General features: G+C 41.4%; 4 protein-coding genes across 9 annotated transcripts; all 4 read right to left on the bottom strand.

Moving 5' to 3' along the window:
- Window positions 1-17,502: 17,502 nt before the first annotated feature.
- Window positions 17,503-75,486, bottom strand: HKDC1 (hexokinase domain containing 1). Of its 5 annotated transcripts, XR_011074476.1 has the most exons (21): window positions 74,909-75,486; window positions 62,543-62,719; window positions 61,748-61,928; window positions 56,945-57,107; window positions 51,122-51,270; window positions 50,900-51,019; window positions 47,145-47,240; window positions 45,937-46,039; window positions 43,543-43,726; window positions 40,680-40,835; window positions 39,340-39,573; window positions 38,201-38,505; window positions 36,445-36,590; window positions 36,232-36,351; window positions 26,740-26,835; window positions 26,463-26,562; window positions 24,881-25,064; window positions 22,780-22,935; window positions 22,043-22,276; window positions 18,487-19,240; window positions 17,503-17,555 (listed from the first exon to the last, which is right to left on the bottom strand). XR_011074476.1 is itself a non-coding variant. In XM_068547715.1 (20 exons), the coding sequence occupies exons 3-20, from the start codon at window positions 61,808-61,810 to the stop codon at window positions 19,093-19,095; spliced, it is 2,757 nt and encodes a 918-aa protein (XP_068403816.1). In that variant the 5' UTR covers window positions 61,811-61,928; window positions 62,543-62,719; window positions 74,909-75,486; the 3' UTR covers window positions 18,302-19,092. The 5 variants fall into 5 exon arrangements, 4 of the variants coding, with proteins under 4 accessions (XP_068403816.1, XP_068403820.1, XP_068403817.1 ...); XM_068547715.1 differs by lacking the exon at window positions 17,503-17,555 and having other exon boundaries at window positions 18,302-19,240; XM_068547719.1 differs by lacking the exon at window positions 17,503-17,555 and having other exon boundaries at window positions 18,302-19,240; window positions 45,937-46,036.
- Window positions 75,487-77,262: 1,776 nt separating this feature from the next.
- SUPV3L1 (Suv3 like RNA helicase) lies at window positions 77,263-101,429 on the bottom strand. Of its 2 annotated transcripts, none has more exons than XM_068548865.1 (15): window positions 101,108-101,429; window positions 95,523-95,600; window positions 95,030-95,137; window positions 93,793-93,907; window positions 92,468-92,636; window positions 90,560-90,671; window positions 88,425-88,502; window positions 87,037-87,128; window positions 85,544-85,724; window positions 84,914-85,007; window positions 83,954-84,173; window positions 81,872-81,952; window positions 81,339-81,515; window positions 78,398-78,546; window positions 77,263-77,739 (listed from the first exon to the last, which is right to left on the bottom strand). In XM_068548865.1, exons 1-15 carry the CDS (start codon window positions 101,379-101,381, stop codon window positions 77,304-77,306), a joined length of 2,364 nt encoding a protein of 787 aa, XP_068404966.1. In that variant the 5' UTR covers window positions 101,382-101,429; the 3' UTR covers window positions 77,263-77,303. The 2 variants fall into 2 exon arrangements, with proteins under 2 accessions (XP_068404966.1, XP_068404967.1); XM_068548866.1 differs by lacking the exon at window positions 101,108-101,429 and adding an exon at window positions 100,537-101,056.
- A 3,942-nt stretch (window positions 101,430-105,371) lies between these two features.
- Window positions 105,372-131,036, bottom strand: VPS26A (VPS26 retromer complex component A). Its single transcript, XM_068547714.1, has 9 exons — window positions 130,932-131,036; window positions 126,198-126,347; window positions 119,003-119,078; window positions 117,736-117,892; window positions 116,938-117,102; window positions 115,182-115,288; window positions 111,894-111,962; window positions 109,810-109,952; window positions 105,372-107,154 (listed from the first exon to the last, which is right to left on the bottom strand). The coding sequence occupies exons 1-9, from the start codon at window positions 130,938-130,940 to the stop codon at window positions 107,041-107,043; spliced, it is 990 nt and encodes a 329-aa protein (XP_068403815.1). The 5' UTR covers window positions 130,941-131,036; the 3' UTR covers window positions 105,372-107,040.
- A 14,761-nt stretch (window positions 131,037-145,797) lies between these two features.
- On the bottom strand, window positions 145,798-163,707 carry SRGN (serglycin). The gene is made up of 3 exons (XM_068547713.1): window positions 163,552-163,707; window positions 152,948-153,095; window positions 145,798-146,695 (listed from the first exon to the last, which is right to left on the bottom strand). Exons 1-3 carry the CDS (start codon window positions 163,625-163,627, stop codon window positions 146,464-146,466), a joined length of 456 nt encoding a protein of 151 aa, XP_068403814.1. The 5' UTR covers window positions 163,628-163,707; the 3' UTR covers window positions 145,798-146,463.
- Between the last annotated feature and the right edge of the window lie 67,343 nt (window positions 163,708-231,050).

Raw genomic sequence — 231,050 nt, 5'->3', positions numbered from 1 at the left:
CTTTAAAAAAAAAATCACACTGTAGATAACATTAGCCCAGTTATTTCAAACAGAAAGACCTAACTGAAGTGAGTTTGGGTCCAGCTAAAAATCACTGCGTAACCTGGCAAAGTGTTTGTCCCTCTCTGGGCCTCTTCAGTCAAGTAAGTGGGTTTAAACTCCAGGATCTACCCTTTGAGATCATGAGACTTGAGTATCTCTTTATTCATCCTGTTTTACAGAGAAAGACAGGAAGCTGCCTAAGGCAAAGGTCAGGGAGGGTGTGGCTTGGGGAGGAGTGAGACCATCAGGGTTTGGCCGCCCACTCACTTGCCTTGGGATGACTTGAGACACCTCTACTGGCTCTTCACTTGGTCTCACTTTCATTTTTCCAAAAGGACAACATATGCTGCCTTGCAACCCGAGTGTAGATTCTTGGCACAAAGCAGGTGTGTGTGGGTGTTTGGCTCTTTTCTTCCTTGGGAACAATGCTCTTGGGTAACAGTTCTTTGGTTGGTTAGTTGGAGTCCTGAGAACAGAAAGGGACAAAAGATGCATTTGTCACAGTATCAAGGGTCACCAAAGGACTGGAAGGGGTGAAGCCTGCTCCAGCATCCTGTGGAAGCAAGGGTTCGGGCCTTGTTTCCAATGAAGGGGATGTTACTGCAGCCTCGTGGTCAGGGGCTGGGGCCCTTGGTGTCCTTGTCATTCAGAGGCTGCTTTATGGTTATAAAGTTCTTTGTCCCACTGGGCCCGCACAGAAGCTTTGGGTGGGGGGGACAAGAATGGTGACAATGGTGAAGAGGAGGTGAAGATGGTGATGACAACGGCAACCTGTGTGCACTGAGCCCTCACGTGTGCCAGGCACTGTGCTAAAGACTTCCTGTGTATTGACTCCAGAAGCTTCCCAACAACGTCAGGAAGTAGAAGACTATTTCCTCATGCCCAGGGAAGCTGAAGCTTAGAGGGGTTGAGTCAGGTACTCATGGAAACACAGCAGAAGCAGAGCCGGGTTTTGAACTCGGATCTCTCCCACCTTGGGGCTTTACTTTTTCATTTTATGGGTGCAGTAGCTGAGGCTTAGAGCCGGCAAGTAGCTCAGAATTAGTAAAACCAACTCAGATTTTTATTTTTATTTATTTATTTATTTAAGTAAAGCATTTATAGTCTAAAGTATGTAGAAGGAAAACACCCTGTAAATAACAGAATTAAGCATGAGAAACACATATGTGAATATGTTTAACCCAAATTCAATACAGTATTCGTTAAACAAGTTCACAAAAATTGAACTGTAAGTTTTGAAACTTGTATAAGGTTCATTCCATTTCTTTCATTTTTTTAAATTTTTTTTTCGTGGTAAAAGTTACATAATATAAGACATACTATTTTAATCCTATTTAACTGTACAGTTCAGTGGCACTAAGTACATTCACACTGTTGTGCAACTCTCACCATCATCCATCTCCCGAATTTTTCACCTTCCTAAACTGAAACTCTGTCCCCTTTAAACACTAACTCCCCATCCCCCCTCCCCACCCCACACCCCCTGGCCCCTAGCATCTACCAATGTACTTTCTGACTCTATGAATTTGACTATTCTAGGTACCTCATATAAGTGGAATCAAACACCAACTCAGGTTTTTAAATCTGGGGAGATATGAAGTGCCCAGATTGGTGGAAAAAAATAGAGAAGGTAAACCTTGTGTGTTGGTGCCAGACTGAGCTGGGGTAGACCTGAGCCAAAAGTCCTAGTGACTGTCCCAGGTCACCTCCTTCCTTCCTCCTCGCATCACTAGGAGCTTCTTTCAGGACAAATACCCCTGTTCTTCCACCCTCTTCCACAGTCCTGGGGGTGATCTACCACTGTCCCTCCACCTCTTTCCTACTGTTCTTAAATCCTGCCCTCATGGAGCTTACAGTCTCTGGAGGAGAGGTAGCTTAATTAAGAAGTCACAAGAGGGGGACTTCCCTGGTGGCACAGCGGTTAAGAATGCGCCTGCCAATGCAGGGGACATGGGTTCAAGCCCTGGTCAGGGAACTAAGATCTCGCAAGCTGCACTGTGTGGCCAAAAAAAAAAAAAAAAAAAAAAAAGATTTAAAATGGCTTCCTCTGAGTGGGGTATAGCCTTTAAAAATTGTGAATCACTACTGTGTACACTTTGTACACCTGTAACTTATATAATACTGTACATCAACTATACTTTAATAGTATAGTTGTAAATAATAAATAATAAAAAAAATAAAAAAAAGAAGTCGGGACTTCCCTGGCAGTCCAGCGGTTAGGACTCGGTGCTTTCACTGCTGAGGGCCCAGGTTCAATCCCCTGGTCGGGGAACTAAGATCCCACAAGCTGTGAAGTGCAGCCAAAACATAAATAAATAAAATAAAATTAACAGAAGTCACATGAATTATAGTTACAAACTGTGAACCGGGCGTGGTCACATCTGGAGGAAGTAAGGGGAGGCACAACACCTGATCCCGGAAGTGCATGGACAGCTTCCCAAGGGAAGTGACTTCGGGTCTGCGATGCATCAGCCTCTGTCAGAGTTTCCTTTGAGGCCCCTGAGCCAGGGAGAAGTGAGCCTTGATAAAAGGACAGGAGAGAAAAACGAAGGAGGAGGATGTGCCCTAACACTTACTAATCCATCCCTCCAGATTTGGGCCTTACTGAGAGTGGGCTGGCTTGGGTCTCTACGGCAGTGGTTCTCAAAGTCTGCTCCCTGGACCAGTGGTACGGGCATTACCTGGGAACTTGTTAAAAATGCACATTCTCAGGCCCCGCTGCATAACTATTGAATTGAAAACCTTGGGGATGGAGCCAACCATCGGTGTTTAACAAGCCCTCCTGGCCATTCTGCAACCTGCTGAAGTGGAGAGCCATGTTCCAGATGCCTACAGTCAAGTGGATTCACCCACTAAAAGTATGATAGGTCCTCATACAGGAATTCATAGATGCTGTTCTGAGAGTAGGCCTGATAGGGGTCTGCAGCTGTAGAGAGAAATGGGACAAGTGGCTTGATGGGGCTGAGGATGGGGGATAAAATACCAACATTTTAGCAATTCAGAGATTCACTGCCCCAGGTATGAGACTCCAAGAGGTAAAAGCATAATCTTGGAGAACTGGAAAGAACCTGGCACCTCATATCCTATTCCTATCTCCATGCAAGACAAGATCTGGGTAGGTGATACCTCACCCTTTTAAGTAGCCTTTTCTGTTGTTGGCTGGTCACGTCTGAGATGAAATCTGCCTCCTTCTGACTTTCTTTCATCAGCCTTAGTTCTGTGGATTCTTGCAAAAAAATCTTCTTTCCCATGACCTCCCAAGGATGATAATCATGCTTATCCAAGGTTCTTAGTGAAGACACAATCACTGACTGACCGAAATATAAGAGAAGACCCCAGACTTATGAATGCTTTTATTAAAGCAAGAGTGAACATGATAGAAACAACTTCAAGTACACGTGCCCTTCAGCTGGGCTGGTTGACAGGAGGGTGGCTTTGCGGACTGGCCCACATTCTGGAGAATGTTCAACAAAGGTTTACAGGGTCTGATTCCTAACTCTGGCCCAAGGCTCCCATGCTCCCTAACTCATTGACACCTCTAGCATGTGGTTTATTTCAAGTCGTGCATTCATGACTTGGCTGGTTAGGAAGAAGTTTTTGGACTATACATTTAAACTATCAATGCTTATGTAACTACTTTACAGCCAGGATCTACTCCGTTTCTGGAAGAAACAGGCCTCAGAGTATGTTTGTGTCATTCTGAGGTTCCTCATCACCTCCAACCAATTGTATGTTCATTCACCCATTCATTTAACCACTCTGCACGTCCAATCCCAGCCCACCCTCCTCAGTCTACTTGCAGTTGGGCACTACACAATTTCTTCTCAAAATTGAGAAACCTAAGAAAACCCTAGGCAAGTTCTACTCCAAAGACTATGCTAACAAAAGACCCAGAGAAAACAAATTGTGGCAGAGTGTGAAAGAGCAGCTTAAATTCTCTTTTGAACTTGCACTCTCATGCTCTCCCAACATCCTTTGCAACACAAGGAAGAGGGCAGAGAGATGATTAGCCCAGGGAGAGCCAGACTGAAGCCCAGGAAGAAATACAACACCTGACCTGCCGCTCAGCCTGGTCATCCCACCACCACTCAGCACCTCCCAGGCCTGGGAAGGCTCTCTGGACACCACCATCTGGAGATGATGTCAGTCCTTGAGTGATGATAAGAAATTTATCTTCAACCAAAATAAAACATCAAAAGAAACTTACTATGAAATGGGGCTCTGACACTTCTTGCATAAAGATGGTCTTTGGAGAATCACATCAGAGAGAAAAGCTCCCTCTTCTGAGGCTGGAATCACAGATTCTCTATGCTCTTGATGATGTCGGACAAAAATGTGACCACATGCTCTTAAACTGGCTTTCCACTGAACGCCAGAGAGACAGCTCATTTGCCCACCACCTTGTAAAAACTGGAGGCAAATCTCTGTCTCATTTTTTCCGGAAAAAAAGACTCCATCCTACCACAACAGTCCATTGAATTCAAGCCTCTACACAGAGGAAGCAAAAGACTTCCTAATCTCAAGCAAAAAAATGCCAGCTATGTGCTCCCACAGGGTTCCAGTGCCCTGGAGGCGCAGGGCACCAGGGCTATCACAAGAACCTCCCAGCTGATCCACATTCAATTCTCTTTTGTGCAAAACTCCAGACACTGTCTGACCATTCAGATCCAAGCTTCAATCCCAGGACAGTCCAGCCTGTGTTCCCCCCAGAAGCATTCGCTGGCCTCACCAGCTGACTCAGAAATCTAGATAGACTAGAATCTGGGGCTCAGAGACTGACCAAGTAGCTCTAGCCCTCTTTGAGAGGAGAGACGGATTTCCAATTTCCCAGCAAGTGCTGCCTTCTACGTACCAGGCACAAGAGGCAAAGGGCATGGGTGAGTGGTGGGGAGTGGGAGGGCAGAGTAGAACTATGAAACCCTCAAAGAACTGATAGAACACAGATTAAGCATACACATACCTAAGAAAAATGAGCCAAGCAGCCAGCATGTGAGCAGCAACTGCTTTATGCCAAGTGCTTTAGGTGTCAGAGGGAATGCCGGTTGGTTCCAAGAAGATGGATTTGACCTGGGACATTGGCTAACCTGTCAGTTTCTCTGGGAAATGTCAATCTCCTTTCCTCTGCCCCCTCAGATTTATTTTTGTGCCCAGCCCTGTCCCCTGTCCCTCCACAGTTCACTGTAAAACATACTGCGTTTTTATCAGCACTGGGGTACCTGGTGATTATTATTTTATTTAGGCTTATAAAGAGCTATAAAAAAAAGACATAAATTGTAATTGTTATCCACGATGTATTGTTAAGCCAAAAAAGCTAGATACAGAGTAATGTGTAGAGTAGAATCTCATTTTTATTACCACTGCTACAAACAAAACAACCATATCCATGTGTATCAACTGTACCATGTGAAATGTCTATTTTTATAGGTGAAAAATAGTGAAGATTAGAGAAGAGTTATTTAAAATTTGCTCCTGCCTCTCCCTGCATATAACCTAAGACAATTGCTTCCTGCTCCTTCACTACGGGCAGGAATATCTCAGACTCCAGTACAGGGGTCCATGGAGTAAAACCAGCATATAAACCCTGCTTGGGTAAAGAGCTGGGAAAGCAGGTGAGGCTTAACTAGCCTCAGGCATTTCCACTTCTAATACATTGCCCTTTCGAGAGTTAAAACAAAAATTGTTAGACCGGGCTTCCCTGGTGGCGCAGTGGTTGAGAATCTGCCTGCTAATGCAGGAGACACGGGTTCGAGCCCTGGTCTGGGAAGATCCCACATGCCGCGGAGCAACTGGGCCCGTGAGCCACAATTACTGAGCCTGCGCGTCTGGAGCCTGTGCTCCGCAACAAGAGAGGCCGCGACAGTGAGAGGCCCGCGCACCGCGATGAAGAGTGGCCCCCGCTCGCCACAACTAGAGAAAGCCCTCGCACAGAAAAAACGAAGACCCAACACAGCCAAAAATAAAATAAATAAATAAATTAATTAATTAAAGTTAATGGGTTAATAAAAAAAATAAAATAAAGTCTTAAAAAAAAAAAATTGTTAGACCTGCCGGAAGAATCTGACAAATCTACATTTTAAGAGGAAATTTAAATATATTTCTCTTTGTTGTTAGGTCAAGCAAACAAAAAAAATCAGCAAATATATAGAAGATTTGAACAACATAATTAACAAGTTTAATAAATATATATAACTCTTGGGCTTCCCTGGTGGTGCAGTGGTTGAGAATCCGCCTGCCAGTGCAGGCAACATGAGTTCGAGCCCTGGGCGGGGAGGATCCCACGTGCCACGGAGCAACTGAGCCCGTGCGTCACAAGTACTGAGCCCGCGATCTAGAGCCCGCGCTCTGCAGCGGGAGGGGCCACCGCAATGAGAAGCCTGCATGCAGCAACGAAGACCCAACGCAACCAAAAATAAAAAATAAAAAAATCAAATAAATTTATTAAAAATATATATATATACATAAATCTTTATCAGAGAATATATATTCTTTTTAAGCACACATAAAATATATACAAAGCAATCCTTAATAGATTTCTGAATATAACATAAACCAGGGGTTAGCAAACTATGGCCTGCAGGCCAAATCCAGCCTGCCACCTGGTTTTGTAAATAAAGTTTTATTAGAACACAGCCACACCCATTCATTCACATATTGTCCATGGCTACTTTTGTGCTACAATGGCACAGACTATATGGCTCACAAAGCCTAAAATATTTATTATCTGGCCCTTTACAGAAAAAGTTTGCCAACCCCTGATACGGGCCATATTCTATGATCAACACACAATTAAGTTAGAAGTTAATAACAAAATGATAAATTTTAAAACTTCATAGTTTTGGAAATTATGAAAGTACAAACTTAAAATCTCTTTTAAATAACTAATAAGTGAAATAAGAAATCATAACGGGAATTTAAAATATTTAGAATCAGTGGTTAGGATGTAGAAGGTAACAGAAGACCATTGTATTCACTGTAACAATTATAAAAAAAATGGATAAACTAACAAAATCATATCTCTTTTTAGAGACACTGAAAAGCTATGGATAGAAAGAAGTCTAATGGAACTAAATTCCAGAGCAGAAAGAACTCTTCCAGGTGAGTAGAGATGAGTGACTGCTTTTGTCTCTGAGGGCATTTGCTGAGTCTGGGCACGGGCCGATAGAGATGCGACTTGTCAGAGCAGAGGCCAACCTGCTCTGACAGGTGTACAGACATGTGCACCTGTCACAAAACATGCACAGCTGGTTTTCTCCACCTGCCAGTGTTCCTTCACAGAATATTTACTATGTGCTGGGCAGTAGAGGAGACTGTGGGCTACAGTGGAAATTCAGAGAAAGATTTTTCTGAAATGTTGTAAGTTTGGAAAAGAGAAGTCTGCCTGGAGGAGACTTGCAGGTGCCATCTTTGCACTCTCCTTCTGCCTAGTCCCAGATTTCTTTATTTCTTTCCTTCCTTCCTTCCTTTTATCTTTTGTCCGCGCCGTGCTGCGTGTGGGATCTTAGTTCCCCAACCAGGGATCAAACCCACACCCCTTCTTTGGAAGCGCAGAGTCTTAACCACTGGACCGCCAGGAAAGTCCCTAGCCCCAGGTTTCTGGTGTCTCCTTGAAAGGAGCTTGTGTGCACGTCTGGTATCCTGGCTTTTGTGGCTGTGGCCCAGAGGAGACATCCCTTGACAGCTTGGCTCTGGTGGCCAGCAGCGCTTGTGTTCACAGGTCAACGGAACAACAGCAAACAAAGGAGCAGTTTTTAACTAGCTATCCCCCCTACCCCAGGGCTCAGCACAGAGAGAGCACAAAGAAATGCCCATCTCCCCGTCTTCCCCTGAAAGAGGTAGAGTTGCATTCTTTAAAAACTGCTGCCTGGGGGTCTGGCTTCCAATCAACCTACATCTAGATGCTGACTGAGATCCTCCCCTTTGAGTCACTGACAGGTCATAGCACAACCTCAACTGCTGGGGGCCACTAAGAACAAAGAAGGCTGCCTGGACAATCACAAAGGCTTGAGAGACAACCAAGAACTAAGGCAGGGTTGAAGGATAAAGTTCATCTCCTACAGGAAGCCACTCTTTCAAGATTGGGTGAGGTGGCTGTTTTATCTAATGCATAGAAACCAACACAGAAAGTCAAAGAAAATGAAGAAACAGAGGAATATGTTCCGAATGAAAGAACAAGATAAAAACCCCAGAAAAAGATCTTAATGAAATGGAGATAAGTTATTTACCTGATAAAGATTTCTAATAATGGTCATAATGATGCTCATCAAGGTCAGGAGAACAATGCATGAACAAAGTGAGAATTTCAACAAGGAGATAGAAAATATAAGAAAGTACCAAACAGAAATCACAGAGCTGAATACAATAACTGAACTGAAAAATCCAATAGCACGGTTCTACATCAGACTAGATGAAGCAAAGAAAGGATTAGCAAACTCAAAGACAGGGGAGTGGAATTCACCCAATCAGAGGAAGAAAAAGAAAAAAGAAAGAAAAAGAATGATTTAATAGACATATACAGAATATTCCATCCAAAAGCAGCAGTATACATTACAACAAAGGAGCCAAGAGTATACAGTGGGGAAAGGACAGTCTCTTGAACAAATGCTGCTGGGAAAACTAGACAGCCACGTGCCAAAGAATGAAACTGGACCACTATCTTACACTATACACAAAAAATTCAAAATGGATTAAAGACTTGAATGTAAGTTCTGAAAGTATAAAACTCCTAGAAGAAACCAGGGTATAATTTACTTGACATTGGTCTTGGCAATGATTTTTTGGATTTGACATCAAAAGCAAAGGCAACAAAAAGCCAAAGATAAACAAGTGGGACTACATCAAACTAAAAAGCTCTGTATAGTAAAGGAAAAACCATCAACAAAATGAAAAAGCAACCTATAGGATGGAGAAAGTATTTGTAAATCATATATCTGATAAGGGGTTAATATCCAAATATATAAAGAACACATACTATTCAATAGAAAAACAAATTTTTTTAAATGGGCAGAGGATCTGAATAGACCTTTTTCCGAAGAAGACATACAAATCAACAACAGATACATGAAAAGGTGTTCAACATCACTAATCAGGGAAATGCAAATTGAAACTACAAAACCATCTCACACCCATTAGAACGGTTATTATTAAAAAACAAAACAAAACAAAAAACCAAGAAATAACAAGTGTTGGAAGGGATATGGAGAAAAGGGAACCTTTGTGCATTGTTGATGGGAATGTAAATCGGTTCAGCTGCTAGGGAAAACAGTATGGAGATCCCTCAAAAAATTAAAAATAGAAATGCCACATGACCCAGCAATTCCACTCCTGGGTAGTTATCTGAAGGGTAACTACCATTTCACTATCTTGAAAAGATAATCTGCACTTTCATGTTCATTGCAGCCTTATTTACACAGTCAAGACATAGAAATAATCTAAGTACCCATCAGTGGATAAATGGATAAAGAAAATGTGGTATCTATGTGTAATGAAATATTATTCAGCCATAAAAAGAAGGAAACCCTGCCATTTGTGACAACATGAATGGACCTTGAGGGCATTATGCTAAGCTAAATAAATCAGACAGAGAAAGACAAATACCATATGATCTCAATTATATGTAGAATCTTAAAAATTCATAGATACAGAGAAAAGATTGGTGGTTACCAAAGGTGGGGCATAAAGGGATGGGCAAAATGGGTGAAGGTGGTCAAAAGGTACAAACTTCCAGTTATAAGATAAATAACTCCTGGGGATGTAATGTACACCATGAAGACTATAGTTAACAATACCATATTGTATATTTGAAAGTTACTAAGAGTAAATTTTTAAAGTTCTCATCACAAGAAAAAGAATTGTTACCTAAACTTATTGTGGTAATCATTTTGTAATATATACATCTATCAAGTCATGTTGTACACCTGAAACTAATACAGTACAATACTATATGTCAATTATATCTCAATAACAATTTTTAAAATACCAATTTGTTTTATGTTGTCATACAATATAAGACATTCTCTTTTATCACTACCCAGTAAAACTAGAAATCAATATAAAAAATAGCAAAAAACATTTTCTCTTAATCTATGCTAGTGATAATTTATTGTGCTCTCCCACTAGTCATGTCTTGTGATATGCCTTTTTCATATAGTGTTTTGTGAGAGACAAAGAGAGAAAGAAAGGAAAGAAAGAAAGAAAGAAACGGGAGGAAAGAAAGAAAAACGAATTCACTGGGTAGGCTTAAGGCAAATTAGGTAAACTCATAGAAGAAAACATAAGAGTAAATCTTCTTGGCCTTGAGTTAGGCAGTGGTTTTCTAGATATAACACCAAAAGCACAAACAGAAGAAATAATAAATCAGACTTTGTGAAAATTATAACTTATATGCTTCAAAGGACACTATCAAGGAAATGAAAAGACAACCCACCAAAATGGGAGAAATTATTTGTAAACCATACATCTGAAAGTGGCCTAGAATTCAGAATATATAAAGAACACTTAAAACTCAAAAATAAAAAGAGGAATAACCAATTTTTTTAAATGTGCTAAGGATTTTAGTAGACATGTCTCCAAAGAAGATACACAAATAGCCAGCGAGCACATAATAAGATGCTCAATATCATTAGTCACTAGAGAAATGAAAATTTAAACCATAGTGAGATATTACTTCATACCAACTAGGATGGCTATAATCAAAAAGACTGATACTAACAAGCGTTGGTGAGGATGTGGTGGTGTGATGCCACACCACACACACACACACACACACACACACACACAGCTATGGTGGGAATGTAAAATGATACAGCCATTTTGGGAAACAATTTGAAAGTTCCTCAAAAAGTTAAAACTTAGAATTACCATTTGGCCTAGTAATTGCATCCCTAGATATACATCCAAGAGAATCAAAATCATATGTTCGCACAAGAACTTATTAAAAAAATTCATAGTAGCATTATTCATAATAGCCAAATGTAGAAGCAAGCATTATGTCCATCGACTTATGAATGGATAAACAAAATGTTGTATATACATACAATGGAATTATTTGGCATTTAACAGGAATGAGTTCTGATACATGCTACGACATGAATGAATACCTTGAAAACATTATGCTAAGTGAGAGAAGTCAGACCCAAGAGGGCACATGTTGTGTGATTCCATGACATGAAAATTTCAAAATAGGCAAATCCATAGAGTCAGAAAGTTGATTAGTTGTTGCCAGGGGCTGGGGGTTAGAAGAAATGGGAGTCACCTGCTAATGGGTATGGAGTTTTTAGGATGATGAAGATGTTCTGGGATTATATACTGGTGATGGTTGCATAACTTGTTAACGCTCTAAAAACCACTGAATTTTATACTTTAAAATGGTGCATGTTATGTTCCATGAATTATATATAAATCTAAAAAATTTATGCAAATATATTTTAAAAAGAAGACAAAATGGATAAATTCTGGGAAAAATACAATCTACCAACTTGATTAAGAAAAAATGGAGGGCTTCCCTGGTGGCGCAGTGGTTGAGAGTCTGCCTGCCAATGCGGGGGACACGGGTTCGAGCCCTGGTCTGGGCAGATCCCACGTGCCGCGGAGCAGCTGGGCCCGTGAGCCACAATTACTGAGCCTGCGCGTCTGGAGCCTGTGCTCCGCAACAAGAGAGGCCGCGATAGTGAGAGGCCCGCGCACCGCGATGAAGAGTGGTCCCCACTTGCCACAACTAGAGAAAGCCCTCGCACAGAAACGAAGACCCAACACAGCCATAAAAAAAAAAACAAAAAACAAAAAACAAATACTTAAAAAAAAAAAGTAAAAGTCTATTAATAAAAAAAAAAGAAAAAAAGAAAAAATGGAAAGCCTGGATAATCTGATTATTCAAAAAAACTGAATCAGTAATTAAAAATCTTACCCCAAAGAAAATAAAAGGCCCAAATGGTTTTATAGGTGAGTTCCACAAAACTTTCAATGAATTCTTCCAGAGAATAAAAACTCATTCTATGAGGCTAGTATAACCCTACAAAAACAAGACAATGACAGTACAAAAAAGAAAGTTTATAAGCTTATTCCACTTATAAAGATGCAGAAGTTCTAAATAAAATATTAGCAAATCAAATCTAACAGTTATAAAAACAGTAATGAACCACGACCAAGATGGGTCTATCTCAGGGCTGCAGGGATGGTTTAATATTATTAAACTAATAGATAGTACTCATTATTGTAAGCAATTGAGAAAAAATTAAGATATATCAACAGACATAGTAAAATAATTTGATAAATTTCAATACCTGATCATGGGAAAAGAAAGTCTTCATAAACTATGATCGAAAGAGAACTTATTTATTTACTCTGATAAAAGTTACTCCTAAGAAAATACACAAAAATTATTCTACATGAGGAAATGTTTGGGTATACCCTATAAAAATCAGGCATAAGACAAAGATGCTCACTACCATCACTTCACTTCGACATTGCACTGTATGATTTAGATGGCGTAAATAAGACAAGAAGAAAATTAAAAGTGAAAAGAGTAGAAAGGAAGAAATAAAACTGATATTATTTGTGGATTATGTGATTGTCAATACATAAAATTCAAAATAATCTAAATAATTAGAAATAATAAGATATTCCTAAATTTGATAACTGCACTGTGGTTTTGTAAGAGATTGTCATTGTTCCCAATAAATACATGATGACTTTTTTAGGGGTAAAGGGTCATGATCTCTGCAATTTACTCTTAAAGTTAATTGCATTTCTTTGCATCAGCAACCAAACAATTAGGAACTAAAAAGTTTTTTAAAGGACTTAATTTATAATCACAACAAAACTACAAACTACCTAAAAATAAACCTAAGATAAAAAAAAGAGTGCAAGACCTATATAGGAAATTACAAAGCCTTTTGGAAAACATTAGGGAAGCTATAATCAAAAAAGAGACATCCCATGTTAATGACTAGGAAGAATTAACAGTTTAAAGAGATCATTCTCCCCAAATTGATCTACAGATGCAATACAACATCAATACAATCACCAGAACAGCTCTTTCTTAACATCAGTCCTAAGAGACTGACAACCTACTAAGGTACTTTTAAGAAATCAACATTCTAAGCCAGACAATGACAAATACTGTATGATTTCATTTATGAGTGGAGCTTAAAAAAACAAAATGGTTCAACTACTTTGGAAAATAATCTGGCTTTTGCCTAAAAATTTAACCAAATGACCTAGCTTTTCCATTCTGAGGTATTTACCCAAGAGAAATGAAAGTATATATCCATATAAAGACTTGTATGTATACAATGTTCATAGCTGTTTTATTTTTAATAGCCAAAAACTGGAAACAACCCAAATACCCATGAAAAGGTGAATGGATAAACAAACTGTGGTATATTAACACAATGGAATACTCAGCAATAAAAGGAATGGACACTTCGTACTTGCAACAGCATGAGTGATTTTCAAAATAAGTACGCTGAGTGAAAGAAGCTAGATCAAAAAAGTGTACCAATGTATGCTTCCATTTATATAAAATTCTAAAAAATGCAAAAGAAATTATATTAAAAACAAAGCAAATCAGTAGTTACCCAAGTATGAAGGAGGAAGAGAGGGGCAGGAAGGAGGGATTACAAAGGGTCACAAGGAAACTTTTGGTGGTTAATATTCATTATCTTGATTGTGGTAATGATGTCATCAAATTGTATCAAATTATATACTTTAAATATATGCAATTTACTATATGTCAAGGAAAAATGCTTGTTGTAGCTTGACTCTAAGAGAACAGAATAATTCCTTTTAGAGAGAAAATCCTTCTTTTTCTCTCAAAGGTGTTCATCCAAACACCTCAACAGGCCTTTTTGTTTGGGAGAGGTGTGGTCCCTTGGGCTGCCCTAGGAGTGGATTGAGACCATAGGAGAATCACTTACTCTGTAAAATAAAACTATAGGAAGTTTTCATTTTATGGAGGAGTCCAGAATTCACAGAAGAGGAGAAAGAAGTCTCCAGAGAAAGTGGGAAGAATCCATAAAACATGTAGCCAGCAGAGCCTATGGAGAAAGATAGCCAGTGAGAAGTTCTCTGGGGCAGGGATGGTCATAGAACTTTTTTTTTTTTTTGGTCATAAAACTTTGATATCTAGTATTTCATATTTAAGTTTTTTCCTGGGAATTCCCTGGTGGTCCAATGGTTAGGACTTGGCGCTCTCACTGCCGGGGCCCGGGTTCAATCCCCGATCGGGGAACTAAGATCCCCGTAAGCCGCGAGACATGGCCAAAAAAAAAATTAAAAAGTAAAAAAGTAAAATGGTTTCCTATTGTGTGACGTAGTCCCCCCTCCACAATCCCCAAACCTTTAGCTAAGTCTGTTCCTGCCACTGGCCTTGAGTTAACGGTGTTTTGGGGAATCAAAAAGAGACAGTTCCACGTAGCCGGCAAAACAGAGAGAGAGGAAGTAGCTGCAGGAATTGTGGGATCCACTGAGATGGGGGGAAGCAAACTGTAGACAGGAATTAGAGGAGTAACAGGAAGATATAAGCATTCCCTCCAGGAATTGCTGAAATACTAGGGTGGGAGACAGACCTCTCTGTAGTATGTGGGATGGAGAAATAAGCCATCTTATTTAAGTATTAAAGGAAAGGGTGACTGACTCCAGGAACTGGTGAACTTGGGAACATCCAGTTGAACTTTGAACATACTTTGTGAAAGGCCACTTTAGACCATGCTAGCTACCACAGAGGTGACTTGTTAGGAACTGGGCCACAAACAGACCATGATGTGAACGGCAGGCGCTGGAATTGTCCTTTGTGCTGTTAGTCCAACCCTGTTCTTTAGGTCAATCCCTCAAGCCATTCTGATTCCAAGTTGTCAATAACCTACCTTTGTCCCTATCTCTTTCCTTCTCATTAGGAAAAACAAAAACAGAACAAAACAAAAACCTGGAAGATTTTTTAGTATTTTCACTTTCTCCCCAGCTTCATTCTTTCCCTGGCTGGACCGGAAAAGAATCCAACTCTTCTACTCTAATCGCCTCTCCTATTTCACCCCAGATATGAGCTACCAGATTCCCCTGTTATTACCCAACCTCTCCCAAGTCCCCTCCTTTCTCTAATAAAATATGGTTCACCAGGAATTTTTACTGTGAAATGGCAAGAGAGGGAATATCAAGATGTCAGAGGTGGAAGGAAGGGGTTGTGAGAAATGCATTTCCCCCAGTTGCCAGTCATTAGCCAGCCATATGTTCGGACAATAGGCTTGGAGGGACCTGAATGTTGATCATACCCATGATAAGACGGGCCCCCAACAACGGTTACCGACCTTAACACACCACCTCACACGTGTACAAACGGCTCATAGCTTATCCACATGTCCACAGTTTAGCTTGTGTTGTTCGCATAACCATGTTAGGCTGTTATAAAGTCTCCTTTTGCACATGAGGAAATTGAAGCTCAGGAAGGTTAAATAGCACACCTAGTTCTTCTGAATCCAAGCATACTGCCTCTCTGCCATCTAAGATGCTATCCCTAAATGTGCCAGTTCTATTAGGACATTTTGATCAGAGATGATTAACCTGGGCCCCATGGTTGGGGGGGGCACTCTCAAAGCGAGGAGTTCATAAACTTCTCTGGGAAAGAGTTTCAACTTTATTTCCATCACCTCTAATTGAAATTTAGCCTCTCCTTCCATTATGAATGTGGGCAGCAAACCACAGTAGTTTTAGCAGCACCTGTAACTTTGTCTCCAGTGGGAACCATGGAAGTTTTCATATATGTGCTGTTGTTACAAATGTCTCAAAATGCTGTTTACACTCATCAGGAAAATTATGATTGTTATTAGGTTCCTGCTGGAACTTGTCATAGAATACATTAACAAATAAGCACATCTATTACCATACTACCACTTTAATATTCTAATAACTGTAATTCACTACCACTGACTTTCTTTGTAATCCTAGGTATTTAATGCATTTATAAACATTCTGAGAAAGGATCCATAGGTTTCATATGATTGCCAAAGGGGTTTATGGTGCACATGCACACACATGTGTGTGCACACATACATGCGCACACACACACAAAGACTGAGAGTTCCCGACCTAAAGGATGCAGGACATGGTCACGAATTGTGTGTTCATCTTGTTCCTGTTTACCATATTGTACTGCATGTATTTATATGTCTTTCCTTCCCTGTTAGCCTGTGAGTTCTCACAAAGCAGGAATGGTACCTTACATTTCATTGGGTCCTCAGTGCCTAGAACAGGGCTTAGCATTTGTTGAACTATCATTTATAGAGTGTCTACTGTGTATAAGGCTCAAGTGCCACTGGGTGAGATAGAAGAATGGAGTGATTCAAAGGAGAGCAATAATTCATTCACGTGCTTGTTTTAGCATTTATTCATTCATTCATTTAGAGAATTGTCCAGTGGCTACTCAATGCCAGCCACTGTGGTAGGCTCTGGGGACAACAGGAAAAATGAGACCCAAGTCCTTATTCTCATGGAGTGCCCATTCCAGCTAAAGGAAGGAAGAGGAAACAAGATTTCTGAAGACAGACAAGTGGGAATGAGGTCATTTGTTCTGAAGAGTCAGAATCATGGGGAAAATCTAGTTCTTAAATCTATATTCATCAGCTCTTTCTAGCCAAAAGGTTACTGGCAGAGAGTCACCACAGGGGTAGAAAATGTAGATGATCACGAAGCCCTTCCTAAGAGGATGTCTGTGGGACTTGCACGAGGACAGTTTACCTGGTTGCATGGTTGCTGGTCTTGCCTAGTAAACTCTGAGGAGAAGTTAGCCCTCCATTGCCCCGGGTGTTTCAGGGGCTGGCCTGTCCAAACACAGCAAAATGGATGTCTGCCCTCTCTGCAGTTCCGTTCTGGTTCAAGGATTCTATGATGCTATCAATTAGTCAGAATGTACAAGATTGCCTAGATACCTTGGGGCTTCTCTTTCTTGTAAGAGACCAAAACTGAAAAACAAGTAGGCCAGGTGACCTTGAACCTACCAAACATGTGCTGAAAGACCAGGTTGTAGGAGAATGTGGTGGTGCAACTCCCTGAATCTCTGGGCCAGATCATCCATCCAGGTAGGATGGCAAAGGGAGAGACCCCCCAGCAGAACCAGGAGAGAGAGGGACTTGGAGCTGGGGGTGTCTTACCGAGGAATAGGAGAACTGGGGAAAGATAACAAGGACAACAAGGTTTGGGGTTGACTAAGACAAAATCTGTTAAGGTGAAACATTTCCCCAAGGAAGCATAACCTCAAAATACAAAAAGATAATTTTAACAAATCCACACAGCATCTCTGCAGAGAGGTATAACTCTAAAATACAAAATAGTTCATTTTGGTAAATCTAGAACCTGTCCACAACAGTATCTCCATACCTGTCTCATAAATGCATGAAAAAATATTTCCTAGGGAACCTCAGCCCCCTCATCTGTCCCCAGCCTCAGCTGGCCTCTCTTACCCTCCTCCAGCCTCCTCCATTCTGTCTGTCTGAACATCCTGCTTCCGCAAGTGGTGACAATTAGCACTAGGAATAAGTAAATAAATCAGAATAAATCAACCTGGATGATCTAGAATATTATTCTCTTCAGTTTGTTTCTCATGATAATGGTCTCCACTTTTTCTAAGAAAAATTTCTTGGAACACTTTATTTCAATCATGCCTCCATCCAGTAAGTATTTAATAAGAATGGCACAGCACTGAGTTCACTGGGGCAAAACAAAAACGTATCTAACAAAGAGCTTATAATCTACTAGGCCAGATAAGAAATGCATACAGATAACTCTGTGACAAGGTAGAAAGTTATGGGTGGTTCAGATAAAGGGCGGAGAGGTGTGGGGTAGGTGATGAAATGAAGAGAAAGACAGAGGGGATGTCCACTGGGAAAATGGTCAGGAACAGGCCAATTCCTCTTAGTTCTGGAGGGTAGAATGGAGACTGATGGGGCATGTGGGAGGGGCCGAGTTCCAAAGAGGCAGAGGTTAGGTTGGAGGGTGAAAGGACTTCTGGTCAACTCCAGCTGTTCAAAAGCAAGAGCTGTAGGATCATGTGGTAAATGCCCAGTCACAGGAAGTATTCATTTAAATGAAATTCGGATAATCTGTCAAAGATATTATAGAAGATATTCCATATATTTTTCCCCTGTTGGTAAGAAGTTTGAACTAGAGAGATGCTGTCAGCAACTTCTGACTCTATGGGTCCCTCATTCCACCAACAGAGCATGAAGTTACCAAGCGAGCCTCCCAGATAAAGTATGAAAACCTCATGCAAAGATTCTTGGGAAATCAAATATTTTTATTCATTTACTGGATTTCATATACCTAACAGTCTTTAAAACAACTATCATCAGCAGTGACAAAAACCACATGTAAAATGATAACAGGTGCCCCAAACAGCACCCTCCCCATCACACATGTTTACTGAGAAACAAAATCCTACAGGGTGCTGATATAACTCACTTTAAGCATGAAAAGTTTCCTACAGGGCTCCCTGGCAATCAACGCTTCTTCATCCTGGGGCTGAATACTCCAAAGTTTTTGTTCTCTCTTCACGCTTGAAGTCAACGTGACAAGTTAATGACAAGTTAGATTAGATCTCCAGTTGATTAAGCCCCTATCCCTCTCAAATGTGCATCCACAAGTAGATGGCTCAATCTACTACAAGCAATGGCTGAAGCATCCCACTGGGGAATTCAGCCAGCCAGGCCACATGGGCAGATCGTGTATTTGTTTCCGAGCCCAGCAGCCACAGGACCCAAAGCCATAGAGAACTAACAGCTCAGGTCTCAACTGAAAGACTTGCTGAAAGGGGATCTCTTGGGCCCAATGCTTTGATTTTATAAGTTGGCCCATCTTTGGTCCAAACATGCCAAATAGAGATGTCATTTAATGCCCTTGAAAACCAGTAACAAAATGCTAAGAGTACCCAAGAACCTGGGGTTCTCTTCTGGCTATCCAGAAGGTGAAGTCAGCCAGAAGCTTGCCTGTTGGTCTCTGACCAACTCATCTGCCAGAGGAAAGGCTGGTCTGTATCCAAGGCACATGCGGCCCAACCCCAAGGGGTTCCTAGTTCTCCCTCCGTGCCTGCTGTAACCTCTTGGCCACAGCAGTGATCAGAGCTGCTCCCTTTCCACTCCCATCTTCTGACAACATGAATGTCACATCACATCGAGGAGCTAGTTCTTTCACAGTTTCCTGCAATATCCGAGAAAAGCTATAAAAAAGAAAAAGAGAAACATCATCAGCACTTAGTTGTAGCATGTATCAGTACTTCCTTCCTTTTTATGAGTCATATTCCATTGCATAGATGGAAAATAGATTGCTTATCCATTCATCAGTTGATGGTGAGAATGTAAATTGGTGCAGCCATTATGGAAAACAGCATGGAGGTTTCTCAAAAAATTAAAAATAGAACTACCATATGATCCACTAATTCCACTCCTGGGTATTCATCCAAAGAAAACATATATGCATTCCTATGTTCACGGCAGCATTACTTACAATAGCCAAGATGTGGAAGCAACCCAAGTGCCCATCAATACATGAATGGATAAAGAAGATATGGTATATATATATATACAATGGGATATTACTCAGCCATAAAAAGAATGAAATCTTGCCATTTGCAAAAACATGGATGGACCTAGAGGGTATTATGCTAAGTGAAATAAGTCAGACAGAGAAAGGCAAATACTACATGATTTCATTTATATGTGAAATCTAAAAAACAAAACAAATGAACAAACAAAACAGAAACAGAGTTACAGAGAACAAACTACTGGTGATTGTCACAAGGGAGGAGACTAGAGGGTTGGGCAAAATAGATGAAGGGTATTAAGAGGCACAAACTTCCAGTTATAAAATAAGTAAGTCAGGGGATATAATGTACTGCATAGAGAACATAGTCAATAATATTGCTATAACTTTATACAGTGACAGATGGTTACTAGACTTATTGTGGTGATCAATTTGTAATGTATATAAATGTCAAATAACTATGTTGTACACCTAAAACTAATATAATATTGCATGTCAACTATACTTCAATTAGAAAAAAAAGATTTGGGAAGTTGCTCTCTTTACAATGTTAAGTTTTCCAATCCACTAGCATGGGATATTTTTCCATTTATTTAGGTAGGTTTTCTTTATTTCAACAATGTTTTGTAGTTTTCAATGTACAAGCCTTACACTTCTTTTATTAAATTTATTACTAAGTATTTTATTCTTTTTGATGCTATTTTCTTAATTTCATTTTCAGATTATTCATTGTTAATGCATAGAAATGCAAATGATTTTTGTATACTGATCTTGCATCCTGAAACCTTGCTGAATTTGTTTCTCAGTTCCTTCCAATAGTTTTTTGTGGATTCCTTAGGATTTCTATGTACAAAATCATGCCATCTGCAAAGATAGTTTTAGTTTTGCCTTTCCAATATAGATGTCTTTTATTTCTTTTTTTTGCCTAACTGCCTTGTGTAGACTCACTCTTGATTTTCTGCTTGAGGTCACATATTTTTGGTCTGGTTCCTATAAGCCTCTCCCTTGAATCAAAACTTGACTGAGAGACAAAACCACACAACCATCTGGAGGCAGTGCTAGAAGCAGTACAGTGTTGAACAGCAGTGGCAAGAGTGGACATCCCTGTCTTGTTCCTAATTTTAAGGGAAAAGCATCCAGTGTCTCGCCAGTAAGTATGATGTCAGCTGTGGGCTTTTTTTTTTTTTTTTTAATTTATTTATTTTTGGCTGTGTTGGGTCTTCGTTTCTGTGTGAAGGCTTTCTCTAGTTGCGGCGAGCGGGGGCCACTCTTCATCGCGGTGCGCGGGCCTCTCACTATCGCGGCCTCTCTTGTTGCGGAGCACAGGCTCCAGACGCGCAGGCTCAGTAGCTGTGGCTCACGGGCCCAGTTGCTCCGCGGCATGTGGGATCTTCCCAGACCAGGGCTCGAACCCGTGTCCCCTGCATTGGCAGGCAGATTCTCAACCACTGCGCCACCAGGGAAGCCCTCCCCAGCTGTGGGTTTTTCATAGATGCTTTTATCAGATTAAAGAAGCTCCCTTATTCCTAGTTTGTTGAGTGCTCTTATCATGAAAGGTGCTAGATTTTATCAACTGCTTTGTCTGCACCTATTGAAATGATCATGTGGTTTCTGTCCCTTGGTCAGGTCTTGGTTCAAAGGAAGAGGCTTGTAAGAACCACACCAAAAATATGTGACCCCCAAGGGAAAACCAAGAAAAGGTATCAGTCAGTTATTCTGGATAATTAGTCAGCATCATAGGAAGGGCTAAGGATCAAGGATTGCAGTAATAATATGTTTATGTATACATTTCAGCATGATTGGAAATTTTTATAAGCTTGCTAATACCTTTCTTCATCACCAAAACAAAATGTAAAACATTAAGTAAAAATAAAAGCTTTCAAAAAAAAATAAAAATAAAAATAAAAAATAAAAGCTTTCATTGCCATCTTTTTGATGTGCCATATAGTCTACAGACACTATTTGACTTAATTCTCCTGACAACCTACGGGGTAGGTATGATTTTTGTCACCATTTTAGAGATAAAGAAATAGGGTCAAAGGGGGTAAGAAACTGGCCCTGGGCCCCCCCAGCTTCTAAGTGGTGGAGCCAGGATTCAAACTCACTCTTAATCCTTCTGCCTCCTGACTCTGAGCTCATCCTTGTCACATACTGTATACTGTGCAAAACAGGTCAGTTCTCATTGCTCCCTGTGAGGTCAGGTGAGACTGTGTTGATAATAATCACTTGCATTTACTGAGCACTGCATAAAGCACTGTTCATGTAGGAACTCACTCAACCCTGATGCAGGCCTAGGAGGTAGAGATTATTACTGCCTGCCTGTTACAGATGAGGAGCCTGGGCTTCAGAGAGGGTGGTGAACACCCCACATCATAGCACTAGGAAGCAGAGCCCCCAGGGCCTGCACTTTGTCTGTCAGATTCACCAGGGTCCACACTCAGCCTCAGCATCCCCACCCCTGCTTCTCTGGAGCACTCACTGCGGGTGCAGCTTGTACAGGGTGCCATCCACACCCACGGTGATCTTCAGGTGCTCAAACCCCTGGTCTTCCCTCCTTTTCTCCACGACGGCGGCCAGGCCGGCACCGTAGAGCTCGGCCGCCCGCCGGGACACAGCTCCGCACACCTCCTTCACCACGATGCTGTCCTCACACGTGCTGTCCAGGCCAAGCTGCTGCAGGATCCTCCTGACCTGGAGGAGGGCCAGCCGATCGCTGCAGGCAAGCAGAGCAGGATGTCAGGACCTATTCCTGGGGTCCTAGGACCTGCTCCGCAGGGCTCACGGGCCCCCATCCCTAGATGCTCAAGCGGGAGGGAGAAGAAAATGATCCAAGCCATGGTAAGATTGGAGCAGGATGCCTTAGAAGCTGAGATTCAAGAAGGTCTGCCACCCCCAGGAAGTCCCATCATCTTTAAAGAATAAAGTGTGAGCACATCATCTTTTCAGGATCAAAAGAGGATCATTTTTTAGCCTAAGCTAGCTCCTGTGTAACCATTTAGGAACCTCGGGGCCCAGACAGGCTGCTGGACCCTCAGCTGGGTGCTGTGGTCCTGATACAGCTGGAGAGAGGGAGCAACCCCAGGAGGCAACCCTCTGCCCAGCCAGGCCCTTACTCTTTTTATTTTTAAATTTCAAATCTGCTGGAACCTGGTGTGACAGCAGCACATCCAACATAGGGTCTTTCACATCGAGCAGGTGAAATTGATCACGAGTCACCTTTCAATTTGAGACAAGAACTTGGTTTCAAAGATGCCCCTGGTCCGGAGACGCTCTGAAATCTGCCCTCGGAAGAGGAGACCCTGCTTGGTCAAGTCAATCAGGATCTGCCGCACGATCTCCCCCAGGTACATCCCACTGGTCATTTTCTCATATCTGTTTAGAGAAGAGGGATAAGGTTGGCGAGAGCAGGAAAATCAGTGCCGCTGAGTGGTTCGCGAAAGGATCACAAGTCAGAGTGTGGAAGGCATGCCACTGGCATCCACCAGCTGCCTGGGTTGCAGTGGGTCAGAGTGGGCAGCAGGCCCAGAGAAGTGCATGCAGGAGACAGTATGATGTGGGAAGGCCAGGCTTTGGAGCCATACTGAGCAAGAGCTAGGTCCCAGCTCTGCCACGCATTAGCTGCGTGACCTGAGCAAGCACTTGAAACCATCATCTATAAAACAGGGAGCAAAACCCTGACCCCACAAGACTGTTGGGAGGCAACTGTCTGGTGCACAGTAGACACTAAGCTAAAGCGAGTCCCTTTCCTGGCCCCAAAGCTGGTTCTCCTTGGCTTTGTATTTGAAGAAATCTGTTCCACTAGAGCTCCTGCTCCATGAGATAACACATTTAAACTGTATGCACACACCAAGGGTGGTCCAAAACGTTAGCTCCCTTCCCCCTTCCTATCAGGCCGTGAGCTCCAAGGTGGAAGGTGCAAGAGAAAAAGGAGCTTTGCAACCGACAGGCACTGATCAGGCACGCTGCCCAGGTAGGTGTGACAGTATTAATAACAATGATGCAGAGCTGGACTGCCCCTGCCTGCAGGGTCAAATGGAAACCTGAGTGTGCCTGAGACTTTACGTGCTGGACTTGCGTTCTCTTAACTGCTCAGGACCTCATCAGTCTAAAGAACTGACACTTCGACAAATAATGGTGACAGCAGGTGAGTTCAAGTATGTTGCCCCCTTAAACTCTCACTCCAAAAACGTGAGTTTCCAGTGGATTCAGACACAAAACTTGGATGCCCCAACTTGGGATTTAGAGATAAGGCCCTTTGTTAAGGTCCCTTGTGTTTTGGTCCCTGGTTCAGCTGGGCTGACCACAATTCACCTGCCTCCCACCTACAAAGACTAGTGCCAAAGGAAGATGAGGGACCACCAGGGCTGGTCTTGGTCTTGTCAAGCCTCTTCCTATTGAGTTTTCTCAGTTTAACAGTCAGCGAGGCATCTGTGGCCCAGGCATCCCATTACATTTCCCATCTGCTCAACTTTTCCACTTGGGTATCGTCCATCAAGATAAATCTACATTTTCATCTTACTTTATATAGTAAGACACTGGGTTTAGTTGTAACAAAGACCACATGGCCTGACAGTAAAACATTTACTATCTGGTCCTTTACAGAAAAAGTTTGCCAACCCCTGTCATAATGGATGGGCTCAGGCTAACGATCAATCCACCACAGGCTAGCTCTATCCCTGTCTACCCCTTTCTCTCCTATTCAAGAAGGTATATGAGAATGCGAGTGAAAATGTACTCTGTTTTGTGTTTTTTTTAAACCATCACTATTTTCGGTATTTTGAGTATGGTTATCAACTGGAATACACCTCACAAAGTGATTGTGACCCATGCTGGAACACAACGTCACGGCTGAGAACCAGGACTCCCAACCGTCACCTGCAGCCACTTCCCCACCCCCAGAACAACAGAGATCACCAACCTGGCAGCCTGCTCTTGAAAGACTAAGGATGTTGACCCCTAAACTGGACCTACTAGACGCCCATCTTGAGAGGGCCCACTAAGTCACCGTGTCCCAGCTCTGTGACACCCAGTCCACAGTGAATGGACTTTTTGACGACCTCTGCCTCACTTCCAAAGCCACCACTAGACCTTATGGTACATTGTGGTAATTAGAAAAAGGCTCACCTTCTTTCTCTCTGTTGGAAACTTGTCATAGCTTTATGCTTTTGTTCAAATAAGACATCTCACTAACATCTGATGGGGAGTTGTCATAAATATACAAACTATGGTGTCTGTAACATGAAAATGGTGCCCCCTTAGATCTGCTGAAGTCGTACACTGCACAACCTGCATGAATGCACACATCTGCCCTCCTCACCTCTGTTTGCCAGGATTCAAGGACCCCTCGTCCACCTCCTTGTCGTACTGGGTCCGGATGTCATCTAGGCAGCCATTATCTCCAAATCCTCCCCACTCTGTGTTTATGCACATCTTCCCTTCATCCCCTTCCACCAGTTCAATGTTCCTCATCTCCTCCATGTAGCACATGTTGCTGCCTGTTCCTAAAAGGTCAAGATGGGACTTTAGTCTTCAAAAGACACCACCACGTCTTAAAGAGCCAGCAGGGTACAGTAGATAGGAATTTAGGTTTGGAGTCAGATACCAATGGGTGTGGACTTTAGCTTTACACTCATAGCTGGGTGACCCTAGACAAGGATCTCATCTTTCAGAGATCCATTTACTTCATCTGTAAAAAGGAAATAATACCTGCTTTACAGATTTGTTATAAAGAAAAAAAAAAAAAAATGAGACGATGTTCGTAAGTTTCCTCCACATAGAATTGGTACCTGTGATATCATTATCCTTCTCCTCCTTCTCCTCATGATTATTGATAAGCCACAGGCACACAAAGTGAGCTCCAAGTAGTCACAGAATTAGCAGTCAGAGCTGGAAGGGACCATGAGGAATCATCTAGTCTTGGATAAGTAGACACTTGGCATCTGAAAGCCACCCTCTTCTCCTTTGTCCATGACCTGGTCTCAGAACTATTCTCAACACAACAGTCCAGGCAACTATTATCATCAATCAAACAAATCTTACCTCTTTGTCCTCCTAGATCTAGCCCAGCCCTTCCCACAGATGAGGAAACTCAAGTCCAGACAAAATAAGCAACCTGCCCAAGGTCACAAAGTAGGTAAGTGTTGGAGTGAGATGAAACCTCTTAGTTGGCATTGAAGACATCTCAATATATCCCCATCTCCTGTTCTATGTACTACTTAAACTCAGGAAGCCCAGACAACCAGCTGGAACAACTTTCCCAGATTCTGTGATTACTTAACCTGTGCCTGTCACTTAGAATGCCCATCACCCTTGTCTCCACCTGTTCAAATACCACCTGTCCCCTCACCTCTTAGAGTATCCCCTGGAATCCACCCTTGCCCTTAATCACTGCCAGACTTTTCCAAAAGACCCTTAAAAGGCCTATATATCATACCTCAGACTACTCCCTTCTTCTCTCCTAGGTTTCTTTCCAACTCTTCCCCATCCTGTGCATCCTGACAGCCAGAAGAGGTCAGAGAACAGAGGAGATGCATGTTGGAGCCAGCATGAAAATCTAGCTCCCTCAGCCCCGTGCCAACCTGATCCAACTGTGGTCTCCTTCCTCCCAGGATAATCTGCCCCAAGGCCCTAATTTGAAAGCCCCCTCTTTCTATGTTATTCTCCTTCCTCAACAGAAAGGAAAACCTTGACTTAGGACCCTTAGGGAAAAAGATGTTAAGTAAAGACTTGGGAATTAGGAGACCTGGAATCCCAATCTTAACTTTGTCTCTACTTTGGACAAAGCTGGCTTCAGAACCTCTATGTAATGGAACAATGGCCCCCTGCCCTTCACTATGTTAAAAGGGAACCTCAAAAAGATCAGATGGGAGTAGGCCAATGGGACATGCCTGATCACTTACCTGCAATCAGGCCAACCTCACAATTACGATCTTCATAGCCGCAGGTCATCATGGTCCCCACTGTGTCATTCACAACTGCGACTATGTCCAGGTCAAACTCCTGCAAAGGAAGCAGCTCTACTACAAGTAGGACATGCAAGCCAAACAGGCTCAGGAGGGGCACATCAGCCTGATGTGGGCAGAGGCCAGAGTCACAGGGCTGGGCATAGGATGGCAGAGCAGAGGGGTCTCGGGGAAGGGGGCAAGGTCAGGCATGAGCCTCAACACCATAACGTACATTTCTCCTCTTGATGGCTTCCCTGAGCATGTCCACCACATCTTCCCCTTCACAGTCAGTAGCCTTGAAGCCTTTGGTCCACTCAATGAGTGTTCCCTGAAAGAAAGGAGAGCAAATTCATTTGAGCAATAGTTTGCTGGGACCACTGCACAATCTCAGCATCAAATAGATGCAAGGCACTATAGCTGACTGGTAGTCAAATGCTGTTGACTGTGCTTCCATCTGTAGCCCTAACACTGGGCCCAGAGGTGCCACGGACCGTGATGCTCAGACAAGGTCCACTGCTGAGGAATAATTGCAGCAATCCATATTTATCAAGGGTCAACTCACGTTCCCTGGCCATGACTGCACAGAACAAAGGCCACTTCTAATTTATCCAATCAATCACATCTTTGTGATTAAAGATGAAGCTGCAAAATGTTCATCAAAGCATTGTTTCACAGGAAAAACTAGAGGCATCCTGTCATTCCAACAATATGGATCTATCATCTCGTACATCAATATAGGAAATGCTCTACACCCATAAAAACATAATGCTTTAAGAGACGTTAGATGTTAGAGAAAGATGTTCACCATACACTGTTAAGTGCACTCACATTAAACAAATACAGATGGTGAATTATCCTATTATTATTTTAAAACTCACACACACTCAAATCCGGAAAAAGGCCTGGAACAAGGCATACACCAGGTGGTTGACAGTGGTTCCCTCTGGGTACAAGATTATTGGTACCTTTTAGTCTCTCCTTTTTGTTTGCCTGTATTTTCTAATTTTCCTAAAATTAGCATGTACAATTTTTATAATACCGAGAAAAAGTATTTCTAAATTTTTTTTGAATTTTATTTTTTTAATACAGCAGGTTCTTATTAGTTACCTATTTTATACATATTAGTGTATATATGTCAATCCCAATGTCCCAATTCATCCCCCTTCACCACTTCGCCCCCCTCCTTGGTGTCCATACGTTTGTTCTCTACATCTGTGTCTCTATTTCTGCCTTGCAAACCAGTTCATTCTAGATTCCACATATATGCGTTAATGTACGATATTTGTTTTTCTCTTTCTACTTACTTCACTCTGTATGACAGTCTCCAGGTCTACCCACATCTCTGCAAATGACCCAATTTCATTCTTTTTTATGGCTGAGTAATATTCCATTGTATATATGTACCACACCTATGTCTCTCTTTTTGGAACTAGCGGTTACCAGAAGGGCGAGGGGTGAGGAGAGGGGCAAAATAGGTGAAAGGGATTAAGAGGTATAAACTACTAGGTATAAAATAAATTAGTTACAAGGATGTAATGAGAATACATTACAGCACAGAGAATATAGTCAATATTTTATAATAACCTTGTATGGAGTATAAGCTATAAAAATAGCTTATAGTATATGTTGTATACCTGAAACTAATATAATATTGTAAATCAACTATACTTCAATTTTTAAGTCTCTCTTTTTTCTCCCCAGTCATCAGTGGCTTTGCTCCCAGCTGTCCATTGGTCTCCCCTCCTTCTTAGCTGTGTCTTCATGAACCTGTCAGAACTGCTGGGAGAGAGGCCTGAAGGCCCAGTGTCCTGGGTCAGGAGGTGCAGCTGTGCCCTGGATCATTCAGAACCATGGACAGCTGCACACGGCTCCCCCCTTCCCATGTGTATTAATTTTTTTTTCAATATCTTTATTGGAGTATAATTGCTCTACAAGGGTGCATTAGCTTCTGCTGTATAACAAAGTGAATCAGCTATATGTATACATATATCCCCATATCCCCTCCCTCTTGCATCTCCCTCCCACCCTCCCTATCCCACCCCTCTAGGTGGTCACAAAGCACCGAGCTCCCTGTGCTATGCAGCTTCCTCCCACCAGCCATCTATTCTATATCTGGTAGTGTATATATATCCATGCCACTTTCTCACCTCGTCCCAGGCCACCCCTCCCTCTCCCCATGTCCTCAAGTTCACTCTCCACATCTGCGTCTTTATTCCTGTTCTGCCCCTAGGTTCTTCAGAACCTTTTTTTTTTTTTAAGACTCATATATATGTGTTAGCATACGGTATTTGTTTTTCTCTGTCTGACTTACTTCACTCTGTATGACAGACTCTAGGTCCATCCACCTCACTACAAATAACTCAATTCTGTTTCTTTTTATGGCTGAGTAATATTCCGTTGTATGTATGTGCCACATCTTCTTTATCCATTCATCTGTCGATGGACACTTAGGTTGCTTCCGTGTCCTGGCTACTGTAAATAGTGCTGCAGTGAACATCATGGTACATGACTCTTTCTGAATTATGGTTTCCTCAGGGTATATGCCCAGTAGTGGGATTGCTGGGTCACATGGTAGTTCTATTTTCAGTTGTTTTTTTTTTTTTTTAATTTTTATTCGGGCATAATTGCTTTACAATGGTGTGTTAGTTTCTGCTTTATAACAAAGTGAATCAGCTATACATATACATCTATCCCCATATCTCCTCCCTCTTGCGTCTCCCTCTCATTCTCCCTATTCCACTCCTCTAGGTGGTCACAAACCACCCAGCTGATCTCCCTGTGCTATGCAGTTGCTTCCCACTAGCTATCTATTTTACATTTGGTAGTGCATATATGTCCATGCCACTCTCTCACTTAGTCCCAGCTTACCCTTCCCCCTCCCCGTGTCCTCAAGTCCATTCTCTATGTCTGCGTCTTTATTCCTGTCCTGCCCCTAGGTTCTTCAGAACCATTTTTTTTTTTTTTTAGATTCCATATATATGCGCTAGCACACGGTATTTGTTTTTCTCTGTCTGACTTACTTCACTCTGTATGACAGTCTCTAGGTCCATCCACCTCACTACAAATAACTCAATTTCGTTTCTTTTTATGGTTGAGTAATATTCCATTGTATATATGTGCCACATCTTCTTTATCCATTCATCTGTTGATGGACACTTAGGTTGTTTCCATGTCCTGGCTATTGTAAATAGTGCTGCAATGAACATCGTGGTACATGACTCTTTCTGAGTTATGGTTTTCTCAGGGTATATGCCCAGTAGTGGGATTGCTGGGTCGTATGGTAGTTCTGTTTTTACTTTTTTAAGGAACCTCCATACTGTTCTCCATAGCGGCTGTATCAATTTACATTCCCACCAACAGTGCAAGAGGGTTCCCTTTTCTCCACACCCTCTCCGGCATTTATTGTTTGTAGATTTTTTGATGATGGCCATTCTGACTGGTGTGAGGTGATACCTCACTGTAGTTTTGATTTGCATTTGTCTAATGATTAGTGATGTTGAGCATCCTTTCATGTGTCTGTTGGCAATCTGTATATCTTCTTTGGAGAAATGTCTATTTAGGTCTTCTGCCCATTTTTGGATTGGGTTGTTTGTTTTTTTAATATTGAGCTGCTTATAAATTTTGGAGATTAATCCTTTGTCAGTTGCTTCATTTGCAAATATTTTCTCTCATTCTGAGGGTTGTCTTTTAGTCTTGTTTATGGTTTCCTTTGCTGTCTAAAAGCTTTTACGTTTCATTAGGTCCCATTTGTTTATTTTTATTTCCCTTTCTCTAGGAGATGGGTCAAAAAGGATCTTGCTGTGATTTATGTCATAGAGTGTTCTGCCTATGTTTTCCTCTAAGAGTTTGATAGTGTCTGGCCTTACATTTAGGTCTTTAATCCATTTTGAGTTTGTTTTTGTGTATGGTGTTAGGAAGTGTTCTAATTTCATTCTTTTACATATAGCTGTCCAGTTTTCCCAGCACCACTTATTGAAGAGGCTGTCTTTTCTCCACTGTATATTCTTGCCTCCTTTATCAAAGATAAGGTGACCATATGTGCGTGGGTTTATCTCTGGGCTTTCTTTCCTGTTCCATTGATCTATGTTTCTGTTTTTGTGCCAGTACCGTACTGTCTTGATGACTGTAGCTCTGTAGTATAGTCTGAAGTCAGGGAGCCTGATTCCTCCAGCTCCGTTTTTCTTTCTCAAGATTGCTTTGGCTATTCGGGGACTTTTGTGTTTCCATACAAATTGTGAAATTTTTTGTTCTAGTTCTGTGAAAAATGCCATTGGTAGTTTGACAGGGAATGCACTGAATCTGTAGATTGCTTTGGGTAGTATAGTCATTTTCACAATGTTGATTCTTCCAATCCAAGAGCATGGTGTATCTCTCCATCTATTTGGATCATCTTTAATTTCTTTCATCAGTGTCTTATAGTTTTCTGCATACAGGTCTTTTGTCTCCCTAGGTAGGGTTATTCCTAGGTATTTGATTCTTTTTGTTGCAGTGGTAAATGGGAGTGTTTCCTTAATTTCTCTTTCAGATTTTTTATCATTAGTGTAGAGGAATACTAGAGATTTCTGTGCATTAGTTTTGTATCCTGCTCCTTTACCAAATTCATTGATTAGCTCTAGTAGTTTTCTGGTAGCATCTTTAGGATTCTCTATGTATAGTATCATGTCATCTGCACACAGTGACAGTTTTACTTCTTCTTTTCCGATTTTGATTCTTTTTATTTCTTTTTCTTCTCTGATTGCTGCGGCTAAAACTTCCAAAACTATGTTGAATAATAGTGGTGACAGTGGGCAACCTTGTATTGTTCCTGATCTTAGTGGAAATGGTTTCAGTTTTTCACCACTGAGAACAAGGTTGGCTGTGGGTTTGTCATATATGGCCTTTATTATGTTGAGGTAAGATCCCTCTATGCCTACTTTCTGGAGGGTGTTTATCATAAATGGGTGTTGAATTTTGTCAAAAGTTTTTTCTGCATCTATTGAGATGATCATGTGGCTTTTATCCTTCAATTTGTTAATATGGTGTATCACATTGATTGATTTGCGTATATTGAAGAATCCTTGCATTCCTGGGATAAACCCCACTTGATCAGGGTGTATGATCCTTTTAATGTGGTGTTGGATTCTGTTTGCTAGTATTTTGTTGAGGATTTTTGCATCTATGTTCATCAGTGATATTGGCCTATAGTTTTCTTTTTCTGTGACATCTTTGTCTGGCTTTGGTATCAGGGTGATGGTGGCCTCGTAGAACGAGTTTGGGAGTGTTCCTCCCTCTGCTATATTTTGGAAGAGTTTGAGAAAGATAGGTGTTAGCTCTTCTCTAAATGTTTGAGAGAATTCGCCTGTGAAGCCTTCTAGTCCTGGGCTTTTGTTTGTTGGAAGATTTTTAATCACAGTTTCAATTTCAGTGCTTGTGATTGGTCTGCTTATATTTTCTATTTCTTCCTGGTTCAGTCTTGGAAGCTTGTTCTTTTCTACGAATTTGTCCATTTCTTCCAGGTTGTCCATTTTATTGGCATATAGTTGCTTGTAGTAATCTCTCATGATCCTTTGTATTTCTGCAGAGTCAGTTGTTACTTCTCCTTTTTCGTTCCTAATTCTATTGATTTGAGTCTTCTCCCTTTTTTTCTTGATGAGTCTGGCTAATGGTTTATCAATTTTGTTTATCTTCTCAAAGAACCAGCTTTTAGTTTTATTGATCTTTGCTATTGTTTCCTTCATTTCTTTTTCATTTATTTCTGATCTGATCTTTATGATTTCTTTCGTTCTGCTAACTTTGGGGTTTTTTTGTTCTTCTTTCTCTAATAATTGCCTTAGGTGTAAGCTTAGGTTGTTTATTTGAGATGTGTCTTGTTTTTTGAGGTAGGATTGTATTGCTATAAACTTCCCTCTTAGAACTGTTTTTGCTGCATCCCATAGGTTTTGGGTCATCGTGTTTTCATTGTTATTTGTTTCTAGGTATTTTTTGATTTCCTCTTTGATTTCTTCAGTGATCTCTTGGTTATTTAGTAGTGTATTGTTTAGCCTCCATGTGTTTGTATTTTCTACAGTTTTTTTCCTGTAATTGATATCTAGTCTTATAGCACTGTGGTCAGAAAAGATACTTGATTCGATTTCAATTTTTGTAAATTTACCAAGGCTTGATTTGTGACCCAAGATGTGATCTATCCTGGGGAATGTTCCATGTGCACTTGAGAAGAAAGTGTATTCTGTTGTTTTTGGATGGAATGTCTTATAAATATCAATTAAGTCCATCTTGTTTAATGTGTCATTTAAAGCTTGTGTTTCCTTATTTCTTTTCATTTTGGATGATCTGTCCATTGGTGAAAGTGGGGTGTTAAAGTCCCCTCCTATGACTGTGTTACTGTCGATTTCCCCTTTTATGGCTGTTAGCATTTGCCTCATGTATTGAAGTGCTCCTATGTTGGGTGCATAAATATTTACAATTGTTATGTCTTCTTCCTGAATTGATCCCTTGATCATTATGTAGTGTCCTTCTTTGTCTTTTGTAATAGTCTTTATTTTAAAGTCTATTTTTTCTGATATGAGTATTGCTACTCCAGCTTTCTTTTGATTTCCATTTGCATGGAATATCTTTTCCATCCCCTCACTAGCAGTCTGTATGTGTCCCTAGGTCTGAAGTGGGTCTCTTGTAGACAGCATACATATGGGTCTTGTTTTTGTATCCATTCAGCGAGCCTGTGTCTTTTGGTTGGAGCATTTAATCCATTTACATTTAAGGTAATTATCGATATGTATGTTCCTATTCCCATTTTCTTAATTGTTTTGGGTTTGTTATTGTAGGTCTTTTCCTTCTCTTGTGTTTCTTGCCTAGAGAAGTTCCTTTAGCATTTGTTGTAAAGCTGGTTTCATAGTGCTGAATTCTCTTAGCTTTTGCTTGTCTGTAAAGGTTTTAATTTCTCTGTCGAATCTGAATGAGATCCTTGCTGGGTAGAGTAATCTTGGTTGTAGGTTTTTCCCTTTCATCACTTTAAATATGTCCTGCCATACCCTTCTTGGCTTGCAGACCTTCTGCTGAAAGATCAGCTATTAACCTTATAGGGATTCCTGTATTAATTTTTAATAGCAGCAGTAATACAGGAATGCATTACCTTTGTAAAACATTAAAGTGTTATTGATAAGGACAAAGTCCACGTTAATTCCCCATCCCCCCAAACTTGAGAGGTAACCTCTATTATCAGTTTGATATGAATCCTTTCAGGCCTTTTTCTCTTTGCTTACATGTATTTTCAAATAAATTCATACTGTGTGTGGACTACTGCAGTTTGTTTCTCTCACTCAGTAATATATCTTTTAGACCATTCCAGGTCAGTTAATATGGAAAATATTCCTCAAATATAATTGCACAGAAAATTTTAAATTAAAAAAAAAACAACTGTAAAACAAGTACTATTTTAATCGCCATTTTTCAAATGAGGAAGCCAAAGGTGCAGAGGTTAAATAATTTGCCCAAAGTCACAAAGCCAGTAAGTGGAGAAGCCAAGATTCGACCTGAGGCAATGTGGTTCCAGACCCATGCTCTTAACTACTGCATGCTCTTGTCTCCCGACTAGGTAGGTAATATCTGTGAAGCATTTAGAACAGTGTCTGGCACTGAGCAAACACCATGTATGTGTTTGTTAAATAAAAATCTAGTAATTCTGTATGATTGATATACCATAGTTTATTTAGTCATTCTCCATTGCCAGACATTTGGGTTATTTCTAATTTTTCATTATTAAAAAGTGATGCTGTAGTGAACATCCTTGTTCATTCCTTCTTAGGTACATTTTAAGAAATGGAATCTTGAGAAATGGATCTTATGGCTCTTAGCATTCTGGCATTTTTAATTTTGAGAGATCTAGCCATATTACCAGATAATTTTGCCTTTTGAAGCCCTCTCTCCCTGTTCTCTGAATGACTGGGGGGCAGTGGGGGTAGACCTGGTGAAGAGTGTTTTCATAGCATTCTCTGAGCCCTGCAGAGCTCTGTTTCAGTTCTGATTTTGCAGCTACTGATTGGATAAGACTGCATGCCTCAATTTCCTCATATGAAAAGTGAAATAGGGAATTCCCTGGTGGTGGTCCAGTGGTTAGGACTCAGCGCTCTCACTGCTGGGGCCCCCGACTTCGATCCCTGGTCAGAGCACTAAGATCCCACAAGCCGTGTGGCACAGCCAAAAATAAATAAATACATAAACAGGATAGAAAATAGAGTATAATGCACAAAATGAGTGTAGGTACTATTTCTTGATTTTTTTGTTTTGATTATATATATGTAAGTGTACTGTGCGTTATAGCCAAAATGGTCCAAAAACACTGGGCTCCAGGTCCTGATCCTGAGGGTAGAGTGCAAGAACCTGGGCTCTCAGGCCAGTGTCCTGGAATAACCCCTCTACCACTGTTTATAGATGTGGTAACCTGGACAACTTAATCTCTTTGTGCCTCCGTTTTTCTTAACTACAAAATGGTGATTAAAAATAGTGTGTATATATACAACAAAATATCACTCAGCTTTAAAAAGGAAGGAAATTCTACATGGATGACCCTTGAGAACATTATGCTAAGTGAAATAAGCCAGTCACAAAATAACAAATACTGTTATGATTCTACTTACACGAGGTACCTAGAATAGTCAAATTTATAGAGACAGAGAGTAAAGTAAACGTTACCAGGGGCTGGGAGAGGGGCAAATGAGGAGTTATTGTTTAATGGGCATAGAGTTTCAGTTTGGGAAGATGAAAGAGTTCGGAAGATGGATAGTGGTGATAGTTTCATAACAATGTGAGTGTACTTAATGCCACAGTACACTTGTACTTTTTAAGTGTACCAGTGTACACTTAAAAACAGTCAAAGTGGTAAATGTTATATCTATTTTACCACAATAAAAAATGGTAAAATAAACAAAGCAAAAATAGTGTGTACATCATGAGGACATTGACTGGATTAGACAAAATCTTAACAAGTCTTTGGTGTCATTCTTATTATTGTCATGAGCTCTCTGGCTGACTTGCTGTGCTGACCAGAGTTCTCTCTATAAATTGAGGAGTGGTGTTCTGCTTTTATGCCAGTCCTGTAAGCTTAGTTGACATAAGCCTATCAGAGAGCAAGAGAGAGTGCTCTGTTCTCCATAAGCTGGTGAATGGTGTTTTTATCCAAGAATTCCAAGAAAAATCTTGTGACGTACATTTCAAAATTATTATGAATAATTTATTAAAATCATTATCCATGATGTTCTTCAATGTCAACTAGGTAAGTGTCTATGTGATAAACTCCTGAACTTCTAGTATCAGGAAAGAAATGCATTTCTTCTGATGCACTGGTATGCTTTTGTTCATCAGACAATAAAAACCCTACGACCTATTGCATTTCCCTGTTTACACAGGAAGACCCAGGTAATATTGTGGACTAAGAGTTATAACTGGCCTTAACTGGTCATTACCTCTTCTTGTCTCTCGATAATATGATTTGACCTCTCTTTTAACAGTAGCCTTATCCATGTGTCCCTTTATTGTATACCACACTAAATTATTTTGTAAACTTCGATCAAGGAAATAATGAAAAGGGAACACAGTAAATAGGAAAAAATTAAATGGTCCAAATTCTCGATCATGTCTCCCCAGCTGCCCTGAACCTGAGACCCCGAAATAAAATGAACAGTGACTCAGAGCTGTCTCAAGATTCCCCAGGTGTAGGAGGGAATGGGCCCAGCAGGCTGGGCCGTCTTACCTTGTCAATGCTCGCCTGCCTGCAGGGAAATGAGAATGTGAAGCCCAAAGGCAGCTGGGCTCCCTTGAGGCCCATGTAGTCCAGGAAGTCAGCGATGCACTGCACGATGTGGTCAAACAGCTGCAGGGAGAGAGCGGCAGTCATGCCAGGCCTGCACTGTACGGGGTGGCAGGCTGGCACCTTGGAGTGCGGAACCCCCTGCCCGGCATTTACCTCCTCGCCGGTGCCCTGCATGATCTCCAGGGGGATGGCGAAGATCTTGTTGTACATTCGCACCGACCTCCGTCCGCTTCTGATCTTCACCAGGAGGACCCGGAAGTTGGTTCCCCCCAGATCCAGGGCGAGGAACTTGCCTTTCTCTGTGGTGGAGAAAGTGGGGGCTGCATTCCACCGGCAGGCACTAAGCAGGGTCTTGTGTGCAGGCATTGGGAGGAAGAGGTGATGCTGAAAGTGAGCAGATCCAGGGCCTGCCCGCCTGGGGCTCATGGGCCAAAGGGGCGTGGTGGTCACCAAGCACAGTGTCAGAGCACTGGGCAGGCACCCTGAGCCCATCTGAGGCCAGCCTGCTTTTCTTGCTGTCTGGTAAAGGCCACACATGATACTTATGCTCAGGGAGCCTCTGAGGGTGAATGCAGGCCAGGCTACCTGACTACAATGGACTCAGGAAGGTGCTTCCATCCTGTCTATATGGCCTAGAGGAACTGTTCATCCTGAGCATGAAATGATTCTTCTGTCCTGCTCTCCCCTTCCCTGGATTCTCACACCCCCACCTAACTAATAAGAAACTGTATCGAGTCTGACGTCCATCACCGTCCAGGGCCCCACAGTGCAGTGCCTCTCGGTTCTCTGACATTGCAGAGCATGTCAGTCTGTTCTGTGTGATTCCTCACCTCTCTCCCTGCCTCATTCACTCTGTTCTAGCCACACCGGTCATTTTGCTGTTCCTTGAATTTGCCAAAGACCTCACTCTCAGCCAGTTCTCTTACCCCTGATGGTGGTCTATTTTTCTTCATAGCCCTGTCATTACACGGCATCACCTGGCGTTTATTTGTTTACTGTCTGCCAGCCCAACAGAACTTAGGCTCCATAAGGGTAGGGACTGTGTTTTCTTCACTGCTCTGTTACCGTGCCTACAACAGAGCCTGACAAGTAGCATGTGCTTAATGAAACTTTGAGGAATAAAGGCAAAAGGATAAAAGTGATGAAAGAATGAATAGTTGAATAGTGTCTTTTACTGCTGTTATTCTTTTCCCCCCAAGTAGACTCGAACAATACTGGCTCTGGAAAAGATCTTTGTTGTTGAGAGATTCCAAGTACAACTGTGTGACCTTGAGTATGTCACCTAACCTCTCTGAGTCTCAGTTTTGGCATCCATAAAATGGGAATCATTCTCTTTATATAACATACAGAGTAGTTGTGAGCACAAAATGAAAATTAAATGTTCAAAAGCAAATTAAAGATATGAAGCATTTTACAAAGGTCATTAATATCTGCGTGAGACTCACGAGATTCAAAGAGGTGGAGTAACCTGTCTAAACAACTGACCTCACTGTTTTGTGGCTCCCGTCAGACGAGCACAGAGGACCAGGAGAAGGATCAAGTATCGGAAAAGTCAGGGGCAGAAAGTGAAGAGAGGGGAGAGGAAGAGAGACAAGTTCCAGGAGAGAAGAGAGCTAGAGAAGAGGGTGGAAGACAAGCCAGACACTCCAAGTGTCCAGATGGTAGCCCCTGGGAACAGCATCTGGGTCTTCACACACATGGAACTTAACTTAGGTATTCTTCACTGCCAGTGCCGTGGATCAACCAAAGCAAATAGATTCAGCAGAGTACTAACCTTCTACCCCAACCCTCCTCCCTCCATTATAGACATGAACCCAAGGCTCTTGAAACAAAAGACCTAACTGGATTTAAGGAGTTTTGATACGAGCTCTGGGTGGCCCATCAGAGAAGGGAGCTGTGCACGGCCCACCTGTGCCATCTGGCATCCCGCAGACGTAGGTGGGCAGCATCTTGACCGTGGCCAGCGGGTGGGTGTCCCTCTTCAGCCCGTACTCGAGCTCAACCCGCATCTTGTCCCGAACGCCCACAAGTTGCTCTCGGGTCAGCCGGAACAAAGCCAGCACCTTGTCAATCTGCTTCCGCTGGGCCTGCACGCGGGAGGCCACTGCGGTCACCATGGCGGCCCCCTTGGTGCTGCCACTCTCCGACAGGAGGAAGCGGACATCACAGTTCGGGACCAGTTTCCTCACCACCTTGTGCAGGCGTTTTGGGTATCTGGAGGCGGAGGGGGGATGGCAAAATATGTAAACATCATAAAGGCCCGGGCCCAGCCAATAGGAACAGACGCAGGTGTAGCAGAGGAACGGGTTCCTGGGGAGCCCTGCTGGGCCAAGGCTCACCCCTTCAGTTGCTGGATGGAGGGGGAAGATGGGGGTGACTGGGGGTAGGGACCAGGGCAGCTGGGACAGTGGAAGGGACACTTGAAAGGCTCAAAGAAGTGGTTATTCTATCACTAATATTATAAGCAGTAGGGCATGTCCACACATAATGTATTAGCTGAACATCATCTCTGCCCAAAGGGGAAGGGTTCTTTCCCCAGCTCTTCCCAGGTGTATGCACCTGACTTCCAATAACACCTCTGTTAGTCAGAGGGACTTTCGTGCTCCCTCCTTCTGGGAAATTCTCATTTCCCTGTGTCTTCCTACTGGTATCTTTCATGTGGACTTAGCAACCCCTGCCATCCTGAGTTTTCCCCATTTATAACTGGGTGTATCTTACTTTCCAATCTTACCACATAGCAAGTATTCAATAATAATGGATAGATAGATGAATAGATGGATAGACAGATGGATAAACACACGGCTTTGCTAGTCAGGCAATTGGTTTTAGCAGAATATTCCTTTAAGAATGATCCCCTAAAGCAACCCAGCCAGCTAGATGAATGTAATCTCTGAATTCACCCCTTCCCCTGTAATCTCAGAACCAGAGAAGACAGTTGGGTCCAGCAACCCAGAGAAGCAGCGTAGTTTAGAGACAAAACTGGACTCGGTTCCAAGCAGACAGACTGGACTCATTTGCAGGGGGTGTGGGCCGGCGGCCAGCACTCACTGGGGGTGGATCTTGTAGAGTGTGCCATCCATGCCCACCGTGGTCCGGAGCCGCACCAGCTTCTTGTTCTCCCGCAGGCGTGTTAGGATGGCTGCCAGGGCCGCTGCACAGAGATTGGCTGAGCGGAAGGAAACGATGGTGCAGACGTGCTGGACCGCGACGCAGTCGGCCTCTGAAGGCTCCAGGCCCAGATCCGTCAGGATCTCTCTTGTATTAGCCAGGCCTTCTTTATACCTGGCCAGGGGACAGGAATGAGAGGACCACACTTCTCCATCCCGTGGGAGTCCCCCTCAGAGAGCCAGCATTCCCACCTCTCAGGACTGTGAAAATAAACAGGCTGGCACATAGTCATACGATAATAATGACGATTTCAACAATGATCATGGCAGCCACCATTTATTGCACACTATGTGCCAGGTGCTTGTCTAAGGACTTGACATGTGTTAACTCAGCCCTCACAACAATCCTGGGGGGAGTACTGTCATTATCCTATTGTACAGAAGAGGGATCTGAGGCACAGACAGGGTAGATAACCTGTCCACAGGCACACAGCTGGTAAGTGCAAGGGGCAGGATTTGAACTCAGGCAGTTCGATTACAGAGCCCACCCTTTTAAGCATCCTGTGCTATACTGCCTTTTACAGAAACTCAGTCTCTGCCAAGCTCTGCATAAACACAGACTCTGGGAGTCAGATGTCACCCTGTTGAACTCAGAATCCAAGCTGATCACAAAGCTCAGGGCAATGCCAGGGTTTCTAAGCCTGAGGAACAGGATCCTGGGTCGACGGGGGCCAGCCACCATCACCAGTCAGCTCCCCACTGCACGCCTTTGTGTGAGCCCCCTAATCACCAAAGCCAAAGCCAGAGCCAGTCCCTGACAGCACCAGGTAGAGAAGGTTATGGCTATAGCAGGAATTCTTAACTTGGATTCCATGCTTGGGTTTTAACGGGTCCAAGGATGCCCTGATATTATAAGCAAAATGGTGTGCAAATGTGCATTTTGGGGGTAAAGGGTCCAGAACTTAAATCAGATTCTCAAAGGGGTGTGGGACCCTAAAAATGTTATGTCACCACTTCAGTGAGGAAAAAGGTAACAAAACATGAGGAGGGTGCAGACCTCCGACAGCAGAATCCCTGGCTGCTGAAACCAACAAGAAGCCACATGTGAGGCGTGGCAAGCATTGCTAATACACCTGAAGCTGCGCCCAGGTATGAAATCGTCCTGTGAAGAAGGAGGATCTGGTTCCTTCTGTGCACCACCACCATGAGCACACCACTCCTTGGTTGCCCACCCTAACCCTCTGCAGAGTCAAGGTGAAAGGGACCCTGCCAGCAGCTTACTTCTCCATGGCAGCCACGTGCCGTGTTTCAATCTTGCCCTTAACGTGGAGAGCGGAGGATTTCTCGCCGCCGAACAGGAGGCCTGCCTTGGCCATCTTCAGCAAGATGAGCCTGACGAGTTCACCTAAGTACAGGCCACTGATCATCTTCTCAAACCTACAATTTGGTGAACAGATCAGTGGCAGCAATGCCTTTGGTCATGCAGCATCCTTTCCCAAAGCCCATGAGCCACAGCCCATGGTTTGGAGCATGAGTAGTGGAAGGGCCTCTTTACAGGTCAGGAGGCCTCAGTCCCTGTCCCAGCTTGGGGTGCCCTTCGGAACCCACTCATCCTCTCTGAGCTACATTCTCCTCACCTATAAAAGGGGAGGACTAAACTAGAGGAAACCTAAGATTCCTTCCTGATCACAAAGTGCTTGATTCCAAAAATCTTTATCTCAAATCACCCTTGGCCATGGGGGTGCCATTCTCATATTAGGCATAAGGAATCTCAACTTCAGAGACTTCAGGTACTTTCCCAGCATCACCAACCATAGCATGACAAATCCCAATTTCAAATGTTTCCAACTCCTACACATGTTTCTGCCCAAGAGAGAAACATGCTGTGTCTGTGAGATGGGCTTGGATAGCTCCAGAGAGGTTCTACAATAATATGGATGAAATATCCCACCAGGCTACCTACACCTGGACTCTCAGTCTGCATACAACAAGCAATTACTTACTGTTTCCCAAGTAAAGTATTAAATATAATTTTTATTCTGCAAACATAAGATACAAAATCAAGGACAACCTGTTTCCTAATCAACTTTATCTATTTCATATAAAGTCTTAGAACATTGCAGAAACAAGACAATCAAAAGAAATCCAGGTTGGGTTTGGGGGAGTGGAATTTATTTTAAGTGAAATGGATAGGACGAGGATGATAAAGTCCCCAAAATGGCACCACTTCCTTGGGCTGTGGCTGCTCTGTGTCACCAGTGAAATGGGTGTGCGCTGAGGACCAGGTGCATCCAAAGCGGAAATTTGCTCCCCAGGTATGCACTTCTAGTGTTGAGTGGTTTCTAGGAGGTACTTAAAATATTTATTCACCAGGGCTTCTTGGGACAATGGTTGATTCCAGGGCTGGGGCTGGGAAAGTGCATGGTGAGCCTAGAGCACCTTATTGTGCCAGAAAATAAGGAAGTACTTAAAGAGTGATGGAATCATGTCAAAAGGACACAGGGACTAGCTTGAAGGAGCTTCCACTGGCTAAATCTGAAAAGAATTTGAATATCAAAAGAAATATAATAGGAAGGAATTATAACCCATTAAATTAAAAAAGAATCCATATTAGTATAAGTAGATAAATGGAGGAGATAGGAAAGCTCTTACTTATAGTAGAATAACAACTAATAACCTAGAGGGAATGATGGATCTAGAAATTCATCAATGGATGCTAAAACTAGAGAGTGAAAGTTTAATGAGAAACAGGGTATTTATATAGTCTCAAAGTATCTCTTCACCAGCTACTTATTCATTATAGAGGGAATAATAATGACCTTACGGTGCAGAAACCTCTTTCATATCCCCTTAACCAAGTGATCTGAGTTAGCATCCCCAGTAACGGAACAAACAACATGTGCTTCCAGATCCGATGCCCACGGGAGGACACACACCACTTGTGTGATAGTCCTGCCAAAAATACATCGCCTGAAGCTAATCATGAGGAAACGTCAGACAAATCCAAGTTGAGGGACATTCTGTGAAATAAATGGCTTGCATGCTGGAAGATCATGAAAACCAAACAGATATTACAGAAGATTAAAGGAGGCTAAAGAGACACGGCAGCAACATGTAATGTGTGATCCTGGACCTGGACCAGGACAATTTTTTTTTTTTTTTCTTATAAAGGACATTAGTGGGGCAGCAGGTGAGTTTTGAATAAGATCTGTAAATTAGAGATTAGAACTGATTAAGTGTTAATTTCCTAATTTTGATAATTATACTTTAATTATATAAGAGAATGTAATTCTTTTCAGATAATACACTCTGAAGTATTTAGGGGTGAAGGGATATTATGTTTGCGATTTTAGTCTCAAACGTTCAGAAAAATAATTTTATATAGACATATGTGTATTTTATGTGTCTGTGTATATACATATACACAGAGAGAGAATGTTACTATTAGGGAATTTGAGTGAAGGGGAATTTTATACTATTTTCACTACTTTTTTGTAAGTCTGAAATTATTTTTTAAAATTGTAAGCGTTTTTTCATTCGACACTTTTTTTTTTTTTAACAAACACTTAATGAGCTGCAATAATATGTAAGATCCTATGTGTAGAAAGGAAAGGAAAATCACAGGTGTAGCCGCCTTCAGGGAGCTCAGCATACAGGCGCAGAGCTGAGGCAGACCCTGAACACTTATACTACAGGTGAGTGTGGGATGAGAGCAGAGAAAGGTTCAGCAAGACCTGAGACTGAGAGGGTCACACCAGGTGCTGCATGATTAGGCCTCGGAGCAGGAGGGGGCGGGGCGGAAGGGGAACACAAACGAGGAGGGTGTGCTTCCTCAGGCTGCACTGGTTTGTTCTGTGGCCACTCATCCAAATGCGCCAAGAAGCCAGGACACCTAGTTCACAGCTGTATCTCCCCCACCTCTGGACTGAATTTGAATCAGGGATATGAGCTACGGGAAATCGCTCAGTTTCCTTGGCTTTCACTTTCCTCATCTGTCCGGTGAAACTGAAATACAAGCCTTGACTCACAAACTCCCTGTGATGGATAACGAGTCACAGCTAAGAAGCCTCCCAGGTGTAAAGCGTACCTGAATAAGTGGACATTTCCCGGTGCCGATGCCCAGATTACAGCACAGGGTACTCACAGCTGCTTCCCGGGGTTGAGAGAGCCGAGGTCCAGCTCCCGGTCGAACTCAGTGCGGATGTCCTCCAGGGCCCCGTCGTCCCCGAAGGCCCCCCACTCGGTGTTGATGCACATCCTCCCCTCGTCACCTTCCACCAGCTCGATGTTGCTCATGTCCTCCATGTAGCACGCGTTGGTGCCGGTGCCTGGACGAGGGATCAGGGAGAAAACAGAGACGTGAGGGCTCCCAGCTGGACAAAGACAGAGGGGACTCTCAACTGTCCAAGAGTCCTCTGAACGCATCACAAAGTGCTTTTGATCCACTCCGGGGGCTGGTTCTTGCTGAGGGAAGCAGCTTTTGGCGAGCCGGGGAGTTCATGAGGAATAAAGCTGACATGTCAAGTCTACACTTGTCAGGGTGTTAATGGTTTGCTGTTATCAATGGAGTCAATTGTGAAGAAGTCCCTGATGAATATGTATGAAAGCTGACAGTATATTTACTAAGAGGAGGATGAGTTAACCAAACTTTGTAAATATGTTTTAAGAAAAAATCACTGACCCAGAGTAATATTTTTAATCCTTTCCCTATGCTACTTAGCTTCTTCTCTATTTGATACTAAAAATATTCCTTACTCATAGCCTGCCACAAATTGTTCTTAGCATAAGCTACATCCTTATCTTTGACAGTGATTAGTTATCACATAAGAAAGCAACATGCCATTATTCAAACACAAACTCACTCCAAGGAAATACCTCAAACACTTGAGTAGTGGTGAGTGGCTGCAGATAGGCACAATCTGCAGCCAGTAGGTTTGGGACCTATTGGGATAATGGAAGTGTGCTAATCGGATTGTGGTGATGGTTACAAAACTCTATAAATTCACTAAAAATCATTGAATTATACAACTAAATGAGAGGATTTTATGCCTCAGTAAAGCTGTTTTTTTTTTTTTGTTTTTGGCCACATCGCGTGGCTTATGGGATCTTAGTTCCCCGACCAGGATCGAACCCAGGTCCCCAGCAGTGGAAACAGGGAGTCTTAACCACTGGACTGCCAGGGAATTCCCCAATAAAGCTGTTTAAAAAAAATTTTTTTTTAAAGTATCTTCCCCTGGCTGATACTCTGGTGTCAGAATTTTAAAGCCAACATGAGAAATAAAAGATGTAGAGCATCAGAGTGTAATAGAATATTTGGAAAAAGCTTTTCTCAGAAAAGCACAGACACTGTTTAGGCATGGCACCCAATTGGCAGGTTACCAGACACGGTCGCTAAGACAGACACAGTGGGCAGTAGCAGATGCCATGACAGACAAGAGCCAGGCCCATTCTGAGGTGTGGGGCTCCAGAAACAGGAAGGCAGATCAAGCCCCTCCGCTGTAAAGATCCTGCCCTTTGGGAAAGTCAGGCTGAGGAGAGTGAGTTGGAAATTAAGAAAAAGCAATTCAGAAAACTTCCCCCAATGGTGGTAAAGGAAAAGGGAAGCTGAAGGGATGTTTGAGAACAGCCTATAAACCTGGTCCATCTGGCCTTACTGTCCCCTGCACAGCCTTCTCATGGACCCCTCCAGGAGAGCCCCTCCCAGCTCAGGTGTTGAGACCACCCACCAGACCCCCCCGCTGCTGCGCTGCGGCCTCCCTGGTCCAGGCCCACATGCAGCAACGAAGGCCCAACGCGGCCAAAAAATAAATAAATTTATAATTAAAAAACAAAAAAATGCACACCCCACTTAGCCATCCGCCACCCAAAGTCCTCCCGCGCCCTGCCTCCCCTGGGGCAAAAGCCAAAGACCTTCCAGTGACTGTGCTCCGAGTCCTAGGCCACCTGCCCAGTCCTGTCCACTCTCTCACGTGAAAGGCCTTCTACCCTCAGCCTCACTCGCTTTGATTCGGCCTTTTACGGTTTCTCGAGCACCCCAGACTCAGTCCCATCTCAGAGGCCACAGGGACTCTCTTCCTCACCAGCTCTGCTTTGCTCCCTCCTCCTCATCACTGAGGTCCCTGCTCAAATGTCACCTCTCAGCAAGGCCCAGCCTGACCACCCCACCACCCTCACTCTCAGTCACATCACCCTGCTTTATATTCCTTATCATACTAACCACCACCTGAATTTATATTACTTGTTTAGGCCTTTTCGGTCTCTCACCCACCTCCGCACTGAAAGCTTCATGAGTACAGGAACCTTTGGGACTCTCACCACTGAGAATCTGATGCAGAGCACAAGTCCTGGCACACAACGGGCACTCAGTAAACTCACTTGTTGAATGAAGGCGTATATTAATTTTCCATCTCCCTATGTTGCTTCTTCTAAGTAGAAAGTGCCAATAACCTTCCCACAGAATTTACTCAGAGTTCCCCGAAACTAAGCCCCAAACCAACCCCTTTCACCCTCCTCCAAAAAGCAAGTCAAATTGAGTTACCAATGATGACACCAACTTCACAGTAGGGATCATCATAGGCGCACGTCATCATGGTCCCCACGGTGTCATTGACCAAAGCCAGGATGTCCACATCTAAATCCTGCTGGAACACAAGTCCCAGAGGGCATCAGTGGGTGGGAGGGAGGTGTTATCCCTTTATGTTTCCCCACAGAGGAAGCAAAAGCAGTGAAGGTGCCTGGTTGAGACAATCTCTAGATCCTGCCTTCTGGGCCTGCCTGTAAGGAATAAGAAGGCCCTTGTCAAGGTTCAGGGGAGAGAAAGAGCAGTTGGGAGCTGAAGAGTGAAACTCACGCTCCTGCTCGGTGGGTGAAAGCCTCTGAGCAATGAAAATACGAGGGACCGGTCACCAGGACTCCAGCCCATGTTTGAGGGACCCTGAGAAAAGCATGTTTATCCTAGGAGCAATAGCGTTTCCAGGAGAAAACACCAAAGTCCTTGCCCATGGGGACATCTTAACCAGCCTCAGCCAAGTCCTCTCTGTGGGCACCACCATGGGTTTCCCGTTCTACCAAGTCAACGTAGGTTATTACACCGTGGTTCCACAAGGTTTGGGGGAGCATTTTAAAGTGAAATGAAAACAAAAAGAGAAAAACAAAGGATACAAAAGAACATGAGAGCAACTTTAAAGAGAAAAAAGACTGGAAGGGTATACATCAATATATTCCTCATGCCGTCAGGGTAGCAAGTCATTTGGGTTTATTTGTGTACTTCTCAGCTCTGCAAGGAGCATGTCTTGCTTCTATAGTTCTTTAAATTATCATAAAATGCATTCAACAAACAGAGATACTCAATGAGTAGAGAGTGGAGAGTGGGATCGAGAGCCAGACAGGAAAGAAAGTGACCTTTTAAGCCTCAGAGAGGAAAGGTGGCGGTTGGAGCATCACACACAGCATCAGGTCTAACCAAGACCCCCAGGGGCTGTGGCAGCTGGGGAGGCCCCAGGGAAGTGCGGGTCACCCTTCAACAGTGATCGGAACACTCTCCACATGCCAAGGCCCACAGGTGGGTTTATCCAAATCGGCAGCATCTGTGCTACAGTGAGACCTTCCCTAAGATCAAATCCGTCTCTGATTCTCCTTCGAGGGCAGGCATGTAGCAGACAACCCTCCCCCACATTCTCCCCTTACCCCCGCAAGAGAAAGGGGCTAGAACTGGGAGACCTCCCCACGCGGAGGTGGATTCCTTACCTTGTGTTTTCTCATAGCATTGGTCAGAGAGCTCACTACGTCCGTGCCCTGAACTCCCCGCGCCTTAAACTTCTTTGTCCATGAAAGCAGGACACCCTGGGGGAAGATTTCAGATCCAGACAAAATGAGGAAGGCACTCAGTTCTGAAAATGAGCTGCAGAAATTTCATGCTTAAAGTGTATCCCCCTGTGGCCTTCTCTTCTTTAAGCTGAATCACACCAATCCTTTCAACATTTCTCCAGAGGCCTTTTCTAATAATTTCGACATGTTTATTACTCTCATCTGAGCAGTTTAAAACATAATACACAGGGGCAGAAAGAACAATGGCTGCAGAGTCAGAACACTTAGATTCATAAGACATTGTCCAAGTCATTTAACCTCTCTGAGCCTCAGTTTACTCATCTGCAAAATGGAAACTTCACTTCCCTGCCTCTGTCACAGGACTGCTCTGATAGAAGTACCGGCATACGGTAGATGCATGATGTGTGCAGAATGCCTGGGTTGCCAGGTCCACAAGGCAGAACTGACATGTTACCTTCTAAGACTCCCTCAGGGACTTCATTTCAACTTAGAAAAATAGTTCTCAATTTGCATTATCAATTATCTGCTTACAATTGGTGTTTCTCAAGAGTTTCATGTCTAACATAGCAAATAATCACAGAATTTTTCAGACTGGAATAGAACTTGGAGATTAAGAGACTTGCCCAAGGTCACATAGTCAAGAGGAGCTGAGCCCAAACTTACTAACTCCCTGACCATCCCCACCCCCTCAGTTTATGGATAAAGCAGCCAAGCTTTAGAGAGGAAGGAAGCTGTTCCAGGTGTCACAGTGAGTGAAGGACAGAGCCCAACTGGAACACAGGTCTCTGACGCCCCCCTTCAGTGACCAGGTTTTTCCCTGCACCACAGCGCTGCCTAGTGGTAGCTCTAAATCCTGCCCTCATGGGCTATGGTAACATCCCTGCCCCACCAGACAGAGGAGTGAGAGATTGTAGGGTGGTGTCCCCCCAAAAAGGATGCTAGGGACAATGTGGGACCTGTTGGGGGGAGTATATATGGGGGAGTGGGGAATAAATGCATGTGATATACTGTTAAGTGAAAAAAAAGCTGTACATACAACTACGTATTTTTAAATTACACATACAGTATCACACCAGTATTTAATATAGATATGACTGGAAGGAAAACCCAACAATTCTAGTAGGGCGTATCTCTGAAGGTTGGGATTAGAGGAGATTTCTATTTTCTTCTTTAAACTTTTCAATTCCTACCCTCTTTCCTCTCTCTTCTTTTTCCTACCTTGAAAAAGTATTACCATTTTATCATCAGAAACACACACACACACACACAAAGAAATTTCTCTTTGGCTAAGACTTTTCTGTTCCCTCACTTAAACAAACAAAACAACAGCAACAACAAAGTGACATCCTCCTTTAATTCCAATGCCCTGATCTTCTTTAATCATTTTTTAGTTTTACAAAGAATCCCCCTTAGCCATACCTCCTCATAAGAAGTCTTCCCCTTCCCACCTCCTTCTGCACTTACATGGCTCATCAGACTCCACCTTCTCCAAAGCCCTTATTTTCATGTCACAAATCTACATCTGCAGCAGAATCACGGTTAAACAGCTATGCCCACTCTCGGTTATTATTACTAACGCATTTCCTTGTGGCTGAAGCTTTTCTACTTTAGACTTCACTGAAAAGCAGCTTGGGAGGAAATTTTATAAAATGCAGGTAATTCAACTAGACTTTGAAGAGAAAAAGGTTTTCCCTTCCTCGATATAATCAAGCCACCCTTGCCTCGTTTAAATGTCGTCTGAAAACCCTCATTGGGATACAACACAAAATGGGTCAAAATGCTTTCAGGCACCTGCTGGCATTTTAAACAACATTCTAGACCTGTGTCTTTTTGGAAAGTCAGTGTGGTCAGGGAGTTTTTGTGAGCCTGGGCTGAGCCATTCTTGGCCGTGTGGCCTTGGGTAAGTCTCTTAACCTCTCTGAACTGCATTTTCTCAAATATAAAGTGGAAATAACTACATCTCCCTCATATGATTGCTTTGGGATTTAAATGAGGTTATACACATAAAGAGTTCATCATAGTGCAAGACACAGTGTCAAAATCTGAGATACAGTCTATAATCATCACCATCATGATCATCATCATCATCTTCCTTCTTCTTGAGGTCTCTGTTCCTAAGCTCAAATAAGAGGTGTTTAACTATTTGGTGAATTGAGGCCTGATTCCTGACTCCTCCCACTTCCCCTACTGACTCGGGGGGAACTCTGCCCTACCAGACTGCAAACACAAGCGAAGCTCCACCTGGCCTCTTCTAACATTCCCTGAAACCTTCACACTATTTTTTTCAAATTCTTTCTCAAGAAAATAATTAAAAAGTAAACCTCAGCCCATCTCCCATATAGACAGATGATGGCAAATTCCCATTCAACGGAATCCAATAAATGATTGATTGCACCTTTCAATTGTCAGATAGTTATCAAATAGCTATTAAATATAAGACATTGTGCTAGAGACCCTGGGGATGGAGAGGAAGAACAATATAAAATAGTGCCTGCCCTCCAGAAACATCTGTGGAATTGGGGGACACGTACAAAAGAATGAAGAGACAAGTTGTATAGGGACAATTGTCAAAACCTTGCAGCTACCATTGATCCACCAGGCACAGTGCTCAGCGCATTACAGATGCTTCGTCTAAGCTTCACCTCAGCCCAGCAAGTAGATATTAACCTTGTTTTACAGATAAGAAAACAAGGGACACAAGAAGTTAAGTAACTTGCCCAGGGGACACAACTTGTTCTGAGCCAGGATTCAAAGCCAGGTCTGTGGAACGTGAAAACCCATTCCCTTTCCACTATCCCATTAACAATAAGCGGCTCAAGCCAACAATATCAAACACATCCCAAGTCAAGGTGGTCCCTGAATTGACTATGAGTTGGGTGTCATGACCAGTCTGTGCAGCAGGAGCTCACAGACCACCACCCCAGGCAGGAGTGGCCTGGGGAGACCTGACTTGTGACAATAACCCCCTGGCCCCAGAAAGCTCATTGCCCTTTTATATGGCCCCTTGTTTATTGTCACAGATTCACGCAAGATCAGCTTTGCCTTCTCCCTGTTTACAAATTGAAAATCTGAGGCACACAGAGATGCATTACCGGAGACTCCAGCTGGCTAGTGGCACAGCTGAAACTATACATCCCAGGCGCTGGGTCTGCTCAGTAACACTGTCACTCCAATGACCCCACTTCAGTCCTCCTCCTAAGCGCTCACTGTAGAGGGAGACTCCCCAAGTCTTCCCCCTCTTATTCTAGTTAGCTGTGTCAATGCTTCTGACAGTGGTCGCCAGACCAGCAGCATTCGTATCACCCGGTAACCTATTAGAAATACAAATCTAAGGCCCCACTGATTAAGAAACTCCTGCATGGGGGCCAGCAATCTGTGTTTAAGAAACCCTCCAGGGATTCCGACGTAACCAAGGTCTGAGAACCACTGAGCTTGGTGGTGAAAACCATGTCGTTCCCTGTGCTGTGCCCCTAGGACACAGTGTAAAATCAAGGCGGCCATGTTAACATATTCCCTGCCTCACAATTCCACCTCACTGTTTAAAAAAAAAGAAAAAACAAACAAGACAACTCCTGCTGATCTCTCCTGTTCCCAGCCTGACCCCTGCACGTGCCATTCTCCAGCCCCAAACCCAAATCCTATCCAGCTCCTTCCCTCCCTTGCACCAGCCTTACCTCTTCTAATTTAGTCTGTTTGCAGGGAAAAGAAAAGGTTAGGCCAAGAGGTAATTTCTTCTGCATCAGCTCTTTGGTTTTCATGAAATCTGCCAGACAGTCAGCTACGTATTCAAACAGCTGCAGAGAAGAGAAAGCACAGGACACGGGGCTAAGGCACGGTCACCCAGGAACTTGATGCCAAGGCCTTCCCCCACCTTCACAGAGCCCCTGCCCTGCTACCTCTGTGCCATTCCCTCGGATAATTTCATTGGGTGTTGGGTAGAACTGACTCTCCATCTGGACATTTCGTTTCCCCTCTTCGGAGACTTGCACCTTCAAGACTCGAAACTTAGATCCTCCAAGATCCAGGGAAAGAAACTCCCCGTTTTCTATTAAAAAACAAAGCCAAAAAAGTTATCATTTATTGAGGGTCTGCTAAATAGCAAGCTCTGCATTCGAAGTTGGAACTGTAATAAATGTCATGAAGTCTCATAACCACCCCACAAGCCAGGTATCATTATGCCCACGCGCCAAGACTCCAGAAGTGTGCCCGTTGATTTGTGCCCTCCAAGGGGCAAAGCTGGGGTGTGACCCAAGTCTGCCTGCCTCTGCAGCCTCAGCCCTGCCCACTGGGCCATCCCGTAGGGAATAAACGTGTTCATCTGGAGAGGGCAAACGTGAACTCCCTTCACACAGGTGGTGTTAGAAATGGGCCTTGACAGTGGAGCTTATTCTAGCCCGCCACAACCCCGGCAACCGGGAGGAGAGAGCTGATACTCCGGGAAACGGGCAAACGGCAGAAAAGGCAGGGGGAGTGCAGGGAGGAGAAAGCAGCCCCATACGAGCCTCAGTCTTATGGGCAGAGAGGAGACACTCCAGGAGGGAAAGGAGACGAGAACCAAATGCTGGTCCTTAAGGAGCCAAGGATGCTTAATATTTTGGGCCAGAGCCACTCCAAAAGGAGAAAAATGTAACCTGACCGAGTCCAGTATAAGACAGATGCTATTAATAAAAAGGTGGAAATGACATGTGTGTTGGGGTGAGGCAGCCCACCCTGATGACTTCAACTCGGATTCCAGCCAGAGCTCCTGCCTAGGACCCTGCCAGTATCTTCAGCATCAGCCACAGATATGGGATGGGAACTCATGTGTGCAAACCCTTGAACCAACAAGTCTTTGTATAGAATTATCTGTGCTGGAAAAGTGGCTGCATGTACCAGGCATGCTTCATGACATATGGCCAAGGCACGTGTAAGTGAAACTCCGTGACCACAAATATGGTCACCCAAGTGGCCTTTCTTTGGTACCATGTGACCCTAAACACAGCTGCATGAATCTAAGGAACCAGCTGGCCATTCAGATTCACTCCTTGTGAAATGTGAAAAACAGAGGGAAATTGCTAGTAGGTGGTAAAAGCTGAAGTGGAAGCATCCCAAACATCAGAGGTCAGCTGGGTAGCCAAGGTGGCCACATGTATGTAGGCTGAAACCGTGGAGGAAAATTCCTAAGTTCCAGTTCCCTTGAAGCCTGAGTGTACCACGGTTCCTGCCCTCTGATTCCCACAAGGTCCTGTGTGTCTCCCTTTTGGGTTTATGTGTCCTTGTACTACAAGCCTCCTTTCCTGACCTGCCTTGACTGGGTTTCTCTGTTCCTAGCAATCAAGGAACTAGTGGCAAGCCCTCCCAATGGCGTGGAGCACCGCTCTTCAAACTTTAATGTGCATGTAAATCGCCCAAGAGTTTTGTTAACATGCAGACAATGATTCAGTGGAGGTGGGGCCTGAGATTTTACATTTCTAAACAAGCTGCTGCTGCAGGTCGGTGGAACAAGGTTTAGAGTCCTCATTTATAGACCCAGCCAGCTGGATATTTTGCTTTTGTGGAGATTTCTGGAAAGCAAGATTCTTATCTCCCTAGATCAGCCCTGCAAGGAACGTGATGGAGCCATTTATTCAGGGAGGGACTCCAAGGACCTAATCCTGTGCAACTTTATTAGCACTCATCATGTACCAAGCAAGAGATGCTTTCACAGGTGTTATCACAGGTGTTGCACAGGAAAGAGGGTAGATCACACCATCCATGTACGTATGAACATTTACTGAGCACTGACTTTGTGGCAAGTGACATGCCAGGTGCTAGGGATGCAAAGACGAAAGACTGTGGGCCCCCTGGGAAGCCCATCAGAAATACAGGCAAGTAAATAAACCATTCCCACACAGTAGGGCACGTGCTCTGATTGTGGGAAGCACAAGGAGCAGTGTCTAAATCAGAGCAGGAGTCAACACCCCAGAGGAAGTGATACAGAGCTGAGTGATGAAGAGAGCAAGTCAGCCAGCCAGACAGAGGCGAGCAGGGGTCCAGGGAGAGGAGGCCATGAGCAAAGGAATGAGATTGCCTGGGGCGGGAAAGGTCTGCACTTTTGAGCAGGAGGGACGTGTGACAGAAATGAGACTGGCAGGCAGTCTCAGGTTAAATTAGGAAGGATTTGGAAAAGCCACCCCACCTCCAAGAAATTTGGGATTTATCCAGAAGGTGAGGGGGATCCACAGAAAGATTTTAAGAAAGATTTTAACCAAGACCTGATTGAGATGTTGGGAAAACGCCTCTGACACCAACCAGGATAGATTGGAGGATTTTAATAAAAACCACACGGTGGGATCCCTTCTGTGACTCTGACACAGAGAAAGGACTCATTGGACCCCAGGGAAAGGAGGACCTGCCTAGAAGAAGAGGGCAACAGCGGCAGGGGGGCCATCAGGATCTTTACGGTGATTATTAAGATCATTATGACCTCTCATCATGGGGCTGTAATGTACAGCTTGGTGACCATAGTTAATAATACTGTATTGCATATTGGAAAGTTGCTAAGAGAGATCTTAAAAGTTCTCATCACAAGAAAAAAAAATTTGTAACCGTGTGTGTTGATGGATGTAACTCGACTTTCTGTTGCAATCTTTTCGTAATATATACAAATATTGATCAGTATGTTGTACACCTGAAACTAATGTTATATGTCAATTGTCACAGTTTTAAAAAATAAAAAGAATACTAATTTTTAAAAAGAGAAATGATCTTTCAAGGAGGTGAGGTGTCCTTGAGAATCCACCAGCTGTAGACGATCCTCCAGTGACCTTTCAGGGGCTCCAGGCAGCCGTGGACGCCAGGGGTTTCCTTCTCCTAAGCCATTGCCACGGCTTGTGCTCCGGCTCCTTCCCCACTCCCTAGTGCAGCATCTCCCAAAGGCGTGGGAGGACTGAACGTGTATATTCCTGGAGATTCACCATCTCCAGGGGGAGAGGCCTGAGAAGCCATATGTTCAGGAATCGTCCCAGGTGAGTCTTATGCTCAGGCAAGTGCGGGACCCCTGTCCTAATGCAGACCCCTGAGCCCATCAGCTGACAACATTGGGGCTCCTGGGCTCAACCTGCAAGGCTCACCCTCCGGGAGGCCTAGGGGGCTGCCTGGAGACAGAGGCCAAGAAGAGAGGCAGCTGGGATGGGGCCTAAAGAACCACTGTCACCTTCTAATCACAAGATGGGCACTTCCTGTCCCCCTTCCCTGGTGACTGGTAGAAGAGAAGGCACAAACGATAACCATGCTTTTAAGGCACTTGTAAGAACAGTCAACTGCTGCTCCCTGACTGACAGGCTGGGAGGTAACTAAGGCTCAATCAGGTTACCCCCTCTCTCAGGGAGGTTCAGATGAAAGGAGGGGAAACTAGAGAGTAGGCAAACTCAAAAGGATTTCTCTGGAAATTGGATACATTTCTGAAATGGAGGCCCCAAGAGACGAGGATATAATTATGAAATCATACCACCAGCTCCCAGGAGCTCTGTAGGACTTGGGACATTTTGAATAGTTGAGAGCATTCCTTCCACATGACCTTATCTGATCCTAAAGACCCTAGAAGTTGGTGGGACAAACTGGCCGTGTCCCTTTTACTAATGAGGACAGGAGTACAGTGGTTCTGGGACTTAACAAGGTCACCTGGCTCCACAGGGACTCTGGGCCCAGGGACCTCACTGCAGCAGGATCACTGGTGAGATTTATTGTGTGATGAGAGGCTCTAAGGAGACAGTGAAGAAAGGAGGTGGTGTCTCCTGGCCTGAGGAGGACGCAATTTCTAAAACTTGGTCGGTTTCACTTCCAAACCTTCCTGAAGCAGCCGGGGTCGGGAAGGCACACCTGGCCAGCAGCCTCACACCATCAAAGTCCACTTTCCCTTGCTTCTGGGGACACACCTCTACAAGAGGAACCAAAGCACCAAAAGCCAGGAGGACTCTGACCTGGGGCTCCCTCCCGCACACACCTCATGATTCAGGTGCTTCCTCGGAATGCCCCAGATGATCTATCAAGGACACAGTCCCCACAGCATTCTCAAAGAGCAGTGTCAGAACTCAGCAGAGATTTCAAAGCAGGACTGTCTCTCTCCACAGCCTGTGTTCCTCCATGGTGGTACACCGCCCACTACACAACCGCCACCAGCAAGGGAACGGGTCTTTCCCATCACAGTTCCCAGTTCTCACACGGCAGAGCCAAGCTACTTGGGCCCAGGCATTGTCCCAGAGGGGCCCAAAGCCCGCTAATCCGATCAAAGGTCCCTGCTCCTTCAAGAGCCCCAAAGCCCCTGCTGGAGCTTGGCTGCAGAACTGGGGCCCTGACATTGAGGAAGCCCCTTGGTCCTCACTGTGCTCATCTGACCTGAGGATAAGAGTCACACCATGGGGTTCTTATGGGGATTGTATGAGACAGTGAGTCCCTAGCACCGCATGACCATAACAGGTGCCTGGTAGATACCAGTTCCTTTCCCTCCTATGGCTTTACCCAGAGGCTGAGAGTGAAGGAGTTTGATGGAACCTCATAGATTCCCTCCAGAGGTCTCTAGGCTGTGGTAAGCAAAATAATGGCTCTCCCAAGATGTTTACATTGTAATCCCCAGATCCTATGGATATGTTAGGTTATGTAGCAAAGGGGAATTAAGGTTGCAGATAGAATCAGAATTGTTCATGAGTTGACCTTGAGGTTGGGAGATTATGCTGGATTATCTGAGTGGGCCTATGTAATCACAGGGCTTTTAAATGTGGAAGAGGGAGGCAGAAGGGTCAGAGTCAGAGATTTGAAAATGCTACACTGGGGCTTGAAGATGGAAAGGGGCATGAGCCAAGGAATGCAGGTGGCCTCTAGAAGCTGGGAAAGGCAAGGAAACAGGTTCTTCCCCAGAGCCTCCAGAAGGAATGCAGCTCTGCCAACACCTTGATTATAGCCCAGGGAGACCCACTGCAAACTTCTGACCTCCAGAGTTGTAAGAAAATTAATTTGTGTTGTTTAAAGCTGCTAAGTTTGTGCTAACTTAATACAGCAGCAATAGAAAGCACATTTTACAGATAGAAAAATTAAGGCTAAACATTTTGCCAAAGGTCACTGAGATATGACAGAGGTGGGCCTAGAACCTAGGTTTCTTCAATTATTATTTAATATTTTTGCCGCTATGTCACACTATCTTCCACTACTTCCTATCTATAGCCTAGAATCTAGATACCTAGGAGTGAAATGCCATTTACTATCCATTCTACAAATATTTCAGGCCTAGTATGCATCAAGCACTATGCAGCGCTCAGAGCGCTGTGGTGAAGAAGACACAGACCCTGGGAGACCACAGGGAGTGTTGGTCCAGTGGGGAGACATTCATACACAGCAGGGTGACAGGCGCTCTGATAAGAACCTAATCCAGCATGGGGATGCTTCCAGATGGAGGCAGTAACCTCTACACTGAGATGGAAAAGCCAAGCTGGTGTTCATAAGGGGAAGAGTGTTGGGATTCTCCAACAGGAGAGGGAACAGAGTGTGTAGGGCTAAGGCAGGCAGGGAAGAAACAAGGTGCATTTGAACTTTGGCTCAAAACTTTTGGTACCGAGCATGACTGAAGCATAGAGAGTCGGGGGGTGGGGGGATGTGGAGAGAGGGCTGGAGAGGTAAGCCAGGGCACAGGAGGAAACTTCAGTTACCCATCAGCCAAGAGGGAACCAGGGGGATCAGGGTCCCTGGCGGCCCCCAGCCCCACTCACCTGAGCCATCTGGAATGGCCCTGACAAAGGTGGGCAGCATCTTCACCGACGCTGTGGGGTTGGTGTCCTTCCCCAGGCCCTTCTGCATCTCAGCCTGGAACCGAGCCATGATGTCCAAAAGGGTCTCATCGGAGAGCCGCATGTGATACAGGAACCTGTCCACCTGGAACAGATAGCAGAGTGATCAGGGTTGGCTGCTGGGGACACCTGCCCTCCATTCAAGGCTGTAAATTCCCACTCCAGGCATGAAGCTGCATTCCTGACTCGGGACAGCTTCTTGATGTGGATTCCCAAAGGTCCCTTGCCTGACCGCTCATCAAGCTGGGGAGTTAGAACAGAATGGAATGGAAAGCCAGGGAGGTGGGGACTTATTCCTCTGAAAAACAAGCTCTGAGGAAAAAATGATTCCCCCATTTTTCTGATGGGACAATGGAGGGGCAAAAACGAAGAAGGATTCAATTTCTAATTCCCGGTTCAAGGCCCTCACCGTTGTCCTATTGCCTCTCCTCTGGAAAAGACTAGCTATAGCTTGAACTTCAAATTCCTAAACAGGGAAGCTTTCTTTTGTGCCATGATAACAATATTTATTCACACGTTTCCCCATGTTTATGGGCCGCTAGGAAGATCAGAGCTAAATTCAGTTTCCAAGTGCAACCTCTAAAGTTCAGTGCTTTTAAATTTCCATTGTTTTTAACTGAGGTTGTTTTAACTAAGATGAAGTTTAATTTTTAAAGCCAGATCATATTGCTATTGGAAATGAGTGCATGTCACTCAAGTAACCAGAAAATTGGGACAAAGGGCCGCTACCCCAGTGGAGGGAAGATGCAAAAATTACTATTGCTGGGCACAGTCCATTTGGAGGTAGTAAGTCACATCATATTACCTTCCTCCCCATGCTAACGCTAATCACTTGGTGGTGGCAGCCTAGATTCCCAGCGCTCGCTGGGATGGAGTATCAGGAGGAGGGACAGTGGCATAGGTGCCCTGTATTGCCACCCTGCTTCATCTACTGAACAGCCTCTCTATTCATCCAGGTCACAAGGAGGCTTCATCTTGGCACATTCCTGCAGGAATTGCTCTCCCACACTTTTATCTAAGGCTAGAACATTTGTTGCAGTATACAAAGTGCTTTCATGTATGTCACCTCATCTAACCTCCAAGACATCCATCTGAGGCAGTCAGGTAAGGCCAAATTATTGCTCCTAATTGAAAGATGGGGACTCCAAGGCTCAGAGCCATTAAGCAGCATTAGGAGGAGAGCCATCGGTAAGTGGCAGCCCTGGGACTATAACGCAGTCTCCATATTCCTCGCTCCATGGCCTGGTTTTGCTTCACAGCTTTGTGCAGGACCCACAAGCCCAACAGACAAGTTATACCAAAGTCCAGGGGTCACATGACCTTTATCATAAGACAGGTACCCAGTCATCAGCCAGGCCTAGAGGCCAGGCATCCCGGTTCAGTCCAGGGCCAGTATGGAGTCCTAAGCCAGTGAAGTGGTCCATGGCTCCAGGGGCTTGGGGGCCAGCAAGAGGCCAGAAAACCATCAGAGAGCCATTAACAAAAGAGGACAATTGGGCTTTCAGCATATTTGAGAAGATAGGATGGAACCAGGTCATGCTTCATTAAGGGCTTTCTGTTCACCCCGAGTCTGTTTATGACTAATTGGTTGGCACAGCAACACACAAGGAGAAAACCGACAGAAGGGACGTGACCCAAGTAATTGGGGCTTGGGGAAGGGTGAGATGTACTACACGGAACCTGAACTTGCTTCTTTGTCACCCCAAGGTCCTTCAGACAGTGCCCCTGAACGTACTGCTCATTTCTGCTCAGCCCCAGTGTATGAAGACCTCCTCCAGGTAACCCCATAGCATCATCCTTTGTACGTAAGTAGTGGTTTTGAGGCCCTTTGGGGGTAGTTTGCCAGCTGAAGTTTAACAGTCATTCAGGACTTTGGGTCACTACTCCTGCTCTTTCAGTAAGTTAAAGTTATGACAGACAAATGTCAACTTAGCGTCAGTTTGTTTATTCTTTGTATCTTCCACAGCACCTGGTACAGTAGTTAGAAGGGAAGAATGAAACATACGTTGGGACAAAAAGGCTGTATTTTAAATCTAAACAGGTGATTTGAGGCCTGTATAAGCAGGCCCACACGTCGCAGGCACCAAGGAAGGGTACTTGAGTTCAGAAAACCAAGCCCACTCTTGGAGTGACTCACAAACCATGCGACACAGGATTATCTTCTAAACAAAAGAGCCAACAAGCATCACATTTAACGTATGAAGAGCAAATTCAAAAATGCAAGCTCAGAGCTGCTGAATTACAGGATGTGGGAGCCGGAAGGGACTTTACAGATCACTTAGTCCAAAGATCCTGTATTATGAATCAAGAGTCATAAAATGGTTCAACTCTTGAACCCAGTGATGTCACTTCTGGGAATCTATCCTTAGGAAACAATCTTAAATATGGAGAACATTAAATACACACCAATGTTTATCATAGCAATATTTTATTTGTTAAAAAAATGTTTATGAAAGTGGCTGAATGTCCAACAAGAGGGAAAAGGTTAAATTATGGCATATCCAACTTGACTGAATATTAGGAAGATAATTATGGAGAAATGTACTTAAGTGGTTACGTTATAACAGTAAGTGAACTATACAGATCCACAGTGGTATACTCAATACAACTATAAAAACATCCACTGTGAAAAAAGACAACAAGGGCTTCCACGTGGCAAATATGACAGTGTTTGTGAGAAGGGTGGGATTAAAGGTAACATTTCCACTTTTCGTAATGTTGACTTACTAAACTGTAAAAAGTACACAGGGAAAAACCTAACCAGTTCTTCTCTTATGAATGAACAATCTGCAGGTCAGTGACCAGACCCAGTCCAATGTTATCAATAGGTCAAATAATGTCACTACATCGAATTGGAAAAGATCTCCTCTCCTCTCCCCTCCCCTCCCCCCTTCTCTTCCCCTCCCCCTCCCCTCTCCTCCCCTCTTCCTTTCTTCCTTTCTTTTTCTTTCTCTTCCTTCCTTCCTTCCTTTCTCTTTCTCTTCCTTCTTTCCTTCCTTCTTTCTTCCCCTTCCTTCCTGTTTTGTTTTGGTTTACTTTTAATGTTGGTATAAGGAAATTTTAAAAAATTGTTCCAGGGTCTGAATAGTAACCCTCGTAGGCAAGTAGCACCGAGGACCTTGACAACTCTAGAAGCAGGAAGCACAGAAACTATGGAGGGGACTGGCTACCTGACCAGGACGCAGAAAGAGCCCGTGCCTTTTGACCAGGTGTGCTGTCACCACGAGGAGGAGTGAATGAGTTGGTGTTCTCAGAACCTGTGACTCAACGCAGCAACTCATAAACCAGCCACCCTTGCTACCCCAGACACCTGCTGGCTCACTCATCAAGGTGGCTGGAAAGTGCTCCTGACTATCCCTGCTCAGCTCACTCTTAGCTATCTTGCCTTCCCCTGGGAGAGAGAGAGGGGTCAACCCCAGGCCTTGACAAATGCTGACCCTCCTCCCAGAAGGACCTGGAACAGATCAGTGGAGGCTGCAATCCCGCCTCCTGGGCCTGCACCCGGGCTGGCGGACAAACATGTCTAGCCTGATTCTTGGGTGTAACTAAAGGTTAACCACCACAAAGGGGCCCAAGGAAACGCAACTAATTTGCTAGAACCAGAGGTATAAAGGTCCAAAGACTCCCCTTGAGGGCTGGAGAGACACCACGCAGGTTACATCTTTACTAAGAGGTCGTAACAGAAAATGAATTCTTAAGCAGTGCTGTACAGGACTTTTCCACCTCCTTAAGAAGCTAGTAGAGAGCTCCGTGAATCTAATCAATACATGAAAATTAAGATAACTCTGATTGATTTACAATATTTTAAGATTTGCTATAACCTGCAACCCGACTCCCTAATGAACAGAATGTAGTGGGAGATTATCCCACCCAGCACAGGAGGGCTGCCAGGTGCCATGCTTGCTTTCTTTCAGTTTGAAAAGCCAGGAGGCATCATGACACAATGGAAAGAATGCTGAAGGAGCATTCAGAGGTTTGGCTTAATCCTCACTCCACCTTAAATACCTGGGTAATCTTGGCTAAATCCACCTGCTGGGAGGGCTTCTGTTATCTATAAATTGAGAGATGCTTGTGCCCAGAGCCCTGCCACTGGCAGCTGGTGTGGCTAGAGGGGCAGGCTGGGCTCATTCTAGGCTGCCAGGAGAGAACGCTGGTGGCTGGCTCCCATTTGAGCCTTGGCAACTTTTCACCAGCCGACCTTGGAATCAATTTTGTAGACAGGTTTCTTGGGCAAAGTGGCAAAATAATGCACATCATTAATAGCACACCACTGGCCAACAATACGTATTTTGATTACTGTATGCAGAAAACTCACACCCCTCTTGGTATCCGTATTTATATCCTTTCAAGCATGTGAAGAACCATGTGAATTACTTTGAGTTCTCAAATTTTCTTTAAAAATGACTCTCCTTTGTAGCCTTTCCCCCAAACATTCCTCACATCAAACACAATTGTCTTCAAGCTTTCTAAAGACTTTCTCCTCATCCCCTTCCCGTCTGGCATCTGCCAGGAAGTCCGAGTGAAACTGAAGGCTCAGGACAGTATGCAATGTGCAGCCCATGGGAGATTTACTTCCTCTTCCCCTTCTGTGAGTTTTTACTGCCTCTGTGCACCGTGTACCTTTTCTAATAAGCTCTCTTAAATCTCTTCACATGTAGGCACGGGATCGATTAACTCTGTCAGGGAAGCCTGAACCAGGTATCTCTCAGCTCTGTGAGTCCTTACCTTCTTGATCTGATCCTCCTTCAGCTTGGTGAAGTAAAATGCCATCAAGTGTACCGCAAACATTTTCCCCAAGTTTGGCTTCTCCTGAGGTGAGCAGATACTTCCGTGCGGCGTTCACTCCCACGTCTCTGGAGCGCTGCCCACTTCCAGTCCAGACTGGATCCCTCCGGGGAACTAGGTGCTACAGATTAAATACTTCCAGTCTGCTTAGTTCAGTGATTAAACTTTGCCCCCTGCCTCTGGTCCCTCCCTCCAGCACACACTTGATTGTCTAATAGGAGGCTCAGGATGGTAGCTGAGGGTTGGTGGAGGGCAGGCAGGGGATGGGTTGCTTGACTCTTTGAGAATCGGGTCCCACAAAATCTCGTTGCTAAGCAACACTCTCAAGCTAATGTCCCACCAAGCCCACTCAGCCGAGGAAAATCTTCTGAGAAGTTGGGCGTTAAACAAAGCCAACTCTCAACCAGCTGAGCTGCTCTGCAAATGTCTAGTCTCAGGCTTTTCTCTTTAGTCCTTTTCTTCTCAGCACAGGAATATAACTCCTAACTCTCTGCTCCTCAAGAGCGCTATCTTAATTAAGACTAAGTATTGCCCTGGTCAGAGAGGTTTCAAGAATGTTGCGGCAAATTCCTTCATTTGTGACCAATCAAATCTCTTAGCTTACAGCCCTTGGTAATGGAAAAAAATCAATAACGGTTTATCTATTCACAATGGTAAGCCAGAAAACCTTGATATCCCAGCTAATGAACCAGAAAAAAATTATCCATGAGAAAGAATGAAGTCACCCGTACTCACTGGGAAGCTGCTGCTGGAGAGAAAAACTGAAGTCACAGACGGGAAATGTCTCAGACCACCAGGATATCTGGTTCACTCACTTATCTCCCTCCATCATACTTGATGTGAGAAGGACCCAGAAAGGGGTCAATGTATGGGTACAACAGACCTTGCACTCTTCCTGCAGTCATTGGTCAGCTGATGAAATCAACAACAACAACGCTGTTAACAACAGCAGCTAACATGGATGGAGCACTTACTATTTCCATTTTATAAATGAGAAAATTGAGGCCCAGAAAGGTTAATTTGCTCAAAATCACAAAGCCTGTAAACAGTACAGTGAGGAATGAAACCCAGGAGTTTCATTTCAGTGCCCAGCTCTTAAACAATACACAATATTGCCTTTCTTCCTTTTCCATGCAATAGATACTCAGTTAATAGCTACTACTAGCAGCAGCATTCTGTCGGGTTATTGTCAAGAATTCCAACCACAGTTAACCCTTGAACGACACAGGTTTGAACTGCATGGGTCCACTTACATAAGGATTCTTTTCAATAGTAAATATACAGTACTACATGATCCAGGGTTGGTTGAATCCGCCTGTAGATGTGGAATCACAGATACGGGGGGACCACTTGTACAGAGGGCTGGCTATTAATTATAAGTAAATTTTTGACTGTGTGGAAGGTCCAGCGTCCCTAACCTCTGAGTTGTTCAAGGGTCAACAGTACTTGGAAAACTAAACACAGAGATATCACTTCAACACGATCTTCCCAGTGGGGGAAAATGGCAAATGAAGAAATTCCTGACCATAACATCCCAAATACTAATCAAATGTTTACTAAAATTAGCAACTGATCTGATGTTAATGAAGGTCAGCTGGGCACCCCAGTGTTTCTCTGCTCCTATAGGCACCTGCTCTACAATACAAAGGGAAAAAAATGAGTTTTCCTGGTCAACTTAGCAGCCTTAGCTTTGTTTGCTTTGCAACTGCATCATCTCATTAATCAAGACAATTGCCAGACAATTGCCTGGCCAGAACCTTCAACAGCTGCCTCTTCAGAAGCCACTGATTCTCCAATCAGTGCTCTTTATCCATCCATCATGTGGATAAGCCATTGGAAGTCTAGCCTAAGCCCAGGGTGTTTGATTAAAATTACTCAGATGCTTTTCTCAGACTGATATAAAACCGTCTCCCAGAATGAGAAACACTATCCTTTTCAGTGTGTCTACCCCTCAGACTATGAACTCTTCTAGCTCCTTTACTTTGTCGTTTCTACAAACAAGCAAAGGCTAATCTTTAGTTGTTGACACTATTCAATTCCCCATGTGGAACTGGTATTCTGAAACAGATGTGCTGTCCCTGAGTCTGCACTGGATGAGGATAACATCCTGGGCAGGTCACCTGCCTACAGGTGATAACAGTATTGTCTTAATTCCCTCATTTAAAAAGTAACCTCTGAGGTGCAGTACAGCACCAAGGTCATTGACTTATTCAACATAGGGATAAGGGGTTACAATGGCTCATGGACAAAAGGACACAAAGCTATAACCAAAGATCTCTGCAATCTAGTGGTTGCTTTTATGTGCCAGATAGGCAGCTTTTGGGATTTTAATTAGGCAAATGACACCAGAGGATTTTCAGCTATTACATCATTCCATTTTTTAATCTAAGCACATTAGCATCTACATTCCAGGTCTGAGCTAGCTGATTAAACCAAGAAGCTTAATGATTATAAAGATCACATGTATTTGAAGTCATCTAGCTCAGCCCCCTCACTTTAGAAAAACAAAATAATTAATTATTTTACCATTCCTCGTCTGATTATTTCAGTTCAACCATTGGAATTTTTCACCCTTATTAAAGCTCTACGTAGCTATTCAGCGATATACAAGTCTTATAAGCACTTAGATTTTGCTTAAGAACACCATTTGAGGGTTAGCGCTAGGTGACATTTTAGTTAAAACGTATTACCTGTCTGGCCCAAACCTTCCATGTAAGAAGGAACTCTCTCACATCTATACATATTTCTTTTTCCACAGAGCTGGGCCCTTATGGGAAGACCTAAAGACAATATCTGCTTTCCTTTAAGTACTGAGCACAGTAGGAGGACAAGAAGTGCAACACAATTTACCTATTATTTAGTAAATAATAAGACAAGAAGTGCAACACAATTTACCTATTATTTAGTAAACACCTATATTGATATAATGTTTACTAGGTGTTTTACAATATTAATTCCCACCACAACTATCATTCTCTCCATTTTATAGATAGAGAAACTGAGGCAAAGATCCCAAGTGGTACATGGTAGAATAGATATTTGAATGCAGGCAGCGTGGCTTCAGAGTCCATGCTTACCCACTGTGCTACACTGGCTCTCATTAACCTGGAAGCAAAGCATGGGGGAAATACAGGACCTAAGCTAGGGAAACTGGCCCACTGGAAAGTGCACAGGCCCTGACTTCCCACTTTGGCTCTGCCCTGACTGAAGACAAAGGCTCCAAGTTCGTATCTGTAAAGGGTTCATAGCTCCCTTGTGGTCATTTGCAGAATAAAAGTAAATGAGATCACATAAGAGAAGCCATGCATCCCATAGTGGGCACACTAAAAGCATCTCTTTAATCTAAGCCTTCACCTAGCTCAGTACCCCTTCTGAAAATTGCTATTTCATCTCATCCCATTTAATCCCTTAGGATAAAAAAAATGCATGCAGCCCTTTCAGTACATTCAGTAAAACATAAAACATATATTATTTATATATGGAATCTGAAAAATAAATTAGTGAATATAACAAAAAAGAAACAGACTCGCAGATATAGAGAATAAACTAGTGGTTACCAGTGGGGAGAGGGAAGGGAGGAGGGGCAAGACAGGGGTGGGGGAGTAAAAGGTACAGACTACTATGTATGAAATAAATGAGCTACAAGGATATACTGTACAACACAGGGAATGTAGCCAGTATTTTATAAAAACTACAAGTGGAATATAACCTTTAAAAATTGTGAATCACTAGGTTGTACACCTGAAATTTATATAATATTGTGCATCAACTATACCTCAATAATAAGCAAATAAATAAACTTGAATAAACTTTAAAAAAAACCATAACTGTAAACCATTAGGAGGTACCAGTTCCATTTATTGGAATTATAGAAACAATTAGGAATTTTATAAATATTTTATTCCTGTTACTAAAGAAAACAGATCTTGAATTCTGTCCCCTATTTTTTTATTGATATGTCCAAAGTTAAGTTGTCCATAATATAAAACAGTCTGCCCTGCTGGTATTCCACATGCTGCAAAAGAATAAGAAAGAGAGTGTGTGAAAGAGCAAACTGCCATAAAAGAAAGTCAAAGTAGAAACTTTCAAACCCTGCCAGCAGTTACAGTTACTATGGTGTTGCCATGGGAGCAACCACAAATGAAGCAGAAATGTTAACTTCAGCAAGTTTCAAAAGAATACTACTGATAGTTTTTTATAGGTTTATTCCTGACCCAAGAGCAGTCAGGGAATGCTCATGAAGAAATGAGCATGTATGTTAACTACAGTTCAATAAAAATCAATTAATTAATTAATCTTTAATAATTTAAAAGATGTGTGCATATTATTATGTATGTAAATAATACCTAAATAAATCTGATTTTTAAAAAAGGGGGGAAAAAAAGAAAGAAATCAACTGCACACAATTATTTTTTATCACAACTGTACATTAAGAGCTGTATTTGCAAAATACATAAGTGCGGCATAAACCCACAAGGACAAGAGAGCTTAACATAATTTTGGAAGACAGAAAGCTGACAGAGAAGTAACAGCTTAGCAGAGGAAACACTGACACCTCAGTGCCTGCAGAGAGTGACTGCACCAAGAAACGAGCAATGACATCTGTAACTCTAGAAATGCTCAGGAATCGAAGGCCTTGATACTTCGGAAAAGCAAGAGGCTGAAAAAAAAAGAGATTGGCTAAAAGTGTATATAAAAAAGCAGTTAGGCCCCAGGTGTGCCCTCTGCCTAGAGCAATGAGTGACCACTCTACCCCTACCCCTAGAGGAGAACAGGTGTTTATTCTTTGGAGAGAGTGAACCCAACAGCCCCTGGACTTGGGACCATCAGGCACCCAAGTGGTAGTGAGGCACAAGACAGAAAACAGGGCCATCAAATGAAACCCTCAAATTCAACAGTGAGACCCCAAACCACTTTTTTCTGTCCAATTTTCACCAGCAAACATCTATCTGCATACAACCCTTTCTTCCCTCATTGGGAGGAGTTGGGGGATCCAGTTTTTCCTCTGGTAAAACTATATGGCCTCAGATAAGGAAAAGGCAAAACAATAGGGACAGTAAACAGATCAGTGGTTGCCAGGGGTTTGGAAAGGAGGGCTGAGTAAGTGAAGCACTGAGAAGTTTTTAGGGCAGTGAAACTATTCTGTATGATGCTGTAACAGTGAATATATGACAATACATTTGTCAAAACCCATACAACTTTATAGCACAAAGAATGAATTTAATGTATGTGAATTTAAGAAAATATTCAGGATATCATGGATGCAATGGGAATGACAATATAACAGTATTACAAATGTATGAAATAGCCTCACTGAAGGGGATGGGAAGAAAACATGCTGACCTGAGTAACTTTGGAAATGAGTGAGTACTCTGGGTGATAAAGCTGTTTTTCCCAAGAGCGTGGCTTAATAATTCTGAAATCACTGTAAGTGTACAGTCATCTCTCAGTATCTGTGGGGGATTGGTTCCTGGAACCCCTGCAGATACCCAAATCCGCATATGCTCAAGTCCCTTATGTAAAAAAGTGTAGTACAATGAATATAGTTGGCCCTGTGTATGCGCAGCTTTCAAGTCTGCAGATACAGAGGACCGAATGTATACTGGAATTAGACAACCAAGTAAATGGAGGGTGGATGGCGGGAGGTAGTTTTCTCACTGCTAGAGTGGGAGACCACAGACAAGCGAGTAGAGAAGGCTAGAATGATCCAGGTTCTGGATTAGAGTTGAGGCCATCAGTATAAACTCACGATTAGCTTAATGTAAATACAGATGGATAGATATATTGTATATATACACACACATACTATATATATATACATAAATACTTGTAGATATGTATATGTACATAAGTTGGTATACTCATATATATTTCCTTGCTCTGTGAGCTGAGAGACCCTGGAAGCAATGATACCCAGCAGCAACAAGAATACCTAGCACTCAGATCTTGGTTTCTAGTATCATTCACCACACCCCCACCCCACCCCCGCAAAAAAAAAAAAGAACCAGGGCTCCTTGGAGAAATGTCTGATTCTAGAACTAGGCAGAGTATATACAAGATGAGTCTTGGGCATCTTGTAGTGCCAAAAAAAATAAGAATGCTAAAAAAACAAAACACAGTAACAACAACAAAAACAAATGATGAGGATATATCAAAGGGACACAAGACCAACTGAAAGAGCTTGCAATAACCAAAGCTAGAACAATTTGAGCAACAAGATGAAGTATTATTGGATTATAACCCAAAGTATAAAATAAATACCCATCAAGCCATACTAATATAAATAAATTGAATGAATAAATAAATATGGGAGAAAAGACAAATTTCCCACGCAGAATAACTCCAAATAATTTATGTAGATACCTCCCCCCACCTCCAAGGAGGTGGAGCACACACCCCTCACTCCTGAAGTGTGGGCTGTGCACAGTGACTTCTTTCCAAAGCATATGGCATAGAAAGGCGGTGGGGAGGGGCCGGGGAGAGTACTTTACAGCGGAGAAACCTGATAAACACTACCTCAGCCAGATGATCAAGGTTAACATCAACAGGGAGGTCATGTTGATAGTATGTACCTTTGACATGGTGTGATAAGAATAGCACTTTACCTCTGTGGTCTTCCTCTCAAAAACCCGTAACTCCAGTCTAATCCTAAGAAAAACATCAGACAAATCCCAATTGAGGGACATTCTGTAGAATACATGACTAGTCCTCCTCAAAGCTGTCAAAGCCATCAAAAGCAAGGAAAGCCTGAGAAACTGTCACAGTCAAAAAGAGTCCAAGGAGACGTGACAACTAAATGTAATGAAGTATCCTGGATAGGACTCTGGAACAGAAAAAGGACATTAGGTTAAAAACTAAGGAAGTCTAAATGATCTGTGGACTTTAGTTAATAATAATGTATCAGTCTTGGTTCATTAATTATAACAAATGTACCACACTAATGTAAGATGTTAACAATAGGGGGAACTGGGTGTGGGGTATATGAGAACTCTTTTGTATTATCTTTGCAAACATAAAACTACTCTAAAATTTGTTTATTTTCAAAAAACCCTACAGACGCTGATATTTGGGGCATACACTAAAAAGTCAGCTTATACCCCATTTAGCCAAAGCAATCATAAGAAAGAAAAACAAAGCTGGAGGCATTACAATACCTGCTTTCAAGCAGTATTACAAAGCTAGCAATCACAACAGTATGGTAGGGGCTTCCCTGATGGCGCAGTGGTTAAGAATCTGCCTGCCAATGCAAGGGACATGGGTTCGAGCCCTGGTCCAGGAAGATCCCACATGCTGCAGAGCGACTAAGCCCGTGTGCCACAACTACTGAGCCTGTGCTCTAGAGACTGCAAGCCACAACTACTGAGCCCGCATGCCACAACTACTGAAGCCCACGTGCCTAGAGCCCATGCTCCGCGACAAGAGAAGCCACCGCAACGAGAAGTCCACGCACCACAACGAAGAGTAGCCCCCACTCGCCACAACTAGAGAAAGCCCACGCACAGCAACGAAGACCCATTGCAGCCAAAAATAAATAAATAAAATAAATTTATTTAACAAAAAACAACAGTATGGTACTGGCATAAAAACAGGCACATAGCAGTGGAACAGAATAGAGAGTCCAAACATAAACCCCCATATATATAGTCAGCTAATTTTTGACAAGGGTGCCAAGAATACACAATGGCGAAAGGACAGTTTCTTCAATAAATGGTGCTAGGAAAACTAGATATCCACATGCAAAAGAATGAAACTTACCCTACACCATTCACAAAAATTAACTCAAAATCAATCAAAGATTCAAATGTAAGACCTGAAGCCATAAAACTCCCAGAAGAAAACACAGGGGAAAAGATCCTTGACATTGGTCCAGGCAGTGATTTCCTAGAGTAAGTCATCAAAACACAGGAAACAAAAACTAAAATAAACAAGTGGGACTACATTAAACTAAAGAGCTTCTGCATAGCAAAGGAAACCATCAATAAATTGAATAGACAATCTACAGAATGGGAGAATTCCCAAACCATATATCTGATAAAGGTCTAATATCTAAAATATATAAAGAACTCATACAACTCAACAGCAAAAAAAGAAAATAATCCAATTAAAAATGGGCAAAGGACCTGAATAGACATTTTCCCAAAGAAGACATATAAATGGCCAACAAATATATGAAAAGATGGTCAACATCACTAATCATCAGGGATATGGAAATCAAAACCACAGTGAGATTTCACTTCACACCTGTTAGGATGGCTTTTATCAAGAAGACAAGAGATAACAACATTGGTGAGGATATGGAGAAAAGGAGACCCTTGTGCACAGTTGGTGGGATTGTAAATTGAGATGACCATTACGGAAAACAATATGGCAGTTCCTCAAAAAATTAAAAATTGAAGTACCATATGATCCAACAATCCCGCTCCTGGGTATACATCCGAAGGAATTGAAATCAGTATCTCAAAGCAATATCTGCATACCCATGGTTCACTGCATCTTTAATCACAATAGCCAAGATATGGAAACAACCTAAGTGTCTGTCAACAGCTGAATGGATAAAGAAGATGTGGTGTATATATATATATACAATGGAATATTATTTAGCCATGAGAAAGAAGGAAATCCTGCCATTTGGAACAACATAGATGGACTTTAAAGGCATTATGCTAAGTGAGGTAAGTCAGAGAAGGACAAATACTGTATGATCTCACTTATATGTGGAATCTAAGAAAACTGAACTTGTAAAAACAGAGAGTAGAATGCGGTTACCAAGGGCTGGGGATGGGGGAATTGGGGCTATACTAAAGGTGCAAACTTGTAACTAGTAAATAAATAAGTTCTGGAGATCTAAGGTACAATATAGTGATTATAGTCAATAATACTGTATTATAAACTTTAAAGTTACTAAGAGACTAAATCTTACCGACTGTTAACATAAAAAGAAATGATAAATATGTGACATGATAAAGGTATTAGCTAATGCTCCTGAAGTAATCATATTACAATATATAAACACACTGCATACCTTAAAATTACACTGTTATATGTCAATTATTTCTCAATTAAAAAAAAAGCCAGCTTATGATCCAATCAACCTACATCAAAACCCAAAAGCCTTACCCATGTAAACAGAGCTTCCTATTAGCTTAATTCCTCACTTTTTTTTTTTTTTTTTTGACCACACTGCAAGGCATGTGGGATCTTAGTTCCCCAACCAGGGATTGAACCCGTGCCCCCTGCAGTGGAAGCATGGAGTCTTAACCACTGGACCACCAGGCAAGTCCCATAATTCCTCACTTTTAAATATGAACATAGCCTAAGACTACTAGACACTAAAGAAAAGTTTCCAATGGTAAAAGCAAAAACCAAACAAGAAAAAAAAATGTAGGAAACAGAAAAAAACTTAAAACAAAAACTATAATATCTTTAGGGAAATAAGATATTGATTGTATCCATGAAACAAGAACAAGAGGATAACTAAAAACAAGGGTGGGAGCAGGGGGGAGGGAGAGGAACTATATGACACTTAAAAAAAAAATTCAGTACTTTTTTCCTAGCAAGAGTTTTAAGCTCAAAAAGAGAAATTTAACTTTGAGCCATAACTGATAAAAAACTTATATGAATCTATAGGGAACGTCCTAATAAAACTTCTGGGAATAATTTAAAGGTGTGTTCTCTAACACATTTTCCAATATTTTTTGATTGTATTAAACATTCATATTCTCTGGTTACATTTTACAGCACTCTTAATTAGCTTTGAGTGGTTTAAATTCCACTAATAATGGCCTCTGAGAAATACATACAGTTGTACTAGGATTGTCTGTAAATGAATAAGGATAATACACACATGCACACATTGTAAACTTTGCTGTAACAATACAATATGATGTATTAAGTTGGTAAGGGAAGAAGAGCATTAGCTGAGGAAAATAAGAGAAGCTAAAAAGTTTTAAGATCAAGGCAAGATTTATAGTTAAAAGAATATGTGAAAATACATGAGTTCTAATATTACTAAAAATTAAATAACAGGAGTCAGAATTGATAATTCAGCTGGAAATCATTTATGTGAATTTGCACATATAATTGAGTAAAAAGTCACAGTATATGGACCAGGTGGTGATGAAATTAAATCACTGTGCAGAACTTAGGAGACTAAAACATGGGAGGTTTTTCTTCTATCATCTCAAGGTAGACTCTTCTAGTGGCTGAAAGCCTCCAAGAAAAGGCCAGCGCTGAAAGCATCTACTTTCTGAGAACTCAGGACTGCCAGCTGTTAGAATGTCAATATTCTCAAAGGAACCCTCCTACACTGTTGGTAGGAATGTAAATTGGTACAGCCACTATGGAGAACAGTATGGAGGTTCCTTAAAAAACTATAAACAGAATTACCATATGATCCAGGGATCCCACTCCAGGGCATATATCTGGAGAAAACTATAATTTGAAAAGATACATGCACCCCAATGTTCACTGCAGCACTGTTTACAATAGTCAAAACATGGAAGCAACCTAAGTGTCCACTGACAGATGAATGGATGAAGAAGATGTGGTAAATACATACAATGGAATATTACTCAACCATAAAAAAGAATGAAATAATGCCATTTGCAGCAACATGGATGGACCTAGAGATTATCATACTAAGTGAAGTAAGCCAGAGAAAGACAAATCATATGATATCGCTTATATGTAGAATCTAAAAAAAAATGTTACAAATGCACTTAAGTACGAAACAGAAATAGACCCATAGACATAGAAAACAAACTTATGGTTACCAAAGGGGAAAGGAGGGGGGGAGGGATAAATTAGGAGTTTGGGATTAACATATACACACTACTATATACAAAATAGATAACCAACAAGGACCTACTGTATAGCATAAGGAATTATACTCGATATTTTAGAATAACCTATAAGGGAAATGAATCTGAAAAAGAATATACACAGGCACACACACATATATATACATAACTGAATCACTTTGCTGTACACCTGAAACTAACACAACATTGTAAATCAACTATACTTCAATTAAAAAAAAAAATGAATGCCAACATTCTCATAATAAGCAACAAAAGTCTTACCTTCTTTCTCCCACTTTGCCATACTCCCCTTTATTCTTCTGAATTCTATAACTCTCTTTCTTTTCAAATGTGTATCTGAATCTCTTCTCAGATGTAGACATTACACTGTTTGTTACTCCTCTTATTTTCAAAATGAAAAAAGGAGCTATCAAATAATGAGCTCTAACAAATGAAAACTAACATAGAGAAAATTAAATTTTCAATAGGTTAGAAGATAAAGTTGGAGAAATTGCCTAGAAAGTAGCAGGAAAGTCATGAGTATAATTTTAAAATACTGATTTAACAACCACAAAAAGGAATAATAGCTATATCAAAAGAGAAATGGAGAAAAGGAATGATTTAAGAAAGGAGTGATTTTTTTTTTTATGAAAGGAGTGATTTAAGAAAGCTAAATCCTCACCTACTATAACAGGAAATCAGTAGCTAATGCTTTAAAATGATGACTCAAGAGACAGTAGGAGATGTATATTATGCAGAGTCAATGAGGTAAATATTAGAAGAAATAGATAATAGAGTTGAAAATGCTTGTTTCTGGTTTTTAAAGCTATGTATATATTCCTTTGACAAAAATTAATTTTTAAAACACGGCTTACACTTACTTGGCTTATGTATATAGTTAGAGGTAAGTTAATGTGCAGAACTGTGGCTTAGGGGAAAGTTCTTATTTCCAAGTGAGCTTTGTTTTGAATTTATATTATATACTACTTTTAAATACATGTGGTCAACATCTATTTATCAGTTTTTAAAGAATAACAATGAGTGATAAACATGCTAAGAAAATGAAAATGCAGCTGTTAAGAGGAAAGAATAAGTCAATTTGTGAACATTACAAATTACTTAAGGAACTTTAAAAAATATATATGATCTCGACCTAATTACAAGCACTTGAAAAAAAACGATCTCCCAGCAGGGAATTATCAATTTCACTGTACTTTACAGGTGTGTCAAATAGCAGTTCAAAGTAGTCACTGACGGGAATAGAGACACAGACCTACCAGAGAATGGACTTGAGGACACGGGGAGGGGGAAGGGTAAGCTGGGACGAAGTGAGAGAGGGGCATGTACATATATACACTACCAAATGTAAAATAGCTAGCTAGTGGGAAGCAGCCGCATAGCACAGGGAGATCAGCACGGTGCTTTGTGACCACCTAGAGGGGTGGGATAGGGAGGGGGGGTGGGAGGGAGGGATATGCAAGAGGGAAGAGATATGGGGATATATGTATATGTATAACTGATTCACTTTGTTATAAAGCAGAAACTAACACACCATTGTAAAGCAATTATACTCCAATAAAGATGTTAAAAAAACAACAACAACAACAACAAAGTAGTCACTGAGGTTACAAGCCTTTCCCAAGCCTCTATAAGCACCAAGGGCTTTTCAAAGGCCTGGACTGGTTAAGGAGCACATGATATTGAATCTCTGGGCAGATTCTAAGAGCATAGCTTTAAAGGACTTCAAAAACGCCTCCTCAACCCAAATTTGCCAAAAGTAGCTTCTTAAATTCAGTCTTCAAAACCCAATCCTATTTCAAAAGCTTTTTTCCCCTTCTCCGGCATCTTTCTGCCCATTAAGACAACTACTGTTTATCATCTCTGTTGGAATTGTCCTACTATGTTGAGTGACAGACTTTTAGATAATAGTGCTCAGAAGCATGTTTATAAACATTGTTATCTCTGTTCAAGTTTATGTATTTTACAACCTTTGAAAATAGAGGAGGGAAACAGCCTAATTCATTTATCCATTTGCTTCTCTTATCAAACCACAACTTTTCATTATATCCTCATAGGTTTGTTTTCAATTGGACACACAAAGAATGACCACATCATAATTACAGACTCCCAGGTCTGAGGTGTAAGAATTTTTGGTGATTTGTGATGACAGTTTTGTTTGTGATTCACAATAAGTCATTTTTCAAAAGACCCAATTCCATTTTGTATACTCACACTCATCCATAAACAATGTACAAAGCATTACAAGTCATTGGTTATTATTGTTAACCACTTATGTACTAACCAAATTTTACTAAATTACCCAGATCTGTACTGATGGAACTGAGGTCAGCATCTAAGCCTCAGTCCATACCCAATGCTGATTTTCAGCTGAATCCACCATAGTCCAAGGAGGGTTTTCAGGCAAGTATTTCAAAACCTGTTAGAAAACTGCAAGAAAAAAAAGAAGTTTTGGAAAGATTGAAAACATGACCTTAGTGAAATGTATACCTTGAACTTAGCTTGCCCCATAAGCCCACAAAGAAAGATAAGTGACATGTCAAACTTGTAGCAGAGAAGGAAGACCTGATTTCACAGTGACAATTTTAAACACACTGCAGAGAGTTATTCAGGGCCACTCCAATTATATTTTTCCTTTTTTGTTTCACCTGATTTTATCTTTCTTTTAATCTCTTCTTCTGCCTAACCACAGAGCTCTCCCTCCCCCACAAAGACGGGGAAGGTGAAAAGTAAACTATCACTAGTATTTATAAACACTGTAGCTCAATGTTCAAGCAGCCCTTCTCTGACAGCACCCCACCCCCACTCCTCTTATCTGAGGCTTCACTAACATTTAACTTGCAAGTGTCTTGCCTAAGTGTCTTCTCTGACTTACCAATTCTAGCTTCCAAACTGGAGAAAGTGAGAGAATTAATAACCCTCTAAGGGCTTCCCCTGGTGGCACAGTGGTTAAGAATCCGCCTGCCAATGCAGGGGACATGGGTTCGAGCCCTGGTCCAGGAAGGTCCCACATGCCGCGGAGCAACTAAGCCCGTGTGCCACAACTACTGAAGCCCGTGCTCCGCAACAAAAGAAGCCACTGCAGTGAGAAGCCCGCGCACCGCAACGAAGAGCAGCCCCCGCTCGCCGCCAACTAGAGAAAGCCTGCGAGCAGCAATGAAGACCCGACGCAGCCAAAAATAAAATAAATTTATGAAAAAAAATAATAACCCTTGTAAGTGACGTATCTCATCACGTAAATACGAGACCAAACCCATTATCCAGTTCAGTTCATGGGTATTTCTTGAGACCATCTGGGCAAGAATAGACTATGTCTGCCATGACGTAAGTCACAGCGGAAAGCAAGTCCTAGAAGTTAAAGTTGCTCAAACACAAAATATCAAAAGAAATATGCCCTTCCAGGCATTTCACTAGTGATTATCCACAAGTAAGGGAGATATACAGTCAGTGCTGCCTGTTCAGCGTTTATTTTTATGAAGGCAAAGGTTAGAAGAATAAAGACTGCTATCAATTAAATATCATCTGAACTCTGAACTACTGAAGAAAAAGTCAGAGAGATGACTAACTGTAAACTTGGCTATTCCTTGACCCAACTGCAACCAAATCAGTTTAATCCCTAGTCTGAAGTCAGCCTCGATTTAGCAGTTGCTCAAGAAATTAGTTTAGTTCTTCGAATGACCTAAGAGCTCAATTCACAGCCCAGAATGAACCCAAACCTTCAGGTTCATTTATAAAACACTTCCTGTATACCAAGTCCTGTGCTATATGGCATCTCATCACATTTAACCTCCCAAACAACTCTAAGTAGGTGTTATTGTCCATCTTTTTCAGATGTGGAGACCAAGCCATAGAGAGGGTAAGATTACTGAACTAACTGGTAGTGATGAGAGAAGCTAAACCAAGATCTATCCAACTCCAAAGACTATGTCCTTAAGCTCCTTTTAGCTATATCTCTAACCAAGTAAAGGCCACTATGCATCCGACTGGCCTTTGGACACGGGAAGACCACTCACTCTATGTAAAATAGCCCACCAACCACTACCACTCTCTTCCCTCATTCTACTTCTTTCTAGCATTTATCTCTGAAATCACATCTATTAATTTCACATTCATCTGCACTTCTACTATATTCCAGGCACCATAGATATGGCAGTGAATTACAGAGACAACAATATTTGCCCTCACAGAGCTGACATTATTTATTTAACTTATTCCTGTCTGTCACCATACCAAAATATAATCTCCACAAGGGCAGGAACATTATCTGTCTCATTTACTGCGTATTTCCAGCACCTAGAACAGCCTCGGGTACATGGGTACAACAGACAGCAATCTCTGTCAAAGAATTCTACCTGTGACATCCTCAGCAAAGGTATAGGAAACTGGTCAAAACAATTCACCAAACTGATTTTATTCCCATGCAGAGTTCCCTACAGTGCATTGTCTTAGTGCTATACTACCAATGGCCATTAAATAAATCTTTAAATAAATCCTCTAAGACACAAAACAAACAGCAGTTTAGTTATCCTTAACAGTTAATTTTTCTTAGCAAAAAAAACCAAAAAAACAAAAAAAAAGACCAGTAAAAGACAGCCACAGTACCATACCAGGCAGTAAATGCATATGAAGAAAAAAAAGGATTTTAAAATAGATTTTTATTTGCAAAAATAAAAATAAAACTAATCTGAATCGGGTTCCTTCTTCTTTCTTCTTGTCCCTTTTGAGGAAGTCCCAGATTCTGTTCTTCCTTTGCCATGCTCAGTTTGTTGTGTCATCCACTCTTTTTCTAGCTGTTTCAGCATGTCTGCAGTGAGGAGGCCTTGCTGCACCAATCTGGAAGCAAGGGATTTCTCTCCTGCACCAGGGCCAAGTGGTCCAGCAGCTTTACTCCCTAAAGCTTTGGTGCCGTGATTCCTTCTAGTTTGGCTCTTTACTGTTCCTGACAAACGGGACTGGCTTTCTGCTGATGAGTTCTGCAAATTCAGCAGTTTATGTGCCTCTGAAATTTTAATCAGTTTGGTGATGTTATGTACACCATCTTGGATAATGCCATCTAATTGTTTCTGGAGATCTCGAACAAGGCTGGCATCTGGAAACATATCTATAAACCGGTAGCTGGAAAAAAAGACATATTACATTATAGGAACAGCTCTTACCGCAGTCGCTGGACTAATCTCAATGAAGTAACTACATCTTGACACTGACTCATTCCAAATATTCTGTTTTTGCAAAACTGTGTCCAGTGCCTTTGCTCAACCTTTATTTCGGCCAACACACCTAAGGAAGATGTTGTTATGAGAGTCGGTCATTGCTCATATCTTAAATGATTCCAATATGCTCCCCTAGTGGGACATGCCCCTCCTTTGATAACCACTGATCTACAGCAGTACCTCTCAAATCACGATGTATACATGAGTAACCTCAGGATCCTGTTACAATGCAGAATTTGATTAAGCCTTGGGTGGGTCTGATAGTCTCTATTTTTAACAAGCTCCCAGTTGATAACAAGGCTTTTGGTCCAGGGATCACCACTTGCGTAACAAGGATCTAGGGGACTTTCTCACCTACCTATCTTAACTAGAATCGTAAGAACTCCTTAAGTCATTTTTGGAATAGGTATAAACCAGGCTCAACTGCCTTAATGGACAATAAACATAAAATAGAGCACCCTGCAAATATGTCCTTAATTTGAAAGTGCAAAAGACCATCATAAAACCTTTGATTCGCCCTATTACTTAAAAAATGAGAGCACATACAGGAAAAAAATTGATACCTTAGCCACAGGTAAAGATCCAAGACATCATGGACAGCTTCAAGATCCATGAGGTCTTTAATATTCTTAGGTGGAAGTAACGGCCATTTAATATATCGTCGTAACCATGAGAAGGTCAGGGGCTCATTCCTGCTATACTGCCTGGCAAACTGAGAGAAACAGAAGAAACGAATTTGGTAAAACAATCAGAATTCACTTCAGTCTGTGACCAGAAAAAAAAAAACAAACAAACAGCACAACAAAATGTTAACTGTGGCTATATCTCAATAGGCAGGCTGGTTTCTCTCCTTCTTTATACTTTTCTGTATTTTAGAGAACATTTAATATCTTATAAAGGTATTTTTTTTTTAAAAAGGGATGATTTCCTTCTTTCTTCCAAAACCAGGGCAACAATATATACATGAACTAGCTTTCCAGGGACTGTCTATTAACTTTTATGAACAATTAATGTTCTAAGTTCCAAGCAGACAGTACCCGAAGACTCTCATTCCTTCATGCAATAGTCCTATAGCTTCAAATATGAGCTTCTATTTTTTTAATATCCTCCCTTATTATAAAGAAACTCTTTGAGGTGGCTTTGTGCAAGGCTGGTCATGAGTCAATCAAACTAGTAAAGAGACTGCCTCTTTACTAGTTATATAGTTTTGGCCAAGTCACCACTGTGCTTCAGCTTCCTCATTACCATAACACCACCATACCTCCTTCTTGAACCACAAGACACTCTTGGAGGATATGCCGCCTCCCGGACAATGCTAGGCATTATTATGCATCACAATATACTATAGGAGACAGAAATAAAACTATGCAAGAACTATCAAGCAGAAGTTTAAAATCTTTAGCTTCAAGGATAAGGTGATTTCAAATGGTTCATTTCCTAATTAGGGAAAATTATCTCTAAATACTTAAGGCAGGGCAGTTTTCAAATAATTGTGGTTAAATAATGTTACAATTTTATTAATTTCAGTCTGGTGCATTCTGCTAGGTTTAATGAATGCCAAGTAGGACAGCCATGAAGAATGTAAATGTGACCACGCTAACTTACTAATAAGCAGGACATGACAAAAAGTTCTCTTATAAAGGCAGTGGCTTTAATATTTTTGGCCACAAGCAACTAATGGAAGCCCAATATGTAAAAGAGCTAAGCATGGAGCTGCTCAGAGACGGGGAGGGAGAGAGGCCCATGCAGGAGCCATGGAACACAGTTTCAAAACAACTTCCTAAGGGCCATCAGAGACCATCAGTGGGATTGAGCTCCTTTATACTTCAGTAATAATGGAGATCAAGAAAAAAGAAATAGGGGCTTCCCTGGTGGCGCAGTGGTTGAGACTCTGCCTGCCAGTGCAGGGGATGCGGGTTCGAGCCCTGGTCTGGGAGGATCCCACATGCTGCGGAGCGGCTGGGCCCGTGAGCCACAGTTACTGAGCCTGCGCGTCTGGAGCCTGTGCTCCGCAACAAGAGAGACCGCGATAATGAGAGGCCCGCGCACCGCAATGAAGAGTGGCCCCCACTTGCCACAACTGGAGAAAGCCCTCGCACAGAAACGAAGACCCAACACAGCCATAAATAAATAAATAAATAAATTTAAAAAAAAAAAAAGAAAAGAAGAAGAAAAAAGAAATATCTCTAGATTTCACATTTTAATCTGTAAACACAACACGTAACAACTATTGACCTGTACTGTTCCAGACTCCTTACTCCTTAGTAATATGCTTCCGCTTTATTAGGGTAGCTACTTGAAGAATGGTGTAAATGGGGTCAGGGCCATGGGCTCCAGCTCCATCCAGGCCAGTTTTTTAAGTTTAAGGCTTTGTTCCATAAACTTCAACCTTATGCTAGTTAGCTCTCTCACAAATGCCAGCTCTAAGAAACATAGAGCTGGTGATAGCTGGACACAGTAAATAGCTGGACACGGAACACCTCTGAGACACATTAAGGAAAAAAGAAAAAGGCAAGCTACAGACTAATTCATTGTAACATTTATGGGAAAGCACACCCACCCAACAAAAACTAGAATTTCTACTCATACAGGTATGTAGGCAAACGTAACGGAAAAGGTCTGCAAGGATACACAAAGCTGATAATAGTAGTTATGCCAGAGGACTGAGACTGAAGGTGGTAGCCCAATTTAACCTTCTCTAATGTTTTAATTTTGCTCACACAAAAAAAGTACTTATGTATTATTTATGTAACTTTAAAGTAATTTAAAACATAAGCTTATAAATAGATTTGATAAGAACAGAGCTAGTATGCAGAAAGCTAACAGCTATTAAGAAGATGGCAGTGAAACTACAACAATGAATCAGGAAAAGATTCGAAGAGGAAACCTTTGGGTTTAGTGGGGAGGGCGCTCCAAGCAGAAGCAAGAGGGAGAGCAAGGGCCCAGAGATGTGAGAGGACACGGCAGGAGACTGGAAGTTCAGCTTCTACTGCCTTTGCCTAGTCCCCCTGTTTGGGTGAATCTTGTGCTCAGAAGTTAGAGATTTGTATCCCTACCCAAATGAGTTAAAAGAAAAGAGGCTGGAACCTTGGCACCAAATTCACACAAGACAGCCATCCCTGGCCCAATGCCTGATAGTTAAGAAAACTGAATACTACTGCCACTACTGACCCCAAAGCCACCTCCCTTCCAAAACATATTACCCAACACCAATAAGGAAAAAGTATATCATCAGGCAAAGACCCCTTTCCTCGAAAAAACTGTTTAATTATTTGTTTTATCTTCTTCAAAAAGGCTACCATATAAGCCCAAATACAAAGCAAGATTTCTCCTTCCCCCAAAATATTATCTGTAAGGAAAAAGAGCCATTTTTATTTAAGTTCGTACACAGTATCTCATATTAAAGGGTACTCTCTTATTTCTTTATTTTGAATAACAAACTATTGTTTGGGGAAAATGCATCAACCTGAAACAACTCAAAATATCACAAAGATAAAGGCTTACCTGTAACAATGAAGAACAGACAAAAGGCTGCTTCTTGTTGATAGGGGCTGTGCAGAAAACATACCTCACTCGTAGACTTAATGGAATATGCTGGATCAACTCTGCAGAAAATTTAAAATCATCCATATTGCAGACAAAATACTGCCCATCAACTTGTGAAAAGTCTACAAAAATATCCTGGGGGGGAAAAATATATTAAGTTACTGGACTACCTAGCTGGGCATGAATAAAGTACTCAAGTCTATAAATGACAATCGCTTTAATCCATTAACAGACTTCCAGAAAGGCCTGCTTAATTCACTGCCTCCTCAAGCTAACAGACTTCCCCCATAGCCTTCCCGACCTGAAATACTCAGAAAATTCCTCAGGACAAAAGTCCCAAAAGATTTGGAGAGAAAGTTTCCGCTTTCAAGATAAACTTCATAAACAGCAACTTCACAAAAACAGACTATCCATTCATGTCCACAAGGTTAACCAGTAACTGTCTGACATACTGACCTTTTTAGAAAAGTGATGTAAGAGTTTCTACTTACAATGAGGTTAGAAAGCGTTGTGTCAGGGAGATGGTAGGCAAACATTTCAATCTGTTCAGCAGTTGGATGAAGACCAGCTGCCTTTAGTAAAGAAAAAACAACCATAAGCTTATTATTTTTTTTTTAAGGATAAGTTTTCTTAAGTTATTTCAAGATAAGTCCTATATTCAGGTTCAGCTATTACCAAATGAGTTAAGGGACAAGAATTTGAGTAAAACAGAGAAAAGCATCATACTTTGCCATTTATTACCAACTGGGAAAGCTGACGAGATGATTTAGTAAAACTAACCAAGTATACCCATTGAGTAATTAATCTTTTGCTTATATTTTAGTTATATTTCTAAAATCTATGATGACCTGACAGAGTACCACAAATAGTTTCCGGGGTCCCAATTCTCTCCACTGAACAAAAACGAAAAAGGAAAACCCAATCACTTTAACCAGGGCAATAAAACTGACATACATACATAAAAGAGAAAATGTCTAAATTGGAGGTCAGCTCTCTCTTTACCTGTATATTTACAATGTTAAGAACTGCCCACAATAAGTATAAGCAAGAAAATAAGAGAGAAAAGGAATGGGAAAAAGAAAGAGGAAAGGAGGAGGGAGAGATGAGTCATGGGAGGGAGGAAGAGGATGAGCACAAGAAAGGAGCTACACAGGAGGGAGATGGAGGAGATTCATTATCAGCTGCACTTTTTTTTTTTTTTAAATTTATTTATTTTTGGCTGGGTTGGATCTTTGTTGCTGCCCGCGGGCTTTCTCTAGTTGTGGCGAGTGGGGGCTACTCTTCGTTGCGTTGCACAGGCTTCTACTCATTGCAGTGGCTTCTCTTGTTGTGGAGCACAGGCTCTAGGCGTGCAGGCTTCAGTAGTTGTGGCTCGTGGGCTCAGTAGTTGTGGCTCGCAGGCTCTAGAGTGCAGGCTCAGTAGTTGTGGCGCACGGGCTTAGTTGCTCCGCGGCATGTGGGATCTTCCCGGACCAGGGCTCGAACCCGTGTCCCCTGCATTGGCAGGCGGATTCTTAACCACTGCGCCACCAGGGAAGCCCTCAGCTGCACTCTTAACAAAAGCTACAGAAATGATTTCAACCACAGCTTTCCTCCAGGAACTTTTCCTTGCATTCTCTCATTTATATACCCTTTTACGTGGGGTCACTAAAATCAGATGAGCCTTAATTAGTGAATTCTCCAGGCAAGCTTTAATTTGTTAACGGTTTGTTTAAAACATGTACACTTCTGCCTCATTAACTACACTAAGCAAAATTTAACCCTGTCCTTACTGGTTCCAAGTTGTATAGCTTAATGCTATTTTTGCCCCACACACAAAGGTTTCTTCTACTTCCAAGCTTCTCACAATTTTCAGTCTGCTGACATAGCTGTGTGCCCACCTGAAGCAACCGTGCCCCTATCCCCACCCACTGCTAGATTATAGGAAGAACTAAAGGAAAATCAGGTTTACTAAACTTGTTATATTATGGCTACATTTGTAAAATCTGAATCTTTCACTTGCATACCATTCTCTAACCAAGGGGTCTCTATTAGGCCTCTCGAAAGCAATAAAGCAGGGTTTTCTCTTCTTTATTTTTTTATTTATTTACTTTTTTTATTTTTGGCTGCATTGGTTCCTTGTTGCTGTGCACGAGCTTTCTCTAGTTGCAGCGAGCGGGGGCTACTCTTTGCTGTGGTGCGCGGGCTTCTCATTGTGGTGGCTTCTCTTGCTGCGGAGCATGGGCTCTAGGCGTGTAGGCTTTGGTAGTTGTGGCACGCAGGCTCAATAGTTGTGGCTCGCGGGCTCTAGAGCGCAGGCTCAGTAATTGTGGTGCACGGGCTTAGTTGCTCCGTGGCATGTGGGATCTTCCCGGACCAAGGCTCGAACCCGTGTCCCCTGAATTGGCAGGTGGATTCTTAACCACTGCACCACCAGGGAAGCCCAAAGCAGGGTTTTCTTGACATGATTTTCATGGCACAAAATTTTCTTTTGCTTATTTGTTTTCAGGTCTGAGGCAAAAGTCTGGAAAGTAAGTGAAGGAAGGAATGACTGTCCTCCACAGAGAAGTAGCAATTACTATGTTACACCTTACCTTTATAGGATCCACAGGCCTATTCAAAATTTCCTTTAATAAACTGAGGTCTTCTCGATTCATTGTTGTAACCTCTCCTTCTTTAAATTTTGAACTGAATCTACCAGCTCTGCCAGCAATCTGCAAAGCTTGAGAGGTGGTGATTGGTTCTATTTCTTTCTCTCCCTTTTCATTGATACTGGGCTTCATAAGGGAGTAAAAAATAATTCTTCTTATGCTCCTGAAACAGAAATACAAATGATCTCACGGACTGCTGTCTGAAAAACCGTCCATCATTTGATTCATTACAGAAATGCTCACTCTAATTCTAGTTTAGGCCTACTTGCAATATTGCCCACTGTTCACAAAGTAAGGTAAAAGGGTCTGTTGGTAATTCTTTTTCTTCCCTTTAGATAGCATTTTTTAACAACTGTGTACACTTACTAAAAATCGTCATCAAATTATACATTTAAAATGGGTGAACCGTATAATATGTAAATTATACCTCGGTAAGGCTCTCGAAAATAACTTTTTTACAAATAAACCACATAAAGCCTTCTTAGGCTACTTTTAAACATTGACTGCTGTCAACGGCTTTGAATAGTTCTTTCATGCATAAAGGTACGGTTGCATTCATTCCCCGGAGAGGAATATTCAGGCTTATATTGCTAACCCCTAAAACTAGTGGCTGGCCCTGCACGCCCAACAGGCACACACCCTTGTTGACTGAGACACTGAAGATGAAGTGAGGTAATGCAATAGGTTAGCAGTGGTAGGAAGCAGCACTCAAAAGTCCAAGGGTTATGTGATATTTTCCTTTCATTCCCTCAACAGGTGTGAGCAAGATCAAGTCTCAGATCTATACTATAATATCCATTCTCCTAAACCAAAGTGTCTGGTCATTCTAATGCCAATTGTTAAGTTTTTTAATTTCCATCTAACCCACTGAATATCCATGATTATTAAAAACAGATTACTTACAAATTAAGTCCCATGCCAACTGCATCTGTAGCAACCAGGATTTTGCATGGATCACCAGGATCATTAAACTTTCTTGCTTGAGCAAGTTTGGTCCCTAAAATAGGAACAGTTTATGTGAAATCAGTATTCTCAATCTTTTACTACATCACACTAAATATATCTTGGAAACCCTTACCTCCTACTCTCCATTTTTATGGATAAAACTCTTATTGTTTCAAACTTATTTCTCTACATTCTCAAGGAGCCACTTACCCTTGATTTCCATTCCACTAAGTATACCCACAAAGAGCAACACAATCCTCTTGTCGTTTCTGAGGACACTTATCAATAGATTTCTGGTAATATTTTAAGAATATTACCAAGTTCATATTTTAATGACATTTCTGTACGAAAATCATCAGCTCAACATTTAAAAATACAGTCTAATAATAGCAAGTAACAAGAGCTATAATTAAAATACTTCTATCACCACAAAGATGACTAGAGAAATATTTATTTTATATGACCTATAACAAATTACACACCAAGCAACTTAATTCATATCTTTTACTGTGTTTTCTAGACATATCTCAACATAAATGGCAAAAACAAGAGATTTCATATCTTGTCATGATGAAAGCCAATAATTACCAGGTGGGAGACTGCCATATATAACAGCTGATTCCAATCCCCGAATTTCAATCTGTCGACTCACAGAATAAATATCATTCTTGCTAAAACAGACAATGCAGTCCCCAGGCCGAAGGTTGTCTAAAGATTCTAATGCGTGATCCAGCACAAAAATGGGGGTAAGCCTCTTATAGGTTCGAACCTACAATAAACGATATGATATTGTAAAATAACATACCTAACTCAGCTTCTTCTAATATTGTGAAAAACTCACAATCAAGAGTAGCTAGAGGGGCCTCCCTGGTGGCGCAGTGGTTGAGAGTCTGCCTGCCGGTGCGGGGGACACGGGTTCGGGCCCTGGTCTGGGAGGGTCCCACATGCCGCGGAGCGGCCGGGCCCGTGAGCCACAACTGCTGAGCCTGCGCGTCTGGAGTCTGTGCTCCGCAACGAGAGAGGCCGCGATAGTGGAGGGGCCCGCGCACCGCAATGAGGAGTGGCCCCCGCTTGCCACGGCTGGAGAAAGCCCTCGCGCAGACACGAAGACCCAAAATAGCCAAGAATAAAATATATAAATAAATAAAAAGATTACTATAAAAAAAAAAGCTATTAAGAGTAGCTAGAAACTGATAAGTTCCAACTTTTTCTAGAGAAAATACAGAAAAACATTTATTTTGATATTATAAATGTTACCATCCATTCTCACTGGTATTACTAAATTAACAAAATGTTACAGAGGATTTCATAAATTTTCAAAGCACTTTCATATATATTTGATTTTTATGGCAACGTGGTAATTTCAGAAGGGTTATTAACTATTATTTCCCTTTCATGAAAGAATAAAATAGAGTCTAATAAAAGATTAGGTCTGATGAGGATTCTTCCAGTTCTAGCCTTCTGTGATTTGCATAAAAACACAAAGTGAATAACAGCAAAGCCAAGCCTAGAACCCAGAATTTCTTCCACTATATTCCACTATCTCTCCCTGAAAGCTGAGCACAAAACTAAAGTAATGGACCAATTTAAAAATATTTCTTCATTTTATTACAGAAGTCTGGTAAAGAAAACAAAAAGTAGGATTAAATGGAAATGAGTTGCTTCCTACTCTAGGAATTTGAAAAAGGGTATAAACTATCTCTACCAATCAGATATATATCAAAGTCCCCAATATCTGACATCTGAGACTTTGAAAATCACAAACTTTTGCTGGAGACTCCAACTTCCAACATTCCTGATTTATTTAATTCTAAAGAGTTCTGTTTAAACTCCAAAAGGTTTTGTCAAGAAAAGATAAGGAATCTCCTTATACTTTCGGAGACTTAGGGTGTGACAGCCACGCAGTCAGAACTTTAGTTCATGAGGGTCAACCAACTATGTATCATCTAGTCAACTATGAGGAAATGAAGCTAATCTTTCAAGTTCTGATTTTGCCACCATCTGGGGCCTATGAAGCCACTGCCTGGGTACTCTGGGCTATTTGCTATGCCACCTTGAGAACAAAGTGTATAATCTAGTACCTCCACATCTTCCCCAGTTGTGTACATAAGCTCGGTAACCAGGTCAATAGCAGCAGATTCTCCACACAAATGGATTTCTTCAGCACAGAGTCCTGTTAAATGCAAAATTGGCATTTTTTAAAATTTTAAAGATATAAAATTAAATATGCAATACTTTACATACCAAAAATACTTTAAGTTTGCTTACCTATTGCTTTACAACTTTACCAAGTGTTTTCATATTATCTCTATGATTCTAACCTCAAAACAAAACCTTCTAGTAGGCAAAAATTATCACCACTTTTATAAATCTTGGGGTTTTTAAATTGCTTTGGCCAAGGTTTTGAGTCTACTAGAGGATGAAGCCAGCCTGAACTAGAACCTGCATTTTGATGGTTAATACTGAACATTAGTCCTATACTTTTCTTTTTCAAATTAGGCTCCATGGAATCACTGAGGTGTCTCAGAGGCTGGGGTCTGGTGGGTAGAAGAAACTCCAAGCTCCTTACCCCTGAGCATATCCACTTTCATCTATTTTATATTACAGGCTTTAGTGTATAGTCTTTGTTTACACAAAGAGTTCCTATGCTTTAAAATTTGAAAACACTTGCCCTACAACATGCTGATCAAAAATTCACTCCAAAATCAAGCAGGAGAAATGTTCATTCATGTCTATGGACCTCACTTCCAGGAGCCTATCCTAAAGAAGTAATAAAATGAATAAAAAGTTACGCCTACAAAGATTTTTACTGCATCATTTATCATAGGGAAAAATGTTCAACTCTTTGGGACAAATTACAACTGGTCTCCCACATCCACAGGTTTCGCATCTGCAGATTCAACCAACCACAGATTGAACGTATTCAATCCGCGTCTGGTTGAATTCATGGATGCAGAAGCCATCCAACTGTAAGGGATTTGAGCATCTGCAGATTTTGGTATCTGTGGGGGTCCAGGAACCAACATCCCACAAATACCAAAGGACGACTGTGTAGTACAGTTCTTCAGTGGAGAACATGCAACATTAATATGTGGTATGAAAAAAAAGTCTATGAAACAACAGAACTGAAAAAAAAAGCAAGATAAAAATTATATATTCACAAAACACCATATACATGAGAAAAAAGACTGTCATGAAACACCAAAATGTTAATAGTGGTTGTGTAAATATGGCAAGATTTGAACACTTTAATTAAGTGATTATGCTAATTTTATCATAGAAAAAATGGACTTCCCATTATTAGAACAATATTTAGAAAATTAAAGCTCACACTTAGCTGACGTTTTTGTTTGATTTGTGTCAAAAGAGAATCTAGCTGCTCTATTTGGCAATGTCAAGCAGATAAATGCAGATAAATCCCAGTGCAGATGTCACAAAGCGCAGGTTTTATAGCAATAAGACCACCAACCTAGCAGTGCTCTGGTCCAGGCCCATCCTCTGGCTGGATCTTTAATCATTTGAATTTCATCAATCACGGCCACTTCATCTTGAAATAAAAAGTTATCATGAGCAAGACAATCTACTTCAATAGTATTATAAACAAATCACAATACCAAAATTCAAGCTTTCAATACCACCATAATCATCATCATTACTTATTAGGTGCTTCGTTTCTGGCAGGCTTGTTCTAAGTGCTTTACAACTCATTTAATCCTCACAACAAATCCATTAGGTAAGTATCATTATTACTTACATTTCCTTTTTTAAAATTTTTAATCTCATCATTTTTTTTTTTTAATTAAAAAAAAATTGTCTTTGGCCACGCCGTGCAGCTTGCGGGATCCTAGTTCCCCAACCAGGGATTGAACCCACGCTGTCGTCGGCAGTGAAAGCGAGGACTCCTAACCACTGGACCACCAGGAAGTTCCCCTACATTTACATTTTACAGAAGAATAGACTGAGACCCAGAGAAGTTAAGTCACTGGCCCTAGTGTAAGATTTAAAACCGTGAAATTCAAACCCAGACCATCTCTACTGCACTGCCTCCCAAACTGAACAGGTTCAACTGTCCTATTTTCTGCAATCTCAGAGGCAGCCTGGAGAATCTGCCTAATAAGAACACATCCACACAGCAGTTGAAGTAGCTCCTGGGACCAAGGAGTAGATAACCCTGCAGTAAAATGAAGCGCCTCAGGAATCCAGAAAGGTGTCAGGAGGAGAACCGGAGAAGAACGTGTAATTCCCTGAGCTCCAGCTCTACTCCTTCTTAGGGGTTTTAAAGCTTATTATTATGGTAAAAAAAATAGTGGCTCATTTTATTTTCTAATGCCAAAATGCTTCCAACCGTATTATTTTATTCTTTTTAAGTCATATAAATTATATTTTAGTTTGCTTCCCAAAATACCAAGGATTTGCAAGGAGCATATTTTAAAAAAAGGAAAAATTTAATATGCCCACAATGACATTTAACAAACAAAAGAAAGCTAATTTTATACTGAAAAACCATCAGATTAAAAATTACTAGCATATCTGAGCGTATACAAACAAGATTAGAAAAGAGGGGGCAGAAGAAGGAATTTTGATTTATATGTGCTATTTTAATTTTTACAATGTATTACTTTTAGAATAAATGAATTTTTTTGAAAACTATCCATTTACTCAGAAAGTTAAGATTATTAAAATGAAAAAAGCAAGCTACCAAATAGTACATAATATATAATCCCTATTTTATTTAATATACACACCCACGATGCACACGTAAGTATATGCATACACAATACAAACACAGTCTAGAAAATATACACCACAGGGTTAACACTTGTTGATTCTGGATGGGTGGAATTGGGAAATATTTTTTTTCCTTCTCTTCGCATTTATTTTTATGTTTTCTATAATGAAGAAATGATTGCCTACATAATAAGGAAAAAAGTTAATTTTCATTTAAAATACTTTCAGAACTACAGTACTTAAATAGAAGTTCTCTGTGGTACTATATGTAATAGTGAAAAACTTTAAACAACCTAAATATTCTTTAATAGAGGAATGAATAATTTTAGTCATAATATGGAATACTACATAACAATTTAAATGAATAAATGTGATATATATTCATGATACATATATATGTAAACAAGACTAGATCTAAAAATGTGTAAAATAAAAAGCAAGTTGTGGAATAATAATGCAATATGATAATCATGTAAATGTTTTAAAACACACAATCCACAGTATTGATAGGCAATACATAACAGTGATACCAAAAAAAAAAAAAAAAAAAAAGGGAAAGGTATATACCAAATATTTGATAGCAATTGGATCAAAAGAGGGGAGAGGAATTGAACTGGGGAGTGATACAAAGGAAAATTCATACTTATTGACATTTCGGTTCTTTTAAGAGAAAAAGGGAAAGAAATTCAAAAGCAAACATAAGAGAAAGTTTGGCATTTTTAAGCAGTGGTAAGTCCTGGGTATTTGCTGTACTATTCTTTTCTTTGTCTCAATTTAAAATTTTTTTCACAATAAAAAACACATTCCACATGTTCATCTGAATTTTAAAATAAAAAAATACTAAACCATACAGTTTTTAAAGTGGTATATACGTACAAGGAGTTGTAACACTGCACATCTCAACAGTACAAGCAACATGGGCAGCCTGTTTCCCATCTGGCTCTACTGTCACACGTTCTTCACCTGTTACCAAGTCACATGGCACACCCTAAGATGACAAAAAGAAAACTGGAATTATTTCCACCTTGAAAACAATAGCAAAAAGAAGTTTTGGATGTTTAATAGAGTATTCTCTCCATTACGTCAAATTTATTTGTCTAATAGTTGAAACAAAATATTCCCAATCCTGTAAAAAAAATTTTAATAAGCAAATAAAAGCCACTCTCTTACATAACCTAAGTAAACTTGGAAACATCTCAAATCAGCTAAATTCTCAGGTACCAAAAGCATGAGAAATTGCAGCAGTTTCACTTTTTACCTTTGTACTATTTCAATAGTTTCTGTACCATTTTAGTTTATTAAAATGAAATTGTTTCTATGTTCAAGAAGAATATTATAAATAAAATTTAAGAATATAAAGACCTCCTAATATATTTCTTTGAGAAGGACCAACATCAATGCCATGGTGTATCTGAGTTACCAACCACCCCGGTCCACTCAGGACTGAGGGGTTCCCCAGGATGAAGAACATTTGGTGCTAAATCAGGGAGAGTCCAGGCAAACTGGAACAGCTGGTCTTCACAGTGGCCTGAAACTAACGAGGAAACATCAGACATATCCAAACTGAGGGACAATTTACAACACAACTGACCTGTAGTCTTTCAAAATGTAAAGGTTATGAAAGACAAAGAAAGACTGAGGAATTGTCCCAGATTCATGGAAACTAGAGACATGACAATAAAACACAGGGGGAGACCCTGAACAGAATGCTGGGATCAGGGCGAGGGTGGGGGGGTGCGGACGGGGAAATGGAGTGGTGGCAGTGTTATAGTACAATTGGCAAAATTTGAATATGGACTGTGGATTAAATAATGGTATTCTATCGATATTAAATGTCCTACTTTAAATGAATATCCTGAGGCTATGTAGAAGAAAGTCTTTGTTCTGTGGAAATACTTTAAGTATTTATGAATAAGGAGGCATTATGTATGCAAATTACACAAATTATTCAGAACATAATAAAAGAGAATGCAAATCACCTACCAAAACGGGTTAATCTTTCATTATAAAGTCATAATAAAATAATGAACTAAAATGTGGCCCCTTTACTGAAATGATGCCTCAGACCACAGGGCATTCAGTCCTTTTCTCAGTCTTTATCGTTAGTTCTAGTTGACAGCATCAAAGGTCTAATCTTAAAAAAAGGTAAACTGAATACAACAGAGTAGGTGGGTAACTCTGAGGAGACAAAGAAGGGGTTCAGAGGGCATTTCCTCTATATCAATATTTTCTTTTTCTTTTTTTTGGCTGTGCCACATGGCTTACAGGATCTTAGTTCCCCGACCAGGGATTGAACCCGGGCCCTCCGCAGTGAAAGCACCGAGTCCTAACCACTGGACCGCCAGGGAATTCCCCAATAATATTTTATTTCTTAAAAAAAGTTTAAAAAAAAAAAAAGTATGGCAAAATATTAGAATCTGATGGGAGCTGGGTAGTGGACTCAGGTTATCTAAATGTTATTCCCTGCATTTCTCTGTATATGTGAAATATTCTGTAATATTGTATTTCACTCATTCTAATACACACGTTTTTTCACATTTTAGTATCTCTGAAACCAGGATACCTCTTAACAATGGATGGCATGTCAGAATTCAGTCGGCAGCATCATCTTCTTTCTCAGTTTTACATAAAATAACAGTACATCTTACACTTGATGGCTTGTTAGATGCAATGCAATATGGCACTTTTTGTTAACAGTAAATTACTACATCCCCCTCTACCCCCTTCACTCTACTCTCCCCCAAATTAACAAGAAAAAGAGAGAATATTTGGTAATATACTAACAGCAGCATTACTCTTTTCGAAGATCTCATGTGCCAGTAATTTTAAAGGGCCACAATATACTCCAGATTTTGCTGACAAGTATTTCTGGATTGCATGATAAGTCTTTCCACTGTTTGTGGGACCTGAATGGAATATTATCTTCCGCTGTAAGGCTCTGGCTTCTGGGTACCTAAAACATGAGTAGGTAAACAGCTTAATTCCATTAACCTCAAAATCCTGGCAAAGGTATTAAATGAAAAAAATTCCAAGGAAACATCCTCTTAACATTCATAAAATAGCATCTTTGAAAAATTAAATGATGAGTTTCATATCCACACTAAAATGACTGCTTTCCAAGAATAGCATTTACTAACTAGGGGACAAAAAAATCCAAATGCAAATTAATTTATTGGATATTCTTGCCACTGTACAAATCCCCTTCCCCAAGAGTTACCTAAAATAAGTTTAAACTGCTAACAGCTCCAGAGATTTGTCCACGTTATTTCCACAGCTCTACATATGCCCTATAAATAAATATTCCTAGGCTTCTGAATTTCAGCATATACAATAAAATGACTGAGTCTTCTGCTTCTGGCCATGAGCACTTGCCGTCTCACCATAAACAAGTAAAAAACTGGACAAAATATATACAGCAGCTGCCTGGGGACACGGACAGGAGGCAGTGCAGGACTACAAGCCCCAAAAGAAAGGAACACCTGAGATGAGCCCTGCTGTGCCCCGGTAGGGCACAAGGAGGTGGAACCCAAGCAAGGTAAAATAGTCCCACTGAGCTGAGCAGTAGAGATCAAGTTCAAAGCTGCTGAAGCAGCTGGAATTTGAAGGCCAGAGTGTGAAAGAGAAAAAAGGGCGCAATAGAGGGGGTGCCTTGAAGCCTGTGTGGGAGTTCCTTGGGTCCTTGGCCAAGGGCTGGGCTGAGCATGTGCAGGGCCTAACAGAGGACAGCTTGCTAAGAGTCTGAGTGGAAAGTCTCAAAGAGGTGGCAAAGTGCTAGGAGATGCTGGAGTTCCAGCCACAGTGGTGGTGGGGAGAGCTCATTAATAGCGTATTCAGCTGAGACACCAGAAAGGCCACACCTGAATTGTAAGGATGACACCCTAAAGGGCTACTCTAGATCTGCCCTAATAAAACCTTAAACCAAACCTGATTAGGATTCAAGGGGAGATACCAGTTAACTGCCTGCCAAAACTGCCCACTTTTCTAGAGAAAACAAAACAATCTAGACAACTTATGATTTATCATCCAGCATACAATAAAAATCTATAATGATCACTAATTTCCCAAGATTAGAAACTGAAAATTTCAAATCCACAAATAAAGAAACTAACCAGTTAGGCGGTATTCTTAGGTCACTGATTTTACGTAGATCATCCTTACATTCCAACACAGGAAATATCTGTTTTGCATGTCTCAAGAAAAATGGAAATAAATCATCCACGTGAGCTGGAAAATAAAACATTGCATTAATATGTGCAATCTAAGTGTTACCCATAACTGAACTGAATGAGAACTTTACTCTTAGTGAGCTAAATTAAGGGGACATCGCCAGAATAAACAGAAAAACCCTAAAACAAGGAACTCCATCCTTTCCTGAGATCCTGCTTTGTCTTACATTTTCCTCCTTACTTCACTTATATTTTCCAGGAAAACAGAAAATTGGCTTTCAACAACCATGTTCCACTTCTTCTATGCAAACAGGTAAAGATCAGCATTGATGAAAGTTAAGTTAAAAACAAAGAACCTGGGGGAATTCCCTGGCAGTCCAGTGGTTAGGACTCGGCACCTCATTGCGAGGGGGCCCGGGTTCGATCCCTGGTTGGGGAACTAGGATCCGCAAGTGGCATGGTACGGCCAAAACAAACAAACAACAAAAAACAAAGGACCTGGGAATATACATTAGAGAGAAGGCCTGTGGTTACTGAAGAGAAATACAGGTGCAAGTATTTTTTAAACTACAGAGACCACTAAGAGACAAAACATGAAAGTGAATTGACTCCTCAGCAAGAAGTCTCCACACCTTAGTGGCTCTGATGAGGGTGGGGCTGTGTCCAATTCTGCTTTGTGTCCAGGTTCTACCTCAGTGCCTGGCCCAGGGCAAAAGTCTAATAGTCAAATACATAAAAATATAACCAAAGCCAAACTGCCTATGGGAACAAAATAATGATGTTCCTACATTTTTTTCTTTTATAGCAAGAGCTTTGTCCTAATATGAGGGAGAAACAAGCCAGTGGCAGAAACAGATGGAATCTGTTATGTATTAATTCTGTCTTGTGTGAGAGTTTATTTCACTGTAGCCTATATTACTACACAGTGAAGAGCAGATAATGACAGATCAAGACCCCAGTCTTCCTCCAGCCTAAGACATACGGGTGATTTAATAACCAGTTCAGGGACCCACTATAAAAGCAAAAGGACCTAGAAGGCCTCCTATGAAAGCACTGAATTATTTACAGAGGATATTAACAGGGCTTATTCTAAAGCAAATAAGCCCTAACTAGAGAAATAAACATAGGAAGAAACAGAAAGTATGCTCAACAGGATTTTAAAAAGTCTCTAAACACTTGCCTGCACTGAAGCAAATATCATTCAAAATAATGTGAATGTCCACATCCAGGGAATGAGACTGCATGATATAATTTCTAAAGCTTATGAAAGCTTGGTGGAAGAGACGAGCTGTGGGAAACACAAAATCAAAATAGGTAGGATTTAGTTTTCATTTAGTTTCTCATGTTAAAAAATACATATACACATCACACCTAACTCCTCAAAGTGTCTTTTTCTTTTCTTGTAGTACAGCTGGCTTGTTATGATCTGGGCTAAAACTGATATTCTAGTAGAGCATGAAGGAAAGCTGAACACACAGCTCCCCTGCCGTGTGTCTGGCTCCCCAGGTGCATCCTGCCGAGCTCCTGCCTGGAGAGAAGCAAAAGTCAGGGACATTCTCTAGATTACAACTATGTATTAATACGTATGTCCAGGCCACACTAGGTCCCACACAATAATGACAAAGCTGTAATCTAAGCAGTAATGTCTCTAATGGAAATCTTATTAGCCTTACCATCGAGTCCATAATCAGCACTCAGTTTCTGAATTTCTTTTCTCTTGTAAAACTTATCTAAGATCTTCTTTACTTCATCTGGAAGAAAGATATAAAAATTTAACATATGTTTAACATTTGTTTTCCAGATAGAGAAATGCCCAAAGAGCAAAAGAAACCTGAAGTCGTAACACTCAAGGCAGCAGTCTACTGAGTGTTGCAAGAACTTGAAGGTTTTAGTTGATCACAAACTCTTTGTAGTTTAATAGTGTCTAGAAAAAGTATAAAGTCAAACAATGCAATATTCCTGTAATACTGCAGAAGACTAAGCAAGGTGCTACAGGATTAGCATCCCCCCTAGCCTCCATCAGACCACTTTTAGATAACCATGTTCTGTTTTGTTTACTTACAACCATTCTGAACATCAAATAGTGAGCAGCTAAAGGTATCTAGAAAGATAACCAATACTGTGAGGGCCAGATCATTATGCTTTCATGTGAATGACTAAAGGAGCCAGGGATGATCTTTAGCTTGAAGATGATTTTAGGGAGAACAGATTATACATATTTTGTTCTAGATGGCATAACTAAAGTCAGTGGGAAGTGAAGGAAACAGATTTCAGTGTAATTTATACAAGAACTTCCTAATAATTAGAACAGGGAAAAGGGGTTGCCTCACAAAAGTGCCAGCTCCTTGTCACTGAAAGTACTCAAGCAAGGCTTAGATGACTGTATTTCAAGGGTGACAGCAGAGAAATTACTGTGCTATAGTGGAGGTTGAATTAGATATCTGCTGAAATAACATGCCACTATGAGTCCCTAATTTTACAGGTGAAAATACTTTAATCAAGCTGAGATTGTATTAACAGTGCACACGTTAAAACACTACTGCATTATTCTGTAGAGATAAACATTTTACTAATCCAGCCATACACTCTACATTTCTGGGAAGGCAGGCTAAAACTGATACAGTCTTTGCTCATGAAACACAGAAAGGCCAGGTGGCCTGCATTTTCATCCAACCACAACACACACACAACACTCACTGAAGAAATTAAGCCTGAATAAAGCATCTCACTATCAAAACTTTGTTTTACAGAATGAGGGAATTTCAAAGTCGCTGGTTTAGCCATTAGGTTTTCCCACAACTAAATGTAAGATGCATACAAATACATCTACTATCACAGGCAGCTATCCTGATATTTCTGGGTCTCTGTTACTTTGTACCCAGTAGTTGCAACAGTTTCTTTACAATAGTGGAAAAATCAGTGACAAAAAAGGCACATGCAATTGCTTGGGGAAATTCTGCTGACCTATAAACTCAATACAAACTGAAGACATCACATTTATTAGAATTAATCCATTTTCTGTAACTAATACTCCAGTGTTATCCAAGAATTATGATACTTCACTCAATTTAAAATGCTTCAGTAATATGAACTTTCTCATGCTAAGTGAAAGAAACTAGTCAGGAAGGCCCACGTACTGTATACTATTTATATGAAAGGTCCAAACAGAAAGAGAATGTGGATTAGTGGTTGCCACGGGCTAGGCAGAGGGGACTGGGGGCTAGGGGAATGGGGAGTCACTGTTTCTGGGTATGGGATTTCTTTTGGGGGTGATGAAAATGTTCTAAAATTAGATTATGGTGATAGTTTCACAACCCTGCAAATACACCATTTAATTACACTTTAAATGGATAAACTTTATGATATGTAAATCATATTGTACAGCTGTTTTAAAAAATGAATACTACCCACATACTAAAAGTGAAGTTTCTCTGTATCAATACTTTCTTTTATCTAAAATTTAAAAGATAACTGCAAAAACATTAACACAATGGAAATAGCACTGAAGAAAACTTAATCTACTACAGAAGTATATGGAAACATAGTTTTGTTTTTCATAAAAATTAAGCTTTAACTGTCTCATTGTTCTTTTTAAAAATTATTTATTTATTTATTTATGGCTGCATTGGGTCTTCATTGCTGCGCATGGGCTTTCTCTAGTTGTGGCTAGTGGGGGCTACTCTTCATTGCGGTGCGCAGGCTTCTCACTGTGGTGGCTTCTCTTGTTGCAGAGCATGGGCTCTAGGTGCGCAGGCTTCAGGAGTTGTGGCACACGGGCTCAGCAGTTGTAGCTCGCGGGCTCTAGAGCACAGGCTCAGTAGTCATGGCACACGGGCTTAGCTGCTCCGCAGCATGTGGGATCTTTCCAGACCAGGGCTCGAACCCGTGTCCCCTGCATTGGCAGGCAGGTTCTTAACCACTGCACCACCAGGAAAGTCCCTGTCTCATTGTTCTTAACAGAATGACCTGATTTGGGGATCACAGTTATTTCTCATTGAAATTAATGGTGATTAAAGGAGACTCTCTGGATTTCAGCCACAGTAGAAATGACTCAGTACTACAACTTTTAACCAGTTAATAGCTTTCTTCCAGCTTCCTACAATGGGAGTTTGGGATTTAATAACAGGTTCTCTTCTAAAATGTAAATGTACCTCACATGAATCTTTACACAGAAATGATCCACTTTACTCACTCCACATACATCTCGATGAAGAACAAAGTAGCTACTACTAATGGTTGGGACTGCTTAAACCTTATGATTTACCCATTTTGTTAAAACGTTTTAATTCGCTTGTTCCACTGTACTTATCAGGAATTAACTAGAAGCCCATTTCTTAATACATCAAAGTTCTATGATCACTTGAGGGTTGGAGAAGCAGGTGGAAAGGTACAAAACTCAACCTCTTCAAAACAGAATTGGAAACGCCAAAGTCACAGTGGAAACACAGGTGGAGAGAAGTGATCAGAATATATCAGAACATCTCTAGGATTCAAAAAGGAAAGGGAGAATCAATCCTGAAGAGACTGTACCAAAGACCACCTAGTAGTGGCATTTAGTTTCCACCCCTTTAATATTACAACTAGTATTACCACTCTTGTTGAATATGAAGAAGTACTGAAATACTGTTCTAGTAGTGGCTGAACTCATGATGAACCTTTTGTATCATCACAAAGGGAATTATAAAAACTAGTACTAGATTTACTGAAACTGCCCCTATTGCAGCAGACAGCTGCATTAGGCCAAATGCCTCCGACCCTTCTGCATCTCTCTCAGGTGATGGCTGTGAGAGACGACTATTCCCTACACCCTCAAATGTATCTGTACCTGATACACCTACATCAAATTACAATGACTTCGTTAGGCTTCTGTTCTTTCTTAAGGTTCCCCTTGTAATCAACAGCATGATTCTCATCCAGGAAGCTAGCTGTGCTCTGGTCAGAAAAGTGTCGCCTAATACCCTATGCAGAAACTGTCTCCATAATCTTGACCCCCTTAGCATTACACCGTAATTCTGTACTTCATGAATGATTTGCCAGAACATACCAATCCAGGTGTTTTGACAAGGAAGCTTCCCCCAAAACTCTGACTCCAGTTCACTTCACTAATATGGAGCTGAGTGGCTTCAACCCTACGAATCCAAGTTCCAATCTGCATCTACCCATCTACCACTACTAGCATCTATGAGGAAACTACCACAACCTGTCTCAATTAATCTGATACCTTCCCTAGGAGTCACAACTGCTAATAAAATTCACCATGAATATTATTTGTTGTTGTCACATCCTGTAAACATACCAGTGATCAATCAAAAATTAGAAAGAGATCATGTGAGGTGCATCAATCACCCATGGTCAGCCAGGGCTCACCTAGCTTACCTCAGTGCCTGGGTGCTACCTTCCTCCTTCACTGTTCCACTTGAGATCACCCAAAACTTCCAGCTTAGTCAGCTGTCCAAGAAAGGGGAGGGCCACTCTGCCATCAAAGGTAGCTGCACTTCATTGTTAGAACTTCCAAACACTTAAAAATTTGTAACAGTGCCCAAAAGATTTCAAAACACTAATCTGGTGGGACCAGCTGATCATGAGTAAAAATACATCCAAGGAATTTTACACCAGCTATTTTACACCCTAAAGAAAGAGAGGCTTAGAACCTTTATTTATACGATAACCCAAAAATACGTATTTTGTTAAATCCTCACATCAACCTATGCTATATAATTGGGATAGATTATTTGGGCTCCTAGGGGAATAGTTTTCCCAGTTTCCACACATCACAGATTCTACTGCAGGGTAACTCCATTTTTCAAATAGCAAATGTTTACAAGTGATACTAGTTTACATTTGTTCACCCCTTTACGCTTTTCAAAGTGCTTTGCCCAACACGTTATCATGACTTTCACAATCCAGAGATGTAAGCAAAGAAAATATTATTCTCATTTTACCATTTGGGAAATGGAGAAAAGGTAAGTAAACTGTAAATCGGGCCAGTCACTTAAGTGCTGTAATGACTATCACAAATATGCACCATCTTTCTACTTGTAGTCAATCGTGTTCACATGGCTAAATGTGTTACAATCAACCAGAAAAAAATACATATATACATATAATATATATACATATACTTATATACATATATGTATGTGTTACAATCAACCAGAAAAAATATATATATTATATACATGTTTACATAATATATAAATATTATGTATGTGCTACTGTGTGACTAGATAAATATGTCAGTGGTAAAGACTGTCTACTTCATAAGAGTTACTGTAAAGATTAAATGGGTCACTTGCTTAAAACAGTACCTATCTCTAGCAAACACTGAGTATTAGCCATTGTTATTCTTAGAAAAAGAAGAAGAAAATGGAATTACAGAGGTATTCTAGGCAGAGGGAGTATCATGTGTAAAAGCCCTGGAGCACAGTGCACATTTCATCAGTTTGACTGAAACAAAGAGAGTGGCGCGCAACAATGCTTCTCCAACAGGTACCCACGCCAGATCAGGCAGGGATTGAAGACCCTTTTAAACTGGGAACAATGGAAAAACATTAAACAATGTTTTGCAGGGGAGCAATAGGATTAGATCTTGCCACTTGCTGATGCTAAGCTATTCCTTTCCCTCTGGAGCCCCGGATGACCAGGGAACCTACCACCTTTGGTGAGCACACCCTGATCATGTTCTACCTTGTAGTACAGTTGGTCATCCATAGGTCCTTCCTCCCCACGAGACTGTAAGTTTCTGGAGCAGAAGAGATCTGGATGTGAGTCTGGTTCCTCTTGGCAACCACCATACAGCCTAACACAGTGTCTGGTTTGCGTAGGTACCCAGTCAATGACAAAAACTCCTGAAAGAAATCTTCCTCTGGCTTTTCAATGCCTCACTCCCTTGTCCCTTCTCGGAGCAATAGTTCTGGGTAGCGGGGGAGGAGAAAGAGTACGCTAGAAATCAGTCGTCCACCTAACGACTCAAAAAAGGTGAATCGTCCCATCACAAGAGGGCTTAAACCATTCACAGGACAACAGTGAAAGAGAGAAGGCCATTTCTGGGGCAGCACATCAAAGGATCAATCAGACACAGTCCCAAGCCGTGAAGGGCTCACACGCCAATAAGGGAGGCAGACACTGACTGGCACGATGACAACGCTCGAGGGGACCTCGGGTCTCCAGGGGAAGGGCGGGGGGGCGGGCCGGGGGTAAGCTTCTTCGCGGGCCCTGCAACACCACCCGCGCCGCCCTCGCCAGCTCCTGCACTCACTCTTGTCCAGAGGGCGGGTTAGCTCGGCCCCGACATCGCCGTCCGCGCTGCGGCCCTGCGGTTTCACAGTCAGCGGCACGAACAAGGACGTGTTCGGAGCTTTGGAGCCTCCTGAGGCAGAAGAAGAGGCGCAGGCAACGGCAGGAACGCGCCCCAGAGTCCCAGGAAAGGGCCCAGTGTGGGCACGAAGGGCAGAGCAGACGGCTGCCCGGGGGCCAGGCTGGCGCCCCGGGGGAAGCCGAGCCCACACCAGGGCACACCGGGGGAAGGACATTGAGACCACAGGCTCGAGAAGAGGCTAGCTGGAGCAGCCTGCGGACACGGCGGCGGACAGTGACGCACAGCGCCAGCGCCTACAGCCCGCAAAGACCCAGAACAGCGGAGCTGCCCAGGAAGACGCCCGATCAATAAGGAAAAAGGAGTGCCGGAAGATTGCTGGTAAAGGAGAGGAAAAGCTTAGAAGCGAAAATCACAAAAGATAAGTGCTTGTAAATCCTTGTCCTCTCTCTCTCTTTTATTGGAGATCGGAGCCAGCTTTCTTTAAAAAAATAATCTGGCACCTTTGGGGATGTCACAGATGAGATGCGGGGCCTGCGAGGTGTGTCACATGACGCAAGCTGGCCCTGCGGGTAAGTGTTCGGAAGCACGTGGGCAGTGCGGCCAAGCCGTGTGGGTGCGACTGGTGGAGGCGCAACTCTCTAGGTTGTGGCGCCAGCGTGGCTTGCGGACTCGAAGCTTTGAAGAGCATTTCCCAAAAGTTCCTTAGACTATTAACTTTCGTTTCCTGATAGAAGGCGTTAGAGAACATAACTTGATCTGCCCTTCAGGACCGTTGTTAAGGAATTTTGTTCTACAAGTTCTTAGGTAAACTCCTTGTATGACGTGTGTAGGTACTTATACTTTAATATGATTAGTTTGTATACATCATCCTAGCAGCTGATATGTCACAGCCGCGTAGCAAAAATATGTTCCCTGTACTTGGGGCAAAGTTTAATTTCTTTTGCATTAGTTGGATACTGTTTCATTTGAGGTTGCAACATCTTAAATTCAAGATATGCCGTTGGATTTTCCATATCTCTTATTATACTTAAAACATTAAGGTCTTGCAACTTGAAGGAGCACGGCATATGATTTGTAATATTGTATGTCAAATAAGATTTCAGTAACAATTTGCTATTGTGCCTTTGATTCACCGAATACTTTTTAAACATCAGGGATTCAAGTAGACGGCCGTTTGCCCTCAAGAGTTTTTGATCTGGTTTTGGTCATACGAACGGTTAACGTTAAGTAATGAAAATGTTTATTATTCTTAGGCTAATGAGAGTTCAAAGAACTATTCATGCCAGAACTACAGGCCAGTTGTTATGTCATCGTTTCTCACCTACATACCTCTGAATACATTGGGTGCCTAGTACAACTGCTATCAAAGCACTAAAACTGTATCATAATTGTGTTTCTAGAGTAGTAGTACTCAAACTTCAGGGTGCATCAGAATCATCTGGAAAGTGTGTTAAAGTTGTTGGGGCCCTACTCCTGGAGTTTCTGATTCATAGGGTCAAGCGTGGGGCCCAAGAGTACGAATTTATAACATGTTTCCAGGTGATGTTGACCCTGCTGGTCTGCGGAACCACACTTTGAGAACCACTGCTCTGGGTTATAGTTCCTTCAGGGTAGGGCAATAAAATAGCACTAAGGAAATACTCAGGAAAATGCTGAATGAATGCATAGAGAAATAAATGGGAGACAGGGAAAGGAAGTGGGAGAAGATATCCTTGGCAGTAGGGAATAAACTAAGTTCTCTCTTCTTTGCCTTTGCTATTAACAAAACCTGGTTTATAAGTTTTCTCAAAAGCACATTCTAGTAGATTTCTCCCCCTCACATCTTGCCTACAAATTCTGTAATTTGACATTTCTAGAGTATTTTTCTAATGTAAGGTTATCATGATCTGGATAACAAATTGTTTATCCCTTAGAATCATGGAGTAATAGAGCAGGAAAGGGGTCTTAGAGATTATCTGGTCCAGTTTCCCCAGACCTAGGGAGGGAGCAACTATCAAATGCATTTGTAGAACTTGTAGATAGTGTCCACATGGTCCTGTTTTGCTGTCTTGCTTTCTCTCCCCAGCCTGATAAGACTCCTAGAGAGCCTAGTCTATTTTCTTTATTCTAATACTAAGTTGCATAACAGTTCTTATCCGTAATTTTATTACATTTAGACACATTTTTTTTTGTAGAGGAGGACACCTTTAATTTTATAAGCACTAGGAAAATAAGCTTCATCCATTTATTCAGATATTGAATGTATTATGTGATAAGCACAAAGTATACCAAAACAAAACAGGCTGAGCCCTCAAGAGGCTTATTAAGTCCATACAATTAAAAAGTCTTCTAGAAGTGTGGTAAACAGTCCTGGAGGTGTGCACAGCATGCCTTGGCAGCACAACAAAGGGACATCTCTTTGACTTAGAGATGGAGATGGTGTCAGGCAAGAGTGGCCTGGAGAGTCTTACAAGAATTTAAGTGAAGTGCCGGCACAAGGGCAAGCATTCTCCAAGGAGTCTGGCATAACTGGAGCTGAAGGTGTTTTGTAATAGGGAATTTAAGCTTTTCCTGGAATCGAGTCACTGAAAGATTTTAAATAGGGGAGAGACATAAGAACTATGCTCATAGAAGATCCCAAGCCTAAAAAGGGATCTGTCATATTTAAGAGTGCACATTTTCCTCACTATTATCTTTGATTTGAAACTGTAAAATGTGTTACATTTCAATCCAGGCTAGTATAAGCCCCCTGGAGAGTGCCTGTATATGTGTTCAACAGATTTAGCTGAATATAAAAGGAACAATTTAAGACTTTACTGACTCACATGGTAATTAGAATTGAGTATTCCAACTACTTGATCCACATTGAAGGGGTCCAGAACATGCCACTGGGGCATAAAATTTTTAGTAGAAGGCATTGGAGTTCCTGAAATCCTCTGTCTGCCTAATAGCAGAGCCTCCCAAAAGAACTCCATTGCCATAAATCCCCTCACAGGGAGCAACCAGGGAAGATAAACTCATCACCAGAGACAGCGAGAAATCGACACCTAAACAGACTTTCGTTACAGAACTATCATATATCTACCATCTATTTTCCTAAGGATCGTTTTATCTTTCCTAAAAATCATTTGCTTTCCCATTAGTGCTCTTTCTCCCCACAACTTCCTCTAAGTCATTTATAAGCGTACTTAACCCCCTTTCCCCTAGCAAGATGATATATAAGCCCCAAATTCTAACCACCCCGTTAAGTCACACTTTTGTGAACTTCCTCTAACTCGATTAGAACTGTCTTTTCTTTTGCTAATCTGTCAGTTTAATTAGTAGGCTCTCAAACACAAAAGTGGGTAAAGTTTTTCCTCCCTAACAATTCAAAACAATGAAATAGTTATTTCTCTCTTCACCAGCGAGAGAAATAACTAATTAAATGGTTTGAACAGTGGTTCTCAATCCTGGGTAGTTTTTATTTTTTAAATAAATTTATTTTTGGCTGCTTTGGATCTTCGTTGCTGTGCACAGGCCTTCTCTAGTTGCAGAGAGCAGGGGCCACTCCTTGTTGCGGTACGGGGCTTCTCATTTCTCATTTCAGTGGCTTCTCTTGTTGCGGAGCACAGGCTCTAGGCACTCGGTTTTCAGTAGTTGTGGCACGTGGGCTCAGTAATTGTGGCACATGGGCTTAGTTGCTCTGCAGCACGTGGGATCTTCCCAGACCAGGGCTCGAACCTGTGTCCCCTGCATTGGCAGGCGGATTCTTAACTATCGCGCCACCAGGGAAGCGCCAATCTGGGGTAGTTTTTAAATGCTGATGTCCGGGCCCCTGAAATTCTGATTTTATTGGCCTGGATAGGACCTGGCATGATTATTTTTAAAAACTCCTAAAGTGATTTGAATGTGCAGCCAGGGTTGAGAACCACTGGATTAGATATTGTACTCTTTATTAAAGACACAAATTTCTTTTTCAGTTCATTTCTAATTAACCGGCCAACTTTTTACAGTTCACCAAATACTGAGTTCAAATTTTTATTTTTTAAATCGGTTATGCAACAAACTTTCAAGCAAAGTGAGTAAGCATCCTATTTATGACAGTGTTTTAAGCCACCTAATTAAAAGCATTATATATTTAAAATTGAAATTGAATATTTATAAAAACTTCTAATCATCACAATTATAGCTTCCTAAACTACTGAGCAATCCTGTCCCCAAAGATAAATATGACGATGAGAAGTGATTTGAGAATATAAATATTTTAATGATTCAAATAGCAAGCTCAGTATCTGTTTCAAATTCTTTATTATACATCATGGTTGCACAATTTGAGGCTGGTTAAATACAATTGTTTTTCAATTTTTCTTTGAATATTTTCCAGATTACTACATGCAAGTGACCATGAAAATATTTGGCATTTTAAAATTTTGAAACTCTGAACAGGCACTTACATGAAGGAAAACATTACCATTCACAGATATCCACATTTAAAACAGATGCTCCAGCACATGGTACCTGGAACCTTTTGCCAGTTAAGAAGTTGGTTACTGACCATTTTTCAAAGTGCCATAGTAGTAAAACAGGCTTAAAGAAATGTAATTTGGGTTACTTAGCTTACCCATAAAGTAAGGTTAACTGACAAGACTTGCACTGAAGTGTATAAAAAAATATTGGTACAAAAACCAATGAACCATAAGTGAAAGTAGTTTCACACAACAGGCTTCACTTTAGTTCCTACACCCCACATTTAGTGTATTTGCGATCAGACCCCATGCATAGCATAAAAACAGATGACTGCAACCTTCTTTTTTAGAGGCTTTGAATAATACTTGAATTTAATATTAAAAAAATTTAAACAGAGTGGATGAATTAGTTTAAATTTGAGTTTGAACTAGTCAAGTTTCCAATTTAACAAACATGAAATTGTCCAGATCTGGGTAACTACATACTTCACCAGTTCTCCTGAGTCCCCCATCCTCAAATTTTCCCCTGAAAAGGGAAGAGAATATTTGCAAGAAAATTATATTTGCATATATGTGCTAAAAAGATTCCTTAAATCAAAAAAAAAATTTTTTCAAAATATTTATGGAAAAATTATATAGTTTTAACAAACTAAAATGCCAACATAGAGTCAACTCCACATTGCAGAAAACATACCGTGGTACCTATCTGACAGTAGTAGCAAAATGGTTACTTAATATGGTACCCTCCCCCAAAAAAAGCTGCAATGACATGCCACATAATCTCTTATGGAAAAAAATTTAATATTCACACCACAGAAGACTTCAAAGAGAACAAAATTCAGGAAGCCATGAAATGGTGGACTCAGAGGCACCTACAGCGAAACACTCGTATGCATTTCTCAAACACGTATGGAAAAACAAAAATGTAGTTTTCAAAAATATTGAGATGCCACGTTTTAAATCTTTGCAGGATTAAGGGCCACTCAGGTTTTTCTAATTTTATTTGAACACAAAATGTTTAATTTTTTGCATGTAGAGAATAAGAGGTAATCATTAGCATGAAAAAGGAGAATAAAAGAATTTGTAATCAACATTATGCAGAAAGAAAGCAAAATTACAAATACCAACCTACTCACATGAAAATCTTTAATGTTTATGCTGATGTACAGCTGAGTGCTTATCATTAAATGAAAGTGTGTGGTTAAAAAAAAACAACACGGCAGTTTAAGAAAGTTCCAGTGTTTCAAAGAAAGCATTTTTTTAAATGTATATACATGAAGAACATTTAGTTATGTCATAAAATAAACTCAGCACTCTAAGATAAAGGAAGACTATCATAAATGGAGTTTTGGCCTTTTCCCCGCCCTACACGCTGCAACCATCTTTAACCTGCCGAACTTAAATCTCAACAGATATAGGAGTTTTTTTCTTTTTTTTCTCCTATTCAGTTCACATTTCAGGCTGCTCAGCAGATGCCTGTGATTCTGGCGATTCAAATCGCTGGTGAAAGTTTGTTCTCTGTTTCCTCAGTTTTTCAGGAGCTTTTCTCCACAAAATTATCTCCTAGAAGACAAATGCAAGACAACAAATTAATGTCCTCATATTATTCCGTATATTTTCACCATGGAAATAACGCCACTTCAATTTTAACCATAACAAAACTAACTTCTTCCCTACAAAAGCCCTCATCTTTCCTTATTGACTCACTTTCTTCCAATTCGAATCTTGGGCCTCCCCTTCTGCCAACTCTGCTCCCCCCCACCAACACCCATGCATGCCACCACCATGAATCCAATCTGGCACAAAGTTCTAGCTATTACTGCTTTAAAGAATTCCTAAAATCTATCTTTTGTTTGTTGTTCCACTGCCCTTATCCAAATTCAAGCCCTTGTCACTTCAACCTTAGATACTAAAATAGCTTCCTGGTAGATGGCTCTCCCTCCCTTGCCTGATACCCCTTTCTAAGCTATCCTTCGTATCACTTCCAGATTAGTCTAAAACATTGCTTGGATGACTCTTCAATAGTTCTCAGTTCCTCCAGGATAAATCTCCAACCCGGCACTCAAGCCCTCCATAAACTTTATCCAATTTATCAACATCACTCTCTTCCCCACCTAGACCCCAGTACCCCACCAGCCAAACTGGGTTACTCTCTGCCTCTAACGCACTTCAAATTAAACTTTCCCTCCATCTTCCCCTTTATATTCTTCAAATCCCTCCTTTATATTCTTCAAATCCCTATTCCTCTGCCTATCTAAGTCTTACCCTAACCAATACATCCTGAGATCTCTTCTCTTCTAAATTCTTAAAATTACTTGCTTCATAAAGTCATGGCAGGCTTTTTAACCAACATAGCAGAATTTAAACGTCCAAATGAATGCCCGTGGGAAGCATATACTTACTCAATAGGGCCACAATATGTAACTGATTTGGAAATTGTAAATTTCATATAATCTAATTTGAAATTATAAATCACCTATGTTTAATTATATAGCATTATGGCAGTATTAGCAGAGTAACTTTTCTCTCTTCCAAATTACTGTCAAACTATTACTTAAGTTTTCTGTTAATTATACAATCTCTCTCTTTCCACATATCGGCAATGTGAGGACCTTGAGGACAAACCATGTTTAAAAAGGTAGCTTTTGTATTCGTCACAGTACTCAACACAGAATAATTTCTTTTTTTTTTTCCAGAATAATTTCTAATTTAGTTTTGAACACTCAACTGACATTCAAATATTTATTAATCTGATTCAGAATACAGAAGACCATTCTAATCACAATCTTTTATTCAAAATTCACCAAAGGCTTTTAATTGATTTTCAAATGAGAGCAAGTTTTATGATAAACATCTTATATTTAAAAAGTATTAGGGACTTCCCTGGTGGCACAGTAGTTAAGAATACGCCTGCCAATGCAGGGGACATGGGTTCGATCCCTGGTCCGGGAAGATCCCACATGCCACGGAGCAACTAAGCCCGTGCGCCACAACTACTGAGCCTGTGCTCTAGAGCCCGCGAGCCACAACTACTGGAGCCAACGCGCCTAGAGCCTGTGCGCCGCAACAAGAGAAGCCACTGCAATGAGAAGCCCGCGCACCGCAATGAAGAGTAGCCCCCGCTCGCCACAACTAGAGAAAGCCCACACGCAGCAACGAAGACCCAACGCAGCCATAAATTTTTAAAAGAAGTATTAGATTTGGGTCATCTCAAAGACATTTATAAGAGGATTGTTTAATTATGGAAAAATGGAAACCCCCAAATCCATCAAGTTGATGCAGTCATTAAAAGTGATAAAGGAAATCTTTATTTGTTGCTAAAGGAAAGCTGTTCAAGACACTATTGACTGAAAAAAACAAAGAACAATATGCGGGCTTCCCTGGTGGCGCAGTGGTTGAGAATCTGCCTGCCAATGCAGGGGACACGGGTTCGAGCCCTGGTCTGGGAAGATCCCACATGCCGCGGAGCACCTGGGTCCGTAAGCCACAATTACTGAGCCTGCATGTCTGGAGCCTGTAGGCCGCGATAGTGAGAGGCCCGCACACCGCGATGAAGAGTGGCCCCCGCTTGCCACAACTAGAGAAAGCCCTCGCACAGAAACGAAGACCCAACACAGCCATAAATAAATAAATAAATAAATAAATAAATAAAAATTAAAAAAAAAAGAACAATATGCATAATAATGATCTAAAAGCACATATACAAATTTGTCTAGAAAACTAATCACAATGGTGGCAGAATTTTTGTTGACCTTTTACTTCATTCTGTTTTTTATTGCCTGATTTTTTTTTTTAAACAAACAGCAGGTATTGTTTTTATAAAAAACAAAGGTTTCAAGAGAAAAATAAAAGCCCTGCCAGGGACGTCCCTGGCAGTCCAGTGGTTAAGACTCCTCACTTCCACTGCAGGGGCCGCAGGTTCAATCCTTGGCAGGGGAACTAAGATGCTGCATGCCGCAAAATTAAATTAAATTAAAAAAAAGAAAAAAAAAAAAAACCCTGCCAAATTATAGCCCATTCTGGAGTCCTGCAGAATGACCGGGAAGAGATGGATTACAACACAGTTCCATTCATGCTTACTTCTATATCATACTGTCAGCGTTTTCACTTACTTAGAAACCCCCACTTGCTCAGTACAATAAAGCTTAGAAAAGTGACTGCTTTCCAGGTGTTTTTAGAATTGACAAAGAACAAAATAACATCTGGGTGGCACCATACCTGCTGCTTGAAGTACCTCCTGTCTTCCTCATCAACAAGGACTAGATTCAAAAAGTACCTTACTGAAAATTTTTTGTTCACATCTCTCATTGTTGGAGTTGGGTCATAGCCTGCTAAAAACAGTCTTATTGGAATTGATTCACCTGAAAGAAAAGCAATTTCCATTTAATTCTAAAGGATGATTAAATATATCAATAGTTACATAACACCTAAAACTAAGCATCATAGAGAAGACATTAATGCTTCAGTTCCTCACAAGGCAACAGCATAACAAAAGCTTTCGACAAGGGTTTCTCAGCCTTGACACTATTGACATTTTAGGCCCAATAATTCTTTGCCGTGGATAAGGTCCTATGCACTGTATGAAGTTCAGCAGCATTCCTGGCCTCTACCCACAAGATGCCAGTAGCAGTCCCCAAATATGATAACCAAAAATGTCTCCAGGCATTGCCAAATGTCCCCAGGGAGGGGGGACCAAAATTGCCCCTAGATGAGAACCACTGCTCTAGAGCCAAAATGCCTGGATTTGAATCCCAACTCCAGCCAAGTCACTTAACCATCTGTTTCATCTGTACCATAATTTCTAATCGTGTATAAATTATTGAATACTTACTACTAATTCACCCAAAGCAACAAACATGTTCAGAATGATGACATTCCTTCATTACCAAAAAGATTGCTATTCAGATTCTCATGGCTTCTCTAAGAATGATTATTTGCATATTCTGCTTTGAATCCTTTTTCTGTAATACTTTCCTTATGTATATCTATTTCCGTAAAGATGTACAACCCATCACTTTACATAAAAATTTGTGGCTGCCGGAATTTTACAAAGTTATGTTGCATAACATAAGAGTACACACACAAGAGTCCTGGAGTCGGAAACCCCTGGACTCAAACTCCAACTGTGCAATGATTAGCTATCGAAGGAAACCAGAATATGTCACCGAAAAATATTCCTCTTTGACATACAGATTATTTTGAGCTGAAGGCAATTAAGCAGCAGCAAAAGCAGAAAAGAATCCCCTGTTCTGCCTAAAGGCAGGATATAAATTCTGCTTTTACTGGAGACAGCCGCTTTTCAGCCCAGGGATGGCACCAGAGGAATCTGCAAACAAGCCTACTCCATTGGTTTTCTCCCACATATTTACCTGCCCGTAGTTTGCCGCCCTGGGAAGCCTAAACTGCTCTCCTTTGCCCAGTCATTTCTCTCCAAATTTATTGTTCTTTTCAAGATGCTATATAAGCTAAAATTCTAAGTCACACCTTTGAGTTACTTTTTTGTTGAGGCTTCTCCTGGGTGATGTGTACTGCATGCATTTATCAACTGTTTTTCTCTTATTAATCTTTTTGTTAAAGAATTCCAGCTGAAAATCTAAGATGGGTAGAGGGAAAGTTCTGCCTCCCCTACAGTATATCACCTTTAACAAGTTTTTAACCTCTACATCTCAGTTTCATGTATAAAATAAGGGCTACCACTACCTAACTCAAAGCGTGGTAGGGAACTTGACAGCGCCTGAGAATACAATGCCTCATCTATAGTTGGTACTCAGTAAATGGTAACTACTCTTTGAAGTAATTACTAACAGCGTAAGAAAAAGCCAAAGACATAAATTTAAAATGATAAATACTGGCTTCATTATCTTCGACGCTGAAAGTTATCTAGTAAGAGAACTGCTTATTTTCTTGAGGGCTATATAAGAACTCCAAAATCCCACAGAAATGAATACTCAATTATAATGCACCTTATGTTCAGCATGAGTAAAAAAGATTTACAGAGAGAAACTACTGTAACAAAAGATAATTAAAATATTATAAATTCAGAACTAGGGAAGAGATATCCATAAATGTCTCTTCTAAATTCTAAATTTAAACTGAGTAAAAAATTAAACCTTATTTCAAACTAGAAAGTACTACTATAGTCTTCTCAGCATTTATACAAAGATGATCTTAAAAATCATTTTAAGAATCATTTTAAGAATTCACAGATATATTCACACTGAATAAATACTTTCAAACTAATCTGCCATGAACACGGCTATCTGCACTACCTGTAACTTAAAAGTAAATGAAAAGTGTATTACCTTTTACTGGTGCACCATCCATTATTTCATATTTAGCGATTGTTTCTGTTTCTGTTGTGGTGCTGGGTCCTAGTGCAATAATGTAAATGATATTAATTTAAATACTGCTAGAATATGATTTCCAGACTTATACCTTCTTCCTATTTTCTGACTACATTATTTTAGTACTAATTTACTTTCCCCTTTTGTGAAAATGTTGATCATTCTTTTCTATTTCTTGATCTACACTTACTTACCACCCAACTGAAGGTCTCACTCCCTTCCTCCCAAAGGTAATTCAGTAGACTCTTGAAAAACTGCAGGGGCTGGGGCGCTTGACCGTACACACAGGAAAACCTGTGTATAATTTATAGTCTGTTCTCTGTATCCTCCACTCCTCCCTATCCACGGTTCCTCCCTATCTGTGGACTCAACCAACTGCAGATGATGTAGTAGTGTAATATTTACTACTGAAAAAAATCCGCTATAAGTGGACCCATGCAGTTCAAACCTCATGTTATTCAAGGGTCAACTGTATGTATACAGTTCAGAAGTAATCTTCACAGACTGCCTTCTATCATTTCTAGTATCTGCTAAAATAGAAACTAGCAATGCATAGCAGTGCACTGACATGCTAGTTTTCTCTGCAACACCCAAAATGTTTTTCTCTTGTTAACTTTAACATAGACAAAACATCAAAGTGAATACCTGACATACAGTTCTTTTAAACAGTCAATGATATAAGTTTAAAAGGAACACTAAAACGTATAGTAATGATCCCAATGTTGTAAAATATATAATATGCAAAGGCTAAGGTCGGTTCTGGATTATGAGTACAAATTATTTTTTATTTAAAATTTTCCAGAACTGAACATAATTTTTATAACTAGAAAAAAATGTTTAAATAAACAATTTCTTTTTAAACAACAAATGGGAACCTGAAGTTTGGTTTTAATATCTTTAAATCACTTTAACTTTTTTTTTTTTAAATATTTTTTTCCCAGTCTGTGGCTTGTCTTTTTATTCTCTAAACCATAGACAGTTTTCGGGGTTTTTTTAAAATTAATTAATTAATTAATTTTATTTTTGGCTGCCTTGGGGCTTCGTTGCTGTGCACGGGCCTTCTCTAGTTGTGGCAAGCGGGGGCTACTCTTCATTGAGGTGCATGGGCTTCTCATTGCTGTGGCTTCTCTTGTTGCGGAGTGCGGGCTCTAGGCGCGCAGGCTTCAGTAGTTGTGGCACGCAGGCTCAGTAGTCGTGGCACACAGGCTTAGTTGCTCTGCGGCATGTGGAATCTTCCAGGACCAGGGCTCGAACCCACGTCTGAGCATTGGCAGGCGGATTCTTAACTACTGCGCCACCAGGCAAGTCCCTAATCACTTTAACTTTTATTAGCAGGTGAAAAATGGAGATTAAGAAATTACAGATATTTAAAATCATGACTACCAATTATAAATTCTTAAAAAGTGTTGCCTAAAATTCTTTTTAGCAGAAAACCAGCAAAGTTAAAGGGAACAAACTAAATCTAAATATTAATTAAAATCAGGGAATTCCCTGACGGTCCAGTGGTTAGGACTTCGCACTTCCGCTGCAGGGGGCACAGGTTTGATCCCTGGTCAGAGAACTAAGATCCCACAAGCCACATGGCGTGGCCAAAAAAGTAATAATAATTAAAATTAAAAAGCAGTTATGAACCAATAGAAGATTTGGGGGCAACTGGTCTGCTATCTGGAGAAAAGTAAAGTTGGATCCATAGCTGATCTCTTACATCAGGACAAATTCCAAATGAATTAAAAGTTTAAACAAAATTCCTAAACTATAATGTATTACTTTAGTAGAATCAAGCACAGAAAATTATTTTTAGAACCTCAGTGTAAAAAAGGGCTTTCTAACTGTGGTATAAAACCCAGAATCCATAAGAGTAAAAACTGATAAATCTGACTTACATAAACATCAAGAACTTCTAGATGGCAAAAACCACCATAAGCAAGACAAACTGGGGAAATTTTGCTGCTTTTAATACAGAAAGAGAGGGACTTCCCTGGTGGCGCAGTGGTTGAGAATCCGCCTGTCAATGCAGAGGACATGGGTTTGATCCCTGGTCCAGGAAGATCCCACATGCCATGGAGCAACTAAGCCCGTGCACCACAACTACTGAGCCTGTGCTCTACAGCCCATGAGCCACAACTACTGAGCCCACATGCTGCAACTACTGAAGCCCACACGCCTAGAACCCATGCTCCGCAACAAGAGAAGCCACCGCGATGAAAAGCCTATGTACCACAACGAAGAGTAGCCCCCACTCGCCGCAACTAGAGAAAGCCTGCACGCAGCAGCGAAGACCCAATGCAGCCAAAAAAGAAAATAAAAAAAAAAAAGAAGAAAAACGGATTGATTTTCCTAATATATAAAGAGTTTCTACACATCAAAAGGAAGACTAATAATCCAATAGAGATGGGGCAAAGGATATGGATAGGTGGTTTACAGAAAAGAAATACAAATGGCTTTTATACACATGAAAAGACGCTCACCCTCACTCAGATGAGAAAAATGAATTAAACTTTTCCCCCTACCCATGAGATCAGCTAAAAGTTTTATAACATCATGCTTATGAGAATACAAGGAGAAAGAGGCACCCTCCTACATCCATTGCTGGTAGTAATGCAAACTGGTACAGTCCATAAAGAGGACAAACTGATAATATGAATCGAAATTACAAATGAATATACCCTTGGAAACAGCAATTCCACTTCTAAGATTTTATCTTGCACACAAACCAACACATATATGAAATGATATTATTAACTAAAGCATTGTTTATAATAGCAAAAGACTAGAAACAACCTGTATGTCCACCAATAGCTAGTACACCCATTGAATGGAATACTGTAAGAAAGATGAGGAAGTGTTCCACACATTGATATGTAAAGAACTCTAAAGTATGTATTGTATACAACCACCTAACTAAAAAAAAAAGGGGGGGGGTGTAATATACAGGCACTTGCACGTATATAGATAAATACTTGAAGGATTTTAAAACTTATAAACATATCACCTATGAGTAGCTGGAGTACATAAATAGGACACTTTTTACTGTATAATCGTTCACACTTTATTTTTGAACCATGTGAATTTATTATCTATTCAAAAATTAATTTTTTAAAAAACATAAATGAGTAACTCACTGCCAGCAATATTAAGTATCAAAGTTAGTATCCAAGGTGGATATTTATTTTAAGTTTAAACAATATTTTAAGATTTCAAAATTTCAACTAAAATGAATTTCAGTTCAAATACTCTTCAACTTACCAATTCCCGTGATCTCTTTTTTAATCAGTTGTAACTCCATATGTTGGATTTTTATTCTTACTAATAAGAAGTAAATTTTTCCAACAATCACATCCTTTAAATGATACCTTTGGGGAAAGAGTATTTGTCACTTACTAAATATCAGTTTACAAAACAAACAAAAAGAGTGAAATATGTCCTGAAAGGCTTTATTAGATATCTGTAGGATAATTACTGTTTAAGAATACCATTCTGACTATTCATGTGTTTAATTTTTTTCAAAAAAGTACTCATCATTTTACTATAAAAATAAGGAAGCAAACTTTACTTGACCATCGATACACCTCAGAGGGAAGAATTAGCCTGATTAATTGTTGGTCCCTACGTAGAGATTAACTTAGTTTCCAAAGAACTTAAGCATGGAAAATTAAGATTTTTATGCCTGAAAATTTTTATTTGGTGTATGAAGATGTTTTGAACATTAAAAACTCTACACATGGGTTTAGTGTCAGTATTACTCCAAGTGCTAGAATAGTGCAGCTAACAAATCACCTGGCCACAAAGAGAGACTCCATAAATTGAGTTTGTTGCTGTAATACCTACTAATCAAAGACTTTTCCCAGGGACCTTGAAATAATATGATAGCAAACCTAGGAATTCCTGTAATTCCCAGAGGGCTTTTTTTTTTTTTAAACTTCTCCCAGGTTTGGATCTCAAAATAATATCCCAAGAGTTGATTAATGCAATTATGTTAGTCTGAAGGGAGGCTTCCAGTGACAAGTTTTAGGTCCTAAACATCTAATAATTTTATCAACAATATAATTTAAGACCCTGAATGTGTGTATATCACAATTTCAGTGATATAAACTGGGACATGACAAGTAATAAAAATAATGTAACAGAAGAGTGCACAGGAAGGGGATAAAAGAATGAACATCCATTTCTTCAACAAATAAACTTTAATGAAAAATAAATAAATAAGAGAGAAAACCTATAAATTAAAAGAGATTTAAGAATAAAAAAACCAAATGTAGTGTGTTTAGATCCACTGGATTTGAGCAAGTCTTGTTTGGATACTGATTTGAACAAACCATATAGGGAAAAAACATTTATAAGTAAATTAGGGAAAAGTGAACACAGACTAGATATGTGACGAGGTTAAGAAATTATTAATATTTTTAGATATATACGTTGGTATATGTTTGAAATTTTCCATAATAAAGCTTTAAAAGGCATTAATAAATAAAATAAGAGCCCATTTCTGAAAATGCACAACATATATAAACATATATACCCCCTCCCATGGAAAGATATACAAGAGGATTTAGTAGTGGTTAAGTAGTAATGGTGAAAATATGTGGTATTTTTACTTCCTTTGACTTTTCTACATCGTCAATTTTTTAATAATAAAAATGTATTGCTCATGTAGTCAGAAAAAGAGCATTTTTGCTTATTTTTAAAGAGATGACCAGCTAAAATGATCTCAAGACAAAAAGATAAGTTTTTTGAGACATATAGGATTAGATGCCTTCTGAGATGGTGAGATCCTCTATAAAAAATGGCCGATTACCAGGAATAGAATAAGAAAGACATCTGCACTGAGTCAGAAACAAAACCAAATTCCTAAAGTTTCTTTCAGCTCAGAGATTCTGTTGGTCTGTTAACATCAGATTAATGTTGATTCTATCCTTACCTTGACCAATTTACAAAGACATAAAAGGTTTATTTCTTAATTTCCCCTGAACATTTATGTTATCTGTTTGTGAAAGGTACTTACTTTGATTTATTATATTCAAATTCTATGTGTAGACAATCTTCAATGCCCACTTCCATCTTAATAGAATTGTTGACATCAGGATAGGTAGCAAGCTGGTGAACAATAAGATCATATTCTTTTACCAAGTCTGTCAGTCTTCTTACTATCGTCACTTTAAGGAAATATCTACAAAATTAGTGGAGAGGACAAGTTAAATCTCCTGTGATATACCTCAGTGTTTTAAATAAGCAAACATTAACTGCAACTCTGCTTTCTCCTTGCTGGAACTCCTTAAGGATCAATTTACTCCATTTACTTCATGAAGAAGTTTTAATTTTTAAATAAATGCCCCCACCATGGAAAAAATACAAAGTTCAATTTTAAGAATAGTGTACATACTTTTTAGATCAATTTGAAGTACCATCATCAAGCCTACTTGAGGACATCTCTCTAGATCACTGCTTTTTGTTTTTTCTTTTTTTCTAGATCACTTCTTAACCATACACTAAATGAGATTCATTGGGAAACTAATGGATTTAGAGAGTAATTCCATTTACAAGACAAATGAAGTACCTAAGAACGATTCATACAGGGAAGTGTATGACTAAAACTTCTCATAATAGGATTCTCTAAGACTACAGAAGGCTCTTACTACATCAGATGAGCATTAGCCAGAAAAAAACAAAATATCTGACAGAATTTTAAAAATCTTAAGTCTTCCAGTCCAAAATTATAATTAGAAGTTCTAATAAGACATTCAATGGTAGTCACTACTTTCTGGTTTTGATTCTGTCTACAGTTTCTGATACACGTTCATACCTTAAACGGACATTGGCACCGATGTAAGATTCATATGGCTTTTCAACTTGCATAAATTCAAAATCATAACTTCTGCTCTGAGTCAGTTCTCCAGGTAAGGCTAGTTCTTTCACTAGGTTTACAAATTCGTGAGTATTACTCTTGTCATTGAAAAGTTCTAAGAAATTTTAAAAAGCAAAAAGACCAATTATATTTAATACCCATCTCATTAAAACCCAAACTTTTACTTCCAAAGCAAATAATTTTTACAAAAAGAATTAGTTGGATTTGTCTCCACTTTAAACACTAGAGCTATGATCTGAATTCCATTATCCTTCTCACTATTATGCTCTACTTAGGCATAAAAAAATTCAAGCAGCATAGCAAAATGAAAATTTCTATTATAAAAAAATGAATTCATTCCTTTAATGCAGTTGGGGTTTGCCCAGTATGAAGCTGTTTTAACAGACATATTTCCAGCAATTATTTGAACTTCCTCCCTTCTAGGCAAAAAATGTATTGTCTTGTTGTTTTGCTCTAGTTAAGCAAATATATTACCTTGATAAAACTATAATATGCAAAAGACTAAAATCAACTATCAGTTAATTACTATAATTTGCCCCTTAAATATAATCTCATCCAAAATAGACATGTAAATAAATATCCACCCATTCCAATTTTGATACTTTAAAAATGTACAGTAAAACTGAGAAAGCTAGGACCTATTTTCTTTTCCCTTTTCCGAATCTGCAGTACCAAAAGATTTATACAGTTTAACTCCTACTAAATCAAGAATGTCTCTGAAATACACATATGGAAACATACACAAGTTGATCTAAGTCAAAAAGAAATTACACTTTTCCTTTTCACATGGAATTTTCTATTGACAAGTGAGTCTGGCTACAGGTACACACTAAGTTAGGAAGACAAATGGCATGGGTAATTAGAAAGTGAAGGATGAAGGTGACACTGCTAATTGTGAATAAAGCTGGTGAAAAATGTAGGCAGGTGGAAATTTCAGTGAGTAAACTAATTTACTTGAATTATTTTTCAAGGCTGGTAGCTTACATAACTCCTTTCACTTTTAGTAATTAAGTTTAATCACAAAGGCAGGATTAGTCAAATATCATTTAATACAATTAAAAGAAACATGATTTAATGTTTATAAAATAAATCCTCTTTTATTATGCAAAATCAATTCCTTCTTTCCATAAAGCTAAGTGCCAAATCAAACTCTCTTCAAACTCAGTTATCAAAGAAAAAAAAGTAATACTATTTTAAAACTCACCAATTTGACCTACAAATTCAATTCTAATTCCTTGGTGCTCTAGCCTCTTTCCAGATTGCTTAAAGGCTATGTTTACCTGCCAAAACATGAAATTGTAAGAGATGTTAACAATCCTTTGTGGGCCTACTGGCAGACTGCTTCCAGATGAATACAATATATAAATATTTCAGGTATTCATTTCTGAAGTCTGAGACACCACCACATACCTAGATCCTACCTAGACCTTATAGTGCCAGAGAAAGTAAAACCTACTCATATACAATCAGTAATGAACCTATTACTTATACGTACACTTAAAGCATCTTCTTTGTTAGTAAGGAATCCTTCTTTAGAGCTGGAAAACTATAAAGACTCAATAAAAGGGAAAACTTTCAACTATTCAAATATGTTTTCAGGTCAAATAGTTAAAAAATTCTACAACAGCATTTTAATGTAAGGTTATTACTAATTCCAAGAACTGATCTTAAAGATCACTTTCAGCCTTTTATAACCAACAATATATTGTTATAATTCCTATCTTAAAAGTAATGCTTATTGCCCTGAGTCTGCTACTCATCCTAAAAACAGAATGTCTAAAGATTTAAATTTTGAGTATGATTATCTTATGTACTTTTCAAATTAAATATATAATCTAAAATCCCTAAATTCATATGTGCCAAATGGAAACCTTAATTTTATACATTTTAATTTGACAAAATATCTATAAAGTACATACATATTAAAAACAAAATTTGAAACATTTAAGGATTAGCTAACATACCAAAAAGCATACTTCCGGGTTTATTCTTTACTATAAAAAATATTGGTAGCATGACTCTTAAAAGCTCTTCTTCCAAATAGTGTTTTCAAAACGCAACAGAAGGGGCTTCCCTGGTGGCGCAGTGGTTGAGAGTCTGCCTGCCGATGCAGGGGACATGGGTTCGAGCCCTGGTCCGGGAAGATCCCACATGCCGCGGAGCAACTGGGCCCGTGAGCCACAGCTACTGAGCCTGCGCATCTGGAGCCTGTGCTCCGCAGTGAGAGGCCCGCGCACCGCGATGAAGAGTGGCCCCCGCTCGCCGCAACTGGAGAAAGCCCTCGCACAGAAACGAAGACCCAACACAGCCAAAAGTAAATTAATTAATTATAAAAAAAAACACACAACAGAAATTAAGGACCAATAAAAACTAAAGTTCAGTTACTTCTGTTTGTAAACTACATAATTAAAATATTCATGTTTCTATGTCTTCCATATCTGTGACCAGGATGAGTTAGTTACTTGCCTTCCAAGTTAATATCTCAGAAAAACAAGTAAATAATTAAACAAATTGTAGTATATCATATGATGGAGTATAATTAAAGTATAAAAATAATAAGGTCAAAGAATATTTAATGATGTGGGAAGATGTGCATGGTATGTCACATGAAGGAAGCATGGTCAAACTGTATACAAGTATAATGCCAATTATATTTTTTAAACTACAGAAAAAACTCTTAACAGGAGTTACTTCTGGAATGTATGCTTATGGGTAATTTTGTTTCCTTCTCTGTAGCTTTTTTTGACAGACGGCAATTAAATTTAACTTTAAAAAGTATATGCTTCAGGAGTCCCAAGACAATTCAATGGGGAAAGAATATTCTTTTCAACAAATAGTGCTGGAACAACTCAATCTCAACATACAAAAGAATGAAATTGGATCCCTACCTCGCACCATATACAAATATTAACTCAAAATGGATAAAAGACCTAAATGTAAGAGCTACAGTTACAAAACTCTTAGAAGAAAACATAGGTGTAAATCTTCATTATCTTGGATAGGCAACTGTTTCTCAGATGACACCAAAAGCATGAGAAATGAAATTTTAAAAAAGATAAACTGGACATCATCAAACAGAAAATTTTAGTACTTCAAGACACCACCAAGAAAGTGAAAAGACAACTCACAGAAATAGAGAAAATATTTGCAAAACATAACTGACAAAAGACTTGTATCTACAGTATATAAAGAACTCTTACAACTCAACAGTCAAAAGACAAACAACCCAATTAAAAATGGTCAAAGGATAGGTACAGACTTTTCTCCAAAGAAGTTATACAAATAGCCATAAGCATATGAAAAGATGTCAATATTATTCATCATTAGGGGAAATGAAAATCAAAACCATTATGACCACTTCTCACCCACTAAGATGGCAATAAAAAATACAGACAATAATAAGTATTGCCAAGAATGTGAAGAAACTGGAACCCTCATACATTGCTGGAGAGAATATAAAATGGTGCAGCTGCATCAGAAAAGCCTGGCAGTTCCCTTAAAAGTTAAACATAGAGTTAACGTATGACCCAGCAATTCCATTCCTAAGTATACACCCCAGAGAAATGAAAACACAGTCACACAAAAACTTAACACACAAATGTACAGCAATATTCATAACAGTCAACAAATAGAAACCCAAATATCCTCAACTGAAATGTCCTCATCTGATGAATGGATGAAGAAGTGTGGTACATCCATATACTACACAGATATATACTGAAATATTATTCCGCTATAGAAAAGAATGGTGTTTTGATACATGCTACAACATGAATGAACCTTGAAAACATTATGCTACATGAAATGAGGCAGACACAAAAAGACAAATCTTATATGACCACTTATATGAAATAGAACAGGCCCAGAACAGGCAAATTTATAGGAAAAAAAGTAGACTAGAGGGACTTACTTCCCTGGTGGAGCAGTGGTTAAGAATCCGCCTCCCAATGCAGGAGACACGGGGTTAAGCCCTGGTCCAGGAAGATCCCACATGCCGCGGAGCAACCCCGTGTGCCACAACTACTGAGCCTGCGCTTTAGAGCCCATGAGCCACAACTACTGAGTCTGCATGCCACAACTACTGAAGCCCATGCGCCTAGAGCCCATGCGCCACAACAGGAGAAGCCACCACAATGAGAAGCCCACGCACCGCAACAGAGTAGCCCCCCCTCGCCGCAAACAGAAAGCCTGCGAGCAGCAACGAAGACCCAACGCAGCCAAAAATAAATAAATAAATAAACTTACTAAAAAAAAAAAAGTAGGCTAGAGGTATCCATGGACTGGGAGAAAAGGGAAAAGAGTAGTTATTGCTTGATGGGTACAAAGTTTCTGTTTGGGGTGATGAACAAATTTTTAAAATAGTGGTGATGGGGGCTTCCCTGGTGGCACAGTGGTTGAGAATGCGCCTGCCAATGCAGGGGACACGGGTTCGAGCCCTGGTCCAGGAAGATCCCACATGCCGCGGAGCAACTAAGCCCGTGTGCCACAACTACTGAGCCTGCGCTCTAGAGTCCAGGAGCCACAACTACTGAGCCCACGTGCTACAACTACTGAAGCCCGTGTGCTACAACTACTGAAGCCCGTGCGCCCTAGAGCCCGTGCTCTGCCACAGGAGAAGCCGCTGCAATGAGAAGGCCATGCACCGCATCGAAAAGGAGCCCCTGCTCTCCGCAACTAGAGAAGGCCCGAGCACAGCAACGAAGACCCAATGCAGCCAAAAATAAATAAATAAAATAAATTTATATTAAAAAAATAGTGGTGATGATTGCACAACATTGTGAATGTGATTAATGCTACTGAATTATACACATAAAAATGGTTAAAATGGCAAATTTTATTATATATATTTTTTACCAAAATTTTTTTAAAAAGGAATAAACCTTGAAGACATCATGCTGAGTAAAAGAAGCCAAACACAAAAGGCCACATATTTTATGATTCTATTTATATGAAATGTCCAGAATAGGCAAATCCATAGAGAAAGAAAGCACATTTATAGATTAGTGGGTGCTAGGTGTCTTAGTCCATTTGGGCTGCTATGACAAAATATCATAGACTAGGTGGCTTAAAAACAACATAAATTTATTGCTTACACTTCTGGAGGCTGTGAAGTTCAAGATCAAAGCGCCAGGAGATTTGGTGTCCGGGGAGAGATTGCTTTCTGGTTCACAGACGGCTGTCTTTTCACTATGTCCTCACATGTCAGAAGGTGCACACGGGATTTCTCTGAGGACACTAATCCCATTCATGAGGGCTCTGCCCTCATGACCTAATCATCTCCCAAACCCCCCCAGCCCCACCCCCCCGATACATCACACTGGGGATTAGGTTTCAACACATGAATCTTATAAGGACACAAACATTCAGTTTATGGCACCAAGAGAGTTACTGCTAATGGTATGGTGTTTCTTCTGGGGTGACGAAAACATTATGGAATTAGATAGTGGTGACAGTTGCACAACTCTGCAAATATAGTAAACACCTCTGAACTCTACACTTTAGGAGGGTGAATTTTATGTGAATTACAACTCAATAAAGCTATTTTTAAAAAAAGAAATGAAAGTATATGTCACAAATAAACCAATGGAACAGAACAGAGATGTTGAAACAGACTCATACAACCTCTGGCTAATGACAAAGGTGATGCTGCAGTGTAGTGGGGGAAAGGATGGCTTTTTCAATAAATATCCTGGGTTAATAAGATATCCACGTGGGAAAAACAAACAAACAAACAAGTAGCCTTGACTCCCATATCACAAAGACAAAATCAATTCCAAAAAACTGAAGATCTAAATGTGAAATGTAAAATTGTTTTACATTATAGGAAAAACAGGAGAACATCTTCATGCCCATACGGTAGGCAAAGATGTCTTAAACAGGATACAAAAAGCACTAACAGGGGCTTCCCTGGTGGCGCAGTGGTTGAGAATGCGCCTGCCAATGCAGGGGACACGGGTTCGAGCCCTGGTCTGGGAGGATCCCACACGCCGCGGAGCAACTAGGCCCATGAGCCACAACTACTGAGCCTGCGCGTCTGGAGCCTGTGCTCCGCAACAAGAGAGGCCGCAATAGTGAGAGGCCCGCGCACCACGATGAAGAGTGGCCCCCGCTCGCCGCGACTGGAGAAAGCCCTCGCACAGAGGTGAGGATCCAACACAGCCAAAAATAAAATAAATAAATAAATAAATTTAAAGAAAGAACATCATTGTTAAAAAAAAAACAACTAACATTTGTAGAGTATTAAAATTAAGAACTCCTGTTCATCCAAAGACACCATTAAGATAGTGAAAACTCCAGCCAGAAAGATATTTATAATACATATGCAAAGGACTCTATATTGAGAAGCACGTATCAAGAACATACCAAAAAAAAAAAAAAAAATCCTACACATCAATAAGAAAAAAAGTCAACTGAGTATAAAAATGAGCCAAAAAAACCCCCACCAAACCCCAAAGCCTTGAATAGGCATTTCACAAAGGACATCAAATAGCCAATAAATATATGAACAGTCGCTCAACCTCATTAGATGTCAGGGAAATGGAAATTTACACATGTAACAAGAAAATGAGAAGATGAGACGACAAGCCACAAACTGGGAGAAAATATTTGCAGAAGCCACATCTGAGAAAGGGCTGTTTTCCAAAAAGGGCTGTTTCCGACTCTTAAAACTCAATAAGAAGAAAACAAACAACCCGAATGAAAATTAGGCAAAAGATCTGAACAAGCACCTCACCAAAAACATATATATTTGAAGATAAACATATGAAAAGATGTTCAACATCATATTATTAGGGAACTGCAAATTAAAACAATGAGATACCACTACAAAACTATTAGAATGGGCAAAATCTACAACACTGACATCATCAAATGCTAGCTAGAATGGGGTACAACAGGAACTCTCACTCATTGCTGAAAATGGTAGTGCTACTTTGGAAAACAGTTTGGCAGCTTCTTATAGAACCAACACTATTTCCTTTACTCGTTTGACATGTTCCACCCTTTTAATGATTTTGTCTGCTCTCTTTCAGGCCTCTTCTCTTTCTCCCCATCATTTTAAAGGGAGAGTAAAGTAGAAAAGCAAAAAATTTATTTCAGATATAACACTAAGACATCAGTAAGTAAACTGGCAAAGGACCAGAATAGACGATGCAGTAAAATAGCTAATAAACCTAAGTTCAACCTATCTAGTGACCAAAGAAATGCTATCAAAGAATAATATCATTTTTGCCTATAGAAATAGCAAAGATTAAAAAGTGACCATATTCAGTACTACCCTGAGTGAAACAAGGCATTAAGTGAACATGTGATTTGATGCAAATTCTCCAGGTTAATATGTATTGATACCCTTCAAATATTCATGTCTTCTGGTCCAGCAACTCACTTTCAGGAATTCATTCTAAGGAAGTAATCTTATCCTACAGAAATCTGGAGAAAAACTTACGTACTAAAGTTTTATTACTAAAAACATGTCTGTATTACTAAAGATACGGTGATATACTACAAGCAGTCTGAAAAATACAGTAGAAACTATTTAAATATCCAATAATAGGGAAAAGGTATGCTTAATATATTATACATACATTAATGCAGAGAGACTAGGAGGAAACACATTCAAATTTTAACAGTGAATTATTTCCATATGATGGGAATATAGATAATTATTTTATTTCCCAAACTGTCTACCATGTGTATGTATCACCTTAACAAGCAGGGGAGAGAAACTCTTAATATTTTATATTTAGAAAAATTATTTCAAATGTTTTATGACTTGATGTTATCTAGGATATTACCATTCTTCAGTATCACAAACTGATGAGTACTAATCATGTTCCATAAGGTATAAGAACAATCTTATACATAACTTGGTAAGGAAAAGGAGGAAAAAGTTAAACCACAGAAGGTATCATAAATGTATCTGACCATGCATGGACACATTCCAAATGTACTTAAGTCCTCTACAGAGTATCAAGAAATGAGATCAACAGACACAGTGACAGCAGTACAGACAGATAAGCTATAAAGAATGAGAAAGAAACTTTTAGAAAGGCATACTAGAGAATTATCCCCAATCTCCACAACTCAACTTTATGTTAAAGGAGAAACAAACTTTGAGTGGATCACAGCCCCACTGTAGAAACTGTCTGAAGTTAAACAGATGCACATAGTCGCAAACACACAAAATTTTGCACACAGTTTAATTTAGACTCTGCCCCTATAACCCTTGCAGTTTAAGAATCTTTCCTGTAAATATTCTACTGAATCAAGGATTTAACTGACCTTCTGAAAAAAATTTTCCATCTCTAATAAAATCATTCAAATTTAGATACAGCACAAGCCACTTTCATGACTAATTCTAGTACTCTACAACTAGGTAATTCTCCAAACAAAATATTTACCTTTCCTGAAACAGACTCTCCATCATAGAAAAGATAGTGTTTTTCTACTTTGCCATCCTCAGTTTTCATTTCTGCCATTTTCCTGGTTTCTCCATCATTAAGGACAACATCGATCTCACAAATGGGACCAAAAAATCCTCCAAGAAAACTCTGAAATAAAAGGAAAATGTTCATAATTATGTTTTGTCAGTCACTACATTTTTTAATTCAAATTTAATTACCTATAACCTACAGTTAATCTATGAATTCACAAAGAAATAAGAACTTACATCAAATACTACATCAAAACTAAAAATTTCATACAATATGCATACAGTTAATGCTGTACTGTATGCTTAAAATTTTGCTGAGGATATATTTATGTTATATGTTTTCTACCACAATAAAATAAAAAGACAAAAAAGAAAACAAATTTAAACACGCTATAATTTCAATCATTTCCACAGGCAACCACCATAAATAATCAAATACTAACATATATCAAAGATCTAAAAGGACTACCCCAGTGGTCCAGTGGTTAAGACTCCCCGCTTCCACTACAGGGGACACAGGTTCAATCCCTGGTTGGGGAAGTTCCGCATGCATGCCGCGTGGCTAAAAAATTAATCCTAACATCTGGATTTGAAAGGTTACCTTTAGTAATACATCTATGAGGTTCTTTCATTATACTGCTATAATGAAACTCATACAATCCCAATTACTCATGAGTTATTACAATGTACTACTTATGGTAAAATCTACTGCTATATAGGTCTGAACAGCATGTGTTACATTGTGTAAGCCCTTGGAATAAAACTGGCTCTAATGGAGGAGACTAATTAAATTTCTGTAAATTTTGTGAATACGCAAAAGAAGTGAGCTAAAACTAGGCATGTTTGGTTAAGACCAGCCCTCCCGCAGGAAGTTAGTATTGGTGCAGTAGCAAAATCTAGAGCAAGGAACTTGCGTTAAGGCTCAGTTCTGTGATCCTGCTAAGGCTATGTGGGTCATAGGGTGATACTATGATCAAAGGAGATAGTGTTTTCCTAAATTCTGAGCTTGCTTCTTTGTTTTTGGGCAGTGCCACGCAGCTTGTGGGATCTTAGTTATAGAACTCGGGCCCTCAGCAGTGAAAGCTCGGAGTCCTAACCACTGGACCGCCGGGGAATTCCCACTTTTTATTTTTATTAATCCTTTATTAACAAAAGGATTATAATTTCAAGAAATCAACTCAAAGAATTGCCAGATTAGTACTTATGACATACTCCAAAGACATAACCAGCAAATTTTCCTTTTGGCAAGATGTTTTAATCTTTCCTGGCAATATTATAAATGACAAACAGTTTTAATTAGAAAACTATTCTGAACTAACTTAGAATGAAAAACATCAATGATAGGGCATGTGCACTGTCCCTTCCTAGTTAGCTTTCATACCCTAAGTTTTAACTTTAAAACTTGCTCAAAATGGTACACATTCTCCTAAGAGTTACAAATATGAGAATGTATAGCAGCTGAAAGTCAGTTACTATTTATCAACTATGTGCAAAGCACTGAGCCAACAAAGCGGGGTGGGGGGGGGTGCTGGTGTGGGAGGAGCAATTATGAAAGGGTAGAAGATGACAGTCCAAAATTCGGGTTATAAAATAGAAGCAGGAAAATAAAATTTAATTTTCTCATTCCCCCTTAATACTTCCTAGAGCTGGTTGCAGGAAAACGAGATTTGAAAACTATAAAAATTGTTTTACAAATGAAAGGAAATATTATGGTAACTTTTCCCATATACATATACTTAACGCATACAGCTGAACTGGGATTTGAAAGTTGATATTAAAAGATCAAATAATCAAAAATAAAATAACAAAATCAAAATTGCCACTAATTAAAATGGTATAACACAGACTTAAAAGTCACATAAAACTTCACAATTAACTAACAACAATGAGTAATTGTAAACAATAAGTTTTATTTTGACACTATATGTAAAAATGTAAGTCTTAGGCATTAAAAATATGTAAAAACTATGTGTTATCCTCTATTATTTTCCGTATGCATGAAGTATTTCATAACTAAAAATTAAAAATGGACTTACTTTTCAACACAATCAAAACACTAAGATTGGGAGAGATCAGAAGGAATAAAAAAAGCCTAGTGTAGCATATGCAGAAAAACAAAAGGTTGAATGATGAACTACAGCACTTTAACACGGTTAAGTTAATGAGGCCATGAGAATTTAGCACTGGGTTAACATCCAGTTTTTTACACCAGGACACATCAAAAATGAACTAGTCTTAGTAAAAGCCTCCAGAAAATTGTGCATGTAGATAACAGAGAGAAAAATATCTGAGAAAAGTTTGTCTTGTTTTCCTTCTAGAAGGAGTTGAAAGAAAGATTCTCTACCCAAAGTCTTCTACAGTTTTTATTTCTAAAAAAAAAAGGGATTTCCCCGGCGGTCCAGTGGTTAGAACTCTGCGCTGTCACTGCTGAGGGCGTGGGTTCAATCTCTGGTCAGGGAACTAAGATCCCACAAGCCGCATGGTGTGGCCAAATAAATAAATAAAGTTTTTATTTCAAGATGTGCATCTTCTGTATTTCAAACAAAAAGTCACAAAATTAAAATCTTCTTAAAATTATTCACAATCAAATTATAATACTTCTGATATATAAAGAGGAAAAAAATGGTCAGAATGGTGAAGACCAGAAGAAGGAAAAGGAATAAAAGCTGTAAAGAGGGTTAGGATATATTAACATATACGTCTGCTGAAATTACAGAAGGCAGTTTTGAAATCTTTTAAGAGAAGGACTACCAAGTTCTTTTAGAAAAGATATCTTCAAGTGAGCATTCAAAATAGGGGATTTTCAGCAGCAATACTAGACAATATACAGGTTCAAACTCTTAGGCAGCCTTTAAATAACTAGAGGGCAATATATATGACTACTTAAATATTAGAGCAATCGTTCTCACAGTTTTCCAATCGTAGCCTAAACTACATATCACTGAATTTAGGTTAATTTAAGATTTTTCACATAATTTGTAAACCTAACACTGAGCATTACCATCTAGCAAAATTACATGTGTATATGTTAAAATACAAACTTTTTAGCCCTCGCTAAAGAAATTTCACTACATCCAGTGGCTGTAAAGAAATGCAACTCAAGGTGAGGCAGAAGAGAGGCTCTCAAAATTTATTCAGTTAGGGCATACACGAACAATGAAACAGCAAATTTTCATACATATATTATTACACTTGTGCCCATTTCAGTGTTATAAAGCCTTACAATTGTGTTTGTTTCAAGAGTAACTTGAAAATAAAAATTGCTCTTGAACATAATTCAAAAGCTCATTAAAAGTAATAATTTTAAATGTAAGCAAAAGATAGGAGGGCCTTTTAAGTTTTCTTTGCAAATTATATTCAACTAAAGAAGCCTTCTTTAACTCCCTGACTAGGCAAGGTCCCCCAATACTTCCTTCTTATCACAACTGTAATTATTTGTTTCCACGTTAAACAAATAATTACACAAATAAATGTTTATCTCCCTCTGGACTGCAAGCTACAAGAGAGTAAGGGCTGTTTCAGTCTTGCTCAGGACCCCTGGGAGCACCTAAGTATTGTAATTATTTGTTAAAAAAAAAGAGAAAAAGGTTCCAAGTTTAAGAATGAACATGTCTGTCCTCACTTTCTTTTATAAATTAAAACAACTCGATTTCTTACTTTAAAATGTATTTATTCAAAGTAACTTTTTTTTTTTTTTTTAAATAAACCTAGCTTGGTCTATAAGCCAAAAGTCTCAAGCAGTTTACGGAACCGGGTGAGCTTTGGGAAAGCAGGTACTATTAAGGAGAGCACACAGTAGGCGCTCAACATAAGCTTGCTAAGTGAACCGAGTAAATGCATACTACCATAAAATGCGCCAAATGAGATCAAATCTAGAGAAGATCGCCAACACACACAAAGCTAAACGCCATCGTGCCCACGCTGGTGCTTCCCACTGTGGTGAGAGTACTCAGATTTCCCTTCCTCCTCTGCTCCCTAGGCCATTTCAACATCCCAAAGCGGTAAGTTTCCAGAATGGCTTGGTGAGGGAAACGAGACCCAACGCTTAAAACAGCGCGCAAGAAACTACTGCCTTTTGCATTAAAAACGTCCTCCCCTCCAACGTCCTTCTCTTTTTCTCTCCCATTCTACAAGTGTCAACATCAAGGCTGAACTGGGTTCAGGAAATCGCAGAATATCACCGTATGCAGGCTAAAAAAAAAAAAAAAAAAAAAATCACGGAGTTTATCAAGCTCCTGATCAACACTGGAAGATAGTGACCAAGTCCCCCCGAGTCCGGAACTGGGGGACTCTTGGGTCACCCCACCTGAAAGGAAGCGAGGCTGCCCGGGAGGAGCAGAGGGGCTGGCTACCTTGGAAGGGGAGGTGGCGGCGGGCCCCCGCAGAGGCGGGGTCCGAGTACCCAGCCAGGGCCCCCACAGCCGATCGAGGAACGCGGGCAGAGGCTCCGACATGGCCAGGAGAACGCGCCGCCACCCGCAGGTGCTCGGGCATCGCCGAGACCGGGAAGGGGCGGCGCAGCCCGCTTGTCCCCGACCCCGCGGCGGCCAAACAGGCCTAACCCGGCCCCCCGCCCTGCCCGCCTGCCCCCTCCAGCCGCTCCCCGCAGCCCCTCCCGCGACATCTGGCCCGCCGTTGGCCGTCCCGCCGCGCGCTCCGGGGCGAGGGCTGCAAGCGAGCGCACGGGCCGCCGTGCACTCACCATTGTCATCGCCGCCGCCGCGTGCCCCACACTTCACTCCTCTTCCCTCAGGAGAACTCCCAGCCCCGGCTCCCTCCGCCCAGCGTCTTCGTCACGTGACTTCGGGCCGCTCGCCGCACGTGACCCCTCCCTTCCCTTCCTCCCCTTCGCCCAGCACTGGCCCCCTCCGGGCCTCTCGCCCCGCCCTACTGGTCAGCCTGGCCCTCCGAGGAGAGGCCGTTTGGAGGCGGGGCCTCGTGCTCCACCCCACGGCGGAGGGGGTGGGGCCACTGGGTGGCGTCAAGTGGGTGGGGCCAGGGCGGACGTAGGTTCCCCAGCTCCTCCGTGCCCTCTTGTCTGTCACGTGACGGGCGGTTCGCTGACTGGCGGTTCGCTGACGGGCTTTTTTGCCACACCCAGTTCCACTTCCAGTGGAAGTTTGAGCAGCTGGGAAAGAAGAAAGGAGGAAAGAAGAGGTTCGTGCGGGAGGACATCTCTGCGGGTGGGTTACTAGGCCGAGGAGTTGAAGGGGCGCTGTTACCCGAGGCCCTGATTCGTTAGGCCTCGCAAGAGACGTGCTCTGTCAATTCGGGGATGAGGCATTCTGCCACCATCCTCGAACTCTACCCAACTTACTTTTTTTCCCTCAGCTTCTGAGTTTTGAGAACTCAGAAGCTTTGTCACCTATGAGGAGACCAAAAAAAAAAAAAAAAAGGGTATACTATATCCGTTGCCTCGTAAAGTACACAGTTCCCAAACTATCCGCCCCGAGCTGTGGAGGTCTGAGAAATCACTTGTACCGCCCTCCCATTCCGTGAGGGGTGGAAGGCGTTCCTGAAAAGCGCAATGATGCTGCTCAAAAGTACTCTGTCTTTAACCGCAGCCTAATCACGGTGGTGTAAGCCTAGAGGACGGGCCCTGAATGGAATACTGGTGTTTTTTTTTCTTTTTTTTTAAAACATCTTTATTGGAGTATAATTGCTTTACAGTGGTGTGTTAGGAATACTGTTTTAAGATCTCAAAACTTAGCGTTGAGCCACCGCAGTGCGCTCTATACATAACCAAAGCAGAAAAAAAATGAGTCTGAACCTACCGGTTTTCCCATCATAACAAAACAGCATCAGGTTTGTGAGGCAGGGTCTTAAAGCGAGTCTCAAATTTAAAAGGCTTGAAATTAGAGTTTGGTCTCTAACCACAGCAGAACTGAACTAGAAATAACAAAAAGCCAGAAAATCCACAAATGTTTGGAAGGTGAGCAACATAATTCTAAACCTCTTCAAAGAAGGTTTCAGTGGGAATTTTTATATAGTTTGAACTAAAGGATAATGAAAATACAACATAGTAGAATTTGTGGGATGCAGTGAGCAGTGTTTAGAGGGAGATCTGTAGCTTTAAATGCGTATATTTGAAAAGAAGAAAGGTTTAAAATCTGCAATCTATGTTCGCCTCAGGAAATTAAAAGCATATGTAGCATGTGGAGGGGAGCAGGGGATACATGGGAATTCTGTACTTGCTATGAACCTAAAACTGCTCTGAAAAATAAAGTCTATTTAAAAAATAAAAAGCGCTCACATATATGGTCAAATGATCTTTGACAAAGGTGCAACGATGACTCAATGGGGAAAGGACAGTCTCTTCAACAAATGGTGTTGGGAAAACTGGGTATCCATGTGCAAAAGAATGAAGTTGGACCGTTATCTTATACCATATACAAAAATTAACTCAGAATGGATTAAAGACTTAAACGTCAGACCTAAAACTATAAAACTCCTAGAAGAAAACATAGGGGAATATCTTCAGGTCATTGCTCTTGGTAATGAGTTCTTGTTTATGACACCAAAAGCACAGGCAACAAAAGCAAAGATAGGCAAATGGGGCTATGTCAAACTTACAAACTTCCATTGCAGGGGGCACAGGTTCGATTTCTGGTCAGGGAACTAAGAGTCCCACATGCCCCACTGTGCGGCCAAAAAAAAAAAAGAAAAGAACTTTTGTGCATCAAAGGACACAGCAGAGTGAAAAGGCAGCCTATGGAATGGAGAAAATATTTGCAAATCATATATGTGATAAGATACCCAGAATAGCTAAAGAACTCCTACAACTCAGTAACAAAAAAATCAAACTGATTAAACAGTCCAACGAGCATATGAAAAGATACTCAACATCACTAATCATCAGAGAAATGCACTTCAAAACCACAAGATGTCACCTCACACTCATTAGGATGGTTAATATTTGGGAAAAAGAAAATAACAAGTGTAGGTGAAGATGTGGAGAAATCAGAACCCTTATGCACTATTGGTGAGATTGCAAAATGGTACAGCCCCTGTGGAAAACAGTATGGAGGTTCTTCAGAAAAGTGAGAATGGGACTACCATATGATTTAGCAATCCCAGTTCTGGGTGAATATCCAAAACAATTGAGAGTAGGGTCTCAAAGAGGTGTTTGCATACTCACGTTCACAGCACATATGAACGTTCCTGTTCATTCATAATAGCCAAGAGATAGAAGCAACCCAAATGTTCATGGACAGATGAATATTAATCTTTAAAAGGAGGAAAATCCTGTCATATGCTACAACATAGATGAAACTTGAGGACATTATGCTAAGTGAAATAAACCAGTCACAGGACTTCCCTGGCGGTCCAGAGGTGAGGACTCCACACTTCCACTGCATGGGGCACGAGTTTGATACCTGGTCAGGGAACAAAGATCCTGCATGCCTCACAGCATGGCCAAAAAAAGAAATAAACCAGTCACAAAAAGACAAAAACTGTATGATTCTACTTATATGAGTTACCTAAAGCAGTCAAATTCATAAAACAGAAAATAGGATGCTGGTTACTAGAGATTTGAGGGGAGGAGAAAGGGGAGTTGCTGTTTAATGGATACAGAGTTTCAGATTGCAAGATGAAAACGTTCTGGAGGTCTGTTTTACAACACTGTGAAAATAGTTAACACTACTGAACTCTATACTTAAAAATGGTTAAAATGGTATATTTTATGTGTTTTGTTACCCCACACACACAAAAGCAAATTAAACTCTAAGAAAGTAGAAGGAAGGAAAACAAAAAAATCCTAAAGTTTATAAAGGAGAAATTTCTGTGAAAACAGTGATCTGTGGATTAGCCCTACACTATGGTTAAATGTGCTTTTTTGTGTACACGGGACAACATCTTTATACATGTTTTAAAGTTTATCGCTATTATTGCTGATGCTCAGGTCAGCATTATAATGTACAGATAAAATATATAAAAATAAGAAATCACTATGTTCTTTACATGAAACTAATACTGTAAGTCAATTGTACTTCAATAGAAAGGAAAAAGTGGAAATACTTTTCCATTTTTCATTAGGATGTTTGTCTTCTTATTATTGAGTTTATTAAATATTTTGGATACAAGTTCTGTATCAGAAATATTAATTGCAAATATTTTCTCCCAGTGTGTAGCTTCACTATTTATTCTCTTAATAATGTTTTTGGATGACCTGAGAATTTTGGCTTTTACATTTAAGCATGTGATTCATCTTGAATTAAATTTTGCAAATAATGTGAGGTAAGATTTGAGGGCTTATTTTTGTCCACATGGTTCCAGCACCATTTGTTGAAAATAATTTCCTTTCCCCATTAAATTACTTTGGTGCCTTTGTCAAAAATCTATTGACTATATAATTATGGATTTATTTCTGGACTTTTAATTCTGTCTCATTGATCTGTTTGTCTATCTTTGTACAAACCACATTGTCATGATTACTATAGATTTATAGTAAGCCTTGAAAGTAAGGAAGTATAGTTACTCCAAATTAGTTCTTTTTCAAGAGTGTTTTGGTTGTTCTAAGATTTTTGTGTTTCCATATAAATTTTTGAATTGTTAATCCACTTTTTTGTAAGCTGCTGTGATCTTTATTGGAATTGATTGAGCTCTATTTGAGGAAAATTGACATCTTAACAATACTGAGCTTTGCAATCCATGAACATGGTATATTTCTCTATTTATTAAGGTCTTTTTAAATTTCTCTCAGCAATGCTTTGTAATTTTCAGTGTAGAGAGCTTATACATCTTTTGTTAAATTTATTCCTAAGCATTTATATTTTTAATAATATTGTAAATGGAATTTTAATATTTCATTTTCCAATTGTTCAATGCTTGAGTGTGTGTGTGTGTGTGAGAGAGAGAGAGAGATTGCTTTTCTATGTTGACTTTATAACTTAAAACCTTGTTAAATTTTTTTGATAATGTCCTCCCTTCTCTTTTCTCTCCTCTTTTCCTGAATCTTCTATTAGTCATATTGGGCTTCCTGATTGATTTTGTCATTTTCTTACTTTTTCTTTACTACTTTCCATCTATTTGTCTTTTGGTTCTCCTTTCTAGGTGATTTTCCCTGATTTTATGTTCCAGCTCTTAGAACTTTTTTTTATTACTGTGTTATGGTAAACAGCTTCTAAGATGCTCCCCAACGATCCATATCTCTGTGTAGTCCCTTCTCAAATTCTATCAAGGTTGGTCTGTATGACCAACAGAGTAAGGTGGAAGTGATGATGTATGACTTCTAAGCCTGCTTCTGACTTGCTCTTTTCTGGATCAATTACTCTGAGAGAAGTCAGCAGCCATGTCATGTATCCCAATGGAGAGGCCCACATAATGAGGAGCTGAGGCCTCCTGTAAACAGCTAAGACTAACTTGCCAGCCAGGTGTTTGAGCCATCTTAGAAAGGTGACCCTCCCAGCCCAGTCAAATCTTCAGATGACTGCAGCCCCAGCTAACATTCTAACTGCAATCTTATGAGGGATCCCCCCTAACCACCTAGATAATCCACTTCCAAATTTCTGATCCATAGAAACTATGAAATAATACATGTTATTTTTTAAAATTTATTTTATTGCAGTATAGTTAATTTACAAGTTGTGTTCATTTCTGCTGTACAGCAAAGTGATTTAGTTATGCATATATATATTCTTTTTCATATTCTTTCCCATTATGGTTTATTACAGGATATTAAATATAGTTCCCTGTGCTATACAGTAGGACCTTGTTGTTTATCCATTCTATACATAATAATTTGCATCTTCTAATTCCAAACTCCCAGTCCATCCGTCCCCTACCCTGCACCTTGGCAACCACAAGTCTGTTCTCTATATCTGTGAGTCTCTTTCTGTTTCATAGATAAGTTCATTTGTGTCATATTTTAAATTTGATATATAAGTGATATATGATATTTGTCTTTCTCTGTCTGACTTACTTAGTATGATAATCTCTACGTCCATCCATGTTGCTGCAAATGGCATTATTTCATTCTTTTTTTAATGGCTGAGTAATATTCCATTTATATATGTACCACATCTTTTTTATCCATTCCTCTGTCAATGAACATTTAGGTTGTTTCCATGTCTTGGCTATTGTGAATAGTGCTGCTATGAACATAGGGGTGCATATATCTTTTGGAATTATAGTTTTTTCTGGATATAAGCCCAGGAATGGGATTCCTGGATCATATGGCAACTCTATTTGAAATAATACATGTTTATTCTTGTTTTAAGCCACTAAGTTTTGAGGTAATTTATCACATAGCAATAGATAACCAATAGATGCTATTATATTTTTGATTTCCAAGAGCTCTTTCTTATTCTCTGACAGTCCCATTTTAATAGCATGTTGTCCTTGTGAAGATAAAGAAACAAAACATCCAGTAATCAACATATAAACATCTAAAAATGTAGATTTGTGCATAAATCACTGATGTAATTTCCTTTATATCAAATCACATATCAAGTAGCTGAATGATCATGATAGTAAAGTCCCTAGTTCCTATGTACCAATGATAACTGATAAATAATTACTATTCCATTATAAGGTGAGAACATAACTAATAAGACTGTAGTCCACAAATAATCATTGATTTAGTGCAGTGGTTCTCAAGAGGGACAATGGGCATTTGGCAATGTCTGGAGACACTTGATTGTCAAGTCTGGCTGAGTGCTACTAAGATCAGAAATGCTGCTAAGCATCCTACAATGCACAGGACAGCCCCCTACAACAAAGAAATATCCTGTCCAAAATGTCAATAATGACAAGGCTGAGAAACCCTGGTTTAGTATAAACCTAAGAAGACAAACAGAATTCTGAAAGATCAATCGTATTAATATTTTAAGCAGTGATTTGAGTGGTAAAACAGACTACTTGCTGAGGGAATGGAGACAAAAAGCTTCTGCAAAATCAATCATCCCTTTCTCTTTGCTGCCTTAGCATTTTGTTTATAACTATTATAAATTGGAAAAAAATCTATAATGTAATGTATTACAGTTATTTATTTGTTTCCCCCCCTACATCGTGAGTAGTCTTAACTGTTTATTCCTGGTGTCTTGGTCCTTAGTAGGTTTTTGTTGATTGTATAATATGAGAAAAAGTGACTGTGAGTTAGAGAGGTACAAAAGGTACAAATTGAAAGAAGCCCAACCCCTTCCCTTCCCTCAAACTCTATAATTATGGCAAATGATTGATTGATAAATAGAACCCAAAAGGTAAAGGAGTAAGAATGAGAAAGAACATGGGTTATATACTATTTCCCCTGTGTGCCTGAGAATTTTTTTAAATTTAATTAATTAATTTATTTATGGCTGTGTTGGGTCTTCGTTTCTGTGCGAGGGCTTTCTCCAGTTGCGGCAAGTGGGGGCCACTCTTCATCGCGGTGCGCTGGTCTCTCTTGTTGCGGAGCACAGGCTCCAGACGCTCAGGCTCAGTAGTTGTGGCTCACGGGCCCAGTTGCTCCGCGACATGTGGGATCTTCCCAGACCAGGGCTCGAACCCGTGTCCCCTGCATTGGCAGGCAGACTCTCAACCACTGCGCCACCAGGGAAGCCCTGCCTGAGAATATTTACTTCTATCTATCTACCTTCCTTTGTGCCAGGCAAGACTAACATATTACATTCACTCTCACTTGATCCCTGTTAAGGCTCTGAACTCAAGCGCAAAGGCTGTCTGGTGTGTCTTTGTTCCCCTTTGTATCTTCAGTGCCTAGCACAGTACCTGGCCATGCCAGGAATCTTTAAAACAATCTTATGAAGTGGCTATAACACATGTTCATGATTACAATTTTTTAGGGGCTTTGAGCTAATCGTACCACATGTATTGCCTCATTTAATCTTCACCACAACACTATGGGCAAATACTGTTAACCTATAGTACAGATAACGATAACAGCTTGTAAGTTTATTCATCACTCAATGACATTGTTCTAAGCACTTTACATACATTAATTTATTTAATCTCAACAAACCTATAAGGTAGTCACTATCATTATCTTCATTTTAAAGAGGAGGAGGGCTTCCCTGGTGGCGCAGTGGTTGAGAATCTGCCTGCCAATGCAGGGGACACGGGTTCGAGCCCTGGTCTGGGAAGATCCCACATGCCGCGGAGCAACTGGGCCCGTGAGCCACAACTACTGAGCCTGAGCGTCTGGAGCCTGTGCTCCGCAACAAGAAAGGCCGCGACAGTGAGAGGCCCGCGCACCGCGATGAAGAGCGGGCCCCACTCGCCGCAACTGCAGAAAGCCCTCACACAGAAACGAAGACCCAACACAGCCAAAAATAAAAATAATAAATAAATAATAAATTAAAAAAAAAAAAAGAGGAGGAAACTGAGGTACAGAGAGGTTAAATGAGTTAACTCATCTGATGTTACCTAGTTAGTGACAGCTTTGAACCCAGGTGATCTGGCTTCAGAGGCCACACAATTAACCCCTTCACAACATTGCCCTCTGTAGACAATATTAGCAAAATTAAGTAACTTGCCTTAAGTTACAAAGCTAATAAAGAGTGAAATTGGTATTTAAGCCAGGACTTTGAAATTCTAAAGCTTGTACTTCTTTTATTAGTCTAATTACCTCTCTAAAAATAGAAATAGTCTACATTTTCTTTGTGGCAAGTTTAAGATCTTTCTTAGTAAAAGTGTCATTTTTTGATAAAAATCAGCCTAGACTATCTACCCCTTCTTCAAATGTGTAAAACTTATCACTTAACTAGAAAATGCAAAACAGTATGTATATTTTTCTAAATCATGCCTTATTTTTTCTGCTATGTATTTTTGGGGACCCAAAAGATAGGTCTCATGACAGTAACGTCCTACTGAGCATAAAAACTCGCAAAGTTCCTGTTAAATAATCACAGATAAATTTATTAATGGAAAGATTAGGGTATAACTTAACAACTATCGCCAGAAGTAAAATGCTATAAAGATAATTCCTATGAGTTGTGTCCTATGAGACGCAAACCCATAGAGGAAATTTATCAGGGAGTGTCCTTCGGATCAATGCCTGTGGAGGATTGGAAGGAAGCAGGATTAGACAGGAATAAACTGAGCTGCAATGGAATCACAATATGGTATCTTCGTGTGACACCATAGAGAGTTCTGAAGCAGTTGTCCCTTCAGAGTTGTCCCAAGTGGAGCATGAGGTCCGAACCTTTATACCCCCACACAGATGAGTCTTTGGCTGTGAGCTATCCTGGGAACGGAGCATGACCTTGGATGATGTGGCTTCTTCATCTAAGAAGTTGTAGCTATCAGCCAACCTTCCCAGTACCTGGAGGAATAAGTCCTCCAGTTCTAAAGGGGGAATCTGGGCAACACAGTACAGCACAGCATCCATAACAGTCCACCTTTGTGCCTCTTAGATCCATTTGCTTCATATAAATTCTGGAAGCAGCTTTTTCAGGACACTGGAGGGTTCTTAGGGAAAACTTATGAGGGGAGGGTCAGTGGAATGAACTGCAGCTGCTTCTGCTGCAACTGGTAACAAGATATAATCAAAATTCGTCAAATTCCTCCTTTGTTATCAATGTAGTTTTCTCTCATCCGTAGCTAACACCACTACTGGTCTAGATGGCTTAGTTGGAGGATTGACCCAGATCTTCAACCATGAGGATCTGAGCCCCTGGTTACCATGCACTTCTCAGGCCTAACTGCTAACTTTATCCATTTACCATCAAAACTGGGTAAGGAAGTACTAAGAGAAGCCTCAGTAGGTCACCTGGATTTCAAAGATAGTCCTCCGTGTCCCCATTGTGTAGCAGCAGCCCTCTCTCCTCCTGCTGATCAGGTCCATTTCCCCCACCTAGATGGTTACTTCTTATTGACTGTTCATCCCTTGGCACAAAGGGCTTAAAGTGCCTGAATGATGAGAACCATAGCTTAAAGTTCAATAGGATTCTTACTGTGTCCCCTGGTGGAAACATTTCCCCAAGGGTACCATAACATCTAAATCTGCAAAACACAGTGCAGGGATAGGAAGCACAAATTCCCCAAGTAGCCTTGATGTTAAGTGTGTCCTAGCCTACTTCCACTCCTTGGTTCCTGGACTCATATATTCTCCACATATTAAGGGCACAGAACAATATAGAAGTTACTGATCTGGCATGTATACTGCATCCTGGCAGTTGGTGTGCCAACCTCGGTATATCATATCCAAGCTTGTACCTCAGCTGTGCCTTCGATAGACCCTTCTATCATTCTATAATGTTGGTGGCATCTAGGGTCACCAGTGGATCCCATCATCATGTGCCACTGCTGAATCTCCTTGCTGTAAAGTGGCCTAATATAGTCAACCTGCCTCCAAAGTCTCCTTGAAGAATGGTGCCATATCAGCGGCACAGCAGTGAGCTCTGTTGCTAGCATATGGGACATTTGGCAACATCAGTAGCTAAAGTAGCCTTGGTCAGTGGGAACCCATGCATAGTCTCCCTCTCTGTCGTTATGGCTACTCCTCCATTAATTCATTGTGCTCTCATTAGGGTAGCCCGTGACAGAGGCTGACTAATACCTGCCCGTCATTTACTCTACCTAGTTGTTAGTACCTCTTCTGTACTGGATGCTTTCTGATTGGCATTGGCATTTGACACAAAGATTTTTCACACTTTGCATCTTCTCTCACTGGTCCATTCATGTGCCTTTACCCCAGACTTCTTACTCCCCAGTCTTCCAATATTTTCTATTTTAGGCCCCTTATCAACTTACCAATACATTTACCACTACCCATGAAACTGTGTATATCCTAACCTTGGGCTACTTCTCTTTCTACACAGGGTAAATGACCAGGTACGCCACCTGAAGCTCTGCTCATTGGGAGGATTTCCTCTCACAGCTATTTTCAAGGCTACCCCTGATTGGCATTTCAGTGCAGCTGCCATCCATTTTTGACTTGAACCTATATAAGAGGCCAACCCACCTATGAACCCAGCTTGATCTTATTCCTGCTTTGTCAGTCATAAAGAACACTCTCTACCCTCCACCATACGGCCATAGTTTTGAGCTGAGGGAGAGATGTCAGTCCATCAGTGGCCCATGACATGGGGGTCTGGATGCAGGCTCATGATCCATCGATACAGTGGACCACTGTGATATTCTGTGAGATGTCCAGCTAGTCCAAGTGTCTTCAGATTATATTATGGCAGAGGGTAGAAGATTTAACATAGCCCTGAGAATAGACTAAATGTATACTGTTATCCGTTCCAAGAGAACATAACCTGTTTCTGATTCTCCTTTTTGATAGGGATGGAAAAGAAGGCACTTGCCAGCTCAGTGCCTGCCTACCACATACCTGAAGCTGTGTAACTCTGCTCCAGCAAAAGTACTATATCTGGCATAGCTGCTGCAAGTACAACTACTACTTCGTTGAATTTGTGATAGTCTACTCTCACCCCCCAGAATCCATCTGGTTTTTGCAAGATCCAGACTGGTCAATTAAATGGAGATACACTGGGGACTAGTATCCCTGCATTCTTCAGGTTTTTAAAGGTACTACTAATCTCTGACATTCCCCCCAGGATGAAATGTTTTTGATTTGTTGGCAGATGGGGGTGGGTAGCTTTAGCAGTCTCCACCTGGTCTTCCCCATTGCAATAGCTCCTATCACACAGGTCAAGAAGCCAATGTGGGGTTGTGCTACCAATTATGTCCATTCTAATTACACATTTAGGGACTGGAAAAATGACCACTGTGAGCTGGGTCAAGATTCCATTTAATACCTGATCACCTAATGCCCCACTAACAGGGAGGCCATGACGATGCTTTGGATCTCCATGTATCAAAGTTAATTAGACCCTGTAACTGACTGTCCTTGAAATGTCTGAATACTCTCCTTTCCCCAGAATATAGTACCTGAGTTCATGGCCATCAGTCCCTTTGGGTAAGCATTAGAGGAATCAGTGCTGTATATACTTGCCATGGTGTCACAGGGTCTTATTCCAGAGCACCTAACCTCTCTTTTAGTCAGTGGGTTCCAGGTCTGAAAACTGGCTCAGGTAAGGAAACTGGAGCCAACTGTTTGATTAAAGGGTTGCAACTTTCAGTCCCACCCATGACCTCCAGGGAGGGAGAGATGGGAGAGGGGCTAGAGATTAAGTTCAATTACCAGTGGCCAATGATTTAATCAATCATACCTATGTAATGAAGACTTCAAAAAACCCGCAAAGGACAGAGTTCAGAGAGCTTCTAGGTTAGGGAACCAGAAGCTTCCATGTGCCACCGTGCCAGGCCCCAAACTCCACGAGAACAGAAGCTCCTTTGTTCGGGACCTCACCTCGTGTATCTCTTCATCTAGCTGGAGTTATACCCTTTTCTAATAAACTGGTGATCAGGTAAGTAAAATGTTTCTCTGAGTTCTGAGAATTGCTCTAGCAAATTAACTGAGCCTGAGGAGGGGGTCATTGGAAGCTCCAATTTACAGCCAGTCGGTCAGAAGCACAGGTAACAACCTAGGTTTGCGATTGGCATCTGAAGTGGAGGGAAGCCTTGTGGGACTGAGCCTTTAACCTGTGGAATCTGATGCTAGCTCCAGGTAGATAGTGTCAGAATTGAGTTGAATTGTAGGACACCCAGCTGGTGTCAGAAACTTTCTGGTTGGTGTGGGGAAATTCCTCACCCCTACCCTGCCAACCCCACCCCCTCCAACACACAATGGAATTGGGTGCAGAACTGTTGCCAACTATCTTACCTCTGAAGATGCCACTCTACAACTTTGCCCTGCATTCCATTCTGACCTTCCTCATTATGATAATTGTACCACCTGGCTTCTGATGGCTGAACACCTCCACCTGTCCTCTATTATTTTGGGACCACCCCCCCCCCCCACATCATTCCCATTGCTATTTGTGAACCCAATTCTGTAACAACATTCTACCATCACCTCTGCCCTTTAGAGGAGAGCTACCACTGATAGCTCAGAGATGCTGTCCCTCTTACGGCATATTCTTCATTGCTTTGGCCTTCCTTCGGAACAAAGTCATTTGGTAGGTTTTTAGGGCTTACACAAACTGTCCATTCTAGCATGCTAACTTCCTTAAACTTTTTGACCCCTTTTCCACTGCCTGCCATAGTAGTTCTAGCATTTCTACTTAAGAGGAGCTGTCACTTTTTCCAAGCTGCTAAGAGCCATTCTAGAAGCATGTCAACACCTTCTCCCGGAGTTCTTGCCAGGGTGATAAAACCTTTATCCCAGAAGAGTAATTCTGTTGCAGGAATGGGGACCCCTTCCAGGGCCCGAGAGTGAGCTCTTGTCTAACACTAAGAAGTGAATTGTCTGAGGAGATACACGTGCTGACAAAGCAAGAGACTTTATTGGGAAGGGGCACCCAGGCAGAGAGCAGCAGGGTAAGGGAACCCAGGAGAACGGCTCTGCCACATGGCCCATAGTCTCAGGGGTACTGGGGTTAGTTTCCAGGTTGTCTCTGGCCAATCATTCTGACTCAGGGTCCTTCATGGTGGTGCGCACATTGCTCAGCCAAGATGGGTTCCAGCAAGAAGGATACTGGGACATATGGACTGGCATCTCCTCTCTCCTTTGGTCTTTCCCGAATTCTTCCAGTCAGTGGTAGCTTGTCAGTGGTAAGGTCCTTCCTTACCAGGACCTCCTGTTGTAAGATAACTCATGCAAGTGTTTACTCTCATGCCTGGCCAGGGCAGGTGGTTTTGATCACTGGTTCCCCTAACACTTCCATATTGATAAACACTTCCATATTGATAAACACTTCCTTATCCAACTTTATGTTTTTCCTCCATCCCTTGATCTAGCACTCTTAGAGTTAAGGCACATAGACACTCTCTTGGCTTCTGAGGTGCATGACAGCTAAGCTCTGCAGAAACCTTCACCTTTCCTCCTTAGCAGCCCCAACACTTTCCTGTTGGTTTATATTGTAACTTTAGTTATGGATCTGGTGGCTAGGTAGGGTGGCAGGGCAGACCTTGAGGGAGTGTGCATGTGGTTTTAAAGGGCAGAAGCTTCTTAATCATCTTCAAGCCAGAGGAAAGCATTAATTCTTAAGGAGTGGGCCTCTTCTTTTTTTTTTTTTTTTTTAAACGTTTCTTTTAATTAATTAATTTATTTATTTTACATTTATTTTTGGCTGTGTTGGGTCTTCGTTTCTGTGCGAGGGCTTTCTCCAGTTGCGGAGAGCGGGGGCCACTCTTCATCGCGGTGCGCGGGCCTCTCACTGTCGTGGCCTCTCCCGTTGCGGAGCACGGGCTCCAGACACGCAGGCTCAGTAGTTGTGGCTCACGGGCTTAGTTGCTCCGCGGCATGTGGGATCTTCCCAGACCAGGGCTCGAACCCATGTCCCCTGCATTGGCAGGCGGATTCTTAACCACTGCGCCACCAGGGAAGCCCAGGACTCTTCTATAGATTCAGAGCGTTTGAGGAAGTCTGGGGATTCGAATTATGAATGTATCAACCCAGATACATTTCTACCCAGAGGTCTTCATTTCTGAGGGTCCAGTATTTTCCCAGTCAGGGCCCTGATGTTGCATAACAGACTTGGCTAGCTTGGCAACTTAACATTCTTGAACTCTGCTATTCTTCTGATTATATCCTGGTCCTGGGCCTCAGCTTTTCCTGCCCTTCCACTGCAGAAGAGAGTTTCTTAATATGCTGCTGAGGAGGTCCAATAGTTTTCACATTTAGTCTTTAATTAATCATCCTTGGTCTTTCATTAATTGCCTCCAGCAAGAGCCATCCAATGTCATTGTCTCTATAATTACTACTTCCCCATATTTCTCAGATACCTCATATACCACACCCTGGTGCACTTCCTTCCACTGGTACACCATCCCAGTTCATCATCAGTGAAAGTTTGAACAATTGCAATGCTCCCTTGTGCTTGTTCTGCATCTACAGCCAGTGATAGGGTCCTCATTGCCAGCCAGACAGTAGGTGATCCAGCTCCAAAATCCCATTTTAGCATCTGCTTTCTACCCATCCTGGCACCAACTTTCACAGGTTGGATTCTCCATAGAGCAAACTCTGAAATGAAAACTAGTGTGCAGAAAGTTCCTAAGGGAGCTCTCTCAGTGGGGAATGGAAGGAAGCAAGACTAAGTAAAGGAAGAAACTGAGCTGCAAAACAGTCCCAACAAAGCCTCAGATGGCTCCTCAGGGAGGTCTGAATCTGTGATTGCCCTGCTGAATTGTTCCAAGTTCAGGGAAGGGGTCTGGCACTCATATGCCCACATCAACCAGACATTGGGTGCAGGCTGCCGTGGGAAGAGGTGTGGGCTTGGACAAGGTGTCTCTCTTCCACAGAGGTTAATTTGAATAAGTCCTCAGTTCTGAAGAGGGGATCTAGATGGTACAGAACAGGATCCATGACAATGATGCTGACAGGCTTTTCAGAATTAAGGGGAACAGAGATGAGTATAGTATAGCCTTCAAAAAGAGGAAGTGTTTGGACAAGAGTAACCCTCTTTCTGTAGCATGATTGTTTTCTTCATCTGCTAGTTAACAGGATTTGATTCCAGTTACAAAATTTGGTCTCACTGTAAAATAACTTTACAGATATTTTGTTGATGGGAATCTAGAAACATTTGAACAAATAATTACTTCATGAACAAGAGAGCCCAGACAGCTTGACCCTTTGATTATACTTCTGCTTTAATAGAGTAATGTTTGAAAATGCATAGATATCCAGGAAAAAAAGTAAAGCAGTATGAGGTATTGAGAGCACAATTGTGCTTTAATCTGGGTGTTAAGTTTCTAATTGTGACAGCAATCACACTTCTAAGCAAACGCTGTCCACTAGCTCTGCAAACACCTCCAGGGGTACTATTAGAGCAGTTAACTTCACACTGTAAAACATGTCAAATACCCACTCTGTACATTCACTGTATGTTTCATCTGTATTTTTTCACAAAAAAAGAGGCATATCTAGATTTCATAATCAGAGTCAGCTTCCTGAAGATTTAGATATGAAACAGTGCCTGTCAATTTGTTTCTCAAACTAAATATTTTAAGAACAGTATAATTTATTCTTTAAAACAATTTTATACATATGGGGAGTCTAGTTAACTTCATAGTGATGTTGTTGAATACAATACAAAAGAAATGCAGGTATTTTCCAGGACATTAGGATAGATAAAGGAGGCTTTAAGAATTCATGAGAAAAAAAAGATAATAAAACTAAACTTCCTTTTCAGATGTTTTAAATTTTCTATAAAGCTTTTTGTCCTCAAATTAATCATTTAACCATGGTACACAAATACATTGCCTGGCATCAAGGTGGGAAACCCTCTCTTTTATATAGTAAAATCCTCTTCTGGTCCATCCTGACCCAAGTCCTGGTTGTCTGAGGGCAAATTTCTCTCCAGAGGCCTAAAGTTGTAATAAAAAGCATCGTTTTCTTCTACTGGTTGGTATTCCTGTTCAATTTCGCGTAGGAAGCCATTTCCAGAGCCACTTCCAGAGCCTGATCCTGAAAAGTCCTCAGAAAGAGGGAAGACATCATTCAGGTTCCTGGATTTCATCATTCTGAAGCATGACGGAAAAATGCAAAAAAAAACATTAAAGTTTGAGACATGAAAAGATAATCATAATAAATTTTTTAAGATACGAAAGTAAATGTAGCCACTCAGTTGCTCAAATTTTAAGTTAAAAGTTTCCCAGTTATTTAATGTTTTAAAACAAAAAATAAGTCAGAACTTTCCACATATTTACAATATTTACTGTATCTAATTTGTTGCCTTTATCAGTTCCACATCTACTCATTGCAGATGCATATAAAAATGGTAATTTTCTTATCACTAAGATAGCAATCCTATATTTGGAATTTACTTAAGGGGTCATTTATTTTTTACAGAAAAGATCCCATTTTTACACTTTCTCCCACTAAAGAAAGGACACACAAGTAAGTTAGCCTAGATATATATTTTTCCTATTTTAAAAATTCTGCAAAATCTCTAATAACTTCACAGGGCTTCAACAAAGCTCACGCTTAAGAAATTCTTTGTAACAAGTCAAGCATTATATTTGCCAGCATGTTAACATTCAATCTCCTCCCAGCAAATAAGTGCATTCATTCAACTGGGTTCAGTGGGGTAGTTTGAAGTCCACTCAGCACCAAAGGACCAGAGCAATGATGCCACCAATCAGTGGCAGAATAAGGCAACAAAGCATCAGAGACAGAAGTTGAGTTTCACAGCCTATGGGTCATTTTCTGCATGAAAATAATAAACCACAGGCCATACAACAGATTAGAGTTTCCTTCATGCCTGCATTTGATAAATATTTATCGAATATCTTATCCCTGTTCTGAGTGCCTGGGATAGAATGGGGACTGATGGATGAGGTCCCTGCTCAGAGGTTTATAACTTTGGCGGGGAGACAGACAATAAAAAGTGAATAAGTAAATCAGGAAAATATTAGGTGGGGCTAAATGTTATGCAGAGAAACAAAGTGGAATAATGTAATAGAGGGTGACCTGCTGGATAGTTTAGGCTGCGGGGTCAGGGAAAAGGAATCAGAGCTGGAAACACAGATTTGGTAGTTTCTCTTTCTCTCTCTCTTTCTCTCTCTCCCTCTCTCTGTCTCTCACACACACACACACACATATAGTATTTAAAGCCATGGAACAGGATGAAGTCACCCAAAAAAAGCATGCAGATACAAAAGCAGCCCACGACAGAGCTAGGGCCACCCCAACATATTAAATATTAATCACAGGAGAAAGAACAGCCAGGGAAGTAGAAGGAAACCCAAGACAAGGTGGGACCATGGAAGCCCAGAGAAAAAAGTATTTCAGAGGAAGGGTGGTCAACTGTTTTTGAAGGCAACTGAGAAGTCAAGTGGGAATTCCCTGGCGGTTCAGTGGTTAGGACTCTGCACTTCAGTGCCAAGGGCGCAGGCTCAATCCCTAGCCGAGAAACTAAGATCCCACAAGCCATGTGGCGCAGCAAAAAAATAAATAAAAGAGAGAGAGAGAGAAGTCAAGTAAGCTAAACATAGAGAAGTAACCAGCAGATGTGTCAACAGGAAGTAATTGTGACCTATTTGGTTTCTGTTTTTATTCTTTTGGATCACCATTCTCCCTATCCCTTCTTGCCTCCCTCCCTCCTAAACATGTACAATAACTATGACTGCTACAAACTTGAATATAGTTTTTGGATCAAATAACATGAGGAGATGGGGAACCATTAAAAATTGGGACTCCTGCTCTCCTTTGCTTTGTGAATCAGAAGTGGGGGGTGGGAAAGAGGGATCGTTAAAATGTTTAAAAAACTTTAAGCTCCCTTGGAACTTTTGCCAATGTGGAGGAAAATAAAAAAGAACTTAAATTGGGAATTCCCTGGCAGTCCAGTGGTTAGGACTCCATGCTTTCACTGCTGAGGGCCCAGGTTCAATTAAAAAAAAAAAAAAAAACTTAAATTTTAAAAAAAAGTAAGTGCTTCTACCAAGCACTCTGGGTGAAGGTAGACCCAGAAGGGGTTGAGGAGAGGAGAGGGGAGATAGTAAGCATCGGCAACCCTATCAGGAAGTGTTACTGTGAAGAGGAGCAGAGAATGGGGCAACAGCTGGGAAGGATGCAGAGTCAAAGAGGGGATTTTACCTAAATGTAGGAGATACTAGAGAATGTCTGCATACTGATGAGAAGAAGATGCTGGGTTCAGAGGGTTAACTGCAGAATTAAAGTCCTGGAGAAGGTGCATGGGGATAGGATGCCCAGCACAAGGAGGGGTGGCCTTAGAAGCTGCCACAGTCAGAGTACAGTCAAGAAACTTACCTAAATATTTAAGACAGGGAATTGCTTACACATGAGATGGAAGAGAAGCAAAGCCAAATAGGGAATAATAAGGAAACCCAGAGATGAGGAACAGCAAGAAAATATTTCCCTCCCTGGGCTAGAGAGACAGTGGAGGAGGTGGTACTACCTGAGCCCAGGGACCAAGAGCATCTGGTGGAAGCTGAAGCCATGGATGAGACACAGCCCTGCCAGAGGCGCCACCCAAGGCAGGAATGAGAAGAAACATCCTTGTCTCTCCCTGCCGCCCACGCTGACCAGTCTCCCTTCCAGGCATCCCACTGGCCAAACTCAGCCACAGATCTGGGAACCTGAGAAATGCAGACCATAGGGATCAGCCCTCACCACCCCACCCAGTACAGAGCAGGGAGATGGAAGGAGAAGAAATGGATCTGAGAGCAAAAGTGTCCAAGACTGTCACAGAAGCAGGGGCTGTGCATGCATATTAACAGGAGTGTCAGAGCAAGAAGGAAAGTTGCTGGCTGAGGAAAGGGAAGATCCTAGAGATTTTTTTTTTAGTTTTTTTTTTTAGTTGAGGTAGAGTTGATTTACAATATTATATACACTTCAGGTGTACAACATAGTGATTCACAATTTTAAAGGTTATATTCCATTTATAGTTATAAAATATTGGCTATATTCCCTGTGTTGTACAATACATCCTTGTAGATTATTTATTTATTTTTATTTATTTATTTTTGGCTGCGATGGGTCTTCCTTGCTGTGAGCGGACTTTCTACAGTTGGCGCGAGCCGGGGCTACTCTTCATTGCGGTGCGCGGGCTTCTCATTGCGGGGGCTTCTCTTGTTGCAGAGCACGGGCTCTAGGCTCACAGGCTCAGTAGTTGTGGCACACGGGCTTAGTTGCTCTGCGGCATGTGGGATCTTCCCGGACCAGGGCTCGAACCTGCGTCCCCTGCATTGGCAGGCGGATTCTTAACCACTGCACCACCAGGAAAGCCTGATTATTTATTTATTTATTTATTTTAAAATTTATTTATGGCTGTGTTGGGTCTTCGTTTCTGTGCGAGGGCTTTCTCTAGTTGTGGCAAGCGGGGGCCACTCTTCATCGCGGTGCGCGGGCCTCTCACTATTGCGGCCTCTCTTGTTGCGGGGTACAGGCTCCAGACGCGCAGGCTCAGTAATTGTAGCTCACGGGCCCAGTTGCTCCGCGGCATGTGGGATCTTCCCAGACCAGGGCTTGAACCCGTGTCCCCTGCATTCGGCAGGCAGATTCTCAACCACTGCACCACCAGGGAAGCCCCTGATTATTTATTTTATTCACAGTAGTTTATACCTCTTAATCCCCTGCCCCTAGCTTGCCCCTCCCCCTTCCTTCTCCCCACTGGTAACCACTGGTTTGTTCTCTATATCTGTGTGTCTGTTTCTTTTTTGTTATATTCACAAGTTTGTTTTATTTTTTAGATTCCACATATAAGTGATATCATACAGTATTTGTCTTCTCTGACTTATTTCACTAAGCATAATACCCTCCAAGTCCATCCATGTTGCTGCAATTGGCAAAATTCCGTTCTTTTTTTATGGCTGAGTAGTATTCCAATGTGTGTGTGTGTGTGTGTGTGTGTGTGTGTGTATCACATCTTCTTTATCCATTCATCTACTGATGGACACTTAGATTGCTTCCATATCTTGGCTATTATAAATAATGCTGCTATGAACATTGGGGTACATATATCTTTTCAAATTAGTGTTTTCATTTTCTTTGGATATATACCCAGGAGTACAATTGCAGGATCATATGGTAACTCTATTTTTAGTTTTCTGAGGAACCTCCACACTGTTTTGTACAGTGGTTGCACCAATTTACATTCCCATTAACAATGTACAAGGGTCCCCTTTTCTCTACATCCTCGCCAGCAATTTGTTATTTGTGATCTTTTTGATGACAGCCATTCTGACAGGTGGGAGGTGATATTCATTGTGGTTTTAATTTGCATTTCTCTGGTGATTAGCGATGTTGAGCATCTTTTCACGTGCCTGTTGTCTAACTGGATGTCTTCTTTGGAAAAATGTCTATTCAGATCTTCTACCCAGTTTTTAATCGGGATGTTTGTTTTGTTGATGTTGAGTTGTATGAGCTGTTTATATACTTTAGATATTAACCCCTTATTAGTCATATCACTTGCAAATATTTTCTCCCATTCAGTAGGTTGTCCTTTTGTTTGTCGATGGTTTCCCTTGCTGTGCAAAAGCTTTTAAGTTTAATTAGGTCCCATTTGTTTATTTTTGCTTTTGTTTCCTTTGCCTTAGGACACGGATCCAAAAAAATATTGCTACAATTTATGTCAAAGAGTGTGGAAGATCATACAGATTTGAGGAGGGAAGAAATAGTGTAAAATATTTGTTTTGGAGGACTTGCGTTGTTCCTCTAATATCTTAGATTTAAATGAATTACTGTTGAAATCCGTGACTTAAAATAATGGAGGATGCTGTACTATCACGTTCAAGCTTTATGCCGTGGACCTAAAAGCACAGGGTTGCAGAGTTGCATTTTGAGGATGGTGATGACATAATTTCAGTGATGAAGGGGGTTACCAGGATCCCCAAAGTGATGATAGGCTTACCTGGTTTGGGCATGATGATTTATGTGGCTTTCAGGGGAGTGATTTTTCTATTTAAGCCTGAAGATTAAAACTTTTATGATAATTCTTTTCATAATGTATCTTTGCTACATATAATTTTGATATTCATTGAAATAATGGGTTTTAATACAATTCAATTTTTGTTACTTATGAATTCCTATTGGATCTTTTTTGCAAGTATAAGGCAGGTTTTATTTGATCAGGAAGAATTTTGGACTTATGGACACCAAGGGGGAAAATGGGGGGGGATGAAGTGGGAGATTGCGGTTGACATTTATACACTAATGTGTATAAAATAGATAATAAGAACCTGCTGTATAAAAAATAATTTAATTTAATTTAAATAAAAGAAGAGTTTTGACTTTCTTTTTTATGAGTCATGGCCACTTATTCTTCCTTTCCCTAATTTCTTTTTTTTTATCACTACTATCTAAACGAACATTTTTATCACCCCTCAAAAATGTTGTATCTAATAGCAGTCACTCTTTATTCCTCCCTCCCTCACGGCCCCTGGCAACCACTACTCTATTTCTGTCTCTATGGATTTGCCTATTCTGGACATTTCACATAAATGGAATCATATAATATGTGGCTTTTTGTGTCTGGTTTCCTTCACTTTGCATAATGTTTTCAGGATTCATCCATGTTGTAGCATTTATCAGTACCTCCTTCTTTCTTATGGCCAAATAATATTCCACTTAAGGGATGTACCACATTTTGTTTATCCATTCAGGTGATAGACTCCTATTGGATTTTAATATAAATATACAATGTGCTCTATTAACATTAATAAAATAATGTTCAATCATTTTCAATACCTATTGGTGAAAAGTATTCAATTTTTGTTTCTGCCACAAGAAAAAGACCTTGCAAAAGTATAGGTGAATAGGGACTTCCCTGGTGGCGCAGTGGTTAAGAATCTGCCTGCCGGTGCAGGAGACACGGGTTCTATCCCTGGTCTGGGAAGATCCCACATGCCGCAGAGCAACTAAGCCCGCGCTCCGCAACTACTCAGCCCGCATGCCTAGAGCCCATGCTCTGCGACAAAAGAAACCACCACAGTGAGAAGCCTGCGCACCGCAACGAAGAGTAACCCCCGCTCTCAGCAACTAGAGAAAGCCCGCGTGCAGCAGCAAAGACCCAACGCAGCCAAAAATAAATAAATTCTAAAAAATAAATAAAATTCTTAAAAAGGTAGGTGAATCATGTATTCTTGTGCATCTCATATACCAGTAAATACAGTACAGTTTTACCCTGTACTGTGCAGTGAAAACCTAACCATGGAAGCAAGAGCCTGAAGAAAAACACTCTTGGCAACCCTCCCACCTCCATGCCAAGATCTCAGCAGTGGATGGTGAAAGTAAAATCAAGAAAGTCCACTTACGAAAAAGGGTCAGTCCTTGGAGATAGGATTCTGTTGGATTCACCTGGAAGTAGATCGAACTCTGGTCCCTTTTCATCAATGCAGTTTGCAGAATTGCTGTCAGGATTGCAGCGTACCCACTGGTATCTGGCTCTCCGCACAGGAGAACCTGCCCAAACAAGGAACCCACGTGGTCAATAAATGTCTCTTACACAGCTTCTAATCACTCTGTCCCTAAGAAATTTTTAATTAAATAGATTCTAAATTTGGTAGGTAAGGTGTGGACAGGTTTTATGATCATTAATATCACAGGAGCACCCACTATTTGCTAGCCCTTTATACACACCATTTGTCCTTCTCACAACACCCCTCTAAAGTAGCCTAGAGTTTTAGGTTAGAACAGGCTTTGGCAATTAGCTGCCTGGAGTGAAGTCCCAGCTCTGCTACTGGTGAGCTGTGAAACCTTAACTTCCCCAAGCCCCCACCAGAAAACTGAGGTACTAAGAGTGTCTCTTTTTCGTAAGCTGGTCACAAAAATTAAATGAGAAAATGCATGTAAAGATCTTAACATAGTGCCAGGTACACAGTAAACACTTGATAATATTAACTATCATTATCTTTGTACTATTATTTCCATTTTATACAAAGGAAAACTGAGGCTGCACAGGTACTAAGTAGAGGACCCAGGATTCAAACCTGTATCTGACCCCGAATCCTGACTGTTCCGGTAGAGATGAGTCGAATCATGCTCAGAAAGTTTAAGGAATGTACCAATTAGTACCCGAGATACTACAGAGCCCTAGTTCTTTAGGGCCATTCTTGGGTATTGAAAAGAAATTCTTGGGTATTCTTGGGAATGAAAAGTAGGTTAAAAACTTGGCCTCTTTCTTTGCCCTCACATCTAGTCAGAGATTTCAAAAATCAAGGCTCCTCTATTCACAAAAGCTGGTCTGTCACAGTCTCTTTTAATGTCTATGCAAAAGGCTCCATATCTTGTGTTAAGAGGTTATATAGGAGATCCCTTATTAATTCATGAAATAAATTCTTCATTCCTCAGTCCAGCAAGGATGGAGGCCTGGTGGTGAGAAATACTTCACCACCCTTCCAAAGGTTCATCTCCCCACCTCAAGTACAAACTTGATTCACACAAGTGCAACTAATAATAACCTAACCTGAAGGGACACATCTAAAATTCTTGAAAAGCAGGAAAGGTAGTTTTGTTAAGGGAATCACTGACCGAAACCACCTGCCCTGGCCAGGCATGAGAGTAACCACTTGCATGAGTTGTCTTACAACAGGAGGTCCTGGTAAGGAACATAGAACTGACAAGCTACCACCAATGGGAAGAATTCAGGAAAGGTCAAAAGGAGAGAAGAGACACCAGTCCATATGTCTTACCAACCTCCCAGAATCCTTCTCGCTGGAATCCATCTTGGCTGAGAGATGCCCTTGCCACCAGGAAGGACCCTGAGTCAGAATGATTGGCCAGAGACAACCTGGAAACTAACCTCATTAACATAAAACCTGAGACTGCGAGCCACATGGCAGAGCAGTTCTCCTGGGTCCCCTTACCCTGCTGCTCTCTGCCTGGGTGCCCCTTCCCAATAAAGTCTCTTGCTTTGTCAGCACATGTGTCTCCTTGGACAATTCATTTCTAAGTGTTAGACAAGAGCCCATTCTCGGGCCCTGGAAGGGGTCCCCCTTCCTGCAACAGTTTTAAAGCCCAGCACGTTATTGTTCTGTACAGATTGAGATGCACATGATGACAACTATTTAAGAAAACAAAATAAAATAAAATGAAAAACAGTGTTGTGGATAATCACTGCAATATTTTTTGCGATAGCAAAGACTGGAAAATTAAATGTTAATGAATTAAGGCACAGCCTACAGTACTATACAGCTATTAAAAGAATGAGGCAGTTCAGTTCTCTGGGCACTGATATAGAATAATTTCCAAGGGGTGTGTGTGTGGTTTTTTTTTTTTTTTGGCCACGCTATGTGGCTTGCAAGAACTTAGTTCCCCGACCAGGGATTTGAATGCTCCCTCAGCAGTGAAAGCCTGGAGTCCTAACTACTGGACCGCGAGAGAATTCCCACCAAGGTATATTATTAAGTTAAAAAAAGTAAAGAACACTATGAATTGTTTGTTACCATTTGTGTGTGTTTGTGTTTTTTCACACTATATTTACATATATGCTTACATGCACAGAACACCTCTGAAAAGATACACAGCAAACTGATCATCTTTGTGGAGGGAATTGGTGGCTGGAAGACAGTGGAAGGAAGAGCATTGACTTTTCACTGCATATCCTTTTGAACCTTTAGATTTTTGAGCCATATGTATGTATTATCTATTCAAAATTATTTTTATTTTTTGACAGCTTTCTTAAGGTGGACTTGACATTCAATAAGCTGTGCATATTTAAAGTGCACAATTTGTTTCAACAAATGGATACACCGTGGAACCATCACCACAATCAAGGGTATGAACATATTCAACATCCCCCAGAGTTTCCTTGTGCCCCTTTGTGATCCTGCCCTTCTCCCTCCCTCCTCCTGACTCTCCCCAGCCCCCCTCAACCATCAATCTACTTACTGTCATTATAAATTAGTTTGCATTTTCTAGAATTTTATGTAAATGGATACATACAGCAACTTGTCAATGGTTTCCTGACTTTAACTCAGGGTCCAGAGGGCTCTCTACCTTTTACAGTACTCTCTCCTAGAAATGGAGAGTTTATTTAGATATTCCTTACATCTAGACTGCTTTTGTTGCAATTTTTAATAATATTTATCTTAGAAAAGGAATGTGCGTTCATTATAGAAAATTTTGAAAAATGTAGCAAACAAACAAAAAAAGTTACTCCTAATCTCATTACCCAGCCCTCCCAAAGACCCTAAGTTCTGGAGTTTTGCTTTTTTTCCCTCTGGGTATCTGTATTTCTAGGAGAGTATGCACAAGTTGTGTCCTGTTCTCAACTATCAGAGGTTGAAAAGTGAAGCCTCTACTGAGGTCAAATTCACTTTACATCTTAATGGGATGGCCAAGGACTTTGTTCTTAAAAGATTGCAGAACCACAGAACTTTTGCAAAATGTCCTCTTTCCTCATGAATCTCTATCATGTCTGTTTACACTCAACTTTGTCCTAGCTAATATTTCGGATTAATTTTATAAATACAGCATTGCTAAGTTATTACATCATTAAGATATACATTATATACATATATATGGAGAGAGAGAGAGAGAGGGAAAATATATAAAGAATTCATGATGCTGTTCACCTTAGTATTATTTAAAATAGGGAAACAGGAAATAACTAAATAATCAAAACAAGAGAAAATACTCAGATTAATTATGAGGCATTCATATGAGAGAATATTAAACAAATGGGAAAAAAGCAGTAGTTATGGAAAAGACTATGTAGCATCATAGGAAAATCTATGTTCAAAAATGAGTTTAAAAAAAGCAGAGGGGGCTTCCCTGGTGGCGCAGTGGTTGAGAATCTGCCTGCGAATGCAGGGGACACGGGTTCGAGCCCTGGTCTGGGAAGATCCCACATGCCGCGGAGCGACTGGGCCCGTGAGCCACAACTACTGAGCCTGCGCGTCTGGAGCCTGTGCTCCGCAACAAGAGAGGCCGCGATACTGAGAGGCCCGCGCACCACGATGAAGAGTAGCCCCCGCTTGCCGCAACTAGAGAAAGCCCTAGCACAGAAACGAAGACCCAACATAGCAACCAATCAATCAATTAAATAAATAAATCTTTTAAAAAATAAATAAATAAATAAATAAAATAAAATAAATAAATAAATAAAAAAAGCAGAGGGGACTTCCCTGGTGGTCCAGTGGTTAAGAATCCACCTTCCAATGCAGGGGACTTGGGTTCGATTCCTGGTCAGGGAACTAAGATCCCACATGCCGCGGGGCAACTAAGCCTGCGTGCCGCAACTATGAGCCCACAAGCCATAACTAGAGAGCCCTTGCGCCACAACTACTGAGCCCGCGCGTGCTGGAGCCTTGCGCCACCACTAGAGAGGAGTCCGTGTGCCACACAAAAGATCCTGTGTGCTGCAACTAAAACCTGATACAGCCAAAAATAAATAAATAAATATTTTTTAAAAAGCAGAATACCACTCTATGCATAATAGTTGTTAATGCAACTACATAAATAAATATCGGGGCGGGGTGAGGAATGGGAGGAAATACACAGAAATAACTATAGTGGTAGACTCTGGTGATTTTTTTTCTCACTTTGTTTTCTAAATTGCTGTAATAAACAATATTCTTTTAAAAATATAAACAAAACAAAGACTCTAATGTAGAAAGTAAATATTCTCCCATTGTTTTCCTTCTTTCTTTCTGTCTGTCTTACTTTCATTCATTCTTTCTTTTAGAACTACTATTCTATCACAATCTTCCCCATAGTTCCTGAATATAGCTTACAATTTCTGGTCTGGGACGCTAGTCATCCAGAATGGGTTAACTCTGTCACTGCTTGGAGGCAGGAGGTAAGGCTTGACATCAACTTGTGATGTCAAGTTAACATCACAATGTCTCCCCCTTACTAGCTGGGTAACCTTAACCTCCCTGTACCTCAATTTCCTCATCCATAAAATGGGGACAGTAGTAGCTCTAATAATGAGATATAAATATTAGGCTCGTAGAATAGTACCTAGCACCATGGTCAGAGCTCTTTATTTATTTAAATTAATCTTTCCCTTTTCTTTTTTTTTTTTAACATTTATTTGTTTATTTATTTTGGCTGCACTGGGTCTTGGTTGCGGCACACAGGATCTTCGTTGTGGCATGCGGGATCTTTGTTGCAGCATGCGGACTTCTTAGTTGCGGCATGTGAACTCTTAGTTGAGGCAGGCATGGGAGATCTAGTTCCCCGACCAGGGATCGAACCCGGGCCCCCTGCATTGGGAGCACGGAGTCTTAACCACTGGACCACCAGGGAAGTCCTGTCAGAGCTCTTTAAATGCTAGTATCTCTGATGAGGAGGAGGATGACAATGACCTATCGACCTATCTCTGATAGTGAACAGCTTGCAGAGAGACCAAATTTAAATTCCTGTTCCACCACAGTATCCCATAATAGTATCCCAAAGAGTTCCTGTTTAAACAAGATAAAAGTATCTGAAACATCTAGCACAAGCTTTTGCACATGGTAGGTATTTAATACATTTTAGCTCTTTCTCCTCTGATTCTTTCTTGAAGAAGCTTAAGCTTGGCATCTAATGAATTATTACTTAGAAGCGTCATCATTGTGAGTCAGGTAAAAATTCAACATCTGCTCCAGCAGAGGGCGATGTCTTCACACCCCATGCCGTCTAGACCAGTGCGGTCCAATAGAAACAAGAGGAACCATCCGTACACGTATGGAATTTTCAATGTTACAACAGCCATATTTTAAAAAGTAAAAAACAGGTGACATTAATTTGAAAATATTTTACTTAAACAAATATATTCAAATATTGTCACTTAACATAATCAATATAAGTTATTGATGGATATTTTACACTTTTTTTTCATCCTAAGATTTCAAATCTGTTGTGTATTTTGCACTTACACCATACCTCATTTTGGACTCGCCGCATTTCACACATTTCAAGTGCTTAGTAGCCACAAGAAGCCCGTGGCTACCATTTCAGACAGAGCAGGTCTAGACATTCTTCTCTACTGTCCCGGATGGCTGAATATCAAACAAGTGAGTGCTTGCATAGATAAGAAGTTAAACAGAAAAGTAAAACCTAATAGTTTAATGAGGAAGCATCTAAGTGAAAGATCGCATCTTTTCACTGGTGTAAGAAACACAACTCTGGTAAATTAGAAAACTTCTAAAATACAAATTCCCTCTAGAGTTTAGAATCTCAGCTTTTAAAATTTATAAAGAGGGGTTTCTTTTTTTGGGTGACGAAAATGTTCTAAAATAGACTATGGTGATGGTTGCACATATCTGTGAATATACTAAAAAACCATCGATGTACACTTTAAATGGGTGAATTGTATGGTATATGAAATCTATCTCAATAAAGCTGTTCCAAAATTTATAAAGAAATCAAAGATAGAAGTCCACCTCCCCCACAGAAATGTTTATCCTGTTTGGGACTGGTGATTTTATTTTTTTAATTTAAAAAAGTTTTATTGGGGGGGCTTCCCTGGTGGCGCAGTGGTTGGGAATCTGCCTGCCAGTGCAGGAGACACGGGTTCTATCCCTGGTCTGGGAGGATCCCACATGCCGCGGAGCAACTGGGCCCGTGTGCCACAATTACTGAGCCTGCGCGTCTGGAGCCTGTGCTCCGCAACAGGAGAGGCCTCCATAATGAGAGGCCCGCGCACCGCGATGAAGAGTGGGCCCCGCTTGCCACAACTAGAGAAAGCCCTCGCACAGAAACGAGGACCCAACACAGCCATAAATAAATAAATTCATTGGAAAAAAAAAAAATGCAATCATTTAAAAAAAAAAAGTTTTATTGGTATGTATGTAACATAGCACACAATCACTCTTCTAAAATGTAAAATTCAGTGGTTTTTAGCATATTCATAGGTATGTGCAACTATCACCACAAATTTAGAACAATTTTATCATCACAGAGAAATCCCCTATCCTTTAGCTAGCCAGCTCCTGTATCTCATGCTTCTCATCCCTAAGTAACCACTAATCAATCTACTTTTTATCTCTATATTTTTAAGCAAGTTGGACATTTCATATAAATAAAATCATATTAGGTGTTTTCTTAATATTAATTTATTTATTTTTATTTTTGGCTGCGTTGGGACTTAGCTGCGGCACGCAGGATCTTTCGTTGCGGTGCAGGGGCTTCTCTCTAGTTGTGGTGGGCTGGCTCCAGAGCGTGTGGGCTTAGTTGCTCGACGGCATGTGGGATCTTAGTTCCCCGACCAGAGTTTGAACCCACCTCCCCTGCATTGGAAGACAGACTCTTAACCACTGGACCACCAGGGAAGTCCAGAGGTGGAGGTTTTGTTTTTTTTAAGTATAATTGACCTAATATACTATGTTAGTTTCAGGTGCATAACGTAATGGTCCTGTATTGCTATACATTATAAAATGATCAACACAGACTGGGGATTTTAAATCTGCTTTAAAATAAAGAACATGGTTACAGATACCAAGTTCCTGACATATTTATTCAAGGGTGTTGGCAGAATGTGAAAATTCAACAGTTCCAGCCCCCGATGTGTGGGAGTATCTTGATTCTATCTTGCTTGAGAGAAATCTTAAGATTACCGTAATTTAAAAAATAAAAGGGAGTATGCTCATGGACAGAAAAATTATCTTCCTAAGAGGCCCCACTTACAGATCTCCTGGTTAATTTTGTGATGGATTCAAGGGAGAAGAATGTTTTTTATTTACAATCACTTCCCTCACTGCCCACCCCCGCCCTTTCTCTGTCTGTCTCTGTCTCTCTCTGTCTCTGTCTTTGCCCCTATTTCTTTCACACATACACACAGTCACTAGTCCTGCTTTAGCAAAATACTTTCTATAAGTAAACATTACCAGAGCAAATAACTTACCCCAGTAATATCGTATTGTAATATCAATTTTTCCCCAACATCATCTCAATTTACTAATTTCCTATTCTTAATGGAGACTTGCTGCAAGTGTGCTAGAAAAATTTAAGCAGAAACTGCCATGTTGTGGGGAGCCGGGGAGGGAGACCATTTCATTCATTGTTTGGTTGCATTCAAACAGACATCACCATCTAAGCTGGAGCTGCTTCCTACTGGCCAATCAATTCCACAAGATGAATAAATTTCCCCCACCCTCGCATGGTTTGACAAGCTATAAAAAGTTCCAAGTTTACTTTCAATTTCTCCCTCTCTGTCCCTCAACACAGTGGTTTTTGTAGCAAGGGCTAGAGTCAAAACAAGGTTGTTTTAAATAAAGAAAATCTCTAATCCACCTAGAATACAGCTAAATTGCAGTAGAAAGTTAACTCTGAACTTGAAATCAGATGACCAGCTCTGCCATTAATTAGTTGTAATGGGCCTTGGGCAAGTCTCATAAATTTTTTGCAAGAGGTTGGTGTAAAGAGCAAATGAGATGATGAATGTAAGATCCAATTTTCCCCTCTATAAATTGGTGTTAATTCCTCCTCCCAGGGAATGTGATGATCGTTTACCCGAGAATGGATGTGAATCACTTTACAATCAAACAGCAGTGCACATAGGTGGAATCAATATCATTATCGTGATCTCAGAGGCAGTGTAGAGTGGAAACATAGTCTGGCAATGACCCCCTTGGCCACACCTGCTCATGGATTTTCCATTTTCCCTCTTTATGGGCATCTTTTAAAAAGAGAGGCAATAAGAGTAGGAGTCACAGGCCTCATCAATAATCCCCTGGAGCTCTACATTAAATTGATTAGCCATCTGTCCTCTCCAGGGTCTCCCACACGTTGCCAAACTTCCATCTCTTTGCACTTGGTAGACATACTTTTACAGCATGTCTTTACTTCAGCTTCGCTTATAGTCACTGATATGGGCTGAATTGTGTCCCTCCAATTCAATGTGTTGAAGTTCTAACCCCCAGTACCTCAGAATGGGACTGTATTTGGAGATAGGGCCTTGAAAGAGATAATTAAGACATAGTGAGGTCATACGGATTAGCCCTAATCCAGTATGGCTGGTTTCCTTATAAGAAGAGGAGATTGGGACATAGACACACGCAAAGAACCATGTAAAGACAGAGACAAGACAGCCATCTACAAGCTGAGGAGAGAAGCTTCAGAATGAAACTAACCCTGCTGACACCTTGATCTTGGACTTCTAGCCTCCAGAACTGTGAGGAAATAAATTCCTGTTGTTTAAGCCACCCAGTCTGTGGTACTTTGTTATGGCAGCCCTAGCAAACTAATACAATAACCTAAGATGTTTTGTTTCAGTAAAAACAAGCCAAAAGCCTAGTGCATTTGATCAGTTCAGTCAAATCAATGGGTTAAGAAAAGTTTTTAAGTGGGGAAAGAATGCTACAGAATTATATCTGGCATCACATAGAAGTATGATGAAATAGTGACCTCTTTGCAGCCTTGAGCTGATGTCACTCACACACGCAGCTGTGGGTGGACATCTATTTCCCTTCTTATTCAGATGTGAACACTAACCCTTGATTCCAATACCAACTGCACTTCTCCTTTGGAAACTCCCTAGTTTTTCAGTCCATTCATTCTCTCTTTTTTGGTTCCTTTCCCAACAAAGAGCTAAACCTACCTGGTGATGACATAAATACTAGTACTTTATAAAATTTTATAATAGTTTCTTCACTACATTCTGAAGAATACCTATTACATAAAGAATGCTTTTGTTTTCATTTTAGTTTTCCCTATTGAATCTTAGTGGGGAATGTGACATTTCTGGGAAATTTTGAAGATGTAAAGACTCACAGAGCTCTGGTCAGGGTAGACCCAGCACCAACAGGTCACTCAAGTCTGTGCTACAAACATGGACCTGACTGCCTGGATCTTGTCAGAACACATGAGGGAATTATTTCATCTGAAACAATGAAGGTTTTCTGAAGGTTTTCCCTAAAAGATCCAAGTAAAGCCTGTTCCTTACATTCAACAATGTTTTATACCTTAAAAAATAAATAGACTAATGGAAAAGTTTCAGCAATATTATTTACTGGTTTTTTCTTCAATAATTGCATAACAAGAAGAAAGTGATTTTATAAATTTCCAATACATAATGAATGTATCTGAGATCATGTGTACAATTTCATTTCCACCAGAAGTAAAAACAAGACAACTAGAAGTAACTTCGAAGAAACAAATCCAGGATATGTGCAATCACCATGACTCAGTATTTCCTATACGATCTGGAGGAACTTAGTGTTTTTCTACTATAAATTCTCCCATCTACTTATCAGGCCATGACTTTCTGCCTTATTCAGACATGATCGCTTATTTACCAAAGGAGAAGAAATTGTATTTTTCCTACAAACTGATCGTTTTCATTTTCTTAGTCATTAAAGGTTTTAAGTTGTTTCATTCTGACTAAACAACCCTAAATGATAGACCTAATAAGAAATTTCCAAATGTGATGTTTCTCTGAGCAACAACACAATTACTACAATTCTTTGGCCTCTCTTTAAAATCTGAGATGGTTTTCATTAACTATGTCTAAATATAATTGAATTTTCACTAAGAACCAAGTTTAAAAAAGGAGAAAAAATACACGCAAATTTACTCTGATTTTAAAAATAGTATTTCCCAGTGTCACAATAATTATGACACTACCATATTATGTTAAAACTTGGGATTGACGTAGACACTTAGGGGGTAGGTCATTTTCTATATTCCTTTCTTAAGCGTTTAAAAATTTATAAACCATTTTCATCTGACAATAAAATAGTTTGCATTTCAATCATTTTAAGAACTTATAAGGCCACACCTGCCTCAGAGTTTAACTTTTTTTGGTACCAAACTTAACCAATCTCACACTAAGGAGTTCAGCTACCCCAAATCCTTTTTTTTTTTTTTTTCTTTTTTTGGCCTCCTTTCCCACAGTATAATACATTCCGTATCTTAAAGTGAATATAAGCATTTGTGTGGACCCCAGGACTTACAAGGAAGATTATAGGGGGACAAGATTCCTGGGTCTTACCTTGAACTGAAGAACCCAAAATCAGGATGAAGGCAAGAGCCAGGACAAGCCTACTGTACTGGAGGAGCACCTGCATGGTGACCACCTTGCTTCAGCTCCACCGTCTGCACGCCAACCTCACGACAGGGAAGTGTAGCAGGGTGCTCTCTGTCCCTTTTAGAAAAGGTTCCAAAACCTCAAACCCTGCCCAGAACACACGTCACAGTTTCCTGAACAAATAGAAAGAAATCCACATCAAACCCCAGAAAGATTTAGAAAAAAAAAAAAAGGCAGAAAAATAACTATTCATACCCATTATGAAACTGCAGTGGACTCTCCCCAGGTCTGCTTTTTCAAAAGTTTTGTTGTTTGCCACTTGCTGAGTAGAATCAGCATTCTACTGATTGTTTTTTCTTTCTTTGGTAACAGACACTTTGTTTTTTCTTTCTTCAGGTAACAATCTAAACACGAGATTGCTAACATTAAGAGCCCACTGCACAGTTGATGAGATAAGGGAGCTAGATGCTGCCATGCTGCCTTTTCATCACTGATGCCCTTCAACATAAAATATTCTTAATTTTCTTTTTCATCAGGAGTAGCATAACTCACTGAGCCAAGCTCAAGAAGTGAAACTTCAAAGCTGAGTTTTAATCTACAAGAAAGTGTTGTCAGATTTCAGATGAGCGGTTTCTTCTTATTGGACTCAGTTTCTCCCGCTGGCTCACCAGCTTTCCCTCTGCCTCAAGAATCTAGTGAGGATTTTCGGTTACAAAGAACTGGGTAAAACAGAAAAATGATTTTGCAGTCCTCTGCTCCTTCACACCGAGTATTTCTTATGATTTCATAAGAAATACTTTCATTTTTTTCTCCTGGTAAAACTTTTCAACTTGACTTTTGGTCCTCTGGCCTTGAGTAAGCCGGAAATCAAAAACAAGGGGAGGTTGTCCTGTCAGTGGGCTGCTGGACCTCAGAAAATACAAAAAAACAAAGTAAAGGAACAGCATTTTCCCCATGTCCTGGGGATTGTGTGCTGACTGAGGCCTGAAGAACACGAGGTAGAGGCTCCTTATTAAAGTCACATAATAAACACAACAGTTTATCACACGCCCTTGTCCTTGGGGCATGTACTTTCCCCTTACTTCCAGTCAAGATTCAACCTCTCTCCATTTCAACACGTCTAACCCTACAGTGCCCACTTTCCATTTTCATCCTCACTCTGGCCTGTCCTTTGACAGGAGGGAGGAGTTTCCCTTCCCTTGTTCTCGCCTTCCTGCTGATTCCTTTACCATTTCCTGCTAAGGATGGGCCTCAGGATCTAATCGCTGAGTAGCTGTGGTGCAAGTCCACAAAGGCTACAAAGAATGCACATTCTGACCCTCCTCAGAACCAGCTGGACGTGTGTACCGGAACTCCTCCGAGTGCAGTAACCAACTCCCAAACTCACAAACCCAGTGAGTTCCCTACCATGGAATATTGGTTTCAGCTTGAAATAACAACCCTCACCTTTGGTCCCTTTTAATCCTATCCCCCAATTTAAAACCCTGGCACCAAAACAATAATCCCTGTCAATAGCTTCAACAAGGCTGCTGCAACGCCTCAGATCTGATTAGAGCTTGTGCTTTAAAATGGTAATTTTGGAGGCTCTTCCCATTTGAGTACTTTATTTTTTTAATTCTCTGGGTCGTGGTGATTTTTTTTTTTTTTTTTTTTTTTTTTTTTTGGCTGTGTTGGGTCTTCGTTTCTGTGCAAGGGCTTTCTCTAGTTGCGGCAAGCGGGGACCACTCTTCATCACGGTGCGCGGGCCTCTCACTATCGCGGCCTCTCTTGTTGCGGAGCACAGGCTCCAGACGCGCAGGCTCAGTAGTTGTGGCTCACGGGCTTAGTTGCTCCGCGGCATGTGGGATCTTCCCAGACCAGGGCTCGAACCCGTGTCTCCTGCATTGGCAGGCGGATTCTCAACCACTGCGCCACCAGGGAAGCCCCGTGGTGATTTTTTTAAAAACATTTGCAGCATTCATAAGCGTTTACTCTGCTTCCGCTACACTGACAACCAAGTTTCTTTTTCCAAATGGTCTTCCTCCAGCTTCATTTCCCTAGTCCTCTTCAAACTGTGGAGGAGCAGGACGTATCCCTAAACCTCAACCTCTACAATAAGTTTTCCGTATTTTTAAAAGACAAATTCCATTCTAGACTTACTCCTTCATTCACCAGGCAACCATAAATGCACCTACTTTACTTCACACTCAGTTGATTTGCCTGTAAAATGGGTATCCTTAAGCCTTAACAGTCATCCTGGAACAGGACAGAAATCAGTTCCTTGTTGTCTAAAAGTGTAACTACCCCCCTGCCCCAAAGCAATGTAAACATTGCCTTTCACCAGCTATTGGTATCAGGGTGGCCTTTGGAAAAGGGGGATCTGTTTGGAGCACTTGAACCTCCCCAGAATCACGTGTCAGCAGAACAGTTCTTAAGACAAATTGAGGTTGTCAGAGGAGATACTGAGGGCAGCACAAAACTACTCCAAGGGATGGCTCCAAGGCTCAGTTCTTTTTTAAAGCTCCAAGTTAAAGATTCTGCCACTCAGCAGCCTCTGGGGCTTTCTTGGTTCCTCACTGAGAAGGTCTTAACTCTGAACTGGGCACTGCACAAAAAACCCCAAACAAACAGGAAATAGATCCTGTACCAAATCTATATTATGTCTCTGGAGGCTAAAAGAATGAATTTTCCAATAATTTTTTATTTCTAGAACTGGAAGAGACCTTAGAAATCATCTACCTCACCCACTCAGGTGGGAAAAGAACAAGACCAGAAAGGTTACAGGACTTGCAGCTGGTCACACAGCTGGTGAGTGGCAAAACCAGGTCTAGAAATCAGGTTTCCTAGTTCAAAGTCCAGTGACAGAGGAAGAATGAGGAAGAAACAAGATGAAGATTTGTAATCATCAGCAGTCTTCCTTTTAGTCTTTTTGGTCTCTAGAGGTATGTACTGAAATATTCCTGTTTAGAATGATAAAATGACTGGAATTTGCTTCAGAATAATGCAGTTTGAGGAGGGGCAATGAGAGGGGTATAGCCGTGGGCTGCTGATTGCTGAAGCTGAACAATGGGAAAATTGGGGGCTTATTATACTAGTCTCCCTACCTTAATATATTTTTTGGAATTTCCATAATAAGACACTTTTAAAAAATCAACCTTTTAAAAAGGTATCTTTATCTTATTTGGAGTCCATATAAATAAGAAAACATCTCCTGACTTAAAAGAGGACTTTGCAGGAAAAAAAAAAATTCTTTTCTTTAAAAAACCACTTCTTTATTCTTGGATCTCAGTCATCCTTTGGGTTTCCCATTCTTTCGGTTCTACTCTCATTCCTAACCCCCTCCCTTTAGTGCATGGGAAGACAGTATCTAAGACATAAAAGTATCTTGATGCTTCTGGTACAATGCGAGCAGCTACCACTGTGTTCTTAGACCTCTCACCAAGTATCAGTGGATGGGTACCCACAGGATGAGTGCCCTGGGAGAGGGCACAGGCTCACAGGCATCCCCAGCAGCTCTTTTCCTTGATCCACCCTTCTCATCACTGTAGCCACATATCCAGTTTCCCAGGAGCAGGTGCCCCTTGTTGAAGGTTTCCACAGTCCTACTCCAGAAGCTGCCCCAGGTGTTGCCAAGTACATAAATGGTTGGGAACTTGGGGCTTGCCTGGTGGCACAGTGGTTGAGAATCGCCTGCCAATGCAGGGGACCCGGGTTTGATCCCTGGTCCGGGAAGATCCCGCATGCTGCAGAGCAACTAAGCCCGTGCGCCACAACTATTGAGCCTGCGCTCTAAAGCCCACGTGCCACAACTACTGAAGCCCGCGCGCCTAGAGCCCGTGCTCCACAAGAGAAGCCACCGCAGTGAGAAGCCCGCGCCCCGCAACGAAGAGTAGCCCCCGCTCACCGCAACTAGAGAAAAGCCCGCGCGCAGCAACGAAGACCCAACGCAGCCAGAAACAATAAATAAATAAAACAAAGTAATAAAATAAATAAATTTATTTTAAAAAAAGTTTGGGAACTTGAGTGTTTTAGTCTTGGACTGGAGATAGGGGAGGGGAAGGACCCCCCTCCTCCCATAGTTTGGATCTACAATTTGACAAGAAGAAAAACAAGGGGCAGGGGGTATGTAGGAAATCTCTGTACCTTCTGCTCAACTTTGCTGTGAACCTAAAACTGCTCTAAAAAATAAATTCTATTTTTAAAAAGAGGCATAAAAGAACTTCTCAAATACTAACTAGAGTCTAGTAGAATATGACATTCCAATTCCAAAATTATAGGGCTTTGAAGAACCAAAAGTTGCAATGGAACTTGCTGAATATTATTGATATAAATAACTGGGAACAGGGGTATGTGTTACTTTTCTTGGGAATATTTTCACAGGCATCAAAAATACTGGAAACAAATCTCTTAGGAAATATTTCTGACATGAGGGAATGGGAGCAGACACATGGTTAGGGGGAATAAGACCATCTGAAAACGAATCAAGAAAGGAGTTCCTTATTTGACTTCTTAAGTCTTATCTTTTTCCTAAGACATACTATCTATCAATACTATTCTAAATTATTTTTCATATCTTTATTAAATTATATTTTTGTATTAAAAATTAATAAATGCTTACTATGGAAAAGTGGGCAGTTGAGGAATGGCAAAAGGGGACTTAAAGGAAAGTACAAATCCCTTATCACCTTCCTTCCAGAGATTACCACTGCCATGTCCTGCCTTTGGTAATTCAGGTAGCACATACCTCTTGCTTGCACACTGGGATCCCGCTCATCTCCTCTTATGGCTTTTATTTTACACCTTACCCTGTGGCACTACCTGGCCCCACGAGGGTCCCCAGGACTAACTTTGTTGTTGATTCCAGCCAATTCTATAACCCACCCATCAATTCACCACCCGAAGACTCTGAGCTCCCTCTGCAGACTAGCAAACTATCCAAGTTCCCAAACTCAGTATTTCCTAGGCTTCACAACCGACTTCACTCCTACTCCCCAAAACACACACATACTGAAATTCCACTCACTTACCTGCAATTATAAGGAAGAGAGAAGTTCTTGCCCCTTAATTTGTAACCACAGAACATCAACCAGATCTTCAACGGCCTATTGATTTCAATCTTCTAAGGCTGACCACATTTACCAATTAAGTTACTACACTTTAGTTGGTTCTTATTTTTTGCCAGATTCTAGGTTCCTTTTTTTTTGGCCGGGGTCAGGGGGGTGGGGTGGGGGGTGATCCTTGGTAACAAACATGAAAAATGAACAAAATCTCTTAGTTAAATGCTTTTTAGAAGCTTCACCATTTGGTCACAGTTATTACATTGAAGTAGTGAAAATTTTTCTCATGGGAAATCTTAGCTTTTAACCCCCACTAAAGAATGAAAAGATACTGCCTACTCTCCATCCAAAGAGATAGAATCTACTGCTGGAATCAGTTGCTCTTCTGACCACAATGATATACTCTACATTTGATGACTTTTATTTGATGACATCTCCAAATGGACTAAACTTCTAGATGAGGCTAGCATGTTTCTGTACATTCCCATAAGGCAATGAATGAATGGATAAATGAATGAAATCTGTATTGAATACTTCTATTTTGTTGTATGTGCTAGTCTTATCTTCACACCTAGATTATTCCAGGGATATAGTTTTGACTAGTATAGAATATAATGAGCTCAAATAACTGTTGCTTTCCAAAAAGTTAACAGTGGTGCTTTCTAGACAGTAGGATGACAAATGTTTCTCCTTTATCCTTTCTAGACTATGCCAAATTTTGTAAAATAAAATTATGTATCATATTAGTCATCAAGGAAAAAACAATAAAATATATATTATTTAGTTAGTTAGTTAGTTATGTTTGGCTGCGTTGGGTCTTCGTTGCTGTGCACGGGCTTTCTCTAGTTGCGGCGAGCGGAGGCTGCTCTTCGTTGTAGTGTGCGGACTTCTCATTGCGGTGGCTTCTCTTGTTGCAGAGCACGGGCTCTAGGCACGCAGGCTCAGTAGTTGCGGCTCATGGGCTCTAGTGTACAGGCTCAGTAGTTGTGGCGCACAGGCTTAGTTCCTCCACGGCATGTGGGATCTTCCCAGACCAGGGAGCGAACCTGTGTCCCCTGCATTGACAGGCAGATTCTTAACCACTGCGCCACCAGGGAAGTGCCAATAAAAGTATTTTGATTGTTGATAAAAGTTAACTTAAAAAAAAAATTTTAATGGAGAGCATTCTTTGGATAACCTCCGTTGGGACACAATGAGACTAAAGAAGTTGAGTCAGAGATCAGCACTCAGGAACTGCCTGATAAAAGTAATTTTCCTCAATGTAGCTGGGAATACTATAGGTTGGGGAAAAGTAGCAGTCAGAAAGGCTGAAGGGAAAGAACATTTGTGGGTTACGTAGATAGTCCAATCTCATCACAGATGAAACAAGAATAGAGTTTCTTTTCAGATTTTAGAATATTCACAGAGATAATAATACTACTGGCTCATAGGGGTGGAAGTGAGGTCCCTTTCACTCTTTCCAAGAACTTGGAAATAGGAAAATGAGACCCCCTTCAAACAAACTTATAATAATGGATTGGAGGAAAGATGTGCAAATTCACCCTAAAACAAAAGAATGGGGAGAGGGAGAGATGAAGAGCGAAATCAAGCCAGCCTTTCCCAAGGCACATCCTACTTTAAAGACAAAACTGAAATCTCCTTCAATGGAATCAAAGAGCATTTCCCTATGGGGAGAAGGAATGGTCTCTCCTTCTTCTGGGCTGCTAGGAATGGATGAGCAGGACAAGTTTGCAAAATTCTTACTTTAAGGGACTCCTGATGTCGTTTTTATATTCAGACTCATTCACCTAGAAAACTATGAACCCAAGGTGCTCAGAATGTTGGTGTCTGCTCTCACTCTCATAGCTGCTGCCTTTGGTTAATGAGGTTCCCATTAGAGCTAAGTGACTCATGATGGTAGGGCTCATTAAAGGCCAAGACCCTGCAGAATTAGTTCTGCAAGGCTTTCCTATCATTGCTGGCTTTCCTATGATGCTACTTCCCAGAGCTCCCAAACAGAACCCAAAAAAGACATTCTACTTCCCATCCTCATCTCTATCTCATCTACCTTAGTCTCAGGTGATACTCAATGAAGGTATTATCCCAACATTTGCATTTTAATAGAGGATGATAACCATTAATAAACTTATTTTAGATTTTACTCCTCAAGACAGGTGGAGGTGGAGGATGGGGTTAGTGGGGTGGGAGAAAAAGACCGTTAGGGGCAAGCAAGAGCTTGCTCAATAGATCTCAGTTCAAACCACACTGTTGGGCTTTTAGGGCTTGCATCAAGAACCTCCTTGTTCCATATGACCAGAAGACACCCCTTCCCAGAGGCCTTTCTGGTTATCATAGTGGTGACTGGAAGAGAGTCAGGGCCCAGAATGACTAGCCCATCCAAGCTCACTGCCAAGAACCATCCTCCTGTCATTTAGAACTGTACTGTCCATCATGGTAGCCACATGTGGCTATTAAGTGTTTGAAATGTGACTAGTCTGAATTGAGATGTGCTGTATTTGTAAAATATACATTGGATTTCAAAGATATAGTAAGAAAAAAGAATATAAAATCTCATTAATAATTTCTATGTTTATTATATGTTGAAATAATATTAGATATATTAGGTTAAAATGTATTATTAAAATTAATTTCACCTGTTTCATTTACTTTTTTAAATGGGGCTACCAGAAAACTTGAAATCATATATGGTGGCCTGCATTATATTTCTATTAGACAGTGCTGGCCTTGAAAATGGAGGCCCTTTTAAGATTAAGAAAAATATTGGTTAGAAAGAAGAGAGGCACAGAAACCTATATTCAATATACTATGATAAACCATAACGGAAAAAAATATTGTTAAAATAGAGTATATATATATATATATATATATATATATATATATATATATATATATAAAACTGAATCACTTTGCTGTACAGCAGTAATTAACACAACATTGTAAATCAACTATATTCAATAAAAAAATAATAAAATATTTCTGTAACAAAAAATTAAAAAAAACAAAAGAGAGAGGGAGAGCTGCATGACCTGCAGTGTGCTTGCACCAAAAATGTCCCTAAATAGGAGTTCTCAATGAAAAACACTCAGACATTGGTTAGGAAGAACCTATGTAACCCAAAGAAAAAGCACCCACTGTTGGCTTTTTCTTTAGGACATATGTATAATTCTAAAGACTTCATCGTGTTAATTCACTTGATCATCATAACTGCCCTGTGCAGTAGGCATCATTTTTACACCTATTATATAGATGATGAAACTGAGGCACAGAGAGGTATAAATGCAGGTGGGATTTGACTTTTGGCAATCAGACTTCAGACCCTGACTTGTACCAGTTCTGTAACCCCTCATATAAGCTCTCCGGGTGTACTTTCTGGGGGGACTTTTCCTTGTTAGTCATATTTCCCCAGCAGGTCCACCCCAACTCTGCCCTAGCACTAAAAAACCAAACACTCCTGTCTGTCATGGGTAGGGAAAGCCCCTACACACTGGGCCCTGAATCCTGGAGTTTGGGTAAAACCAAGTGTCTGGAAATACGGTGCTCTCAAACCCCTCTTAGCAACTCAGTAGATTGTGAGAACACAATTTTGCATTTCTAGACCTTGCAGCCTAAAGGCTAGGAAACTTTGCCAGGTTTTATCTACTTTTAATTTGTCAAAGACCGTTTTTTCACCTTACATAATACTTTCCAAACCTTCCCAAACTGACAGTTGGCTGCTTGCGGATGTTCTGAAGCTCAGCTAAGGAAATATTCTCAGGGAGCAGCCCAGAGGGCCTCAGAGCCCATTTCCCACAAAGGGATGACGGTTAAATGCTGGTGAGAGGAAGCCTTTTGCCTCTTTCACTTCATTTTTTTTCCTGACCAAAGGCCATACTCTTGCCTTTCTTTTCCTCAGAAACCACAGAAGTTAGATGGTTTTGGTTTTGATTTTATAAAGTCTCAAAAATAAGAATAATTCTCCTATTCACCCCGGAAAAATGCTGCAACTGCCATCTTACTTGTAACTTTATTATTATTATTATTATCATTATTATTATAACTATTATTGTTATTACTATTATTACTATAAAGTGCACTCAGGGGATTGGTGAGCAGGAGACCAGGGAGCCGCTAGATGTTGCCTGTCTTCTTTGACAGATGTGGCCACGGAGGCCCAGGGAGTATGCGATTTACTCAAGGCCATGGCCTAGTTGTGAAAGAGCCTGGATCGAGGCTAATTTCCCTTGGCCCAGAGGTTTGGGCAGAGCCTGGTCCCCTGGGTCAGGTAAATCATCCCACCCAGTGGGGCAGCCACAGTGCAATTAACATAGGCATGCAAGGCCTCCTTCCTCCCTCCCCTTGGCCTTTTCTCAGCTTCCTTATCTTTCAGTTGGCCCCTTCCTGATGTTTGTGTTGGATTTTTTTCTTTGAGGCTTTAGCTATTTCCACTGCCTGAAATGCTGGATTCCCAGATACCCTCATGGATAAATCCCTTTTTCAAGTCTTGACTCATATCTGACCTTCTTAGGAGGCCCTGATTCCCATCTAATACTGTCCTGCCACCTCCTCACCCACACCCTGCACCCCAGCCCCCTTCCTTTTCTTTTTTCTATAGCATTTATCAACTAATTGCCTTCTCCACTAGAATGTAAGCTCCATGGGGACAGGGATCTTTTTTCGCTGATGTACCCCAAGTGTGCAGAAGAACCCCTGGTCACAGCAGATGCTCAGCAAATAGTGGGTGAAATGGAAATCGTTCAAAGCTGTTCTTGATGCTCACCAGCTCAGACAGACGGTAAGAACCTCAGGGTGAGGGCTGTGTCCCTGCCACAGGCCCTCGTGAGCAGTGCCTGGCACACAGGCAGGCCCTTGGGTTCAAAGTAAATTCTAATCTGTACAAAAATGTCAGGAGAGGAGGTCTTAGGGATAAATTCTTTTCACTACTTCTTTCCACTTTTATTTCCTGTCTGAATGTTCTGGAACATGAAAATAACAAATTAAGCTAAAACAAAATTCTGAGGACCCCATGTGCACCCTAGGTGTGACCCTCAGCACGTAACCAGTGGAAGAAGAGAGGCTGTAAACTCCGAACACTTTTCTCAGGGCCGGGGACAGGAAACCAGCCCAGTGGAAAAGGGGCCAGGTCCCTCTTGCTCAGAGAGATTTTGAGACATCTTAAGACTATTTTCAAGCATGAGAAAGAACATGCTGATCAGCAGTTTTCCATCTCTACAGGTGACAGAGCAAGAGAAAATATGCCAATTTCTGAGTATAAGAGTGTTCAAAGAGATTTAGAGAATACCCTCCTTAGAAGGAGATGAAACACCAGCAGAATATACCCAGGGGAAATTTGAGATGTCCAACTCTGCAGTAAAAACATTTTTGATTAAAAAAAAAGCAAACAAATAAAACTCTGACATTCACAGGACAAAAATGATGCTCCTTTTCCCAATTCTTCTGGATTCTAAACATCAGGGTCATACAGTGGCAAGAAAATGGAGTGGCTGGGAGCTGGGGCTTAGACTGAGACTGCTTGGGTTTAAACCTGACACATCCTAGCTGTGATCCAGGCAAGTTGTTTAACCACTTGTGCCTCAATTTTTCTACGTTTTAAATGGGGTGATAATAGCACCAACCTCCAAGGAACACCGAGGATCAGACAAGCACATTCGAATTCATGTGAAGACCTGGCATCTGGCAATAAAGAACAAAGCCAGACAGGCAACCAGTCTGTGCCCAGTAAGCAGGCGTTCTTACCATATGAGTGTGGTGAGTGAAGTTAGTAGTCCTTAAAGGTAGAGGTGGAGAACTGGAATAGGGAACAGAGGGGAATCTGAGTGGAGACAGAAGCTACAAGGAGACACACTAGGTCTGGGAACTGGAGGATGGGAAGCTTGGGGGTTGGTGGCAGTGAGAGGGGTGGACAGTTGGGAAGTCCGGAAGGAAAAACAGCAGGAGCAAAGCCTTCCTGAGAAATCTTAAACCCATTTTTAAAAATCTTGAGTGAGGAGGGGCCTACTCGTGCCAGGCAGGGTGTGGGTGTGAGAGCTGATCTTCACACAACTCTGCCAGGTTGGCCTGACCAGCCCCACCCCACAGGTGAGACTTGAGGCTCAAGGCTGGCTGGTAAAGGGGAGGGAGCCGGGATGGACTGAGGCTTCTGTCCATATCTAGTCACAGGCCACGTGTATTTACAGTAACCATCACTCACATGTAAAAGATGAGCAGGCGTTGCTCTCAGCACTTTTTACATATCAATGCATTTAATGCCGTCACAGTCCACTGAGGATTGTACTGGTGAGGAAGCTGAGGACAGAATTTGATCAGCTGAGGCCGAGGTCCAGAGGCGTAGAACGGAGGGGACCCCTCCAATCCAGGGCAGGCTTCCAGAGCCCAGGCTGAGTTGGGCTCCCAGAGGGCTGACCTTAGATGAGAGAGAGTCCGGACACAGGCCCCGCTATCCTGTTACCACCTAGTGGCCAGAGCCAGCTTGTTACAACACAGATCAGATCACGTCACACCCCTCCAGACCTTCCCAAGGCAGAACCACCTAGTCAAGCACAATTTCTCCCTCGCAGAAATTGTAATTTCAGGTCTCTTAATCCTGGCCTCAAAATCTCATTAGAAGGAGCTTTCTCTGATAGGATCCATCTGCAGTGTGTACGTGAAGCAGAGATAGGGAAAAACTAATGATGGGCGTGTGAGGCAAGACCCCACGGAGGTCCAAGTCCTGGAGATAAGCAGGTCCTAGAGACCCCCAACCTCTTGCTTCAGTCCCCCAAAGAGGATAATTATTATCTCAGGGCAGCCACAAAGGATGAGGCTAGGGTCACCCCTGATTGCCTTCTGCAGGCAGAGGGAGATGGGAGGCAGGACCCCTGTCTGCCTGGGCCCAGTGTCCTCTGGATGTCCTATTCCTGGCTGTCCCAACCCTTTCCCCACTCTGGCCTGTCTTCACACCATCTGGGTGCAATGACACCAGCATGGAAGCTGGTGAGTGCAGGGACTGGGTCTGATATGGGTAGCCATATGTGCCTGGCACAGAGCAGGCTCTCAGGATATTTTTGTGGACCAGACACAGCTGAATCCAACACTTAACTGTACACAGCATGGGGGTTCAGAGCACGGCTAAGCCGAGCTGCCTGTGTCCCCATCCCTGCTCTGACATCTGCTAGCTGAATGCCTTGGGGAGCCTTTAACCTTCCTGAACTCCAGCTTCTGCACTTGTTAAAAATGGGGGATTACCATCTCCTTCACAAGGACATTATGAGGATTAAGTGAGTTGAAGAAGGAAGCCCTCTAGTAGTAAGTGCTCAATGGTTGTTAGCTACTAATTAGCATTACCGTATTTAGCTGCATGATACTGGGCAAATCACATCTCTGAGCCTTGGTTTTTGTTCCTATAAAGTAGTGATATTAACCACCTCACAGGGTTGTTGGGAAGATTGAGAATGTCGTGTGTAAAGGGTTTAGTACACTGCTTGGAAAACAATGGGTAAGAAGTGAGTCATTTACTGTGTTGTATTCCATTCTTTGAGGGTCTTGCTAGTTGAGTAGCCAACTGGCTGGATATATTAATTAATATTAGTAGTCCACGGGACTTCCCTGGTGGTCCAGTGGGTAAGACTCCACACTCCCAATGCAGGGGGCCCGGGTTTGATCCCTGGTGAGGGAACTAGATCCCACATGCATGCCGCAACTAAGAGTTCACGTGCCACAACTAAGAGTTCACGTGTCCCAACTAAAGATCCCACGTGCCGCAACGAAGATCCAGTGTGCAGCAACTAAGACCCGGCACAGCCTAAATAAATAAATATTTAAAAAGAAAATATTGGACTTCGCTGGTGGTGCAGTGGTTAAGAATCTGCCTGCCAATGCAGGGGACATGGGTTTGAGCCCTGGTCCGGGAAGATCCCACATGCCACGGAGCAACTAAGCCCATGCGCCACAACTACTGAGCCTGCGCTCTAGAGCCTGCGAGCCACAACTACTGAGCCCGTGTGCCACAACTACTGAAGCCCACACGCTGGAAGCCTGCGTGCCACCCAGAGCCCGTGCTCCGCAACAAGAGAAGCCACCGCAGTGAGAAGCTCGCTTACCACAACGGAGAGTAGCCTTGCTTGTCCCGGCTCGCTGCAACTGGAGATAGCCCGTGTGCAGCACCAAAGACCCGATGCAGCCAAAAATAAATAAGTAAATAAATAAATAAATTTATTTTAAAAAAAATTAGTAGTCCAGATAGACTCTCTGGAAAAGGTAGAATTGCTCTGGGCCTCCCTTGCTGGGGGCACATCATGAATAGCTCCCAATATCCGCCAACTGGATTCAGTGGTTAATTTCCCCCAGTGTTGAGCCACCTAGTCGTACTTTTTCCATTGGAGAAATGGCTCAGAGAGGCTCCATTTCCAGACCTGTGCCTGAGCAGGAGCCCTCAAAACCCTACCCTCAAGAATGAATTAGTAGTTGTATTTCAGCCAAGGGGTGGTTAGTGAGGGATTATTCAGAGGCAGGACCTTTACCAGTTAGCAAATGCCAAGCCAAACCAAAAACACCCTACTAGTTCCTTGTCCCCAGGCCAAGTCCTCCCCCACGTGCTGACACGACGGCCCCCACGAGGCTGGCAGAGTTGTGGACCTATATGCACCAGGACTCAGGAAGGGAAAATGGCAGCAAATGCCCACCTCCCAACCTCACAGAGGCCCACACTCGGAGCAAGAGGGAGGTCAACCTGCAGTTCTCAACTCTGAGCTCTGGGTGGAAAGGAGAGGTCAGTCAGCCGCTCCTCCCTGAGGGCTGGCCTTTTTCACTCGCTGTTCTCTGAACCCAGAATGAGCTCCCATGTGGACAAGGGGTTTTTCCCTCCTTTTTGTGATTTTATGCATACACAAAAAAGCTTAAAGTTTAAGAAAATTAAATTATTTGGTTATTCGCTTACTAAACCACTTTAACTGAAAAGAACCAACTTACATGCAATCTAAACAAGAGGTTACAGTACTTAAACTTCCTTTGATTGGTGGTGTGTGGATCAGATGTGATTCTTTCCCCAGGTCTTTTTCTCCTCCAATCAAAATACCTCTGGGTGGGACTTCCCTGGTGGCGCAGTGGTTAAGACGCCACGCTCCCAACGCAGGTGGGCCTGGGTTCGATCCCTGGTCAGGGAACTAGGTCCCACATGCATGCCACAACTAAGAGTTCACATGCTGCAACTAAGGAGCCCGCCTGCCCCAACTAAGGAGCCCACGTGTTGCAACTAAGGAGGCTGCCTGCTGCAACTAAGACCCGGCACAACCAAAAAAATACTTCTGGGTACCTTCAAAGAAGACCCAAACCTTTGGAATAAGCTGCCCACTGAGCCACTAGTTCAGCAAGTATTTATCAAGCACCTACTGTGTGCAAGATGAGGGGCCATGAGGGTGAGGCATGAACAACACAGACCCTTCCTGGAGGAGTTCCATCTAGCCAGGACAAGCAAAGGACTTTGGCCTCCCAAGTCCTGGTTATGCGTACCATAGAACACTCCCACAGAGGTTTGGTTTTTATATTATAATAATGATGCAACAGTTAAAATTTAAGAAAAACCTTGAATAGTCACTGCCCATAATCTCACTGTCTTAGCACAACTATTTCCATTTGTCTTTCCTTTCAGTTCCTAACCATAACATACACATCATGTTTTAGAGCAGAGGCAATCACAACATAATTACCAGATAATATTTTTCCACCATTTATATTCTTATATATTCCTGCCTAGTTTTCATAATTAGCCCTTTCAAAAAGCTGCATACTGTTCTATCCTGCTTCCTGTGCCAGAGTTACAAACTATTCCCCTATTGTTGGACTTCCACTTGTTTTTTCTTCTTGGATTTGTGGAAAACAGTGCAGTGTTCATGGACTCAGCACTGCCTGTGGAGCACCTCTTCCACCCAGGTCCTGTGCTGAGAGCATCGGGGCCCAGGGACCTCCAGCCACAGTCCTCCCAGAGCTCAAGGTCCCATTGGTCCATAAAGTCCCAAGGAACACCAGCAAACCATTTCAGCAAAATGCAATCATGCTAAAAAGCCCCAGCAAAAGGGACTCATGTCTGAGGGTCCCAAAAGAATTCTACGTTTTCAAAATGACTGAAGTCAAGTGTTTGAGGAAGTCCCAGCTCCCAAGTTTCAGTCACTAGCCAAGCTGAAACTACCTCCACACAAAGTTGTATTTCTAAATAGCAAGTCTTCTGATTTCATTGACGAGTGAGGGAAAACCCACCTTTACTTCAGAATGAATTCCCTAACCCTATTGACCAGCCAGGAAACCCCAGACTTCTAGCCCACCCACGGGAGACAGAGTTCAGGCCTGTGGCCAGCATGACGGAGCTACAGCATGGGCTGGCCTCTCTCTGGACCTGTCTCCTCTCTACTTCTCACTCCAAACAGAGTGGGGAGGAAAGGAGCCCTAGAAGAACCATGGCTTGGATTTCCTTGTTAATTGACTCGTCCACTGTTTTGGTATTTTGGGTTTTGTTTTGTTTTGTTTTTTTTGGACCACGCTGTGCGGCTTGATGGATCTTAGTTCCCTGACCAGGGATCGAAACCGGGCCCCCTGCAGTGGAAGCGCGGAGTCCTAACCACTGGGACCTCCAGGGAATCCCTGCACTGTTTTTCTGGAAATAAAAGAACACACATTCACTTACTCTACCCCACCAAGACTGTCTCTCCCATAAAACCCCAGGCTCTGGTCCCCGTCCTAACCCAGCTGCCAGAAACGGATATAAAAGAAAAACCAAAGGTACACAGCCCAGCTGGAAACTCCAGGCCTCAGGCAGCCTGGGGCAAGTTTATGTGCTTGTGGGTTTACCCTCTTCCTCTAGACTCTGAGGTCCCACAGGATCAGCTGTGTGGCCAGTGGTGTGAGAGGAGGAATGGTTACTGGTCAGATACTGCCCTTCTAGAAGCTTCTTCCACACAGCAGAAACTGTTTTCCCCTCCAGGGCTGGCCTCAAAGGCCATCTCCAGCACTTGGGAAATCTTGGGGGATTTGGCAGAGCACTTATCACGTATTGTGAAAGTTTACTTGCCCTTACAAAGCCTTGAGCTTGGAGGCAGGCATAGATCTCACAATGACAGCTTGGTCAGTACCCTGGAATCAGTGACAAAGGAGCCCTCTCTGGAAGCTTCATCCCCTCCCAGTCTTTACTAGATAGGGGATCCAAGGCAAGTCATATCCAGATCCAGTCAGGTCCTGGTGATGGGACAACAGCGGAACCCTCCCCACCAATAGAGGGCCACATACTAAGTACACTAGGTTCCTTGGCCTGGATTTCTCTGGCTTTAAAACATTTCAGAAAAAGAAATCTCCCACCAGACTCAGCTCAAGGAAAAGAGATCCCTAATCGTACTCGGTAGGTGCTAAATGTCTATTTTCTTGGCAGAGATTCTGCAGAGCATAGCCAGAAAGAGACTTACAGAGGAAGAGCCCAGAAATAACTAGCACCTGGTTCTCAAACTCAGCTGAAATTGGGTAACTGGAGCTTTAAGAAACACTTGTGTTTGGGGAATGGGTAGATGGGTGATTAAGGAAGCAGAGTCGGATGGCCATGGCGGAGTCTAGGTGGTGAGTGTATGGCTGTTCACTGTAGAATTCTTTCAATTTTACCATATATTTGAACATTTTCATAATGCAATGTTGGAAGGAAAATCCCGATGCCTGGTACCAACCCAGAGATGGATTTAATTGGTGCAGCCTCTGCACTGAGGGTTGTAAGAGCTCCAAGGTGATTCTAGTGTCCAGCCAAGTTTGACTCTCCTTGTCTGGTGTGGGCCAGGTGTGGTTCAGACCAGCAAAATCAGCATCAACTGGGAAGCTGTTAGAAATGTGAATTCTGGGGGCCTAATCCAAATCTACAGAATCAGAAACTCTGGGGGTGGACCCAGCAATTGGTATTTAAGAAACACCTTCCAGTGATTCTGGTGCATGCTAGCTAAAGCTAGTGGTTCCCAGACTTGGCTGCACACTGGAATCACCTAAGGAATTTGGGGGGAAAAATAAACACGATTCCAGAACCAGGCTCAGACCTCCTAAATTAGGCCCTAGGAGCCTGTATTCTTTTTCATAAACTCCCCAGTGATTCTGATGTTAACCAAGGTTTGTGCCCAGGCCCCTCCTCGTGCCAGTCAGGAGCTGAGCCCCTCGGGGAGGGGGGCTGTGCCTTGGCCAAGGCTGCAGCATCCCAGAGGAGAAGCGGGATTAGGGCCAGGTTCCTTGGCTCCTTGATCCACTGTTGTCCCCATTCGCCGCCTTTCTATTCTCCCTGTTGTTTATGTCGATCAGGTGTGTTTGTTAGCTCCCTTACTCTAGCTTCCTAGTTCTCAAACTTTGCCGTACATTGTGATCATCTGGGAGCTTTAAAATACCCAGAAAGCTTTCTCTGAAATAAGTGGGGTATGAGAAACGTCCTCTGGTATCATTCCATCTCTACTGTAACCCCCCTCACTCTAGGCCTGCACCCAGCCTCGGGATTGTAGGCGAGAAGGGAGTTCTGTGGCTGCCCGGTAATCGCTAATTTTCTCAATCATCAATCCCCAGCTGTATTTATAGAATCCAGGCATGAGAAGTAGAGCTGTTTCCTGCTGTGCCACCAGCTTACCCTGTACCCCTGAATTGTTACCTTTGTTCCCTGGGGTCACCAAGGAGCCTGGAGAAGCCATTAAAAGGAGTGACGGGCACAGAACTCCTCACCATCCATGTCTAAAAAGATTTGGTAAATAGTGTCCTCAAAATAGTGCTGTGGGGAGAATTCTCTGACGGTCCAGTGGTTAGGACACGGCCCTTCCACTGCGGGGGGTACGGGTTTGTTCCCTGGTGGGGGAACTGAGATCCTGCAAGCCGTGCAGCGTGGTCAAAAATAATAATAATAATGATGATGATGATGATGATGCTGTGGGGGTCAGCTGGGAAAGGGGAAGAAAATGAGGAACGAAGAGGAAGGGAGGGTCCTCAAAGTAAGCTTGTCACTTTCCTAGGCCCCTCACAAGGCAGGAGCCTCAACATTAAACAAAGGGAAAGGGCCCTGCCTAATCCAGGAGCAGTCGAGGGCACCTGGTGCCTTAGAGCAATCCAATGGACCATGAAAAGTTCCCTTTTCCTGAGCATGTCCCCACGTACCAGAGAAGGAGCTTACAGGGTGGTGGGGATCAAAATGGACCAGCGTCCTCCTCTTACAGATGAGGAAACTGAGGCTCAGAAAGTGAAGCAACTTGCCTGTCATACGCCAGGCAAAGAGAGAGCCAGAGTTTAAACCCAGATCCATCTCCAGAGACCGGACTTTTTCAGCTTCTAATAGCCAAGTTCAGGTCCAAGCCTCCAGACTCCAAGACTGGTGCTCTTTCCCAATAGCTGCTCTTGGTCTCAGAACAGCAGCTGCAGGAAAGTCTCAGAGCTCCCAATGAAAGTCATTGCCAAGCTGTCCTCAGAATCAGGGCAGCAACAGTAAAATCTCCAAGTCAGCAGCCCCCAGCCCCCCACGCACTCTCCACCTCTCAGCCTTCCCAGCCTGAGGGTCCAACTCTTCCTTTCTCAGCTGATCCCAGACCCTTGGTCCGGGTATTTCTGGGCCAATGTGACTGAGGTCTAAAACACAAAGATCTGCGTGGTGATTTTTTTTTAATGAACCTTATTGTGTCCCAAACCCAACCACTCCCAATAGAATCCCTAGTCCGCACCCAGAAAAGGCAGGAAAGTTTGGACTTGGAGCCACTCACCTCTCTCTGGCTCCTGTCCCTGTCTTTGTCCCTGCCCAAGCTGCAGCGCCAAGGGCTGGAGCTGAGCAAGAGGCTGTGTTTCTAGATCCCCGGCAAAGTCAGACATGGAGAGCTTGAGTCTTTTGCATACAATAGGACCATCTTCAGGTTAGCAGACAGTCCGATCCAAGGGAGGGTCAGAGATTGCTTCTCAAGGTCTGCCTGCCCCAGAGAGCACAGACATGCAGCCAGCATGGAGATCATCCTAGAGGGACAGGGATCCTAGGTCCTCAGTCCTTTTGGGGCTCAGGTTAACTTCTTGCATTTGAGACTTGGTAAAAAGAGCAATGGAGAAGATGGTTTCACTTGTCAATCCATTAATCTATTCACTCCTTATCCATTCACTCATTCATTCACTCATTCAACAGATAGTTCTGGAGCGTCGACTCTGAGCTGGCACTGCTATGTACTTAGGGAATGGTAACATGACAGCCCAAGGAGTCCAGTTATAATTTTCTCGAAGGAGTCTGTGCTCTTCAAAGTGTTCTTAACTCCTAAGGCCACTACAGCAACCCCGTAAGACAATCGATGAACAATCTTTTCAGAAAAATGACTGTAACCATTAAATTATTTACATAATTTTAGGGGTTTTAATGAATCCACAGAGTTAGACCTCCTAGTCTGATGTTTTCCAACTGAGCTCTTCCACCAATTCTCCTGGACATATTCTTTCCTCACTGTAGGCCTCAGTTTCCCCATCTGTAACATGAATTCTCTAGACTCTCTTGGCCAGGTGGTCCCTGAGGCCCTCCCAAATCTCAGGGATCAGTGATTTCAGAAGCCCCCCAAGTTCTTAGAGACAGGGCCAGCTAAAATAAGATTAGGAGGAGGAAAGCATGCGTGACTTTGCAAGTACTTGAGAATGAATAGAAGGTGGAAGACACAAAGCACTGTTCTTAAGAGAGATAGAGAGGGAAAGAATGATGGCCCCAGCCCAAGGTACAATCAGTCTTCCCCTAGGACAAAGGCTGTCTGGATAGGACAGTAATAAGCCCCTCAGGAAAACTTAGGGGCTATGGTGACACCCAGAAGCCACGCCTTTAATCAGAGAAATTCCCAGGAGGATGAAGTCATTGAATCTCTCACCCATTCAATAAATAACTATGGAGGAAGTCTCCAGGGATACCAAGGTATTGTTCAGGGGCAAAGGAAGTTCCTGACCTCATGTGTGTCCTTTTTGGAGGAGCAGCCAGACCACTCACATGTAAAGCAAGCAAGATCATTTTAGGTCATCAGAAAGCAAGAAGAGAATAAAACCAGTAATGGGATAAAGGGGGAGGAGGTACTTTGCATGGGGTCCACAGAAAAAGTGATGTTTGAGATTAGACCTGAGTGATAAGAACAAGCCAGCCAGGAGAAGATGGGGGGGTGGGGTGGAAAGGGCTTTCCAGGCAGAGGGAACAGCAAGGGAAAAGATCTTGAGGTGGGAAAGAACTTGGCAAAGCAGTGAGGGGGCGCTGGGGTCTGAGAGGCTTATAGAGTAGGAGCTAGAAGCCACTGGAAGGTTTTGCAGAAAGGAAAGAATGGATGCCTTTCAGACCCTAGTGGCTCCCCCTCCCCTTATCTCTTTGACCTCATTGCTTCCTTCCCTTCCCCCAGCCACACTGCTGGCCTCCTTGCTTTTCTAGAAACAGGACCACTCCAGACTACTCTTACCTGAGTCCTTCACACTGGCTGTTCCCTCTGCCTAGGAGCTTTTCCCCCAGAAAGCCTCATGGCTCACTCCCTCTTTGTCAGTCTTGGCTCAAATGATATCCTCTCAATGAGGCCTTCCCCACCTCCAAATTTAAAGTTGTAACTCCTCAGCCCACCACTCCCCATCTCCATCCTGTGCTTTATTTATCTCCAGAGTATTTACCATTTTCTAACACATCAAATAATTTGCATATTCATTTTTTTATTGTCTGTCTCTGCTGAAATGTCAGCTGCTTTAGGGCAGGGATTTTTGTATGTTTTGTTCACTGCCGATCCCCAGTACCTGAACAGTGCCAACACTAGTAGGTGTTCAGGGGAATTCCCTGGTGGTGCAGTGGTTAGGACTCTGCTTTCACTGCCAAGGGCCCGGGTTCAATCCCTGGTCAGGGAACTAAGATCCTAAGATCCCACAAGCTGCTCAGTGTGGACAAAACAAACAAACAAACAAAAGTAGTAGGTGTTCAGTAAATATTTCTGGAGTGAGTGAAGCAATTAAGAGGCAATTGCAGTAGTTCAGACACAAGATGACAGTGGCTTGTAAAAGGATGGCGGCAGAGGAGATGGTGGCAAAGGGCAGCGAGAATTCTGGAATGTTAGGCTGAGTGAGTCTAGAGCTGGCTGGTCCCCAGCCCAAGTGTTCTTTTCACCATCCCCCCCATATTAGGCCTGCGGAACCCAGTCTAAAACCTGCATCTTTCCTGTCTCCTTCTTGCCTTTCGATTTAATATCAACACCTGAACTAGATCAGACGCAAAAGCAAAAAAACAAACAGAAACTTAAATTTTGAGATTTATGCTCAGACTTCCAAGTTCCTACTAAACATAAAAAATAGCCCACCTAAATTTATGCAGAACTTAGTATATTGTTTTCATTTCCATTATTTTTTTGAGATATAATTCACATACCATAATATTCACTCTTTAAAATTCAGTAGTTTTTTAGTATCGTCACCACTATCTGATTCCAGAACATTTGCATCAGTCCAAAAAGAAACCCTATACCGATTAGCAGTCACTCTCCTTTCCTCCTTCCACCCAGCCCCTGTCAACCACTAATCTACTTTCTGCCTCTGTGGATTTGTCTATTCTGGACATTTTCATATAAGTGGAATCATACAATATGTGGCCTTCTGTGACTGGCTTCTTAGAATCATTTTTTGAAGTTTACCTATGTTGTAGCATGTATCAGTACTTCTTTCCCTTTAATAGCCGAATGATATTCCATTGTATACATATACCTCATTTATCCATTCATCTGATGTTGGACATTTGAGTTGTTCCTACTTTTTGGCTATTATGGTAATGCTGCTATGAATATTCATGTACAAATTTTCGTGTGGACATAAACTGTATTTTCGATTCTCTTGGATATATACCAGGAGTAGAATTGCTGTCATATGGTAACTATGTGTTGAACTTCTTGAGGAACTGCCAGACTGTCTTCTCAAGTTTCACCTTTGTCATCATCCTCACTTTGCTGATGAGGAAACTGAGGTGGGGAGGAAGTGAGGTGATTTGCTCATATTCCCCAGCATTGAATGGTGGACCCAGGGGATGGGTGAGGGTTGCTCGTGAAAAAGAATCCTCTTTCCAAAGCATTTCATCCATTCTTCAAAACTTTTGAGTCCCAATATGTGCCAGTCACTAGTCTATGCACTGAAATTACCTCTGAGAGCAAGATAGACCTAATCCTTGCTTTCTCAGAGATATAGTCTAGTGGGGAAAACAGCAAATAATTACAGTTTTGGCAAGAGTAACGGTGAAGTCTATGAGAGGGTATGCCTTATCTTATCCTGTTCTTTGAGTAGCGAGGAAGAGCTTAGGCTTGGAGCCAGCCATCCCAGGTTCAAATCCCTGCTCCCCACATACCAGCTGGGGGACTTGGGCAAGTTCCCTACCCACTATGCCTCCGTTTCTCATATGAAAAATGGACAGAGTAATAGTACCTACTCTGAGGGGTGTAAGGTGGATTCAATGCATCAAAATCTATAAAGCACTTAAAACCTGGCCCTAGTAAACCTCAAATAAACACTAGCTGTTGAGGTTGCTATTATACTGTATACTTCGCCCATCATTCAGGAGTACAAATTCTAGTCCCTCCAACTTGCTCTGTTTCCCACTGCATTTCCCTACCACTGCCCCATACAGATAGCTCTGGCCAGAATGAAGTAGAATTCCCACAGTGCTCTGTTCCAGGGTCCTGCAGTTCAGCTCATTTGGTCTGGTGCCCCAGTTAGAATCCCTGAAGGCCAGGTTCCTCATAATACAGAGAAGGAAATGCTTTTTATCCATCTTTTCTCCTTAACCAGATTGCGGGCATCTTGAAGCCAGGCATTCTCACTTCTGTACTGCTAAAAAAAATTTTGGTGAGAAAAACAAATGGAGACCGAGTCACTGAGTGGGTGGTAGGGCTGCAGGAGCACAAGCTCTGGAGCCAGACAGACCTGGGTCCTAAGCTCTGCTCCTCCACCAAGAGCCGCCTGCCCTGGGCAGGTGGCCGAGCCTCCTTTCCTCATCTGTGAAATGCTGGTGGGGCAGCGGCCTCTCAGAGCCATGGTGGATCTGTAGTGAGCTGCAGAAGTGCCTTGCTTGTGCCAGGAAGACACCCATAGCCCATGCTTGCCGCCAATCTCATCATGGCAGTGCTGCAGAGGAGCTGGAGCCTAGCAGGGGCAACACGCCCAGCTGAGGTAGCTGAGTACAGGAAGTACACAAGGTCAAAAGGAAAATGAGCTCTCACAGATGTCCTCTGATCACTATCACATACGTTGGGTTGAATGGAACAGAATTTGCTGTTTGGGCTTTTTTCCTCTCCTAACCTCATAGATGCTTCTTTTGCTATTTTTATGAAGCATCAACAGGAACAAAAAGTATTCATTTAACTGTATTCAGTGAACTATTAAGAAATGCATGTGAGCAGAAATTGTGTAATTTCCAAACTGCCATGCCTCATCATCAGCCCACCAGTCCGAGAAATACTAAAACTCCTAAACTGTGCTCTGTTCCTAGGAAGTTTCCTGGATTGACTTTAACACATTACTTAAGAGTTATGACAGAGGACATTAAAAATTCCTCCAACTCGATGGTGCCCTTCAAAGGTGACCACATATCAGCAGTTCATGTCCCATATTTAATCTTTTTTTTTCATAGTTAGTCTTCAGAAGCATGCAAGGAATAATATGTTTGCCTTTGAAAAGTATCTTTTCTTCATGTGGGCTTCATTAAGGATGAGCTGCTTATTTGTATCAAAAGTGGTCACAGAATTTTTCTATTGCAATGAGCAAGACTCCAAAAATAAAAGTCATATGTGTGTGTGTGTGTATATATATATATATATATATGTATATATATATATATATATTTTTTTTAAGTGACTTTCCAATTTTTTTCTGTGGCAATTCCAAGAAGCAGCAGCTATGTGGGGAGGTTTATCATCTCTGCAAGTCTCATTATGGTACCTGAGCTTCCTGGGGTGTTGAAAAGGGGCCGTGGCAGCTTCTCCTTCATGTCCGTTTTGTATTCAAAGGCACTTACAAACCAGGAGAATTTTGTACAGAAGGAGCCCCCAAATAAAATTCGGAACTCAGAGAAATCTCACTCATTTTGGCAGGGGTGGACCTGAAATCTACTTTCACTTAGTAAACTCCTGAGAGAGAGAGCAAATAAATTATGCAAATGAGATCCAGCGTTGGGGGGGTTCTTAATGATTTAAGAAAAGCTAAAGAGAATAAACTCTCTTAAGGCTCCAGACTAGTCAAGGGACATGCCAATTATAGACCATTCTTATCTAGAGTCCCCTTTTCAAATATTCTCTAAGATAGATTCTTCACTAATCAGTCTATATTTTGCCCCAAATTGGTCAAATTTGACCGTGAAATAAAAAATTGATGGTTGGAGGCAAGAAGAGGGAGGTGACTTCCCTTTGGTCGTGGCTAAAATTAGGCAACACAGAAGAAAAGAGAGAGAAGGAAGAGAGAAAGCAGAGAAGAGGAATGAACTGGTCCACGCTGAACTGAAATTAAACAGAAGGCAATCAGACCCAGAGAGTGAATGCTGGGGACAGAACTCTCGAATCCACTCACTCCTACGGATACCACTGAGCCCTGCCCACGGCAGACACCCCAGGACTTTGCCCTAGCCCCTTTATAATGACGTGTTTTCTGAACCAATAACCAGGACACAACAGCTGAAAGGAAATAGCAAATCTGAAATGAACACTGACTCAGAAAATCTAGGACCTCTGGGCATAGCCCTCTCGAACCCCAGCCTCAGATACCTGTAGCCTGAATCACTCTTGAGCCCTTTGAGGATCAGCCCCAACTCTGGGAGGGATTAGCTCCCTAGAAGCACATTCCCTACCCTTTCCTCCTTGTTTGTAGGTAGAGGCAGTTGAGAGATTGTGGGCAATCCTCTGCAGGTTCCTTTTGTCACCAGCAGCCCCTCCACCATTGCCAAGGAGGGTGTGTGGGGAGGGGGTCTGTCCTGCACTGCTTAGCTCATGCTGAGAAGACACCACTTCCAGGCAGCCCTGGCGTGAAGGCTTTGGCCCACTTTCCTCCCAGTTTTCAGCAAAGAGGACACTGTGGGGTCACCGTTGTTTGGTTCTTGTTAAAATTCTGAAAACTTTCTCTGCTTGAGGAGGAAGGTATTGACTACAGAAGAGGCTAGAAGACTCTTTATAACATTCCCAGGTTATGCCTTAGGGAGAAAACCTGTTGGTCTTTTGCAGTGAAGTCAAGTATTCAGAGGGAGGGTGAGAACTGGGAGAACTAGAGGCCTCTGCCACCTTTGGTGCCCATGATATCCTGTGTGTATTTCTACCAAGTAGCCTCCTGGGTGTGGTGTGGAACCAGAAGTGTGGCCCGATCTCCATCCCAGTTCCCCTCCAAAGGAGACAGTGTAGGGAGGGGAAAGGGCATCAGACCTGGGGCCCTGGCTCTGCCACCAGCCGTGTGATGGGTCGTGGGGAATTCATTCCACACCTCTGGCTTTATGTCTTTCTCCTGCAAACACGGGGTTTCCACCCTTTGGTTGAGAACCTCTGAATGCTGTGCAGATTTCCATGGTGCACATGCATTCTCCTGCAGAGAAGTGTCTGTAACTTTCACCAGGGGCTAAAATAATTCCCTAACCCCCTGAGGATGAAGGTCATGTCTGGGGGCCCTGTTCTCTGGCTCTGAGCCCCATGGGGGCCATTTCCTGGCCATGCCATTTGACAGGGTTTTATGCAGGCTCTTATCTCAGTGACCTCCCACTCCCAGCTCAGACGTCTGCCCCGAGCTCTCTGACCCCCCTCCAGGCTGCCTGCCACCAACAACTACTATTCTTGTGGTTTCACAATGCCTTGTTTTTGACTGTGGAGCCAAGAAGTCAAGTTCCCATGTGGTGAAACTGCCACCTCTCACCGACTGGTCACCAGTGTGCATGCCATCCCCAGTGTGCATGTCCATGGGGCGGGGGATGGGCCCCAGGGACACTGCTGTGAGCTGGGCAGCTAACACTCTAGCCTCTCCTCATCCAAGACTTTCCTCCTCAAGCAGAGAAAATGTGCAGGATTTTAACAAGAACCAAACCATGGTGACCTGGAGCGTTCGAGGTCGCTGAAATCTGAATGGAAAGTAGGCCACAGGCCTTTGCATACAGGCTGCCTGGAAATGGTGTCTTCTCAGCACGAGCTGAGCAGCCCAGGAAGTGGGCCCAGACTCCTCTTTCCAGCTCTTGCCTGCGCCTCTACTTCTCATTTCCACTAAACCTCCTTGGCTCCACTGAGCAACCCACCAACAGCCCTGCAGCACCATTTAAAATTAATTTAGTTTTTCTGATTTGTTCTACACACCTATACCAGCCTTTGCCTGCAAACCTTATAAGGTTTTAATCTCTTCCTACTCTGAATTCTTTGCTCTGATTCCCTTGCCAGACTCTGAGCTCCTGAGGGCAGGGACTATGTCTGGGTCAGGCTTGGATGCCCTGCGTCTGCTAAATTGAAGAAGGGCTCTAAATCAATGGGTCTCCCCTTTCCTCCCTCTGGCAGATTATTACACTAATAATAGCGGTAAGAAGGAGTGGTGAGAAGGCAGCAAGGAGCCAGTGGTCAACATGCACTAGCCAAGGCTCAGGGAACAAGTGCTCTCTTCCAGTCCAAGCTCTTCTCGTTTCCTCGCTGTCTGGGTTGCCCCCTCCCCAGCGGGCTGATGCGGCAGAAAGGGCAGCCTCAGCCTGGCATCAACAGGCGGGCCTCCTCCAGGGCTGCCAAGGGGGGTGAAGGGGCACTTTTGCCAAGAGATGGGACATGGGGGTGAATGAGCCAGGGCGCCCAACCCAAGGGCAGGTCAGATAGCCCTGACCACGAATGGTGTGACTTTTGCCGGAAGGCCACAGGACAAGAGATCAAGTTATTGTTTCTACTACATGCCACTTGTCTTCTCCTCTGGGGTCAGCAGGGACCCTCCTCTGAAGGTACATCTTTGCCTTGATCAAGGATCCCTCTGGCCATCTGGGGGAGCCTATGGACCCCCCTCTCAGAAAACTGTTTTAAAATGCATATAATATACATAGAATTTCAATGGAAATGGTCAAATTAAATACCAGTAATGAGAATATTTCAAAACTTGTGACATAGTGTTACATGTGCATCTATATTGGTGCATTAAATAACAAAGTCTAAGGCAAGTGTAATACTTACCTTATTTTTGAAGTAGGGATGAACTTAAATGATATTTCAAGATACCCTCAACAACCATAAAGTGATATGACAGTATTTGTGACTTCTATAGGTGACAAAGTGACAGGCACAGTTGACACTATTGTTTGACACCCACATCCAAAGTGAAAGAAATGCTCAATTCCAGTTAGTGGTTGGTGAAAATTAAGGTGTGATTTACTTCCATTCAGGTCCACAGACTCCTTGGAATTCTGTTTGTGGAGCTACAGGGTTAAGAATCTTTAACCTGGATCCTTCCACAGTACTGAGACAATAGTGGGACTTCTAGGGCAGTGGTTCTCAAACTGGTTACATATTAGAATCACCTGGTGAGGTGATACCTTGCCCCATCCTGACCACTTGAATTGGAATCCCTGAGGAGGGCACCCCAGCATCCGGTGTGTTTTTTTTTTAAACTCAGATTCTTCATGCAGCCAGAGTGAAGAGTCACCAGCTAGAGGAACAAAATCAAGGGGAGTGAGCCCCACTGGGTTAGGGGGCCAGGCACAGGAGCGAGACTGGAGCCTGGGCATCACTGCCCACTCATCAAGCCTTCAGCTACTGGGTGCTGGCCCTGGCTAGGCCTTGTGCTGGGCACAGAGAACACCATAGAGTCCATCCTTGACCCGTGCTCCTCCTGGCCTTGGACTGGTGATGCTCTTGGGCTGGGCCCTCCCTCTGAGCTGTCACATCCTGCACAATTGTGTCCCCTCTTTCTTGTGAGCCCTATAACATGGTCCATCCCCAGCCTCTCCCACCTACCTCACCCCCAGGCAACTATATTGAAAGAACTCCAGGGGTACCACTTATATGGTGTTCTATGAAAATGGTGCTCCCTGGAGTTGTACAAGGAGGGGACCTAGCCACCCCAGTTGGAATGTGAACCCCTGAGGGCAGGCTCTGCATCCAGCTCTACTCCCCGCTGCCTCTCTGCTTCTGGCGCCAAGCCTGGCACACTCTGGAAGTATCCTAAAGAATTCCTTCCTATTCTCTGCATCTCATTTCCCTTGTAGGGGAATGTACAAGGGAGTAATTATTCTGGGCTCTTCTAATTCAGCCATTAAAGATTCTTTTCCACAGCACATTCACTTGTTTATTCATTTCAATCCAAAATATTTGAATACCTACCATGGGCCAGGCACTCTACCAGGTGCTTGGTCTATATCAGTGAAGAAAATGTGCTGATCTTTGCCCTCATGGAGTTTACGGTTTAGCAGGATGGGGGTGGGGCGTGGGGGGAGGCACTAAACGACACATCACGCTCAGGGAAATTGCGCAGTGTGCTATGGGGGAAATGAACAAAGCAAAGAGGACAGGCAGTTTGCAGTGGGATGCACACTTCTTAAATAATTCAAGGGGCTCGCCTGAGAAGATGGCATCGAGTGAAGATTCAAAGGAGGTGGAGGAGTGAGATAGGTGGAGAGCCCACCTGTGCAGGAGCCTGGGGGCTACTTGCCTCCTTCCAGAGAAAAGCAGAAGCCAGCCTCAAACCATGGAGACACAGAGTGAAACGCCTCAGGCCAATCCCTGGGGGAAGCAAGGAAGAAATAGAAGAAAGGGTTTTAGGACCTTGAGCTTCAAGAGCACGTAGCAAAGAAAAGACCCAATTCCGTTTTTATTGTCTGGAAAAAACAATATGACAATGGCATTGCACTGATTCAGTGAGATCCAGGGATAACCAACCTCCACCCCAGCCAAACAATGGGGGAAGTGGGGCTGGAGGAAGTGAAACACTTGAGCCAGAGGCCTTGGAAGGCCCCTCCCCACTGCCAGCCCCACCCAAGTCCAGCAGCTCTGGACGGAGGGTCCAGATGCCAGGCCCCCAGCCCAGGCCTTCTCACTGCTCCATCCTGGCCCTGGCACCTTCGTGGCCAACCCACATCACCTTTGCTCGCCCTGTGTTCCTTGAACTCATCAAACACAGTCCTGTTTCAGGGAATCTGCACTTGCTCTTGTCTCTTCCCTGAATCTCTGCCCCTAGGTACTTCTGTGACTTACTGTCACCTCAGTTCTTCTCTCAAATGTCGCCTCAGAGTGGTCTTCCCTGCCCATCCCATCCTATCAGAAATAGCCCAGCACCTCTATCACCCTGTTATTCTCTACCCCTCTATCTTGCTTACCACAACCTGACATGATATTATGTACCGATGTGTTTTTTTTTAATTAATTAATTAATTTTGGGCTCCTTTGGGTCTTCGTTGCTGCGTGTGGGCTTTCTCTAGTTGTGGCGAGTGGGGGCTACTCTTCGTTGCGGTGCACGGACTTCTCATTGCGGTGGCTTCTCTTGTTGCGGAGCACAGGCTCTAGGCACACGGGCTTCAGTAGTTGTGGCTCGCGGGCTCTAGAGCACAGGCTCAGTAGTCGTGGCACACGGGCTTAGTTGCTCTGCGGCATGTGGGATCTTCCCAGACCAGGGATCAAACCTGTGGCCCCTGCATTGGCAGGCGGATTCTTAACCACTGCACCACCAGGGAAGTCCTTGTATGGATGTATTGATTGTTTGTCTCCATCACTAGAAGGTGGGTTCCATGGGGCAAAGACTGTGTCATGTCCATCATTGTGTCCCTAGAGTCTAGACCAGTGCCTTCCATGCACTAAATACTCTGTTCTGCCCTTTTTTTTCTTAATTTTTAAAAGTTTTATTGAAGTATAGTTGATTTACAATGTTGTGTTGATTTCTTCTGTACAGCAAAGTGACTCAGTTATACATATATATATGTTCTTTTTTTTTTTTTTAAACATCTTTATTGGAGTATAGTTGCTTTACAATGGTGTGTTAGTTTCTGCTTTATAACAAAGTGAATCAGTTATACATATACGTATGTCCCCATATCTCCTCCCTCTTGCGTCTCCCTCCCTCCCACCCTCCCTATCCCACCTCTCTAGGTGGTCACAAAGCACCAAGCTGATCTCCCTCTGCTATGCAGCTGCTTCCCACTAGCTATGTATTTTACATTTGGTAGTGTATATATGTCCATGCCACTCTCTCACTTTGTCCCAGCTTACCCTTCCCCCTCCCCGTATCCTCAGGTCCATTCTTTAGTAGGTCTGTGTCTTTATTCCCGTCTTGCCCCTAGGTTCTTCATGACCCTTTTCTTTTTTTTTTTTTTTTTTTAGATTCCATATATATATGTGTTAGCATACAGTATTTGTTTTTCTCTTTCTGACTTACTTCACTCTGTAGGACAGACTCTAGGTCCATCCACCTCACTACAGATAACTCAATTTCATTTCTTTTTATGGCTGAGTAATATTCCATTGTATATATGTGCCACATCTTCTTTATCCATTCATCTGTCGATGGACACTTAGGTTGCTTCCATGTCCTGGCTATTGTAAATAGAGCTGCAATGAACATTGTGGTACATGACTCTTTTTGAATTATGGTTTTCTCTGGGTATATGCCCAGTAGTGGGATTGCTGGATCATATGGTAATTTTATTTTTAGTTTTGTAAGGAACCTCCATACTGTTCTCCATAGTGGCTGTATCAATTTACATTCCCACCAACAGTGCAAGAGGGTTCCCTTTTCTCCACACCTTCTCCAGCATTTGTTGTTTGTAGATTTTCTGATGATGCCCATTCTAACTAGTGTGAGGTGATACCTCATTGTAGTTTTGATTTGCATTTCTCTAATAATTAGTCATGTTGAGCAGCTTTTCATGTGCTTCTTGGCCATCTGTATGTCTTCTTTGGAGAAATGTCTATTTAGGTCTTCTGCCCATTTTTGGATTGGGTTGTTTGTTTTTTTAATATTGAGCTGCATGAGCTGTTCATATATTTTGGAGATTAATCCTTTGTCAGTTGCTTCGTTTGCAAATATTTTCTCCCATTCTGAGGGTTGTCTTTTTGTCTTGTCTATGGTTTCCTTTGCTGTGCAAAAGATTTTAAGTTTCATTAGGTCCCATTTGTTTATTTTTGTTTTTATTTCCATTACTCTAGGAGATGAATCAAAAAAGATCTTGTTGTGATTTATGTTAAAGAGTGTTCTTCCTATGTTTTCCTCTAAGAGTTTGATAGTGTCCGGTCTTACATTTAGGTCTCAAATCCATTTTGAGTTTATTCTTGTGTATGGTGCTAGGGAGTGTTCTAATTTCATTCTTTTACATGTAGCTGTCCAGTTTTCCCAGCACCACTTATTGAAGAGGCTGTCTTTTCTCCACTGTATATTCTTGCCTCCTTTATCAAAGATAAGGTGACCATATGTGCGTGGGTTTATCTCTGGGCTTTCTATCCTGTTCCATTGATCTATATTTCTGTTTTTGTACCAGTACCATACTGTCTTGATTACTGTAGCTTTGTAGTATAGTCTGAAGTCAGGGAGCCTGATTCTTCCAGCTCCATTTTTCTTTCTCAAGATTGCTTTGGCTATTCGGGGTCTTTTGTGTTTCCATACAAATTGTGAAATTTTTTGTTCTAGTTCTGTGAAAAATGCCAGTGGTAGTTTGATAAGGATTGCATTGAATCTGTAGATTGCTTTGGGTAGTAGAGTCATTTTCACAATGTTGATTCTACCTCTCCATCTGTTTGTATCATCTTTCATTTCTTTCATCAGTGTCTTATAATTTTCTGCATACAGGCCTTTTGTCCCCTTACGTAGGTTTATTCCTCGATATTTTATTCTTTTTGTTGCAATGGTAAATGGGAGTGTTTTCTTAATTTCATATATTCTTTTCCATTATGGTTTGTCACAGGATATTGAATATAAATGGATAAACAACGAGGTCCTACTGTATAGCACAGGCTATATAGTAGGACCTTGTTGTTTATCCAACCTATATATAATAGTTTCCCTCTGCTAATCCCAAACTCCCAATCTTTCCCTCTCTTACCCCTTCTCCCCCTTGACAACCACAAGTCTGTTCTCTATATTTGTGAGTTTGTTTTTGTTTCATAGATATATTGATTTGTGTCATATTTTAGATTCTACATATAAGTGATATTATATGGTATTTGTCTTTCTCTTTTTGACTTATTTTGCTTAGTATAATAATCTCTAGGTCAACCCATGTTACTGCAAATGGCATTATTTCATTCTTTTTGATGGCTGAGTAATATTCCATTGTATATATACTACATCTTTATCCATTCATCTGTCAATGGACATTTAGGTTGTTTCCATGTCTTGGCTATTGTAAATAGTGCTGCTACGAGCATAGGGTTGCATGTATCTTTCTGAATTATAGTTTTGTCTGTGATATGCCCTTTCTTGGGGTTAGAAGATGCTGGGGAAAAATACCTGATCACTAACCAGATTCTTTGGAAATATCTTTCCCACAAATGATACTCACCAATTTTACTGGGTTGAATAGTGTGTCCCCAAAATTCATGTCCACTGGAACCTCAGAATGTGACCTTGCTTGAAAATAGGGTCTTTGCAGATGAAATTTAGTTAAAATGAGGTCATACTGGAGAATCCAGTTGTCCTTATGAGAAGAGTACAGTTTGGACATAGAAGGAGGAAGATGTGAGACAGAGGGAGAAGGCCATAGGACCACAGTGGCAGAGATTGGAGTGATGTATCTACAAGCCAAGGATTGCTGGCCACCACCAGATGCTAGGAAAAGAGAAAGAAAATCCTCCCCTAGAGCCTTCCAAGGGAACATGACCCTGCTGACACCTGATTTCTGACTTCTGGTCTCTAGGACTGTGAAAGAATACATTTCTGTTTTAAGCCATTCTGCTTGTGGTGTTTTGTTAGGGCAGCCCTAGGAAGTAACACATCAATGTTACCTGGAACTCTTGTCTCTTAAATGGCCAAAGATAGGTCACTCTATTTGCTGGGTTCCCATCCCTGGGGAGAACTAGACACATGCCCCTCCCCTCAAGGAGCTTTCTATCTAGTTGGGAAGACATGACTTACAGCTTGTGTTGCAAAGATTTCCCTGTCCAGTCTTGTAACTGCATCTTCTAGAAAGAGGAAGTGATGGGTTGCAGTGAAGCAAGCATACATTGTGAAGGGTACATGCTGACTGAGCGAAAAGGGCAGGGAGTCCCTGCCAACAGGATGGCATCACAGGGCAGCGCTGCCCGATAGACACATGACAGTCACGGATGTCATTTCAAATGTTCTAGCTACACTTTTAAAAGGTAAAAAGAAACAGGCAAAATTAATGTTAATAAAATACTTTATTTAACCCCAAATATACAACTTCTCTTTTAATATATACTTAATATAAAAATTATTGAGACATTTTCATTCTTTTTTCATACGAAGTCTTCAGAATTCAGTGTGCACTTTGCACTCACAGCACTGCTCTATTCAGACCATCCACATTTCAAGCTCTCAGTGGCCACGTGTGGCTAGAGGTTGCCGCACTGGACAATGCAGTCATAGAGGCACCAGACAGACTGGCGGGGCTTAATGGGGGGGCCATGTACCCCTAGGGCTTCATGAATGAGCTTTGGGAAGTCCATTAATTTCCCTGAAATTGCTAACCAAAATTTGAGTACATGTGCTTTTTCCTCAGGAGTTAGTTTTATTAGATTTTCAAAGGAGGTCCCCCAAAAGGTTAAGAACTCCCATAGTGGGTACAGATTTACAGGCTGAGGACAGAGTCCAACGCCTTCATTTTTCAGCACAGGAGTCTGTGGACGAGCTGTGGGGGAGCACGGCGCAGACTAGAAGCCATGCCTGGGGCCTGTTTTCCTTCCCCACGCCTCTGCCCCCAGCCCTGGAGGGCAGCTCAGATTCTTCGTGTGATACCAGCAGTGGGGTGGAGGTTGGAGCTGAAGTCAGCAAGCAGTAGTTTCCACAGCTTCTTGCGCCTACAAGTGTGACGCATTCTTCTGTGCTCATCTTCCTTCTCACACAAGTTTCCACAGAAAAAACATCTTCCTCTTTTTTTGTTCTTGCACCATCTTCCTCGTCAAGAGTCCATCGTCTGTGAGTCTCCACCCTGCCGCTCGGAGGGAGGCTCCCAGTAGTGACACTTCACCCGCCACCCAGGGCAGACCTACAGTGAAGGCTCTTAGACAGTGAGGGTCCCCAAATCTGGCTGGTCATCAGAATCACGTGGGGGTGTTGAAATTGTAGGTGCCTGGGCCCCAGACTCATTACATCCAAATCTCTGGGAAAAGGGCCCAGGAATCCTCTACTGATAGAGTTCGCCTAGTGATTCCATTTGTGGTTGCCTTTCGATTTGTTTCTTTTTCCTAAGGAAGGTGCCAGAGTGAGGGCTGGGCTTTGCAGTGGCCTGAAGTTTGAAGTTGGACTCCTGCCACTTTCTAGCTCGATGACTTTGGGCAAGTTTTTGTTTTAACTTCTCTGAGTCTCCATTTCCTTACATGCAGAATAGAGATAATATGAGATTAAATCTTTAGCCACTGTAAGAGCTCTGCAGATGCGGCCTCCTGAGCCCAGCACTCCCCCAACCCCATCTAACTGGGAACTTTCTTTCAAAAATGTGCTCTAGTGGCTTGAAGAAGAACCAAATGTTTCAGACACCAGCACATTGAGGGTCAAGACACTTCCTTAATTTCTTCCCAAGATGCCCAAATAAAGATAATCATAGTTATTTCCATCCCCTCCCCCAATGGAAAAAGAATATTCCTGCAACCAATTTCAGAGTCTTGACATGATCCAAAGTGACACTACAGATTTCCCATAAAGTCGGTGTCTAGGATCCTGCAATTTCCATCAACAGAAATGTTAATGTTGATCCTCAGCCACACTCAGAGACAAGGTGTTTTTTTTTTTTTCTTTTTCCTTTGAGGCCATGTACTTTCTTTTAAATTGAAATATAGTTGATTTACAATGTTGTGTTAATTTCTGCTGTACAGCAAAGTGATTCAGTTTTACATATATGTACATTCTTTTTTAAAATATTCTTTTCCATTATGGTTTTATCATAGGATATTGAATATAGTTCCCTGTGCTATACAGTAGGACCTTGTTTATCCATTCTATATATAAAAGCTTGTATCTGCTCACCCCAACCTCCCACTCCATCCCTCCCCCAGCCCCCTCCCCATTGGCGACCACCAGTCTGTTCTCTATGTCCATGGTTCTGTTTGTTTCATAGATAAGTTCATTTGTGCCATATTTTAGATTCCACATGTAAGTGATATCATATGGTATTTGTCTTTCTCTTTCTGACTTAACTTCACTTAGTATGATAATCTCTAGTTCCATCCGTGTTGCTGAAAATGGCATCATTTCATTCTTTTTTATGGCTGAGTAGTATACCACTGCATATATGTACCACATCTTCTTTATCCATTCATCTGTCAGTGGACATTTAGGTTGTTTCCATGTCTTGGCTATTGTGAATAAAGATAGAGGTGCATGTATCTTTTTGAACTACAGTTTTGTCTGGATATATGCCCAGGAGTGCAATTGCTGGATCATATGGTAATTCGAGTTTTAGTTTTCTGAGGAACCTTCATACTGTTCTCCATAGTGGCTGCACGAATTTACATTCCCACCAACAGTGTAGGAGGGTTCCCTTTTCTTCACACCCTCTCCAGCATTTGTTATTTGTAGACTTTTTAATTATGGCCATTCTGATCAGTATGAGGTGGTACCTCATTGTAGTTTTGATTTGCATTTCTAATAATTAGCCATGTTGAGCATCTTTTCATATGCCTATTGGCCATCTGCATTTCTTCTTTGGAGAAATGTCTATTAAGGTCTTGTGCCCATTTTTCAATTGGGTTGTTCATTTTTTTGTTGTTGAGTTGTATGAGCTGTTTGTATATTTTGGAAATTAAGCCCTCATTGGTCACATCATTTGCAAATATTTTCTCCCATTCTGTAGCTTGTCTTTTCATTTTGTTTATGGCTTCCTATGCTGTGCAAAAGCTTATAAGTTTGATTAGGTCCCATGTGTTTTTTTTTTTAATTTTTAAAAATTTATTTAACATTTATTTTTGGCTGCATTGTGTCTTTGTTTCTGCGCGCGGGCTTTCTCTAGTTGCCGCGAGTGGGGGCTACTCTTCGTTGCGGTGTGCGGGCTTCTCATTGCAGTGTCTTCTCTTGTTGCAGAGCATGGGCTATAGGCGCGCAGGCTTCAGTAGTTGTGGTGTGCAGGCTTCAGTAGTTGTGGTTCACGGGTTCTAGAGCGCAGGCTCAGTAGTTGTGGCGCACGGGCTTAGTTGCTCCGCAGCATGTGGGATCTTCACGGACCAGGGCTCGAACCCATGTCCCCTGCATTGGCAGGCAGATGCTTAACCACTGTGCCACCAGGGAAGCCCCCCATGTGTTTATTTTTGGTTTTATTTCTTTTGCTTTGGGAGACTGACCTAAGAAAACATTGGTACGATTTACGTCACAGAATGTTTTGCCTATGCTCTCTTCTAGGAGTTCTATTGTGTCATGACTTATGTTTAAGTCTTTAAGCCATTTTGAGTTTAGTTTTGTATATGGTGAGAGGGTGTGTTCTAACTTCCTTGATTTACATGTGGCTGTGAGACCATGTACTTTAAAAAGTCCATAAACCCCCAAGTAACAAATTGTTTCAGAAAGTCCCATATTAGATTGCTCCCGAAGATCCTCTGGGGGGTTGTCATGAGGAACAAGTATGTGTTTCCCTCTCCCCTGTGCTAGGTGGATGATGGTGGGGGGCTCAGGGAGCAGCTCCAGCAGGCTTGGCTGCACAGAGCAGCCTGACATCCACACTCTCTTCCCCTTTCCCCATTCATGGACCTCCACTCCATGTAGGCGAGCCTCCTCCTCGTGCCTGAGCATCACTGGACCAGCCTAGCCTGGGTCCTCATCATCACCCATGCTTTCTTTTTTCCCCTGCCCCTTCTCATCCTTCTAGTCCCACCTCCTCCAAGGAGTTTCCAGGCCTCTCCAGCTCCCTGAGTTTGCAAGCTCCCTCTTCTGAGTTCCCAAAGCCTTGATTACCTGCACTTCCTCCTTGACCTCTTTACTGGAAGCCTGGATTCCCAGGCAGGGCCCAGTGCAGGCGCCTTGCACGTAAGACGTGCTCAATAAAGCTTTGCCAATTGTTCAGTTAGATAAGCTCTCCAAGAGGTGGAAGTGGAAATTCAAATTAACTTAGGACCCAGACATAAATCATATCAGTCTGAGAACTGGGTCTCCATGACTCATGTTTACGTTGAATTTCATTGAACCTGAAGTTGCAAAAGAGAGGAAACGGGTTGCTACAAAACAACCTCACCGCAGTGTGCACATATCTTGTTTATTATCTGCATGTGACACTTTTGGTTTCAGAAACACAGGCCTATTGCAAGATTAGTTCTCTGGGCCAGGAACTAGGTCTTCTCTATTGGATCAGCTGAAGATAGTCAGGGGTGGGCCTCTACTAAGTGTTAGAACCTATGTCATATTCAGACACTTTTCCATAAATGGGCTTCCCTTAAGCAAAATGAACCACAAAGTCAAGGAAGAAGTACATTGAGAAGGAAAAAATCCTGCCCAGAGTGTTTTTCCTGAGTCATTAGCTTATTTTATTTCATGGACACAATGTTGAACTATTTAATTGATCTAGTTTCCCTTTTCTCATTGGTTGCTAGGAAGCTCAGGGTCAATCCTGTGACCCACCAAAGTGAGGATGTCCATTTCTATATCAGTCTCTTCACTGCCTCTGTTTTATGTTCACATCTTCATTTTTCCCTTTATTTTTCTCATCAACCTGCTGAAATTTGCCTTAAGTTCTATTTAGAATAATGTGGAGGGTAAGAAGAGAAGGGGAAAAAATGGTTCTTGAAGAATCAAGAATATATATATATGTATAAGGAGATGAGTAACAATGATGAAAATAATATTATGGAAGCTTTTACTTATTAAATAAATATTAAATAAAATATTTATTAAAAAAATTTTTTAGCACTTATGCAAGGCACTATAGTACATATCATCTCACTAAATTCCCGACCAGGCCCACCAGGTAGGTACAGAACTGTTATTTTCCTCAGATTAGTATTATAGATGAGGAAAGGGAAGCTGAGAGAGATTAAGTCATGAAGCCAAGATTACACAGCTGACCAATGGATGGCTTGGACCCAAACCCAGGTCTGGGTGATGCCAACCCATGGACTCACAGGCACCACATCTACAAAATCACATGTCAGGGGCAGAAAGTGAAGGTGCCATAGTGAGCCTTCATAGAGAGTCTGTGGAGTTAATGGTTAAAAAAGATGTCACTTTCAGCCAGCCTGCTCTAAAAAATACCAATATCTTTTTTTTCTTAATTGAAGTCTAGTTGATTTACAATGTCATGTTAGTTTCAGGTGTACAGCAAAGTGATTCAGTTATATATATATTTTTTTCAGATTATTTTCCATTATAGGTTATTACAATATATTGAATATAGTTCCCTGTGTTATACAGTAAATCCTTGTTGCTTATCTATTTTATGTATAGTAGTTTGTATCTGTTAATTCCAAACTCCTAATTTATCCCTCCCCCTCCCTCCCTGTCCCCTTTGGTAACCATAAGTTTGTTTTCTATATCTGTGAGTCTGTTTCTGTTTTATATATGTATTCATTTGTATTACTTTTTAGATTCCACATATAAGTGATATCATATAGTATTTGTCTTTGTCTGAATTGCTTCATTTAGTATGATATTCTCTAGGTCCATCCATGTTGCTGCAAATGGCAATATTTCATTCTTTTTTGTGGCTAATATTCCACTGTATAAACATACCACATCTTCTTAAACTAATAATCTGTTAATGGACACCTAGGTTGTTTCCATGTCTTGGCTGTTGTAAAAAGTGCTGCTATGAACATTGGGGTGCATGTATCTTTTCAAATTAGACTTTTCATCTTTTCTGGATATATGCCCAGGAGTGGAATCCTGGATCATATGGTAGCTGTACTTTTAGGTTTTTATTTTTATTTTATTTTATTTTTTTAACATCTTTACTGGAGTATAATTGCTTTACAATGGTGTGTTAGTTTCTGCTTTATAACAAAGTGAATCATCTATACATATATATATATATATCCCCATATCTCTTCCCTCTTGTGTCTCCCTCCCTTCCACCCTCCCTATCCCACCCATCTAGGTGGTCACAAAGCACCCAGCTGATCTTCCTGTGCTACGCGGCTGCTTCCCACTAGCTATCTATTTTACATTTAGTAGTGTATATATGTACGTGCCACTCTCTCACTTTGTCCCAGCTTACCCTTCCCCCTCCCTGTATCGTCAAGTCCATTCTCTACTAGGTCTGCATCTTTATTCCCAACCTGCCCCTAGGTTCTTCATGAACTTTTTTTTTTTAGATTCTGTTTGCTAGTATTTTGTTGAAGATTTTTGCATCTATGTTTATCAGTGATATTGGCCTATAGTTTTCTTTCTTTGTGACATCTTTGTCTGGTTTTGGTATCAGGGTGGTGGTGGCCTCGTAGAATGAGTTTGGGAGTGTTCCTCCCTCTGCTATATTTTGGAAGAGATTGAGAAGGATAGGTGTTAGCTCTTCTCTAAATGTTTGAGAGAATTCGCCTGTGAAGCCATCTGGTCCTGGGCTTTTGTTTGTTGGAAGGGTTTTAATCACAGTTTCAATTTCAGTGCTTGTGATTGGTCTGTTTATATTTTCTATTTCTTCCTGGTTCAGTCTCGCAAGGTTGTGCTCTTCTAAGAATTTGTCCATTTCTTCCAGGTTGTCCATTTTATTGGCATATAGTTGCTTGTAGTAATCTCTCATGATCCTTTGTATTTCTGCAGAGTCAGTTGTTACTTCTCCTTTTTCGTTCCTAATTCTATTGATTTGAGTCTTCTCCCTTTTTTTCTTGATGAGTCTGGGCAATGGTTTACCAATTTTGTTTATCTTCTCAAAGAACCAGCTTTTAATTTTATTGGTCTTTGCTATTGTGTCCTTCATTTCTTTTTCATTTATTTCTGATCTGATCTTTATGATTTCTTTCCTTCTGCTAACTTAGGGGTTTTTTTGTTCTTCTTTCTCTAATTGCTTTAGGTGTAAGCTTAGGTTGTTTATTTGAGATTTTTCTTGTTTCTTGATGTAGGCTTGTATTGCTATAAACTTCCCTCTTAGAACTGCTTTTGCTGCATCCCATAGGTTTTGGGTTGTCATGTTTTCATTGTCATTTGTTTCTAGGTATTTTTTGATTTCCTCTTTGATTTCTTCAGTGATATCTTGGTTATTAAGTAGTGTATTGTTTAGCCTCCATGTGTTTGTATTTTTTATAGATTTTTTCCCTGTAATTGATATCTAGTCTCATAGCATTGTGGTCAGAAAAGATACTTGATACGATTTCAATTTTCTTAAATTTACCAAGGCTTGATTTGTAACCCAAGATATGATCTATCCTGGAGAATATTCCATGAGCACTTGAGAAGAAAGTGTATTCTGTTGTTTTTGGATGGAAAGTCCTATAAATATCAATTAAGTCCATCTTGTTTAATGTATCATTTAAAGCTTGTGTTTCCTTATTTATTTTCATTTTGGATGATCTGTCCATTGGTGAAAGTGGGGAGTTAAAGTGCCCTACTATGATTGTGTTACTGTCAATTTCCCCTTTTATGGCTGTTAGCATTTGCCTTATGTATTGAGGTGCTCCTATGTTGGGTGCATAAATATTTACAGTTGTTATACCTTCTTCTTGGATTGATCCCTTGATCATTATGTAGTGTCCTTCTTTGTCTCGTGTAATAGTCTTTATTTTAAAGTCTATTTTGTCTGATATGAGAATTGCTACTCCAGCTTTCTTCTGATTTCCATTTGCATGGAATATCTTTTTCCATCCCCTCACTTTCAGTCTGTATGTGTCCCTAGGTCTGAAGTGGGTCTCCTGGAGACAGCATATATACGGGTCTTGTTTTTGGATCCATTCAGCCAGTCTATGTCTTTTGGTTGGAGCATTTAATCCATTTACGTTTAAGGTAATTATCGATATGTATGTTCCTATTACCATTTTCTTAATTGTTTTGGGTTTATTAGTGTAGGTCTTTTCCTTCTCTAGTGTTCCCTGCCTAGAGAAGTTCCCTTAGCATTTGTTGTAAAGCTGGTTTGGTGGTGCTGAATTCTCTTAGCTTTTGCTTGCCTGTAAAAGTTTTAATTTCTCCGTCAAATCTGAATGAGATCCTTGCTGGGTAGAGTAATCTTGGTTGTAGGTTTTTCCCTTTCATCACTTTAAATATGTCCTGCCACTCCCTTCTGGCTTGCAGAGTTTCTGCTGAAAGATCAGCTGTTAACCTTATGGGGATTCCCTTGTATGTTATTTTACTTTTAGTTTTTTAAGGAACCTTCATACTATTTTTCATAGTGGCTGCACCAATTTACATTCCTACCAACAGTGTAGGAGGGTTCCCTTTTCTCCACACCCTCTCCAGCATTTATTATTTGTAGACTTTTTGATGATGGCCATTCTGACCAGTGTGAGGTGGTAGTACCTCATTGTGGTTTTGATTTGCATTTCTCTAATAATTAGCGACATTGAGCATCTTTTCATGTGCCTGTTGGCTATCTTTATGTCTTCTTTGGAGAAATGTCTATTTAGGTCTTCTGCTCATTTTTTGATTGGGTTGTTTGTTTTTTTGATATCGATTTGTGTGAGCTGTTTGTATAAAAAATGCCAATACCTTTGACTTAAATGGAGAATATAACTAGGTTCATAGTAACTTGGTTGTAATGACAAATAGCTAAGACAGCAAGGAGCCTAAAGGGTCCCAGCTCTACTGCTCCTCACTTCCCCTCAAACTCAGCCTTCAGGGATGTGTTGAATTACTAAATGAATGAATGGGTTTGCAGATGCTTCACAAGCATTGTTGACACTGTGCAGATGCAGGAAGCTATACCCAAACCCACACAAATGTATTCTGATTACACACATCACAGAGACACACAGACATATTCAGACCCCACAGTTTCCTAAAGAGGCACCTGCCTTTTCCAGTTTATACTGCTCACCTAAGCGGTGTGCAATTTTTCAAAATTCAGTGAAAAGGGAAAAAAATAGTAAGCTGGCTACTTTATATACAGAAATAACACATTAAAAACAGGTCTGGGGGATTTCAGTGATCCAGTGGTTAGGACTCCATGCTTCCACTGCAGGGGGCACGGGTTCGGTCCCTGGCCGGAAACTAAGATCCCGCAAGCCATGCAGCACAGCCAAAAACAAACAAACAGGTCTGCATCCAAAGTGAAGTAGAAGCGTCAAGGGGCCTAAGCAGGCAGTTCACGCTTGCATGGCTGGGACATTGATTTCTGCCAGCAGGGAAAGCTGGTGCTAATGTGGAATCGGTAAGACATGGGTCTCAGCCCCCAGGGTGCCCCTCACTAGGCAAGGTAATGAGAGTCTCTGGACTTTATATTCTTAGTGCTTTGCTCAGTCAAGCCCTAGATTACTCTTCCAGTCAGTCAATAAGCACTATCAACAGTTGAGGGGGAATTCCCTGGCAGTCCTGTGGTTAGGACTCCACGCTCTTACTGTCAAAGTCTCCGGTTTGATCCCTGGTGGGGGAACTAAGATCCCACATGCCGCGGCACTGCCAACAAACAAACAAACAAACAGTTGGAAGGCAGAATGGGGTAGTGATTAAACTCCAGGGCTTTGGAGTCCAAACCAGGTTCAAATCCCATCTCAGGCACCGTGTTAGTCAGGGTTCTCCAGACATATACAGAGAGAGAGAGAGAGATTGATTGATTGTGGGGTTAAGTCCAAATCGGCAGGAAAGGCAGGTGGGCTGGAAATTCCCACAGGAGTTGATGTTGCAGTCTTGAGTTCAAGTGTGTCTGGAGGCAGAATTCCTTCCTCCTGGGGGAGCTCAGTCCTTTCTTTTTTTTTTTTTTCTTTTTTTTTTTTTACATTTTAAAGCAATAACTAGGATTATTACTTATAACATTATACCAGAACATATAAGATTTTTAGAAATTTCATGTAATGTCTGAAACATTTATATTAACATATTTCCATACATATTTCCATACAAATACAAATATAAGATTTTTAGAAATTTCATGTAATGTCTGAAACATTTATATTAACATATTTCCATACATATTTCCATACAAATACAAGATTTTTAGAAATTTCATGTAATGTCTGAAACATTTATATTAACATATTTCCATACAAATAACCCAATGAAAGTTTAGTATTAGTTGTTTTGTTTGTTTTTTTATACTGCAGGTTCTTATTAGGCATCAATTTTATACACATCAGTGTATACATGTCAATCCCAATCGCCCAATTCAGCACACCACCATCCCCACCTCACCGCACTTTTCCCCCCTTGGTGTCCATATGTTCATTCTCTACATCTGTGTCTCAACTTCTGCCCTGCAAACTGGCTCATCTGTACCATTTTTCTAGGTTCCACATACATGCATTAATATACGATATTTGTTTTTCTCTTTCTGACTTACTTCACTCTGTATGACAGTCTCTAGATCCATCCACGTCTCAACAAATGACTCAATTTCGTTCCTTTTTATGGCTGAGTAATATTCCATTGTATATATATACCACATCTTCTTTATCCATTCGTCTGTTGATGGGCATTTAGGTTGCTTCCATGACCTGGCTATTGTAAATAGTGCTGCAATGAACATTCGGGTGCATGTGTCTTTTTGAATTACGGTTTTCTCTGGGTATATGCCCAGTAGTAGGATTGCTGGGTCATATGGTAATTCTATTTTTAGTTTTTTAAGGAACCTCCATATTGTTCTCCATAGTGGCTGTATCAATTTACATTCCCACCAACAGTGCAAGAGGGTTCCCTTTTCTCCACACCTTCTCCAGCATTTGTTGTTTGTAGATTTTCTGATGATGCCCATTCTAACAGGAGTGAGGTGATACCTCATTGTAGTTTTGATTTGCATTTCTCTAATAATTAGTGATGTTGAGCATCTTTTCATGTGCTTCGTGGCCGTCTGTATGTCTTCTTTGGAGAAATGTCTATTTAGGTCTTCTGCCCATTTTTGGATTGGGGTGTTTGTTTCTTTGATATTGAGCTGAATGAGCTGTTTATATATTTTGGAGATTAATCCTTTGTCCGTTGATTCATTTGCAAATATTTTCTCCCATTCTGAGGGTTGTCTTTTCGTCTTGTTTATGGTTTCCTTTGCTGTGCAAAAGCTTTGAAGTTTCATTAGGTCCCACTTGTTTATTTTTGTTTTTATTTCCATTACTCTAGGAGGTGGATCAAAAAAGATCTTGCTGTGATTTATGTCAAAGAGTGTTCTTCCTATGTTTTCCTCTAAGAGTTTTATAGTGTCCAGTCTTATATTTAGGTCTCTAATCCATTTTGAGTTTATTTTTGTGTATGGTGTTAGGGAGTATTCTAATTTCATTCTTTTACATGTAGCTGTCCAGTTTTCCCAGCACCACTTATTGAAGAGACTGTCTTTTCTCCATTGTATATCTTTGCCTCCTTTGTCATAGATTAATTGACCATAGGTGAGTGGGTTAATCTCTGGGCTTTCTATCTTGTTCCATTGATCTATGTTTCTGTTTTTGTGCCAGTACCATATTGTCTTGATTACTGTAGCTTTGTAGTATAGTCTGAAGTCAGGGAGTCTGATTCCTCCAGCTCCATTTTTTTGCCTCAAGACTACTTTGGCTATTCGGGGTCTTTTGTGTCTCCATACAAATTTTAAGATGATTTGTTCTAGCTCCGTAAAAAATGCCATTGGTAATTTGATAGGGATTGCATTGAATCTGTAGATTGCTTTGGGTAGTATACTCATTTTCACAATGTTGATTCTTCCAATCCAAGAACATGGTATATCTCTCCATCTGTTGGTATCATCTTTAATTTCTTTCATCAGTGTCTTATAGTTTTCTGCATACAGGTCTTTTGTCTCCCTAGGTAGGTTTATTCCTAGGTATTTTATTCTTTTTATTGCAATGGTAAATGGGAGTGTTTCCATAATTTCTCTTTCAGATTTTTCATCATTAGTGTATAGGAATGCAAGAGATTTCTGTGCATTAATTTTGTATCCTGCAACGTTACCATATTCATTAATTAGCTCTAGCAGTTTTCTGGTGGCAGTTTTAGGATTCTCTATGTATAGTATCATGTCATCCGCAAACAGTGACAGTTTTACTTCTTCTTTTCCAATTTGTATTCCTTTTATTTCTTTTTCTTCTCTGATTGCCGTGGCTAGGACTTCCAGAACTATGTTGAATAATAGTGGTGAGAGTGGACATCCTTGTCTCGTTCCTGATCTTAGAGGAAATGCTTTCAGTTTTTCACCATTGAGAATGATGTTTGCTGTGGGTTTGTCATATATGGCCTTTATTATGTTGAGGTAGTTTCCCTCTATGCCCACTTTCTGGAGAGTTTTTTATCATAAATGGGTGTTGAATTTTGTCGAAAGCTTTTTCTGCATCTATTGAGATGATCATATGGTTTTTATTCTTCAATTTGTTAATATGGTGTATCACATTGATTGATTTGTGTATATTGAAGAATCCTTGCATCCCTGGGATAAATCCCACTTGATCGTGGTGTATGATCCTTTTAATGTGTTGTTGGATTCTGTTTGCTAGTATTTTGTTGAGGATTTTTGCATCTATATTCATCAGTGATATTGGTCTGTAATTTTCTTTTTTTGTAGTGTCTTTGTCTGGTTTTGGTATCAGGGTGATGGTGGCCTCATAGAATGAGTTTGGGAGTGTTCCTTCCTCTGCAATTTTTTGGAAGAGTTTGAGAAGGATGGGTGTTAGCTCTTCTCTAAATGTTTGATAGAATTCACCTGTGAAGCCATCTGGTCCTGGACTTTTGTTTGTTGGAAGATTTTTAATCACAGTTTCAATTTCATTACTTGTGATTGGTCTGTTCATATTTTCTGATTCAGTCTTGGAAGGTTATACCTTTCTAAGAATTTGTCCATTTCTTCCAGGTTGTCCATTTTATTGACATAAAGTTGCTTGTAGTAGTCTCTTAGGATGCTTTGTATTTCTGCGGTGTCTGTTGTAACTTCTCCTTTTCATTTCTGATTTTATTGATTTGAGTCCTCTCCCTCTTTTTCTTGATGAGTCTGGCTAATGGCTTATCAATTTTGTTTGTCTTCTCAAAGAACCAACTTTTAGTTTTATTGATCTTTGCTATTGTTTTCTTTGTTTCTATTTCATTTATTTCTGCTCTGATCTTTATGATTTCTTTCCTTCTGCTAACTTTGGGTTTTGTTTGTTCTTCTTTCTCTAGTTTCTTTAGGTGTAAGGTTAGATTGTTTACTTGAGATTTTTCTTGTTTCTTTAGGTAGGCTTGTATAGCTATAAACTTCCCTCTTAGGACTGCTTTTGCTGCATCCCATAGGTTTTAGGTCGTCGTGTTTTCATTGTCATTTGTCTCTAGGTATTTTTTTATTTCCTCTTTGATTTCTTCAGTGATCTCTTGGTTATTTAGTAACGTATTGTTTAGCCTCCATGTGTTTGTCTTTTTTACGTTTTTTTCCCTGTAATTCATTTCTAATCTCATAGCGTTGTGGTCAGAAAAGATGCTTGATATGATTTCAATTTTCTTAAATTTACTGAGGCTTGATTTGTGACCCAAGATGTGATCTATCCTGGAGAATGTTCCGTGCGCACTTGAGAAGAACGTGTAATCTGCTGTTTTTGGATGGAATGTCCTATATATATCAATTAAATCTATCTGGTCTATTGTGTCATTTAAAGCTTCTGTTTCCTTATTTATTTTCATTTTGGATGATCTGTCCATTGGTGTAAGTGAGGTGTTAAAGTCCCCCACTATTATTGTGTTACTGTCGATTTCCTCTTTTATAGCTGTTAGCAGTTGCCTTATGTATTGAGGTGCTCCTATGTTGGGTGCATATATATTTATAATTGTTATATCTTCTTCTTGGATTGATCCCTGGATCATTATGTAGTGTCCTTCCTTGTCTCTTGTAACATTCTTTATTTTAAAGTCTATTTTATCTGATATGAGTATAGCTACTCCAGCTTTCTTTTGATTTCCATTTGCATGGAATATCTTTTTCCATCCTCTCACTTTCAGTCTGTATGTGTCCCTAGGTCTAAAGTGGGTCTCTTGTAGACAGCATATATATGGGTCTTGTTTTTGTATCCATTCAGCCAGTCTATGTCTTTTGGTTGGGGCATTTAATCCATTCACGTTTAAGGTAATTATCGATATGTATGTTCCTATGACCATTTTCTTAATTGTTTTGGGTTTGTTTTTGTAGGTCCTTTTCTTCTCTTGTGTTTCCCACTTAGAGAAGTTCCTTTAGCATTTGTTGTAGAGCTGGTTTGGTGGTGCTGAATTCTCTTAGCTTTTGCTTGTCTGTAAAGCTTTTGATTTCTCCATCAAATCTAAATGAGATCCTTGCTGGGTAGAGTAATCTTGGTTGTAGGTTCTTCCTTTTCATCACTTTAAGTATATCATGCCACTCCCTTCTGGCTTGCAGAGTTTCTGCTGAGAAATCAGCTGTTAACCTTATGGGAGTTTCCTTGTATGTTATTTGTCGTTTTTCCCTTGCTGCTTTCAATAATTTTTCTTTGTCTTTAATTTTTGCCACTTTGATTACTATGTGTCTCAGCGTGTTTCTCCTTGGGTTTATCCTGTATGGGACTCTCTGCGCTTCCTGGACTTGGGTGGCTATTTCCTTTCCCATGTTAGGGAAGTTTTCGACTATAATCTCTTCAAATATTTTCTCTGGTCCTTTCTCTCTCTCTTCTCCTTCTGGGACCCCTATAATGTGAATGTTGTTGCGTTTAATGTTGTCCCAGAGGTCTCTTAGGCTGTCTTCGTTTATTTTCATTCTTTTTTCTTTAGTCTGTTCCACAGCAGTGAATTCCACCATTCTGTCTTCCAGGTCACTTATCCGTTCTTCTGCCTCAGTTATTCTGCTATTGATTCCTTCTAGTGTAGTTTTCATTTCAGTTATTGTATTGGTCATCTCTGTTTGTTTGTTCTTTATTTCTTCTAGGTCTTTGTTAATCATTTCTTGCATCTTCTCAATCTTTGCCTCCATTCTTATTCCGAGGTCCTGGATCATCTTCACTATCATTATTCTGAATTCTTTTTCTGGAAGGTTGCCTATCTCCACTTCATTTAGTTGTTTTTCTGGGGTTTTTTCTTGTTCCTTCATCTGGTACATAGCCCTCTGCCTTTTCATCTTCTCTATCTTTCTGTAACTGTGGTTTTTGGTCCACAGGCTGCAGGATTGTAGTTTTTCTTGCTTCTGTTGTCTGCCCTCTGGTGGTTGAGGCTATCTACCTCAGTCCTTTCTTTTAAGGTCTTCAACTGATTGGATGAGGCCCACACACATTATGGGAGGCAGTCTGCTTTACTCAAAGTCTATTGACTTAAATGTTAATCTCATCTTAAATGGACTGATTGTGTCCCCCGCCCCCAAATTCATATGTTGAAACTCTAATCCCAGTGTGATGGTATTAGGAGGTAGGCCTTTGGGACGTATTAGATCATGATGGTGGAGGCCTCATGAATGGGATTAGTGCCCTTATAAGAAGAGGCCAGGCCAAGGGGCTGTGCCCTGGAGGTCCGAGGGGGCCACAACCAACCCTGGGGGTCTGAGGGGAACATCCCTGCCCTGGGAGTCTGAAGAGACAAAGTCCCACCGTGGGGGATCCTTTGCTCTCCTTGGTGGATGTCTGTGGGAGCCATGGACGTGCCCTGACAAACCCCTTGGAAGCCTTACACACACAGCCCCCAGCCCACTCACGTCTGTCTCTGGGCTCTAGGACCAGCCTCCCTACTCCCCCAGCAGCCCTGGTGCAGGCACATCACAGGGCCGTGGCATGTACCATCTCTGCCCGTGCCCGGTCTCCCCTAGTTCGCTCTTCCTACCAGACTGCTCAGACGCTGCCCTGCCTGACTGCCCGGCCACAGCATCACTGTCACCACATCACTGACCTGCCTTTTTATTTATCATGATCCAACTTTATGCTGTATACGACATGCTTTTTTTTTTTTTAAACATCTTTATTGGAGTATAATTGCTTTACAATGTTGTGTTAGTTGCTGCTGTATAACAAAGTGAATCAACTATACGTATACATATATCCCCATATCTCCTCCCTCTTGCGTCTCCCTCCCTTCCACCCTCTCTATCCCACCCCTCTAGGTGGACACTAAGCACCGAGCTGATCTCCCTGTGCTATGCGGCTGCTTACAACATGCTTTTTTTGTTTGCTTTTGGGCTGCTGTCTCCCCAGTGCCTGTGACAGTGCTGGCCCCACAGCAGGCCCCCAGTGAACGTGAAGGGAATGAGTGAGCAGCCCATGGGGCCCCTGGTCAGCCAGCCCTGCCTAGCCCAGTGCCCGCCCCGCTCTTCCCTCTCAGCCTGGCTCGGCCCCTCCTCCTTCCAGGATCCCCCATGTGTCCCCGCTGACTTTGGCTGAATTCAGTAAACAATGCTGGGACAGCTGGGTGAACACTAACATAAATTCCAAGCAGTCAAGACTTAACCACAGAACATGGAAGCATGAAAGTGCTAGAAGGAAATACTGGATGATTTCTGATAATCACAGGAAGGCCTTCTTCACTGGGGGACTTTGCTAAGCAAGGAAGAAAATCCAGATGCTCAAAAGACAAAACCAACAAATTTGACATAATAAAAAAGAATTCTGTAGAAAAAAATACCACATACAAAGTTTAAAAAAAGTGGGAAAAACACAGATATAATAATAGATATAATAGATATGATGTAGGCTAATTTTCTTAATATAGCAAAAGGCCAACATGCATTACAATGATAGTTCTCTACTTTGTTAAAAGGCTCTTTTTTGTTTAATAATTAAGGATACCAACAATAAATAAATTAATAATGAAAGAATATGTAAATAAGTAAAAGATGAACAGCCAAATAGAAAAAAGTGACTAAAGGTATGAATAGAGAGTCTACAGGAAAATAAATATAAGTAATCTTTTAGTGTAGAAAATTATATACAGACTCATTCAATAAAAAAAATGCAAATGGAAAAAAAAAAAAGAAGAGGCCAGAGAACTAGCTTGCTCTCCTTCCACCCTGTGAGGACACAGGAAGAAGATGGCCATCTGCAACCTGGAAGAAGATTCTCACCAGAACCCAACCATGCTGACACCCTGATCTTGGAATTCCAGTCTCCAGAAGTATGAGAAATAAATTTCTGTTGCTTGTAAGCCAACATGTCTATGGTACTTTGTTACAGCACGCTGAACGGACTAAGATATCATCTAAAACATACCTTTCCAGTGACGTCTAGACTGGTTTGACCAAACAACTGGGCAGCGTAGCCTAGCCAAGCTGACACATAAAATGAACCATCTCAGGCACTTACTGGATTGTGACTTGGGCCTCAGTGATGACATCCACTTCATAAAAGTGTTGGGAAGGTCAGACAAGGTGCACTCATGAGCGCTTTGCACAGTGTCTGGCACATGGTGAGTGCAATCAAGTCTGGGTGGGACCCCTGGGAGTGGAGTATGGTGGGGAGGGAGTGGGGGTGGATCCAGGCCTCTGATGCGAGTGTCAGTGGCAGCTGAGCCACCTTTCCAGCCAGGTACATGCATTCTGCCAGGTTAGAGAGCAGCTTGGGGCAGGGACGCATATTCATGACCCATTCCTTCTGGAAACACAGAAGCCATAGGTGTCAGCTGCCTCTCTCTAGATGGCCTGACTTGGCTGGGCTTGGCTAGGCTACAATGCCAGTTGTTTGGTCAAACTCCAGTCTAGATGTCTTGGGAAGGTATTTAGTCCATTCATGGTCACTTTTGAGCTCCATCCTGAGGGCAGTGATGCCAGTGCACTAGCTGAAGAAAGACCAGGTTTCATCCCGAGGCGGGCCAGCTCCAGTGACCTGTCTCTGTGTCCCTTCTCACCTTAGAGGAAGGATCAGGCCGTCAGATACATCCATCCAAGAAAGTATCCCCAGGAGGCCCTCAGCAAAGAGTTCATCTTGTATGACAAAGTTAAGCCAGAAAACACACAGCTTATAGCAAACGCACATGTAAAAGGGAAATATTTCCCTAAGAATTAAAATCCAGAATCCAGATAGGTTCCCAGATTTCCATTATCCAGTCATTTTCAGCCATTGACACTGCCCTAGGACGCCTGAAATAAGATTTAAACTTAAGAATGACTTTTTAAAAATCATAATGACCTTAAAAATGTCCATTCCAGGTTTGATGGAAAAATGATGGGGCACACATCGGCTGCCTCCAAGACGATGGCCTGCATGCATGTTCTGGAAAAGGAGAGCATTGGGCCAAGCTGGGGGTGGAGGTGGAGGGCCCCATCCCCGTACCCCGCGGCATATCCGGGGCAGGAGCAGACACAGATGGAGAAGAGACATGGAAGTGTGTCCTGCACCTCCTCTTTATTCTTCTGGGAGGAGGATTCACAGAAACACTAGAGTGTCAACGATCTTCTACTTTAAATCCCAACTTCAAGAATCACATGAAAACACACCTTCCCTCCCTCCTGCAATATGAAGTAAGACAGCTCAGGGGCAAGGTAACCGAAGTAAATGAGCGACTAAGTGTGAAGGGACACCTGGAGGGCCAGAGCACAGCCAAGACCCCTCGCTGACCTCTGTTTGTCTGGATCTGGAGCCGAGTTCAATAGTCCCAATTTAAAAGGTGAGTGTCTCAACCAAAGCTTCAGGAAGGATCCCGATGTTGATTGAAAGGAAATGCTTCCAGAGGAGATTGGCATCCCTGTTCGTCTCCAACATCAGAGCTGTTCCTTCCTCTCCGTAGCCCCAGGATTGGTTGTCCTTCCCTTTCCCTGGTTCATTTCCACCTCCAGTCCCGAGCAGTGGATTTCCCCCCAGAGAGCATTCAGCCGTATCACCAAACACTGACTTAGAGCTGCTTGGTGTGCAGCACTACTTTCAGAGCAGGGGCCCCCCTACACTGTTCCTGCCCTCACAGAGCTGGCATTCTTGGCCTTCACATCTTCCATTTCCTCATAGGAATCTACCACTCACAAATCTTGACCTCCAGCTGGGACCTGACCCCAGAGCTCAAGCCCAGCTGGTGCAGCTGGATGGCCCAACTCACTAGGACTTGATCAAAGTTTTCTTACCTTCCCTAATCCCCACCTTTACATCCCTATTCCTGCCAATGACACCACTACGTACCCAGTCACCCCAGCCCCAAACTTCAGTAACAACAGAAATGGGTCATCTACTGAGGGCTAAATATGTTCCAGGCACATATATTTTCTAATTTAACCCTCCCAGAAACCCATGAGGTGAGCTCCATCACAGATGAGAAAAGGGAAGCTCAGAAAGGTCAAATAATTTGCTCAAGGTCACACAGCTAGAAAGAAGCATAACCAGAACTCAAACCCAGGTCTCTTTCCAATGAGTAGCAGGTTTATTCAGTGTGTTCAAGGATCCTTGGGGATCACTGAGACCTTTTCAGGGGTCTGTGAAGTCAAAACTCTTTTTTCACAATAAGTTATGTGCCTTTTTCATTCTCATTCTCTTATAAGGGTACAGTGGAGTTTCAGAAGCTGTGATACTTGGTATCACAATAGATTGAATGCAGAAACGGATATGAGAATCCAGCAAGTTGTCTTTTCCATAAGCTGGACATCAAAGAGATCTGAAAAAATGTAAACAACGCCTCCCTTCTCACTAGTTTTTTTCATGTTGGAATATATAATTATTTTTGTTTTGAAGTATAGTTGATTTACAATATTGTGTTAGTTTCAGGTGTACAGCAAAGTGATTCAGTTATTGGAATATATAACTATTAATCAGAAAATATGTTAACTAAGTTAACACAAAATGGGTTTATTATTGTTATTTGGATTTTTCTTGGTTTTAATTTCTATTACGGTAAACATCAATGGATATAACCCACAGCAACAAAATTCAGTAATTAAAAAAAAATGTAAAGTGGTCTTAAAACCAAAAAGATTGAGAACCATTGATTTAAAGCTTTTCTTACCGTCTTTCCTTTCCATTTCCTCAACATCTCACATCTAAATTTTTTAAGAACCTTCAGATGTTTTCTGGCCTACAGGCTGCCTGCCCTTGATCCACCCTCTCTGGCAGCTGCTATTTGTAGATTTCTCTTGCGTTTACTACCCTACATTCCCTGTTCTTCTTCTCTTTTTTTAATTTTTAAAATTTTTAAATGATAGTTTTATTTTATTTTAAACAAGTTAAGGCAAATTCTTTAATATGACACGTGTTCCCATGTGTATTGCATATCACTTTATGCAATAATTTGTTATCCCCTGAAAATCCACGGTTAAGTCTATTTGTTCAAAGTGAATCATGTTTGAAATGCTCAGGAGAACAACAAAACAAAGAACCCTTGGAGACAGTGGTTCTCAAACCTGAGCTTGCAACAGAGTCACCTGGAGGGCTAGTGAGCACCTCGGGCGGCCTCACCCCAGAGTTCCTGATTCAGCAGCTCTGGGGTGGGTGGGGCCTGAGAGTTTGTGTTTCCAACAGGTTTCCAGTTGATGCCGCTGCTGCTGCAGGGACCACACTTTGAGAACCACTATTTTAAGGAAATAACTCCCAGTTTACATTTTCTATTAAAGTGAATCACTATACAGGGAGTTTGCTTCGCGTGAGCTTCATTACGTAACAATATCACATCTTTTCATTCAAAATGGGCCCTGTGAATGGATAAGCTTAGAGAGAACACACAGGTAACTCCAATAAGGTGGGTGATTTTTTGACAGTTGCTATCTTCTTCCACCAGCAGGGCATGAGGAATTTTGTTGTGTTGTGTTGTGTTTTCTTAAGTCTGTACTCTTAACTACCAGTGACAGAGACTCAAACTGGGTTGATGTAAGCATAAGAGGTAATTTATTGTGCATGTCAGGGCTTCAGGCACGCCTGGGTCCAGGTGCCACCATCATCATCAGGAATCTGTTTTCACCTTCGGGCTCTGCTCTCAGCCAAGGTTCTGTCCCCACATGGTGGCAAGGTGGCCCCAGCAGTTTCAAACTAGGCTCACATCGCCTAGCGATCTCTGGAAAAACAAAGATCCTCTTTTCTAACAGGTCTAGCAAAACTCCAAAATTTGTGTGTGTGTGGTAAAATATACATGACATAAAATTTACCGTTGTAAATCTTTTTTTTTTTCTTGGCTGGCCACGCGGCTTATAGGATCTTAGTTCCCCGACCAGGGAGCAAACCCCGGGCCCTTGGCAGTGAGGGCACGGAGTCCTAACCACTGGACCACCAGGGAATACCCTGTAAATCTTTTTTTTAAATTTTATTTTAATAATTTTTATTGGGGTATGGTTGATTTACAACGTTGTGTTAGTTTTAGGTGTAAAGTGAATCAGTTATACATATACATATATCCACTCTTTTTTTAGATTCTTTTCCCATATAAGCCATTACAGAGTATTGAGTAGAGGTCCCTGTGCTATACAGCAGGTTCTTATCAGTTATCCATTTTATATATAGTAGTGTGTATATTGTCAATCCCAATCTTCTGATTTATCCCTCCCCCTTTACCTCCCGGCTACCATAAGTTTATTTTCTAAATCTGTAACTCTATTGTGTTTTGAAGATAGGTTCATTTGTAGCCTTTTTTTAGATTCCACATACAATATCATATGTTTGTCTTTCTCTGTCTGACTTACTTCACTCAGTATGACAATCTCTAGGTCCATCCATGTTGCTGCAAATGGCATTATTTTGTTCTTTTTTATGGCTAAGTACCTTATATATCATTTTTAAGTACAGTTTCGTGGCATGAAGTGCAACTCATATTGTGCAATTATGACCACTATTGTGCTTTTTGGGTAGCAGTCTACCAGTTTTCCTTTAAGGAACCACCCACCCCCAAGTCTCTGTCCATGGGGTTTGGTGGGGCTTCCCCTGTTTCAGCTCCAAGGGTGCATATGAAACGCATGCCTGGCCAATGAAAGTTGTCTCCCAGGCCAGAGTAGTTGGTCCAGGGACAGTCTTGGACGGAAGTTGGGTGAATCAGAGTCAATACTCATCATCCTGGGTTATGCTAAAGTACTGGGAGAGGGGACTGCCATGCTGCTAAGCTGGCAGGATGTAAGCCTGGTGATTCGGGGTCCTGCTCATAGAAGGAGATGCCTGAAAACCAAGAGAGGAAAGTAGATCCAAGAAGTGAAGAAAGACACTGAGGCCTCAGTTATCTAAGCCCATATATTTCTTTTCTTCTCCTTCTCCTCCCTCTCCCTCTCCTTCTCCTCCCTCTCCTTCTCCTTTTTTGTTTTTGCTTTTTTGTTGTTGTTGTTGTTGTTTGCTTGCAAGGAGTTCCAACTAACTAACCCAGTATGGCAGGCAGAATAATGGCCCCCCAAAGATGTCTCTGTCCTAATCATCCTAATCCTTGGAACCTGTTACCTTACATGGCAAAGGGCAATTAAGGTTGCAGATGGAATTAATGCTGCTAATCAGGTGATCTTAAAAGAGGGAGTGGCCTGGATTATCCAGGTGGGACCAATGTAATCACAAGCGTCTTTAAAAATGGAAGCCAGAGGCAGAAGGAAACTTCAGAGTGATGTGGTGTGAGAAGGGTTTGGTTTGCCTTTGCTAGCTTTGAAGATGGACTAAAGGGCCACAAGCCAAGGAATGCAGAAGCTGGAAAAGGTAAGGAAGCAGATTCTCCTCTGGAGTCTCCAGAAAGAAAGGCAGCCCTGCCAACACCTTAGTTTTAGCCCAGTGAGACCCATGTCAGACTTTTAGCCTGTAGAACTATAAGGGGACACATTTGGGTCATTTTAAGCCACCAAGTTTTGGGTAGTTCATTACAGCAGCCACCAACTGTGTGGTAATTTGTTACAGTTAAGCTTAGAAAATTAGACACCGTGCGATCTACCCGATGCCTCCTAACACTGCCCTGTGAAAGCACAGCCGTTGGCTCCACACGCCCGCAGGCCAAGCCCACACTCCTCACGGGGAATTGAGGGCTTTTGTGGGCCTCCTGGCCGGCCTCAGCCTATTTTTCCAGCCTCATGTCTCCATCAGTGCTTCTTTCAGTAGTTTCTTCAGCTGGGGTTACTCTTCTCACTTTCCTTTCCAGGCCCTTGGTGTTCAGGCTGACCCGCCCCTCCTTTCCAGCTCTCCCCCCACAGATGATGTCTTGCTCTCCTTTCTGCCATTGCAGCACCCTGACCCACCCCGTCCCTTCCTTCAGGGCTCAGCTCTCGTCGCACCTGCCCGCACAAACCCTCATTTGGGCGTGGACACTCCTGCCTAAAGCTGTGACAGTTTCAGATGTGCGAGGACAATGGTTTGTCCGCTTGGTGCTGTGTTGCTGGTCCTAGAGGGCTGCCTCCTGCCCAGGCTGGGCATCTGGTGCTCTCAGCGCCTCCAAGCCCTTCTTGGGAGAAAACGGGCTCTGAGAGGGCAAGCGATGCCCCCCAAAGCCTCCTAGCTTTCAGTCCACAGATCTTTCCACTTTTCCCTGCGGCCTTCAGGCCCTCAGTAGAGATGTTGCACGTGTGATTGCTTGATTGTTTCCTCAACCCGGCTGGATGACTCACTCACCAACCTCCACAGACCAGCCATCCCTGCCTGCACTCATCGGGGCTCCCTCCCTCAATGCCCCCAAGCTGAAACTGCAGAAATGCGTCTGGGGTTGGGGGAGCCTCCAAGAACTTCCAGGTTTTTATGTCTCAGGGCAGAAAGAATTCATCGAGAGGCAAAGTGATAGATAAGAAGTGATTTATTAGAATAGGACACTTGTGAGGCTTACAGGCAGGCGGGCAAGGGAGTGCAGTACCCTGAGAATTTACTGGGCTACAGTTTTATAATCAAAGGAAAATTGGGGAGGGGGAGAAGACCACCTTCTTCCTCATTCTTGAGTAGACTTCAGGCTTCCATCATCAGGTCCCCCTCCAGGTTGGGTGGGGGAGTTTTCTTGTCCCTACATGATCAAATGGGGACTGACATGGAGCAATGGAAATGAGCAAAAAGGCGGTAACGCATACTAAAAACAGTAATCATCTCAGGTTTCAGTATAATGTCACCTTTTCCTTATGTTTTTGTCCTTAGTGTGCACAGAGGAGCACGTCCTAGGAATCATTAACTTACCGAGCTCCCTGGGCAGGATGTGGGTCTCATTCCACCGTTTGCTTATTGTTTGGGGGCATGTCTCATGTCTCTGTTGCATGGCTTTGTGGTTAAGCAAACCTGCTTTCTCGAGTGATCATTAACTTACAGGGGTCTCCCATACCTTTTTCTTTCCTTACAATCCTCTAGTGGGATTAACTGTTTAATCACCTACTTTGTCACTTTACTCCATCCCTATCAAAACCAGTCTTTGAGCCAAGTCTACAAGATCACAGAGGCTTTGTATGAGCAGAAGAGTGTTTGTCTCCCAGTCCTGCAGAGTAAAATGGGATGTGCGTGTGTCCTTCTTCTCCCCGCTTTCCTTGAGAGTTTGAATGAGGTGCGCTCAGGGAGCTTTACTAATGGGGGAGGGATCTGTGATTGCTTGCTGAGTCCCACAACGCTGCGCTAAGCACAGAAACAAAGCAGCTGTTAAGCTGACCTGGGCGACGTCAGTGCTCTGCTCTGAGCCTTGGTTTTCTCATCTGTAAGTGAAGGAATGTGTGCCATAGTGCTCACCGTCACCGGTCAGTCAGGAAACATGCAAATTAGAATAACAGTGAGATACTATTTTCACCCATCAGGTAAGCAAGAAGTTGTAAAAAGTGATATCTAATGTTACAGGGGAAATTGATACCTTTGCGCGTTACCTTTGCGCGTTACTTGTGGGAATGTGAATTCCTACAGCCATTGGGGAGAAGGGTGTGGCAATATCTTCACATGAAAAATGCGCACGCCGTCAGCGGTCAGGAGAGAGGGTACCCTTGGGAGTGGAGTATTGACTCACAGGCATATGGGGTGGGCTCCTCAGGTGCTGGCAATATTCTGTCTCTTGATCTGGGTACTGGTCACATTGCGTGTTGTATTTGTGAGAATTCATTTATGAACAACTACATTTATGATGCACTTTTTGGTACATATGTTACATTCTGAGTTAAAATATTATATGCTTGTCCTTTGACCCAGTAATTTTGATTTTTCGAAATCTATCCTACAAAAATTAAAAGCACCAATATGTATCAATATGTCCGGATTCACTCACAAGCATGTTTATTGATTTGCAGTGACATAAAAACAGAAAATAAACTGTTCATTATAGGAAGTAGGTGAATAAATAAGGTACATCCACACTGTGGAACCAGAAGCAGATTATTTAAAAACTTATGTCAATCTGTATTGAGCTGGAGAAAGGTTTATGATAAATCATTAAATCAGGGGTGGCAGAAGCAAGTAGCAGAGTAAGATGTATAACATGATTCCACTTTTTAAAAGAACAGAAGGAACCCATATATGTGTTTATATGTTCGAGGATGTGTATTCGAGCATAGATGAAGATGTAGAAGGGGACCCACCACACCTTTAACTTAGATTCCCTCAGAGGTGCAAAGGTGGAGGAGAATAAGGAGAGATTTTTATATCTATATACTTGTTATAACAAGCATGTTATACTTTTTAAATTAGAAATCTTAATAAACCAAGAGAAAGGAAGACACAGGCTCCCGGAAAGAGTAGCTACACACTGGGAGAGCAGAGAAGCGGAGTCCCAGCCTGGTAGTGGAGCATCTGATCTGCAGAGCAAGCAGTGCAGATCGGAGCAGGAGGGAGGGCTCCTGGAGGGAGGGCTTTGAGGGGGGAAAGGATGAATAAATGACTATGATGGTGGATTTGACAGCCAGAATATAAGGGCAAATACTGAAGCGGGGGGGGGGCAGTTAGAAGCTCTAAGAATATAAATCTGTACAGGAAAGGAATATAATCATAATATATTCTTAATTCTGCAGTGGGTGATATTTATATCATCATTGTAATGTAAATACAGCTTATTCGTCATCAACTTTTAGAATCCCTCTACAAAGATACAGAAATTTGATTATGACAGCGTAAAATGTATACATAATAGAATGTGTATTTATCAACACTGTTAATGTATAAATGAAAATTATAGATGATTTGTGAGGTTGAGGAAAGTTAAAGGCAAGGGTTTGGACACTAATATCCTTATCTTAGTGGATGGTCAAGAAATGGAACAATAGAAAAAAAAATAGAACAATATACACATGTATAAAATATATATTATTTATATAAGTATACTTATTTATATATAAATTCATTACATACTATTATGTATATAACATATTTTTTAACCAAAAACAATTTTAATATTGGAGCTATATTGAAAGAAATGAGGGGAGTAGGGTGTCGTGAGCTATATCCTTTACTGTCACTGGAAAAAGTCAATAGATAATGTTTTAAATTGATAAATCAAGAAGTAGTGACGTGAGCATGTCGTTACCACATAACCAGGTAACCAGCAAAACGCAGGTCTGAACAGGTTCCCTCCTGGGAGTGGTTGCGAGGGTCGGGGGGAGGTGTAGGGAAAGACAGTACTCGAATCTGCTACTTTTCATTTTAAACTCCTTGAACCTATTTTTCTTTAATCAAGGGTATTTCTTAATTTTTTTTTTAATATTTAAAATGAAAACTTTTTTAAAGGAAATGAAGGCAATAATTGTGAGTGTAAGTAATAGTCAACAAATTCTACTAATTTCGGGGTAAGTGAACTAAAAGGATCAAGAACTACATATCAGTGGTAACCTATATCTTAAGAGTGGATGACATTGCCCCAGGGAGCCTGGAGAGACTAAGACACTAGGTCAGAATGCTAAGGATCACATATTTAAGTGATTTAAAAGCCCTTAAAGGAAACACAGAAGTTGCTGGCAAGGTAGAGTGGGAGAAGGCAGTGCTGTGGAAGGATGAGGGAAGAGGCGTTTCAAGGAGGGAGCCTCGGTCTGTCAAATGCCATGCTATCAAGAGGTCAGGAATGAATGAATGAATGAGGACTGAAAAGTTTCCATTGGGCTGAGCAGCATGGAAGTCCCTGGACTTCTGGCCAATGGTTAAGTCCACCATATGCCATGTGCACATACATTGGTATATCAGACTATGTGCATCGTATGCACAGTGTTGGTGTCTTGGACTGCCTAGCTACAGAACTATGAGGGGAGGGTTGTGTTTCTCTCATGCAGAGTTCCAAGCTCTCATCCACCCGGCACGTGACTCTCATCCCCTCCAAAGGAAGAGGTTTTTTTTGTTTTGTTTTGTTTTTTTGTTTCTGTTGGGTCTTCGTTGCTGCACACAGGCTTTCTCTAGTTGCGGCGAGTGGGGGCTACTCGTCATTGTGGTGCGCGGGTTTCTCATTGGGGTGGCCTCTCTTGTTGTGGAGCACGGGCTCTAGGCCCGTGGGCTCTAGAGCGCAGGCTCAGTAGTTGTGGCACATGCGTTTAGTTGTTCCGTGGCATGTGGTATCTTCACAGCCCAGGGCTCAGACCCGTGTCCCCTGCATTGGCAGGAGGATTCTTAACCACTGCGCCACCAGGGAAGTCCCAGCGAAGAGTAGCAATGGCAGGTCCAAGTTAGAAACATGTCTCCGTTCTGCAATTTGGGGATTTCCCTAGGGAAGAGATGCTCTACTACAGGAGAAACGATTGCATCCCCTCAAGCAGGCACTCAATTTTCATTTTAACCAGATGTCACCAGAACACAGCCTTTCTTGGAATGTGAGAGTGGGGGAATCTGAGTATTTGCTCTACCCCAAATTTGTGCAGTTCCTGAGAGATGGTCCTGGCTCTCTACGCAGAGTACTTAACACCACGTCACTGGGACAACAGTTTGAGTGTTTCCATTCAAATCCCCCAAGAATTGCTGCTTGCCTAGTCTGTGTTCCTTGCAGAACAACCTCTTTCTTTTTCCTCACCTCCCTTGAGGTATTCTAGAACATTCTTCAGGGGTCACTAGGGAGTCCTTAGCTTTCATCTAGGAGGGTTCCCCTTGGGCCCTGAAAGACCTAGTGTTGTGGTTACCAGTCTCAGGCCCCCTACTTGCGTGCACCCAGTAGAATTCTCCTCCTCGCACAGGAGGAGGTGCTTGGAGAACTAGGAGGAGAGAGTTGTAGCTCCTTGGCTGCCTAAAGCTGCTGGGAATGCCCTGTCCCCAGCCTTGGTTCTCCCTGGGAACCAAAGGCACAGAGTAGCTTTGTGGTTCAGGACTCTTCTCCCTACAGAAGCTGCTCTAGCTTCCTTCTCTTCATTCTTACAGCAGAGCTTCTTTCACTTAATGTACCTAAGAATCGCATGGGGTTCTACTCAAATGTAGATCCCTGGTTCCCACCCCAAGTTTCTGATTAGTTCTGGGCTGGAGCCTGGGAATCTGCATTTTAAGTGCCTTGAAATGATTCTGATGCAGGTGGGCCCTGGGACTTGACTCTAGGAAACAATGCCCTACAGCTTATGCTAACACAACTTATTAAAAACATGATCTTAAGTATAAGTATCCAAATTATTCAGCAGTCATTGAGTATCATTAACTAATTTTATAAACAAATTCCTGCTGCTGATCCTGGAACAACAGAGTTGCCCCACATGAGAAGCAGCTTAATTGGCAGTCAGTACTTGAATCTGGAGTTCATATTTGAAAGCTCTTTGTGTTCTGTCTGTGGCAGCTTAGTGCCACATCTGCTGAACAGTGGTCACCAAAGCCTCTAATATCAGCTGCTCTGGAGGGTGCCTGCCAAGTTCTGTAAGCACACCAAGCAATCTCAAAGTGACTTTCATTTCTAATGTGTAATCATACATCAAGTCCGATCATTGCAAACATACCCTCTGTATTTAGTATACATGCTCTATTAAGTTTGTGTGGTAAGATAGATATTCAAATTAGAAAGGTAAAAGCAGGCCCATGGAATTGAACTAAATTACAACTTGAGATACTCTGGCACCTCCTCAATAAGTGAAACTTTTAAGGTATTCTTCCAGAGGAGCTTGGGAATCATTTCTCCTTATTTTTAAGTGGAATGTAATTAGATTTTCTGGGCTCCAGGCAGAGAAAAACAAATGAAAGCTTAAATATTCAGAAGCAAAGTTCAAAACCCCAGTCTAAAAGGACAATAAGTTTTTAACATAAAGCCATTCTATAGTTTTGCATAATCAGCAGATTGGCAATTATTCTGTTAACATTTTTTATAATTTCTTACATGATTGTACCATTTTTTTTAGTGTCCAAGCAATAGCTTTGGGGTGAAAATTAAAAGCATAAACATCATCTAAAGGAGATCACAGATGACTTTGGAGGGTGATGCGTCTCGTGATAACAAAACCTGACTTAGGGTGATAACAGGAAAAGCAAAGTGATTACGATAACCGGCGGAGGAAAAGCGAGTGAGAGAATTCAGAAGGACGAGGGGGTAAAGAGCTCTGTACGGACAGCCGGTGCACGACTGCTGCCGAGCATGTCAGATTCAGAAACACATTATCATCCAGCAGGTTTTCTGGTTGGTTTTTCTTAACTCTATTTTTGAACCCAATTTCATACAACGCATGTATAAGGCTTTCCTGGCACTTCCTATAGGTGAAAAGTTAATACTGGGTTGTGACCTCCCTGAGAAGTTACTGGCTTCAAGAGTCTCTGATTGGGCTGTATGGGTGAGATTTTTTATGGGAGCTGTACTTTCTCTGAGATTTCTCCTTGACACATAGTTCCTGGTTGCTTTCTTGAATTCTTTTCCTCTTTTAGGTTTTTTCAAAGTCCCAAAATAAGTAATGATGAAAACAACTTGAATGGATACTATGACCCCCAGCTGATTTTTTCCCCCCAAAAATATCACATCTCTCTTAAGTGCAAAATGACTAAAAGGCCCAGTTGTGTACTGACACTTACCCTATAAAAATGCATCTGGGCCATTTAAAAAATGTTTTGTCCTAACATATTTGAGTTTTCTCCCTTCATGTCTCATGATTAGTAACTGACTGACTGTGATAATCAAGAACAGACCTGCAATGCAGGTAGCTATGAAAAGTTTAGAAATACTGCAACAGCTACTTAGCTACAAAATGGGTAATTTTTAACATCTATGTCTATATACATAGATATACCTACAATCATGATTTGGACAACATAATTTTAGGTACATCTTCCCTTATTATAGGAAAGGAATGGTTCAACGGCCTGGTTCAATGGCTTGTCAGCAATTTTACTTCAGATGTAGTTGTCCCTTTAAAAAAATATTTTTATTGACATATAGCTGATATACAATATTAGTTTCAGGTGTAAAACATGATTTGACATTTATATACATTATGAAATGGTCACCCCAATAGGTCTAGTAACTCTCTGCCACCATACAAATTTACTGTATGATAATACTATGTCTATAATATTATTGACTATATTCCCTATGCCATATGTTACATCCCTGTGACTTATTTTATAACTGTAAGTGTGTACCTCTTAATCTCCTTCACCTATTTTGCCCAACCCCTCACCCCCTCCTCCCCTCTGGCGACCACCAGTTTGTTCTCTGTATCCATGAGTCTGTTTGTTTTGTTTATTCATGTTTTTGTTTTTTAGATTCCATATGTAAGTGAAATCATATGGTATTGTCTTTCTCTGTCTGACTTACTTCACTTAGCCTAATGCCCTCTGGGTCCATCCATGTTGTTGCAAGTGGCAAGATTTTATCCTTTTTTTGTTGTTGTTGTTTTTAACATCTTTATTGGAGTATAACTGCTTCACAGTGGTGTGTTAGTTTCTGCTTTATAACAAAGTGAATCAGCTATACATATGCATACATCCCCATATCTCTTCCCTCTTGCGTCTCCCTCCCTCCCACCCTCCTATTCTTTTCTTATGGCTGAGTAATATTGTGTGTGTGTGTGTGTATGTATATATATATATATATATATATATTTCACATCTTCTTTATCTATTCATCTATCAATGGATGGTTGTCTTTTCTTATAGTCCATTTAAACTAAAATTAATAGAACCAGCAGCTTGTTAACTTTGTAAAAGATACTCATATTGACCTTGGTTCAAACAATAGCTCTGGGGAATTCCCTGGCGGTCCGGTGGTTAGGACTTGGAGCTTTCACTGCCTTGGGCCCAGGTTTATTCCCTGGTAGGGGAGCTAAGGTCCCGTGAGCTGTGTGGTGTAGCCAAAAAAAAAAAAAAAAAAACCCAAAAAACAAATAATAGCTCTGCCACTTCCTAGCTGCATGACCTTGAGCGAGTCACTGGAGCTCTCTAAGCCTCAGTTGCACATTCTGTACAAAAGAGGATGATAGTATCCATGTTAAAGTTTTCAAGACAATTATATGCAATAATGCACATAAAGTGCTTAGCAGAGTACCTGGAATAGACTAGGTAGTGCTCAATAACATTAGTTTTTATAAGTACATTTTATATATAAGGTAGAAAGAAATTCCAACAGTAAACCAGTAAAAGCAAGCGTTGGTAAACCAGTAAAAGCAAGAGTTGGCAAACCATGCCCCCAGGCCAAATCTGGCCTGCCACCTGTTGTCAAGAGTAAAGTTTTATTGTAACAGAGCCACATTCATTCATTTGTATATTGTCTGCAGGTGCTTTCACAGCAGCATTGAATAGCTGCAATAGACTGCATGGCACGAAAAGTCTAAAATACTTACCATCTGGCCCTTTACAGAGAGTTTGCCAACCCCCGAGTACAAGGAGAAGAAACTTAATTGGCCAAAACAAAAATAGCATTTGAAATGTGGATGTGGCTATTTTCTAGTCAAAAACAAAAACGAAAAAAGGAAAATACAAAATCTATCAAGCCCTCCCTCTCACATGATTTGGGGAGAAACTAACAGCACTGGCTAAAACTGATCTGAGGAGCAGAGATGAACAAGGTGTAAATAACCCAGAAAACTCCACTGAATTATAGGCAACTGCAAAAACTTTCCCCCAAGGCAATTGCAAGGGAAGAAGTCTCTCCTGCACCCAGTGTAGGCCCCTGAGAATAACAGCCAAGAATTGAGAATGGCATTTAAATAAACCTATCCTTAATAACCAGGTTTTCCCCCCAAAGATAGCCTACACCATCTGAAAGACCCTAAAATTCATAGACAAATTTCAATGTTTTTCTCACATAACTGCTCCGAATTGACAGGTAAAATTCAGTCTTCTGGTAGTAGGCATTCACTCGTTGAATAAGTGAATGAATGAAGGAATGATGCCTTTAGCCTGTTAGTTGTCTAAATCTAGCAAGATTTCTTTTTTTGAGATTTTTTTTCTTCTAGTTTTATTGAGCTATAATCGACATACAGCACTATATAAATTTAAAGTGTACAGGGGACTTCCCTGGTGGTCCAGTGGTTAGGACTCCGCACTTCTACTGCTGGGGGACCCGGGTTTGATCCCTGGTCAGGATCGAAGGTGGCCTGGTCTCAGCGTGGCCAAAAAAAACCCAAAAAAATTGTTTGTAAAAAAATAAAAAATAAAAATTTTAAGGTGTACAGCATAATGATTTGCTTTACGTACATCATGAAATGATGAGCACAATAAGTTTAGTGAACGTCCATCATCTCATACAGACACAAAATAAAAGGAAGCAATATTTTTTCCTTGTGATGAGAACTCCTAGGATGCACTCTCTTAACAACTTTCATATTCGACGTGCAGCAGTGTTATTAACTCCATTGCTTTCTGATGCCTCTTCGGGTCCCACCAGCCAGAAGCTATGCATGGATGGTCATTTGCCTAGCAGTTAAAGCATTCAGTACCCTGGGATATTTCTTACTCTTTTCCCCGAACAGTCGTTTAAATTATATAATTATTTAATACATAATTATTTAAATTGTATACTTTCATTTTCACAGACTTTTGCCTGGTCTCTACCTAAATGGTTAGTTCTTTGTTATTTTTAATTTAATTTTTATTTTATATTGGAGTATAGTTGATTCACAATGTTGTGTTAGTGTCAGGTGTTCAGCAAAGTGAATCAGTTATACATACACATATACCCACTCTTTTTTAGATTCTTTTCCCATATAGGCCGTTACAGAGTATTGAGTAGAGTTCCCTGTGCTATACAGTAGGTCCTTGTTGATTATTTTACATATAGCAGTGTATATATGTTAACCCCAAACTCCTAATTTATCCCTCCCTCCCACCTTTCCCCTTTGGTAACCATAATTTTGTTCTCAAAGTCTGTGAGTCTGTTTCTGTTCTGTAAATAAGTTCATTTGTATCATTTTTTCAGATTCCACATGTAAGTGATAATATGTGATATTTGTCTGACTTACTCCGCTTAGTATGGTAATCTCTAGGACGATCCATGTTGCTACAAACGGCATTATTTCATTCTTCTTAATGGCTGTGTGATTGTCCATTGTATATATGTAAATCTAGCAAGACTGAAAGAAAATGGCCAAGGACTCTTGTATCAAAAAATCCCACTTCTTATTAGCTCAGGATATACTCTTTGCCTCAATAATTAGTTTTAGGAGTGAGCAAAAGAACAAAAGTCTATTTAAAATAACCCTATGCACCGCGATGATGAGTGGCCCCCGCTCGCCGCAACTAGAGAAAGCCCTCGCGCAGGAACGAAGACCCAACACAGCCAAAAATAAATATAAAAATAAATAAATAAATAAGACCCGGTGCAACCAAATAAATAAATAAATATTAAAATAATAATAACCCTATGGCTCTAGCCCAAATTCTATCATGCTGCCAACACTTCCAAGGGTTCTGGGCATATGTATTTCATGTAAGGTTTTGCAAAACTATCCCAGAATAATGAACCAACTGTCTAGGTAAGGAAGAACTTCTATTACCTTTCAGTGACTCTACAGTAATAGGGATGAAAACAACCATGAAACAGCTTTGACAGAGTTCAAGCAGATAAAACAGTATTAAAGAACCCAGCATTGCCTGTTCATTGCAGCACTATTTACAGTAGCCAGGACATGGAAGCAACCTAAGTGTCCATCGACAGATGAATGGATAAAGAAGAGGTGGCACATATATACAATGGAGTATTACTCAGCCATAATAAGAAACGAAATTGAGTTATTTGTAGAGAGGTGGATGGATCTAGAGTCTGTCATACAGAGTGAAGTAAGGCAGAAAGAGGAAAACAAATACCGTATGCTAACACATATATATGAAATCTAAAAAAAAGGGTTCTGAAGGACCTAGGGGCAGGACAGGAATAAAGACACAGATGTAGAGAATGGACTTGAGGACACGGGGAGGGGGAAGGGTAAGCTGGGACGAGTGAGAGAGTGGCATGGACATATATACACTACCAAATGTAAAACAGCTAGTGGGAAGCAGCCACATAGCACAGGGAGATCAGCTGGGTGCTCTGTGACCACCTAGAGGGGTGGGATAGGGAGGGTGGGAGGGAGAAGCAAGAGGAAGGGGATATGGGGATATATGTATACGTATAGCTGATTCGGTTTGTTATACAGTAGCAACTAACACAACAATGTAAAGCAATTATACTCCAATAAAGATGTTAAAAAAAACAAAAAAACACCCCAGCATTGCCAAGAAACCC

The sequence above is a fragment of the Eschrichtius robustus genome, chromosome 7 (genome assembly GCF_028021215.1).
Source record: "Eschrichtius robustus isolate mEscRob2 chromosome 7, mEscRob2.pri, whole genome shotgun sequence".
Lineage (NCBI taxonomy): Eukaryota > Metazoa > Chordata > Mammalia > Artiodactyla > Eschrichtiidae > Eschrichtius > Eschrichtius robustus.
This window is presented reverse-complemented; position numbering and strand designations above follow the sequence as displayed.

Coding starts and splice junctions, on each gene's coding strand:
- HKDC1 (XM_068547715.1), bottom strand. CDS start 61,810: ATGTTTGCGGTACACTTGATGGCATTTTACTTCACCAAGCTGAAGGAG. Junction 39,574..40,679: donor CACGTGGCTGCCATGGAGAA/GTAAGCTGCTGG, acceptor TCCCCTGGCCAG/GTATAAAGAAGGCCTGGCTA. Junction 36,591..38,200: donor CGGGATGCCAGATGGCACAG/GTGGGCCGTGCA, acceptor TCTCCACCACAG/AGAAAGGCAAGTTCCTCGCC.
- SUPV3L1 (XM_068548865.1), bottom strand. CDS start 101,381: ATGTCCTTCCCCCGGTGTGCCCTGGTGTGGGCTCGGCTTCCCCCGGGG. Junction 95,138..95,522: donor TGCTGATTATGGACTCGATG/GTAAGGCTAATA, acceptor TGTTTCCCACAG/CTCGTCTCTTCCACCAAGCT. Junction 81,953..83,953: donor GGCCTGTGGATCCTATAAAG/GTAAGGTGTAAC, acceptor TCTTTACTAAAG/GCAGCTGGTCTTCATCCAAC.
- SRGN (XM_068547713.1), bottom strand. CDS start 163,627: ATGCAGGTGCTCCTCCAGTACAGTAGGCTTGTCCTGGCTCTTGCCTTC. Junction 153,096..163,551: donor TTTGGGTTCTTCAGTTCAAG/GTAAGACCCAGG, acceptor TTGTTTGGGCAG/GTTCTCCTGTGCGGAGAGCC. Junction 146,696..152,947: donor CCAAGGACTGACCCTTTTTC/GTAAGTGGACTT, acceptor GTCATGCTTCAG/AATGATGAAATCCAGGAACC.
- VPS26A (XM_068547714.1), bottom strand. Junction 115,289..116,937: donor TTTGAATATAATAAATCAAA/GTAAGTACCTTT, acceptor CTTTCCCCAAAG/GTATCATTTAAAGGATGTGA. Junction 111,963..115,181: donor AAAAGAGATCACGGGAATTG/GTAAGTTGAAGA, acceptor TTATTGCACTAG/GACCCAGCACCACAACAGAA.